The sequence below is a fragment of the Nipponia nippon genome, unplaced genomic scaffold (genome assembly GCF_047370975.1).
Source record: "Nipponia nippon isolate SJK-2023a ecotype South Korea unplaced genomic scaffold, ASM4737097v1 scaffold_7, whole genome shotgun sequence".
Lineage (NCBI taxonomy): Eukaryota > Metazoa > Chordata > Aves > Pelecaniformes > Threskiornithidae > Nipponia > Nipponia nippon.
In genome coordinates this window covers 19293892-19527042 of record NW_028262391.1, presented here as the reverse complement: position 1 = coordinate 19527042, position 233151 = coordinate 19293892, and the positions used below count along the sequence as shown (strand labels likewise).

The 233151-nt window shown below is 38.4% G+C and overlaps 3 protein-coding genes and 2 long non-coding RNA genes across 29 annotated transcripts; 3 read left to right on the top strand and 2 right to left on the bottom strand.

Annotated features, from left to right (window-relative positions):
• Positions 1–5471: 5471 nt before the first annotated feature.
• Positions 5472–24397, bottom strand: LOC148050849 (uncharacterized). Its single transcript, XR_015700520.1, has 3 exons — positions 24270–24397; positions 14416–14525; positions 5472–5955 (listed from the first exon to the last, which is right to left on the bottom strand). It is a non-coding gene; the product is annotated as an uncharacterized LOC148050849 (long non-coding RNA).
• Positions 24398–24695: 298 nt separating this feature from the next.
• On the top strand, positions 24696–133673 carry RHBDD1 (rhomboid domain containing 1). 22 transcript variants are annotated; one of them, XR_015700518.1, is made up of 18 exons: positions 24698–24838; positions 32418–32573; positions 33460–33975; positions 36349–36481; positions 45656–45744; positions 47405–47455; positions 52376–52435; positions 104843–104935; positions 106213–106357; positions 108192–108304; positions 108627–108701; positions 119419–119518; positions 121698–121781; positions 126142–126432; positions 126970–127097; positions 127279–127353; positions 131938–132010; positions 133558–133673. XR_015700518.1 is itself a non-coding variant. In XM_087739745.1 (11 exons), exons 4-11 carry the CDS (start codon positions 33543–33545, stop codon positions 75649–75651), a joined length of 1047 nt encoding a protein of 348 aa, XP_087595871.1. In that variant the 5' UTR covers positions 24702–24838; positions 25842–25929; positions 32418–32573; positions 33460–33542; the 3' UTR covers positions 75652–77923. The 22 variants fall into 22 exon arrangements, 19 of the variants coding, with proteins under 19 accessions (XP_087595880.1, XP_087595877.1, XP_087595869.1 ...); XR_015700516.1 differs by having other exon boundaries at positions 24700–24838; positions 52316–52435; XM_087739745.1 differs by lacking the exons at positions 104843–104935; positions 106213–106357; positions 108192–108304; ... (6 more) ...; positions 131938–132010; positions 133558–133673 and adding exons at positions 25842–25929; positions 71508–71569; positions 74241–74280; positions 75533–77923 and having other exon boundaries at positions 24702–24838; positions 52316–52435.
• On the bottom strand, positions 85576–165011 carry COL4A4 (collagen type IV alpha 4 chain). Its single transcript, XM_087739737.1, has 47 exons — positions 164878–165011; positions 157117–157307; positions 155188–155227; positions 153021–153098; positions 142072–142206; positions 141137–141181; positions 139322–139438; positions 136411–136479; positions 136152–136187; positions 135331–135393; positions 134819–134854; positions 134602–134643; positions 133540–133620; positions 132218–132271; positions 130779–130838; positions 130103–130147; positions 128995–129048; positions 124227–124296; positions 122646–122750; positions 121770–121934; positions 121111–121203; positions 120612–120775; positions 119029–119101; positions 117610–117716; positions 116972–117155; positions 116128–116196; positions 114950–115054; positions 114221–114439; positions 113133–113294; positions 112306–112476; positions 108952–109095; positions 108175–108282; positions 107735–107913; positions 106511–106574; positions 104853–104927; positions 104284–104391; positions 103851–103958; positions 100019–100090; positions 99105–99233; positions 97137–97244; positions 96091–96246; positions 95320–95418; positions 94004–94135; positions 91772–91888; positions 90840–91028; positions 88800–89086; positions 85576–88194 (listed from the first exon to the last, which is right to left on the bottom strand). Exons 2-47 carry the CDS (start codon positions 157170–157172, stop codon positions 87931–87933), a joined length of 5037 nt encoding a protein of 1678 aa, XP_087595863.1. The 5' UTR covers positions 157173–157307; positions 164878–165011; the 3' UTR covers positions 85576–87930.
• On the top strand, positions 143050–163064 carry LOC148050848 (uncharacterized). Its single transcript, XR_015700519.1, has 5 exons — positions 143050–143724; positions 147035–147126; positions 153815–153917; positions 156799–156928; positions 162519–163064. It is a non-coding gene; the product is annotated as an uncharacterized LOC148050848 (long non-coding RNA).
• A 127-nt stretch (positions 165012–165138) lies between the features above and the next one.
• On the top strand, positions 165139–232415 carry COL4A3 (collagen type IV alpha 3 chain). 4 transcript variants are annotated; one of them, XM_087739739.1, is made up of 52 exons: positions 165139–165267; positions 177276–177332; positions 180211–180300; positions 182056–182100; positions 182580–182624; positions 182920–182982; positions 183736–183789; positions 184631–184657; positions 185273–185350; positions 186386–186448; positions 186944–186979; positions 187100–187141; positions 188596–188673; positions 190153–190215; positions 190487–190543; positions 192963–193007; positions 194340–194393; positions 194779–194820; positions 195689–195776; positions 196879–196914; positions 197258–197422; positions 198539–198631; positions 199389–199484; positions 199834–199904; positions 201148–201336; positions 202297–202465; positions 203088–203180; positions 205735–205839; positions 206735–206832; positions 208226–208376; positions 208508–208621; positions 209343–209510; positions 210573–210662; positions 211245–211379; positions 212081–212179; positions 215602–215691; positions 216070–216209; positions 217286–217412; positions 217688–217768; positions 218713–218811; positions 219800–219850; positions 220888–221073; positions 221648–221778; positions 222219–222291; positions 223637–223708; positions 223830–223949; positions 225015–225113; positions 225702–225914; positions 226579–226756; positions 227810–227924; positions 229240–229412; positions 229686–232415. In XM_087739739.1, the coding sequence occupies exons 1-52, from the start codon at positions 165184–165186 to the stop codon at positions 229768–229770; spliced, it is 5016 nt and encodes a 1671-aa protein (XP_087595865.1). In that variant the 5' UTR covers positions 165139–165183; the 3' UTR covers positions 229771–232415. The 4 variants fall into 4 exon arrangements, with proteins under 4 accessions (XP_087595865.1, XP_087595866.1, XP_087595868.1 ...); XM_087739740.1 differs by lacking the exon at positions 229686–232415 and having other exon boundaries at positions 229187–229300; XM_087739741.1 differs by lacking the exons at positions 165139–165267; positions 177276–177332; positions 180211–180300; ... (8 more) ...; positions 187100–187141; positions 188596–188673 and adding exons at positions 189671–189737; positions 190017–190056 and having other exon boundaries at positions 229686–232414.
• The last annotated feature ends 736 nt before the right edge of the window (positions 232416–233151 follow it).

The following is a 233151-nucleotide window of genomic DNA, read 5'->3' as shown; positions in this document are numbered from 1 at the left end:
TCCTCATAGGGCTACCTACCATATAACTAAGAACATTGTACAGACACTCCTTGAACCCTGACAGGCTTGGTGTCATGACCAGTTCCCTGGGGAGCCTGTTCCAGTGACCGACCGCCCTCTCGGTGAAGAGCCTTTTCCTAATGTCCAATCTGAACTTCCCCTGACACAGCTTCATTCCATTCATACCATGTCCTGTCCACAGTATGTGGGCAGGCAGTGTATTTAAATGTGCTCCATTCATCTTGGGAACATTCTCTTCAATAATAACCGATTTTGCAGATACAATGACATTTGTTTGTTCTTATCTGGTTTTCAAGCGGATTCAGTAAATATCCCAGAAGTCTTTTCAAACTTTATATGCAGATTCACATCCTTCGTCCAGCAAAAATAACAGGCAATAAGTAATACTTCCAGCATACTTTGAAAACTTTTTTTTTTTAAAGATAATTTGCATCATACCAGACCACATCTTGGAATTGTTTTCTTGCTCTTTGAGTTCCAAAGCTCTGAAACACTGCACTTCTCTGTAAGGTACATAAGCGTGCACACCAGCACACCAAAGAGAAGAACGTACCCTTGCTTTTTCTATTTAAATACCCACCCTGCTTTGACAGTGAGCTACTGAAAATTCAGGCTGTGCAATTAATTGCAAAGGGGTTCACATACTAGAATATCCTGGCAGAAAATCAAGATATTTCATTCCCTGTATAAATACCCGTGGCTATCACACTACATCGCTCGCTCTCTATACAAGAAATTCAGCTTCAATAAACATGAACAAAATGGAGGTTGCTATTTTAGTATCCATGTTGAAACCCTAAATTCCATACAACCAAGTTTCTTCATCGCCATGTTCAGATCACCTCAGAATATATTGGAACTAACCATTCTTTTGGAGACAATTATTTGATGTAGAGAAGGGAAAGGAGTAGAATAGAACAGATAAGGATCAAAATTCTCATTTTTTTATCTGCCTTAGTAAGTGGTTGAAGATGAATTTAGCATAGGTAATCCACTACTGAACCTGGCAGAGCAGATAGGTAAGGGCCATGAGACAATCAAAGCTTGTGTTTTGGTAATGCTGCATTGGTGGAATGACATCTCAGGAAGGCCACTGTGAGCATCTAAAAGTAATTAAAGATGTAGTGCTGCTCTAGATTACAACAAAGACTAGTTTCTCTCGAAGGCCCCTTTACCTGTTCACATATAGACTCTCACTTAGCTGCAAAAAAGAGGGTTTGGCTACATTATATTTCTAGCTCCTTGTGGTTTTTTTTTTTCTAATATTTGAACAAAAATGGAATAAAAGTAGGAGTTAAGACTAAACATGCACCCTTAATGCAGCAAGAAAAAAACCCCACTTTTCATTTATCTTTTCAGGTGACTAGCATAGGCTGTTGGTCTTTTTTTCCTCTGCTGTCACCTGCTTTTATTGCTCTTTTTTTCCAACCCTTCTCTCCTCTGACACATCTCTATGCACTTTGCTCACTTTTCTATGTACCTGACTGTGCTGTTAAAAGGGTGTTACTCTTGTTACCGTTTTCTTCCAGACTTTTAGGATCCAATGAGGATCTCACTCACAAGGATAAAAACCAAAAGAAACATTCCCCAAAGGTGAAGTTACATCACTGTAAGCCTGTAAGAAAAGCAGCATGACTCTTGTTCATCAGCTTTGTCAATTCACTTTGCAGACATGACTGACCAACAAGTTACTTATTCTAACCCCCCTCCCAGCTGCTCCGAAAAGACTTGATCTCATCTCCCACAGCCAACTCTTCAGTTAAAACAGTTGTAAAAAAACCCTAGTTCTGGGCAGAATCTCATGAAAAAATAACAGGCAAGGAAATCAAAACTTTCTGAACATTATTTTCTTCCATTTCTTTCCGAGTTTGAATCAAGTCGTCCAGGAGCAAGAAGAAGGAGTTACTCTGCAAGGGCAGGGGAGCCGGGTGCCAAGGGGCAATGACCTCCCCAATAGCAGCCCACTCCTATTGCACCCAAACAAGGTGAGCAGGGCAAGCCGGTGACAGAAACCAGAATCACAGAAGAGATAAGGTTGGGAGGGACCTCTGGAGATTGTCTCGTCCACCCCCTGCCCCCATTTTAAGCAGGGTAAAGCACAGCAAATCGCTCAAGTCCTTGTCCAGTTGGGTTTTTAATGTCTCCACAGCTGGAGATCCCACAGCCTCTCTGGCAACCCGCTTCGGTGTTTGACCACCCTCACAGCAAGAAAGATTTTTCTTACATTTAAATAGAATTCCCTGTATTTCAGTTTGTGCCTATTGCCTTTTGTCCTGACACTGGGCACCATGGAGAAGAACCCGTTCTGTCCCTCCCATCACATTGACACAATTCTGTTCTGGCTTTCATTCCAAGGTTGATTTGATTGCATATTTTATTTGTTTAAGCTCATTTGTAGTATTTACTTTTCTACATTCAACAGTAAGGATGAAACTTGTGTAACTGCTCCTTCAAAAATAGCATGGTTGACTCTGAACTAGTTAAATCATTACTTAAGTAAACAAGTTGTTTAATTTCTCTGTTAAAGGAATGGTAGGAATATCATGATTACAGTGCAAATGCAAAACAACAGATCTTACATCCCCAGCTTCTACTGTCATCTCTTTGAGGCAAATCAAGAACACATATGGAATGACTAATTAGAATCTTCAAATGTATTACATTACGAACAGTAAGCGTATCTGATTGTTAGCAGCTGTATTCCACTGTATCACAGTAACGAGAACTAGAAAAGTCTAAGTCATCGTTTCCATACCTCACTTATTAGGATTGTTTCTATAATGTATTCTCCAGTTCATGTGTAAAAACAGTTTTACTCGTATCAGCATTTAGACAGAGCACACACATTAATTACATTAAATATTTAAGTTATATTCTAGTGATCAATTAACCAGCTTTCATCTTTAAAAACACACTATTAATTCCTACAGATATTTTTTTTTTGTATTTTCCTACCTCCCTATGTACCTTTGTATGGCTCTGTTCAAAGCAGCCAGAAAAGATAAAGCATCGTTCCTATGCTTTCCATTGGGGAATACGGATATCCCACTGAAGTATCACTAAACTAACAGGAGGCTAAGCAATACTTTTGGATAATTCCCAGACTACACTGATCAGCCTTCAGCTCTGCATCTATTATCTTTAGATTTCCATCTTGTAATATGTTCAGAAAAGGTTTCAATGCTTCACTGACTTTTTTTTTTTTTTTTGGCTTTAATTCTGTCTCCTTCGCCACAGACAAAATTGCCTGGAGCATGAATTTCAAAAGGGAAGTTACAGAATCTTTTATCCAATTTATAATAATCTTGTCTGTGCATGGCTTAAAGCAATGGTCTCAAGCAGTTTTTGACTGAGGAAGTGAGTTTCATAAGTCCATGGGGTTTTGTTTTGTTTTTTACCATTGTGGCAAAGTCCACAGAGGTATGAAAACAAAAGCCAAATAGAAGGTTTTTGCCCATGGTTACTTGGTGATAGCAGCAAGTCTTGGTCTTGCTCAGTCAGCTTTATTTCATCTTTTAGGTGTCACAGTGTTTAACCATGAATTATAGACAAAGCAGAAGGTAATGTGTGTATTATTGCCCGCAGTGGTATTTAGCAATTACAGAAGAAAAGGAGAAAAAGCGTTGATCCCTACAGGATCCCATGGGCGAGAGCCTTCTGAGGCAAGAATCAGCTACCTGTCTGCTTGCTCTGCTGGAGAGGAATGAATGGAGCCAGGCTGTGCTACCCATCTGCTCCTACTACGGGTCATTGAGGTGGGTGAACTGTATTTTGGGGTCCACTGTGTCAGAAGCTGCACGGAAAGCATGCAGCATGAAGTCAGAGATCCCTCCTTCGGCCGTAAGGAAGCTGCCTGTGACCGACTGTCTTTGCTGCTAGCCCTTGCACTGCAGGCTGGTCTCAGGGCTGATTACTTCCAAGCAGGATGCACTGCTGGTGTTTGATCATTACCGATTTCTCAGTTGTGTTCATCAGGAATGGGGGACTGAAAATGGGATAACAGAGCAAAAAAGTAAGTGATGGTTTCTAGAGAAAAAGGAGTATTACTGTGTTTTTCAAAGAGTTTAGCGGTTGAGCTTATCTAAAGACACAACTTATGTCCAGCGATAGCAGACAAAATTTATTTATTTTTATCGACCTGGGAAGGCACAGACTCATTTCACAGGCCCCAGCTGTGATTCAGGGTTCCTTGAGCTCTCACTTGTGTGATAGGATCAAGCTTAATCATGGCCTGCTGATCATAAATGGAACATATTTTCTTGGTCTCTGCTCTTTTGAAGAATTACTGAAGGGTCAAAGAGTTGCAGAAAAACCTCATGACACTATGCAATGCTGGACAGTAAAATGGTAAGTGTAAACGCAAGCAGGAAAAAGCAATTCTGACTTTACATATTCAGTGACAGGCTCTGGGTTAATTACAGCTAGTTTTGAAGAAGCTCTTGGAATTGTAAGAGGTAGCTCTATGAAAACATCAGCTCAATACTCTTATGCAGTCAAAAAGCAAATACAACATTAGGAATTATCATGTAAAGGAGAGAAAAAATAGAGAACACTTATTTTAGATGTATAATCTACTGTGCACCTTGTCCTTGCCCACTGTGGAAAAATTCTACTTTCTAGTCTTGAAAACAATATTAAAAATTTGGAAAAAAGGTAAGAGTAGATGATCAAAGATAGCTTAAACTGAGATAGCAGACTAAGATTTTTCAGGCTGGAAAGAGTGCCTGAGAAGGAATGTGACAGATATCCAGAAATATCATTACTGGCATGGAGAAGGTGAAAAAGGATTGATTGTTGCAATAGAAAAGATAAAGAACATCGACTAAAACTAGAAGGTGCAAAACAAATACAAAGTTACTTCTTCAGACAATGTCAATGAACCTGTGAAGTCATTGCCACAGGATGCCGTCACTTGAAAAATCAGCGGACAAATACTTGGGGAAAGTCTGTCCATGCAACACGAAGACACCCCGGCCAGCTCCAGAGCTGCCTGAGGTACAGATCTGCAGAAGCTGGGAGTGAGTTCTGGCTCGGTGCCACCATTTCTGGGTCTTACTCTTGTATGTGCCTCTGTCATCAAATAGCAGCCTAGATGGACCTTGGTATGATGCGGCACACACATGCTTATGCTTTTAAGATTAAATTCACTTGAGCCTGTAAGAGTTCTTTGATAACTCTTCACACTTCCCATGTTTGAATCCGTAGCCTAGGCTGTCCACAGCCTCCTACAGTATGACAAAGTTCTGTAAGAACTACGGGTATTCGTGAGCCATTGTTTGACTCAAAATCCGCATTAACAAAATTGCAACACCAATTGAAGGAGACTGCAGAACTAGATTTTGGACTCAGTTTAATGAAAATTCATATTCATGGCACACAATGGGGATTAGTAATTAAGTGTATTCCAATTTTAAATTCTTATTATTCTAATGCTTCAGCTTCTTCTTGGTCAGGAAGCACAATTTACTAACCTTCACTTCCTAGCCAGTAAGAACAAAAATAAGTCCACCCGAAAAACATCATGATTTGCAAATAGTTAATTACAGTATTAGATTGCATGTAATGTCTTTTGAGATCGCACTGGCGATACCGCACCATCACTTTTCATTGGACAACTTGTGGAACTTACATTCTGTTAAATCTCTATTATCCCTTTTGTATACACCGCTTATTGTTTTGGGGTTTCTTTGCTATGAGAAATGGCCAGTGGAATCCAACTTTCAAAAGGTTTTGCCAGACTAAAGCAATGTTGAGACGTCAAAGCACAAGCTCAACAGGATGTATCTCCGTAATCCTCTGGACACAACATGGCACAGCATAAGAGAGGCAGCAGCAAGTCCAGATTGAGCAGTCTCCAGAGTCAGAGCATAACAAGTGATGAAGCAGTGCAGATGAGGACACCCCCTTCCATCTTTCAACAGTTACTGCATTGTACTGTTTTAATATACCAAAGAAAAAAAAGACAAAATAGTTTCCTTCATCCAGAGACATTCATATGCACATTTGTAAAATAAAGTTTTCTACATTTAAGAAACACGCACAGTTGTAAACAGTGATATTAATTCCACATTATTTAAACAGGAACATTTAGGAACCTGCCAAATATCCTTTTAAGTTACTGCAGTAAGGAATCCACTGACTTTTTAAAAAGAGCTATTGGACAGGGAATGATTCAAAGTACAAATTAAATGACTTGCTTAGAATCCCATACCTCTCCTAAACCATACTATCTCAGCAGTTTCTGGGATGAGACCCAGAAAATACCCGTGCGCTAGTGTGTGATGCTAGGAGCACCAATGTAGTAATTTCACTATTTATACACTGTTTTTCATTACACCTTTCATACAAAAAGCCTCTGCATATGGAAATCAATACCCCAGAAAATGTAATTGTGACACCTTCCATAGCAAATGGCCTTTCTAGGATGGCCTGAACTGGACTCATCTTGGAATCACCTTAACTGGACGCAGTTGCTACCAGTCTTCATCTGTTACCTCTTTCTATTTGCAGATTTCTGCTAAACACTTTCAACCATTACCCCCATAAGGACGCCTTACATCAGGGATCAAGAAGTTGTATGATAAAACGCTCAGGCAGAGGTTGCCATCCAAAGTCTGTTTTTCCCTTGATTTCTAGATGCACCTGTAGCTCATTCAAGTGCAGGTCATTCGCTGCAGTTTTTCAGAGAGCCCTCTTTAAACTTTAAATATAAAAATACGGCATAAGCACACTTATGCATGTTAATTACTATGCTTTATATTTTAGTTTGCCCCAGTTGCAAAAAGGTTTTATCTGCATTGTATCAAGCACTAAATATTTACTTTCATATATGCCCACTGATGAGTAAGTATGCCTGCAAGTTCATACATTTTATTGTGAAAAGGAAGGCGCTGGAAGAATTTCAATCCCATTTCCACATTATTCAATTTTCTTCATACTTTCAGGACTCAATTTCATGACTGATCTCAGACAAAAAGCAAATTTAGGAAATCTTGGACAAAATCTGATCAATTGTTTTGAGTTCCGTCTGCATGAAAAAATAACCCAAGTTACATTTTTCTTTTTTTACCACTATTCAAATGTTTCCTTTTCTAGCCTGCTCTGAATAGTCTAGTCAAAATCCATTAATTTCTCTCAACTCCTACTTCTACTCAGTGCACATTTGCTGTATAAAATGAAAGGCACCACATGCATTTAAAATGTTACCACAGTAATTACCACTAAATGATACATGGCAAATTAGAACAGTCAGTTTTTGGGACATCACTGAAGAAACCTGTTTCAGCCTAATGGAAGTTAATACCTGCTACTTCCTTGGAACATTGTTACTATTATTGCTTAAATAAGGTCAAATTTAATAAATAGGTCATGAGCAAGAATATTCTCAAAAACACCTGCTGATCCTGGTTCCTGCAAATATTTTACAGACTCAGCTGAAGGTGCAGAGAGGAATCACTGCAGGTACTCCGCCAGAAGGACCAAGGTCCTGCGTGGACCATGGATGACGTCCACCAGTCCTGTGCAAACACTTCAGATGTGCTGAGCACCTGAAATGGCACCAGTCACTCAGGACTGGGCACCTGCCCCTAAGCATTTAAATATCTTGGTCACCCCAAAGAGGTGATTAGAAATGCTGGCTTCTCAGATTAGAAATACTGACCTGATTCAAGAGCATAGAATAGCTAATTGGGTGTGAAGTAATGGGGCTTGGGGTTTCGAAGTTCAGGAATGCCAAACAATATGGTTTATGTTTCTAGAAACACACGCATCAGTGGGACTCCAATCAGCAGAAACTGCTCTATTCAATGGAGGATTCAGTAATGGTAATAGAAACTTTTTTTTTTAAATACAAATTAACAAGAAAATCAAATGTGAAGAAATGTTAAGTTTATCTGCATTCTTAAAACATTATTTCTCTATTTACATTTTATTATGTCAAATGTTTTAGAATTGAGCAAGGAAATCAGACACTGGTCCCAGAAAGCCACCAGTTTTGCCCTGTAGGCTAAAATTTCTGTGTTTTGTTTTGTTTTGTTTTTTTTTTTCCTCCAATTATTGGGGAATTGTACATAGATTAAATTACTGAAATACTCAGAGTTGGTTTATTATGTGTCTAAGATCTACCAGCTTCAAAAAAGGAGTGCGATAAAATAATAGGTTTTGGTTTTCACCTTCAATCTTCTATCTGAGGTGGTTTGAATTAGAGATGACTTTAGACTATCATAAAAATGGTACAATTTTTGTCTTTTATGAGCAAAGCAGGAAACTTGAATGTATGCAACTAAAAGCTGTTTACCAAACCAGTATGTACGTTTATCCCTAAATAAACCTGTCAAACAGTGCTGTTACATAATTCGTTTCTACCAAGTACTTTGAAGAATTGCTATTTAACAGATACTGGAACTTCCTTCCAAAAATTGTCTCTTGAGATTTTTGGGAGCTTAATAATAGAGAAATATATCCTTCTTTCTAAATATCAGAAACAAGAAGATAGGAAACAGCCTGTCATCCAAGTACAGTGTTGATCTAGGCAGAAAATAATTATTGAGCTTTCTTTTATATAAAAAAACCCCATTTTTTTGTATATCAGTTGAAACTCTGTTTCATTAGTAAACTGAGGAGATCCAAGTTACATTTAATTCCAGGGCCAAGGTAAACTGTTTCTGTTTACAGTGAAAATATTCCAGCAGAAAGAAAAGTGTAGCATATCTAGAAAGAAAAGGAAATACTAATTTATGCACATATGTTTATCTGGAAAAGCTGTAGTAGTTGCATTAAGGAAAATCTCATTGAGTAGAATGAGACAAAGAAACCACTAACTGTGAGGCAAACATTACAAATCAAACATTCATCTAAGTTTAATTTTTTAAATTCTGATAGCTCTTTTAGAAGACCTGTACCATGTCATGTCCAATCTACAGAGCCTCTGAAGTTACACAGTTAGGATAAAGGGGCTCTGCTGTTTCTGTATGGGAGTTCTTGGGCTCTTCCATTCTCACCTGTTTCTAAGCCAGGATCTGTACTCACCCCAAGACCTGCATCTTAACAAACCCTACAGCTGTATTTATAAAAAAAAAAAATTCTGACTAGCCACTATTATTGTCAGCAGCAGTCACTTTTAGCAAAAATTAAGCCAAGTTATCTAAACTAAATGGCACGTAGTCCCCTTAGCATGTATGCTAAAATTAGAAAAAAATACTTGCTGCCGTAATACTCAGCATGACACAGGTAATACAAACAGAGCAGGATTTCCACCTCTTTCAGACTGCTCCTATAAATTTAAATAAAAAATTGAGCTGACAAATCAATTTTCTTAAAACAAAATAACATTTTTTGTTAACTTTGGACACCAAAAGCCAGATCTTTAAAGAAATCCAGGTGCCTAATTTTCATTAATTTCAAAGAGAACAGAGAAAGTTTGTTGCAATAAAGATTGCCCATGAAAATGCTAATAAGTAATTTGTAATGCTAATGCTAGTAAGTAAAATAAGTAAATTTCTTATTTCTTTTGCTATGCGTTCACATACAGCCACACACACAAGTATTAAATAATAGTACTTAAACATGCAACAAGTTAAATACATGAATACAACATATTACTCTGGAGTTATGGCTATGAGGTGATTTTCTAGTCCTGAAAATTATTTTGCATCTATTTAGCATGCGTGATGCTACAGCAGCTTCAACCACTTAACAGTCTCTGCTGACAAACAGGAGAAGGTCTCCATGCCTATTATCCTCCGCTAGCTTTTCTGAACACTAATACATTAATTCTTGAGGATGTTTTAGTTAATTTACATAAATACATTCTCCTTTCCTATTATGTATTACATGCATTAGATTATTTTTTTACAAAGCATTACTGGGGATTATTAGTAGCCAACAGATTCAGAGAACACACTGTCTTTGCCATACAGTCCAGAAAAACAGACAGTCTACGAGCACCCTGTTTCTATGGTCTCCTTATACAGATTTACATGCTGGTGTTTACACTGAAAGTACAGCGAGTAGCTGTTTTTCACCCAAGACATGAGACCAGCTATGGAGAGGAGGGTCTCAAAGTGGAGAACATCTGCATTTTTTTCTGATATAGACAGGAAAAACATTTACCAATTTATGGATTTAGGCAGACTGAAAAGAGCCAGCAGAGCCCAATTGTAAAATCTGGGAAAATCAGGATGATTATAAAAATGTGGAGGGGGGGACAGGGGGGAGCAAGTGGTAAAATAGGTTGCTTATATTTGTTTGATTTTCAGGGCTTCCGTTCATGTAACTACAATGTAATTAGGAGAGGCGCTGCTCAGCCCAGTGCACAGACTGGCAGGACCATGCTCTTGACTTTGCGTCCTGTATTTGAAGAACGCCAGAGCTAAAGGTCTAAAAATCAAGGGCTGAGTTGCAGAACACAAAGGTGACGTTTCCTCATTCTATATAGTTTTTACATACGAGGCTACTCTTTGCAGGAATCCTATCTTTGTTCTCCTTTTCTTTGAGGGCCCTTAGTTCAAGGACCAGATTTCAAGTAAATATAGAGCAGTTTAACATATTTTCTCACCCAAGATCTCCCCATGTTTGCACCATTTGGATTTATCTAGCTGTTTGGATCACTTCTGTATTTATTGTTTCATGTTACAAGTATAAATCTAGTGCAAATAACATGAAGTAAAATATTTTACTTTATTCAGTATATTTTGCACCGTATCATTTCCTTGTTGTTACTGTCGGCATTCATAGAGGCTGCCTCCAGACACCCCTTCTGTGTCCATTTGCAGTTCCTCTACTTGCTTTCTCAGAGAGAAATCTCTAAGGATCACACAATTTTCCAATTTGAATATTTTTACCAAAAAGAAAACCTGAACATGCTACTAAGGATATTCTGATTTCTGCAGATGACTACAATTGCCTTACTTCTTCCCTCTTTCATAGGATTAAACTATAAACACAAATATAGTTGTTGGACTGATTTGTCTGTTTCTTCTGCCATTTCTAAAAACAACACCCAGGAGATAGGAACAAATTAATTTTGAATTTCATACAGGGACAGGATATCTCTTGGGCTTTTTAAGCCTTTAAAAATTATTTAGCAGTGATGACAGATGCAAGACTGACATCTCAATACAATGAAACCCACAACTTATCTGTGCTATCAGCAAGGCTCCAGTTATTGCATGATTCTATAGCTATGCAGTTTGCTACTGAATTAATTCCTTCCTATAGCATAGTGATTAATAATCTCAGCTTCTGTTGTTTAAAACATGTTTCTGGCCACACAATGACAAAGATCAACTTAAATACATGAACAGAGTATAAATAACACCTTCCCCAGTCTGCAGAACAACCTGAAAAAAAAAATTAATGGAGAGGTCTGCTTCCCCCTAATCACCTGAAAGGGTTGCCGAGTCTGGAACTGAAAGATAAGTTAAAATGTTGCCCTCAGTAATTATTTCTATATGGAGAATTTTGTCAGAAGCATCCAGCTTTTGTTCTTAACCTCCAGTCCAAAGCTGTCCATGTGGTGGGAAAAGTAATAAAAAAATTAATATCCCAGAGGAATTTATTCTCATTATGAAATACTTTCATATTTAACTAACTTCAGATGTCTTCTTCTAACTTTAATTAAGCTACTGTAGAATATCAAGTTTCTTATGTTACATTAGAGTGCTATAGCAAACTTGGTATAAAACATAGGTCCAGCTTGCTAAACAGTATTAGTGTCGTAAACACATGTGCACCAAGGTCCTGCATACATGTGCTACAGCAGAGTACAGCTCCACCAATCGCCCACAGTCTTGTTCTGGTTTTGGTAGGAATTACCCTCACTGCCTTTCTTTTATTGCCAGAGAGAACTCTAAAAACCAGGGGATAAAAAGATATTAGTCATGCCCTCCCTCTCAGCTGAACCTGGTGATTCTGATGCTGGTATCAGTCACTTAATGATAATAAACCCATCAGCTACTTTATAGGTGTCCTCTTTATGAGGATTACAGCTGATGGATTGGATTGCAATGTCTACCTCTGCCCTCCAGCTGAAGATTCATACAGTGCTTCTTGCCCTAACAGAGTAGCAATACAGCATGGATGCCTACCCCATGGTTTGCAAGTGCTGCATTTTATATATTTATATATTTTATATCTATGACTTTGGCACATCAGACCTCAAAGAGAAAGCATGCCTATATGAAATAGGTATATACTTTGAAGTCTTAAGACTTGCAAGTGAAATATCTGTTTAGAAGTGCAAAACCTTCACCAAAGAGTAGAGTAGAGGCTTGTTAGGGGAACTGGAGAACTGCAGTTGGCTTTGTGGAAGCAGCCTTATACAGCCAAGACTTTTTTTTTTATCAGTGACAACAGCCTTCCTTGATAGCTGCATTCCTCAAAAATGAAGTGACCAACCTCCTGGGTGAAACTTATGTGAGCAGAAAACAAAACCACCAAAACCTGTTGGCTTGAAACTCCTCATCCAGATGAAATCTGAAGGACCACAAATTCAGGTTTAAGTGTTAAAATAATTCAACTGTGCTTTCCCACAGGAACAGAGGATAAAATACAAAAGTAAGAGTGAAATAGGAGCTAAGAAATACAGGAAAGGGACTCCTAAATCAGACATGGGAATAGCTTGGCCCATACATATGCTTCCCCTTGCCTTGTGGACAGGAGAGATCAGACCATCGAGTTCTGCGGTTTCAGTATCTGAGAACTAGGATACTATGTAATAGCTGCAATTATAACATTTTATGTGGGTTTCCAGGTCATTATGGACACCATCGAGGTCTTTCACTGTAGGAGCACACAATTCCCACTGATGTCACCTCACTGGGAGGAGGGTCAGATATTATTCAATCTAAGAAACACGCCATCTCTTTCACATGCCTGCCTTACTCGGTATGTGAGTTGGACTATGCACAATGAAGACTGCAAAGGGCATAAGCCCACCGGCCAGCTCCTGGCTAAATCCTTTCACACAGTTGCATGAAAGGGAAGTAATTTCAGTGGAATCAGCAATGAGTTTGATCTACACCAGTGCAATATTCAGTAAATGTCTTCTTTAGTGCACTGTGTGAGAGACAGATCTGTTGCCGTTGACCTTAATACTACTGATTACTATACGGTTTGTTGAGTAAGCACTGTGTAAGGGAGCAAGTCAGAAACATATCTTCTGAATAAAGATAACACTACATCAATATATCATTATTTTAAGCTTATATTAACAACCCAAGAGTATTTGTTAAACTAGTAAAAATTGCACTATGTGAAGCCCTTTTTCACTTCAGTTCTAATGCAAAAATTCTCTGCAGAATGATTTTGCAAGCAAAGACTGCAGGATCATACATAAACAACAAGGAACAGTTAGGGTTTGCATATATAATCTTTGTCATCTCCTAACCTTTACAAAGATGTAGTTTTTTTTCTAAGAGATTTCAATCCTTCAAAAATTTCCGACCATGCTTAATTTCAGTCCCCTATGTCTTTGCTGGGACTACCGTCTCTAAGAATGTTTTCTCTGCAAAGCCAAAGATTTTGCACCAGTACATGAACAGACGACTTTCACCATAACATAGCGCCGAGTTAAATTGTGTGTAGTAATTTTGCAAGAAAAAAAAAGAAAAACATGTCTGCATATTACTATTCCCAGGTTTAATGTGTATAGGCAAAACTAATGATCCAACATGACCTAAATGGGGAGTGCCACTTTCTGTTCATTGAAAATGGAAATGGTGAAGGACCTTGAAAACTAGTGCTTGCAGAGGTCACCTCACTGATCTGTTATCATAGCTTGCATAATTAAGTGGATGCCACAGCCATTAACTTGCATATGGGTTTGTATATGTCAAAGCAGACCAGCTTAATCTAAAGGTGAATTCAATAATGTTATGCTGAATTGCAGTCCAAAAAAGCCTGCAAAAGCCTATGATTAAGGGTCAGCACATCTGGCTTCTGATTTGATGTCAGCTGCTAACCTTTCTTTGACCTTATCCCCTGCAGACTCTCTAACTGCCTATTACTAAGGCTATTTTACAATGTCATCTTGCTGACTCTCACTGTGCAGTGAGAAATACGATGTAGCTTCACCTTTGCTAAGTTAATTTCAAAACCTCTTCAGTGCACCTGGAAAACTAACATTTTATTTTAATTTCCTAAGCCTGCAGTAAATTGTCATCTCACATTGGGAGGACATGAATGGAAATTATAGGAAAGCTTATTTTTCCTTTCAAAATAACCATTCCATCCATTAGCCAGTGTGATCTCTGGAATTCGCACGCTTTTCATAAGAGCATTGGTGACAGACATTTATTCATCCTTACTGTAGCTGTGTGAAACAAACAGCAGAAAATTTTGCTTATGCTATATGAGAAATCATTCACACTGCATGAGATTTCCTACTTTACTGACTTTTATTGTTCTTCTGTTTATTCATTTCCCTCCATTTGGCAGGTTAGTGTCCCATTTCTGTCGTTGATAGGCCAAGGCTTGTTTATGCCTTTGAGTAGGGCAGTCCAAATCTGCCAAAAAATAAGGACAAAGTCTGTTGAGAGGCTGTATCCTTCTGCATAAAAAAAGAAAAATCTCTCTCAACTTGGCTTTATATTTGCATCAGAAAACAATCTGCTCATTAGAAACAGTTCATAACCTTAAATGGTTCTCTAAGCTCCAGACCAACTGATTCTCGTAACAAAAAAATTTACAATTTACAGAAGTGAAAGGTAGATAATTACACTAGTACACCAAGTTATTATATCATTTCCAAGTATACAAAAGGAAGGAAATTAATGGTTTGTGAACACCCATATGCAATAGCACACTCTTCTTATTGAGAATAAATGAACAAGTTGTTCAGCACAATGAATGCCCCAAGGCATCACAAGGATTTACTTCATAGTAGAAAAAGATACATGGAGAATTTGATACCTAAATATTTTAGGAACACTGATCAGTTAGAACACACCTCGGAATTGTTTGCAAAATACTCAACTGGGTTTTTTTGAGAATGATGTGCTACGGGCTGATGTACAGGAAAAAAAGAATCACACCAAACAATATGCTAGCATTCATACTTTTTTTTTTAATCTATTTGCATTTGTAAAAGCCTCAAAAAAGTAGTATCCAATACTTGATTTATTCTATGCATTAAGATACATAGCATAAAAAATATTTCTTTTAGAATTTTACCAATTATCAGCAATTCCCACTTATTTCACCTTTCCTGCCACATTTAGGGAAAATGGGGCTTAACTATGGAAGCTAGCAGCTGTTGTAGCTCCATAACACATATAAATAATACACCAAAAGACTGTGGGGCCTTTTGAGGTTATTATTTTAATGAAGCAGTATCACAGTTCTAGTTTGTTCCACCATTTCCACTGTACGAATCAGCAGTAAATCTAATCAACTACATGCTGCATCACTGAATAACAGACAGAACCTACTGGGATGTAGCTGAAACCAATGTGAATTTAGAGCTATACCATCCATAGCAGGAGCTGCAAGTCCTGAGGAGGGACTGGGCTTGTTGTCTGCATCACGACCATTTCAAAGTATCAAATAAATAAGTATCAAGCAAATAATAAACATAAAGTTCAATAACTCAGTTACCAATATGACTAAACACCGCTTTCATAAACATCTGATCCACACCTGCAAAGACTGATAGTCACTTTTCTCTATTACTCTCAGCCAAAAAGCAAACCTTCGTTATCACTTAAAGTCCACCTGGTTCTCAAAACAGGGCTTACAACACCTGTGCTGCCATTCCACAACAGAGCAAATTTAGTTCCACTTCATAGGCATTTTTGCTAGATTGTAACTGCCACCCAGTCTATCTGCCTCTCAGCAGCAAAGCCTACCCTGTAAATAAGCAAAAGGACTTTTCATAGATGGCAGAGAGAAGGTGAAGACATTTGCTGTATGTCATGCCATCAGACTCCTATGTCCATCTCAGTAACACAAGCCTTCTATAAGCATCAGTAACTGCATATGCACAAATACATGTTTTACTTGCTTCCCATGCAGGCTCTGGTTGGCACATACAGCAGTCTCATTCTGTTTGTGTGGAAGTTTCATATTTTTCCCCATTATGAGTCCCCACAGCCCAGATTGATAGTAGACCCAGCTGTCCTTTATAATTACATTTTAATGACTTGGGATGGTTGTTTGCATTTTGGCAACTTGTTTAATAGTGATGACATTTAAATTGTCACAACTAGGCTTCAAAGTTATCAATTTATTAGATGATCAGGAAACTTCACACCTACAGTGGTGCAGTTTTTTGGCTGCAAACGCAGTAATCCATCAGCACACTGATTTATATAATGAAGGTTATTTCATAGGGATATGCTTTAGTTAATTCAGCCCTGAAAGGGATTAACTTGCACGAATTAAAAAGGTTCTGTTTACTTATTTATTATTACTTTAGATTGACAGATACTCTAAAAACACACAGATTGTGTTTTGTCTTCTGTTGCTTTCTTCATTTCAGTATATTGACTTTTCTGTGCACACATCCATTTATTTCTTCTCATTCTGCAAATGAACCTGGGATTTGCAGAATCACATATGATTTCTTCAGAGAAACACTTTTCTCTGATACACCAACAGAAGTACTCAAATACTGCATAGATTATACTTGGTAGATTTTTTCTTTTTGCTAAGTATTGCAACACCACTCCCACCCCACTGCTGCATCAAAACAGGTATTCAACTTCATATATAAATGCAGAAGTCATGAATAGCAGAAAAATTAACCCTGATCTCCTGTTCTGAATATCAGGTTCAATCATAATACTGTCACAGCTCCCCTGCATGTTCCCTACACACTGCTTGTTTACCCTTCTCCCTCCCTGCTTCCCATTTCCAACCCAATGGTTTCAAGTCTCTCTAAAGTCTCCTACCTAACTCTGTTTGACCTGCTGGCTGGAAAAGAAACACCACACAGTATGGGCAGGTAAAGCTGTGTGAGCTTACGCACAAATCCACAAGTGCACAGCTCCCCAGCTGCTGAAAGGGCATGGCTAAAAATGATCAGCATTGGACAGGCCTGTTAGAGAAACTTGGTATCTTTTGCCATGTCTCCAGTACCTGAGCTCAGCTCTGGGACTTGCATGCATGCCCTTGGCCATTCCCATCACACAGCACAGAGCAGCTCCCCTCACCAAAAACACTGACCATGACTGGCAGCTGCAGGAGGTGGTGGACCTGCAGCCCATGAGCAACCCACACTTCTGGCAATTGATTCAGAAGTTACTGGGGGAGGCCAGCATGTTGGTAAAACTGCCACACATTCTTTTTTCAGGAAATCAACCAAAACCATGCTCATATATGTGGCTGGTGATCAGTATGAACATGGATATGCCAGTCATCACTGAGGAAAGCAGCTCTGGCAGGGGCAAGAGGGGCACTAGTGCTCGCTGCCAAGTCGACAATATCACAAATGCCACTGCTGAAAGGCATCATGCACATGCAAGCTAACATCTTGTGAGCTCCCACCTACCTCAGGGACTTGGCCCAGTATAGGGTCTGCCATATAATCTTTCCTCCAAGAGAAAACTGGCTTTAACACACAAATGGGAAGAAAAAAAAATCTAATGAATGTACTTCTCTTTGCATTTTTGACTGGCTTTTCCTCCTTATCAGTGGTATTACCTTCAAGCAAGCAATCATTAAGTAAACAGATCTCAAAGAAAAGTCATTTCAAGTACAGATTTCTTCCACTAAATTCCCTTGAGCACCCACTCTGTAGCCCTTGGGCAAAATCCAGCATGAATTTATCTCAAGAATAGGCCAATGCTCATTAATCAAGCAAAGGCCTGGCTGAAGTCTTCATGAGCGGCTGCATGGAACGCTGAGTCACCTTGTTGTAACTGATCTAGGTACTCTGCGATGCCAAAAGCCAAAAAGCTGCCAGAGACCATTATTTTACAGATGGTAAGCCAGTAAAGAGAACAAGGAAAGTAATTAAAAAATGTATTTCTCCAGTTCATTGGACACAGATCAAAATTAAAACACAGAATGAATAATCGAAATAAATGTGATAGCAGAATAAATGTGGTAGCACAAATATATATTATTCAGCTGCTGAAAGAAAAAGCTGCAAATAGACTCTCACAAGTTTTTAGGAGGGGAGGAAGAGGTTCCCAGGGCAATCCCCATGGGAATTCTTTGACTCTGGGAAATGGGAGGGTTCATCTCACTAATAGCTGAAAAACTTGCCCTTCTACCTAGAAAGCTGGAAGATCCCCAGAAACCTGAACAAGTCCTAGAAAGTTTGCATAAACACCCATGCAGATGGCCGAGTGCTATCTTTATGCCCTTGTCGGTGCTCATTCCACGCCAATTGCAAGCCCTCTGCCCCAACCTCTGCTTTGTTCCAGTGGTGGCCTTTGAAGCGTAAGATTCCTGCTGTGGAGATAGCTTGTGGGACAGGACAGCCCGCGGCTGTATTACTTGTTCTAGCTGGGAGCTGTACTGCATCCTCTGAGCACATGCAGAGGACCATGTGAATCTTCCCTGCTCCAGCCCCACCCAGCCCCTGGAGACAGCCCCAGCCTGATCCCAAGCCCCTAGCCTTGTGATTTTGTTTCAAGAAAATTAGAAAGCTCTATCAGCAGAGGACTGACAGGCAATCATCTTCAGTAGAGTGGAAAATAAACTAGAGTAATAGGACAGCAACTTGTTGCAGCTGTTTGCACAGTGACTGCACCATGGCAGACCATTCCTCAGCCTCAGCTGCATGTCACGAGAGGCAGCCACAGAAGTACAACATGGAGGCATCTCCCACTGCTATCCCAGGTCTGAAGGAGGGCTTCCATCTATATTTGTTCGTGCCACTAACAAGAGGTACTACATCTGTCTACACACTTCTGTCTTTGTCTGAAGGAGACCATTATGGCTACAGCAGTGCTACCACAAAAACAGGGGTGAAACTTGCTATTTGAAACTAAGCTAAAGACTGATACTTATTTCCTATACGCACACAAGAAAAAGCGTCATCCCCAGCAGACTCACCAGTTATTTCCACTCAACTGCTATGTGCAACTTCCAGTATGCTCTAAAGTTAATAAAGAAAAATGGCCATCAATTTTCACTTAACTTTAAAGTTCACTGCTTCTATTTCAGATCTGAATAAAGCCTTGTGTACCTGAAAGCTTGTCTACATTCCCTATCTATATAAGCTGATTAAATAAAATATATATTATATTTGCCAGGTTAGAGTGAAGTTTCTCCTAAGCTGAACCTGAGTAACACCCAGCTACAAAATACATGCTCCCAGGTTTGGTGATACATACATCATTTTCTACGCTAAAAATGCTTAAATGCTTTATAAAGACAGTTTGATCTGCATTTCATTTACTTTTCTCCTTTCTACAGCAGCTTTGTAATGTCTACTGAATGTTTTATAAACAGAACCAATAACAAAGAAAATTAAAATAATGCTTTGACAGAGCTTGCCAATTTTGAATTGCCACTTTCAGATTCACTGTCTTGAACATCATATTCACCCCTTTCCTACCCTGGAACAACCTATGTGATGGGGCCCCAGCTCCAAGGTACCTGAGCAAGGGGCCGGGAAGGTCCAGGGGTGGCAGCTGGGTCCAGCCAAGAGCCTAGATCACAGGGCAGCCCACGGTGATGGGGCAGGTCAGAGGCAAAGCTGGGAAGTCAGGATCAGAGACAGCACCAGGACAGCCGGACTGAGCCATCAGCCTGCAGGCAAGGCCCAGCTCAGCGGGGCCCACAGCCAGGGAAAGGCTGTGGTAGAGCTGGAGGCCAACATGGCTACAGCCTCACTCAGGAAGAGAGCAAAGGCCTGGGGCCGGCCTTAAATGGGGCTCCTGGGCCAATGGGCAGGGGATGTCAGTGGGCAGGGGGACCCAGGTGAGGCCAGTCAGGGCAAGTAAGGCCTATCAGTGCACTCTGGGCCATGACAGATGCCTTTGTTAGGCTCAGTTTTGTTAAATAAAACTTAAAATGCTAAAGACAGCTTTAGAAAGCCCATTAAGCTAAAACCAACAAAACCCAAAACCAAATAATCAACTCTCATTTCAATATTATGAATATTATGATATACTATGCCTCCTCACTACTTCTGGGATTCAAACGTCCAAGGGAAATACAGCTTCTTTCATTGTATGAAAACAGAAATAAAAAGACGGAATCGTGAAGTAAAATTTTAGGACCAGTCTTCCACTGGTATCAGCCCCTCTTCCAAATGCTTCCCCACCCCTGCCTCTGCCTCTCAACCTCTCTGCAGGGGCCATGAGTCGGGTTGGTGAGCATATACATTGCAGAACCAAGGTTAGCGCAAAAAGACAAAAACGCAAATTCTACTCATATATCCATGAGAAAATACAGACCAAGAAAAGGTGTCCAAAAAGGGGCTTAATGTAATTTCTGGAGAAATTCCTTTACTGTCTTTGACAAATCCTTCTTTACAAGGAGTGCCAGATAAAGCCCTCCAGTACTGCCCCTGGATTAGCCCAACTTTGAGACCTGGAAACCTGGGAGTACTACAGATGGACGTTTCATCTCCCTGGGGGAGCACATCGCTTCCATTGTTCTGGCATCCTGCAGGCCAATGGAGCACAGAAAGATGTCACTAGATTACTAATACATCCTTGCTATAAAGCAGTTAAAATTTCATTAAAAAAATGGATCAAACCCCATGTTTCCATAAAGGAAAACATTATGTGAATGCTTTATAGAAATGGGAAATAATCACAAAATTTTCACAGCTACAGTATTAACAAAAATTCCCTGCCAGCAGCAGAATACACTTTAACTTCATGATTTGTATAAACTGTGAATGATGAGATGTAAATTATGTTGCCACTGAAAAAGACTGTATTCAACAGAATTTTTTCTGCCTATAGTATTATTATGGTTAACAACTTTCAGACCATTTTAGTAATGATTATTTAACATTCCTGTGGTCAAGCAAAATGAAGATAAATGTTTGCATATACATATTTTTAAATCAATTTTAGATGACAGGATGTTACTGTCTTATTGCACAACCAATAACTGTCTGCATTATAGTTTGTTTTCACCAGTGATCTCAAATTATATTCTCTTTGATTTTGATATCTTTTTTAGAAAGCCCTTTAGTTGCGTAGAGAGATTGTCTGGCACCATCTTCTTGGCATCTTTCACACATTCATTTCCTTAACATCGCCTTTTGGTTTACTCTGTTCTCTTCTGGTCACATACAACAGCTTAGGCTTTTGAGGATGAAAATGCTTTGGTTTAACTGAAGTTTCTCAACGCAGTGTGGAAGTATCTGGATAAGCGGGAGGTGACTAGCTGATCAAAGGCCTCTTTGGCTGTAAGTGTTATGAAACCTTTTTGATGTTAGTCCGTTTCTTCCGGCCCACGTTCAGACCAATCCACTCTTTTATTTTCCACCAGATGTTTCTTCTATTCCTTCCGGCAGACGACATGAACAGATCAAGAACCTCCAGGACAGATTCCTTTTTATCTCCATAAGCTGGAGAGAAAGCATCTACATTTTTCACTCCATTTGTCCATACTGTATTATAAAGTTATAGCGTTGGTGATGGTGGCAGCTGAACTGGATAAAGTACACCACCAGCTAAGGAAAAGTTAGTTTGGGTGGGCTACATAGCGAAGACAAAGTTAATGTCAGATCAAAGACTCCAAGTGAGTAAGCCCTGAGTTCATATAAAACATTTGTTATCAGATTATATTTCCGTATGTATCTCTCAGAAGGGCTTGCCTCCACAGTTTCCAAAGCTTTATGCTGTTTTCAGAACCAGAATGGCAGCAGCGGTACAATACCTGTATGTAAACTAATAACATGTTCAAACCGATCCTTTAATCATCTCTATTTTGTTAATTTTCTGACAGACTAATAATATTCCATGTATGAAATTCTGGGTTACTGCTTCTCTCTTCTTCTACTATTTGTAAACACTGTCACGTACTGACAGTCTGGGAAAGTTATAGTTCCTTTACTGTAACTATGCTTTGACATTATTCTTATATTTGTAGGCTATTCCCAACTAGTTCCTTCAAGATTAACATAAACAGTATTTCAAATATGCTGCTATCAGATTCCCAGCATTAATTAAAAAAATATCCTTTAGATATGGATTTAATTTGCATCCATGCATTCCACAGCAGGCTGTACCTTCCCAATTATTTCATGTTGAAAAGCCTCAGTATAAATCTCAGAAAAATGAGTATTCTGAGACCCGCTCTAAGTGCTCCCAAAACCTGTTTAAACCTCGTGCCATTAAGCACAGGACAGATCTCAATGTCACTTTTTCATTATGGGTCAACATATGACTAAGCTGTATGTTTACACTGATAATAGCTGTATTATAAATATTTACATGGATTATATAGTTAGCAGTAAGGCGTAAGCAGTGCTAACCGTACGCGTCACTCCTGTGCTAAGTGTACGCGGGCTACGAAAATGATGTTTTTGTTTATTTCTTCCTTGTTTTCTTTCCAAGTATTGAATTCTCCTTCTAATCAGGCCAGCCATAACTAGGAAACAGAACCTATACTGTTAATAGTCGGTTACATGGAAAGGGATATTGCCTTACATGAACTCAACTAACTTTTTATGTGCCAGCCTTTCAGCCGAACTAAATTGCTATCCTTACTCAAGAACATCTTTCATGTTGAGGAAAGCTGGGTAATCGCACATATGGGATATGTATGAGCAAGGCTAAAGAAATACATTTCATCAACTTTTGAATTTTTCCATAAAAAAAGTTGTAGTTTGTGAACAGTATTTCTCATTTTATTCAATTTTATTGATAAGAGAAATGAACATTCAGACAAAAAGGTAAAAGAAATCCATGAGGTAAATGATGGCATGAGATAAAGAAAGAGAGCACAGGCTATTTTTTTTTCTAACCAGCTATTTATGCAAGCATAAAATAATCCAGAAGATCTGCGGGTTTCTAGCAAAATTTGTGTAGAACAAGAAAAAAAAAATTTTTAATAACTTAATGGGTATCAAATCCCACACTTGGGTAAAAAATACAACAGTGGTGTTTTTTTAATCTATTTACATATGTGGCCCACTAACTATAGCATCTGAACACATCATTCATTTACTTAGCTGCCCATTGTTCCTGTGACTTCTATTATCTCTGCCATATCAATAAGGACCTGAAAAGATGGAATATTAAAAAATGATTGCTCAGGTTGACCCAGGAAGTGAACTAGGAACGAAATTCACATCTTCCAGGTCCCAGAAGAGAACCACAACCTCAGGACTTGTACATCCAATAATAAGATCTGGACCTGTACTCAGGCAATAAATACTGCATCGTTAAGAATTATGGACTGAAAATTTGATTGTATGAAAATAGAGTACACTATTACAGAAAATGGTGCCAAATATAGAAAACCTGGTGTATGTTAGAAAATCTATCAGTCTAGGCATTTATAACTCCCACATTCTGTGATTTCTGTGAATTACTATGATTAGTATTAATTGAGGTAACAGATCTAAATGGGCCAAAACTAAGGAGCTTAAGATAACGTGTCTAAATGGTGGCACACGCTGAATCTGCCCTCCTCTTTTGGCTTCTGTTCGTTCTTGGAAGAGACGACTATGCTGAAGTTGCTTGTTTTGGCAAAGTCTGCTCCTTTAACTTGATCTCCACCCTGTTTCTAGGAATTCAGTCCCTTTCATGCCTGCCAGTCTGCTGAGTTGTGTGCTGTTTTTGGAAGGGCAGAATATGATTTTCTTATAAATTCTATGACATACTTGCATGAATTGCCAAAATGTTCTATGAAACCTAAGTGCCACATAAATGACGGCAAAACAGGGCCATTGACATGTAGCTTTGGCTATGGATTTTGTATGATTCATTTCTAGTCACATACTTGCACCATCAGCTTGTCAACGTTTCTATGATAACCTATTATTTTAGGCATTTATAATTTGCTCAATGTATTCCCTACTGAATAACAAAGCTCCCAGTCTAGATATCTGTATCAAATTCAGGGAACAATACTTAATATCAGTGACTAGTACCCTACACAAGTGAAACTAACGTGTTCATCTAATTGCCTTTAATGCTGGAAAAAATTAAAGCGGTTGAACTATTAAACTTTTTTTTTTTTTTGCATGTGCAGCAAGACATTTTCAAAGGCAACTTAATTATGCATTTTAATGGTAAGTACTACCAGTAACCAGTATTTTCACAGACGTTATTAGAATAAACACAATTCGAAGCCTTCCAACTGGAAAGTTGGGCCCCCTTTACCACCTGGAGCCGGTACTTCACCAGAACGTGCTCGCTGAGGTGCTTTGCTTAGGATCCGGTGCCCTCCTCGCCCGCTCCTAAATACCGCCTCATCCTCGCTGATTTGTATTCGCCTCAACACCCTCCCGCAGTGCAGCTAAAGCGAACAGGAGGCACTCGCCCGCTCCTCAGCTCCTAGGCGGAACCCTTCCGAGCGACGCCACAGCCCGGCCGGAACACGGCGCTGCACGACGGGCAACGAGCCTTGTACCGGCCGGCCTGGGCCTGCCGCCCCGGGGCCGCGCTGCTCCCCGGGCCCCGCTGCTCTGCGTCCGCTCTGAGGCCCACGCCAGCGCCCCCGCACCCCCCAACAACGCTGAGAGGGCAGAGCCGCCCCCACCGCTCCCACCGACCGCGCCCGTGACGGGCCCGGCCCGGCCCCCCCGGCGCATGCGCGGCCGCGGCGAGCGCGGAGGGCGGGTCTGGGAACGGGCCGCCGCCGCCGCCGCCGCCGCCGCCGCCGCTGAGTGGCGGCCGGGTCACGTGGTGCGGCGTGAGGGCCCGGGCGGCTGCTGCTGCGCGCGCCGGAGAACGTGAGTGCCGAGGCGGGGAGGGGGCGCGCGCGCCGCTGCCGGAGCGGTCGGTGCCCTCGCTCGCCGCCGCGCGGGGCCGGGGAGGCGGCAGCCGCAGCCATCCCCGCCGCGCGTGCCCTGCCCTGCCCTGCCCCGCCGCCCCCTCCCGCCGGGCGTGGCCCCCTGCTCCCTCCGGCCGCCCCGGCTGGGCCCGCTGCGGGGCTGGCAGGGCTCGGGCTGGCCGCGGCGGCGACTGGCGGGGCGCGTGAGGGTCCCGGCCCGCGGCGCCCGCTCCTCCCCGGCGGAGGGCGGGAGCCGGCCGTGAGGCGAGGCGAGGCGGGAGCGAGGGGCGCAGCCCGGGGCAGGGTGTCGTGTCCGGCGAGCCGCCGGCCTCCTGGGCGGGAGGCTGTCCGGTACACCGAAGCAAGAGCCCTTCGGAGGCGTCTGCGCTGGGGAAGGCTTCCCCCGAAGCCGTTAGCTCTCCGGAGCGGGCTCTAGTAAGTTGTCCTCCGCCGAGCTTAGCTCGTCCCCCGCCGCTGGAAGCGGAGTGGCGGAGCGAAGTTTATGGAAATGAACTGAGTTTCAGAAATCGCAAAAATACCTAATATTTCACACTTTAACAACTCTTAGCATCCACCACCCCGCCCCCCCCCCCCCCCCCCCCCCGGTTCTGTAGAACTGCGCGCTTGCAAATGCCTTCGAGGCGGCAGAAGGCAGCAGTGCCTGACAGAGCAGAGCGTGTCCCGTGGAAGAGGGTGGGGGTGCCCGTGATAGTGCTGGTTCCCGAGGTCCAGAACCCAGACACGCCTGTCTTATCAGTAAACTGCAGCAAAATCATTTTGAGTGCAGTGACAACCTTAATATGCGCTGCATATTGACTCCGTTAATATTTATTTTATTTATTTACTCCGTTTCCCTTCAGCAGTGTTTTTTACAGATTATGTAAGTAATCAACTAATTAAAAAAAGAAAGTGACCAGAATTATATCCCTTTCTTTCCCTGTTAAAATGATAAAACGATTAAGAAAGAAAAAAACACAAAAACAAAGCCTGCAAATAATTTGCACCTGTACCACAGGAGAAGCAGTGACAAATGTACCTCAACTATATTTGGTAAACTTTCTTATGTTTGTGTAAATACCGAGTTTAAGTAATTCAAGTGTTTATAAAATGTATTTAATAATACCTGAGTTGGTTTAATTTCCTGAGATAGTGCAGTGATGTTCGTCCTGGAGCTGCATTTTGTTAATTCAAAGAGATTTGAGGTCTTGACAAGAGTTAACATAACGCTAATACTAGAAAGTGTGTATTTCTGAATTGTTTGTATATTTAACCAGTGTTATTTAAAATGGATTTCATTAGAAAGTAAGCTTCCTGTCCTTCCTTTCTCCTGCAAACTGCAGACAAATTTTCCCTCGAAGCAACACAAACGAAGGAGTGCTAAGCTTGTAAGAGCCCTTGTGCTTCACACTTTTGAAGTGGAGTCAAGGAAGCATTGGTTGTTTCATTTTAAATAGATTACAAAATTCTTGAGATAAATAAAGGAGGATGCTCTTCTGGTATAATTACCCAGTGTTAGGATTACACAAGTGCAAGTAAAAAAAAAACCCTCAAGCCCTTGACTCTAATTAAAAGTAGTTAAACATCTGTGAAGTTAAAACTCTGTGGCCTGATCTAAAGTCCACTGTTGTTCTGATGTATTTTTATTTCTTTAAACTGTGACATCCCCTTACCTTAACCAGTACAGTGATACAGCTATAAATATTTATGGTTATTTTATTTCTCTAACTTGAATTATGTGTAGATGCATGCTAGCATTTTGAGAGGTAGTTACTAATTACCGTCTATTATGAGATGAGGGTAGTAAGAATATTTAACAAACCTTTCCATGTCCCTTTCCTTCCACAAAACTGGGAAGGGGCTTAATATGTTCATTATGTCCCCTCAAAATATTTTGATAAAGTAACTCTGACTAACTGACCACAGAGGTTCAGCAAGAGCTGATGCTTCAAAGAAAGAAATTATCTGTTGACATGTTCCTTTTTCTTTCTAGCTTGGTCAGATATGCTTTATCTGTTTGACTATATGTGGCATATAAATTCAGAGGTAGAGAAAACTGTCTCTACATTGCTTTTAGATTTTCTAAGCAAAAAAAGCAGTGATAACACATTGCTGTTGTGGTTCCTTTATAGAGCCTGAACAGATTTATTTTTTTTTTTTTCCCAGTGAAGGAAAGCTAAGGAGGTCTGCTAAAATGTAGACTTTCATAAGTGTAAATTATAAAAATCTATAAAGGTTCCTGCTTTTTCTGTCTGTTCTACGCTAAAATGACTTACTGATTTGGCAATTGCAGCAGAATTTCTATTCTATAAAACTGATATAAAAACTACTCCTTTTGACAGCGTATTTATAATCAGCTTCTTGACTGGAATAATCTATAACCATGAAAAGGCTTTTTATTAGGTTGTTCCATTTCAGGAGCTGGTTTATATTGCACTCTGAAAAGACTGGTGTGATCTTTGTCACCAGAGGAGGAAATAGGGAGCATCACTAGTATACATGCTACAAGTAAATACTCTTCACCATAGATGAGGCACGTGAACAAACCACTTCCACGTTGGTTGCCTACCAAAGGTAACGGAGAAACTGAAAGATCAGGAAGGAATGAGTTTAGTGGCAGATTAGTCACGTAATGAATATATTTTCAATAATTTCCTGGATCACAACGTAAAGAAGTTTTCAGTAATTGTTGTTCTGATTTTTCACAAACTGAAGAGGTTTTGAAGACTTTGTTATGTAAAATAACGTTTCTCATGTTGTTATTACAGGAATTCTTTTGGCCTTTTTTAAACTTCTATCATTTATTTTTCTTCTTGCAACTTGGGATCACTGGTTTTGTTCAGGTTCTGGCTGCTTAAGTCACTGCTGTATAATGCCCAACGTGTGAATTGCCTGCAATGTGTTGTATCAGTTTGAGGGTCAACCTGGTGTCTGAAATGCGTAATGTAATTTCAGAATAAGTCTTGCAGTCCATGCTTAGCCAGCTTTGTTGGTGCTCAGGGAAGTTCTGACAGAGCAAACGTACAGCTGATTCTAGCTGTATGTGGTGGTGGAGTAGCTCCTTAGAACCGAAGGACTGTTTGGACAGTCAGACCGACCTCTGTTAGACTTAAAACTGTCAAGTTTCTATCTCCCCGAGAGTGGCCTAAGGAAGCTCGTTGGTTCCACATGCTGTGTCCTTGCGTGGCGTAAGGAAGCGTTGCTCGCTATGACTTCAGGGTCGTTGTAGCCGACTGAATGATTTGAAGACTTTTAATTAGAAGTGGATGCCATGGAGGAAATGAAGGCAGACGAATAAAATATAGTTATCTTAAGCACATTTTAGAGACAATGTTAGTAGTCTCAAATGATGACAGAGAATATAACTCGTCTTTACAATGCTAAGCCTTAAAGAAAAGTCCAGTGGATGCTCATTCTGATGTTTAGATTTGTATATTGATTCTCATTAAATTTAAATATATAAAGTAAATTGATTTCTCTTTTGTGAATGAAAATGAGTCCAAAATTGGCAGGGCTTCCAGTGATATTGCAAGTAATAATTATAATGAAACAATTTGAATAACTGTATTTTAGTTGAAGGATGGATAGGTTGCAGCCTTTAAGTATTTTTCTTTTTAGGTTAAATAGCAGTAGTCAAACTAATGAAGCAATTAAAAGCCTAAATGCGTAGTGTCTCAAATGTTCATATTTAAGATGTGAGGCAGAGTATGAGATTTGACCTAGTCTCTTCTGTTCTTTCCTCTGAAAGCTGTCTCATTTATTTTGGGATAAGGCGTCCAAAAGTTTTCTTGTCAGGTATTAAGATGTCTGTAATTTATTGTGAATAGTAATTGTCACACCCTTCAGAACACAATTTTCAGTTTTAAGTTGAAGTTGTTAGCTAAAAGCTTATTTTGTTAAGGGCTTCTTTTTAGTAGTATTTAAGAGGATTAAGGAAATATAAAACACTTTCAGTTTTCTTGCTGAAGCAGACATAAGAGGCAGAGGAACTTCCTTATTCTCACCGAAAACTTTGAAGTACATTTAAAATAAAATGTGGCATATTAAAAAAAAATAAAAGACTTTGTGACATAGCCTTTTATGCAGTCATTTTATGTTGATATTTAACTTTGTATTGTTTCATTTCAGCAAGGTACTTACTGACTTAAATTATTCTAAAACATTTGTATTACACATATATGACTTCTCATACCAAATTCTGAAACATTGTGTTTTTTCAGTTTAAAGTTCAGTATTCCTTTGTGAATGAACACACGTTATGCCCTTTAAAGGCACATTTGATTAATCCAGAAGTCATTCTTTATAAAGTAATTACTTTTATAATTATGTCAGAACCTTGTCTTTTGTTATGAACTATGTAATTGACTATATATTTCAAAGCTTATTGTAACTGACAGCTGTGGTTGACCTTCTTCTTGCATGTGTGTTAAATATCAACAGGATGATTCATTATGTTTCAAATTTTTGATTTTTTTTCTTGCATTAATTTTTTTTGTTATGCCTTCCTTCCCCCCCGCCCGCTTCCAAAGTTTGAGGGTGATAGTATAAGGGCTTACAGTTGGCTTCTGCCTCCTTTGTAGGACTCTTGCCCTAAAAACACTGTTTCTGTTTCATTCTTTGCTTGGATAAATCTTTGTACCCTGAGACTGTATCTTCATAGACAGGTAGTGTGGGCCTGTTGAGGCTTACCTGCAGTGTGAAATGGTTTATGCTTGGAGTCTGGTATTCACCCTTTACATGTTTCAAGTGTTTCTACATTGGTCTAGCTCTAATCTGGACATGTAGGCCGAGTGCCTAGTTTTTTCTGGAGTGTACTGAGTTCTTTCCTGGAACACATCTCCTGGTTTAGTTTCATCTGAAAAGAGACTAGTTCGTGCACACTCAGGCCACTCCACAATGTGAACCACAGCGAAGCAAGCGGGGGCAATGGAGAAATTAACTTCAAAATGATACTCCTGATCTGAACTGAAAGAGTAGCCCTGGGATTTTTTTCTGTTAGTGGAGAGTTATACCTAAGGTACCTCCATTACAAATAATTTTTGCAAAGCAACAAGAAGAACAAAGCAGTTCTAGAGAGAAGGTTGGTGACAGATCTGAAGGTCAGGATGTGCCATGCAGATAATGGCAAAATCTGTAGATCACAGCTGCATTCACCCTCAGTGCGAACGAGATGTTATATGTCTCCGTCTATTCATAAAAATCTAGGCTTGCGTCACAGTGTGATATTTTTTTTCTTTAAGGAGAAGGACAATGGGCTGGATTTTGCTTCACATAAATATAAACCAAAATTTCAGGGTAGTTCTGTCTATTTTGGGGGGGGCAAGGGTATAGGGACATTCTTTTTCTCTAACTTCAAATTACAGCTATAGGGAAAGACAGTATAACATTTCATTTTAACTGGTATTTACTAAAATATTTACTTTATTACATGATTTTTCAGTAATATGAAGTCATAATATTTTATGGTTGCCAAGTAAGCGAGGGGGCTTGTCACAGTAAAAATAAGAGTTTGAATGCTTTGCACTTGGTTAGTACAAAACAAACAAACAAATTCCAAGAATGTTTAGTTCAGACATTTATCTTGAGTAGGTGACAAAAATGCAGACACGTGGCAGCCTAGATGCAAGACAAATGTCCATTTCAAGTCTGTTCTGGAAATTTGTACATTTTGAAGTGGGTGGCATGTTTTCAAAAAAAGAAAAAGGAATAACTGCTTCATTGTTTCAAGCCTCATTAGACTCTTAATAAACAGAGTAGAGGCTGAGGAAGAATGTTCAAACAGTTGAAAGCTCTATATATTTTAAGTGAGTTGCATTCCAGAGGGCTCTCAGATAACTACTGTTTTCTGTCTTATATCTTTTTCCTTTATTATCAAACACATAATGTGTCTTGGCTGGCATTTTGGATTGCTCCTAATAATGGGAATGATTTATAATACATAGCACTACTGTAATCACTGTAATCCCAGTCATGTTACATGATTATTGTACAGATAAGTGCTGTATGAGGGTTTATTTTCCTAGGTGCATGTATGTTAAAAGTATTTAAATTGGGAATCAATGAGTATCAAAATAGGGGTGAGGGGGACGACAACTTTAAAAAGTAAGACTGTAGTATTTGGCAATTTGAACAACGTGGTATGGAAAGATTTTGGGGTTTCCACATAACTTGGGTTTAAATGATGTTGACTTTTAAATTCTAACAGTTTTTATGTCAACGGTTTTGTGGTGGGAAAAAAAATAACTGTGTCAGTGGTATGAAAAAAGTCAGAGGTTTGGGCAGATGCATATAAGAGCAGTTTGGGAATGTTGGTATACCTGGTATCAGAGCATGTAGTGAGAGATGACAGTGATTAAAGTTTGGATTATCTAAGTACTTTTTTGGTAACAAGTCAAAGGCTGACGATGTTAATTATCATCTGCAACAGTCAAGTTACACTTTAGAGGTCTTAGCTCATTTGAACTTTGTAGGGACTACAGCTGTGGTCTCTGTATTTAAATTGTGAGGATTAGAAATTGTTTTTTAAAGGCACCAGTGTAGTTAGAGTTCTTTGTTCAAGAGGCCTGGTATAAAGCGTGTTTCTGCTGTTTACACTCTGTTTTGGGCAAGACTTAGACGTTATGTAGCATCTCTAAGATTAGACCATGGGGAAAAAATGCAGCGAATTTCCTTTTAATGTAGCAAATACGTTTACTTGCATTCTGTTCTACTACAGTTGTTCTGAGGACGCTACCAGGGTTGTTTTTTCTTCTCTTAAAGTGTTATCATAAGCATGAATGCAATTTAAAGAGAAATCCAGAGATGAGAATAACTTAAACTTAACTATAAGAAGTGGCATTAATTAGTTATGTGGGTGAACTAGCATGGAAGTATATGCTCCTCTCACTTAGGTATAAATGGAGGAGGTCGGCTGGCCCCTAGATGATCATTTTTGATGTTCAGACCCGTGCAGGTTTCATAGTTCTTTTTGCTGTTATAGGATAACATCATTCAGAGGTGATTTCCTTCTTTTTCCATGTGTTCACTTACTTTGTGCGGTGCAAACGATCAAATTATTAATGATGCTCAGAGTACATAAAGAAAAAAGTTTAGTAAAGTGTTTGCAAGCATACCAATGGTTTGTAGAAATGTTCAGCTTAGTAAATCCTAATAGACATAATGTGGAATGCTAAAGTTTGCATCTTGAGCTATTGTCCTTTTCTCCTTATAAAGGTGTCATTTTTTTCTGCTGTCCTCTAGAAGAATTAGATTGTTGCTTGTTTATCTAATAAAAATGTTTACAGGGGAAGCATTCGATGTGGTGAATTGGAAAGGAATTTAAACTATATAAAAAGTCAGTATATTAGCAACTTATTCTAACTATTTTATAATGTAATGGAAAAGGAGGTCAATGAGGTATTGGGATGAGAATTTTGTATATATCTAGATATTTCATGAAGTTTGATTTGAAACCTGATAGCAAAGTTTTGAAGAGTACGTGTATTTTGCTGTCTCTGCATAGTTGATACTTACGTGTGAAATAATGTATTGTGTATCTTCAGTAGTTCATCAAAGAACTGGCATCCTAGAGGTGGGGAAAGTGGCCACGCTATTTTCGTGCCACCTTGGAGACTTTTGAAAACAAGAACAATACTGGCCAAGTTGAGGTAGCCCTTGGAAGCTACTTGAAATCCAGTGTCTCTTCCTGTCTTCTGCAGGTGGGTCTGCTCTCCAGAAACTCCACGTCACCTTGTGCTGTATTCTCCAATGCAGCTTCCTCCCTCCTCTCTTTATAGGCTTGCACAGGTTAGCTCGATGCCCTTTCTCAGTTTCTGTCATAGTAACCCTATTTCTAGCTAGATCTAGAACTTCTATAGCCCTTTTTTATCCTCCATGTTATCTGGCATAAATAGGGCAGAGATGAATATTTCGCTATAACTGTCTGGAAATTTTATGTGCTATTCTGGTATATGCTTTCCTCCTACTTTTTTTTTTTTCCCTCAATCGCATGCTTTTAAATTAAATTTTGAATTCTAATCACTAGGAAAGCAATAACAATTTCAAAGCTTACATTTAGGAGCACTTAGCTGTGTCTGTTGAAATTGTAACTTTTAATTTTCATTCTTAGCTTGTATTGAATGTTTGTAAAAGTTGGAAAAATGGTCATAAAAAAGATTACGTATGTAGCAAAGATGGGAAGCCTGAAAACCAAGACACTAGAGAAGAATATTTAACTGGTTTCTTTCCTGAAATTTTAATAATTGTGAGTGAATCAGGATATTAAAAAAAAAATGTCTAGAACACCCAGGAATTTTATATATGAAGTAAAGTCTAAAAAGAAATGAAAGAGAGGTTGCAGATTCCTTTTTCTCACAATGCTTGTCTGGATTATCTGTATAAATTCCTTTTATTTGTCTTATACCAGTTTAAAAATTGTGATTTCCCCCCCCCCCCCACTTGAATTTTTGTTCTGATTTAAAAAAGAGGTCTCAGCTGATTAGCTTGATGAATTTGCTGTGTTTAAAAAAAAAAAAAAAAGGCAGTGACGAGCTTGAAAACACTCCTGTACATGTATAATAACGCAGTTATCTTTTTTTCTTTCAGAATTTCCAAAACTTGTATGGTTTTGAATTTGAACAAAAGACTAAAAATCAGAATAATCTTCACATTTCTTTGAATAAGAAGTAATGCAACGAAGGCAGGGAAGAGTCAATGCTGGACTGCTTTTGCTGCTTTATCAGATTTCTCAAGTTGGACTCCAGAACATTCCTTCTGTTACCCTTGGGGTACTTGCACTGAATATTTTTCTGTTTCTGAATCCTGTGAGGCCACTGCCTGAAGTGTGTATCAGTGTAAATGAAGGCTTCTACAGAAGGAACTGGCAGCGTTTACTGCTTTCTCCTTTCCACCATGCAGATGACTGGCATTTGTATTATAACATGGTTTCCATGCTGTGGAAGGGGATAATGCTGGAAAAAAAGCTTAAGAGCGTATGGTTTGCATACATAATTGCAGTATTTTCAGTGCTAATTGGAGTTGTTTATATGGTGCTGGAATTCATGCTTGTGAAAATTTTGGATGATCCTTCGTATGAAATGACTTGTGCTGTAGGCTTTTCAGGTAAGGCACATAGATGGTCCAATTTACATACATAAAATTAATATTTATAGGTACTATATAGGAATGTTTGCTGAATGCAGAAAATGGATAGGTGTACATCCATCCATATGCATGTATGTGGTTATGTCAATAAAGTTATCCTATTTTTTAATTTAAAGCATGTACTTTGGGTACATGCTGTACTCCTGCTGTCATTGGGACCTCGCATTAGAAGGCAAGCCCTCCTTTTCAACCTCTGAGAAAGGTGCTTCAACATCTCTGAGGGTTCCCTGGGGTATTTGAATCGGTACTAGCTGGAAGATCCTAGTAGTTGCTCATTTGGAGCTTCACATATTCTCTGGTCACCTACCCTTTGGTAAGGAGACATGCCCAGTTCTAATGTTGGCCTTTATGGTGGCTGTAGGGGCCCTGAGTGCCGGAGGGTGAATATTTCAAGAATTTATGGTGAAATTTCTTTATGGTATATAACTGGGAATATAATGCTACCATATAATTGGGTAGTGTTGAGATTTCACTGTAAGGTTTTTTCACCAGATTAGTCTCACTTAGCCATACAGCAACTTATATGTTCCTTTCCTCAAAGAAATAGAAGGGAAGTTAGATTTAGTGATATAATTATCAAGGTGATGCAGGTTTATGGCTTCCCATGCTTTATGGCAAAAGGGACCAAGTCACTGAACAGCAGTAGTGCTGGCAGGCAGGGCAGGCATTGGTGATGGGCCAGATGGGGTCCCTGTTTCATTCCTTACAAGAGACGTCAGCCATACTACAATATTGGCTGGAACATATATTTTGGATTTTTTAATAAATTAAAAAGAGAGTGGGACTAAGCCTCTAATCTACTAAGCCATTTGTACAGAGGACAAAAAGTCAAGCTTTTTGTCAGTTTAGGGATTACCTAATTGGATTTTAATTTACATGTTCTGCAAGGTAGATGGTTCAGATCTAACATTGCGTATTGCAACCTGTTGTGATGTGACTCCATAGTTGATCTTTCTAAACCTTCAACATTCTCAACTTGACCTTCAGTGTAGATAATTTCTCTTCAGCTGGGGCAAGTGGCATGTATATGGAACAGCTGTTGAAGAAAATGAGAGTATTTTCGTGATAATAATTGTTTCTTTAAGAGCCAATCTGTATGCATATTTACGACTCATTCACTGTACCAGGTTTTAAGAGTTCTACGATGCCTGGATTTTGTTTTAAATTATTTTATTTTATTTTAAATGGATGAAACAGACCTGCCCCTTGTCTCCCCTGGGTGGAACCTGACAATACCCCTGGTCAGGCAGTTCCAACAGACACTTAAACTTTAAAAAAAAAAAAAAAAAAAAAAAAGTAAAAAAAATTGAAGCTGTACAGACACGATTCTGGTAAGCCAAGAATGGATTGGATGGAGATGACTCCTAAACTACGTTGCTGCTATTGAGTATTTCTCACCTTTAGTAAATTCATAGTTTCTGAACAAGTCTAGTTTTACCAGCAGCAAATAGTGTGAGCCTGTGTGTGTTTGCATACACACATTCCTGTTTGTATTTGATCCTAGAATAACAATATTTACATCGCTGGATATATTAAGGAATCTTGCTATCTCTTGTTTTCTATGGTGTTAGAAGGGGAGGGAAGTCTTTTTCATGTTTTTATTTAGTATATCTGTATTGATGTTCAACTCTATCTTTTCCATGTCAAATCTTTTCCTTGTTGGTTTTTCAGATTTTTTTTTTCAAACAACCGTGTGTGCTTTCTCGAGAGGAACTTTTTCAAAAACATTTTGCAAGTTCCAGTAAATTATGTGAATTCATTCTGTCATATCAGCTATTGCTTGCATGATAAAACAGTTGCAGTCAATTAGAATTGAATGATTATTTATTGTGATTAAAGGTGATTTATCTACTTTTTTTTCAGAAACAAGTGATTCTGGAGTATATGTAAGATGATTTTCCATTCATTCAGAATTTGAGCCTACTGTTGAGCTTCACATGCATCTGTTTGTCTTGTTTTCAGTAATGGCTTTTCTCAATGAACATGTTTTTGAGTTCAATAATTTTGTCAATTATTTCAACTAGAACTCCCATTTTAAAATTATGTTTGTATTGTTTTGAATACCTGAATAGCTACAGTGTGTAGGCCTATTAAAAAGCAACTTAGAATTGGCTGTTATACAAATATGTAGATTTTTATCCTTTTTTTTTTAAGTCACTGAAAAGTATCACTGAAAACACAACTTAGAACTGTTGTTCTGGCATGCAACAGTATGCTTCATGGTGCTGTGAAACTGCATGGTCCTTCAATTTTAGTAGTTAAGTTGTTTGCATTTCTTTATTATTTGGGCACAAGTACTCCTCTCTTTATGTGATTTCTTCTTGTTTGCAGGAGTCTTGTTTGCTTTGAAAGTTCTTAACAACCATTACAATCCAGGAAGAGTCAGCAGTGTCCTTGGATTGCAGATATCCAGTAAATATGCTTGTTGGGTGGAGCTGGTAGCTATTCATTTAATCTCACCAGGGTAAGTACATTTAATATTTAAAAGTTAAGAGAAGAGATTTAGGCTCTCTGAAGTAGTTTGAAATGTATTATGAAGTATGTGTAGTGTTAGCTGGTATCCAAATGGAGTGTTGGGGCTACAACTAAGTGCTGAGGCTACAGTCTGCTTTTTTCCTTAACACCCTCTATCTTAGCACACTTCAAAATAAAAAAAACTGAAATCCTGTGCCCAAAAGGTATTACTAAGTATTTGAGGGAAGATAACAAAAGTTGATAGACAAGGAAAAGCGACATGCGTTTTCAGCAAAGTAACCAAACCAATACACTGTAGTGCCAAGGGCTTCGTTAGCAAAACGACATTCCACTGTTTGCTTGCTATCCTAGTCCCTTCTGTCCAGTTGTTGTAGTCACTCCTGTAATTTATGATAAAGCTATCATCCAGTGTTTCGCAAATTTTATGCAGTTTCACTATCCTGCAGTCTTGGTGATCGTCTCCCTCAATTTTCCTGTGTGCTCAGTTCTGCCAGCACTGTTCATCTGCCCCTACCTCTCTGAAAATAGCGCCTTTCTCTTCCTGGGCAGTTGATTTCTGGAGTTCTAGTTGCAAATCAGTAATTTTCTTGTGTAATATTTTATAACTGTCAGTCATCTTGGAGAATATATGTGAAATACAGACACCAAACTTACAAACTCACAAATCACAGTTTATATACAATTTCCCACTTTTCAGAAAGATTTACAAAAAAACAAACAAAAAAAACAAACGAGGAGAGCAATAATGACATACTCCTCGGCAGATACTATAATATAGCAGATAGAACATTTCCTAGACCAGAATGAGAATTCAGGTATTACTTACGTTAAACACCAGTTGTATTGCTTTATGACTTACTGCCTCATTGACTGCAGCAAAGAATCCTAGGTTAAAAGACAGAAGAACTGCAGAGTGCTCTGTTCCGAATGCAATTTTCAGTGTGAGCTGCGAGGTCACTTGCATGGCATTATTACAAGTATAAAAGCAAAGTTTCCAGTGTATTAAAAACATTCTTATGAAAAATATAAACTTGTCGTGTTAGCTCAACATAATTTTTATTTGGTGTTGTGTTTAATACTGCTGTTCGTATTATTATTAAAGAATAATGAAAGAACATTATGTCTGAAGTAAAACCATGAGCATATCATACTGTATCTGGTAGAGGAAAAACATGAGTTTAGTGGTTGGGTGCTGTTGTTTTTCAGTTGCATTACTGCAGAAATGTCTTTGGGGTAGAAAGTGTGTAGAAGGTCTAGAAATAATGTCAAAAACCTTTTTATAATTTTTATGGAACCTTAGATTGCTGCCTGGTCTAAAGAACCTATACATTGTTACATGCAGTCTTGATAGTTAGGACAATTTCACAGCACTTAAATGATAATGGGGGCCATAGAAAACAAATAGTAATCTCCAGAAATTCATGTCCCTGAACACAACATGTTTAATTAGTAACTGCCAGCTACCTTGAAATGAACCATAACAATTGTAGCTCTCAGAGCACTGCTCTTACATGCTCATCTGCATGCTCAGGGCATGTTGTAATATTTGAAATATCTGATTAAATGGTGTCCCTTTGTAGATCAAGTTGCATAATTTAGTCTTGAATAGATAAGAGGTCAGTAATTGGGGCAAAATTCTGTCCAGTCAGAAAGACATGCAATAAATTTGGACCTGCCTTAGTGGAATGATGTATCAGTATCACCTGAGAATCCATAACCAATGAAGGATTCAAAAGTAATATTGAGGCTATTGAAAACTTTGATTTGTGTGCTAGGAGAGGATTTAGGGGTTTACTGGCATCTATTAATTCTTCTCTTTCTCATTAATGTTTTTGTCATGGGGAAATTTTAAGAGACATATAATACGCTTCTAATATTCGCCTTCCGTAAAGTAAGGATATTGAGATGTAGGCTTTTTATAGCAATCCTTGGGATCATTTCTTTGATGGAAGAACAGGCATGTGAAAAGTTATCTTATGTTTCATTTCTATGCCTCTTCTGGAATTGGGCATGTGGTACCTTAATTCATTTATCCTTTTTGCATGGAGGTGTTTTACCTATAATCAGTATTAAAGGAAAAGCTTATCTTTCAGGTTGTTTCTGAGCTAACTCAAATATTTATCAGATTGACAAAGATGACACTTTGGCATTGGAAGCTGGACATTACAGTTTTTTCATACTTCTTTTTCAGCAAGTTAAGAGTAAAAAAGGATGAAAATAATGGGAAAGTGGAAAGCTGGGAATGGAGAAGAGTAGAAGATGTTATTTTTAAAGCATTCAGAAATGTTGAGGTTTGATATTGTGACTGTCCAGAATGGCTCTTTTTGGAGTTTGTCAGAAATAGTGAGACTTGCTACTCTGGAGTTCAGAGACTCTCAGAGTTGTCTAACATTTCTGTAGCTCACTACATCTCTGAAAACCGACTTAGGCAGTTCTCCAGGCCTCCTTTTGAGTGGTGTTTTGGTAGGTTTTATAGTTACTGACTTTCAGGTGTCTGATAAAGTTTTCCAGATCTGTGGATGATGCAGTCCATAAAGTGTATAATTCTTCTTACTTGAGTTTTTTCTATTTTCTAAATTAGTTCTGCCCTTAAGTTTGTTTCAAAGTTTCTCTTCATAACTTTTTCTAAAACTGTATTGGTAAGTGTTGATCTGAGCCAGTTCTGTTGACTTTTTTCTTTTTTTTGGCAACTTAAGATGCTTATTAGAATTCTTAATCTTAAAAAAAGAGAAGATTTTGCAAACTGAGAAGTATCCCACAGAAGAACAAGAGCACAGCAACAGTTCTATGTTTGGCAATAGAGATGCGTATCATTGTCATAAGCATTCATATCTGACAATTGAAAATGTTATACAATTGTAATGTATAATGAATCAACAATGACAGTTGCTTCATTTCACGGGAAATCAAAATCTCAAAGCAGATCATGGTCAAAACAGGTAAACGTAATAGGAATACTGAGATTTTCATTAAAAATGAACAAACAAAACCAAAACCCACAAAAATTAATTTATATATATTTGCAAATATAAGAACCTATTTTGACAAATCTGCTTTTAAATTTTGATTATTTTGCCTTGTACCCTTCACAGTCTCAACCATGGTACAGCATCTGGTGTGAATACAAGTATTTTGCATAACTCTAGTAAACTTAACTTCATGAGATCTTTTGTGTGTATCTATTTTCCTATTTCATCTGCTTATTTTAATTTCTCGCTTGTTTAATGCTTAGGGATATCATTGAGTCATCACTGGTTATCGTTCAGATTTACTGTTGAACTGTTTATTATGCTCTTTGTTGGTGAGAACTGTCCCTCAGGAACAAAAGGGCCAAGAATAACCAATCAACCAAAAAACTCTAGGTTTGACAGGAATGGCATTATGTGATGAGAACCATTTTATAGCCTTTCATTCTGTTGTCAAACTTAGCTTTTACTTTTCTATGCTATTTTCCCAATGTGTTACAAAATTGCTAACAAGTTTCTCCTTTCCTTTTAAAGAAGCGATGGCATATTCCTGTATGGGGCTGTGTAAAACAAGTTGACTTTTACTTAGGCAATCATTTAATTTGGTTTAATTTGCATTCAGGTAGGTTGTTTAACACTGGTAAATTGACTACATGGCCTGCTTTCTAAGCAAGATTAAATTTTGTAGCAAAGAGTTTAAATTGTCACGTGCAGGTGAATGTGCTTGTGTTAATTTGGAAATAAAGTATAAATACATGGATTTGATTCCCATGATCTCAAAAAATTAATTGTTTTTCAAAAATGAAGTTGGTCTAGATTCTTGTAGTACATCACTTTGATATTATTCTTTTGTTTGCTTGTTCAGTGAATGCATACTTCCTTGGAGTAGGAGATGCATGGAAATAAGATCTTTTCACAAAAGACTGCAGCAATGGCTTAAGCTATAGACAGACTTTTGTTGCTAAGTGGCTTTGTCCTGTGGTAGAATTGCATGCGTAAATAATAATGCTTACCAGACTTTGGGGTTTGCTTTTAGCAAGAAGTTATGGAAGTTAAGTGATAGGTGTAGACTTCCTTGCTTTGTTTTCATTTGTTGAGTCAGGTGACTGATACCACAGAATTGAAACAATTCAGGATATATTCACCAACAGTGAGGAATTGATTTGAATTCATTGTAAGGGTACTGGAACAATATTAATGTAAAAATTAATACTGAGGGGCTTGTAAACATTGGGTCAGAATCTCTCATACACGAAAAGCAAATGCAGTCCAAATGCTTTTCCCTTTAGTGATACCAGTTTTCATGGAACTTACACAGCCAAATGAAAAAGTATAATTAATTCTGTTTAGAAAATTTCTCTGAAGTAATGTGCACATCAGCTTGACAGCAAATGTCTTCAGGAAACAGTATTTAGACATATTGTGTAATTATCATTAGTATGAAGTGAATGGTTGAGATAAATTAAGATCTCTGGGGTTATCTACATTTTCAAACAAAAAGTTAAATGAGACATCATTTGAATTTCTTTGTACCAGGGACAACATTAGTTAATATTGATAAAGCTCATTGACATTTAGAGAAAAAACATGCAATTTAAAAAGTCAAGAACCCTGTTTTTATTCCCATTCAAAGTTCAGCTTCTATTATAGAAACTGAAAATTGTACTACGAAAAAAAAATCTGTCAGTTTTTCTTTATTAACCAGCAGGAAAAAACAGCAGGGAGTAGTTTATCATGTTGCAATCAGGAGAACGTTTCTTCATTAGTCTAACTGAAAAATAACAGTCAATTTTTACCTAGTAAAATATACATTCCAGTCAAGACATTGCTATTCTTATGAGTAGTGTAAAAAGCCTATTTTAGAATTGGTTGATAATGGAGGTTGCTTTATTGCTGATAATGTAAGGGTTTTTAATTATATCCAGGATTATTTACTATATATGAAAAGCAGAAAATAGGAGTAACCTCAGGTTGCTGGATTAGACAAGAAAGAAGAGTGGCATTTATAATACAAGTGAAAGGAGCCTTGGTAATATGTGCTTGGACAAGACTTCTTCACGCAACTTATTGTGTGCTTTTTGTAACCTGTTTATTAATTTCTTTTCAGCCAAAATCCATGACCTTTAGTTCTAAATTTTGTATATAATCCTGCCTTGTGAAAATAGTTGTAGTTTTGCCATTAACTTTAATGTCTGCAGATAAAACTCAGACAGCCTTATAGGCAGGAAATCCATTATGCAAATTTTTAAAAAAGGTGATCTACTGAAAATTAAACTTCACTGTAAAATGTAACAAAATGTCAAGAAGAGTGACATTAAAGTATTATTCAGCATTAGTTGTTTAAATATATGTAAGTTCATTGGAAATAGGAGTATCCACTTTGGACTAAGGCATGTGGATAGAAGAACATTAATTTCATGTGTAAAACAGTTATTTAATGTAATTTGATTAAATTAAATAATTCCAGTCTATTTTTTTATAAAATAAGAAGGATAGAGGATCTGAGTGAATCTGATCTCAGAACAAATGCTCTGAGTGATACCTTCAGAAGGACAAACATGTATATGTTTATGTACAAACATATATGTGTGTGTATATGTAATTTATACTTACCAATATTTAGTCTAGTGCACTTTTAAAGATCATCACTATAATAAACTCTGATTGCTCTTTGCAGGGTTGTAGTAGCCCTTTCATTTTCCCTTGCAAAGCAGAGGCAAACATGGAAGAGAACGGGCCCTGAACACAGCAGGATCTGGGAGGCCTCTGCCTCATCTGGATGGAGGCCTTCCAGTTTCTCCAAGCAGTCTGTGCTACTAAAGTGTTTTTCAATCTCTTGCTGTGACTCACGTCCGTTACTCCTTATCCTATGGATAGACAATGTGGCGAGTGTGTTCATTCCTGTTTGTGACAATCTTTTCCATATTTTAAGGTCATCGTATCTGTGAGAGATTTCTTCAATAAACTTTGATTGTGATCCCTTCAGTCTTTTCTCAGAAGTTGTTTTGTCGGCTCTCTGGTTTTTTGTTGCTCTTCTTTTTGTGCAGTATGCAAAAAGTAGGCTGAGTTCTCCAGCTGAGACCACTGCTGGGTAGAGTGGACAGCTACTTAATTTTACTTTCAGATAGTGCTCCTGTTTACATATTTCCAGTAAAATACTTGTTTTTTCTGCAGTGGTGTGACATGTTGATCTGTGCTTTATTGTATAATTCACTGTGTGTCCCAGGTTCCATCCTGAAGCTCTCCTACTAGCCAGTCGCTTCTAGCCTGTTTGTATAGTTGATGATTTCTGTGGTATGTTCAGAACTCCGTATTTGTCTTTATTGAATTGCACCCTATTTTTTCCAAACCACTACTTCATTTTGTCAAGGTTACTTTAAATTGTAATGCCATCTTCAGTGACCATTACAGGTTCTCTTAGCTTATCATTTGTAAATAATATTTGGAATAGACTCTTGCAGAAATCCGCTTGATTCATATCCTGATAATGAATCACTGATAGATATTAAGTCAGGCTTACCAACAACTTAGGGATCTGTTTAGTGTAGTTTTAGAGTTCAAGGGGTTTAGGCCTTCTTTATGACAAATGCTGTGAGACAGTGCTGCATTCTTACAGCATGTGTGACATCTGCTAATTCTCCCTTTCCATGAGGTTTGTTGCCCTGTCAAAGCAAGAATTTTGGTTGATTTGGTATGATTTGTTCTTGACAAATCTGTTTTCTGCTTCTGGTGTTCTTACCTTGGTTGTAGCCACAAATTATGTGTCCTAGTAATTGTTGAATTAACAGTTTTATCTGGGAAAAGAAGATAGTGATTAGTTTGTAGTCCTCTGACTAGAGTCCTCCTTCTCTGTTTCTCTTTTATTTTTTTTTTTTTTTCCTTTTCCCTGCTTAATAATGGGTATAGAAATACAGCCCTTACAGTCCTCTGGAACCTGACCCATCCTCAAAACAGCTGGGAAAAGACACGTTAAGTACTTCAGAATTTTGCTGCATAGTTATATTGCAGTTTCATTTGTTTTGACAGCATAAAAAGTTTTATTAAAAACTACTTTTTTAAAAAAAATTGCACATTATCTGTATTATTTAGTTGTTACATTTGTAAAATATCTACAAACATGTTTTCCATAATATAAATGACACCAAGTATTAGCAAAAAAAGGTATTAAGTTATCATTTGAGTAAATAACAATATAACACGTTCTAAAACGAAGCGGTGTTTCCTTAACTTGTCTGTAACATTAAGCATTTTGGTAATGTAAGGGAAGCTGTATTCTTGTACTCTGCAGAATTGCTTTTCCTTAGTAATTACAAGTAGCAAGGTGCCACTGTTGATCACACTGAAATTAATTTTATGACAGCATATGGTGAAAAATTGATGTGATTTACCAAATGTACTCATTTTCTGCATGTCAGTGATAGTATATATGTGTGACAGTGTATCTGATGTTATTTTTCATTTAGAAAACCCTGTTTAAACATTTTCATTTTAAGTTTCTACTCCTTGAATATAATTGATCATTAAACAGTCAATAGTGTTTAGGAATCTAGTACACTAACCTGTTCAATAGACATGAAGTGGAAATTATCCCCCTAACGACTTTAAAGTTGAAGGTTTTTGATTATTCATATTGTGTAAATATACAGAGTCACTGTATTGCAAGCAAAGACCTTGATTTTGTGTTTTGTGGAACAGTGTTGTGCTCAGATAAATCAAGATGAGCATAAAATTTGCTTAAAACACTGCCAGGAATATAGGTGAATCAATCTTATGTTGGTGATTTCTAGAGTAAGGCACCTTCAAGTATTTAATGTTTTCTGTGCACAGGCCTGTTCCAAGTCAGGCATGTATTTTTCACAAATTTGAAAAATCTGTTCCAGAAAAGTCTGTTTGGAAAATTAGTTCCTTATAGATACTTTATTTTGCTAACTACCACTTACCTATGCATTTTCACATCAGCATTTGTGTTACTCTTAAAAAAATTATTGGTTACTTACAGGAGAGAACCACAGCTCTACATAGCAGAATACAAGTTTGTGGTTAAGTAGGTGGCAAAAGAGTAAATTTAGATTTGATCTTTATCTCCCTCTAGTGACACATGCATTTTCTTGTATGCTTTTACCAGTGATGCCTGGGAGTTGTATTGTCATGAGTGCATATGCTGCCATCTGTGTAACCCTTCTGGATTTCTGTTTTTTACATTAAACAGAGGTTTCATTTCTGCTTTATAAAGGCAGAAAAGCTCATATTACTTGAATCTTTGGACAACCAGAATAAATCCAGTGGACTGAGTTATGATTGCATATCGTAATGTTTAGTGTATTGGCTTCTCTAACTTCATAGCAGAGGTGAACAACTTACAAATAATGTTTAAACCTAGTTAAACTCAAAATATTTTACTCTAAATGTCTAAACCTGGTTAGACACAAAAGAGTTTAACTCTTAATTTGAATGCTGAAAATTGGTTTATGAATTTAGAGTACCCCATAGTCATGGCAATACTTGGAGCAAATCTTATTTACTGTAAACATATGCTTCAATGTTGATTTCTCAAAAGGCTCTAGAGCCTTTTCATTCTATATGCAAATGAGCAATGATCTTTTTTAAAGAAATCGTTGGTAAATATAGAAAAGAATTTGGATCTCAGCATTTCACTCGTTGTTCTTTTAATTTTGAAGGTACCGTGTTACAAAGATTCCAACAGATCTGCATTCATGCTTATCTCAGACTAATTGTAGGATTCTCTTGATAGTGCAGTAGAAAGTACTATATTTATGCTTTCACTTGAAACTAAACGGTTTTGGTAGATCCTACCTAGACATCGCAGCATAATTCTGTGGATTTACTTTTTTATAGATTAAAATGAGTTTCCTACTTCACTAAGTCTTTACTTTAAATGCTTTTAGGGAAATGGTATTCTGTCCTTTAACCGAGCGATTAAAATGATCTCTCCAATTAGTTTCCAGCTTCTTCAGGATATTTGTAAGATACTTTTCTGTAACTGTATAGACCTGTCATTTTTTTGGTAGTTATGAAGAAAGAAAACTTGGCACTATGTCCTTGCAAGCAAGTAATTTCTCTATGCTTGGTGTCACCTGGGGACTTTCTCAGTTACGACAAATTCTGAACTCCCTTTTCTGGATCCCTACAAAACAAGTCTTCCTTTCCATCACTCACAAGACTTTCCTTTTTTGTAGAACTTCTTTTGCTGGGCATCTGGCAGGGATTCTTGTTGGATTGATGTACACGATGGGACCTCTGAAAAAGATCATGAAAGCCTGTGCAGGTATATAATTCTGTTCAATTTGTAAAATCTGCATAAGAGACATTTTTAAAATTCAGTAAGTCTTCACATATAGAAATTCAAACTATTCCATTGTTTTTAGGCAATTAAAGATACACTGATTATTAAAGTGAATGCAGAAGAAAAACCCAACTTTTTTTTTAAATATGGATCATAAGAACCAGTAATTGTCTTTCAGATATTTTTAATTGGATTAATACCTTTTACCCTTCTTTTTAAATGTTTATTTAGAATAAAATGTTTCACATAAAGTCACATTTTCGTTTACATCTTAAATGAAGCATGGTGAAGCCATAAAAATATGACAGAATACAATATGTTCCCATGCTGATTTCTGCTACTTGTGTCCATTCTAGTGGAAGTCCCTACAGTTTGAAAAAGTTTGTGGGATGTTTGAGAAATTGTTACCAGAATTCTCAAGCTTTCCAACAACGTATTACTACAGTTTTTCATATTGGAGTAACACTTATTTTTAAAAAAGATTATATTTATAGACATCTTTAGTCTAACGATTGTTTTAAATACGGCCCTGCAAACTTTTATATAAGCACTCCCATAAATTTCAGTGTTTTAATTAGAAGTCTAAGCCCTGTCACAACAGCTGTGCTGGGGTTGGTTGGCAGAATGCTTGGGTTTTATGTCTGATTACTTAATGTATTGAGTACTTTATTAATGACCGTGCCGTCAAGTTGAGCATGGATATGGTGTTTATATAGTGGGAAATTATTTGTTCAGATGTGTATGCTTTTCACAGGAGGTTTTATCGCAGTTTGGTGATACAGTCCATAAGTCATATGTGTTTAGCAGTTTTAAGTGGAAAAAGAGACCGAAGTGTCAGATTTCCTGCCCCGCTGGAGTGAACAGACATAAAGTGTCACATTAGTTAAATGTTAATAATGCATGTTTCTGTGGCATGGGGGGCTACCTGATGACTATTAGGACAGTCAAGCATCGGATCACGTTGCCTAGGGAGGTTCTGCAGTCTCCATCCCTGAACGTTTCCAAGACTTTTAACAAGACAAAGTCCTGACTGAGTAACCTGGTCTGATCTGGTAGCTAACACTGCTCTGAGTGGGAGTTGAGCTAGCAACCTTCTGAGGGCCCTTCCAAACTGAATTATTCTAGGATTCTGTGATAAAACCCATGGTACTGTTAGTGAAACATGCTATGGAGATCCTGCTGCTGTGAAGGTTGCTGTGTGACTAAGACCTGGAGGAAGGAGTGTTCCAGTACACAGGTCCTTTTTTTTCTGTGTAGCAGAGCAGAAACAGTGGAGTGTTATTCCAGTCCTCAGTTTTCTGTGCTTTAACCCGTTTTTACCAAGGTACAATCTCAGTGCAGAAATTATTCATTATATGTTTTGGAGAACATTTGTTAGGTTGGTTTGCATTTTTCCAGGCTACATGGGTATGTTGCTTAAACACAGCATACTGCTATAAAATCTGGAACAACATACAAGCTTACTAATACTGTATTCTCTCATGGTGCCAAAAAAATTCATAGGTACCAGTTGTTTCATAGTTGTATCTTATGAAACAGATTCTGAAAGAAAGAGTACTTTTAAATTCGATTTTTGTATTTTATAAAGACAGCCAATGTGATTATTTTATTCTAATGGTACATGCATTATTCTTATATTTAGGTGGCATTTCTTCATTCACTGACCCTACCAGGCCAAGGGACTACTATTCAGGTAAGTACTCTCACCCACTTACCTAAAAACTTATTCCAGCTTTAAAAATATGGACATCATTTTTGCTAATGATAGAAAATGCACAGAGGAGCTAGTTAAATGGAAACATATATAATATACAAACTATTATGCACATACATATACTCGCTAAACTTATATTACTTCTCTGGCCATGTCTTACCTTTCTTTTTTAGGGAACCACATGGATATATTTTGTACAAGAGGCTTTAAACCTCAAATTAAGGTCATGACTTCATAAAATGCTACCCTGGGGAAATACCGTCCCTTTTGCAGAAGGTGCAGCAGAGGCGAAATTGCGTCTACTGAAAGCAGCCCTTTGAACCTTGCTAAATCTATCCTGGTCTGGCAAATTATCTATGCTATTCTAGGATGTTTTTTCCCCCTGCGACAAGGAACTTCCTTTGAACACTTTTTGTAAATCAAGTAATTTACATGCAAAAAGCCCACTCCTCACCAGAATAAATCTAGGCTTTCTTCACAGTGTATAGATGGATAGTTGGAATACTAGCATACTTTGAATGTAGCACGTTTGATTCACTTCTCGTGCAGAACATTGAGTCATTATATGTGGAGTGTGTAGAGATAATAGGTGGAGGCCTTGTCTGGGAGGGACAGAAGAGGAGCCAGCTGTAAGAAGGGCTGTGTGTTGGATCGAAACTAAGGGATATATAGCCTAGTGTATCTTATCTCCTACAGTGATTTATACCGTTTCCTAGGCATCTGCTGTAAGAACAGGATAAATATATAGTGATAACTCCTTCAGATATCTGCCAGTGTGCAGTGGCTTGTGGCTTAAAGATGTTCTCAGCAGAAAGTTTTATGGGGGAATTTTGTCTTTAATAGCCCGTGATGGATTCTTCTTCCATGAATTTGTCAAAAGCTCTTTGAATCAGCCTGAACTCTCTTAACACCTACAACATGACAGAAGAAGAATTTCACAGTTTACTTCCCGGTGTGGAATCTGTCATTTTTGTTTGTTTTGAACCTGCTAGCTGCTAATTTCATTTGATGCACATTAATTCTTCTCTGGGAAGGGAAACCAAACCTTCATTCTTTATGTACTTCCTTCGTATTCTTTATGGTTTTATAGACTTCAGTCGTATACTCACCATAGTCATCTTTTCTCTTTGGTTGAAAAGTTGTAGTCTGTATGGTAGCTTATATGAAAATTATTTCATACGTTTGATCGTTCTTACTGTTCTCTGATGTTTAGTCATGCAGGGTTTTTTATTTTTTATAGTCTTTTATAAGTGAGATGTGCTTACTGTGAGCCAAGGTTAGTGCTGCTTTTATTCTCTGTGATGGATTTTGTTTTCCATGATCTACCTCCGATTTCATTATTACAGTAAATAATTCCCACAAGCGAAATTATGGGCCCTTGAATGTTTTTGAAGCATTTGTTTTGTATTTCCTAACCAAAAGATTTTAACCTACTTTCCTTACCAACAGCAACAAGGATTGTTGTAACTTAAAAGCATATTTACACAGGATTTCCATTATTCCAGTTCTCAAGTCAAAAAACACTTGATCTACAGGCCGGTAAAGAAGGAAAACAAAAGTAATATTGTGAACTGAAATAAGATATCGGATACAGAGACTATGTAGTGAGCATGAGCTACCTGTTTCCGTGACTGGCAGTCTCAGCCCAGTTAAAGATGTTCACCTAGCTGCAGCTACTGTTCACTCCACCAGGGCCCGGGTGTGCTGCTTGCATTGCTCTGTGTTCCACGATCATAGAGACTAAATCTTCCTTCAGTGTTCCAGTATATCAGGGTGGGTGGAAACTCTAAAGATTTATATCAGAAAAGGTACTTTAACGGCTAATGAAGATAAGAATTTGTACTTGACATTTGAACTCCATAATCTATTGCAGCCACTGTACAAACACCAGCTGCTTGGAGCTCAGGTGAGTGTAAAAGAGCTCCCTCGTGGAACAGGAGCAGATTATGAATAGCCCTTTACTTTTTCTTTTCCAGCTCTTCCTAAGCAGGAAAAAGGAAAGAGATTTCATGTAGTACATATATATAGCCTGATGGGGGACTACATAGCACCCAAGACATATTTTAGGAGGCTGACAACAAAGGAGTCTGGGTTTTTTTGGCATGTCTTGGGCAGTCCCCGACGTAGCCATGCTGTTGCTTTGAGTTGTTGTGGACAAAAGGGAGATAAAGGAGAGGGTTAACCTGAATTTATCCTGTCTTTCAAGCTTGGCTTCAGATGTAACTACATTTGTGGTGTGGGGTTTTGGTTTGGTTGTTTTTTGTTTTTTTGGGGTTTTTTTTTTAACTAAATTAATTTCTCTAAAATGACTTACAACTGCAATTTAAAAAATATGTATATTTGTTATGTTCATTCCCTGTGTATATACTTTTTAATTATCTTTCATCCAATTTGCAGAAGTCTTTATGGAAGATTTAACCTTTTGCTTGGTGTGTGATATATGTAATAAATTTGGCCATCTGTGGATTAAGAAAACTCTCTCTAGTGTCATAGGCTAATGATGCATATACAGTACATCCTTACCTTGATCAATTTTTCATTTTCTGGTATTGCTGATTTATTACTATCTGCCTTTAAATACCAGTTTAAATAGAAGAATAGATGAAGTTATGGTCAGAACAGATTTTATGAAACAGCTTTAGAAGAAAAAAAATGATTTTAAATGTAATTTTAAGACATTTAGTATTTAGTAACTGAATTAGGTTTTCTATAAATGCAGGTCATGAATAAAATATTAGGACATTTATTTTGATTAATAGGAACACCTTGAACACGTCAATGTTACCAAACTGTTTCTTGTTGTAAAATAAAATATTACGGCTTTCTGAGCACTTACAACTTGATGACAGTGTAAAACATCAAATATACAAAAATTTACAGCAATAGAACAAACTTAAAATACGACATCCTTTTTCTTTTATCAGATAATTTAATGCTTTCAGTACCAGAATTTTTATAGTCTTCATGCATGCAGTTTTGAAGCCTCCAGAAAATAAATTTATAGCTGAGAAAATGTTCATTCAGATTAACATAATGCAGAGGGGAATGAGGGGAATACATGAAGATTGCATCCAAAGTGTATATATATAACAGTTAAATGGTATCCTGCAGTCAGTTTCATTTTTCTCCAGAATTGTGTCTCTTAAGTGTAGACAGTATGACTTAAAGGCTTTTAAAGTTTGTTAAACACATCACTGTAATTTATACAGATTAAAAAATAAAAATAATCTTTTCTAACCAGAGGAGTTGCCGATCATTGGAGAAATGGCAGAATTTCAGGTTACTGGAGGATAATACAAAGTGTTCACTGCAGATGTATGAAAATTCTCCCGATGTCAGTTTTATTCCAAAAAGGAAAAATTTGCAAATGGACAGAATTACATTTTTTCCCTCTATCTGTGTGTATAATGTACATACGTATACATACATGCATGTGCACATACACATGTAGATAAAATATATGTAGGTATATTTGCATAATACACACAGAGGAATCTATATATACTCCCATATAGAATAGTGTGCAATCACTCTGGTAAATTTTTCCTGCTTTTCCTGTGTAATTTTAAGATAGGGTATTCCTATTTTTATCTTAAGGTTCTAGAGCTTGGGATTTTTTTTCTTTAACACAATCATTTTTTAAAAGAAATGATTTATATGTCCTCACTTCATAGTCTGTGCTCGTTACTAATCACAGAAACTCCACAAGAAGGTTACCTATGGAATCCATATAACTAATGAGATAACACAAGACTATCATTGATGCTAATAATCTGAAGATAAAGGGCAATGGCATGCTGTATTTGTTTCATACAAAAATATTTCTAATTATTTGATTTTGAAAAACTTGTATACGTTTCCTATCAGTTGGAAGAAACTCGGTACATTTCTGTACTTTGGTTCTTCAAAATCCCCTGCCCAGCTGTCTGCAAGAGAAATTAAAATATCATCCAAATCTTTGTATTTTGAAGATGCAATAAATGCAATAGATAAATGGGACTTTTCTCCTTAGTTTCTCTGAGTTTAGATTTTCTGCGCTCAGGCAAGATCAGATTGTGTTAAAAGGAAGAGAGTCTCGCTCTTCTCTAGCCAAGTAATTTTTTTTCTTTTAAATCCCATGTGTTTGGGTGGATGATTGTTTGTGCTTGGTTTTGACAAACTTTGCAAATGGTCAGAAATTCTTGGTTGTCAGTATTGCAGGCAACATACAGTGATTGTGACAGTAGATGAGATCTACGGTGTGGTGGTTTTTTTCCAGGGCAGATGTAGCTGTGCAATAGCACAATATTAGCTGTATATATTACTGCAAAAATTTGCAGGAATCTTTTCCCATGTGTTTTCTAGGTCCAAACATTACTTGAATTTATGATGACATTGGCATGTATTGTTTATGGACACTGGGGGGGAAGTCAGAGATAGGTGGGAAAAAGCCTGAAACCTACCTGTTTTGTTGTTGCTGTTCTCGTGACATTAATAAGGTGCCCAAGTATTGATGACTAAATGTTAAAAGGAGCTGTGAAAAGCGTCTTTCAATTTCTATGTGAAACTTCTTAATAATGGCAATTTTATGACACTTATTTGTAAGAGTTCTAAAAAACTGAGCTGTTTGATACATCTTTTTTCTGTTGTTTTTCTCTCTCCTGTTACTGTAGTCTGCCTTTGTAAATTAGAAATTGATTTACGGCATGTAGTGTGTAAGTAATTGAATCCTAATAATTTTTTTTTTCCCCAAAGTAAAATAATTTGTGGAAGAAAGATAGCATAAAGTTAATATCCGATTTCACACTCTCCTACTGAGTAGCAGCAGTTTATTTTCTTTATTTTGTATTCATTTTACAGAGCATTATGGCTATCCAGGTTATCAATACAGAACGCCAAGGAGCTATTATGTTTATACAGGTGGGCTTACTGAAGAAGAACAGCTTGAAAGGGCAGTGCTAAACAGTCTTCATGAAAGAGGTAGGAATTTTATTGCATTTTATATTTTAAGTTATGATTCATACTGAGAAAGGAGCGAGGGGGGAGAAAAGATATACTGCTCATTATTTATTTTCAGTATTTTGGACATATCTTCCGAAACAAGTGAAAGTTTCCTGGTAGAATTTTCAGCGAATGTAGTGTGAGGATGCGGTATCATTTTCTTAGTGTAATTCCATTTATACATAATTGCTCACTATTTGGTTACCTTGCTACTACAATAGTAAAAGGAGTGCTTTTATAACAAAAAACCCTTAAGTAAACTAAGTTGCCGTGCCAAAAAAATCTTACAATGCTCTAAAAAGTCGTATGAAGTGGTATAACAGAAGAATTGATGTCGCCAATATTTAAACTAGCTCTGTGTGTATATTTTTGCTTTTTATACAAATTTAATTGACAAGCAATGTACTGATTTCTTACTCTTCACACTGTCCTTTCCTACGTTAAAGGAAACTTATATTCTAGCTAGCTGAAAATCCTAAAAAAAAGGTAGGTAGAAATGTTTAGGAAAAAAATGGTGTTAGTTTTTAACGAAATTTATTAGTTAAATTGGTATAAAGTACATCTGTTAGGACATATTTTATCTTTTTATAATGCACGTGAAATAAAGAGGGAAAGAATACTTTGTAGACTCTATTTCTCAGCTTCTGAAAACTCCAAGACTTGAGGGAAAATCTGTTTAATAGGACTGACAGCACGTTATCAGAGCATCACGTGTAAAATTTACATCACACAGTTATGCAAAATTTTTGTATTGAAGTGATAAAATAAAGGGCAGAAATGAACATAGTATATGTTGTCTGGTGTTGAGATAGTTTTTCATATCAAATGTTGCTTCCTCTTTAATCTGTTGCGTGTCAATATGGATTCTTTTGGGAATTCAGCCAAAGGCTTTAGGTGCTCCTTAACTTAAAAAATATGAAAGATTTCTTTTAAATTTGGTGAAGCTGTAACATTTAGTCTTAACAAAAATAATAACCTGACTGAATATCTTATCAATGTCATTTTCCTTTTTCATAATCTCGGTGTTTCATTTTCCTGGGTGCAAGGAAGCATTCATTAGGAAAAAGATACAGAAGCCTCTACTTGCAACTGCAGCCCTTAAAATGCGGAGCACCATTCATAAATCTCTGCTCAGAAAATTAATTTACACCACTGTGTTATGGCTGTCAGAGAAATACCAGGCAAAATATGAAAATGAATATCTTGACAAATCATCATCACTTTTACTTTCACACCTTCTGTGATCCTATTTTTTATTACAAAGAACATGTCGTGTTATCTGGAAGATGGTTTTAAAAAGGCAGCAGATGAGGCAAGACTGTGATAGGAAAAGGCTTTTCCAGTTTGAAAAATTCATTAACATGTTTTTTAAAGTAAATACAGCTTTTTGTTTTATTAAGTTTGCATCTATTCTGAGAGTAACCTGGGAGGCAGAAATGCACACTTTTAGGGAAATTAGGGGGTTTTTAAGTAATTTTTTTCCTAGTTATCTTCATTTTTGTGTTCACCTTTGTTCTTTAAGCATAGTTCTGTTTAACTGTCCTTCAACATTGTGAAGCTAGAAACTTAAAAAAAAAAAAATCTACAGCAAGATTATTACTGTAATGTATTTGTTCTAGAAATTATTGCAGTCTGAGCAGTCCCATTTCAATCAAACTGTACTGAAAACCTTAGAAGATAGTGAGAATCTTAACAAATCAATAAAATAGCATTTAGTACATCTGGAATTAGTTACTGTTCATGCTGTCTTAGGAATTTTTAGAAATTAACAAAGTCATATCAATATGTTGTCCTATATAAGTACTAGATTTTGGGAAGGAATGAGTCTACAATGAGCTTTACTGTAAGGGATACTTTTTATTTTACTGTTGTTTTTACATGACGTTTTACATCATTTTTAACATTGAGTTTGAGAAAAAAATCCTTCAAAGCTTTTAATATTAAGCATTTTGAAATGTTATCTGCAAGAATGAGCCATGTTTGTGGTTTTTTTGAAACTATGAAGGAAACAATACAAATAACTGACAAAATTATGATAATATAAATAACTAGACAGTATACACTTTAAAGGCTTTCATTTATCAGTGTGGAACACCTCCAGCTTTCGTTTGTAGCCTTAAATTATCTACATCACTATAGGTAAGTAAGTATTTTTCGTCCACTTGTTGTTTTTGGACAAAGATAAGTTTTCAGCTATAAGAGGGAATATATTCTGATTTGGAGAATGCCATTTGATGAAACATGAGATAGAATTTAAATAGCATCTCTAACTAAGTATATCTCACTGGTAGATAACTGTGGCATACCAAGTCACATTTTTAACTTCAATTTGAGACAGCAGCATTTCTTAAGACTATGGTAGTGTCTGTTTTCAGTGCTAGTTATAATTTTTAAGCCTTACAGATAAGTGAAGTGGGAAAATGTATCATTGTATATTGTTTCCAATATAGTTTGATGTGATCAAATATATATAGATGTTGTTTTCAGTGGTTTCACAGGACTGCTTTAATTTTGTGCCTTTCTCTTACCTGCTGGAGCACTTCAGTTTGGAAAAGCAAGAGTTTAGAGCTGAACTCTTAAAATATTTCCTTCAACAAGCTGCCTAAAGGTTAAGCTTGCCTATAGGCAGATGCCTTATTTCACAAAGAAAGTAATGTAGAACATGTAATTGATCATACCTGTTTTAGTGATGCAAAGGATGAGATTACATTTACTGTGCTAATGAGCAATTAGGATATTTTTCCCTGTCAGTTAGTTGGAAAATAATTAGCTTGAATGAGCATTGTCTTTTAAACACGATACGTTTTTCCCTAAAGCGTGATATTCACAGTTGCTTGCAATTACATGGATGATGAAACAGGTACTTAACAAGACTAAAAATTACATAAAATAATTTGAAATAGATAGCTAAATGGATGTAAAAACAGGTACCACAATCAAAGTTTAGGGCTCTCTTTCCTTATCATTATTTTTTTTTTTACCCCCAACTATAACATTTAAACCATCACAGTTGCTCTGTAGCTTGGACAAAAAAGTATTGCAATAATTTTGATTGATTTTTCCCCACCCCCCACCCTCTTCTTAGTTGGATAAATGCATTTATTAGGGCTTCTAGGCCACAAAATATACCATTATGGATTTGGAATGCTGATGCATTCTTATAAATTACTGTGCTAGTATCCTACTAAGCTATTAAAAGAATCAGTGGCATAGTACAGAATTTTCTGGTTTGAGTTGTCCACAACTGAAAACTAATTTGTATTAAGACATACATTGAATGAAGTTACTCTTCTATAATCCCATACGTGGGTTACCTAAGCCCACCATAAAGGTACTGCATTTCTGCTTATTCCACATTCAGGCATTCCTAAACTGTGATTCTATTTTTATGCTATATCCTGAAAATTTCTTAAATAATAATAATGATTAATATCTAATGCAACAAAAGAAATAGCTAGGCTTGTTTATGGGATTTATGTGGGCATCAGTTTTAAGACTTATCAAACTGTCATAATGATTTAGGGCCATTTACCAGAATGAACTGTTACTTATATTCTTTCCATTCCCAGTTTTGGATATGTTGTTGTCTCAAACAAGAATCGGTTTAAACAGCATTAATTTTTTTCTCCAAAGTTTGTTTGTTTTTTTAATTTTCATTCTTATTCTCATAATTCCGTATTGGTTACAAATTGCAATAATTCTTCCTTAAGTCAGGAAAATAATTTTGGATTTAAAAAAACATAGCCTTTGATATTTAAACGATATGGTCTTACTATGAGGTTAAAATACATGGCTGACATTTTTGTTTAATACTAGTATTAGCAGCCGTCCTTAATGCAACCCAGTATAGTGTGTCTCTTATCTATTGTTTACTTGCTATTCTTCTCAGAAGAAATATCTTGATTAGTGTGGGATGTGGATTTGGATTTTTGTTGTGGTGGGTGTTGGGATTTTTTGTGAGTTGAACTTCTAAGTGTCTGTCTTTCAGTCTCAATAATGTTAAGAATCCCTTGCAAGCTCATGTCTCTGCACAAAGGAATTTTCCTCTTTTTCTTAAGTCTAAATTCTTTAAACATGTAGGTGATAGTCCTTATAGTTTGTGATTAGAGAGCAATACCCAGAAGTATACATACATAGATATTACTCTTATATTTTATAGTGAAACTGTCTATATATGCATTTCTTTAGTTCTAACTTAAAACAAAACAAAAAAACCACCCATCCACTCAAAGTTTTTAGATGGCCAAGTATGGTCATCAAGCCATAGGTACATTTGTAGTGTAGTTAGGAAATATCTAGGCATCTGGCTTACCTGTTCTTTGAATTTTTAAAGGTTCCCATTTCTGTTTTCTTCTACTGAGACTGGACTTTTTATTAGTAGTGTATGAAATTTGCCAAATCCATGGATCATTGTAATAAGAATAAAACTGATGTGATAAGACTATAGAGAAGTGCTGTATAATTCAATTTTTTTTCTCATCAGTGTTATCTTTCCCATCTGCAATTGTAGGAATGCCAGTCATCGCATTTGACTCTGATGGTTTTCTGTAGAAATGTCTTAAAATAGATCATATGCTCAAATGTGCAGTGCATGATATCAGATTAAAATACATTTCATAAAGTCATATGCTAGGACTTGCATCTGATTCTTAAAGTCCAAGTTTTTATTTCTTTTTTTTTTTTTTTTTTTTAATTCAGGCTATGTATGGTCTCAGGTACCCAACAACACTTTTTGGAAAAAAATTCTCCTCGAGAGGAGCTCTTGTTCTAAATATCTTTCTAACTGCAACCATGCTCTATGAACCTGATCACCAGCACTTTCTTCAGGCAAATTTCCAGGAAATTAAATCAGTACATTCTTATCATTTCCACACAGAGAGTTTTGGTGTAACTAGCAGACTGCTTGCAACAAGAAGCATAGCCAGAATTCTATTATAAGTGTTTAATGAATGTATAGCAATATTCTTCCGTCCGTCTCTTCATAAAAATAGTGGTTGATGTAGAATAAAACAGGTTTACTGAAGATTAGAACAAAAAAAAGTCCTTATTCTCTTGATAATGGTGGTAGAAGTTCACCAGATAGGTAAGACAAAGCCCCACTAAGCCTTTCACCGTGGGCTTATCTTTTAAAATAGAACCACGACCAATTAGCACCTATGAAATAGCGTGGTGTAAAGAATAGTTCTGTAAAGCAGTGAAATCATTCTATTGGAAAACCTCCATTTCCACAGGCAAACAGGTTAGGTTCGGACAGCTGAAGCAGTTACTGCCCTTTATTTAAACTGGTGTTCATTTAACTTTGCCAAAACAATATTGGACTGGATGAAAAATACCGGACTGAAAATTGAGAGCTCAGAAGCGTCTTTGTTCATAGTTCAACTGTTTCTGCCTCAGTAGCAGTGCAGCAGGGGAAGTTAGATGGGATGGACAACTAGAATTGGCAGCTCCTTCAAATCCAGGTCTTGTATGTCAAACTGTATTTTTTTTTCCTAGATTAGAGATCTTAAATCAAAAATGTGGTCTAGTTAATTCCTTCTGAAATGCTACAGTACGTGTATAGTAGTTGTACATACTTGACCTTCAAAGATACTGCTATGCATCTTTAAATAGTGCATAAATAGTTTGGAAGTACTGGGTTTAGACTTGTCTCCTTTAGTCTCTGTGCTTAAAAAAAAAGAATGCACTCATGTCTTACATTTTGAATATTTTGATGGATGTTTTGTTTTTGGTTTTTTTATTTTATTTTTTAAAGCAATGCTAGCTTGGTTCAGATACTAAAGCGCAGGTAATAAACCGTTTAGGACCAATTGTGCTTGGTTTGAGAAGAGATATGGGGATACTTGATACAGTTTTGTTCCATATTGATAGTATGTTTAAGATCTGAAATTGTGTAAAGACTTCCACAGAATTAGCATAACTGGGGAAATCAGTTTCTCCTTTATTTCCACTGTCTCTTCCTCTTGTCTTCAGTGCTACGCATTTTTCTTCATTTCTCCTGTCTTTAGGATTATTATTATTATTTTACGTTAATCCATACAGACAATTTGGCATTCTTCTAGAAGAGGCATGTTTTCCTTTCAGGAGTAGTGTGTGGAGAGCATTCCTTCAGATGTCTGGAGAAAAATGTACTAAGAGAATGCTTTTGATGAATGTTGTGCAAACTGCTAGTACGGTCTTTAGTGCTTTGGGTTTTTGCCTTTTCTACTTCCCTTTCTGCCCATTATTCAGGAGTTCTGTGTGCATCCTTTTCCTCTTGCCTTTGAAACACTTCTACATACAGAAGAAAACTAGTTTGACAGTTTATTAGTAAACTGGAAGAGCTGTGTTCTCTTAAAATATCATTAAGAGAAACTGGGTTTTGATCCAAAGTACATTTATATAAAAAGTTGGTTATGCAAATGAATGAGACTGTGTTACCCATTTCTCTTATCTGCCTTTCCTGAAAAAATTCTGTCCATTGCTGCATACAAGGTTTTGGGCTTGCTTGGATGCAGCATTTCTGAGTTATATGTTATAGGGATAAAAAGACAGACACTATTAATTTAAAAGTAGGGCTTCATTCCACGTGAGTGATAATGTGTCTGCACTTATCATTAAAGTGAAAAAATATGAAAATAGAAAACATTGAAGCATTGTGACACTAGTACACTGAGAATAGTTTAGAACATAATTTCAGGTTCAGTTTGACACCCTAATACCTCATGCCTTTCAAGGCTATCTTGCTCTGTGTTTTGTCCTGGTATTGTTTGCTTCTCTCTAATTTGCCCTGGATTATAGCAATGTGCTGAGATTACTATATTCAGTATTTAATACTCTGGAGGTGATGGCTCTCTTTTGCAATGCAGCACATCTTTATTTCCTTCCATCAAATGCATGGTACTATGTTGGGTGTTTTTGGAAACACTGCCTGAAGGGTTATCTTCCTTTGGTCTTCAGGCCACAAGCTGACTGTGACGTAGTTGTTCTTAGGTTCTGATTATTGCTACAAAAGATTTTGATAACCATTTCAATAATAATTAAGCTTGTTTGCATTAAAAAAGTATATAGTGCTGACAAAAAGTATTTATTCAATTTTCGTGCTAAAATGTATACAGAATGCTGATTTTTTTTTTTTCCTGTGACTTCCTAAATATGCAAACATTTTTGAAGGTACTGCCAATGCAGCTTTCTTTTGGATGGTTTCCTTTTTGCAAAAGTTTCAACTGCCAAAGAAAATTAAACTAGGAAGAAAACACTTATTAAAGAAATTGTTAAATCTTTGACTGTAGCTAGGGATGTTTTTCTTACATTCACTCTACATCTATTACAAAAGCACGGTTCGCATATGGAGGTAGAGGCTGTTCTTGGTGTTTTGATCCAAGACTCAGTGATACAGAGTCTTTTCACTGATTCAGTGGTCTCTGGATTTCCACACACACACACACTCCCCCCAGTAACTTCAACTTTTTCTTAAAGGAACAAATGTTGTTCCTTTCACAGTGGGTTTGGCAGGGTCACCTTGCTGGAGAACAGACAGTTCTGCTTGACAGCTGTGGGCATAATTAGAAGAAGCTGTGTGTGGGCTGCATAAAAAGCACTCCCTTCAACTTTGGAGAAAGTGGTAGTTGCTGTGGAGTGGCTCCAGTCTGCATTGGTGTCTCCGTCCATCTATCTGGGTTTCTTAGTCTTGGCACTGTGAAATGGATATTGTTCGGAGTTTCTTTGTTGTTGTGTGTCTTTGTTAGGCAAGCAGAAATGCAGTAACAGAAAAACAAAGTGTTTTTTTTTCCCAATGTGATTTTTATATATACTAAAATTCTTATGAATGTTAACAAACTTAGTCTGGGGATGCTTTTAGTGGTAAACTAAGGTCAGTGAATATTCCTAATCTTGGATTTACCCGTGATTTACTATTTTACCTCTTGTTGTTTTATCATTGGATTAATTCTATAGACTGGGTATAGTTTACATTTTGTTCATTGGGACTATCTTAAAAATGATGTTCTGAACCTTTTTCTGATGTCTGACTGAATAAATTAGTCATTTGTAGTAGTTTCAAGAAAACTATGTATCTCCATATCATCTCTTGTTGGCCAACATCATGGCTACATCCTTGTGGTCCTAAGGCCAACTGTTCTGGTTTGCTTCTATACTTTTTTTTTTCTATCTGGAGTCTCTAACTTGCATTTAAAAATAAATTTCTGGTTATTTTGGGCATTACATAGATTCCCTGCTGTTGTCGGTCTGCAGCAGTAGTTTTTAGGATTATTCTCAAAAGGAATGTACGAGACAATTTTGTCTTTCATATCCAATCTAATATGACTGAGCAGTCTTGTAGACATAGGTGAGCAAGCTCAGCTTGCCCTGAAAGCTGGTTGGACATGAGCCAGCTCTGATCAAAAAGTCTTAGTTTCTTTAGCTCAAGAAGTTTTGCTAATGCAGTTAGTTACATTTAGCAAGCTTAAGGATGGACAGATATGGTCCTTTCTGCAAAGGGTTCATTAGGCATCATAGCCTCAGTTAGGTATTTCAGATATGGTTCACAGTTTGAGCATTGCAAGGTGGTAGTGAATGTCTGCACCTCTTAAGTCTTTTGGTGACTTGGCAGAGGATATGTTGTACCATTTATATCCTGTAGTACATGAAAAGATGTGGCTAGCTCCTAGGTTTGATGAACCTGAAATAATTTAAATCTAGCTTTGAGTGTTTTGTTTTTTTTTTTTGAGGGGGAAAAATGGTGATTCAGATAGCATAACTTGGTACTTTTTGTCTCTATTCATTCAAGTAATTACATAGCTTAAACATCCATTTAGTCAGTTTTTCAACACATTGCTATGACTGATGATACTATAAAGAATGAATAATGCATTTATTTAGTACTTTTTAAATCAACTTCATGTGAAGCAACATTTGGATGAAAATTAGAATTTAGTTGAAAGAAATAAATATCCAGTTAGGTTTCTGGATACCTTTAACAACAATTTTAATTGGAAAAACAAAGCCCATTTGTTTTATTTGATAAAGGAATTACTGTTTGTAATTAAATAATTTGCCAAAATTATTTCTGATCTTGATGGTACTCAGAATTTTGGAGCTACTAAGACTCATTAGGTAGCACTTTTTACTTTTTCAGTTATTTGAGGATGAATATAAAGATTTCCTTTTCATTTTCCACTTTATTTCTCTGGATGAACAAGTTAATAACTGAATAAACTGAAATGTAAAATCTCTTAGCATGAGCTCAACAGGAAATTTTTGATATGTTAAAGAAGAAGCTGTTGTCAGATTCTGATCTTAGGATCTGAGCAAGTGGTCTCCATAGCTCTCTGGCTTACCCGTGACAGTAAGCACTTATTGTTTAATTCTTATTATTTTAGTTCAAGTTTTTTTTTTAATAGATGAGAAATACAGATCTTAACAAGTATTAATAATTTCAAATAGGCTTTGTAAAGGAAAGTATATTTAAGTTCTGGATTTAAAAATTGTCATTTCTTAATGGCCTTTCTAACACCAAACCTCAAGGAAATAATACCAGTTTAGTTGTCTTGAGAAATTTTATCAAGAAAAAACAAGGGGAATAGTCAAAGTAAAATACAAATTAATACATAACATTGAAAGAGGAAGAGGGGTCCAAGTGGAAAACTGGCATAACTTCACAATGCAGTATACACTTCAGAGGGATAAAAATTGGGAGGAAATGGATTTATACAAATTTAATGTCCTTGTTCATAATAAGTTCTGTTTATTTTGTTGGAATGATGCTCAGAGTACCATGCCATCTCAGGTAATGGCAGAATGGGTGAGGTCTTACAAAGAGATCTGGATAGACTAGAGAGCTGGGCAATCAGCAACCGTATGAAATTGAACAAGAGCAAGTTCGCCTGGGACGGGGTAATCCTGGTTTCACATACAAATTGGGGGACAAGAGGCTGGAGAGCAGCCCTGCAGAAAGACATCTGGGGGTTTGGGTTGATGGCAAGTTGAATATGAGTCAACAGTGTGCCCTGGCAGCCAAAAGGGCCAACTGTGTCCTGGGGTGCATCAAGCACAGCATAGCTAGCCAGTTGAGGGTGGTGACTGTCCCACTCTGCACTGCACTGGTGTGGCCCCACCTCGACTACTGTGTGCAGTTTTGGGCGCCTCAATGTAAGGTCATCAAACTATTAGAGTGTGTCCAGAGGAGGGTGACCAAGATGGTGAAAGGCCTTGAGGGCAAAATTTAAGAGGAGCAGCTGAGGTCACTTGGTTTGTTCAGCTTGGAGAAGAGAAGGATGAGGCCAGTCTACATCTTCCTCAAGGGAGGCAGTGGAGGGGGAGGTGCTGATCTCCTCTCTCTGGTGACCAGCGATAGGACCTGAGGAAATGGAATGAAGCTGTGTCAGGGGAAGTTCAGATTGGACATTAGGAAAAGGTTCTTCATTGAGAGAGTGGTCAGTCACTGGAACAGGCTCCCCAGGGAACTGGTCACGATGCCAAGCCTGTCAGAGTTCAAGGAGTGTCTGGACGATGCTCTTAGTCTATGGTTTAGCTTTAGTTAGCCCTATGAGGAGCAGGGAGATGGACTCTCTGACCCTTATGGGTCCCTTCCAACTCGAGATGTTCTATGATTCTGTGAGGTTACAATAGACCAGAAAGGGGTAAATATGGTGTTCGTCTGGGATGACGGAAGGAGCGAAGGTTTTATATAAGCCAGGCAGTTTAAATTTCCAGAAAAAACACACTATAAAAGCCTGGAAAAGTTACAGGCAGGTAAGTAACAAGGCTGTATGGGTTTGCTACGACAACTAGTCATAGCAAACAACTAGTCTGAGTAAAGAGGTATAAGTTGTGTATATAAATAAGAAACCATATGAGTTGGGCTGTGTGTGAAACCAGTGTGGCCTTTGCTACTTTGTTTTGTGCAGTATTCTAAAAACAAGCAATGGAAATATGGCATTGATTAAACTATTAGATGGGTGTAAAACTAACTAGAAAAGCATGTGTTGAAGTATGGATTATATGCAATGCTCTGCCCTGTGTGCTGTCGTACTTTTGTTTGTAATTTGGATGATGTAATGCAATATAAGTACCTCCTGATACCAGCTCAGAAAGGCTGCAGAACCACTGGAACACAGGATGAAAATTAAGAGTTATCTTGGTGAATTGGAAGGCTGTCTCAAAAAAGATGGAAGAAATTCTGTTTGAAGTTCTGCATGCCAGTGACATAACATGGATGACCAGTGTCATCTTATATAACATTTGCCTCACTGTGAATCTGTGAATAGGCATCTTATCTGCACGTGCTTTTGTGCTGTTCAGTACCAATAAGACCTTATATGTAGCACTGCATCAAGTTTTTAGCACTTCTTTTGATAAAGGATGGGAAGCGTCTGGAGAGTCAGAGGGGGAAAGCAGTAAGAATTAAGTGGGGATCTAGAAAAAACAACTGAAAAGAACATATAGTATGAGATAGGAGGCAGAGGGCAGTTGGTCTATAGAAGATGTCTGATAATACACATCTCTAAATACATTAAAAGTAGCTGCAAAGAGGAAGGGAATGTAAATTTACTACAATTTATAAAACAAGAAATAAAGGTGTTATTTCATCAGTGGAAATTTAAGTTAGATATTAATAATGGTAAGTAATGGAATAAATTGGCAAAGAATTTTGTGGATCCTTCATCCTGCAAGGGTTTTAAGGTTAAACAGAGGTTTCTCATGAATGTGACGAAGGTAACTGTGCCATAGAGCATGAAGATGGACTAGATAATCATTTGACGTTCTTTTTAGCTCTGGTTGCTATGGTTCTAGCAATAAATTATGCTTCATTTTACGATCAAATCACTTTAAACTACGATTTATATATAGATTTAGCTAAAGAACTTGAAAGACCTCACAACTTGGAAAAGAATTTTTAAAGGGTTTGATGACCAAGGAAGAAGAATACCATAGAACAGTGTAAGGGTATCTTCCTAGCAGCTAACTGCATTAAGCTGCAGAACAATCTCTGAGGGAATGAGGAAGATTCCAGCTAAATTGTTTAAAACCAGATTAGTTGAACTAGTTTTTAAAACCAGTTTATTCAAGCTATAAAAAGAGGAATTAGGGGGTGGGTTTCAGAAAAAAAGAGTAAGTCTCCTAGTGTGACTCTGTTATGTTATCTTTATGCTCATTTTTTACCAAATAGTCATGTGCATTAGCAACATCAAACGAGGGACTTTTTATTAAAGTATTTAATGTTAATCAATGAAATGTAAGTATTCTTTTTTTAACTATTGATCAGGGGAGCTTAGTGTTCGGGTTTTTTTTTTTTTTCTGGTCTTGTTTTTTAGGGTCCAGAAAGGACCAGAATTTCCCTGTGAGCTTTACAATTCAGAAGCATTGAACCAAGTACTATAACATCATACAAAAATATTTGCCAAGACTAGGCGTATTTTACACTGGTAAGGGCATAACTTGAGTAACTTCATAATTGTAAGCAACTGTGTAGGGATGATGAAATTTAATTTGCATTTATTCCTTCTTTCTGCCAGGAGAAACTTTCAGCCTTTTCAGTTCTATTTTGTGTAACTCCTTATCCTGTTTTGTTCTTGCTTTACTCCTTGTCTTAGATCTCATTTTTAGTGCTTTACCTCACTGTATTTTTGACAGTGTTCTTTACTTGATCTGTGCAACTTAGTGTAAAAACAGTCCAGAAGAATAAAATACAGGTCATGTGAATAGCAAAATAAGTCACTTAAGTAATTTTATAAAGTAACAAATATCTAAATATCATTTGGAGGATGGAATTGGAAAATATGTCTAAACACTAGTCAATACGCACTAACAAACCAACGAAGGGAAGAAACTGTGTAGAAAAGAGTATGGAATAACATGAGGTCTCCAATTCTAGTTTTTTTCAGTGAAGGATGTACTGCAGGTGCTTGAAAGAGATGAACATAAATTAAAGAAATAAGGAAAATGATACCTTGCTATTTGCAGCTGAACAAAAGACTTCTACTAGATTATGGTAAATATACAGCCTACCTGAAATTCGTCTTGTAACTGAAGTTACTCTTGGCTTTCTTCTTACTACTCTGAAGAGGAATAGAAGTCTGTCTGTCTTAGCCTAAAGACAGGTTAAGTAGCATGTCTATATAGGTCAAGGGTTTTTTGAGTTGGTTAGCAAATCCCTTTCAATACTTGGGAATGAAGGATATATTTGATTTTATGTATTGACCGTTTTAAGTTTAATAATGAGTTTAGCCTTGTTTAAGAGAATTAACATCTGGAAAATTATTAGATGGTTGGAAAATGAAGTGTTTATTTTGTCATCTCTCCTGTAGTATTTTCAGTATCCAGCTAGACGGTAGCTGGAGGTAGCTATAAAACTAACCCCCTTCATTCTTTTCTGAAGTGCATCAAGTCCAGCAGTGGTCTATATCCTCTTACTTCTGCATTGTAGTGTTGATTATTTGTTGCAAACGTATGATTTGAGTGTGCTTTCAGCTTATTCTGCGGCAGTGACTGATGGTCTCTACTCTAAAAATGTTACCGATGTGCTTTTAACAACTTTTGTTACTTTAACAAGAGTTTGTTATTTTAGTGATATGGATACAGCAAAGATGAGACTTTGAGGCATGATTAAAATAAATTTTAAAATCCTTATGTATGAAGGGATTAAGATACCCCTATTAAGTCTTAGCCATCTCTTCTCCTAACCAAAACAAATTATCAGACCTTTTGGAGGGAATGGCTTTGTGTGTTTCTCAATTTTATCATCTCTTCTTTTAAAAATGAGAGAGACTGTGTTCAAGATTGATCTCACTGGTCTTCTAACAATCCAGTTGTATCTGGATTCATTGTATATTACTTGCCTCCTAACTTCATTAGCCACAACTAATTTGCTGCTAATTTAATTTTTCATTTGTCAGCCATTCCAAAGGACAGCACAGAAACAGTAGTTAGACTTCCGTTTCTCTTCTTCACCAGTTTGTTGTGTTCAAGTCTGTAGATGAGGAATGTTGGCACCAGCACCGGGAAGAATAGTTTGCTTCATAGCATGACAAAATTATTTCATACGTTGACAGAAACTTAAAGGGCAGTGTTAGAAACAATAGCGTAGGCTATTAAATGTGGTCTGCTTGGAGCTGAGTAGGAAAAAAATTGGACAGTGATAAGTGTTAAAAGCCAAATCTGTCAGACTGTATAGCATGTCTGCATTTTGCAGAGGGAAGGAGATGAGAGAATAAAAGCAGATTTGCCATTTTATAGGGTTTTTTTAATTGTGGTTCCTGCCTGGCTTCTAGTGCAACATAAAACAGTGAAAAGGCTGCTGTGAGTGTTTTGTTTGCCTCAACTCTTTCTGGAAGCCTCCTAGTCCTTCTAAAGTAGGAGAGGAGGAAAAGTGATGTTGCATATGCACTGCCTTTCCTTAGGATTCTCTGTGCAACTCAAGATATCAGAAGGTAGTTGGTTAAACTAACCTTAAGATTTGTCTACTAATTGGCTGGAAGATACAGAAGAACTATAGCAACACTGAACTCTTAACTCTAGCTTCTCCCTGCCCTCCTGTTTACTTTTTCCAATTCCATATGCATCAAAAATATCTAGTTGATTATGCATAAAAATTATATGTTTGGATGTTTAGAAACTGAGAGAACTCCCATTTTCTCAAATAGAACGCTTTAAGCATTGGTATTGTGTATTAAAAAGCAAGGTAAGTCAGGCGTATACCACAGATACGGCAGTGTAGTGCATTGTATGTAATCTACAGCATGCCCAAGAGCAGTTTGTGAACTTGAATTATATCCTGGCATTATAACATAGTTAGCAGGGCTATGCTGTTTACAGAAGAAATACATTATATGACACTGGTATAAATGAAAGCCAAGCAAGTGTTCTAAGTTGTTATGAGATTTGATCAAATATTTTCAAACCACTATTGCTTGGTAGCATCAATAAATAAACTGTGTCTTTCGCACTTATTTTAACAGTCTTGATCTGTTTCTTGAAGGATGTCAGTCTGGGACCTCCAAAGGACATCAACAGCACTTCTCTTGAGGAGGTCTGTACTAGAGGGTTCCCTGTGTGGTCATCTTCCCATACATTTTTTTTTTTTTCATATTTCTACTCTCTCCATTTCAGGAGGAGAAAAGTAACCTTCTTTTTGAGAGCCACGGGAAGGTTACCGAAGGGTAGAGAGACAGATGCTCTGTACTGTCTGTATTTCCTAGAAGAAAGGTTTGAAGGGGCTGAACAAACGTCCTGGCTTTGGTGACTATGTAAGCTATCTTTAGACTCAAAACATTTCCTAGAAAAAGGATTGGAAGAGCTTGCCAGATCTGTGAGCTCTTAGGCCAATGAATACAGGATTTCTCTTACTCCTTTGACAGTGACGTAGGTACAGATGTTAGCAATCCGTTCTGTAATCAAATGACATGATAATACAGAAGATGCAGTGAAGAAATTAAGCTGTATAAAATGGTGATGTCTACATGAGATGATCCTAATAGTCCTGCATTTGTGAAGACCTAAGCTAACAGTCTTTGAGTGAGCAATTTGTTGGCTGCAGAAAACATTGTTTCAAGAAAGAGGAAATCCTGTGAGTTTGCTAGGGCTCTGCTAAGTGTAGCCTTCCTGTCTTTCCCACCTTTCAAAGGCTGGGAAAATCAAAGCCAGGATTCTCTTTGTGTATGCTTGGACACAAGATGATTGTATCTGAGGCACCTGTTCAGGGCTCTCCTCTTGGCACAGACCAGTCTTTTCATCCAGATCAGGGCTCTCTACATTTTGGTTAGCTCTATGTTGCTCACTGTGTTGAAGAGAGACTGTCGCTTGTCTGTGGTTACCTTCTACAAAAGTAAGAGTTTTTTGGAAATGAGAAGTGTTTGTTCTTCGTATGGGTATGTAAATGTTTGTATCGTTTGTTTTTTGTATCGTTTGTTTTTTTGTATGGATAGCACTTTCACTGGTGCCAGGGCAGATAGTGATAGTGAAAACAGTAAGCTATTCAAGCGAAATATTCTAGATTCTTCCTTACCACAACTAAAGCTAGCCTGAAAAAGAAATACAGACACGCTGATTTGAAATACCATTGCTACTTATTTGCTACACTCACCTTTTATCTAGCAACATCAGTATTTATCAAGGACCTAATTGCTTATTTCTACCGGTCAGACTGTCACAGTTCGGTAACTTGATAAATTCTTCCTGAAGCTTACAGAAACTCTCTTGCAAATCCTATTATCTGACCTAAAACTAAGGCCATTACTTCAGAGAGGGGGAAAAATCAAGTGAGTGTGTTTGATGTAACACTTCTGTGGCTTGTACAGAAGCCCGTGTGGAGATTTTGTCTGTTTGGCTCACCCTGTAAGATGACTGGTTGATTTTTCTTCCTTATGCTGAATTTCATTCAGAGGAGCAAAAAATGCACACTTGACACACGTTCTACAAGTATTATTATTACACTGACAGGATGGCATGTTTCAAATTGTCCTTACATCTGATCCTCATGTTTAGAGGGCAGTGTATAGGTGAAGACTAAATGGATGGCTCATTTGCACTGCCAGCTGGCTCCAAAGTTTTGCTTTGCTGTCGAACAAGGCTTGCTGTGCCACAGCCACATCAATCTCTCTGGTGTTTCTGTGAAATCTGTATGCTGCTTTGTGGAGTGGTCCGCCTGCGTTTGCAGTGAGTTTGGCTGAAGGTTCACGTGTCATACTCAGAAGAGCAGTTCTGAATTATCTACTAGACTGATGTAGCTAGAACTTACAATTCCAATGATGTTGAGTATGTCCTTTCACCTGTGTGCTTTCTTTGGGAAACAGGAGCTGTCTTTGGGTTTGGGGTTGGTTTTTGTTTGGCTTTTGGTTTTTTGTTTTTGGTTGGTTTTTTTTTTTGCTATTTCCACCAAAATATTCTAAGTGATGAATTGTTGTCATTAACGATGTTCATTTGTTCACCTCTTCTGTGTGTGTGCTCTTCTAGATCATGCATCTGGTAACTGTATTACTGTATTTTAGTATTTGAAGTGCTGAGAATGAGTGAAAAAGATCTGGGGAAGGGGGCACTGTTACAGTGAAAAGCCTCAAAGAGTGTGCTGTGCATGTCCGAGGGTGACAGCGTTGTATTGCAGATGCGTAAAATGAGGAGAGCACTAGGCAAATTTTACTTGATAACAAGACAGGCAAAATTTAGAGGGTTCTTGTATACAAGATAGCTGTGTTAGCTGTTCAGCTTCAGGGCTAAGTTGTTGGTTATGCAGTTGGTCTTGTCAGGACAGACATTCTGCTGCGAAGCACTGTACACAATAGCAAGTTAAGTTCTGAATTTAGGACTGGTTTAGTAAAGAAAAAAGTATATATGTATTGCAGCGGATTTCACTTTGCTTTCCTTTTGATGAAACCTGATGTGGCAGAGAAACTACTAGACGCTGGCAAATAATCCCGGGGTTTCAAACCAGCCAGACAATAAACAACTCTATAATATTCAGTGCAGCAGCTTCTCTAGAGCCCATCTGTTTCAAAATAACCCTAATTCTGCTTACAAGGCGGAATGCTTCGCTGGCTGAAGCGCGTCCTCGTTTGCGAGGCAGCCTGCGTGGCTCCGGTGCCATCTGCTGGGTGCGGGAGCCCCGGCCCCGCGCCTCCCCGCTGAATGCAGTGCAGGGCTCTAAGATCTCGTTATTGGAGCATCTTCTTGCTTGCTAATGGAGTCCTACGTGCACGGTTAAAAGTGTGAATTTAATATTGCAAGCTAATACGTGCCCTTTCTCCTTTCGTTTCTTGAAGGAGAAAAACGGTGGCCCGGTTGCAGCTGTCATCTTGGGCATCCTGTACTAAAACCTATGGATCTGCGTGGGTTATAAGTTCTATTATTTGATTATAAAATTGCTCCTCAAGCATCTCTCTCCAAATTGCTTAAAGCAATTCAGCATGTAATACTTTCTAGCTTCTTTGCTTGTCACTACAAGATGAAATTATCTTTCATAGATAATTATGCAGACATACAGATAAGGAAACTTTGTCAAAAATGGACCATGAAAATTCCGGTTTTGATTTTTTTTTTTTTTTTTTTTCAAAATTATGCTTCAAATGGGAAACTCTTCAGAAAAGATGAGGCTTAAGCCTAGATAGAAGAGATGTCAGCAAAGAGGCATGAGTTGATCCTGTTTCTGGCATTTGTTTCTGTGGCTAGAATTAGTTTCTGGTGGATAGGACACTTCTGGAGATTGACCATGTTGGTGATTTGGTATAACATGGAGCTGTGAATGTCCACAGTAGAAACTTCTGCTGTTTGTCCAGCAGTGATAGCTGCCTGTGCTTTAACATCCATAGCATATGGAAGAATAAAAAAACAGACAGCTTAAATTTTGTGTTGTGATTATGCGTTATTTTTTTCAAATATATCATGCAATTGGTATAGCAACAGAAGCCAAAATTTTTTAATATTCAATTTTTCATCAATTTTGCCTTTCAACAAATGTGATTTAATTGAATAATGAACAAGAATAATAATCTATTGCTCTCCTGATTGTCTTATAAACGTACTCAGTGTGATAATACTTAATTTGAAATAATCTTTTACTTGCAAATGACCTGTTACAAGTGAGGTGAACTATTCAGCATCAGTTCAGTGATGAAATGGAGGTTCAGGGTTTACTTCATAAATGTCTCAAATATGAATCCAAAAGGCACACTGAAGCATTTATTAAGTTTCCTTCTGCTATCATAAAGTCTCTAAGGAAGTTTTGGGCATTATCAGCTGTTGTAAGTTAGTAGTGCCCAGAATCGCATGAGAACAGAATTGAAATATATGTGTATTACAGAGTTAAGTCTTTCATCTGAAAGACTTGTATTCAGTAAGACAGTCTTAACTCCTTGCGTTTATTGTTGGTTGAGTTTGTTATGTGCTGTCTTTGTTTGTGTAGAATTTTAGAATTTTGTTCTAAAACAGAAATATCATTCAGTAAGATCTTTATAGGCAGTGAGTAGCTGCTGTATCAGAATTTCAGGAATTTCAGAATGGAGATAGTTGTTTGTTTGCAATCTGTTAACTATAAAAATTAAAGCAGGTAATAGAACTTAAAATATAAACAAGAAGTTTTTCTTAGGAATCAGAAGAACCAATATTGGGTGCAGGATTTTCAGTGCAAAGCCTCCAATATCCAATGAGGTATGGCTAATAGTCTCATATAAAGATACATTTTTTCTTTTTTCTTTCTGCTTTATCAGATTGGGCAGTTGCATTTTTAAAATGACTGTGTTGAACATGTCAGTAATTTGTTTCCAAAACTTGGAACTTGACTAAAACCAAGAGAGTATGATAAACTCCCTAGTTTCTTGAGGGGTTCCCCTGGTTAATTTTATCTGTTGACTTGAGAAGACTTCTGCTCAGTAGTTCTTATTTTTCTGTATTGTTTAAATCCAAGAAAAAGGGTGCAAATTTGAGTAACAATCTGCAAATCTGTGTTGGGTTTTTTATCAAGTAAAAATGGTCTCATGGGTCGGCACAAGTTGTTTCACAGTCGTCTTTCCAAAATTGTTGCTATGGTTACTATACAAGCAGTTCCTCATGTAAATCTTGATGTCGACCAGGCGCTGAAGGAAGACGGAGAAGCCAGGATGGGCAGGCGCGCTCAGTGTCAGCCCTGGCCGTCCAAGCTGATGAGCTGTGTGCGACTCTGCTGCTCTGAGTGCAAAACGCGCTCAGTTTTCTTACCCGAGAGATGCTTGCTCATTCATAGTGGGGAAAAAATATGTTAAAAAGGGAGGACAATCAGTGTTGTTTCCGTTATTTCAGCCTGTGTGTCTGTGATTAATCAAATTTCTGATTTTGACATGCTGAGTAACCTTTGAACCAGTGCTTAATGCATTATACATTATGCCTGTGGGGGACTGTAGGTTCAGAGTAATGTGCTGTAATGCCTAACTACAGCAAGTATTTTAGGCATGATAAGCATATTTACTTAACATGTGGATGAAAATGTTTAAGGTTATTAAAGCTTCATTTGTATTACACTAATGCAGGTTTAGTTAAACCAGTTGCAATTACAGTGCGGTTCTTGTTTTGGTCCGAAGTCCTATAATTGTAAACTTTAGTAACAAAGAAAAAAAAAAAACCACCCTCAGAGTGACAGGAAAGGTGTGGAGTGTCTCAGTCTTCCGTATTCACAGAACACAGTTCCAGTTCACCATAAAATTAATTTAAAAATATGCTATGTAAGGGGTTAGTGTTTTGTTCTAACTTTTTTTGTACTGCGTTTGTCTATCATGTGGTGTTATTGCAGTTTTTTAAATACTTTCAGTACAATCTTAAAATCCATTGGTCTTGAAGTTTTTTGCTGATGTGTTGAAAAGATTGTGTTCATTTCTTGCACGGAAGTCCGGGTGTTGTTTCAGGAGAAACAGTGGCCTAATTACCATTTCTGAACACTGTGGCTTATAAATATTTTGGTTAGATAAAGGTGTTATTTCATTAATACTTTTATTGTAATTTAAAAAAATGAGTCAGGGAACCATTTTGGGTAACAGGATAATTTAAATATATATATATACACACATATATAAGTACATGTATTTAACCTTCACATTCAGACACCTTCACTCCTGACCATATTGTTTGATGTAAAATAATCTCTTTTCTTGAACATAAAGCTTTTCAAAATGCATTGTCAGTCTTTTATTTTTGGGTCAACATATAAAGAACATTTTGCATCTTTTTTTATAACATTTCTTTGTATTTCTAGTGATTGTTAAAGCACATTTATATTTGAAGCACTGAGTGTATTTTACGGGGACTCTGCCAGTACTTGTCTTAACTTTGTAAGTGGCATCTGATTTCTTAAATAAAAACTAACTAAGGATGCTATAGAGAAAAATAAATGTTTTAATGAGAAACCTTGATATTTGACAAGGCCACTACAGAAAAGATTTTTTTAAAAAATGCAAATGTATCCTTAATTATGATGATTTAAAACAAAACATATTGAACTGCAGCATTACAGTGCAGTTTTGACTGCCTGTGGTGCTGCCATTTGTATGATCAGGATCTTGATTATATTGCTCTTCATATATCAAAATTCATATCTTTCAGCTATTGTTAATATTTATATTTAAAGTATACCCATCAAAAGTCAAAATATAAAGAAAATACTAGGCATTATATTATTATATAAACAACATTGTGAAAAGCCCTTAACTTGCTGATTTTCTTTTCCATTTATTCACCCCAGGTATTACATACCATTAAAAAAAACTAAGAATCACAGTGATTTTTCTCATAAATTTTTTTGCCGTGACAACATAAGCATCGCTGAGAATGTTATAATGAATTCAGTGTTGTTTAACGATTTCTTTACTCGTAGATGATGAATAAGAAAAATACATATAGGTATATTCAGTCGTATTCCAGTATGTCTCTACAATTCATAATTCATGGGGTTACAAAATATTGTAAGCCAGTGTTTTTTCTCAGCTTGTGGTCAATACGACACAGTAAAACAACTATGTGTTTTTTCTTTTCAAACAAACCTTCTTGTATAAGTAACAAAGTAAGATGAGGGAAAATAAATACAGTAAATGAACATTCGGTTCAGGTTAATATTTTTTTGTTAATGAAAACCAGTCTGCCCATGCTGCTGATGATACTAACTAATTTTTTTTTAGACAAGGAGATTGCTCTTGCATTTAAAAAAAGTAAAATTGAGAAGCATTGCAGTTAATGTTTCCTGTGCCAAGCTCTATGACTTCAATACATGTGAGCCTTCTGTAATATTTTGAACAATATTTGTCAAATAATGATGTAGCATTTTCAGAGGCAGGGTAACAGCTGAAATATTTTTCAGATTTGTCTCCAGCAAGTTGAGACACAGGGACAAGCTGAAGGTAAAATACTAAAGTATACATTAAATTCATTTCCTGTGTGTTAATAGGAATTTGAAAAATCCTTTTAAATGGTGCATCTCATTTTATAAACATCTATGTTAATGTTGGTGCATATCAGAGTTTGAGCAGCTACAGTTATCTCTGGAAGCATTTTCCAAGAGTTTGACTTCTTGGCAAACACAAAAGGAAAATTATGAACATGTTCTAGTATTTTCACAAAATCGTATGTTTATTGGTGAGTACTCTGCAAACTAAAATGCTTTTGTAATTGGAGCAGAAACTAACAGAGCCTCTTTATAAGTTGGGCTTTCTGACTTCATGTCATGTAAACAGGCTGTGTGTGTTTGCTACAAACAATTCCTGGTACAGGAGACAGCTGTATTTGAAATTGATCTTGAACGTGAACGTAACAGTACAATACTTTGGGTTTTCCATATGCACTTTTGCTAATGTACAGGAGATCCTGAGGTGACAGTTTAAAAAAATACTGAATGTTACAGAGGCAGTTGCTTTATCTTTAAAGCTAATTTGCTTATCCTTAACACTGTACCTATGCTCAGAAGGCAGTCTCTCCTTTTTGTTTCCCAGAGCCCTTCAGTTGAGTGGTGCGTAACCACAACCTTTTAATCATTTCTTTGCTCGGTGACTTCATGTGAATTCTGAAGAGCTGCTGGAATAGCCTGTTCTCGTCTTCTCTTGGGGTGCCAGGCCGGAGAACCTTCCGTCTTGGTGTGCTCTTTCTGCTCAGATTGTTTACAGTTCTCTCTAGCAGAGCTGCCACCTGTAGTTCATTTCTGAAATTGCTTGCGGCCAGCTAGGGATGCGAGTGGTATGTGCATCTGGTATGGGTCAGCACGTGCTGGACTGCAAGACTAAAAGGAAAACCCAGAGCTTATTTTGCCACAAGCGTAACTAGTGAGGACGTTTAAATAGTTTAACAATCTGGAGTTTACTGTAGAAAGTAGGGATCATGAAAAATGTGAACTCCCAGGTTAATACCTGTTAGGTGTTTGGGTGTTCTTTTGGTTGTGGTTTGTTGCATTATGTTTTCGTTTGGTTGGTTGGTTGGTTTTTTTTAATTTCAGTGTCTTTGAGCAGTTGCTGGAAGTTGTGATTGCCCTGAAACCATCAGAATTGGAAACACTGAACTCGCTGTTTCCTTTGTGTTGTGATGCTTTGGATTATAGGATATATGTGCATTTTTCTCATATTACAGAACAAAATAACAGTTGTTTCTCATTGTGTCTTGTAGATGTTGGTGGAGCAACGTATAATAATGAGCGGCGACCCTATGGTTTTTGGTTTCCACCTGAGCAGCATTCAGAAGAGGACATAAGAAGGCAAAGGCTTCGTAGGTTTGAGAGACGATGAAGTTGGCAGGTGTTGATGGAAATTGTAAAGTGCTATTCAGAGTTACCAAAATATTGGCACATTTGTTTGTAATATTTTCCCAATTTTTTTACCACTAGTTGTAAGACTGCGGAGGATTTTGTGAGTTCGGGCTCAAAATTGGAACTTGCGTAAAAAGCGTGAGATAGGAATCAAAACGCGATCTTTGGCAGTCTCTGTCTTAGTGCACCTTAAATATGGAAGAAGACTGATGGTTTTACCAAACTGTCTTTTTTTCTGAAGTTCTTCAAGAATTCCTTGGCTTTTTGACTGCTGGTATTGTCAGACTTCAGGTTTTCTTCATTCATCACAGATGAAAAAAACATTACTTTTTTTTATACAATTGTAGAACTATGCCATTTTTCCTTACAAACTTGTCTCTGTTTATCTGTGATGACCAGCTGTTTTGGGAATTGAAAAGATTGCTTTGATGACAACAGCTAGATCATATGAGTCTAGGCTTAAGCTTTTCAGCAGTCTTGCAAACTGTGTGAAAAATAGTTGCAGCTATCCTTACCCTAAGGAGTTATTTAATACAACCTTTAGTGTTGCAGTCTTCCTTGAAACGTGCCATTTTATCTAGAGCTTGTATGTGATCAAACTGAGTTGTAACTCCTTATTATTTCCTAAAGCCTTTCTTAATATTTATGTTTTAAATAAAATGCTTCCCTTTAGAGTTGAAACAATTTGTTAGGAGTTTTATGGAAAGGGAGGTGGATATGCCATACCAAGAATATATTTATTTAGTAACTTCTACTTTTTCAAAGCATGTATTTCCCTTTTTAAGAAGGCTTGGAAATTGTGTCATGTATATGCTCTTCATGCAGCTTCAGAATTTCTGCTGTTTCTCTATATGTGTCTCATTTGACGTCCAGTAGCAGCAGTAAGAGTTTGCAGACTTGTGGCGATCTTGCCTAAATACAGGCTAGCTTGAATTCTTCATTTTCTAGAAAGAATTCCTCTGCCCAGCTCTGGAGCAGTTGATAGGAGACCAGAGAGCTCAGCTGTCGCTTTGGACAGACCCTCCACTCGCTGCGTGTCGTGCAGTGGCTGTCCTGCTTGTGGCACACCTGCCTAGGCAGTGATGTTAACTAACGAACCCGAAGGTTTTTTGTTCTTGTATCATTCAAAAATTACTCATTGCCCGGGCTTTTTTTCCTCACAATAGCAGAAATTCTTCTGAAATTGGGGACACTCCTCTGTAACTATTTTCAGTCCTGAAGAGGTGTGATTGCACGTGAATAATTCGATTATCGGCCTTTGGCACAGAACTGTTGGAATCTCTTCAGCACTAATTAAGTAGAGCATTAGGATGAGCAGTTCAGTGGCTTCGTTTCAGGTACATGTGATCACCAGTCTGTGCTTTATGAAGTCTACTTCTCTGTGGAGTTATAGTTTGAATGTAAAAACATAGTGCTCTAGTTTTCATACAGAAAAAAATCCTGCAACTAATTTTTTTACTATGCTCTTTAAATAAAGAGTACACCTTCTGGTTGTAACTAAGCTTTTGTTTGCTGAAAAATGCACAAGCTGTTCCTTCTCTCCTGTGCCATTCTCACTTTCACCGTCCTTCTTATACCTCTTGTTGATTTTTATGCCAAGAAGCAGCACACCGTTGTTACGCCAGGTGTGTGGCTCAAGGTTTTGAGAGCCGAAAGACACGACTGCCATGGGACTGTGGATGTACGCATTCAGGTAGTGTTGGAACACTGGTAATGCAATGCCAAGTGTTTGCTGGCAGATTCGAAGACACTTGGTACGTGAGGAATGCTAGTTTTTGTTGTGTTCTCGGTCTTGGTTGCTTTTCTGTATATGCGGTAGCCATAGAATAAAATAGCAGGTACTTTTAGCTAAATTTCTATGCTCACTAAAAATAGGTATCAAAAAACAGCATACAGTTTGCCTGTTTTTCTCAGTGGGTAATAATTATATGTAAATGAGGAGGAAGTAGCCCTGGTTGCTCAGGCTAATCTTTAACGCTCTGGTCAAAAGTTTCAGTGTAACTTACTGTGTCTGTTAAGCTCTGTTATTTTAATTATTTAAAACCACTGGATTAGCCACTAGTCAGCTGCAAAAAAATACTTCAGTAAAATCAAAAACATGATTACAGTTCTGAAAGCGCTTATTTTTGTAAAGTGAGGTTAGAAATACTTGCCATTAAATATTTGCAAAAATTGTCAGTACTGATAATTGTTTGGCTGTTTTGACTTTTTTTTGTATGCAAAATTGAAATAAATATTTTTTTACATTTAAACCTGTCTTTTTTCATTATAGTAATTAATAAGGCATTTATTTTAAATTACAGAGCTTCCACTGTATTGTTAGAAATGAAGGCTTGTGCTACTGAGGGGGCAGATTGATTATGTCGAGACTAGTTTTGTTTCTTTTGAATTTAGTGGAAGTTTTGGGATTGGATTATTGGAAAGTTCTGGTACTTAAAGTATTTGGGAAAGTTTATTAACAGAATGATTCCTTAGTAGGATTTTTACCATTAAAAAACCCCCATCAGTTTAGGTTTCAGGGCGCTGATGATGGTAGATGTAAGTTGCAAATGAATCCCTAACATACGCTCTGTCGCACTTTCTCTCTTCAGGGACAAAAATTAAGGGCAACCTACACAGATGAGTATTCCACGTTGTGTATTTTCTGACACTGCTTAGTGCCTGACTAACTACATAAAGTTAGGATTCTTTCAGAAAAAGCAATCTTGTATAAAATATTTTAGCATTTGAAGTTCCGTTCCTTTGTGGCAGGAGCTGTGATTTCTCGTGAATTTTTCGTACTTCCTCTAAACTCTCTGATCAGGTGCTGTGTAAGAAGTTCCACCCCCTTAATTAATCCTCATCAGCAGACTTGTTAACAGGCGCATTCTTCATATGCAATGGTTGAATGACCTAACGTATTACTGCTAATAAATAGGGGGTTCTTGCAGTTCAGAATGAAGATGTGGTGAAAGAACAGTGTGTTTAACTTCTAAAATTCTTTTCCCTCTTCTGTCCTGTCTTTAAGCCCAGGCAAATTATATATTCTTGTGTACGTGTGCTTTTTTCCTGGCAGTACCACTTCTCCTAAGGGGGGAAAAATGCCCCTTAAAGTAGAGAAAACAGTACTCACGGGTGTGCCACACCAGAGCAGGACAGATTCTGCTAGGTGAGCGTAGGTGGAAATAGTGTTCTCCGTACCGGCTGTAAAGGAGATCCGAGTCTGTCCTGCCCCCCTTAAATGGACATCGTGGTGCTCGGGGAGGTGTTCGGGGGAGAGCACGTCTGTTCTGCTCCACCAGCCTCCTCTCCGAGAAGTCGTTCTGCCTGAAGCTTTCTTTTCCGCGGCTACCTTGCAAACAAGGTTTGCTTGCTTGTTTGGTGAATATCAAAACCGGAATTTTCATGGTCCATTTTTGACAAAGTTTGACTAATGCCAGGTTGTTTATTTTCACGTATCCCCTAAGAATCACTCCAAGAACTCCATTGGCATAAAGGATGTAGTAGGAGACAGCGAAGGGACTGGCCGCTTTAGAAAAGTTTTGCCTTTGGGTTTTTTGGTTTGGGTTTATTTGAAAGTGAAAGGGAGAATTTAACTCCTATCATTAGATATAATTTGTGCATACCACGTATATGCAGATAAGGAAAAAAAGGCCTAAAGATTGGTTCATTAAATTAGTGATATATATAAAAGTCCATGGAATGATGATGTGTCTGGGGAGAGAAGGAAATTCTTTATGGAAGCAGACCTTGCTAGGAGACTATTTTGATTGAGCTGGAGAAAGTCACAGTTTGGATAGCTCTTAGGCTAAAAAAGGCAAAAAGAGGAAAGAGGGCATACCTGAGAGAGGTAGAGTCTTTATATCAACTGTCTTTATGGCTGATGTCTTAGGTTTTTTATACGTAAGGAGCTTAAATTGCAGATAGAGCAAAGCAGCTGTGAGCATTGTTAGTCCGAGATAGTTATTCTGACCAAATAAAGACAAAATGATTTGCCTTTTCTCCTATGTAGTAATTACATGACTGGAAATGCCTGCAGGACAAAAGGAACTTTCTTTTGTTATCCATTGCTCTCTAATTATGATACCCACCTATGCTCAGTGTATATACTGTTAAATATAAGAATAAAGAATTGTTGAACCTTTAAACCTCCTGCTGGTGTCTAGACCATGGAACTTCATAGGTGTACAACGTCTGAAGATTTCACAGCAAATCTGAGCGAAACTTGAATGAACGGCTTGAAAAACAGTTCAGGCACAGCTGCCGTTTCTGTTGTCGTGATGGGATGGGATGGGTGTTGCAGTTCATTTTCACTTCTGATGCTGTGGCTGGTGAATTGTAACAATTTTTGTTTAGCGCGGAATGACTAAGTGTGAATCACACTTCAGCCAAACAGCTGGCTAACAGATACTCGCGTTCGTGTGCTGTGGCTTCTTGAAGCAGTCTGCAGACGCGAAGGATAGAATTCTTTTATGGTTTTATTGTAAGCTACTGTTTCCTACGTATAGAAAAAAAAAATTGGTAATTTCTTATTTGTTACCAGATTTCAGAGGGCAAGGAAATACTAACAATTTTCAGCTTTCAGTTGTAGAACCGTTTCTAAAGGAATATCATGCTTTCTAATGGGTCTAAATCTTGTAATAAATACCGATATGCATTTACTCTTTCAGGAGCTGGGAAAATTGGAGAAGGACAGTTTGCCGTACAAAGTTAATACGGTTTGGGTATCTTTGTTTGTATGACATGCTCAGAATGGTAAAGCAACGGGTTAGTAAAAGAGAGGATCGAGTATACATACGATAGCAGTCTTCTGCTGCACCAGAACGGTGATAAGTTCATCTCTTTTGTCCATTGACAAGAAGCAATTGGCCTCATTTGCAGCAAAATGAATGTAAGCAAAGGATTTCTAAACATGTAGAGTGTGAACTTTTCTAATAGGCTAGGGATGTTCCGGAATTTCCTCCTTTAGTCTTTTTGGAGCAGGCTAAACAAGTATCTCTAACGGGCTGTCGAGCAGGTAAAGAGTAAATGTTCTTGCCTTAGCGGAGACGGTTGGATTAGGGTCGGTCCTTCACCAAATGATTCCTTACAGGGATCATTTAAGAGCTGTCCGTGGGTGGGCCACTCTGCAAATCCATGTTTTCCTTACCCATGTAACAAGTTAAGGAACGGCTTCTAAATCTGTACAGCATTAATGAGTATGGAATGACCTGTTGGATGACTTTTTAAAATCGTATTTCAAACTAAGTATATATGTACGCAGTTCTACATCCGAGAAGGCTATTGTGTATTCTTTTGCCCACTTAACAGGTGGATCATGTTCTTCTTGAAGAGCTGAAGTCAGCCGTGATGTTAATAATGTAACTCAACTGATTTTGGTAAGGTTTCTCATTTACATCAGCACAAAATGTAATTCAGCAACTTTTGCGAAAATCTTTAAACTATCTGGTGTGCACGGGTCAAACCTCCCGCTTCCATTTTGCCCAGCATTTTGAAAAAAAAATAGAGCCCAGGTCAGAGTGGCCTTGATTCTGGAAAGCTTTGCTGTTCAAAACAGCACTTAAGGACGTGCTTATGGAAACACATACATTATCCCGTACGGGGGCAGGGATAGTACAGGTATGTGTATATTGCTGCGTGTCGGAGGATTCCAGGTCATCGTTTTGCTGCTGGTTAGAGCTGAGGCTTCTGATCGTATTAAAAATAAATTATTCATTCCTTTTTCACTGCCACATGTATCTACAGACCTGAAATCCAGAATGAGCAGTTAGCTTATAAAAATGTATTTTTGTTAACGTATTTAAGTGCAATGAGTAGGGCAGAGGGTAAATGATCAAGGATGCATTTAATTTGGCAGGCGCTGTAGTGATAAAACACTTCTTTAGGCAGGATGCTTCTCAGTTTCTGCACGGCATCATCAGGAGGCATACATTATATATGCAGAGATACAACCTATCTATGTATGACCAGAAGTTCTATAACGTTGGTACCATTCATTGCATCTATTTCACTTTTTACATGCATCTTAAATGTTTAAGCACGGTAAAATTAAAACATTTGGAAATAATAATTTGCTTTAGCATTTTGAAAATACAGTGTGCAAAATCTCACAAGCTACAGGTGCAGCTGCCTCAGAGTAGCCATGTCTAACACAGATTTCTTCCGTTCCCATCAGAATTGTTTTCTGCCTCTGAGAAAGTTTAATCTCCACTAATGAAAACACCTCTGTCTTCATCATGCTGAATTGTGCGAGGAGGAGCATCTACCTACAACAGGAGTGGCATTTGTAATCAGGGCACGGAAGACTATAAATTCTGAAAAAAACCTTGCTTTTCTGTGTACTGAAACGTTGTTTTAGCAAGCTGAACACGATGTTGGTTTGGGGCTCGAGTGCTTCGTGCCAAATATTTCTATAAACCCCTCGGGGGTCATACGCCGTGGTTGTTCGTTACTGTGGTACCTTACTACATATCTTTGTTGAGAAATCGGTTAGAATTTTTGTCTCACTGTTTCGCATTTCTGCTTCACTGAACCTGTGGAAAACATTAAAATATGTGGAGTTTCAAACACCATGCAGCTCAAGGCTGTCATCTTTTGAGAAGCAGTCGAGCGCTGTGGTCAAGCACAAGGTGAGATTTGCTACGAGGTGGTGACAGATGCTGAAGGTTGTCTGCGTTATATTGAGGACCCATGCTTATTTAATGCATTCATTCTAGAATGATAAATGTGGAGTTGTTTTTTTCTTTACACTTATAAAATATCACCTCTGATTGAACTTCCAGTACCTTCTGGAACATCTGGGTGAAGTGACTAGAAAAGGGGAAAGCTGTTAAGTATGAATATGGAGCAGTATCTGTTTGAATGCTGATCATGGTTTTTCTTCCACCTGGCTCGCTTTCCAGCTGGTTAAGGTGGGCGCAGAATTTCAATGGCTGTTTTTGTTGTCTGGTTGGTTTAAAATGCTGATTTCTGAAATAGGATCCAGTCACGCAACAGATCCCCAGTTTGATGAAGCAATTGCTTCACCTGCTGGAAAGTTTTTACCAGAGTTCTTGTCAGAAATTTTTTTATCATTTCGGAGTGAAGGCAGATCAGCTCTGTCCTTGCCTGACTGCTCCACTTCACAGCTGGCTTTGGAGCAGTCCTTTTTCCTGCAAACAACTGTTCCCCATTAGACATCTTCCCCAGGGTCTTGAATGGTTTTTTTCTTTCTTGCCCAGACAGTTGTAATACATGTAAAGCATTAAAACAGAGGTCCTCGTATTTGCAGCCTTTTTCTATATATGGCATGGTTGAATTCAATTAAGTTATTGAAGGATTGCTTGTAAGACCTGAAAAGGCCAGGCTTCAGTCTGGGATGCCAGTGTCAAGTGATGTTATTTACAGCGGTCCACGTGGAACAACAGAAAGTTCGTTCCCTGCTGGATACGGTTTATTTCCTGAATTTGGATCATGGTAGTCCGTAGGGAACTGATGAGGGCTGATGCTGTGGTCTCGCCTGCTGTGCTAGGGAGCTTGCACGCTCATTGGGGACTGGCAGTCTTCAGCTGTGTACCGGGAGCAGAAGGCCCCATGCAGATCAAGTTTAGTTTTTCCTCCATGGGGTGCTTTAAAACTTTAGGTGGATCTTTTTCAAACAAGTAAACAACAACTTGGGTTGATGGATAAAAGGTTTGTTTAATTTGCCTTAAACACAGGCAAAAAATGTGCGGACTGTAAGAATTCTATGGCTTTTGACTCTTTTGATACTGTTTTTGTTTGTTCCTCTGGTGCTTATGAACCAGCCAAAGTAGGAGAGAGTTGTTTGGCTAGGAGTTTACCCTGGAAGAATTCCTGGAACAGTTTTGCTTAAACGTGTTGCACATAATAATGCGGTTCTGGGAATGAGTCTTTAAGCCGTTTTCTGATCTGAGGAATCCAAGGTTAGGAGGAGGCGGAGGTGCTCCAAGGCAGAACAGGCACGCCCCTGAAGGGACGGCAGCCCTTGGAGGACCCGTGCCAGGGCAGGTACTCAAAAGGACTGCAGCCCATGGAGGAGCAATGCCAGAGCACAGGAAAAGAGCAAGAAGGAAGGCGCAGCACAGAGAAACTGCTTTGTACCTGGAACCCACCCCTGGTCCCCGAAGCTCCACACCACCTCTTGCCTCACCGAAGGGACCGAGGGTAACCTGCGGCAATAACAAGGGGGCGGAGAGGAGTCTGGGGTGACGCTGAGCCTGGGCCAGTGGGAGGACCGGTGTTTGAAGGTTTGTCAACTTGTTTCCCAAAACCTGAATCAGTAATTAAATATTTATGCTAATTGGCAATAAATTAAGTTAAATTCCCTGAGTTGAGTCTGTTCAGCCCACAGCAGTACTTGGTAAGTGCTTTTCCTGTCTGTATTGTGACCCACAAGTTTTCTTGCTCTTTTTCCTCCTGTTTTCTCTCCTGTCCTGCCTGGGGCGGGGGACGCAGCTGGGCAGGTGCTTGGCTGCCAGCCAGGGCCAGCTCACCACGGGAGTTCAGCAGCTCCCCGCACGTGATGTTGCCGATGTGACGGCGCACGACAAGCAGGGGACTTGGAGCGGCAGGTCTGGCCTGCGGCAGGTGCCCCTCTTGCGTAGTAACTTGCAAGTTTGGGTCTGCTCACAGGCCCCAGCTAAACACCTTCTCTGTTTGGAGTTTAAGCATCTTTTCTGTTACCTCATTCTGATACCTGTTTTTAGCATGTGAATTGTGGACTTCAAATCTGGAAATTCTACTGTACACAAATGAATTTAAAGTACACTTTAAAAATATCATTTTTACAATACAGCACCATTGTGATAAAATGAGTGATACCCGTTTCCAGTTTTGCTTTAGTCTCTCCCTTTTGACATGCTGTGTATACAGCAAAAGATGAAATTCAGTTCCAAAGACATTTTCAGTATTAGGCCTGTGCATCTCTTTCCCTGTCTTATGAAAAACAGCAAACGAAGCAAAACTGGCCACATTTCTTGACAGCAGGTCAGGGCTCAGGCTGTGCAGTATTTGTCTTCCACGAGTCATCTTCCAAAAATCCTGATGCGGAGGGATGTGACGGAGAGAGGAGAATCTGACAGCTGCCCTGAGGGTTTGCCAGGAGCTCGCACCAGGCACCTTCCCTGCTTCCTAGCCACACGGATGCCGCGGCTTGCTAGGGTGATGGGCGAGCAAGTCTCCTCATTGTAAATCACGGGTTCTGCATTTAATTCCTGGGCAGCTCACCCCAAATGGCTCTAATGCCAATGACCTCCGAGCGTAGCCAGTATAATTTTCTGTGTTGCTATTAATATCCCGCCTGCTGTTCAGGATAAAATTCACTTCTGTGCTGGGCCTACACAAGATCCAAAGCTCTTGAATGCAATAGTAAGGGTAATTTGGACTATAAGGACTAGCACAAGGCCACTGCCTTTAGGAGTGTTTTTACTCATGAACAGTTCCAGCTATTCCTTTTCACGCATAATTTCATAATTAGGTCCCCTATGAATAATTAACCAATTATTTTTCTGCTTATAGTCACTGGACAAATGAATGCAGAATTAAAGCATATGCTGCTTTATACTTTGGTCTGTCTTATTTGCTTTGTAATATTAAGCAATTTATCTGCAATTTCATTTTGAATTGGTACAATATTCCTGACAAATGCCTTACAGAGTCAGCTAAGCATAAAGCAGGAATTTACACACCTATTAAATATTTAACCTATCAATGGTAGCTTAAAAATACATCTTCTATATAACCTGTTCTTGAAGAACATAGTAAAATGTAACTGGCACAAGTGCAAAAACTCTGCATCAAAATAACAGAAAAACATGACTGGTTTACATGATGCTTTTAAATCAAACAAAAGAGCAAGATGGTAAAATGCCAGGAAATGGCTTTTTAAGGTTTCTCTGTGTGATCGTTCAAGTTAGGTGAACACAGATCCAGTTCCAAAATTCCATTTTATTCCATCTTACTTGTCTTCAACTTGTCTTATTATGACAAAGCTTGCGATAACATAGTGTAGAAGGTTTTCTTTATTGTTTACCTAAGTGCAGTTAGTACCAAAAGCCCCACTGTAAATATTTCCAGCAAAGCTTCTCCGGGGAGTTTCTAACCTGAAAAGAGGCTGAGCTGCCGGTGAGTACTGTCAGGAAAGGCTCATAAATGAGACCTGAATGTGGAATTACCTAAATCCACTGAGGAAATGGGGCCATCCCCTGAGGAAGTGGGGTATTTGTCTGCTACTGTGAACATCAGCTGAAGCTGCCAGCCCGTTGTGGTTTTAGCTGTGGCCTTTTTGGAAATACAGTTTGCACACCTTAAAGAACAGGTGGCTAAGGCATGGTGCTCCTCTCGACAGGCCGCTTTCTTCTCGCAGGAGTAAGCTCCGAAGCTGCTGAGCACCTTGCGGATTCGAGACGTTGGTTTTTACTTCAAACCAGAAAGCCAGTCTCGCCTGCGTGTGGGATGCTGCCTGAAGCAAGAGGGGATTAAATTCTTTCATACAGTTCAACGGTAGGGATTAGCCCCTCCTCAAAAGACTGCGTGGCGTGCCAGACCTGCAGCGTGCAGCTGGGATTGCTGAAGAGTGAACCGAGAGGTGTGCCCTGTCCCGGTGGCCTGCAAGGACCAAAGGGGAAACGTTCCCCCAGACAGGTGGGGAGCGGGACGCGTCCCAGCAGGGCTCCCGCCCCTTCCCCAGGGGAAAGAGCAGCAGAGCTAGTTGGCCGTAAGCACAGCAGATCAGAGAGGTCTGGCTGGTTTTGTCAGAAGGAAGTTGCACAGTCTGATGTATTTACACTTGAGTGGATTTACCCTCTGACTATTTTATTTTCCTCTGGCCGAGACTGGAATGTCTGTCTTTCCTGCTCTTTGAGTTTGTGTATCCAACTTTTAAATTGGCTGATCAGCCTGTTGTGGTGGTTTCAGGGGGAGTTTTCTTTGAATTAGGACTCTTGGACGTGGATCTCGGTTTCCCTGAAAATCCGTTTGCTGGGGGCACCTCTCTTAGTGAACACAAATTGAAAGGAAAAGTGCTGGAAAAAACATTTTATTCCATTCTAGTAAAACGTAGCTTATTTAAGTGGTAAAAGGAGCATTTGTGGCCCTTCCGCGCATGATGAACTCTCCATTTGTAATCTGTGTTTTCAGTAGTTTCACCACGATTCAAATATGTGTTTAATAGTTCTGGTTTTATAGCTGAATGAATGGAGGTATAAATGTGTGTTAACTTTTTCAAAAGGTGATTAGTGCTTTGGCTTATAAACATTTTGACAATCAATGCTTTAAAAAATAAAAAGCATCTCTAGAGCTATGATTCCATAAGGACCTTAAAGGTGGTGGTTCTTTTTTTGGTGGTGTATTTACAAAAAAAGAAGCAAAAAATGAACAAAATTTATTAGCTTCCAGTCTAGACAATTGTCCTAACACTTCTTATATTCATCACTCAGATAAGTTCACCCATTTTATCGCCATGCTACTGTTTCTTTTCAATTAATATTAGAAACTGCTTTGTTTCTTCAGCTACTTGGATTGGAGCTTAATAATTAACTGCTCTTAGAAATTAATTGCGAATATAAATATAGCTTTTTAAGGATTCGTCATCTCAGCTAATTTTATTTTCTTACATAATCTGCTGTTAAATGGATCTGCAACTTTTTGTTGCTTATAAAAGCCCAGTTAATGGTTCTTTTGCAGTTTGATTCAGTACTGCAATGGTAAAAGACTTTGATCCTCATTGTTTTTATTATGAGGGGTTTTTTTAACAATTACATTTTCCCCTTCCCTTGGAAACAGCATGTGCAAGTTTCTGTAGCTTGGGAAATTCAGCTATAGGGCTTTAAGACATTGGTATGTTTGCACATCTGTATCTGTAAAGATAAATATTTATAATATGCCATATAAACGCACATACTCTTCCTGTTGTAAATGCCATTTCTGGTAGGAAATCCATTGTCTTTCACAACCAGTATGGTTTCCTTGGTATTCCCGCCTTGATTCAACCCTCCTAGCTCACCTTGGTACCTGTATATTATGACAGTGGACTCCAATGTGACAGAGTTTCATTTTTTTGAATTAAGTTGTTTACACTAGATTTTACTACCTGTAGATGTGTGTACATGGGTGGATGAGGCTCAACAGATCTTTCGTCTTTCAGTCTTATAATCCATTCAAACAAAAAGAACAGTGCTGCATGCTTTCAAATATATTCAAATATTAAATACTGTTTAAACCTTTAGCACGTTGTTCATCCTTACGCAAGCCTCACTGTAGCTGTTCGTTCTTGTTTCGCTTGTTAGCCATGCTTCATGCATACCTGGCATCTACTGATTTTTTTCCTCTGCTCTCGTCCTTCTTTAAGAGTTCCTGACAGGGGGGCTGACGCAAACTGCAATTCGGGCATCACGGTTGTTAGCCAGAAACTGTATTCATTAGCAAAAAATTGACACGTTCCCCGCTGGCCCTGGCATTCGATGAATGGTGCTGATCTGAAGTCTTCTAGGCAACTTCCAGGTGACATAAGGGACTGTCCACCACCCTGATCACCAGATCCAGTGTGCTGGAAAGAACAATGAAAGAACTTGATAACTGTGCATGAAAAAATTATGTTGATCTGTCTTTTTTTGACTTTATTTGCTTTTAACTGTGCTATTTTTGGTGATCTTAAGTCAGAGTAAGCTTCCTTTGCTGGGGAAAATCTTAATTTGCTCTGTAATGAGTTAATCTCAAATGTCTAGAGCCAGCTGACTTATTTTTCTGGTATTTATCAAACTGAAGAGTACTCCAGGTTGATTATAGACAATGCTGTTATCTAAACTTCTCCAAGTGTAACTAGAGGATGGCATTAAAAAGACCTGGGCCTCTAATTCTGAAAAGTGTGTCTTTGTACACGAAAATCCCATAGTTTATTAAAGACAAGCAAGCAAAATCTTTGTAATTTTAAGAGATGTGTAGCTTAAGGCTATGACTTTAGTGTATACAGCTACAGCCGAGTTCTGCAATTTGGAACTCGCCCTCGTCTTGTTTCTTTTTGTGAATCTTCCTTTTTAATGTTTGCTAGACATTGGATAGTTTACTTTTCAGAGCTAAAAATCTTTGAACCTCTGGAATGCAAGAGCTGTATGAAAGAAACTTCTATAAATGATCACGTGCCCAGACTCTTACCATCAAAAAAGAATATCCTATCCAAAGACTCCTCCAGTTCACTGGGCAGGGAGGAATTGACTGATCTTGGCTGTGAACTGCTACCGCTTGGGCCGGGGCCTCGCATACAGCACATCTGCTTATGTATGGCTGTATTTCTTCTTCAGAGAGTGGCATCATTGGTAAAGGAGCAGCACTTGACAACCAGTAAGACTTATCATTTCGACTGGCATAGTAACAAACTTGGTTGATATTACAGTAAGCAAAGGGCATGGTATTAAACACAGGAAGACAAGATCCTGCCAGACCTGAAAATAATAACAAATGATGAAAATTACTCCACTTCTTGCTAGGTAAGCTGAAAATAGTATTCTGGCCAATGTTGCCGCAAAACTATATATCTTAACAGGAGTTACATTATTCACAGATCTTAAACCTCCCGGGCTCTTTACCAAAATCGCTAGTTATATTGAAAATTGAGAGATTTTTTTTTTACCAATAAGTATCTTCCTCTGACCAATAATATCTAATTGGGTCACAATCCAGTCTTTAAAGATGATATGGTTTGTCACCATGGGAAACAGTTATGATAACAAATTTCTTAGCTGTGCCAACGCTGAAAAATAAATTAGACACGAGGTGGTGGCTGGTTTAAAAGAAGATCAGCTATTTACAAACTCATTAGGAGCAGTGAGAAACCAAATGCCAATGCGGATAAATAGAAAATTTTTGTAAAGTACGACAAGCCGTTGCTACCAGTGCATTGAGCTGAAATCTCAGCAGCTGTTCTCATCAGGCAGACATCAGTGGGAATCAAGAAGTGCCTAGTGCATACTTCAGCGGTGAAGTTCTTCTTCCAGAACTGAATTTAGAACAGTTTCATGATGACCTATTTAGTTAACAATAATAATCACTGCATGTATGTTCCGCCTTGAACTTTGTGTGTGATGTATTATGTCTTTAATGCCCCAAAACCCTAATACCGCCTCTAAAGACATACGACATTTCTGTACAGAAGCCAGTTTTGTTTATCACTGATAATATTCCATTCCAGTACTAATAAAGCATCTGGAGTAGCCTGAGTAGGGAAAATGCCTGCAAAAAGAACACACTGGTCACAGGAAACAAGGACTTTATTTTCTTTGAATCTTATTTTCACTGCTGTTATAAGGCATTCTGTTACCAACTGGCTCTCCTGGGGAATGCCAAGCACACAATAGTGAAAACATTTCAAAACAGCACTGCTGTACTAAAAATATCTCTTTTTATTGCTCTTTTAAACACTTCTTTTTTTGTCCAGCTTATTAGGTCCTTGATCTTTCCTCCTAGGAGACTTCTATGCCTCTTGTATAACAAGTCAACAAGAATTTAGGAAACTACTTCTGTGCAAATGGCTGCCAATCAGTTTCTCAGGCTGCAAGTCAGGCAGTTTATTTAGACAGCTAATTTTAGTCAGAATTGTAGAAAAATGACCCAAGACACCAAAAGGAGCTGTCTTTGGGAGAAATTTGGCTCTGTCTTTTCCAAAAAAATGCTAGCTTCTGACTCTTAAAAGCACACAATTCTGGTGGACACAAGATGCATCGTTTTATTTGTAAAGCTTATGTACACTATCCAACTGTAACCACTGAACTTAACCAGCTCTTTTTCCCAAGCTGTCTCAACAGTAAAAAGGAGCAGATCCTCCATGGAGTTATTTGAGAGTGGCCAAATGAGATTCCTGATCTAGGAAAATCTCTCCAGTGAGTTCAAAGACAGCCTAAAATGACTAGTCAGGATGAGTGAAATAAACCACTCACCTCTCCGACTGCTATTAAAAATTACTTAGAGGTAGAAATACTTTTTTCATTCAACTGCGCAGCAGCAGAAAGCCGTTTTAAATAGGTCACATAATAGGGCAGCGTAACCAAATTCATTATAATTGGTGTAAATTAGTTTTGAGTCTGTAGAAAATAAATAATTGATGATTCTCTAGTGTGCTCCATTTAACTTGCCTTTCATTGTACAGATCACACCATATCAGACCTTAACTGGAGAGCAATGATGTACTACAACACATACCAAGATCTTGATTATGAGCTTTCTCTTGTCCTTCCAGGTAGAGCAGACTATAGCCAGTCCATAATTTTGGCATCCCTTGTGGACAGAGTGGTTCTCTGTCCGACTGACTGTGAAGGACGAGCAAGAATCCACTTGCAGATCTAACATGGGGGCCTGGTGGTCCTGGGATACCGGTCTGGCCAGGTGGACCTTATACGTAGGAGAAAAGGTAAAATAAATTTACTTGTATGAACACATAGCTAGTGTGAACTTCTATTTTTTACTATATTTAAGTGTTTGGCGAGGGGTTCCTGACTGAATATAATACAACTTCACAGGTTGTCACGGGCAATAAAGACAGCAGTGGACTCATGTTATCCTTCTTATGGGAGAGAAATGAACTAGATTGCCACTGAATGCTTGACAGTTGGCTTTTCTGTTGTGCCTCGGTCCTGTGCTGTATGGATTAAGAAATGAACTGAGGTGGGCAATGATTTCTCAGACTTACTCACTGGGATGGCTTGTCTGGACTGAATTTCAATCTCTGCAGTAACAGTCGATGCCCTTTCCTCACATATGTATTAAACCATTAATTTATTAAACAGCAGTCACAGTTAAAATACAATTTTAATTACTCACAGACAGTTGCACCATTAGCCCTGACTCAGAAATGCATACCTATTGATATATGGTGTTTAAGCATGTGTGGTTAATTGCCTTTCTGGTTAATAATGGATGCTGCGATAAATTTTTTTCCGATAGGTCTTTTTATGTGTTATGAAATGATTCACAAATGTCACTATCAGTGCTTGAACTGAGAGGGGGAAAGAAGTGGTGTGGTATCTCAGGCTAGAGGTGGATGTATCCATGTGTGAATTGGGGGAGTAGAGAGAAAAGTTAGGCTGTGCATCATCTCACACGTCTCTCACCCAAAAGTCATGTTCCGTTCTTACCTTGTGGCCCGGCATATCCTTGCTCTCCTCTATTCCCCTGGTCACCTGGCGGTCCAGGTGCCCCAGGTAAACCATCTTGACCTGGCAGGCCACGTGACCCTTCTTCACCTTTTCTTCCTAGATAAATACAAAGTATGCACTTTCCCTTCATATGGCTGCATTTAAAAGTTATACATTTTCCAAACATACACAGCATGCAAAGGGCCAGTCAGCAGAACTGACAGAGAGGTGCAGAACTGCTCTCTGCTGGGAATTCTCTTCACAACTTATTCACCTTGTGACCACGGCAGTAGCTCAGAAGCACGACTTTAGTCTGCTGATAAGGTTTTATGTCCTCTCTACAGAACTTGTGTGATTTACAGTTGAAATCAAAGCACTAACAACCATTATCATGACAAGCCTCTTGCAGAATTGCCATCAGTATCTGTACCGTGTAATGAGTTATAACTCATCCTGTGGCAGGCCTTCAGCTTTTAGAACCCAATTCGGCAAAGCCTTTAAACATGTACTGAACTTCCTGTGAAGTAATGCATATATTGGAGTGCTTACAGAACAGGGAGGGACTGCAGGATTGGACTACATCCAGTGGGGAAGGGTAAAGACATTTTTAGACTCCTGATGGCCTCGCCTTTTTATATTTTTCATATATACATGCATTTTTATACATTAGCAGATAACAAGGTGTGGCCTTGTTACAGTGTGACCGTAAAAGATGGGTCTCATATGCAGGGCACAGATAGTGATGGTCCTGTTCACTGGCTGCTTTAAACACAATCTGAATTGAATGAAGTTACACTTGTCAGGTATTACTGCACTCAGCAGTGTTCTTCCTCTTTTGGTAAAAGATGAGCACTGGTAGTGGTACTCAGATGAGTATGTTTCTCTAGCACCATGGTTGTTTCTCATTAGTGGTGTGTGTTTCATTCCTTGCAAATTTTGCTATTTAACCTGCAGACTGAGTAACTCAAGGCTGTCTCGCAACATTCAAAATTTCCCTATGTTACTTTTTATTAGATTCATTGAGAAAATTTAAACTAGTCAAAACAATTTAACAGCTTTCCAGTGTTGGTTGCATAGTTATTTTGCTAAAGCTCAAGTACGCTGAAGTTTTAGTAATATGCATTCTTTTGCCAGTAAAACCCCCAGTTTGCCTTCCAAGCTGGGAGAAAATTGGAATCCTGCTATCTTAATGAAAGGAAAAGCATTAGTAAGCGTTTCTTTCATAAAACCAGTGAGAGTATGTATCATTGTATCATCTGGTTTTACAGAAACTGTTTTAATGACGTATATAATGGAAACACAGCAATTCAACCTCAGAAACACCTTTTAGTTGGTAAATTAATTAAGATATGTAAAACTAGATAGTTCGCTGAAAATTGCCTTGTGTTCACTTTCATGAAGGGAATGACTACTGCAGGGAATCTCCTAGGAGAAATGCATGCATCTTCTCTCTGCAGACATTGGATGTCCAGTGCAGTCATTGCAGCAAACTTTGATTTCCCAAGTACGAAATATCTAAAATCACGTGAGGGATTCCACTACCTAAACTGAAGACACCACATTTAGACACAACCTAAACTGAAGACACTACATAGACACGCTATGCTATATTTCTATGAAGATGGCCACTCTGTAAGAATCATCAGTGTCAGCATCACCCTTGTTTTCTTTTTATCTATCAGAAGAATGTTTCAGTCTTTCACCACCTCTTTTATAAGATCTCTTTGGTCGGTTTTCTTTTGTGGTAACTTTTTCGTGTTCTAACAGATAAAAAGTGCCATTGTAGCTAGCTCTCTGACTTCAGTGTCCTTTTAGGACTTTGGTTAGCAGAACTTTGTGATTCATTATTGCCAAATTTTAAAGCATGTATATTTTTAGCATCCTCCAAATATAACCTGTCCAAATGATAGGAGTGGTTTGAGGCATTGCTTTTTCATTTGTTGGTAAAAAGGAAAAACACCATTTGAAGAACTCTTTTCTCAACAGTGCCTGATGCTTTTGCCCTTCCTGGCCTAGGAAAAGGGGATGCAGTGCAGGCAGGCTCAAGCAGCCTGGTTCAGCTATATTGATCCATCATCCTCAGCATTAACCAGCCCACTACTGTTTCTGGAGACTGTTTAAGGGGAAGAGACACAGTAGAACATAGAGGAGTAACACTGACACTCTGAGCCTTTTCAATTGGTTGTCTAAATGGCTAAAACAGATACCCAAGCTTTCAAAACACAAGCTTACCTTGGGGTCCAGGGTGGCCTGTGGGCCCTGGTAATCCTACAGAGCCATCGTCTCCTCTTTGCCCTGCTTCCCCAGGAGGCCCTGGGATTGCAGGGCATGAATCATCTATTTTTCCTGGTTCACCAGGGTCACCTGGAATGTGTAACAGGAAAGTAAATTAGACAGAAGATTGGCTAATAGCTCCCATGGGAAAAATCAACATAACTGTTAGCTGGTTTTGCTATTCAAGTGTATACTTTAAGTATTTTAAAATCTTGAATTATTGAGTCTTACTGCTTTTCATTTTACTCTTGGTCTTTTAGCACAGCATTTAACAGCATGGCAAGCATGTGTTAGCAAGTATATGCTAGCTGATATGTTTCAAATATTTGGTGTACAGTTTCTGTCTTAATATGCCCCAAACTGATTTAAGTTAAAGCCTAAAGTCTACCGAGCTTCAGTGCAAACACCTTAGCACATGTGAAGACGTACAGTACTTTGCCTATTCTGTAGCTGCAAAACCATCAATAAGCAGGCCAAAGAAGCTAACCCACAATATCCATTTAAAAGAATTATAATAATAAAAAATAAAGAATGGCCACATTTTATGTATTGAAAGTTACTGGGAGCTATTGGCTATTTGCATTTTGGAACAAAATCAGAATCGGATCAATTTAGTCAGATTAAGAGTTCAGTGTTTGTAGTAATCCAGTGTTAGGATTCAAGCTTTTGCTAAGTTTTTGGTTAGAAAGCATCTTGTGTGACAACAAAAACCAAAATGATAATTTGAAACAAGTGTGTTTTACAGGTCTGACGTCATAGCATGAGACTTCTCAATGTAGCATTATCATGATATCTGTCTGCTTGGAAGTGCTAGCTATTTATGTGAAAAATCTATTAGAACTATGTTGTTGTAGCGGTATCTACTGTTCCTACCAGCCAAGCCAAGAATACCTTCTAGTAAGAGTGCAATGTATCTATGCAGAAGGAAGCCCACATGAAAAGAACACTAATCAATAGTCATGAACCTACCTATGAAACCTGAAGGATTTCAGGAAGGAAAGCAGATTGCGGCCATTGTGGTGCAGGTAGAAACAAGTTTCAGGCATGTAAATTAGAGTAAAGAATGGAATGAGAACTGAAATCACTTACATGAGGTGACATTAGAAACAAATACATAGTTCAGAAATTTTTACGCGTCAAATGAGAAATCAAGTTGGGTTTTTTTCTGAGATTGTTTAAGTTGTCTGTATGCAAGTAAACGTTAGTAAGATTATATATGAACAGAAAGATTACAGTTAAAATTGAGTGACAATGAGCAACAGGTTCGTAAGTACCTGTGGGACCTCTGGGACCAGGTTTTCCCGGAAAACCTTGGTCTCCCGGTTGTCCTATAGCACCAGGTGGACCTTGTGGTCCATGGATTCCCATAGGACCTGGAAAGCAAGCAGTTGTGCAGTTACATGTGGTTGCATTCCAAGAAGGTGAACACATAAATAAGATGAAGTCTGGCTGCTTGAGTAACAAAAAATGCTTGGGACAGCTCAACTCTGCTGTCTCCCAGAAAGAAATGCACATTTTCCTCTTCTCTCCCTGGTCTTGAACTGACTTAAAATTTATGACTTTTCTTTTTGTAGAGATTGGAAGGGATTGGTATAGACACACACAATGTGTGGAAGAAGCAGAGTATCTAGATTCCTGTTTTCAAACTAAAAAATCTGTTGAAAGCCCAAAGCTATTGATACGGCGCAGATGTGAGACTCTGTGTTAGTTCAAACACATCTGCATCTTCTGTAGTTTCTCATGACCCCTGCAGAGAGGTCAAGGTTTGCTTTATCTGGCAGACTCAAAAGTTTTACTGCCTCATTCTCAGGTTGGTAGGGGAGTCATCCAACAAGTTGTTGGAAGCAGTATATGTGAATCTGGCTCTACTCTGACCTTCTACCCCAGCCCTATGTAATCTGTAGGTAACAAGGCAGAGCTACAAAATGTCCAGCCTACCTCTCCTGCCTGGCTCAGCCTCCAATGGCAATCCCCTGTGCCCAAGGCTCACTTGCAGAGGGCTGGGCACAAGTGCACACGCGAGTTAAAAACATCTCAGATCATACCCTTTGGGCCTCTTCTTCCTTGGTTCCCTGGAAGACCTCTGGCTCCTTGTTGCCCTCGCTGCCCAGGATTACCTGGTGCCCCTCGAATACCGGTATCACCTGGATCTCCTCGTACAAAGATAGTCTCTCCAGGAGGACCAGGATTCCCAGGCTGACCTATGGTAAAAGAACTTCATTCTTAATATATGCACGAAGTATAAACATCCAAAAATAGCCATGTTCCATTGTGTTTTTTGCTTTTGGGTTTTTTCCCTGGGACCTAGGACAGCCCTTGCATATTTTTGGAAATATCAGCATTAGCCTTTGTCCAAGGCATTGTAAGGAAGGCAATAATAGGAATAGCTCCCAAAACTATGTAGATTTTGTGCAAGCAAAAGGTGGCAAGTTAATGTTACGTGCACTGAGACACTCCTTCTCTATATTTATTATAGTGTGGCTTACCCTTCCAATCTCCATCTCGTTTCCCAACAGGAAGGAAGTCTTCGTACTGGGTAAGGAAGGGTTCAGATAATACTTCATGTAAGGGATCATAACAACTTGAAAGAGCTCCATTTGAGGACCAGAATCTATAGGAATTGATTGGATCCCTTGGCAACCCCTGCTTGTAACAGAAGTGAGGTCTATATAAATGCTTACAAAAGAGTTGCCAGCTTTAGCTTTCCCAGGACTGGATTTAGATTGGAAAGCTTTCTGTGGGTTTACTAACAATGACAGGCTTCCAGACAATGTGTTTTATCCTTCTTGCCAGGAAGACAGGTCAGTAATCTTATTTCTATTTGCTTCTGTGGAAATCGAGATACGTTGTAGCAGCAGGACTTGTACAGAATTACTATACAGGCCAGAAAACTGAATCTGGAGATCTGTATTTTATCTTTGCTCTTGTGATCTATCCAGTGTTCACTTCTCTGTGTATTCGCTGAGGTATTCGTTGGTTTCTTTGTTTCCTGTGCACTTTTATACATTGTTCCACAGATGGAAAGCCAGTGACTCATAGTAGCCTCAGGGGCTTTTTACATGATCAAATTTGGTATTTTTGGTTTTAATACCTCTGATGCCATCTAAACCAGGTGGTCCTTGATCACCTGGAGGACCAGGAGAAGCACTATCAGGAGATCTTCCCATAGGTCCAGTGGGTCCAACAGGTCCTCTTCTACCTAAGGGATCACATTAAAAAAAAAAAAAAAAAAGGAAAGAAAAAAAAAACCTGAGGCTTTTTTTAGATTATAGAAATAAGTTACTAACGAAAAGAATGCTGACATGTGAAGTCATGGAGGTAATGTATGCTCTCACTTGTATATTGAACATACCAGTGATTAGGCTAATGAAGACATCTTGTAGAAGTAAAAATATTTGTTATCTTTTTAAATTTTTTAATTCTTGCCATAAAATCTACTTAAACTAAAGAGTGCATCATCACACATTGGCATATTGCCACAAATAGCCGCCTTCTCCTGAATTCTAACAATGGGAGAAATGGTAAAAATGCAAGACGAGTGGGGACTATGAAATCATTCTGCCTGGGACAGGATAAGTATTCACAGATTGTTCCTAGCAAAAGTGAGTTCAGCCATTTCCTAAAAACCTCAATGAACAAGATGAGCTTGCTAGTCTTAAATGTATTTTTTTCCTAATAAAAAAAAATCTTAATCTGGATTTTTGCTAAATAAGATGTTAGTGCCCTTACATGTGACAGGCAGGAAGGGTTAGGGGTTACCATCCTCTGCATTAACACTTTTGAATAGTCGCAGCTTGTTAGCACACGTGTTGCACTTTGTTGCCTTCTCTTTTTCACAAAAAAAACAAATCTAGTTTCTTCAGTCTTGTTTTCGACCCCATCCTTCCATTTACTCTCTAGGGAGTTCTCCCTAATTTGTCAAAGCTGGACACAGTATACCATGGGAGGCCTTGCCCATCCTATGTCAAGCAGCATTAATACATCTTAGAATTAAACTTTTTCTCTTTTTTCCTCAACAGCACCATTCTGTTGACATTCACTAACTAGTAACTGAATTGAGAAAAATGACTGCGTCTTCATTGTAGAATAATTCACGCCACCAGAATTCACCTCCACTATTTTTCTTCTCTGTGTTATGTGACATTGTGGCAAGGTTTGGTAAAGCTAATGTCACTTCTGATCACAGAATTGCTGAGGCCTGAATGAGCCTCTGGAGACTTCCTAGTCCAACCCTCTCCTCAAAGCAGGGTCAGCTACAGCGGGTTGCCTAAGACTCTGTCCAGCTAGGTTTTGAGTATCTCCAAGGACAGACACTTCATAACTTCTCTGGGCAACCTGTTCATGTATTCAATTATCCTCACAGCAAAACCAAAACTTTTCCTTATATTTAAGTAGAATTTCCTGTATGTCAGTTTGTGCCCATTGCCTCTTGCCCTGTCACTCGATACCACTATGAAGAATCTTGTCTCCGTGTCCTTCCCATCAGGTGCTTATACACATTGATAAAATCCCCCCTGAGCCTTCTCTCCTGGAGGCTAAACAATTCCTGCTCCCTCAGCCTCTCCTCATTGACAGATGCTCCAATCTCTTAACCTTCTTAGTGGCCTTTCCTCAAACATTTGCTTTTTCCTATTTCTATGCAATTCCTGTATCACCGAGGCTCTTAAATATTATCATAGCAATCTTGTGATACAGTTCCATCTTGCATTTACATCAGAATAGTTGACAGATTTACTATATTTCTGTGACTACCAGATCTCCTGCACTCTTTTTCTTCAGGAATTTCTTCCCAAGAGGCAGCTCCACCTAGCAGTTCCCTGAGTCTGTCCAAGTCCATCATTTTCTGTTCTCATTCTTTCCTCTCCTGTAACATAATAAACAAGAAATACTGGGGTCTCTGTATCTACTCAGGAAACATCGTCATGTTATTGCAACAGAAATGTTTTTAAGGAGGGAATCTTCTGGGTATGTATTAATGTTCATATTAACCAGGGGAAGAGCCTGTATGAACTTCATTTCAACTCTGCAGGGCACCACTAAGGAGAAAACCCTTTCTTACCTGGGAATCCTGGGAATCCCCTTTCTCCAGGGGGGCCTGGAATAGAAATACCAGGCCATCCAGGTTCACCTCTGTCTCCTTCTGGTCCAAGTTCTCCCAAGTATCCTGGGGGCCCTGTTTCACTTTGACCTTTATAGGAAAACAATTATGTACATAAAGCTTACAGTGAGTACAAATACAGATGTGCAGAATAGAAATACCAGCTGCAGATGTTCCTCCTTGCAAGGGTTGCCTAGTGCTATTTTTCTGGTTCTCTCTTGGAAGCTGGATAGAGTTTTGTTGAATCTGGCCCTAATTCATCTCTTTCAAAGAAAGTCATCTCTTTGCTTTTTTTCTTCAGGGGTTATTGTATATGGTGTCTTTATTGTCTGTAACTTGAAATGTAAACTGATTGCACGGTCCTAAATTTAATTTTCTATCAGCATAAATTTGTAATCTCTAGATAGATGGTGAGCACTGTTTTTTAATACTGCTTCAAAAGCACCTTTTGAAAGTTGCAAATAGATCAGCGTGAGTGAAATCCAGGTTCCTCTTAAGTTTGTGGCACAATCCTATGGACTTTAATGGGGCTGGGATTTCATAAGTCTCCTTTTAATTTGTTAGTTTTATCTTTTACATATAAAAAACCTGAAGACTTGGCTCTACTTTGAATCATCTGCGCTGAACATTTTCATTTTATAAACAGCCTTGAAAGGTTCCAACAAAACTATTTGAGTAATGGAGGTTTTAAAGTTTTCCCCACAAATAACTGCAGGTGAGTCATTAGGCATACTTCAGATTCTGTTTGAAAGTTTAGTCTGAGCCTTAATGATATCTTCTGGGCAAGGCAAATACCAAAATAACGTGCATCATTCCTTGCACATTCAGTCATTTAAGAGAAGACTTTGTTCCACGTAGCTATTTCCCTCCTTTACCTGCAGCTCCTGCAGAACCTTTTTGACCTTTTAGTCCATCCAAGCCATCCAGTCCGGGCAGTCCAGGAAGACCTGAGAGGTATTACAGGCATGACTGGGTGCCACAATAATCCTTTAAAGTCACAATTAAAAATTATGCTGTTTTTTTTCTGACAACACATTCTGGCTCAGGATAGGGTACTTGCTGAATTTGATTCTTATTGGCAACTGAAGACATGATCACATTGCACCTGAGTGCAGTCTTTTGGGAAAGGAAAACATAAGAAATCTGAAAATAGCAATCATAATGCAGTTTCACATCAAAGCAATCAGAAAACATACCTTTTAATCCTTTAGGTATTTCTATACTGCAGCTAGCAGCAGGAAGCTCAGTATGGGCTAATTTACTCTATAGAGAACCTCGTGTCTGTGGCTAGACTACTACTGCTACATGTGATCAACTAGTCCAAAGTTAGCTGCGTTATCACTACATGACCACGTGACTGGGATGCAGACACCACCTAAAATAACTGTAAAGCTGGAACTTCTTCACAGCTTCTGTTGCAAATGTAAGGGCAATTTAACCTAGCTGCACTAGAAAGAAATAAATGTTCACCTGGCTTCTTTTCCCTGGTCCTGCAGATTTCACACAGAAAACTGTGCTTTTTTGCATCACACTACTACAAAAATTCTTTAAACTGGACAGCACAAAGTCTTTGAAGACAACAACAAATCTGTAATTGAGACTTATGCTGACATGTGATAGTATAAAGCAGCTTTATAACTAGTGATGTTCACTAGATGACCAGATCACAGGGGAAGTGTTCATGGTAGTCAGATATATATATAACGTTTGCTTTATAATCTGTGCTTTTTTGAAAATTGCTAAGACACAATAAGTAAAAACATAGATGGCATTTTTTTATCAATTTTTTAAAAATTTGAACTAATCTGAGATTGTGTTTGTTGTTTGCAGTGGAGTGTAAAAATATCTCCATGTCATTAGCACTTCATAGTTTCCTACGTTGTATAGATGAAGCATCAAATGTGAAGACATACACTTATTAAATGCAGACGGCAGCCTATCACCTCACGATAGGAACAAATCTGGCAAAACTGATGGGTCATTTGGTGACAGGTTTCAAAGAGGTTTCAGACAGATGAATAGACTTAGGATGCTTCCTGTTCTCTGTTTCAGTTCCTGTGCTTGATCCCAGCATATCCTGCAGCCCACAAATCTGCTGTATATCCAGAGCATGAATCATGGGAGAATTTATTGCTCTACTTAAGCACATATAAATGGATATATTTTTTTAAAGTTTCTAAGCTGGTCAAATTTGGCAGGGACAAATTGCTGTAGGGACAGCAACACAAATGCCCTTCGTCTACTGCTTCACCTGCCAAATTTAAAGGTCCCTAGTTCAAAGATGGCTCATCTGAGAAAGGAAAAATAAAAGGGCACTAGAGTTCTCTAACAGACACACCAAAAATAATCCCATAGCTTTGTTCTCAGAAACTGTTGAATTATTTTAGTTAAAATTTAACAAAGGAATGAAAAGAAAGGAAAAAAAAAATCCAGCCTGTAGCAAACACTGGTCTGGAAAAATTTTAAATCCAGAAGATTGTTTGAAAACCTGCAAGACTGATAATGTACTCTCTATGTAATCCCCTCTATAGTACAGGATACTAGTAATACAACCTGTAATATCTGCTATGCACTTAATTAACTGCTCTTTAACTTTTCATGACATTCTAAGTTTCAGTCCTGCTTTCTGTAGCCTGCTTGTGCTCTCAGCATGTTCCCATTTTCAAATTTATGTAAGAGTTGCATGCCAATTTGGGGAATTTAACAGTGGTATTATTTTAAAATTACTATGAACTCCTAACTATTTTTGACACCCAGGTCACCACTTAGAACTTTTTTGATCTTTAGCTCATTCAGTCAAGATTGATGGCTTGGTTTACTGGCTTTCCAGGGAATTTCTGACACATTTGCCAACAATCCATTATAATATCACCACTTGTAATTCTAGATTTTTGGATTGCTATAGTCCCATATTTCTAGGTACAGCTGAATTGGCTGACCTATGTATGAACCACTGTTTCTGTATTTTACAGCCCAATTCAGCTTCTACTCACACAAGTAATTCTGCTGATGTTCTTAATATTACTTGCTTCATCACCGATTACTCACACAAGTACGGCTTGCCAGACTAAGCCCTTAACTAGTAAAACTATCTCTGTAAAAAAGAAAATGTGATTATGCTTTGGTAGATGCTGTTTAACTGATTTTTTTTTTTTTTTTAATCTAAAAGTTCTTCAGGCACAAGACGTTTAATGTAAATGAGAAGCAATTAGACTAACAAGGCCGTGTACTTAGCTATAAACAGCCAATTAACTATTTCATTTCTAATGCTAGCAACAATATTTGTTGAAAATAGTGTTAAGATCTATATTCTCCACTTCAATTGGAATACAAATTCCATTCAGTATTCATTAGTGGGTATAATTTCAAAGGTGTTAACCTTCTTTTCAACTATGCTGGCAATATATAGAATCCTAAGGCTTAGCCGGCAACTTGGTCTCTAATTAATTGCCATTTGGAGCTGAACTTTCCCTCTGCAGTATGTGTGTTAATTCCTTACACTTCCTGTGAAGGACGTGGGATAACTTCTGCAAAATATAGAAAAGAAGTGTCTTACCATTTATGACAAGAAGGAAAGAGTCCATCTGCTACTAAGAAGTTTTCAGCAGAAGAATGCCTTTTTTTCTTTTTTTGACCCCTCTCAATTTAGACATCCCTGTCACTGCAAATCTCTGCCTTTGTTACAGGAAATATTGTTTGCAACAATGAAATGTTCTCTTGCAGATTATGCACGAGCAAGGACTCTGTCATGACAGTTTAAATCAGCACAACTTATTTACTGCAAGCAATCATAAATGGTTTCAATTTTTCATTTAAATTTTCAGTAGTTTACAAGAAACCATCTAAATTTTTCCTTAGGCTGAATTTGAAAAAGTGAATTTATTGTCCTCTCTAACCATTTATCATAGCCCCAAGTGTTACTTTACTGTGATTTCTGTATATGGGTCGCTAATATTATTCTTCCTGTCCAGGAACTGGTTATGAAGCACGCTATAACAGAGAGAGGATACGAAGTATATAGTTGATTACCTTTCTTTATGAAGTATTAATGTAACTTACAATTTCAATATATCATTCTGAGTATAGTAAAAGTTAATAATGTTCTCCAATAAAAACAACTGCATAGATGAACTGCTGTTCAATCTAAACATAACAATCATTGAGAGAAGTGTAAATTAGGATTTGGAGGAAACATTTCCATCTTAAATCCACCAAAAATCAGGTTTTGGAGACAACAAAACCACAACAAAACCAACAACAAAAACCAACCCAAGTTATCTTATCACAATTTGTTAAAACAAATTTGTAAGACAAAACTGGCCGTAGCAGTCTGCTGGTTTTGTAGAGTAACAGTGGCACTCCATGGTGAAAAGAGAGAACACAGCATAATTGAAGCGTAAGTGAAATATCTGAATTGCTGCAAACTCCTTTTTCTTTCATTAACTTCTGCTATCAGTTACATCAGCTGAGCCAGAATCTGTTTCTACCTTCTTCGTTACTCATTCTAGATTGTAGCCCAATTTTCTGAGGGAGCATTTATGCTACTTTTCAAAGGTGATGGGAACTCGTTTAATTCTTCTAGTACTTTAACAGAATACAGAATCAAAATCATGCTCACAGTTAGGCCTTTTCCATTTTCACTACTAAAACGGTATTTATGTCTGGTGCTGTTCCATCACCAGTAGAACTGCGCTGTATGCTGTTTACCTTTTCTGCCTTGGGATCCAGCTAATCCTTGCAATCCTGGAGGTCCCAAAATTCCACGTTTCCCTTTTTCTCCAGGTTCTCCTGGCAATCCCTGAGGACCTGTAGCTCCTGAAAGTGGAAAAAAAATAATCTGTGAATATGCAGATCTATTAAACTGTTGGGGTTTTTTGTCATGCTATGCAGCACACTGCGTTAATCAGAGGTACCTGAAAGTGTATGGGAATGTATGAAGAACTGACAGATCTTGCTCTCTGAGACTCTGAGCAGACTATTGCTGCTGTCTATAGGTACTGAAATACCTTTCAGTACATGCCTTGATACAACCTCTGATTTCTCTAGTCTCCTCCGCAAAGGTGCCTCCTCAGTTGTGTTCTCCTGTTTCATATCTCTTTTGATCTGTTACATGGCACTATTTTTTAAACTTTGGCATTACCTGGAAATCCGGGTATTCCTGGGTATCCAGGGTCGCCCTTGGATCCTGGTCTTCCTGGTTGCCCTTGGATACCTGGTGAACCCTTCTCTCCTGGGAATCCACAGAGTCCTTAAAGAAAAAAAAATTCCAGCATTTATTTGTTTAAAGTTTCCCATTCTTCATCTCATGCTAAGTTTAAAAATATAGAAGTTCCGTAAGGGGTTTCTTGACTAGAAAAATAATTCTATTCAAATACTTCAGATCCTTGCATCTATTTATTAGCAATGAATTACACTGATCTCTCTGGTGATATCTGAAAGAGCAGAAATGTCTAGCAAGATATAGCCAAGCCAGGTTTTATTCTGGTAAGTATTGGTATGTTCATCGGTGCTGTACTAGACAACAGTAGATTCTACCTCCTATGTTCATGCTAGCCATATTGCACATTGTGATGCCTCTCCAGTCCCTGGGTTTATAACTATAGAAAATACCGCTCAATATGCACAGGAAGCAGAGCTCCCTCTCTGCTAACAAAACTTAGAGAAAATAAGTTCTTAAGTTGAATTTTTTCTTCAATCAGACAGAGGTACCTGGTAATCCTGGATCTCCAGGAGGCCCTTTTCGACCATGTGCACCAAGCAGAGGAGTTGGGTCACCTCTCCTGCCTGTGGAGGTACAATGACTTTCATTTCATACAAGTATCCTTTTCATCCACAAAACCAAAGCTGGGCAATTTTGTAAGGTCAGATGATTTACTTATAAATATTAACAGCTATAAAAGGGACTGAGAGAACACAGAATGAAAAATGCTTTGGCACGTGCAAATTATCTGCCAGCTCAGCTTGTCTTGAAGTACTAACTCAGTCTGTGTTTAGTATGACTCCTGGCAGTATTCATGTAAATTTCCCATAATGAAAAAAACCCCAAAATTATGGGAACTTTCCCAATACTGAAAATGAAAGATATTGCATAAATTTCCTATAACCCTTTATTAAATAAAGAGAACTCCTTACATAGGTTTGTGAGAATGTGCAAAATCAATAGTACAGCATGAGTCTATTTACTCAGTAAAGACCTTTTATGGACTAGCTGGGGACTTCAAACCAGCACACCTTCTTCTTTCTGTCTGTGCTGAAATTCCTGTTTATTGCAGATTCAATAATTCCAACCAATTTTGACTTACATTGTCTGTACAAATGTCTGACCTCTCCTACCTATTCATGCTGTCTCCAGTTTCATTGTCTGATTTTGCTGTGAAGAGTTAAGAGGAAATATCAAGTTCAAGTGTTGCTAGAAATCCCTTGCCATAGCAATCCCCACCTTTACTGGCTATTTCCTGCTTTAGTTTTAAGGATAACTTTTCCAGTAAATTTGTTTTCAATACATGCCATAAAACTTCTCTTTATGTTGAGTATTGTTCTTTACTGTTTTTTTTTTTTTTTTTGGTGGGAATATATTCCCTGGCTGAGAAGGTCTTGAATTTTTGAAGAAATGGAACTGAGAGAAGAATTTCTCCCGTTCCCTTAATGCTTTTTTCCAGGCAATGATTTGTTACTTATTAGTAATGAAATCCTGCTCCAAGGAAATTTGGAATATGATGGATGACACCATTTTGTACTTCTTTGAAATATTTTTTAAAATCTAAGTATTATAGATAATTTTTTCAGAGTAATTTCTACCTATGCAAAAAACAACATGCAAAACTTCATCTTTTCAACTGAATAATTTTGCATGCATGGGTATGAACTCTGCCTGATTTGTTATGCTACACTTTCAGAAGTTCCAAAAATTCAAAAATCATAGCCTAGAAAGCACTGGAAAATAAAGTGATATAAAAGAAATTATAAATCGCGTTGGAATATTTCAAAAATTCTGCATATCTGCATAGTACCATAGCATAATACCATAAATGACTGCATTTTCTTTTATTTGATTTGACAAATTTTACAGATCCGTAAGAGTGGATTTTTACATGTGTTTGATGGACTTTTAAAACTATGAAATTTGACAAAAATTTATCTTCTAAATTAGTAAGATCTACTTTAAAAGGAACAAACTGTTAGAGAATATACTGAAATGCAAATTTTGCCTTCAGGTAAGTCAGACTTGTTTCTAATGACATTTGTGTTTTAATTATTTTCACTTATGTCCTGTTTTCCCTTTTCTAATGAGTACTCCCCATCTATGAGAGCATATACATCCTAATAATATTGCTCTTTTCAAAAGCACGTCTATGTAAACTCATTACCTTTAGATCCTTTTGGGCCAGTCAGTCCTGGATTTCCAGGGATTCCTGGTAAGCCAACGTCACCCTGATTTTTTTAAGAACAAAATAAAAATGTTTGACATGATATGTGTAGCAGGAATGATCTATAAGAGCATTTGGTTCTCTTACACTGGTAAATGGACCAGCAATCAATATGAGCAGCAAAACTGTATCTTAAGCTCAACAGAAAAGCATGCTGTCTTTGTTACACGTCTAACAGTGACCACTAACACTTCCAAGAAACTGTAGATTAGACTTGCTAATCATTTTGAATTTGTGCTTTTATAGTTTATGCTAACTCTTGGCTTGAACAGCTTAAATTCCCCACAGATGGCTTGAGTGATTTAAAAGGTACCATAAAAATGTACCAAATATTGTTGTATGTTACCCAAAATTTACTATAAACATTAACCAGAAACATGCTGTGATGTAACAGTAAAAATGTAAGGATTTCTCTATTTTTTCCTTTTGAATAATGACCTATAATCAGCAAAACACAGATTATCTCTTCAAAGAAATATAATAGAAGACAAGCCAAGCAAAGCTATACCCCTTCCTTTACCAAAAAACAACTGTACTTTATGCTTCATGTAATCTCACTGCCTGTCTACCTAGCATACAAGCCAGCGAAGAATTTTATCTTATATCCATATGTGATATATGTGTGGTTTTGTATATTTGTTCTTGAGCAATATTGCTTGCCTGGGTTCTGTTTGGTGCAAGTTGTTGGTATGAGCACAGAAGACTTGATTTGTCTTGTCTACTGGCTTGGCTGCTCCACATAGCAAGATATGAAGAAGCAGTTATATATTAATGTCATACTTGTGCTGCTGCTATGTTATGATCTCTGCAGTAAGCGATACGTCAATCTGTTCTCAGGAATAATGTTAGACTTGATTGTGCATCCATTTTTTGCCCCTCTAATTAGTGCAGTGTAGCCTGGACTTCCACCAAGTGGCAATATAATAAAATCACAACATGCAGCTAGGAGAGAGGGGAGTGGCCCTTTGTTGACTCTGACTACAGTTCCTGCTAAAATGTAATCAAAGCATTGAAGTGTTGCATTAAGGAATTTACCTTTCCTATTCTACTGACAGTCTCTTCTCAGGGAAACATCTAATGTACAATAGAAGTACCCTTCATCATACTTCTTGGAGGCAGGAGATAACTGCAAAGTCCCGGACATTTCACTACCATTTTGTTTACCTGGTCACCTGGTTGTCCTTGAAAACCCGTAATTCCTTTAAAGCCCTTTGGTCCTGGAAAACCCCGTGATCCTGGAAAGCCCATCAGTCCAGTGTCACCATGGTCACCTGGCAGTCCTGGGACACCATTTTTCCCTGGAAATCCTGGGGTGCCTCTGAAACCAGTATTGCCTTTTTCACCTGAAGTTAATTGCAGAATGAGATAATAACCACTATAGTCAAGCCATTATTTGACACTTATTTTGAATATGGCTATGCTTTCACACTTCTTATATTGCCTTAGTAATTGTCTAAAGAAACTAGCCTGCTAGTTTAAGAATCTATAAACACAATAAGGTTGCTGGATGTTACTGCAGCTATGAGTCCAAACCTGTGAAAAACACCAGTGATTTATATCAGATGAATGTTGTGTGTATGCAGGGCTTTATTTTATGAACTTACCTCTTTCACCTCTAAAGCCGTTCTCACCAGGAAACCCTGGTTCCCCCTTTTGTCCTTTCTCAAGACGGATGTTAACGCAGCCACTGTCTCCTGGAGGCCCTCTTTCACCTTTGAACCAAACATATGGAATGTAAGTAAATCCTCATGAGTGACATGTCCTGAAAATTCATTTTAGTGAAGACTTCCCTAACGGAGAAAGCCTTCAAATACTAATGCAGTTCTCAGTTGCTTCAGCAGGCTCACTGTTAACAGAATTTACTATCCTTCTCTTGCTTTTTAGTTAATTCAGTAGTAACCCAGGTGGTGCTAAATCAGAATTATTCCCTGCTTGTCTGGAATATGAAAGATGGCAATTGTATTGTCCACTCCATAGTGTACTGTCTGTGATTGCACCTTGGAGATGCTTATTCTCTTTCCTATATTAATATTTATTTCCTCTATGCTTTACATAGATTGAAGAATACAGACAATATGACAGAAAACTTGAAAAATATAAAGTTTCAGATGTGTACAGGACAAAATTCAAGGTTTGTTTGAATAGGTGATCTTACTCTGATTTAGTAGTAAATGCATCTATTGATCTGAGTGGAACTAATTTTTCTTTAGTGATTTTTCATTGTGCATTTGTAAGTGAGATAACTGGATTTAGCATCTCTGAAAACAGAAGTGAATATACCCTTATAACAAGAAGAAAAAGTAAATATATTCCTAACACTGTAGTAACAAAACTAAACATAGCAGTAACATAACTACAGAGTGAAGTGGATTTTTACAAACCTTTTCTTCCCATATCCCCACATTCTCCACGAGGCCCAGGTGGACCCATTTTTCCTTCTTCACCTTTTACACCAGAGATTCCCATTGGGCCTTGTGTTCCTGGGAGTCCTGGGAATCCTTGGGGTCCTTGAATCCCTTTGCTTCCTGGTAATATTAAATGCTTTATTTACATATTCAGTCTGCTATGCTGTTGTCATGTTCTAAGGAAGAGTATAAAGCGAAAGGCAGGATGTTTAGAAGGACTCGTTAAGAAATCAGCAAAGCTAGAGAACCAATAGTTGGAGCATGGCTTCATGCCAAGACCAAACTTGTCTTGAAATCCAGATTGCCTTGAAGCAAACATCATCTCCCTCCCTGCTGCCACACCCTGGAGATTTAGGCTACACTTACTATTAAAGCAGTTATCCCCAACACATCTTAAAGTGTGTTAAAGTATAGCCTAAGACACCACCAGATTTTGCATGTGGCTACTGGAAATCACGACTCCTACTGTCCAGATGACAGACAGAGGAAAACAGGATTTTGGTATAGTTACTCAGAACTTTTGCCTATTAGCCAGTGATGGCTTGGGACAAAAGTCACCTTTTTTATACGTATTAGACATAATGTGAAGCTATTTCTCCACTTACTCATGGAATCATAGAATAGAATCATAGAATCGTTTAGGTTGGAAAAGACCTTTAAGATCATCGAGTCCAACCATTAACCTAGCACTGCCAAGTCCACCACTAAACCATGTCCTCGAGCACCATGTCTACACATCTTTTAAATACCTCCAGGGATGGAGACTCAACCACTTCCCTGGGCAGCCTGGTCCAGTGCCTGACAACCCTTTCAGTGAAGAAGTTTTTTCTAATGTCTAACCTAAACCTCCCCTGGCGCAGCTTGAGGCCATTTCCTCTCATCCTATCGCTTGTTACTTAGGAGAAGAGACTGACCCCCACCTCACTACAACCTCCTTTCAGGTAGTTGTAGAGAGCACTAAGGTCTCCCCTCAGCCTCCTCTTCTCCAGACTAAACAACCCCAGCTCCCTCAGCCGCTCCTCATAAGACTTGTGCTCTAGACCCTTCACCAGCTTCATTGCCCTCCTCTGGACATGCTCCAGCACCTCGATGTCCTTCTTGTAGTGAGGGTTCCAAAACTGAACACAGTATTCGAGGTGCGACCTCACCAGTGCTGAGTATAGGCAGACAATCACTTCCCTAGTCCTGCTGGCCACACTATTCCTGATACAAGCCAGGATGCCATTGGCCTTCTTGGCCACCTGGGCACACTGCTGGCTCATGTTCAGGCGGCTGTCGACCAACACCCCCAGGTCCTTTTCCACCAGGCAGCTCTCCAGCTACTCCTCCCCCAGCCTGTAGCATTGCATGGGGTTGTTGTGACCCAAGTGCAGGACCCGGCACTGAGCCTTGTTGAACCTCATACAGTTGGCCCCAGCCCATTGATCCAGCCTGTCCAGATCCCTCTGTAGAGCCTTCCTACCCTCCAGCAGATCAACACTCCTGCCCAGCTTGGTGTCATCTGCAAACTTGCTGATCGATTGCACTCGATCCCCTCATCCAGATCATTCATAAAGATATTAAACTGGCCTGGCCCCAAAACCCCCGGGGAACACCACTTGTGATCAGCCACCAGCTGGATTTAACTCCATTCACCACAACTCTTTGGGCCCAGCCATCCAGCTAGTTTTCTACCCAGTGAAGAGTACACCCGTCCAAGCCATGAGCAGCCAGCTTCTCCAGGAGAATGCTGTGGGCTTTACTAAAGTCCAGGTAGACAACATCCATAGCCTTTCCCTCATCCATTAAGCAGGTCACCTTGTCATAGAAGGAGATCAGGTTACTCAAGCAGCCTTTCATAAACACATGCTGACTGGGCCTGATCCCCTGGTTGTCCTGTATGTGCCACGTGATGGCACTCAGGATGATCTCCTCCATAACCTTCCCCGGCACCGAGGTCAGGCTGACAGGGCTGTAGTTCCCTGGATCCTCCTTCTGACCCTTCTTGTAGATAGGAGTCACACTTGCTAACTTCCAGTCAACCGGGACCTCCCTGGTTAGCCAGGACTGTTGATAGATGATGGAAAGTGGCTTGGTGAGCACTTCCGCCAGCTCCCTCAGTACCCTTGGGTGGATCCCATCTGGCCCCATAGACTTGTGCATGTCAAAGTGGTGTAGCAGCTCACTAACCATTTCCCCTTGGATTATGGTGGCTTCATTCTGTTCCCCATCCCTGTCTTCCAGCTCAGGGGGCTGGGTGCCCGGAGAACAACTGGTCTGACTATTAAAGACTGAGGCAAAGAAGGCATTAAGTACCTCAGCCTTTTCCTCGCCCTTTGTCACTATGTGTCCCCCTACATCCAGTAAAGGATGGAGATTCTCCTTAGCTCTCCTTTTCTTGCTAACGTATTTGTAGAAATATTTTTTTATTGTCTTCTACGGCAGTAGCCAGATTAAGTTCCAGTTGGGCTTTGGCCCTTCTAATCTTCTCCCTGCATAACTTCATGACATCCTTGTAGTCCTCCTGAGTTGCCTGCCCCTTCTTCCAAAGGTCATAAACTCTCCTTTTTTTTCCCCCCCGAGTTCCAGCCAAAGCTCTCTGGTCATCCAGTCTGATCTTCCCTGCTGGCTTGTCTTTCGGCACATGGGGATGGCCTGCTCCTGCGCCTTTAAGATTTCCTTCTTGCAGAATGTCCAGCCTTCCTGGACTCCTTTGCCCTTCAGGACTGCCTCCCAAGGGACTCTGTCAAGCAGGCCCGTAAACAGGACAAAGTCTGCCCTCTGGAAGTCCCAGGTAGCAGTCCTGCTGACCCCCCTCCTTACTTCTCCAAGAACAGAATGCTCATCAGCATACAATCACAGACTGCATCAGTAAAGGAGATAGTCTGGATGCGATAAAAAGTATATTGTTCTTATTACAGCATATTATAACAACAACCTATTACAAATAGTCAGGAAATAATAGTCGAGGCCAGGTTGGATGGGGCTTTGAGCAACCTGGTCTAGTGGGAGGTGTCCCTCCCCATGGCAGGGGGGTTGGAACTAGATGATCTTTAAGGTCCCTCCCAATCCAAACCATTCTATGATTCTATGATAATACATGGAAGTATGTCAGTGTTGTAGAACTACTAAAGCACCAGGATGCACCAAGATGTATCAAACTATTTCCATCCCTTTCTTTTTATTATAAGAGAAAGAACAAAGGATGCTATTGTTATTGCCTCTACCCTGCTACAGGGTCTTATTCTCAAAGCTGGAAAGGGAGGAGGGTACTTCCTAGCTTTAACAGCAGTAGAAATAGCTCCCTCTACAAGAGAAGTTATGATGTGGTTTGCAGGATGTTTGACATACCTGTTTGTCCTGGGAAACCAGGTGGTCCTTTATTGCCTGGAAGTCCTGGAAGTCCTCGTGAGCCTGGAGGACCTGGGGAACCTTGTGAGCCAGGGGAACCTTTGAGACCTTTGATTCCAGGTAGCCCAGCTAGGCCCCTGTCTCCCCTCTGACCTTTAAAGCCTGGTAAGCCTGAGAAAAAGAGTTTTAATCTATGTATGTAAATGCTGGAAAAGGGTTCAGCAATTGTATCTAAAAAGTAGAAAGTGACAGATTTTGGTATAAATTTGAGTATCATCAAACATGGCAAAATAATTTGGAAACTTTGCTACCATGCTGGAGTCCTGGCTCTGCGTAGATTTTTCACCTGGAATGTTTGTTTTCTTGTATTTCTTTAGTGAGAGACATATCAGTAGAAGCGCCTTGTGAAAAATCCCTACTAATTTGTAAATACTTTTGAGATATATGTCTCCTAGTTCTCCCTAAATACCACTTCAATTTGAGAATAAGGAAGATAAAAGTATCACAGTAATGACAGGAGCTCAGTTAAGTTACCCAGGACAACAGAATAAGGAATAACTCTTCCATTTATTACTTGACAGTGAGCACACTAATATGGCCAGTTAAGGAACAGTATGGAAAGGGAAGGAAAGCTAGGAAACATCCGAGATGCACACTGTACGTTCCTTGCGTTTAAGGAAATGTGCAAAACGTAATGTACACCCCCACTAATGAGCAGCCCCCATGGAAATATTTGTCATGCCAGTCACAAAAATCATGTGATTAAATCTGCTAGAAAAGATGCGCAAAGCTTAGAGCTGTGAGGCAACCTGATGGATGTTGTGTACCTTGAGGTCCTGGCAGGCCTATGACACCTCTGAGTCCTGGTGGCCCTGGTAAGCCTGTGTCACATGGTGGACCAGGGAAGCCTGGACAACCTGGTGCTCCTATATCACCTTCTGGGCCTCTAAAACCTTTGGCACCTGGAAGTCCTGGGGTACCAGGCTGTCCTGGAAACAAAAAACCATTGTAAGATGTTTTACTTCCATTACTCACCATCCCTCAGAATTCCTAAGTGTAATTTTAAAATTTGCATGTTCAGTTATTGTAATATCTTACTTATCCTTTAGTTTTTGCATAGCTTGTGAAAACCAATGCTTTTCTGCAATTTAGAACTGGCCATTGTGGAAAGCTTCTTTTTTTAAGGAACAGATACGAATTCAACTCTCGCCTATAGGCAAAGACTACTTTATGGCACAAAAAGCTAGTTTCTGATGTGTAGGAGCAGAATGGAAGGAGCTCACTGGCCTGCACCAGCTACACAGCACTGGGGTCAGTTCTATAGGTGCTCCCTGCACAGAAGGGGGTGTGTGTCTGCTTAGGGCCGGGCAAAAGGAAGACCTATAAAAGGAAACAGCAATATCTGCTATGAAGTGGGAAGGAAGTGGTGCTGTGGAGACATCTCCACAACCAGCAAAACTCCCCTGCAGAAATGAAGTGTAGTGCCCAAGATATTGAGGATTATATTGTATAACTCTAGGCAAAGAAATTCACCCTTCTCTCCCTGAGTGTCCTCCACCTTTTGCCAGTCTTTTCAGATTTGAGTAAGCAATCTGAGGCAGGGACTATCTGTGTGGCAGAGCAGGAGGCCCTAAGCACAGATGGCCAGTAGGCAGCAAGCAACAGTAGTAAGAATAGGAAGCTGCACTGTTACTCCATGGACTGGGTAAAGACATCTTCCCCTTCCTGCAGTGCAGATCTCCTCAGTGGCTGATCAACCTTAACTGTAAAAATGTAAACATAAAAATAGGGTGTACCGTTCAAAGTGACCATTATGGATCCAGGTAAGAGTTAAGTTTTGTCTGAATCAGGACTGACTTTGCTGAGATTTTCTCCTTTGAACACATGGAAATGCTTCATAAAAACTGGCTCATACCTTGAAGGCCAGGAATGCCTGGATCACCCCTTGCTCCTTGTGCACCAGGGGGTCCTGGCAGTCCCCTGTTGCCTGGGATTCCTGGAGGACCATATGTGGTATCACCTGGAACACCTTTCTGACCATCTATGCCAGGTGGACCTGGAGGGCCATTTTTACCATCAACCGTAGATCCTCTTTCACCTTCATCACCAGGATCACCAGCTTTGCCTCGAAAGCCTGTTGATATGATTTTTAAATTCAAATAGGGCATAATTCAGAAGTTTGGGGTTTTTTTTCTAAAACCACGGAATATTAAAGTGCAAATTTAACCAGAATTAAATTATCATTTTGCAAAGAAAAATAACATCATACATTAAATTTCAGGTTTCTCATTTACAGCTAAGGACTGAAGGAGGTAATTATTCCTGTGGGAAGTGACAGTGGTTTTCATTGGGCCAGCATCTATCTTGTGTAGTGTCACTCTTGTCCAGTTCAATCCCTTAGCTAAAATGATACTAATTGTTCTCAGTTTTCTGAGAATATTTCCTCTCTGCACACTGAACTTTAAGTTATTGCAGCACCTGCAATGCTGGAGGAAAGAAAGGGAAACCGGTAAAGATTCCTCTTCCATTAGCTTTCATTGAAACATGCTTCCTATTCTATTCTACCGCAGTAGCTACCTTACCCTGCATGTATGCATTACAGCTTGACCAGCAGGTCTCCTGGATTAAGAAAAGCACAATTCACCTTCTGGCCCAGGGATTCCTGCTCCTGGCCTGCCTCGATGGCCTTTTTGCCCATCAAAGCCATTTGGTCCAGGACGACCAGGGAGTCCTTTTAAACCCTTTGGTCCTGGAAACAGAAAGAAAATATGTAAAAAACTGACAGAACTCTAAAATGTGTGATCTAAGGAAACAGTATTGCATCTTTATCCCATGCAAATTCACGTACTTTGAAGACAAGTGGATTTCATCTCTTTCAATTTCGGGCAAGAGCCACCACCCAAGTCACAACCAAATGCATGGTTGCTGTATTTCTAAATGGACTTGTTCCCTAATCCATAAACAGCAGACTGCAAATCACCAGAGTAAATTAGAAAAAAAAAATCTCCTATAACATTTTAATGTTACAGGACATCAACAATGTTAACCTAGTGAATGATAGGTGTCAACTCAAATTCTTATGTTTTCCTGTTCTATATGCTGCTTCTGGAATGGTGCAGATGAGCTTAATACGCTAATCCCTGTTCTTTTGTGTCTGTATAAATTTTAGCTACCACCCACAATACTAATGTCAGGCAGCTGTGTAATACCATATTAAGCAGCTTGAAAATCCAGTATCTCCATTTGTTCTGATCAGGATTTTCTGGGGTATTTCAAATGTTTTGGAGGTGATCACAAGCAATATTTTGCCAGTTCCTGGATGAGTTCTTTGAATTTAAATTAAGTTGAACAAGTTGAAGTAATGGTAATAAGTATTCAGATTCTAGGGCTCAATTGCAACTTGCCATGAGCAATATAGTTTTAGAAATTACAGACTTGCAGCATATCTTTGCCTTGCACACCTTTTTTTTTTCCGGTATCCAGATGTACATATTCTAGGTCTTATCCGACTCCAGTCATCTGCGTATTTTACAGACACTCTCATGGATTTTAATTGAGGCAGGACAGAGTTTCAAGCTACCTTCACTTAGTCATTTCTATGGAGGCAGCCTGCACACCATTTGATCATGCAAACTGCAACTGTCTGGCCCTTGATTCTATTAGATGAGTGTATTCCTGTGTATATGCAGTTTTACATTTTGAGACATGTATCTGTTGAAAACCTACAATAGTGTATCTTTTTAGGATAGCTTCTTTTTTTTAATTAGAAACTTAAAACTCCATTTCAAATAAAACAAAAAATTCTTCCATCTGTAAACATACCTTGAACACCTTTAAAACCTGGGGGACCTGGATTTCCAGGGTATGGTAATGTAATGCAGACAGTCTCACCTGAAGCAAGAGGGAAAAAGAAACTGGCCTATTCGATTTTAGAATAAATGGAGTTTGAACATTTACTGTAATATTTCTGTGGAACTAACCAACTAGATGTGCAAAGGTAAAGAGAAGGTACTGTTTATGCACATTGTTATTTCCATATTACTTAAGGTTTGATGGAGAATCTTAAAATACATTTTTCCTGACAATTACTTTGTATAGCATATTGGTAATGATTCGAATTGTTGTAATACAGTTGTATTCTGTAAAGACAAATATTTTTTTTTTTACTTGTCACAGAAATTTGTCTTTACAATAATCTCTGTTGCAAGAAAGAAATAATATTTTAATTTCAACTCTATGTCCATTTCTGGTTCATACATATTGCTATCAGTGTAGATTTTTTTTTATTTTGGTACGGGTTTTTTATAACCAAAAAACAGACCAAGCCTTACGTATGAATTTTCCTGCTCCTTCAGCAAAAAAGCATTGCCTTGCAAATCCTTACACTCAGGAATACTCTTCACTCCAGAAAATAATTCCTCTGATAGTGTGCAAGTGGCACTTTGCAGGTGTAAGGCCCCTAGTGATTCATATTCTCACTAGTGTCTCCTGCTAAATGCTGACAATATCGTACCTTTCAGTGGCCATATTTCACACGACCACTGAGCTTGCCAAAACTGATTTTCACTGTAAATGAATAACACTGTATATAATACATATGAAACTGCACTGTTCCCCAGAACATGTATTTTGTTATTTGGTTCTTAATGTAAGCATTCAAAATTACCTTTCTGTCCCTTTGGACCAGGTGGCCCAACATTACCAGTATCACCAAAGTCTCCAGGGCTACCTCTGACTCCTGGAGGGCCGGGAAACCCCAAACCAGGCAATCCCATCTGTCCTTTTACCCCAGGAAGTCCTGGGACCCCGGGGAATCCTTTATCACCTGGCAGTGGTACTCCAGAATCGCCCTAAAAGAAAGAAATTGTTGATAAGAAATAACAAGACCTATTTCTTTGTTCTCTTTGATTATCAAAAGCCATGTTAGAGAATTATCTGGAGAAACCACTCTTCCACAATTAAGTGACTACATGGGTGATATTAGTAGTTTTAAATATTCAAAGGCAATAGGAACAAAGGGTAGAGTTTTGTGGGGTTTTTTTCTTCCTGATCCCATAATATTGGCACACAGTATATGCAGAAATTATATTCAGGAATACCAAAATAAACAGTAATACTTCCAAGGAAATGATTTTTCAACAGATAAAAACTACAATTTTTTGATGTAGGCTAACATAAAATGATAAAAGTGATTAATCTGCTATGAATTCAGAATAAAATGGCACTTTTCATTAAGTGGCTAGCCCTTTCATAAGACAATATGTTAACTGAAATGGAAAAAAATTCTGAGAAAGTCAAGCATACCTCAGCTCCTTTTTCCCCAGGCAATCCTAATTCCCCATCTCTGCCATCATTACCTCTTTGGCCTGGAAATCCTGGAACCCCAGTAGGACCTCTTTCACCTTTTATTCCTTAAAACAATTTGAAAAAAAAAAAAAGAAGTATAATATTTGCAGTAAGTTTTGGAGTTGTTTTTTATTTCTGCTCAGGTAAATGCTGGGTAACCATTCATTGTATCTGTATGATAATTTCCAGTTCTTGAATTCATGTTTCCTTAATGAGGTTTTTTAGGCTTAGGAAGACAGTATGTAGTTGGACACCTCATGGAACAACTTGGTCTCTCTGTAAAAGACGTGTTTACAGGCACCACAACAAAGCCATATGGCTTTTGTTCATGCTATATACAGAGTGAAAATATTTTGCTATTGAAATCAGTCAGTTTTATTCTTGACTTCAGTGAAATCAGGATATAGCAATGCCATATCATGCAGAATATTTGCATCAATATTCCCAAAAGGTTTTTAATTTTTCTTTTTTCTTTTTTTACCCCTAGATTTCTCTTGCACTGATATTTATGAAAATGTAATTTTTGCATAAAGGACAATAAAACTATTCTAACCCAAAGATTCATTTTGCTGTGTTAAGAAATCCTTTGCAAATAAACAGCAAATATTTTGCCCTGCTCCAACATCTGTAAACAAATGCAGGCATCCAAAGCTAAGCTAACTTTTCACAAACAATAAGATGGACAATCTTTTCTCTGAATAATTAGCTTAGCATTTCTAACTAAGCTTTGCCATCGGATTGCTGTAATTTGTTGTTCTCTGTTTCTTTTGCCAATCATAACCATAACCATGGAGAGGTTTTGATCTATTTAATGACAAGAATTTCAGTTGTGCAACTGGTGTCTATTGTTTCTCTTCAATGCCTGGTCAAGAGTAATTTTTAGAAATAGGAGCAGGAATCTGAATAGCCATTGAAACTTTAAGTTTTTCCCAAAAAGGATGTTGGTGGTTTAAGTTGAGATAACAGCTGGGATACTGGCATATAACACTTTCAGGAGGTGGCTTCTGTACAATAATATTTCTTCATGCTTTCACAATAGTTGTATTCTGCTTAGTCTTTGCTATACAAACCTCTGTAAGACCCTGATTATCAATCACAATATGAAAAGTCATGTTAGCATTAATAACAAGCTGTTAAAACTGTTTATGGCTCAACTATAGAGTAAAAAACACAAAACACTGTGGTGATCTTGTGTTTGGCAAGAAGAATATGAACAAGATGGTACCAAGAAAGCAGTTTGGATATACATGACCTCTAGGCTTCAGTAACTTACTAAACTAATCACTTTATTAAAGAGTAGATGAATATGGTTTTCTCACACTATTGCCTAGGCATTGTATACGAAACAAAAAGGCTAATGATAAAATGTGTGTTTACCTTTTATTCTAACCCTTCCTGGATCACCCTTTTCTCCTTTTTCACCATGTTGTCCAGCAGAACCGGGTGTACCCTTACCATTGACAAAAAAAAAAATAATTGTCAGTTATCTCCAGAAAGGAATCAATGTGGGCATTGAGGGGAAAATTAGATATCTATCTCTTGTTCTTGCATTGTTTCCCAAAACCAGACCAATTAAAGCAACGTGCCAAAAAGAAACGCTTATCTCTTTTGACGTCTATAAAGAGGTGTGTGAATGGCATCTGGCCTTTTCAGCCTGACTCTGCCAAATGCACAGATATACAACTATAAGAATTTGTAATGCTAGAAGAATTGGGTCCATGGCTGTATACAGCTGTGCAAATGATTCACAAACTCTTCCCACTGCAGACTTCAATCCACAATCCACCAAGGATACACAGGAAGGGAATCTCTGGAGTGTGGTGACTGCTGGATGAGGCTGTCCTCCCAGAAGTGAACATGGCAGTAGGTAAGTGATGCTTTTTTGCTGAGTGAAAGCCCACAAAGCTGCCAATAAAAACATTTCATCTATGTCTAGTTAGGTACCTGGTAATGTCAGAAGAATCTATGACTTGACAGGTTTAGAGGGGAAAAGTACTTTTCTGTATTTTTATGCCGATTTATGCTCTCAGTTCTCCAAGCAGAGTGCAGTTTGCATATCATCATTGGTGAGGGTCTGATCTCGCAACAGTACATGTGGGTAAATATATCTTACCATGTGAAATTTACACAGAAGTAAAAGACCACTAAGGTTGAAAAACTGGGGTATTATTGAGCCAGTTTCCTCTGTTATTCAAAATCTTTCACTAAGAAACAGGTGGAGAAAATACAATTTATAAAGTGATTGTAAAGCATGACAATTGTAAAACAGGCAGGAGAGTTCTGAAAAACGTGGTGTATCTGAAACTAGCAGTGACTATTTGTTAAAACGTCTAGATCTTCAAGTTGGCAGTGACCAGTTATTAGTGTTTGAAAAGCAAAATAAGACATTTGGGAAGAAAAGAGAGCAGAAAAATGGAAAAAGTACATATATGTAGGAAATCCATTAGACCAAAGCACTTCTATATTGAAGAACTTCAGACCCTGCCCCCCAGGTGGATGTTGACATAAAATCCATCTTGACCTGCTGACATCATGCAATTCTTTGCCTTGGTAAGGTTTTGCTGGAAATGCTTTCCTTTGAAAAAACTGAAAAATCATCTCCAGTGGAGCAATTTGTGCATCTACAATGTTTTCAAGAGAAACAATGGGTATTCAAAACTGAAAGTAAAAACAAGTCAAAACAAAACAAGATGAACATTCCCCAGCTTTCCTAAGCCTCCTTACCACCCCACAAAAACAGTGTGGGATTCTGTCCCTCAGTGTAAAACTCTGCCCACTGCTGCAAGGGAAATCAGATGGAAGCTAATAAAATGCATCCTCCAACAAGACTGTAATAAGCAAAAGTAGATAAAACTCTGACAGTTTTCCAGGGCAGTTCCTCCACTACTCTGCTTAAATGCCTCCTGCGTAAGTGGTAACTTGATGTTATTTATTTACTGAAGCTCAAGAAAACTACTTACAGGGAGCCCTGGTAATCCCACTGCACCAGATAAGCCTGGGTCACCCTTTTCTCCATGTCTTCCAGGGTATCCCATTTGTCCTTTCTTCCCTTGAGTACCTGGAGGTCCTTGCATACCACGGGGACCAGGAGGACCAGCACTACATGAGCAGAGGCCTTGATTTCCTACGTGAATGTGTCAAAATTACATTGAAACAGTTGCAAAATTAATGCACAAAAAATAACACTGCCCTTTTTATTCTATATGAGTAGTGCACAGACCATTTTATTTCATTATGGCCTTCAAAGAAGTGAAGCATATCAGTCTCTTTTTACAGTGCTAAATAACTGCTATACTGACATGACTCTACTGACTTAGAAGCCCCAGTGCCAACATGCTATTTAAGGTCCATAAAAGTGTTGAGTTATCCTCCAAATTACCATAAACTTCTTGCAAATTTAGGTCTGACATATCTGGCAAAGGTCTCATATTCAAATTGTTGCTATCCAGGCATACTTACCCTTTTCTCCTTTTTCACCTTTTCTTCCGGGAAGGCCTGTCTGACCTTTTGCTCCAGGTTCTCCAGGCATCCCTCTGTCAGTACAGATTACACCTTTGAAAAAAAAAAAAATTGTACAGCTAGTATAAATCAGGTTGACTCTTTCCACAGCTTAAGTCATGTGCTCTCCTCTTCCTTATCTTGTTATCCTCATGTGAAAACCTAGAGATCTTATGAAATGCTTTACAAGTTGTTGCTTATAGATCATACCACAAGAGTCAGTCTGGCTAGAGTTGGTGTTGACACGTTGTTTTTTCATTGCCACTGCTTCTTTCTTTTTCCACTGTAGAACTTTTACAACTCTTGTTTCTTTACTAAAGGATGCTGATTTGGGTTTCCTCCCCAGGTTGCTGTGTTTTTAACTTCAGGTGATACATTTTTAGGGACGTTTTTCATGTATGTTACTTTGTGGGTCTAAATCGCCCAGAAAACTATGAAAATATTGACATCTCACTGATCGACAACTAATAGGGAAAATGTTTTCTATATCACGTGTAAAGTTTGATATACCTGTCAAAATGTACTTTTCACCTCTATGTTTTTTGTAGGACCAACAAAAGCAATGAATCTATTAATATGCAGAATGATCTTCTCGCCATATAAATTGCTGTTGAACCTACTGGGTAGTCCAGGTAAGCCTTGTCTTCCTGGCTGTCCTGGTAGGCCTGGTGGTCCAGGAAATCCAGGTCTTCCTGGGATTGATTCACCTGTTCCAGGGAAACCAGGGTCACCTTGAAAACCTTGAGGTCCTGGTGCCCCACTTACTCCTGGCAGGCCAGGCAGACCTATGAAGAAAATAAGGTATATGGGCCATACAGCTTCATAGTAACTATTACTACAAGACATCAAGGAGGAAATTACAGACCATTCAGAACTGTCCTGAAGAAGAGCTTCTATATAACAGAGATTTAAATCTCAATCTTTAGGTTTTCCAGGATTCCCAGGAAAAGAGGCTCCTGCTTTAGACCTTCAAATGCTTCTTTTCCTCCTCCCCATTATCTCTTTTCCAGACATCCCAGTTACTCTAGTTCCTTATACCGAGCAAAGTCCTCCTCATCACCTTCCTTTGTATCTTTTTGAGATGGAGAATAGAATTTTTGAGCACAGCACTCCAGATACAGGCATACCATGGATTTACAGTGGTGTGATTTATGGTGTGATTTTGGGGGTTGTCCTATGCAGGGACAGGAGTTGGACTCGATGATCCTTATGGGTCCCTTCCAACTCAGGACATTTTATGATTCTATGATACAGTGCATGGTAGCATTCTGCTTTGTCTTCTGTTCCTTTTCTAGTAATTCCTAATATTCTGTTTGGATCATTTTGGTTCTTTTTTGGCCAGTGAGTGCTGAGCTAATATTTTTATTGAACTTTCTGTAGAGCTCAAATCCTTACTGTTGGTGACTTGCATCAAGCAAGAACAAAGAACAGTTTTCTTTCAGCTGCTTTCTCTCCTACTGGTATACAGTTCACATTTTATCCCCTACTTCTCTTACTTGTTCCATCATCTCCTGGTCTTCCTAGCAGGCCTGCAGGACCAATTGGTCCAACTGACCCCATATCACCAGCAGGACCCGGAAATCCAGGATCTCCTTGTGGACCTACACAGAATTATAAAAACATGTGAATTGAACACCTTATGCAATTGACAGCTTAAATCTAAATTAAACTGCAACCAAAATTATAATTTGGGAACTACACAAAAGTAAAATTCAGCAACTTTTGTCTTTATGAAACATTCTAAAATGTGTAACAATTTAATTTAATTTTAAGGTGGGAGGATTTGGTTACTTTTCTACGGATTCCTACCCATTTTGTGGGCACAGTTTTAACTCTTCATCACTCTGTAGTAGTATCTTTGCACTACATATTTCAGAATGCCGAGAGAAGAGTTTGCCCAAAATAAATACATGTAGCATTTAAATTAAATGTGCATCTCATGTTATGCACATTTGACAGTGCACACAGGGAGGTCATTTCAGGATCATCCTAGTTGAAATTATCCAATTTTTTAAAAATATATTTTCAAAATTGCTATAATGAATCAATTCAAAACCTGCAATTACATAGTGATAAAGAAAACCTGAATCAGATATGAAGGGCTTCATTAAATTGGAAAAACAAAATATTGGTAATAGTTGTGTTCTCAAACAATTCTGCTAAAGGCCTCTTTTTCTGAAGAATGTATCCACTCACACACCATGCACATGATTAACTTTAAATGTCACTTCAGCATTAAGCATGGGGTTAAGCCTTTCACTGCATGGGCTGGAAACACACAAAAGCCGATGGAAAACAAATTTAATTGATTTTTGGATGCAGCCCCTATCTAATGGGGAGGTTCTGCTGAACTGGGGTTGTGTTGTAACTCACTTCTGTGTTCACGATCAGCATTTCCTGCGTTAGAAATACAATTTATGATAAGTCCTCTGTTCCCCAAGTGTGAGATGCCAAAGCAAATCCCTTCCAGGCAGCAGTCCTGGCTGTTCCCCACTGCCTCCTGCTATGAAATAAGGACTTCCACACACCTTTTCACCAATTAGATGATAAAGATGGGGATAAAGGGAGCTGGGACATAAAAACCCAGCCTGAGGTTTAGGTACGAAGGTAATAAGATGGACAGGTATGCTGTTGGGAGGACTATTTCCAGGATTTCACCCCTGCTATGCAATAGGAAGTTTAATTGTAGTCTAAAATTGTTGTGGCAATTCTGAAAATAGGAATTCTAAATTACAATGGGAAGGCCGGTTTTCTTATTTGCCATCCATTAACCAGCATGGGCTTATTTTTCATAGCTTTTTCTTAAATATGCTTAGGTCAAGTAACTAGGGATAGTCCTGCAGATCCAGTTTGACTGTACGCATAAAGATTCTTCAAGCAAACATTTAATCTGAAACTTGTATGTTTCATGTAGTTCCAGTAAGATCAGACACAAACAAACACAGAATGCGGCCACCAGGAAGATAATGTTTTAGGATCCTGTCCCCTGAATCCCTAGTGATCACTTTTGAACACCTTAGAAAAATAGGTCCTACACAATTTATACAGCAGAAAGATTAGTTAAAACTAGCTATAACCTTTTATAGGAAGCAGCGGAGTTCCAACAGCTCCAGGAGGACCTGGAGGCCCTTTTTCTCCTGAATCCCCCTGTAAGAGTCCAACAACAAATTTTACTGATGGATACAAATATGCAGTGTGCTAGCATGTAACTGAAAATTTCAACAATGATGGGGTATGTAAAGATGTGACACATACCACCTGGGAAACTTGATTTTGACGCTTTATAGCATTTAAAACCAGGCAAAAAGATTTAAAATGATAATTATCTTTCAGGATGCCAGTGACTAAACAGCAATATACCTATTGCACATATCTATTTGACTCTTCAGAACTTGTGAGTGCTGTATGTGATTTCATTCATTTATTGTAAAGATGACTCAATTACAGTAAATCAGCACCCATTTAATTGAGACATTTTGATTTAGCAACCAAGCTGTAATTATTTGCCTTAAAATTCTATACCAGAATTTGGAAATAACTTCCATGATGACAGATAAGCATTAAGAAAAGAGGTTTCACAGTCTGACAGATATTATTGATGGTAAGAGATACTCAAAGCTCTTATAAGAAGTTTAAAACATCTGCATCAGGGAAACATAAAAGTGCCTACTAATCGCAAGGAAAATCACTTCTGCTTGGAGGATTTCTAAATTAGCTTGGATTTTGATATTTAGAATTGCAAGTGAAGTAGACTTTAGGGAAGTCTTTTATGTGGCAAATTGTATTAGACTTCTTGCTTTGTAGATTAGGAATCAACCCTGCTCTCTGCAGCAAATGAGAACTGAGAAAACAAGAATGTGAATGTGGGAACTGAGTAGTGAGGTTGCATTCCTGGGACTGGAGTTCAGGGCCTTTTAGGACACAGATAAGGAAAACTGGGACTGCAAAACTGGACACTCATTCTTACACAAGTAAAAACAAGGAGTCTATGCCTCTTTCTGGGCTTTTTTTTTTTTTTTTTAATTGATATCTCTACGATATTTAAACAGTTCTGGAGCTGTCACTGACTGCTGTCCTCGTGACCTTTAGCCTTTTGGCTGGCCTTTTTCCTTTGACTGTATCTTGCAGAATGAAATAACATCCTTGTGTCGTCTTTGGCTATTTTAAATAGGAATGTAATTTTGTCCTCCCTAATGACATAGAAGAGACTTCTGTGTGGCAGGAAATTAAAAATAAACCTAGTATTTTTCCTCCTCTGATAAACTTACAAAGTATTTTGAGATTCGAAATTAATTTAATGATGATAAAAGTATCAAAGATTTGTACAGTAGATGGATATGGCCCAAGTCTTACATGACTTTCATGCTGATTTTGAAATGACACAACAAGAAAGAACTGAAGAGTCAATGAGCCAAGGTCAAAAACTCAGTTCTTGGTATCTCCTTAAGTGACAAATTCCAGTGGTGGTCTCTGAAAATCTCTGTCTTTAGGCTGTTAGGTCTTATGACCCTCTCTGGATGGCAGCTTCATACTTGCTGTGTTTTCACCGTTGGTACACTCCTACATAGTGGCATATATATGTCTGGATTATTTTGTTGACTGATACTGTTTTCTCTTCCCATAAACATTTCAGGAGACTCGACTTGCCAACAGTTTATTGAAAAAAAATAAAAAAGCCCAAACCAGAAGCATATCTAACAGAAGCATATCTCTATTCTGTGACCTGGAGTCTTCTTAAAATGAAATTTATCTGTTTTACTGATATCCCTATTAAGCATTAAACACTGTATTTGTTCTGTAAGTTTCTATAGCTTTATATAATGTCAATGGCCAAGAACATTTTGTACTGCCTGTAAAGGCTATTCATTATTTTAATGAGACTCATTCCATTAGTAGCAGAGACAAATGGTCTCAGAGTGATTTCAACAGGACTCATCCTCCCTTGTATTTTGTCTGAAGAAGGCATTCTGTGTTTTTTCATATTTATCACAGAATGGCTGAGGTTAGAAGGGACCTCTGGAGGTCATCTTGTCCAACCCCCCTGCTCAAGCAGGACCACCTAGAGCTGGTTGCCCAGGACCATGTCTAGACAGCTTTAGAATACCTACAAGGATGAAGACCAGTGCTGAGCAGAGTGCAAGGATCACCTCCCTCAGCCTGCTGGCAATACTTTTCCTAATGCAGCCCAGGATACCATTAGCTGCCTTTGCAGCAAGGGCATGTTGCTGGCTCATGTTCAAGATCCACACAATGTTGCCAATGTCCAGACTTAGGGATCAAAAGGTATGCCAACAATTCCTTGAAGTCCATTCTTTGCTTTAAGCAACAGTTAACATTTTTTAAAGATGAAATCTACTTTGAATGCAACTTTTTTTTTTCCCTGAGTCTTTCTTTCTCTTAAATCTGAATGCATCCTAGATTCTCTTTGAATGTGTTTATTTCAGAAAATCTGTGTGAGGACAGGCTATTCTCAGGAGGGTTTTTAATCATATGCTTGTTCCTCCAGTTTATGCGATTTTTAGCAGATGATAAGCAACACCTGGAGAGGCCAGATGAACAGTTGACACAGTCTAGATAGATCTGCACTTTTCAGGAATAATCAGATTTATCCAATTGTTCCCCAAGCAAAATGACTGAATTTTGCATAGCTGTATGAGTTACCCTAATTTTTATTAAGTTGTGTCTATACTTAATTCATTTTCTTTTGCTCCATGTGTTAGCAATTGTAGTTTCATCTTTCCAAATCATTACTGCAGGCATTCAAACTTTTCCCTAGCATAATCTACCAACAATTAATTATGTTTTGCTTACTGTTTGTAGTGTTAATTGATGGCTTCTCAGGCTGTGGGCTAATCAATGGAGACTGAAGAATTCACTGTTCTGTCTATACAATGTCTTGTCTCAAGTTTGTTAATGATGACCCCAACTAAAACTATATGCACATCAGGGTGAGTACTTTTTAACAACAAAACACTTAAGGTTTGATTCTACTTTTGGGGAGTAATGGACTGTAAAAGACATGCAGTGTTTCTGTCTAATTAGTATCTGAATGATCCCACATTATTGTGAAGCTGATAATGGGCAAATGGGAGAAAAATGAACATCCATTGGCCACTTTTTTTCCCCCAGGTATGACTACATAAATGAAATATTGGCTGAAGAAGCTGATCTAGCACTCTCCTGGAAGTCCTAGCTTTGAAACAAGTAAGCCTGTGACTAAAATAGATGTTTTTATTGTACTTTTACTTATTTACTCCGTGTGTTTGTCACTTCTTATTTGCAAACCTGCTTCTTGAAAACCTGTTTGTTGCTTTTTATTTGTCTGCTTTCAACTCTGTCTTTAGCTTTTGACTGTATCTTTAGCAGTATACTACTTATGGCAAATTTGGACCAGCCACAGTTTACTTCCTTTTGTCATCACAGATTATGTGGAGTGTGTTCCAATCTTAACCTTCAATTTATAACAGAGGTGATTCTTGCTCAAATCTCTTGAGTGTCATTCCTCTGACTTTGCAGGTGGAACTAATCATGCTTTAAGAAAAGTTACTGATTTATATGCAACTTTCCAAAAAGATTATTTCAGAGGGAAATAAACATTTCTTGACTTTTGTATTTCAGAATATTTAGAGCCAAGTTCATCAGTGTCACAATTTCTGCAATATTGTTTGCATCCTCTGTACTGCGGTAATAACTTCAATGATGAGCTTTTTCAACCTTGCTGTCTCTACTGATGATCCTGTCACCCACCTTCTTTGTTGCAGAATTTCACTTCTCTTGCTCATATGCTGCTGACCACTTGGACCCTATCCCAGTGACTCCCTAGACCTTCCCCCTGGCTAGATTCACTGCTGCTTTGCTCCTTCTGGAGTAGCATCCAGAACTGGTTTTTCATTCTGAATGTGCTTTAATATTGTAGATTCCATATAAAATATAATAGTTCTTTTCATTCAAATTTTTGTTGTTAGTGAGAATTACAGTATGATCCAGTAGTCAGAATTACAATATGATCATCAGTTCTGCAGCATGCAGAAGAGAATTCCATAAATTTATATCCTGAAATGCCACTAGACTGGCACCTGGGTCTTCTGAAATTGGATTAAGCATCTCTTTGATGCTTTTCAGATAAATATTCTCCTCTTTTACTGCTTAGTTTCCTGGATGTGACGCCTCGACTTCTAATCCCTAATGGAAAGCAGCATGTATTGTAAAATAAAAAATGGCTAGCATCATCTAAGTGAGCAAAAGTAGGAAACGTTTAAACAAAGCCGGTGTGAAGGAGTCTAATTTCCATTCTGGTACGTATCTTGGAAAAGCTACTTATGTGAACAGGTTGAATACATGCAAAGAGATTTTGGTAAGTCATGCAAACAAGCCCATCTGAATAAAATTTTGCCACCTCATTTGGTGCCAATTATCATACTAGTTCATAGACCAAAGTTTACAGGATCATACTGTTATCTAAATAGCAGGTTCCTTTACCTAGCATACCTCTCTGGGGAACGCAGCTCAACCATGAATAACTTGCAGAGTACTACCGTTCATGGATTAGATAACCATACTGGTATAGTTAAAGGTAACTATTGGCAATCAGAACTAACAGATTCCTATGGTATGCAAAATGGAATTCCCACGCTCATATACACCAAGAAGGAATGTTTACTTACATTGTTATTTACTATGGTGTTGTGTAACGGTGACTATCATGAAAACAGTAAATCTTAAAAGTAATTATGACTGTATAAAAGGAAATGGTCTGATAAGCAGGTACATTTGGGAGGAATCATTAGCATTTATATAGGGGAGTGTGTGTGCGTGTGCATCTGTGTTTGTTGGGGCTTTTTTTACCTGTATGCCTGGATAGCCAGGTTGTCCAGGAAAACCAGCAAATCCTGTTTCCCCCTGGAAAGGATCACATAAATATAATTTGACTAATACGGTAAGACATTAATATAATTAATTGAACAAAAAGCAGTAAGGCAGTCATACAATACTGTCATATTATAATAGGATCCGCAGTTTGTTTCAGAAAATTCACTGGTACAAGAGATGGTATATTTCATAGAATCTCTTCTATTAAAAAAAACCCACAACATGTATCACCAGGTTATTTAGAGTGGTCAGCAGATTCAGTGTAGCTGGGGCACAGAACTAGCTGGAATACATATCAGCAGACTAACAGGCTGTCTGCTTAATACAGCTGAAATTGGTTTGCTGCATGCTGAATGACCCTCTTCAACTATTTTGCATGGAAAGCAGCTGTATATCAGCTCCTCCTCTCCTTTTATGATCTACTAATGTACTCATCCATCCAGTATTTAAACTCTTTAGGTAGGCAGTGGTAAAAAACAAAGTAAAAAGTAATTTTGCAGATAGAACAGTTACCTGGAACATAACTCTAGATGCAAATATCTGTACATTAATGTGATTTATGAATAGCACGATCATTACTTTAACTGCATTTGAAAATGAGCTGGGGAGAGAAGATAGGAAAAAGGGCAAGATGTAGATCTATATACCTACATCTGTTGTTCTTTACTCCAGTAAGATGCTGTAAGTTCATAACTAACACTTAGTAGACTTAACAGCAAAACTGGAATTTCTTGAGCCAGAAAGATGAACAAAACATGCATATAACACGGAATTACAAACAATGTCACCATGGCAAACAAAGTTAACATGCTGTGTAACTTTTCTATCGTGCTACATACATGTCCCACTGGCTTTTCCTCCTGCTTGCAACTTCAGATCCCATTAGCCAATTTCAGCCAAATTTCAGAGTGGCAGAAATTCAAAGACAAAGAGTTCATAGAACTTCTGTGGCAACAAGTAGCAGGACAGAAAGGAAGGAATGCAACGTGAGCTATCAAGTATGTGGGAATTCCAAATCTGCACAAATCCACAGAAAACCAAATCTCACTGTTCAGGGAGCTGCTTATACTTTATGTCTTCTTACCTTCATTCCAGGAAACCCTGCAGGTCCATAAGAACCAGGATTACCCTGATAAAGCAAGTAGAATGTGAGCTAAAACAGTAAAAGCTTATTCAAAATTACACCTATTCAGAATTGCTGAGCAGTTAATGTTCCTTAGATAATTATTACTTGCGATATTTCCCAAAAACCTTGCAAAGTTTTTGCAAATATTTTATATGATAGATGGGCATGAATTTGAACTACAGACCAAAGTAACCCAGACAGGTTTTCACTTAATTTTTTTTATCATATTGCACCCAGCACAGTAGTGGACATGTTGCTCCATGTGAGCACTGTTATGCAAATCAAACACAAGCTGCTGTAAAAAATTGCCATCGGCACATATGGAATACATTAAAATTACTGTGTTAGTGCTGTGCTACTCCAGAGCAGCTTTGTGCAGCTCTAAATATTTAGAGGATAACCTACAGATTTACTATCTTTCGAAGGACAGAAAGTCTGTATGAGCTTATGTTTAAGTCTCAAGACAGGGTGAGTCCCAGGGCAGGACTCCTAAATATTCTATACAGAAAGTATGACCGGTTAGTTTAAAAAAATCCTTAAAATCTTCCTTGGAAATGCAAACTTAAACTGCCAAATATATTATGAACCTAATTATAGTGAATCTGTGAAGTAATTTATTCTGCAACTTCCTTACCTGCAATCCAGGGGATCCAGGAATGCCTTTTTCACCCTTTTCTCCTCTCCCAAGTACACCCTGGAGCATTCAAAATACTTTGTTTAAACAAGATGCTCAGTGAAGTTTGCCATAAATTTTATTTTTGTGCATGTTTATTAAGTTATGTATATATTAGGTTAATGGATCTGTTTAACTTGCTAGGCTCAACCACTGGGGCTTACTTCATGCAGCACCACTAGCAGTGCCTATGTAGCTTCAGTTATTCAAGCAACCTGCTATGGTCTCTTCTCCAAGCTTAATGTGTGTTCAGCAGTTTAATATTTTTTTTTTTTTATTTAAAGCTCTGGGCATCTTTTGGGCTGCATCAGTCAATTTCTCAGTTCCTGCTTATAACTAACAAGTTATATAACTACTGCAGCAAGCATATAAAGCCCATCTTTTTCAAAGTAAATCTGATATAAAAAGATTGGGTTTGTCTCCTTGTCCAGTGCTAAGTAACACTGGACCTTTTATGATGGAAAATGAATTTCTGAAAAAGTGCTAGACTTAGAATTCAGAAATGTGATGTTCAGGCTTCTTGTTTCTTCTCTTCTGCCGACAAAGCTAAATAAGTTTTTGACATAAAGTAGACTCATCTTTTTGTCTCCAATTATCTTCTGTTTTTCTGAGATCTGGTAGTTTCCTGCCTGTGGATTTTCCTCCTCCAAATCTATCAGCAATAATGATAAAAATAATAAAAATCCTGTGGATTTTCCTCCTCCAAATCTATCAGCAATAATGATAAAAATAATAAAAATCCTGTGGATTTTCCTCCTCCAAATCTATCAGCAATAATGATAAAAATAATAAAAATGAATGCCTGAATAAAAATCACTCCAGAATCATTTTTGTGGCTGCTTCTGCTCAGCAGCCAGGAACTCCTTACTGGCATACCAATGTTTAAATGAATCACGCTGACAGAAAGAAAAGAAAATGTAGAATAGATAACAAAATGCAACTCTTTCTCCGAACAGGTGGCACTACCTTCTCTACTCCTGAGGACATCCCTAATGTGAAGTTACAGTCTTTCCCTAACATACATAGCGAAACCTACATCATGCCCCATTAAGAACACATACAGATCTTATCTATTTCTCTTCTTGAGAAAAAATAATCTGTGCTTCTATTTTCTTCACAGTTCCAGTCTGTTACGTGTCAATAGCCCAACCGGAAACAACGCTGACCTTTCGCTACCAGGCAACATTCAACAGGTACATATAAAACAGACTCAGAAAGGTTTTCCAAAGGGTTTTGAAATATTTTTGCTTTCACACTGATTTAGGTGGTCATTTCATTTCACAGCACAAATGCTGTTATTTCTTCCATCACTTTGCGCTTTAAAAGAGTAACTTCATAACCACAGAAGGACTCTGCCAGCACCATTAAAAAAAAAACAAAAAAAAAATCCCATTACTTACTTTGGGTCCACGTGGCCCTCTGTATCCTGTTACCCCAGGTAGTCCTTTTTGGCCCTACGTATACAAGGAAAGGTTTTGTGTATATTAATATGCAGGACATGCCTATGTGCTGTTTAACTTTTTTCAAGTCCTGTTCTGAATTACAACTGTTAAACAGTATTTTCTTAAGCACCAGGCCTGTTCCTCTAGGTGTACTAGGCAGAAGAAAAACAAGAAAAACAATTATGTACCGATTTTTATTTCTGTTAACACTGTCAAACCAGCATAATGACTGTGGAATGAGAGAGAGATATCTTTTCACTTGCAGGGACCTGCTAATCAGGGCTTTGTTCCTACAAACATGCACGACAGCAGTGCTTTTTTGTTTGCTGCTCTCTTTAGTTTGATGCAAGTTTTCACATGCATATATCTACACTTTTGTGCATAGCCCAAATCTGAATGGGATGCGTGGCTGGCTACATGGTCACGATCATGTCGCGTGTTGCACAGCAGCATATGTCACACTTCATAGTAACATGGGGAGCTTATGTAAGTTTTTTTGGTCCTTTCTCTCTTCCTCATACATGTGTACATAACAACCATTTGCATAATCAAAGCCTAAGATTCAATATGTGAAATCTATTGGTTCCCTGAGTTGCAGGGGCTGGCAATGCCAAATTCACCTTTTCATTTGTGTATTCGAGCAAATCAGACTTGAGGACATAAAGACTCCAATATAGGGCTCCATAATGCAATTTTTATAACTCCTGTTCTTCTTAAACAAACATTCTAATGTTTTAAGGTACACGACTGTGGCTACAGTAGGTGTGATATTGAAGTAGTACAGTAAGTAACAGGAACTTGCATTAAAAATAGACAACAAAATCACACTTAATTTTCATATTAAAAGAGCACCCTGGAAGGGTTAGGGTTGATAGTTCAAAACATTACACTGGAGAAATCTCAAAGAGAAAATTGCCAGAGATCTCAAAACTAAAACAGTTAGTGAAGAGCCACAAAAGAGATTCAATAGCAGAGGAACCAACTTTACCTGAGGTGCCTGAAATATGATTTGCTAATGAAAAAAAGTGAAGAAAAGCAAAGCAAGGGCAGTATCTCCTTTCTGCATCAAGACAGTCTTCCCTCAAGGACATGAGCTAAAGTACACATGGGCTTTCCTCTCCTGAAAATGTGTAGGAAGCGTGCTGAACAACAGGATTTCTGCTGATGCTGATGGTCTATTACAGAAAGAAAAATTTGTCCTACGCCATCCTTGCAAAAATTACATCAGAGGATTGTACTTGCCAAGTTGAGCACAGTTAAATATGAAGATAAATGAACACCTTTTCTCCTTTGAACAGCTGAGCTCCAGGAGGTCCAACTAACAGTGGTGACCCAGGTGGCCCAGGAAGTCCAACGTCCCCCTGTGGAAGCCAAAAGAACAGTAGAGAGACATTCTGTTCCATGCAGCATTTCAGTGAGACTGAGCATGTTTTCCTGTTGTACTACAGCACTACCTATTTCTGTAGTCATTGAACATGTACTTGTACTAATACCTGTAGATAAATAAAGGTTTGTACTGGGATCTGTAAGCCTCTCTACCGTCTTCCCAGATGAGCAAGGTTGACGGTCTTAACCCCCTCCTATTCTTCTCAGTCATTAAAAATAATGTTATGGCTAAGGAAATAAATGCAATCTCTATACCCATGGCTCCTGCTCCAAGTCTGCTGTGGAGATAGTTACAGAATTGTCAAATCTCTTGTGTGTACATACAGTCTCCCGTGTCGCAGACCGAAGCCTTTGAGCACAAGGCTTTGTAAATGTAAAGATGAAATTATTGATTTGCTATGGAAAGTTGTGCAAGTTAGAAACGTGCACGAATTCTAAGTGACTGGACAAATTCATAGAAGAAAAATCAAATATTCCACATTGGTTCTATAAGTCCTGAGTATGCTAATAGGTGGAGACTGGGAGAGGAACTATTATTATGTGCTTGTCCTTTTACACCCTTTCCTTGGCATCTGTTGCTGGACATAGCATGAGATGAGATTCAGTGACTGATCTGGTACTGCCACTGTTACTGGAGGGTACTGTTGTTGATTATTTAGGCAGTGTCTGTATAGAAGGTAATTGCTATGTAAATGCTAACTAACATACTGATTGTTGCTTTTCAAAACCTCCAGAATACGCTTGATTCCTGTACGCAGCTCACTGAAGGAATCACTTCTCCACAGAATTAATTGATTCAATAAGTTGTATTACTTCTCCTTCCATTCTAACATGATTAGTGGGAGCACACAGCCACAAATGAATGGGTTCCAGGGAACCCTCTATTATACTTCTAATTCTACAGCAATAATATATTTAATAATATTTGTTTTCTTTAATAATATTTGTTTTCTTACCGGCTCCCCCTTTTGTCCGTCCACTCCAATACCTGGATTTCCCTAATTGACAAAAAATGTACACAATTTGAAGATAATCAGAAAATGCTGACATTAGAATTTCATCAGGTAACTCCTTTGAGAAACTTGGTAACAAATAACCATGACGGACATTTCAAATATTTGTATAAATTACTCTAGTATTTCACTAACAACTTCAGGAAATGTCATTGCCTACCTGTTCACCTGGCAAACCAGGGTAACCTGGAATACCCTTTAAGAGAGAATGAAGATAAGTTAATACGTCTGATTTAGAGACAGCTTTGCTTTGAAAATTACCTCCTCTTGCCAGTAGCACCTAGAGGCAGAATTTCCTCTTGGAATGTACCTATCCCAAAGTGCAATTTACTTGACCTGGTCACTGCTTTCAGGAGGGCTGAACTCTGGCTGCCCACTTTCCTGTATCCTATAAGGTGGCCTTGCAGAAAAGGAATAAAGATAGAGCACTAGCAGCATTACTCCATGACCACAGAGTGCCAGGATGAAATGTGTTCACGCAGGCACGGGAAGGAACATATGCTCCAATTCCGGAACTTCCAAACCCGTAAGGTAAGGCAAAAAGCTCTCTTTTTCTCAGCTGCCTCAATTATTTCTAGGTTTTGATTCACATTAAGGCAAGTTCTAAAATTGGTAGACCAGAATTTATGTATATCCTGAAAATGCAAGGCTGTATAACTGTGGTGATCTTACAGGCAAGCCTGGTTGGCCTGGGTATCCAGATGGGCCCGTTGTACCTCTTGACCCTCTAGGTCCCTGGAAAAGATGGCAAAAGGTCTGTTTGTGAAAATACCAAGAGCTTACCCTTTTCTCCACAAAACTAGTCCCTCCAAAACGCCTGCATCACTTTGACTCGGTCTACTGGCCACTGCATTCCACCTGCAGCCTGAAGCTTATACCATACCTGAAACCTGTCACTAAAGCAGCTCAGCACCAGTTTCTGGATAAGGCTGTACAGACAATGCACAGTTATATGTTATTAATGGACTGAAAGAATACTTTGTCAGTAATCGTGCTACAGCGTGGGGACTTGATACAGTTCATCAGTGAATACCTTTTTGAAAGGTGTAAGAAGAGGAACCCAAAGCCATTAAGAGTGTGAGTTGGCAACAAAGTTAAACTCTCTCTTCTTCTCACATGTTTTTATGGCCAAAATATGGTAGTGTGCTACATGTTCTTGGGAGATCCACCAGATACTGTTGAAGAAGGTGTCACATCTCTACACATCTTGAATTTCACGGAGAAAATTCTGCAAACTGTGAGTACCAGGGCGAGAACTCCTCAATGCACAGCTAACACAGATGGGTATGGTCTGTTTCTGCTCCTTTTCAGCCAGCATGCACTGGTCATGGGGGCAGACTACAGGGACTTGATGTTTGTTAGACTTTATTCTGGAATTTTGCTATTTAAGGCAGGCAGGGAGAAACCCCCCTATTTCCTTACTGTCCTAAGAAGGAAAATTTGAAAAATCTTCAAGACAGAAAGCATGTATAGAGCCCACTGACTGTACTTACGGGCATGCCAGGGGGTCCAGGATCACCTCTGTCTCCCTGAAATGACAATCATTTAGCAAATGAATCATTACAAGCTTTGTTGTGGGTATTTTCTAACTTTATAGCTATTAAGATCACAAGTTATCTGTTCCAGTTGTATACTTGCTTTTAATCTTTTTTTGCACCAAGCTTTATTAAACCGTGAGGAGCTGTGAGAACAATTACATTTGCGATATATGTTCTCCTGTAAGCTATAATTTTTTCACAATCGGATACTTACTGGAGGTCCTTTTCCAAAATGTGAAACATACACCGAATTTCCTTTTTCTCCTTTTTGCCCTGGATTTCCCTTCAAAGAAAAAAAAGTCTTTTAAAACATGATCCACTTACCAGTATCCTACATTTCTATGGAGACTGAATGATAATTTCTCAGGCTGTGCTTTTCTGGTGCCCATAGCTCACTAGGTAATCCACTAGAACCACCATCACTGCATGAGCATTTTGCAGTTCTTTTATCTAACAAGACCCCTAAAAGCAAAACTGCCTTCTGTACAGATGAGCAAAACAGCTCCTCACAGCTTCTGGACTCCTGCTCTGTTAGATGCTCCTTAGCTCTTGGGTACTTCAATATTCTACAATCTTCACAAATCTTGCCTTTAGTATCAAGTATATCGATATGCCTACTTTTTCTTTCCATGAGTCAGTGGCTTTAAGTATTAGCACTCTGCCTTCTTCAAAAGTTCATGGTGTGATTTAGAAGAATCTAGTGTGATTCTGCATACAGTTAAAAAACTGAAAGTATCAAAAAATTTGATGCCTAAAGGCCCTGTTTTTTAAAAACTAAGTTCCCATGGCGCTTACGGTGGAGTCCTTTATAAAACTTTGCCAATCTTAGCACCCTCAAAACCTCAATTTGACTTAGCAGGAACAGATGATTGCTTTTGCAAAATTCAATTGTAACGCCCAATTGACTGTTAAGAGCATGATATGTACATATCTGAAGAACAGATATATTAAGACATTATTTCTGAAGTTTTCTCATTTGAAATCCAAACGTCCTGGAAATAATTTAACTAAGTTAACCATTTAACTATTGATTTCAATAAAATAGGATACTGGTTTTCATAGAATTTAGCCACTTTAAAACTGTATTGGTTTCCTGATATTATACACTGGCTGCTCAAATCCTGAAGTCAGAATGAAACAGGGTAAGTACTTATCCCTGGAATGGTACAATAAAAAGAAGAGTTACAGCTGTCTGCAGCTGGATATAGCTACAGTAGACTGGATGCAGATCACAGGTCAAACAACAGCTGCTAGGGAACACATTAAACACATCAAAAGTCATTTCTGTCTTTGGTTATTTTACATGTGATCTCTTGTGTAATAAAGCATCTTTATTAGATTCAGTTTGTTACCTTCTACATGACTTAGGTAACGGCTTACAAATAGAAACTATTTTCCAATTTATTGGTGAGGCAAATGTACAGGTTCTATAAGGCAACAGAAGCAAAGCTAATGAATATATACATAGTGTTAGATAAAATTATACAGGACGCTATAAATGAGAATAACACAAAATTGTTAGCTGTAATATATAGTCAAGTTGGTACTTGGTGCAGCAAATTGATTTAAAAATAGGCAATCTACATAGAGAGGTTGAAATAGCATTCTTGTACGCAAGCAAATATGGTTACTATGTCTTGTTTTTCTGGGTAGCTAAATTAATTTGCACTGGAATTTTAGTGTGCATATCCAAGGCTACATGCCTATTGTGTCTCCCATTCTTTGTAGATTGCAAATACTTTTCTAGGCCTGCCAAAGAGCATGCTCCTGGAATTGGAAGGATTTATGCTGTAATTTGTCCCATGTCTCATTTTTCCTTTATGTCATTTCGCTAATTATAAAAGGCAAAACTCTTATTTAGAAAGCCATAATGAGTAAGAAAATACGGGTAAAATTAGAGTTTGAGCAGAAGTCATTTTACCACTCGGAGGGTTAATGGGTTACTTTGAGAGGTATAACAACTGAGGTTACTAACAGGTTTTTTTACCAGGTTGTGTATTTCATAGCATTTATTACAGGTCCAAGACTGAAACTGTATGTTTTCGCTAATTGCTATATTTGTGATAACATCTTTTCACTCTGGCACCCACTGCACATTTTTTGACTCCTTGTGGCTGAATCAGCACCTTATTTAGCTCCTACTAAACACACTTGACTTTTCATGTAAATTGCAGTTCGTTTTATTGTTTTATTTAGAAAATTTCACGGAAGCTCTTAGACCAACTAATCAGCTATTAATCATTCAGAACTAAAACTTGTTTCCATGAAAAGTCAAAGACTGGGGACTAGATCTGTTCAGCAAAATTTCTTTGGAGCTACAGTAGTTTATATCCCTTACTGACATGAATCTGTGTTTTATCTTCATTAGAAGAGCACTGTTAACATAACTACTTAAACAATTTTAAAATGCTTTCCAGTTTAACAGCAAAAGTAAACAATACTAAAGTGCTAATTTTAAACATTTTAACTGAAATGATCTGTGTATACAGATAAACACCTAGGCAAGATTAAGTGTGCACAGAGCAGTCATGAATAGGTATGTGTAAAAAGTGGCACACGAAACTCTAAGAGCATGATTTTAAAAGAGAACTACTAATACACTTGTGTGATTAACCACTAAAAATCTTCAAGTGTTACAGGACTTAGACTTGTTGAAGCTTCCACTTACTGCTAATTCATCTCAGGTATGTCCCTACTATTAAGGCTTTTAAGAAATTTCAAGTATTGATAAATGGTATGATGGTTTCAAGCTACTCTGTCTCAGCTGTACTTCCATGCTTTGTATGCAAAAGTATGGTGTACGCATCATGGTATTAGTTTTGGTGTGGCTACGTAGTAGGGAAACAAAGCAGAATTTAACTCTCAAGGTAGACATATATACTTCAAGGATATAGGAACTCATTTCACATTCAAGGTTAAACTTAATCTGTTAAGGCACCAAGTGGTGAGGTAAGTAAGTGTAATTTGTTAAGGCACATTAACCTTAGTAAGAATGCCTGGAAATTCATTGTGCAGTGGAAAGCTAGTGCCATAGTCTAAAACTCCTTTCATTTTAAGAGCTGTTAGCTTGGAGGGGAAATGTACGTATACAGTATTCATAGACAGCAGGAATGCCTTTCACGTACATAAGGACCTCTCGGTCCAATATAACCATTTTCGCCTGGAAATCCTGGATCACCTCTTGAGCCATTGCAGCCATCTAAACCACGTTTGCCCCTGGGTCCTTCAATTCCTGGTAATCCCTAAAAGACAGTTTAATATTTATTAGAGATACACCATGATAAATAGGGAATTACTTTTTAAATTAACAGAACAGTTCAGAAACAAGTATCTCAGATCTGAAACAGGACATCTCACAGTGGTCCCAGCTTCATAATCTGCATTAGAAATGTTTTCTATTGTGATCAATAGAATATTTTTGTGTATAATAAATAAGTATTTTATATCTTTTTCTTTGACGCATAGCAAATATAACAGGGACAGCACTGGTTAAGAGGGCCAGACTGAGCTCTCACTTCAGTCAAAAAATAACGTGCTATCTTCTCAGAGAAAGCAGACTCTAGCCCTTTAACTATAACCTTTCTTGTGGCTGTAAAGAAAAGCTGAAGAAATACACAAAAGTCACCTCAAGCAGCCTCATATTTTTTAATTGATAGGATAAAACAAGGGAAAACAGGACACAGCTTGACTCAAGCACACAGTAATTGACTATACATTCAAGAATTGAGAAGTGATGTTCTAACCTAGCAAGAACTAACCAATGTCCAGATAGGGGCTAGTTCTACAGCACATTAGACACTAGGCCATAGAAACAGTGAGATTTGCCTTGGAATGATCTTTCCATTGGAGGAAAAATTCTTTTCACAGAATTAAACATTTTTGTAAGGAACAAATAGTAATTTTGACCCCAATATTTTTTTTTTTGGGGGGGGGGGGGGGGGGGAGGTGTTCTGAAAAATCATCAGGAAAGTATCCTGGCCATTTGCCTGAAATGTTTTTGTCAATTTTACCTTCTTCCTATCTTTAAGGTTCTTCATCCCAATTTGTGGACACTGTTTTTTAATTAACATTTTTCATAAAATGAATATACATTTCTTGGGAGCACTTCTGTTTTGTGCTAAATTTTGGCCTTGTGACCTCTACATTATACAGACATTCTGGCAACAGTCCCATTGTCAAGTGTGGACAGCTGACAAGCAGATGCTAAGACACCCACTCAGTTTCTGGTTCTGTTTTCACTTTCAAAATGCAACATTTGAACTTTGTTTGATCCATATGAGACTAATAACAGCATAGGAATTCAGTTCTAATAAACAGCATTTTTCAAAGTACTGTATCTAAGAGATATTATCGCTCTTTTATCACATCCATTTCCACACTGAAGAAGACATTCATAAAAATATATAATCATATGCTTATAAAGATATATTTAGGACCCACTTTCCTTCTTCAGTCCCTATTCAGGTTAAAATTACTGGACTCAGTGGTTGCTTTTTTTCCTGCAAAAGGACTACAAGCAAAAATCAGAACATTTGAACAGAAAACAGTACATCATTTGAGATACTTTCAGAGATATTAAGAATGCAGCAAGCAGACTACAGCCTGCTATAGAGCCTGGGAAAGTAAACTCATTGTTTTTAATCCTACCACTGACACATGCCGCATGGACATGGGCTAGTCTGTACCTTCATTGCCCGCCTCCTACATGAAAATCATGTACTTACCTCATTGGGATTTTGTGGATTTTGTTATCAATAGTAAACACAGTTGAAGTCAACCTGATTATATTACATTTTTGCAAAACATGTATTTCTGTAGGTGACATGATATCAATAGGTATAAAGCACATGAATTTATTGAGTGTATTGTTCTGTTAGAGGACTTGCTATGACTTTATAGAAACTGTAATTTTTATAAAGCAATATTAATTCAATACGTACAGGAACACCATCTAAACCAGGAAATCCTGGGACTCCAGTTGGGCCCTAAAAACAGGTGACATGAAAAAACAAAATTGCTGAGGTCATTAACTCTTAAAAAGAATGAAAAACAAGAATATGTGATACTATATAGCAAGAAACAGTCTTGTTTGAAATATGAATCAAAAGCCGTAATTGTCAGAAAGAAATATCTGAAAAAAATTATATAGGCTTAGCAGGAGACTAGTGCCAATAGCTATGCACGTAACAGATGGTACAGTACAGGACAAATGTCTAACTCTCATATTCATTCATTCTCCAAAGATTATAAAATAACAGAGAAGGGGAAGTTACCTATAACTTATAATTCTGTATGTAATTTTGCAACCCTGCTCCTGTTTTGATAATAGCAGCAGCACGATTTCTATTTACAGTGCTTACATTTCAGGTGTGCTAGATACTGACACTAGTGATTTCAGTCATCCATGGAGATCAGTGGAATTAGACAATTAAAACTAATATGAAGTACCAAGAGCCAAGCACAGGGATTGTACAGCTATGAAAGATATGGACCTGAACTGCAATTTATACTCCCTAAGTGGTAATGAAATTCTGTTTCATGTACAGCACTTTTAAAAGCACCATACTCCTCCCTCCAGTTCCACATTCCTCCCACGGCTCTATTTGACGTTAAGGAGGATGATATGGTATATAACAATCAGAGACTGGGTCTGCTTCATTTCATGTCTTCTGACAATTATAATTTTGCAATCCACAGCAAAAACCCCCTGAAACATTTTTTCAAGAAAGCTTTAATTAGTTTCAGTGAAAATTTTGTGTGAGCAAGAGTATAGCTTGGCAAATGCTTTTTGATTATTCAGGTTCTGTTTCACTTGCCAGTATTTAACATTACATACTGTATACACCTAAAAAGAGCTGTCTGTGGTGTTTCCTACCTTATCACCTTTTTCTCCAGCTGGCCCAGGCTGCCCATTCTCACCTCTCTGTCCTTTTTCCCCTGGCAGACCAGCTGGTCCTGTAGATCCCAAGGACCCAATCGGACCTTGAGCTCCCAGTCCACCAGGCTGACCCTGAAAAGAGTCCAAAGAAGTGAATGACTACTACTGTAAACCTCGCAGCAGGCAGCATTTTGGAGATGACTGTACGGATAAAACAAGGCTTACAATGTTTATATACTCATGATTCAAAACAGCTTGCTGTACAGCCTGCAGATCTGTTCCCTGGATTAGGTGCTATAGGAACACTACCTTCAAATGTAACAGCTTGCTCAAGGTGATAATTTCTCTTCACCTTCATCAGGTCTCCAGCACCACCTCTCTGAGATGCCTGGAATAAATTGCAAGTCCTCCTGGCTCTACCAATGTAAGTATCACCTTCTGCAAGCATAAGACTCCACTGAGCATCATATTTTTGCCACCAGAGAAGCAATGGCTCATTTTAGACAAAGGGACTCTGTACACATTTAGAACAAATCGAGAGAGTTCCCTCTTTCTTTTAAGTCACACTATATGCTAATTATCTTAAGTTTTTCTAGCTCACATATCTTCCATCATCACTCTCAGATCTTAATGCCTGATTTGAAAGTTGTGAAGTTTCCTGCAGAAAAAAATGATAGTTATTAGCCAACATATTTACAGAAAGTATCAATTTTAATAGATTATGTTAAAACAGTTTGGGAGGTTGCAGGATGTCATTTATCTATAAACAGTTCTACATTGAGTATCTGTACCTACAGTACCATACAGACCATCTCCGTGGATTTCTACTAACTTTTCCAAGGTAATACATATTCTCCTGAAGTAAAAATATTTCCCATGTCAACTGGATTTTTCAGTCTACAGCACTGGTGTGGAGTTGTTTTGGATTTGTTGCAGTTTTTGTTCTGTGCTGCTAAACAACTATTAAATCATAGATTCAAAGTGCTGAATAAAGCAAGCTTTCTAATCAGACTTCACATGTGAGCTGTCTACACTTTCACCCTACAAAATCTACATATTTACAGGTCTTTATTTCTCTTACTCATCTTTTTCATTCTGTATCATTATCTTTGTTTAGCTATAACTTGTTTTGTTTCCCTACTGAAGAGTGTTTTGCTTTCTTTTCAGAATTCATCAATCAATTATACCACATTATTAAAAAAGAGCAAAATGGAGCTCCATTCATTCCCAAGAAAAGCATATGGCTCTAAGACCACTTGAGGGCAGTAAAGGATATTTCAGTACAACCTCCATTCACAGAAATGATGGACCATACATTTATTTCTATGAATGGATTGAAGGAAAACAAAATGACAGAAATCAAAGATAATTGTAACGAAATATGTTAGCTTCAGCAGTCAAATTATGTTGAAGCAACAGAATTGAATTGCTTGCTTCTCAGTGTAAACATTTCAACAGACTGAATTTGTCTGAACAAAATGTTATCTTGTGAATTGCAAGCATGGACCTAAACCTCTTTTTATTTATTCTCTATTTGTCTTTTAAAATATGTCAATAAAATCAGTGTGATTTGACAGTTGGACATGAAGTGAAGAAACGTATGGTATGCATCATCCAATCAAATCAGCAAAGAAACAGAGTAATGAGAAGGTAACTTACTACATGCTTGGAACAGGAACATACTATAGGCTTACGCTGTACTGGAAGGAGGACTGGATCACCACTGGCCCTGAAGCTATGAGCAGGAATTTAGTCCAGAGGCTAGGAAAAGAAGTCCTACACTAACAAATAGGGACTACCTGAAAAAGTATCCTCATACAACTCATGTTCCATTTGTCTTTACTGGCTCCTCTCACTTAAACTTTGATCCTGCTTCCAGTGAAGTTACTGGCAAAAATTCCAGGGCAGAATCAGCATGTTGACTTCAGCAACAGTTACAATTTTCATGATACCATATTTAGAGCAGTGTAAAATATTATGCAAATTAAGGGCTACTAGTATTAAAATCTGCAGATTCTGCATCCTTGTTAACAATGAATGGACAGTCAGGATTCTGCGTGTTTAATTTGAGTATTTGCTTGCATGAACAATTGCAGCCTGTCTATTGGCAGTGCCTTGCACATCCTGTTTTAAAACGAATTTATTCATTGAAGTACTCTCAAAGCAGCTATTATAGCCTTTAAATACTTGATAAAAAAAAGACTGGACAACCATTTTAATTAAAGCATAATTTTGACTATAAGAAAAGTGAAATGAATGAGACTCATAGTAAAATACAACTTTTGAACCATTCACTTTACTGGAAGCGGTATGTTTTTTTAGTACACTGAACTAGCTATTACCATGCAAAATGCAACATTCATCAGCAGGAAAAAACCCACATACGATATTTCTCACTAATGCTTTAATGCCTTTGTCTTAACAATGCATTTTGTTGACAAGTTTCTGCAGCAATGTTAGTATTTTTAATTCATAGTACATATGCTCTGTATTCAAAAATAGAAAATTTTCAAATCATATTATATCCTTTGGACAGTTGAAGAAACATGATTTTGATAGTATTCAGAAAAAAGCTGAGACACTGTATGAATTCTATGGTAATTACCCATCATAATTAAAGAATAAACACTTCCAGGACATGCAGTCCTTTAGGCTGATAAAATGTCTTCGTTAGTTGCTACCCTGTGAATTTAATTGACTCCACAGTTTATGTCTTCAGCAGGAGGTAGTGAAGTCATAAAACAGTCACTGACTCCAGAATTCACAATAGGTTTGACAGCTCATACAACTTCAGCATGCCATGTGAAGCTGGTGGATTGTCTCTCTCTCTTTCAGCTCAAAGACTGATAATGACTGGGAGCTTTGTTAAGACCAAACTGATACCATGTCATAACATCTATTATCACATCTATTATTTGTGCCCATCCAATGTGACTACCACAGCATTACAGTCTCAGGACAGCTGTACAAATAAAGAGGATGAAGGTAGTCATGCTCATGTGGAAATGACAAATTAGCTCAGTTAAAATGAACAGAATATTATGCCTGCTCTGCCATCTGATGCCAATAAATTCCTTTAGGATTTCAATGCCTTGTTAATTGTCTAGGTCAGGAAGTACCCATGCCAAGACTACGGTCTGTTATTTTAGCATATCCTGGGCTTGACCTGCAGTAAGAAACTGACTTTTGACAAAACAAGACTATATTTTTTTTAGTTAAGTATACTTCCTAAGACTAAGACGGCTAATACTTCAGAATCATGCAGCAAAGCATTTAATACTGCTTGGAAAAGGCAATGGCCAAGGTTACTTGGAATTACTTTTTTTGTTTGCCTGAGACACTGAAGAGCACCTGATTTTTAGAGTGCCCTGAGCACTTAAGTATCTGAAAGCACAATGTTTTAAAGGAGTCTTAATTGGAAATCAAAAAAAATGGTTCATGCTATTAGAGTGGATTCTGTCTTGCTTCTCGTTATTGATAAAGTCAAAAGAAGTCCAGTTATTGCCTTCAATTAGGATAGTACCCTATGTTACAGGCTATGTGGATGTACCAGTGATACGTGAAATGCATTTACCTTCTGTTCACATGAACCAAAATGAAAATGCCCAGCAACTCCACAGAATCAGATTGTAGGCAAATGATACAGTGCCCTTTTTCATTCTGCACTAGCGTCTGGCTTGTAACCAGTCTTTCTCATTTTACCAGGAGCAGGACAGAGAACGAGAGCAAAGTAGAGCAGTTTGAGGGCAATGGAGGAGTGCACACAAAGGCATTTGCAGACAGATGTTTTCTTTTGTAATTTGCTTAGTGAGGTGGAAGCATCTGCTGCTACTCTAAGCTCCGCCCATGTCCTCTCCCCTTTTGGAAGAGCAGGTCTATTTCACAGCAAAGCCACAGCTTCCAGGGCTTGTAGGGGTGTCCATTCTGGGAAGTTTCCACTCCTCCACTGTAACTGTGTAGGACTGGGACCAAAACCATTTTCACTGTAAGTCAAGGCTCCAAAATAAACCTTCTAAATATTAACTTTGTCAAGATGAGACAGATCTGAGAAAGCACGCAACTTGGCATTAAATTCACGCTCTTGTCCTTAATACAGCAAATATTTTTGTGACTGTGGGTTACACAGTGAGTAAGGGTCAGACCAGTATATGGCATGTACTTTATTCTCAGTGTTCAGAAACAGCAGATCGCATAATGACTTTTCAGTATTAGATAACTTCTTTATGGTCAGATTTTGAGCCAATTAAATGCAATAGTAACCCTTAGAGCTTGACTTTTCTCAGCATCTGGATGATGCTGCAAACTACTGGAAAATTCTGTGCTCTTTTATCATATTTTTCAATGACTCAATATGCTACAGGAACATAGTACCTGATGATGCAGCTTAGTATTCACAGTGATACTTCACTGAAGCACAACAAATCGCAGTGAAGCATTGAAAACATTTTTCACCGTGTACTTTGTTTTGTGTTTTAACCCTATGGAACTATAAAAAGAAAAAGTATCCAATAAGCCAGTGGGTGTCACTATTGTGTTAAACAAACACTGAACAAGAGATAATTTGGCACTGAAACTCCAAGAAACACTGTTAATGGTTGAAAGCAGAGAGATGCAAATAGAGCATTTTAGACCACAAATAATTAACATCAGATTAGCTAATAAAATAATATTAACTTTTGCTCTGATTAATTTTATTGAAACAAGTCACTGATTGGCAATTTTTGGTTGATTCAAATCTATGAAAAAGAATGATTTTGTAGAGTTTTGTCTTGCCTGATGTGGAAAAGCTTGCCAATCTGCAGTAACTGAGAAAACCACTATTTTTAGTATGGTGGGACAGGGGGACCAAAAATATTAAGGAAAGAAAGGTGCTCAAGAACAAAAGGAGGCATAATTTAACAAGATCAAAACTTCTGAAAAATCTGGAAACATGTCTAATATGAAAAATGCTAATTTACAGATGCTGTAGCTGGACACTGTATATGAAGAACAGCCTCAAAGAGACCTTACAGTGAGGAGAACGGAGTGATCCTGTTCCTATTCCACATTCTGGTAAGCAGGCTCCATTCCCTACCAGTTCAAATCCTAAATTCTGGAGCCAGAGAACTGCCTACTGCTCTGCCCAGATATAAAAAAAATGTGTGGTCTGCTTCAGATATATATTTAGGGGTCTCATTTCTCTAGGTCTGGTTTTCTACGGTTCTCAGGGAATGTAAGTGAAATGCAACAGAAATAGCACAGAAAATGTAAAACTGGTCTCAGAAATGTGCTATTTTAAAACTGTATTGTAGCTAATATACTGGGAAAAATGATCAACAAGTATGAGGCACATAGTGGGAGAGATCTGGGTTTCCTCAGATGCTCGTGTGCATACATCTCTGATAGTAGATTCAACTAAGCACATGTATTTGAGATTAAAAGTAGATGGATTTTACATATTCATTTCCTGAGTGTGCAGCTTGAAAATTCAAATAAAAGTGCTGGATATTCCATGTGAATGACAGACAAAAAGTGTGATTTAATAAATGCCTCTTACTCCTCAAACCAGATAGAATTTGCACAGTTTCCCAGTTAGTGAATCTTAAATATGTTTACACTGTGCTGTAAATCAGATTCAGTTAACCTATAGGATCTACTAGGGATATGTGACAACCCATGAGATCTGTTAGGGAGATGTTACAAGAGAAGTGATGCCAGAAGACAGACTATATGGTTAAATTTCACCATTCTTACTCCGCTGCCCTGAAGTGTACATCAGCTGACTTTCTAACTTACCTGTGACAACTAACTGACTTAGCATCTCTTGAGAATGCTTACTCCTTACACCTCATATGCCAGAAAATGTAAGACCTTCCTCTTAGATTTCTGTTTGCTAGGTTCTCTCCTACACTAATATGAAAATAGGCCACTTGCTTCATCTGCAAAAGAACGAACATCGGTCTTGCTGAGTTATATTTATTATTCACTTTGCTCCAGGCATTTCACATGATCTCATAGAAGCTAGATCAGGTTGGGTCATGAATAGATGCTTGCTTTCTAAATCTACTTAACTCTATAAACAAAGCGAAAGGAATTGAATGGGATCAAACTCCGGGGTCGGCACAGGACAGGTTTACAATCGGTCAGTGCTAACTGCAAACATTTTTTTAACTATCTAAATTCTGTTAGAGCAGCCAGCATTTTTGGAGGCCTCTGATACAACACTGCAGGAGTTATCAAGGAAACTACTTCCCAAGTTAGAAGAAGAGGAGAAAATGGAGGAAAGGTTTTACTGTCTGTTGGACATATCAGGAGAAAATTAAAATCATAGACTTTATGGGAGACCAAAGAGGAAGAGGGGGGAAAAATCTAAAACAATGAAGTTGCTGTTTGCCTCTAATTAAAAACATTGACTGCTACTGCCTACTGGAAGACCAAACATCTTGACTGGGAAAGAAGGGGCAGGAGAAAGCCTCAGTTGTTCCAGGCTGGCATTAAAAATCGCGTAGAATGCTTACCGGCATATATACTTTCATTACTGACTTTCTCCCCTCGTTTATCTGTTCTATAGTTCTTAAATGAATATGTATAGTAGCACACAGTATGCGCAAGGAGATTTAACAGCACATTTTAAAGGTGTCCTATGGAAGAAAGAGTCCTTTTGGCTTGTGACATGAGATCAAGAGATAAACAGTATAATGTAAAACTAATTCCAACAAGGCTGTAATCCCAATTAAACAGAAGTCGAACTTTCATTGCGATGTGGATAACTGTAATGATATCAGAATGGGATATACTACTAGCAATAGTGACTACAATGTTTTTCAGACAGTGATTTCTTGCTAATGAATAGTAGTACAAATCTCTTTATAGCACAGAGTTATCTAAGGTTGAGAGAAATAAAAAACGACAGGTACACAAGCTCTTCTAAAACCCAATATAGCAACCAATGCATAAGTATACTGGTTTTATATAAATGTTAAATAAAAGTTCAGCTATTTGTTTCTACTTTTCTTCCAACTTGCCCAATTTCAATACATTCAAGTACCTCCACGGCAGTTTCCTTTTCTTACTCCCATGGTCATCTTTTCTCTAGCTAAAACCTCAATTATCTTGTCCACTTACAATGAAGAAGGCTTTCTATGTTGACATTTAGAAGATTTTCAAATGGGCAACTAGAAGGCAAAGTCTTAATTCCCATTGCATTCACAGTCAGCTGCACAGTTTTCTAACACTGTCCTGGTAACCACAGCTTTAAGTAATCATACTTAAAGTGCATTCAAAAAAACAGATAGAAAGAAAGGTCATTATGCCAAGGACAGTAGGGCAAGATTTGAGGTCCTACTTTCCTATGGAAACTTGAGAGTATACTATGCTCCTGACAGCCATTCCACTTAACTCATAAACCTAAATATATTTAGGAGTTTAATTTTAGGTGTCTATTCTCTTATTACCCTAGTTTTTTACTATTTTAGTGGAGAGACGTTAAGGATAAGGGCTACAGTTATGTCATACACAGCTTACAATGTTTTTAGTTTTACAAAATGTGAACACACTTCATTTGTCACTGGTAATTACAAATAAACAAAGCTGATTTATATCAGCTCTAAGACTTTTGTTCTACCTTAATTTTAGTAGAAATCTTTGTTATGGATTCACTGTAATTCTGCTCCAAACATAGAACTTTACTAGCTAAATTTCCAGTGGGCAATGCTTCCACTGAAAGTCTGAAAAGGAAGGTAACATTCTAAAACCTGTGAAATGGCAATGTCATCAAATACCTGTCATAGTGTTTTATATGTAAACAAAAATCCCTCAAATGAAATTAGCAACAATATTTTCCTCAGAGTCTGCTGACAAAATGAAACCCTTATCAGATGGGCACACCTTAACTTTGAAATTATACAGCTGCTGGTTTATCAGCAGATAGATATTCTGACTTCTCTAAAAATCTCCTTTTCATTAGTGTGTGGAGAAGGATGCAAGGAAGTAACCATTAGCAATGTGTGAAACAAACTGCTTAGGTTCTTATTCAGATGTTAAACTATCACTTGTAAGTTGGACCTATGACATCTATCTAGCACAAAGTCTACATTATGATACAATGAACATCTTTCCTATGGATAATAATTCCTATGCATTCCACCAGGTGTATTACAAATAATGCACTTTGCTAAATAGCTTCTCCCCCAGTGCACTTTTTAGGGGAGATAAAAGTTAACAGAAACTTTCAATTGAAATTGGAACTCTATTTGGAAGTATTCAGCCAACAACAAAAATTCAGAATAACATAGGAATGGTCATGTTCCAGCTAGTCTAATGAAGGATTTGGTTGCAGTCCTTGGAAGAGTTTGAATAACATGTTTAATTAATTCATAATAGGTCTGACCTTGTGTGTTTCTAACATAGATGATACCTTACCAGTACAATAATGAGATAATTTGCCCTTGCTGCCCTGTAAGTCATGTTCAATGGAAGATCATGAAGGGAATACCCTGCATCTGACTCCCTGTGGTAAAAAGAGATCAAAAACTAAACAAAAAATAAAAAAATAGGTGGACTGGTCTACATATATGAATGTAACTCAATACATATACTGATGTAGCTCACTCAGATGCTGCCTTTCTCATTCAGCCACTGCAAAAGCCCAATACTGCAGTTGGTTTAACAGAGCTGAATAAAGACTTGTTAACTTTGAGGGCTGCTATAGGGTTGGCTTTTCAGCTGGTCTGGATCAGATTATTGTTCAATTGCCTTTTGACAGCAAGTACATGAATTTTCTAGAATCTTTTTGTACTTTCAGCAAATGTTTGCTGAAGGGGCTAGCTCATCCTTAATTTTGACAGCTAGCCTGTGCTAAATAGTGAAAAGTGAAAAATATGGTGCTAGGCAACCAAACTTATACTGTTGTCCTTATCACAATTTCTTTATAGAGGATTATTTAATAAACTGTACACTTCTGAAATTTTAGGCTTGCATATGCCAGAGGCTTTCAATGATCATTTATTTCTTGTACTTTAAAGACAGGATTGAGGAAGACGCAAAAATCTGAGGAACCAGCCTGGGAGCAGGATTCAAACAGAAAAGTAGATAAAGCAGATGTTTTCCATTCTAGAAGCTAACAATAAGATAAACAAATCTTTTATTTTGTAATGGGTAGTCTCCACAAAAGCTAGGAAAGCAAAGTTAGTGTGTCAGAGTGTAAAGGCAGAACACAGCAAAGTTTAGAAATCAACAGGATTGTAGGATGAAAAAAAGATTAAGTAATTCTATAGAAAATAATTCATCATCATACATTAGTATAGAAAATATTTGCAACAATATATCTGAAGTAGTGTTTAGTTAAGCCATATTTCATGTAGGGTCTGATAAGTACTTCTGTTTCTTGCACATTGATTAATAGAAATGATTGCATGAAATATAGATTCATATTACATTGGAGAGACTTTATCCATCAGTGTGCATACATATTTCAGAGCTGTTTCAGAAATTGGTACAATTCTCAGACTTACATTTGCATAATGACATTGAATTTATTTTGAAATGTTTATTACACTTCTATTTGGCACTTCGGTTCAGATCCTTGTAAGTATTTAGAAAGCTAACTGCAAATGCAGGAATCATAGTTCAGTTTACGTGTGATGGGGAGGACAGCTTAGGAAAGAGCCGTAACGACTGCAGTAAGTATTTATTATTGACTGATTACGGGCATGTAATTCAGAACTTCCAGGCTACCGAGAGAGAACCAGAATTAGGCAAATTTTCTCTAGTTTCAAAGTCAGTTGTTTTTAAATGGCACTTCAGATCAGGTTTTTGGTATCCAAAACAATCTATTCAGTAGCACTGAGAGACACGGCAATGCTGCTAGTCAAAATACTTTTCCTGGGATGCTCTTTTGTTAACAGAGTGTTACAGAGATAGACGCATCCTAGGCCCCTATTATGAAAATCCTACAGCATGGGGAACTTTCGTATAGACATAATCCTGGAGGATTAGGATAGGATCCAAGGACACCAGGGCAGTGATCATGACACAGCAAAGCATGTAGCTAACTGCAGAAGCACAGGAAGGAAAAGGTGTGTCTTGCTTTTGTGGTGACTCAGGTTGTACACAAATGGGGCATGCAGTTCTTCTAAAAACTGATCCGCCATGTTCAAGCTTTCTAACCCTAAACTTTAACATTAGTACTTTGAAAGAAAACAGTTTCCATCACTGACAATTTTTCAGTGGTTCACTAATCAGGGCATGTATCTAAATAAGTACTTTCCTCATATAACATTTAAATTGTTTGCTATCACTGTATAGTTATGTATTTTGAGAAACACAGTCAAGATAACAAAATAGTCATCACAGGACCATATTTCAATTAACAAATAGCAACATGCACAGTTACTAATTTTAGTCTATAATATGAAAATGCCTTGGCTTCATTCAATGTTTTACAATTATTTATAAGGCAAAGACAATTCAGATTTATTTTTTATACTTCGTGCATTAAGCTAGTAAGATAAAAAGTCTGCAAGCTTTTCCAGAATCACCTAACCCAAATAAAAAACACGTAAGTTCTTATAAAACTAGTAAATGGCATAGACATTCTCTTTGAACCAGCCTCTTAGTAGAAAATGAGCATAGATTTCTAAACTTAATATATCAAGAATGACCTTTGTCTAACTACTAGGTTGATCTCAAAGAATCCTTAACACAAAAAAGGCACCACGATTATTACAAACCTAATCTACAAGCAAACCTGTTTACAATCTTAACTTCCTTCGATGACAGCTGTACTTCATACCAGTAAGAGAATTATGCTAGTTTGCCATATTCAGACTTGTTCATGTCTGAATATTGATTTATTGAATATTGATTTATTGATTTATGTCAACCATATTGATTTTAAAGAACAGCAATGTGCACAAAATGAACAGTATTTACAACAGTAATTATCATTAGCTCTAATCATCACTTACTCTTGATCCTTTTTCTGGGAAGCACCGACAAACTGAACAATCCTGTCCCCCACATGGGTCAATATATGCATATCCTCCCTAAAAATTAAAAGTTTATAGGTTTATTAATATGCAACAGACAACAATCAATTCATCAAATATTGTCAACTGGACATATTGTCCGATTAGATGATTTTTAAGGCAAAAGATTTGGCTACCCTTACATACCCACAGGGAAATTTCCTGCTGATGAAGAAACTTGGCATAGCACCAAACATCAGAATATTGCATAGGTCTTCAGCTTGACACATATGAACCTTTTCCAATGCTTGCTTAATAGAATATACACATCAATACTACATTTAAAATCCTCCTAACCTTTTTGGACCTCTCATCAGCATAAACATGCAGGCAAAGTAGAAGCAATAAGAAAAAGCTTATTACTGTTGCTGTAGAAGGTGAAAGACACTACCTGCGAGTTATGTAAAGTAATGCTAAATATTACAGATAAATACAACTAAGGAAATAGGCTGCATCTAAAAATATTTTAACAGAGTCAGAATTTAATTTGTAATAATGTGAAATTTGTAACCCATCACATTAGGTTAAGAGATTGTTTAACTATGATTAAATGACAAAAGACAAAACAGGCTGAAGAGCAACAAGTCCACAAGTCCACTCAGCAATGAAGTCTAGTATTTAATTCTTGTCTATTAGATGAAAAAAGAAGTATGTGCATGGTGTAATTATGCATTGCCTACCATTAATTTACTTATTTCTTGTATTAAAACTTTCCATCATTTTCCTCTTAATAGCTAAGAAGTGACTATGTTTCATCAAATTGCAATGACAAAAAAAAAGCCAGTTCGAGGAGAAACTAAAACACAACAAAATGTAAATTCAGTAATTTATTGTGTGGTAAGTGAACATAATTTTATTATTCTTTTCTATTTCCCAAAGTGTAGTATTAAACATATACTAATTATATACACCTTATGCATTTATAAACTCACTTAGATGGTTGGAATGTCCACTAGGTGACATTAATTTTTCAGCAAAATTATGTAAGTGATCAAAGCGGTTTTGAAGAGGATGACAAGGACTTAAAAGAATTAGGAATAATTTAAGTAAATACGTAAACAGTGATAACATGAGAATATTTGCTCAGTGTGGATTTCATTTTTCTCAAGGTCAACATTGTTTTGTTACTGGTTTTAATAACCAACAGAACACAATAGGTTCATACTTCAATTTTTCAAGGAGAAAACACCGACAAATATTAGATAAGGAGGAAAAATTCTGTTCTTTCTATCTACAATATTTTTAGAATATCTGGTACTCCCAAACCTCAGAACAAGAGAGTATGATGTTCTCTCTCACAGACTGCTTCTCTTTCACACACTGGATTTCCCACGAAATTACTAATCTACTCCACACTACTCTCTCACTTAGTTATTAAAAACTTGCCTCTACTGGAATGTCAATGGAATGCAACTTTCTAATAACACGTAAGCTGTTACCCTTTGTTCTAATTGCACACGTTAATTTTGAAAAAATAATTCAATTTTCAACAGTTCAACTGAAAAGGAATTACTTTGGGGGAAAAAAAAAACAAAAAAGAGTTTTTAAATATTTGAAAGAAACAAAGAGGATGGACTTGAAAGAAGTTTCAGTGAGGGCACTGGAAACATAAGGTTACTATGGGGGACAGTACAGAGAGGAAAATAAAGTAGATATTGAGGCTATATTATATGTGAAATTTTGGCTTCAGTGAGACGGAAATGTACAGGGAGGCCAGTTTAAGATCTAGGCTAACATACAGAGAAGGGCTTGAAAGCTAGAATGAGTATGATATACGCTATAATGTAGAGCCATTGAAGGGACTTCATGAGGAAGAAGACAGGCTCCGTGCATGAGAGAGGTTTTTTACATGCAGCTTTCCAAAAACATCTAAAGAGGCCAAAGTTAGAATCCAGAAGAATCCAAAGGAGAAAATTATAAAATAGTTAAGCTGAGCAACAGGTACAGAAAGGAAAGTGAAAACCGCAGAAACACTAAAAGAAGCATCTCACAGAACTGTATTTTTTTCCCACAGAACTATAGGTCATTTTGGTGTATATAGTGTTACTTGTTTGAACTTTACCATCCTATCTACCACCTGTCTAAAGTAAATATCAATGTCACTTACCCCATCAATTTCTTGTGCTGCAAAAACAATCAGCAGCCACCTGATTTAAAAGAAGGAGAAAGCTAAATTAAAACTACACTTCCAACATCCAACCTTCACAAAAATGTAGCCTCTAAAAAGTCAGAAGTGTGTACACATGATTGAGTCCTGTTTGGGGTGATTATTTAGTAAAAGAGTACATTTATAAGGGGTATGCACCATCAAGAAATGGTCAGCACATGCTATATATATTTGTCTTTTTGGATTTGTGAGACTGAGTACAAACATATAGGCATGAATAAGACTATGTAAAAGTCCTTGTAACTTCCCCCTTGTAACCTATTTCCAATCCCACAATTAGGAATGGCCAGAGAGAAATCATTCCATACAGATTTCTGCACCTCCATGGATACCATGGGGTGAAGACTGAGCAGAGATGGAGGTGATCTACATCTGCCCCAAAATGAGTTAGCTGGTGCTGTTTTCTTTTGCCCAGAAAGCGAACGAGAGAAGGCAGGCTGCAAAGCAGCACTCAAAATAGCCACATGACTCCAGAGCAGCTGCTGGGGAAGCCCAGCTCCATGCCAACCATTGCTAGTGATGGATTATAAAGCTGAAATTATGTCTTCTATGATTTCCATGTGCAAAAAAAAGAGGATAAAGTAGAACAAAAAGGTAGCCCAAAATTTCTGCAGCAATACATGAAATAAGCATTATTATTAATTATTATTAATACTAACATTATTATTAATGAGAACTAAGGTGCTCACTCATTATACAAAATGATAGATTAGATACAGCCATAACATATAGGCTACTGTGTATTATTTTCCAGGCTATAGTGAAGCCTGTATCAAAATTACTCCAACCCTGCAAATATTTAAGCATTTAGTAAATTTCCCCAAGTCCAATTAAGATCAACCTCTATTTTTTCTTCGTTATTCACATGGTCAACTCTTTGGATACTGAGAACTGTGCCAGCAAATCCATGATTACTCTCCCTGATTATTAATTATTCATAGATTCAACTGCAAATTATATAATTTGTATATGCACTGATATATACTGATAAATTCAATACTGACAAATTTAACATATTTTAGCTGTTTATGTACATTTACTCTATATACTTTCTGAAACTATGTTGCCTGCTACTTTTTTCAAATACACAGATTTTACAGAAACAAAATATTTATGAAAATAACTAGTGGTAACTGAAGACAGAACCTCATACTGTCTTTTGCTAAATGAGAAACAGAGGATTGATTAAACAATGTGAGATTGCCAGATGATCAGCTACAGCAGTAAATGGTGGAGAAGTTCTGTGCATCCCAGTAGTTCATCCTTTAATGCATCAAGCAAGTTTGTGTAGAAATTATTTAACTTCACAGGAACACTTCAGCCAGGTAGCAGACAATAGCATTGGTTTGTGCTCTGATTGTTACTAATTTAAGGCCATTTTTGCTTCCAGCCTTCTGAACTTGCAGACAGCCTCTGTAAATATTTTCTCCCATATCAACATTGGCCAGGTGTGAGTTATTTTTCATTTAAGGAAATGCCAAGTTGTCATGAAACCCTTGCACAACTGAAATGGAAATTTGATGATGCTGTTCTTGATGCATGGCCTTGCAGTCTCCCCTTTTTCCAGGCATATACAGCAGGCATGTGTTTGCCAGATTGTTCCCTCTTATTTCAAAATCCCTGCCTCCTGAAGCCAGACAGATGTTGCCTATGTACTCAAATCAGCACAAGACTGTTTGAGGTAAGTCGTTCACAAATAACGTAGAAAAAAGGCAAAAGCAGCTACCTTGGAGAGATGGCTGGGATAGAAGGCTGCTACATTGGGGAACACCTGTATTTAACTGGTGATTTCTTATTACTGTTAAATTTACAGCTAAGAATATATCTCAGTGGCGCTAATTAAAAAATTTAGCGATCTGTAAAACTCACCAGGCAGATGTGATAAACCACTTAATCCGTTCAAACGAATCCTTTGTTAATGCCATTCACACTGATTGAGGATCTGTATATGCAGCACTTTTTTTCTTTCTTTTTTTTTAAACAGCAGGTCTTCTCTTTCCTTCTGTTTGTGGATGGTCTATAAACACTGTTCCATACTGTTGTTGTTTTCCCCTCTGAACCTGTTTGTATTAAAATATACATCTGATGTACAAACATAAATAATTACTGGATAACCAAAATATGTCTTAACCATTTACATATGTCACACTGCACAGCTTTATCTTGGCACTACATTATATTATTCCTATTCAGGCCGCATTTTATTTTACCAGCAATCCAATGATTTTAAGGGGACTATATATGGAATTACAGATCAACATAAGAAGGGTGCAAGATTTCAGCCTAGAAAAGAGATAGTCTTCACTTAGTGTTTGAAATAATGAGCGAAGAGCATCTTACATCATTATTTCTTAAAAAGCTATCATACCCACCATTTTAGCTAAAGGCATTTAAAAAAAAAAAGTGTGACACCTGTCTACTGTAAAGACCTAATGAACTTAAAAAAAAAATCAAGAAAATATTGGCTATACTTTCAAGCCAGTGTCTTCTGCAAACTGGGCTGAACCAGCGTTTGTGTGTACATCTGAGCAAAGGAGGACTACTCTGAATGCAGAATAAGCCATATACATTTTCGGCTCAGGAGTTCTACCCATATGCATGGGTAGATGACAATCATTGGAAATGTTACCTAGGTTTTTTTAGGTTTATTTTTAGACCATTTTTTTCCACAGCTTTTGCCAGGACTTAGGAAGCTGGAAGCCCTAAGCGCAGGACTGACTGGAGGCCTCTACAGTCCCAGACAGTCAGATTTTGCACGCATAAATTAACTACACAGTGCATCTGTGACCTCTGACTCAGGTCCAACAGCATATATGCAGTTTTATGTGCAAATGGGCTGCACCAACTTTTCTGTAAGCTCAAGCTTCACAAATCCAGAGAAATGGCCAGCTCCTGTGCAAACTTTTAGATCCTCCAAATAAGAAAAAAACTGTAATCCTGTGGAGCAAGGCGCATCTGGCCTTGATTCACAGTGGTTATTTCAAACTGAGGGCTTAAGAGGCTGGGCTTTTCCTAGGATAGCACAGATCATCCAAGTGATAGAGGAGCCAACAAGGAGACGTGCTATGCTGGACCTTGTTCTCACCAACAAGGAGGTGCTGGTGGGGAATGTGAAGCTCAAGGGCAGCCTTGGCTGCAGTGACCATGAAATGGTGGAGTTCAAGATCCTTAGGGGATCGAGGAGGGCGCACAGCAAGCTCACTGCCCTGGACTTCAGGAGAGCAGATTTTGGCCTCTTCAGGGATCTGCTCAGTAGAATACCATGGGATAGAGCCCTGGGGTGAAGAGGGGCCCAAGAAAACTGGTTAATAGTCAAGAATCACCTCCTCCAAGCTCAGGAGCGATGCATCCCAACAACGAGGAAGTCAGGCAAAAACTCCAGGAGGCCCACATGGATGAACAGGGAGCTTCTGGACAAACTCAAACACAAAAAGGAAGCCTGCAGAGGGCAGAAGCAAGGACAGGTAGCCTGGGAGGAATACAGAGAAATTGTCCTGGCAGCCAGGGATCAGGTTAGGAAAGCTAAAGCCCTGATAGAATTAAATCTGGCCAGGGATGTCAAGGGCAACAAGAAAAGCTTCTGTAAGTATGTCAGTGATAAAAGGAAAACTAGGGAAAATGTGGGTCCTCTCCAGAAGGGAACAGGAGACCTGGTTACCCGGGATATGGAGAAGGCTGAGGTACTCAATGACTTTTTTGCCTCAGTCCTCACCAGCAAGTGCTCTAGCTACACCTCCCAAGTTGCAGAATGTAAAGGCAGGGACTGAGAGAATGAAGAACCACCTGCTATAGGAGATGATCAGGTTCGAGACCATCTAAGGAGCCTGAAGGTATGCAAGTCCATGGGACCTGATGAGATGCATCCGCAGGTCCTGAGGGAACTGACGGATAAAGTTGCTAAGCCACTATCCATCATATTTGAGAAGCTGTGGCAGTCTGGTGAAGTTCCCGCTGACTGGAAAAGGTGAAACATAAGCCCCATTTTTAAAAAGGGGAAAAAGGAGGACCTGGGGAACTACAGGCCAGTCAGCCTCATCTCTGTGCCCGGCAAGATGATGGAGCAGATACTCCTGGAAACTATACTAAGGCACATGGAAAATAAGGAGGTGATTGGTGACAGCCAGCATGGCTTCACTAAGGGCAAATCATGCCTGACAAATTTGGTGGCCTTCTATGACGGGGTTACAGCGTTGGTGGATAAGGGAAGAGGAACAGATGTCATCTACCTGGACTTGTGCAAAGCATTTGACACACTCTCTCAAGACATCCTTGTCTCTAAATTGGATAGACATGGATTCAATGGAGGGACCACTTGGTGGATAAGGAATTGGCTGGATAGTCGCACTCAAAGAGTTGCGGTCAACGTTGGCTCGATGTCCAAGTGGAGATCAGTGACGACTGGTGCTCCTCAGGGGCCGGTATTGGGACAGGTACTGTTTAACATCTTTGTCAGCAACACGGATGGTGGGATTGAGTGCACCCTCAGCAAGTTTGCTGACGACACCAAGCTGTGTGGTGTGGTCAACACACTGGAGGGAAAGGGTGCCATCCAGAGGGACCTTGACAGGCTGGAGAGGTAGGCCCAGGCAAAACTCATGAAGTTCAACAAGGCCAAGTGCAAGGTCCTGCACATGGGTCAGGGCAATCCTAAGCATAAATACAGAATGGGTAGAGAATGGATAGAGAGCAGCTCTGAGGAGAAGGACTTGCAGGTTTGGCTGATGGGAAACTCAACATGACCCAGCAGTGTGCACTTGCAGCCCAGAAAGCCAACTGTATCCTGGGCTGCATCAAAAGAAGCGTGGCCAGCAGATGGAGGGAGGCGATTCTCCCCTTCTACTCCACTCTTGTGAGGCCCCACCTGGAGTACTGCTTTCAGCTCTGGGGCCCCCAACATAAGAAGGACATGGACCTGCTGGAGTGAGTCCAGAGGAGGGCCACGAAGATGATCAGTGGGCTGAGAGAGTTAGGGTTGTTCAGCCTGGAGAAGGCCCCAGGGAGACCTTATAGCAGCCTTCCAGTACCTGCAGGAGGCCTACAAGAAAGCTGGTGAGGGACTTTTGACAAGGGCATGTAGTGATAGGACAAGGGGTAATGGCTTTAAACGGAAAGAGGGTAGATTTAAGGAGGTAGATATAAGGAAGAAATTCTCCACTAAGAGGGTGGTGAGGCACTGGAACAGGTTGCCCAGAGATGTTGTGGATGGACCATCCCTGGAAGTGTTCAAGGCCAGGCTGGATGGGGCTTTTAGCAACCTGGTCTAGTGGAAGGTGTCTCTGCCCATGGCAGGGGAGTTGGAACTAGATGATCTTTAAGGTCCCTTCGAACCCAAACCATTCTATGATTCTATGATTATATGATTATCATGGGCTTTTATTTTTCAGTGCTGTAGTCTTCCAAATGTGGGGAGGTTAATTTTGAGGAGACTGAACACTGACTAGAGTGAACTGACAGAAGTTTGCTTCCTTTGGAGAAGTCTCCTCAATAAGCAAAGACAATCACTGAGAAGGGAGCAAGGACGTGAACCTGCAGCAAACTGGCTGCTCTCTGATAGTTCAACAAGCAGCTATCTTTTCTTTGTAAAACAAATGAGCATACCGTTCCTGGAACATTACTCTATTGCTTTCTATTACTTAGATAGTGTAACACCTTTCTAACCAGAACTAATCTATAAATAATATTGACTCTTATGTGTACGCACAGTATATCCATATCCCACAGTATGAAGAAGAGACTTCATAAGCTACCATGCACTGACTAATGCATAAATAGCCTAAGGGCAGCCAATCCATGCTGCAAGACCACACCCTACATGTATTGTACAGTACTTCATTCATCTGCCAAATTCTTAGTCTCTCTCTATGCCCTAGTTCCCCATCTGTAAAAAAAAAAAAGGAAAAAGAAAAAAAAACAAGAAAAAAATAACAACACTGCTAATAATAACATAATATTCCTACCTCACTAATTTTTTACATTAATAATATAAATAATATAAGCAAGATTGTAAGGCAATAAAATACTGCAGGGACAGATTGCCTCAAACGGAAAACCCAAGGCAGTCATAAAGTGTTAGACTTTGCAGAAATTTGTTCTTGTTGGCCACTATCCATCTCATTATTTAATTATCCAAACAGCTTCTGAAAATGAAACAGAAATTCAAATTTGGTACATTTGCTTTGTATTAGCAGGGAACCTTTCATTTTCAAATTAAAATCCAGTTTGATCCAACCCATTGACACACTTTGAAGTCATACTTAATGCATGAGTGGAAGACTTAAACGACTCCATTTGCTATTTCATCATGGCTATCGAAAACCCATCGTTTTCTGAACAAGCTTCCTATAGTTTGAAAAGTTCAGCAGCCAGTGCAATAATATAAGGACTACAAAGTGTTATTTAGATTGATACATCAAATTGATCTCATGTTTTATATTTTGTAGTAATCACAACAGTTACCTCAATAGAATACTTACCTAATTCGAAAGAAGATAAAATATCCCCAGGATAACACAGTCAATACCACCAAAGGAATATATTTGTTTTATACAAGCATCACCAAACCTCAGCTCATAAAATTTTCAAAAGCCAGAGGGGGAAAGGCTGGCACTATAGCCTAACCTAGATGTTTAGTTTCTAGACAAGGACCAAGAAGGAAGACAATTTCATTCTTAGGGACTCCGATAAAATAAGACCACAGGACATGAGCCATAGTTTGAGGTAGACACACAGCTACAGTTACTGAGGTATAAAAAATCAGAGCAGCCCTAACTATATTCTCGTTACCTCCTAATAAACCAACATCATGTGTAACAAGATCACCGAAGTTGCAAAGTCAAGGATTCAGAAGTTAGGAAATAAAAATTAGGGTTGTGTGCTCAATTTTATTGTGTTTCTTTTATGCATATGATTAGGATAGTAATTTTAAGTACAAGAACATATATGCTGTTTTCCATAGGACTTCTGCCTCATTCATGATGGATATATTCCATACTCTTTTCATCCTTTTCCTTAAGCCCTATTTTTTCTTTTACAGTGTCCTATGAAACATTGCACTTTATGTTAAATTCACACAACTATAATGTTTTCCACAAAAATATTCCTTATCTGTAAAAAGAGAAAATACTGTTATACTTGGTTTACCATAGACAATTGAGGAAACAAAATCAAAGCTAAAATCATTAAATATCAATTACTGTGGAAAAAGACAAACTTTAATTTTTTGCAGCTTTCAATTGTTTTCTAGTATTAAGGTTGACCTCTCTGTTACTCAGGCACTGGTGTTTTTTTGGTGAAGTACCCTTACAGCCAGCTGCAGGTACACATTTTGACACAACTGATGTTAAGCCTGCCTGGCCAGCTGTTTTGCCAGACAAGACCGTCTCTCTGAGTTTGTAGCTCTCTGAAGATATTATGGACTACAACAGTACCAGCAACACAGTCTGCATCAAGGTTTCATAGACTTTCTTCGGATGGATCCCATCAATTATGGTAGCAACGAGCAGCAGAGAACATCAGTGGTTGATCTTACCTTTGCTCCAGCTCAATGCTACTCTGATGTCACTTATCTGTCCTAGAAACTCACATAAAGGCACAATCTCATAATGCAACATTACTTGCTGTTTCTTAACTATAACACACACAACTACCATCCAGTTGGGCCATACCACTTAGCAGCCAGCTGCTCAAGGTCAGTGGTGGTACTGGGATAAGACTGGGCTCGAAGAAGAATTTTTTTTTAAATGTTGTCTTTCTGTTGCATCTCCCTTGTTAGCACTTTCCCATCTCTGCTTTGAGCTTGCTGACTTCTTTCTTTGAAATTTCCACACAGAGTTTACATCATTTGAAAACTGACTCAATCTTTTTATTATAGCAGTATTTCATTCACTAGGTATTCTGCATATATTAATTAATTTCTCCTAACAGCGGTTTGCCTGCTTTCTTCTGTTTCTTCCAATATTTCTTTGGCATAGTATTCAAGAGCTCTCCTTTTAAGCACTAGCTTCTTTACTCAGTGACAGTTAGACTGTTCATCCTGCGTCTGAATTTGCATCACTTCTGGGGACCGACCACTCTCTTTCACTGTGGTCTCGCTTGCTCTGACCTTGTTGTCTCGGAGAACCTTGCACCTTTTGTTTTCACTTTTGTGTAAATGAGTCTCTGCTACCTTCTGTCTACCACCAGTTCTTCTAATGTTAAACAACTGTAGACCCCATTTTTGTCCTTATTACAGTATTCCTGTGTAAAAAATGTAGCACTGCTACAGTCGACAGGTTTAGGAATCTGACAAAAAAAATGCATCAGTTTACTGGTTTTAGCCCTAACATACTATTTCCTCTACATGGTTACCATCAATCTGGCTTGAAAACGGGATTTTTTTTCACCTTTCTCTCTGTATGTGCCAGCTTGCTCTCACTGATGCTTGAAATTTTAGAGCCAAGGTGATAACATCTGTGACGATGTATAAGATCTTTGACACCGAACATATTGCTCTGCTCTTCCAGAGATGTGTTCTTGCTGCTAGTACCAAGCTTTTGGGAAAAGCAGCCTCTACTAACTAGCTTTCACAGCAGATTTCATAGGGGGTTGACAGGAGTCTCTGCTCTCATGCCTGTAAAAAGCAGCTATTTTACACAACTCTGTGGTTAGCTTTAAGCTCATGACAGGCTTTAGATTTGTATCTTGTGAGTAATCCTAAATAGATTTATATACATATATTGTATTGTATAGTTAGGCTTTTTTCTGGCTCACTTGTAGTGCTTAATCAAACCAGTAATGCAGGATTTCCTATACAGCATTCATGAACACTACGGATAAGGTAAGATCATTGTGGCCGTCCTGGCCAACATACTTTCTAAGCTTGCACCATGTCAGAACAGCACTTTATTTGGCGAGATGTTACGCTGGACGTGGCAGTACTTTTGTCAATAGCATAAATGTGGTGAGCTTTACATATTGCCAACACTTTACAAATCACGCTTCCATTCAGAAAACCTTCATATCATGCTAAGCTATGTGGAAAGTCCGCGGAGAAACATTTCTCACTGATTTATGCTCATGCAGTGGGCAGCACTTTGCCCCTTCTGTAATCAGCCGCTTGCTCTTCGCAGTCTCATTAAGAAAACACTTGAGGGAGAGAAAAGCGCTGCTGAAAGGAAAACACTCCCGTCAGGGCCCGGGAGCGCCCCGGCCAGCGGCGGGATGGCGCTGAGGGCCCGGGCTGCCGCCGGCCTTCCCCGCTCCCGCCTCACGCACCAGCGCTGCCGCCTCCCGCCTCGCTCCCGCCCCGGTTTAACCGGCCCCTTCTCACCGCCGGGGCGTTACAGGCGACCCCAGGCCGTGCCCGTGCTCGGGCGATGCCCGGGGCTGGCCCGGGCGGGTCCCCGTCCCCGCTCCCGCCGCGCAGCCCCGAGGCCGTTCGGGCGGCGCCCACCACCTGCGCCCTCACGGCGGCGTGGGAGAAGCGGGCGGGGGACGGGGACAGCCCGGTAACCTGGGACACCTCCAGCTCTCCCAGGACGGGGTTGGACCCTCAGCGAGCTGCTCAGCCCTGGCAAGCGCTGAGGCCAGACGGGACGGCCCGTGACGAGCGCCAGGTACCGCCGCCCGGGGCTGCCCTTCCGCGGCGCTCACCTCAGGTCCCAGGCGGGAAAGCCCCCGGCTCCTCGCTCAATCCATGCCCGCTGAGGACGGACGGACGGACGGCAGCTGCCGGCGGTGCCCGAGGCAGGAGACGCGGGGGGGAGAGGAGAGGGGACGAGAGGGGTGGCCCGGCCGGCCCCGCCCCGGCCCCTGTCCCCACCCCGGGCCGCGGGAGCGCCGAGGCGGGTGCGAAGCAGCAGCCCCCGGGCCAAAAGCTGCGGGCGGGCGGGGGTCAGAGTCCGAGCGCCCGGGGCCGAGCTCTGCGGGACTCTGCGCAGGCAGCGCCGAGCGGCGGGGATGGCCGGCAGGGGCTGCCCCAGCCGCCTGCCGCCGCTGCTACTGCTCGCCCTGCTCTGGCCGGGCCGCGCCGCGGCGGCTGAGGTGAGTGAGCGCGGGGCGCAGGGGCTGGGGCGGCGCGGGGTCCCGCGGCGGCTGCAGCGTCACCTGGGGCAGAGCGGGGCTTGGCCCCTCGGCCCCCTCTGCCAGCGCACTGCGTTTCGGCGTTGGCAAGTTGTGAGGAGGAAAAGGTGACTTTATTGTATTTAAAACGATACGCCTCATCCGCGTCAGGTCCGTCGCACCCGGGCACGGTGAGGTGAGGTACGTCTCGCCCAGCTGTGAGGTACCGTTACCCCTGCGCCGCTCCCGGGCGGGGATGAGCAAAGGCGGGGAGGGCCCCGCACAGGGCACTTGGTCACCGCTTGCCTCAGGTGCGAAGGAGCAGCAGAGCGTGTCGGCGGCCCAGCCGGGCGGGTCGCAGGGTGGCTTCCCGCGCTGCCAGCTGAGGGGCTCCCCTGAGGGGATGGGGGGGCCTCGGCCCCGCCAGGCGCCTGGAGGGCGGCCGCGGAGGCCTGTCCCACGGGCGGCGCGGCGCTCCGGAGACAGCGGATGCGGCCGGCAAGGACTGAGCGGTGTTGGGGACGGATGCGCTCTGAGGTACCCGCTCGCAAAGCAGCACTTAGCGTCTGGACCACCTGTGCCCCCTCCGTTACAAACTCACTTTACAGTCTGTGTTTCAGGTTTAATGATGAGTGTGCATCACCGTTTGGTTGATAAATTCTCCTAGATCATATTGTAGTCTTTGCCGTTGCTTTCTGCTGTCTGGTTATAACATTGAGATTGTACATTCCTAACTGGGAGAAGAGCAGTCAGCTGTGAGGGAAATGGGTCAGTGTAGCTCTCAACATTTCTGGCAGTTACCAAACAGAAAACTGCCAGTTTCAGTAGATTTCTGATAGACATCAAACACAGGAAACTGCCAGTTCCAGTAAATTTCAAGTTCTGTTTCTCCCATAATAGTCAACAGTGTTAATTTCTCCTTGCATGTGTGAATAAAGCTCTAACAGTACGTCTAAATCCTTTACTGCCTATCAAAACATTTTGCAGTTCACCTTTTTAAGGAAAAAATCTGATCTTCTACTTTGTTGTTGCTAAAATACAGCCACATTCTGCTGTAATTATCTAAAGCACACTAATTAGTAATAATGTTTCTTTTAAAATATTGCAGCTCTTTGCACTCACCCATTCTGGGTAAAGTGTCTGGAAACAGCAAAAGCACCTCATCAAACATGTTTGCTTTCATGGCACTCTAACTAACCTGCAGTCAAGTTTAGTCGTTTAACAAAGATCTAATTGTTTTATTTGTAATGGAATTAAAATACCTCTTAGTTCTTATATAGAACAGAGGTACCAGATCTATTTGCAAAGTACACATTTTATGCAGAGTTGTTTCAGGCTCTGCCTAGATCTGATCCTTACTCTAAAGCAAGATGTGGAAGACGAATAAACTCAAGACCTGCCTCTCTCTTCTACCCAGTTTGCTGTTCTGTATTCCATTCTTCTCTTCATCTGCTGGTACCTCCCATCCACTGCCCTTCTTGCTCCTAAGAGGTGGACATCATCGTATATGCTTGTTGCTCCTAAGGGGTGGACATAATCATGTATGCTTCTGGATGGCTGTTAACAAGCGCAGGCTGTGTACCGGGAACTCCTCCCTGCCCTCCCCCCCCGACACACACACTCACACTTTTTCTAAGCCTCTATTCTGACTGTGTTGATCTTGTCATCCTGTTTCGTGTTTTTATCTACAAAGGAAGGGAAAAGGAGGTGTATCGACAAGTAAGACCCCACATGTGGCCTAGTAAAGCATTTCAACACTTTTTAGCAACCTCAGTAGGATCCTAGAGTATTTGCCAGCCTTGAAGACTCACGTACCTTAGTTCATCAGCAGCCTTTCTGCTTAAGGTAGATCATGAAGCTCTGAGATACCAGTTTTCTAGTGCATTGTCATTACTAGATCCTCGTTTACACTTAGGTGTAAGGATTTGGGATGGTAAGAAGTGTCTTCTACAGAAATCTTGCTGTTGAAGCAAAGTTTGAACACAATGTATTGATCCAGTGGTGCTCTGAAAATTCAGTGGATCTCAAATGTTGTCTGAGATCAGTTTAAACTAGATTTGCAACAGATAACTGAGATGAGTTTAAGATTAAAACGTCATCATTTCTATTCTTGTATGAAAATGCTGATATTTTCAAAAGAGAAAGTAACAAAATTTTCTAGATGATAGAGGAAATAACTTAAAAAAGCTATTTTATCTAAACTTCTAATTAAATATTAGTGGCTAACATTAATTGACATGAAATGATTGATGAATAATCATTGCATCTTGACTGGAGTGTCCATTGCAAAGAAATAGGTATTGTTTGTGTTTTAAAATCATGCTACACTTTCATATGAAAATAAATTGATATTTGACCAGCAAGCAATATTTTTGCCATATGCATAAATTGAAGAATGTTTCAACATAGAAAAGTTGTAGGCGTATGTCTCTTAATAACTCCATAAGTAGTTTATTCCTGAAGACAAGAAAGAAAATTAGTAATTTGTGCCTGCTGCTGTTTATACAGCTGATTTTGGTCCTCACAGCCCTTCACAGAGTCCAGACTTCCCTGCCCTTAGGAGGCTGAACTTTCTGGCACCTGCTAGGGAGTATTATTATCTGCATTCTTGGCTACTGGCATGCTCTAATCACATCTTCTGAAAACTCAGCAGAAGTGGCATCTTCCCATGTCAAAGGCTTTTCAGCTTGCGTGATGTATTCCTTCAGCCCAAATACTGATGTTGTAATTCTTTGGGTTTTTCCACTGTTCATTTAAATACTTTAGAAGAATAATAAAAATGATCAATATGTTTTTTCAGGGAACAAGATCTTTCTCATTCCTCGTTTCTATTTTTGTCCTCTCAGAAAAAAAAATTATTTGCTTTCTCATTGTTTCATTTTGTTTAACAGCACCTGGAGCAGATACTGTCTGGATGCACAAATACAATCCAATTAATTCTCCTGGGCGCGTCCTGTCTTTTGATACCATCCATGTACTTCTTGCATGTCTTGAAATTAAACACTAATCTGAAAATGTTCCCTGCAATTTGCTGTTTCAAATGACACTAATAAGAAAAGTACCTAGGTCAAGTTCATTAGTACTGAATCGATACTGCTTCTTAGTGGCATTGGTCATTTTTATGATGGCGTCATGTTAGCATGTGTTCAGAACAGGATGAAAAAGGGTTTCTACTTGAGCAAGGTTAATTGATTGCAAGTTAGCTGCACCTCACGTTACTACCATTTTTTGCATTGTAATACAATTGCAATATTGTGTTAGCTCACAGGATAAAGTTAAGGTTATTCTGTATTTGCCTCAGTCATTACTCTTCGTATTTTTTCATTATGTGCTGCTGACAAAGGAGAGGAGCTAACAAACTTGGTGACTATAAGATTTGAGAAGATCTTTTTTGCATCCCCTTTCTCACACTTATTGTCTGTGACTAGATGCAAGTGTTCATATTCCCCAATTAATTTCATTTTTTACAAATGTTAGAATTCGTATGCAAATAGTTATAAATTAGTCTTTTCTTCATGCAATTTTTTTTCCTAGTTATATGCAAACTATATTGCTGTCACAAATAGATCTTAATACATGGCTCTGGAAGGAAAAAATGCAGTGTTCTAGCTCAGCCATGAGCATCTCCAAGGCTGGTAAGAATGGGATGCAGGCTGAATTGCTTTGTTTAACTAGGAATCAAAATGTTGGAGGGACAAAGTGTCACAGTGAGAATTTTCCTTCTCTGCTGGCCTTTGGAAGCGCCCAGGTTCTTTGTCACACAAGGCAGCTGCGAAGGGAAGATGTGCACCTGAATATACAAAAGAGTTCACTGAGTGTGTTAGAAAAACAAGTCCTTTGTGAAGTGCTCTCTTTGATTTGGTTAATATGATCCCAGCTCTGAAGTCAATGGGGGTGTTACTTTGATAATTGGGCCCAATTTATACTAGACTGTTCTGATCCTGATTGCCTCTATAATTAGTTGTAATTCAGCCATCATCTCCATAGAGAATCAGGCCAATGTCAGAGCACTGCAGAGCAATGCTTTTCCTACTGAGCCAAGAGAGTTGGCATGAATCAGCAGGGTTGCCCTAATGTTTGTGCATCAGAACTTATGGAGTTCTACTGTCTTATAACACATGGAGGTTTGCTCTGATGGCCATGAAATGTTAAGTGTGCTTATGTGTTTGCTGCATCATACAGCTGAAAGAAGGTGACCTTCCTTAGGTGATTTTAGTAAACACCTCTGAAAACTGAACTGTTAACACTTGATGTATAGCCTTTTTCTAACAAATCTACAAGGTAAATAAACATTTAAGCAAAACTCTATAGTTCAAGTTATTTTGCTGATTGAATAATATTATTAACATGCTCAAAGGGGGTTCTTTCTTCATTGCTTTGCGTTTCATATAGATATAACAGCATTTTATTTTGAGATCTGTGTTAGCAATCTCTTCTGCAATACCTAGAGCTGATTTATCGTAACATGTCTTTGAAACAAAATACTTTGCTATTAAGTGCAACTAGCATGGGATGTCCGGTCATCTGTTTTACTGTCAGATTCTCACCCTACTGCTTAACAAAGTAATACTAGAAGGCTCAGTATGTTGGCATGGATTACAGGAGCCTGGGAGGAAGGTGAAATACAAAAAGGCTTTTTTCTTCTTAACTGTTTACAGCCTCAGTCTCTTGTGCATGCACTGAAAAAGCTCCATTTTGCCACACCTAGTATATTTTTAGTTCTGTTTTCTTTGTTTGTCTTTTTTTTTAACTTAACAGTTTTGTGATAGGGTACAAGTCTCACAGGTTTACAGGTTTTCCATTTGGCCTGGTTCAATGAAGGCTTTTTAACTAGGACTTTATGCTGCATTTTTCCACAGATCATTTTGGAGGAAGCTGCAAGAAAAAGTAACCTTTTTTTTTCTTTTTTTAATCTGCGAAATCACAAAGCCTTTCAAAAAAGGAGAAACCAAAGCATGTGCAATAAGCTTTCTCTGAACAAGCTACTGTTGCTTTCATTGCTATTTGCACCACTTAACAGAAGGTGCACACCAGGAATTTTATGAATATACAAATATACAGGCCTGAGGAGACAACAATTGTAGTGAATACCATTCCCACACTCAACAGTTGGGAAAAAATACAAATTGTGTGATGCAATGCTAACCATATTATGGTAGGTAAGCAAAAATTCACTGGTTAAATGGTGTGTATTCTTTGTTATTAGATTGCTCTTTTAAGATGACCCTCTGTTAGGAAGAAAGAGCACGGATGAATAAGCTGATTAAACACCCTTAAGAGTTTGCTACACAAAACAAAATTCTGTGGCCCGAATTGCCTAATCTTTTTTCCTTGTGGAAAGAAAGAATATTTATTTCTTTTGTCCCTGTGTCCTGTTCAAGGTCAGGAGAAGAAACCCACAGAAATGGGGTTTATGGGTCCACCTTTGGAGATTTTACCCGTCTGAATATCGTGAACAGTTTGGTCCAGTTTCTGATATTCCTCATCACAGTGACTTCCACCCTAGTGAGATTATTTGTAGAGTAAGATATAGATCATTATAAATATAAGTATCAAATTTTTCTGTGTTTTAGCAGAAGAAAGCAAACCATCATTCTCTCTGCTTTAAGAAGGAGTAATTCTGTATCTTCTCTTTATAGACCAAAAGCAATTAAAAAAACCCAAAAATCAGATTCAATTGAGAGCCTCAACTTACAGTTTTCCAAAACTGCACACAACATGCCAGCTCTACGTACATTGATACTGAGTAATTTTAGGCAGCCCCTACAACACAGGCCTTAGTGGTCATCACTGCAGAGCTCACAAACAATTTGAGTTTGTGAAAACTCAAGGTGTTGTTTTTTTTCTAAATTACAACATTTTACCTGGTTTATCCTAACACGATGATAACATGCAGGCACGGTGAAGAAGCCCTACCGTTCTTGTACTCCCTAATTATTTACTGTCAGTGAGTTGGAGAGAAAGGAGAAGCTCCATATAATTAATTGTACTGTATCTGCTTGGACAAGAATATGGTTGGCTCCATGGAAGTTGTATGTGGAACTGTGAACAAGATGGCAGAATGGTGTGCTTTTGTAAGAACAGTATGAACAGCTATGTTATGGTTGTTTCTTGGAACTTCCATACAGACAGGCTCGTTCACAGCAAAAAAAGATATGCTATACAATAAGTATATTACAAAAAAAGAATTGCAAGGTGTTTTACGGTTTTTGTTTTCTTTTCTTTTTTGGTGCTTGGTGTGGTCGTCCGTCCCCCCCCCCAAGGACATAATTTATTCCATTTAAACATAGGTGAGAGATACCAAAAGTTCAATGAAAATTTTGTTTCCATCTGTTTTATACTGTTTTACTGAAGGTTTATGTTACTCTTTTTTTATTATGATAAATATGAATAGTTATAATGAAGACATTTGGCTAACATCACAAAATTATTATTATACGAAGTTCTTGCCGAGCAAGTTTTTGCTTTAAAAACTAAAAGAAGGTTTTCAAAAAGGTTTCAATCTCTGAAGTGAAAAAGGGTTTTCATATACATGTTCCCTTGACATAATAGAAAGTTGTTTAAGTGTTCATCTACAGCAGCTTCTTCCATTTCCCCATACCAGTAATTTACCATAGCTGGTTTGCAAATACTAGTATAAATATATCTTTGTATTACATAAAAACAAATCCCCTCCAAAAGAACTCCTGACAGTCTAAGGATAGAAAGTAAGGAAATTCTTATCAAGTTCAGATAGACACATGTTGTGTGTTCGCATTGTGTGATCACAAAATGTGTATCTCTAAGTTACGCACAAAATCCTGCTTCTGTGAAGTGTCATGAAGGTTTTTTCCTATGATCACAAATGCTTAGGACTTCTCTTCTGCACCTCACACTGAAAGCAGCACATAACCAGTAATACAAGGCCTATGTCACCAAAGAGGCATATTGATTCACTAGTTACTCCCTAAGCAGGGTTCCCATTACAAGTATTCAATGGAGCTTATTCAACAACTGCACTGTCTGTAGCATAACAGTTGTCTTCCACTGTGTCCTTTGAGATCGGTCTCCCTACGTTAGATGTTATTGACCAAGTTGTTTGTTAGTTAAAGTTGCAGGTGTATTTCTTTATAATGGAAAGTCAAAATGAAATAATTTTTGTCAGGTGCTGGGTATTCAACTGGTAGGCAAAATGCAGTGAATTCTGGTAGCATACATGGCTGTTAACAGGAGTCTTCTAAGGTAGGAATGTCTGGCTGCCTTCCAGTTCACAAGTGACTACACAATGTTTCAGGGTTTGGGAACTGACATATTTTCCTTCATCTCATCATCTCCTATTTCTGTTCTATGTTGTCTATACTTATTGAAGGCTTAATAATTTGGTTTTGTTGTACTGGTCCAGCAATCACTAAAAAACCACAAAGTTCTTCATGGTCTTTGATAATTTTAATGAATTAATGTTTGATGCTTAGAATGCATGAAAAACTTTTAGTATACAGATTGTAATTGTGAGACTGGTATTTCGTTTTGATAGCAATGTTTTGGAGCGAGGGGACTTTATTCTCCAGTACCTTGTACGCTACATGGTGATTTACAGTTGTGTAACATGAGGAATATGCTGCCAGGATCACGTATCTACTAACCACGTCTAGATAGAATTACTGACTGTGCTAGTCTAGCTAAGTATCCTAACACAGGTGCATCAGAGTCAGAAAAAAAGATTTTTTTCATATATAGCCTTTTCCACAGTGGGAACTTTTTTCTATACAGCTCTGCTCTCAGATCCTCTGCTTGAGCAGGTTAGGATAAAGTTTCAAAAACATAACTGTGTCCAAACTAGAAGCTTTAGCTAGCACCATAGTGTCCTTCAGGAAGTGTAGCGTTTCACATCTCTGTGCAGCATACCTACCCCAACACAAGTCTGTAGTGTAGATAAATGTTAAAGCAAAACTTTCCACTTGCTGTAATCATAATGCTTTACACTCACTTTTATTATATGTAATAGAAAACAGGTAGTAGAGAACATTAGAGAACATTAGAGAAATGGGTGCTTTGTAGTTTTAAGCACTATATTAACATCAACTATTTGAGCAATATTATTCTGTGTGCTCAGTTGTGGTTTATAGACGCAGCTGGAATGTGTAAAGTGATTGCTCTGCACTGAGACAGAAAATTCATAGTCAAGACTCTTAAAGGAGCTGGCTCACTGAGACGTAATTTTTAATAAGTGTTGGAATTTAAGAGAAATTACAGAAAACTGGAAATTAGCTGATCATTTACTTCCACTTAGAAAGGACCACTGTGATGACCTGCATATTTGTAGGCCGCTTAGGATACCATTAATGAGCAGAAAGATGGAAAAGAAAAAAAAAAAAGCAGCATGACAGAAAAATAGATCTTGTCCAATAAGTTTTGCTCCACGTTTTGATGGAGTTCTAATTTAGTGATCCTTGAAGTTAGAAGATAAAGACCTAATGGCAGGATAGGTGAGATGCTGATAAAAATCAAGCTTAAATGAAAAATCAGGCTTGCATTTTTAAAAATGAGGCTGATCAGCCATTAGAACCACCAATGAAGGAACATGACAGCTTCACCACCCACTTGAGAGACACCTGGGCTATTTTTACTGTCCAGAGTAATTAATGGATATCATTTGCATTGCTTTTAATTCATCTTAAAATTCCTCGTGTTGCACAGTCATCTTTCATTTACATTAACCAGGATTTACGTCTGGAATCAGTGGAGTTCACCCATGAAATTACAGACCAATCAGGCCAAAAGTGTAAACGTAAGCCCCATGACAGCCAGATTACTATGTTCCTACAGAATACATTTAATTTCATCTCAGCTTTCATCTGAATGCCTTTATTACTCATCCTGTGTGGTCTTGATGTAGTTTTCATCTGAAACATACTTAAAGAATACTATGCCTGTTGCCTACAGCAGCACACTTTGCTGCCTCTCTGTCCTGGGTGCAGTATTTTTACGACAAATACGTATTTTGAAATCATAACTGACCTACTCTGATCTTTTCTGGAGCTGGAAAAGCAAACAAATACTCTGACTGTTATGTCATCATACATGTCATTCCAAAAGGAGATTGATGGAGAAATATTGGCTCATCACCCTCACTGGCTCATTTTGTCTGTTCCCCATCTTCCTGCCTTTAAATCATTCCCGGTATGACTGTATTTCCCCACAAATGTGAGTGACAGGACTCAAAGCCTGTGCTGTTGATAGAAATGCCTATCATAGTTTGCTTTTTTCCTTACATTAACACTTTGTGACATCCTTTGACATATTCAGGTTTGATAACATCCCTAAATACGTTCTCTGACATCCTTCATAGAACTAGCTCTATTGGCAAAGTGCTGTGAGTGATGTGAGATTCTCTCTGATAACTCCAAATTAAGTTGCCACGACTGCAATGGTAGGAGTAGCAGTGCCATGCTGAATCTGCATTAAGCTTTGTATAGGTGACAATGTAGTCTGTAGTATGTTATTTCTTCATTCTTAGTCATTTCTTTGAAGGATTCAATGAAGGGGAGGACTGGAACACTTTTTAAACAGATGCTTAAGTTAGTCTCTGAATTGGGGGCAAGAAGAAGTCAGAGCCCCATAGAATCCAATCCCATAGTGTAGGAAGGGCAATTTGGTGTTATAGGTAAGGTTGCACCCACTGAACAAAACATTAACCACTGCAGAAAATGTGCTTCAGTGTGTACAACTGCAATTATTTAAAGAAAATAGAATACTACTACTATCACTTAAAACACTTTTGAAGGGAACTCCTCTATAGATTACTCCAAGAAAGTGTTGGGTTTTATTTAAATTTTGGTTCATTGGTGAATTAATTTGGTTCATTATTCATGTAATGATCTGAATTTTTAGATCAAAAATCTAGTGCCATCTACCATATCTAAATATTTGAAATAAGTGTAGGTTATTATTAAAAAATCACAAAACTGAAAAACATGCAGTAGACCTGTGGCTTTGGTAGTGCATTTACTTATGTAGATGTTATTGTGAGGATTTTGAATAAACCATTAATAACTAATATTCCATTTCCTTATCTTATAACCTGGCAAGATACTATTGTTTCATTATGGTCCTTTGATAAAGGAGCTGCAGGCATCTTGCAAAGATGTGGAAACATCCAGTAGTGTGAGCAATGATTGTTTGGTTCAAAGCTCCTTTACAGAAGGCAGAATCTAATCTTATGTAAAAATCATATGCCAAAACATTTAGTATTATCCAGCTAACTGACTGTGTAATGTAAAATCATCTTTGGTCTTTTCAGTTTAGTTTAAAGTGATATGCTTACACAAAAAGACCTAAATTGATCTGAAAGCTTACTAATGGCAAATTAAACACATTCTAAGCATTCTGACTTCTTGAAGAGCAAAGGCTTTTTCTTTACATAGTTTAATAACCTTGTTTAGTTATGTAGCATCCTAAGTTTCTACATGTTCATGCATTTAACTTCACATTGAATTATCTGTGATTGTAAGTTAAAAGAAAAAGTTTCTTCTGTGTATACCAAGTCTTCTGCAGATTATACCTATTATAGAAGAGTCATTTCATTTGGTGATTTATCTACATGTCCTGAAAACTGTGCTTTGCATACAAATACTGTAAAGAATCTGCTTCTAGCTTTACTTTCACAGGTAGAAATAAGGTGCAAGTCCATGAAGGTCTATAGAATTATAACGGTAAATAACTGGTACTAGGAAGATTAGAAGGTAGCTGTGGCTGTTTCTCAGGAAGGCTCTCTATGGTCAGCCAGGGTGTGCTCCCAGGTACACTGAAGAAATTCAGAGAATTTGGAATACTGTAAGCAGTGATGGCTTCAATAACCTCAGTGATATTTTAGTATGTGTAACATTTATGTTAACAAAGGATTTTTTTTTTCTCCTCCACTCAGCTGAAATAAGGTATGTCTACATGAGTGTAGAAAAGTCCTTTGCAGAGTTATCCCAGCCAGACTGGGCTAGCTCAGGTACTGAGTACATGATAGCTGTAGCAGGAACAGGGCACAGAAGAGTTAAGTGTTGTCATATTCACCCAGGATCTCAGGTATGCATTGCAGCTCTGCTGAGCTCCCTGCTACTAGGACTACCTAGTACATGAGCTAGCTAATTTAGTCATGCTGTCTATCCAGTTACATACTGAATATCCTTGTTTGGGTGGGTTGTTTGTTTGTTTGTTTCACTTAAGTGTGAACAATAAAAACCTGAATATCTCTTCATACTTGATTAATCCTTGAATTGTCCCAAATTGTAGTTGCTCCCAGATAGCCATGCCATACTCCGGCAGTAGAGGTCACAGACTCAACACTCAGCCCCCCAGGGAGGGCTTTGAACTCCAGGCTCACCTGAAGACACGGACATGATGGTAGCAGCTACAACCCAAGACTCGCTGCAGGAGTGGGGACATCCCTGTGTGAGGGCACTCATTGTCACACAGCTTGGCTCAGGAAACCTCCAGAATTAAGAAACAACAAAGCTGAGGGTCCTTTGTAATTGTATTGGGTACCATGAGCCAGGGTCAGGAGGTGAACACAGCTATAAAAAGTCAGAAATCTATTGGATAATAGATTAAAATAAAAATAATATAATTGTAATCTAAAACAATATCAGTATATGTGTTTGTTTCTATAGTTAGATTTTTTTTTTAAAGGATCATCAATGTTTAGTGCTGTGAGCCCAAACTCTTGAATTTTACACTTCATACTGATATTATAACCCTATGGTGTTAAGCACGGCTTCTTGGCCTTTACCCCAACTGTAAAATTAAACTAGTGCCCTTATCTGTCTCAAAAGACAGTACAGAGGAATAATGAGCTCTTTTCCGCTGTTGAGAATTCCCACTCTTCATGAACTTTTTTTTTTAAGTTTTATTATATGTGAAATAATTGCCTTACTAAAACCACTAAGATCTCATTGGCCCCTTACCAAACACCACAATGAGAAAAATAATTTTATTGTAAAGTTTGTCTTTTTGTTTTTCAGAGCTGTGTATGCAAAGGTAAAAGTCCCTGCTTTTGTGATAGCATGAAAGGTAATAAGGTAAGAATAATTTTGTAAGATTAGCTTATACCTGGAAATTGTTAATACATTAGTTGAGTTGATATAATGAGTGAATTTGTTGTGTAATGGTATTCTGTCAACAGAGTCTACAGCGAATTGTAAAACAAATACATTACCTTAAAAAATCTGTTAAAATAACTCTGGAACACTGTTTAACTAAGACAACTTTTAAATTTTTTTAAAAATGCATTAGTTTGTTTACAGCATTGCATGATGTTTGAACACCAACAGAAGAAGCACTAGGTCCCTTTTACAAACTCCTAACAAATGCCCACAGATACCATTACCCTGGCAGCAGCTCTCCTGTTACAAATTTCATAATGACATCAAGAGTGTCGTGTTCAGTGCTCCCCTCTTGCCATCTTTGGACCTTGCCCATCTCCCCCCCCTTTTCCAGTTCCTGAAGGAAAGCTACTTGCACTGGCATCAAACAGTTAAATCTCCTGCAGACTGACACCAGGGATGAGTTTCTGGGTCCTAAGCACAAACACCTTGCCAGCAGTGAGTGAACAGCATCAAATCCATCAAAAGTAACCGAGCTGCAGCTCTGCCTGTTGCCAATAGTGGCTTGGCAGAGGCTTGGAGTGGCTTTTAGACAAACCTGAATTACACAAATGCCAAAAATTCTTTCAAAATCCTGCTTGTAGTTGGAAAAACAACTGATTCACAAATGAAAGGGGCATTATTAAAGAAGTCATGGCTGTAATTCAGGCTAACTGTGGACACAGTGATTGCTATACTAAACCTTATCAATAGATTCCAGATGCCTCTATAGGCTTAGGGTTGTGATTAGTCCCACTGATCGATGCATCTGGCTGGTAAAGAATTACTCACAACTCTCCTCCTGTACTTTTATTACCAAGAAAAAATGTCATATTGCACCACAGTAAACACTGCTAGTCTTGCCTTTAGGAAGCTTCACTTCAGCGCTGGAGAAAAGTTCTCTCAAAGTAAATATGTTTATTATTAAAACATATTTTCATAAGTGGGAAAGGAGAATACTCATGTCTTTAGTAAAATCTTCATGATTGTAGTTTGTCTAACCTGACTTTGTCCTAACCAGTAAAATTGAGACCAATTGAAAAATTAGAAAAAAATAAGCTGCCCACTAAAAGAGAAATATTAGTAAGAATGAACACTCACAACTTGTCTTCATAAGTTCCATGTTAAAGAAGCTGAGCAATTAGTAGGTAAGAGTTAATCATTGTTTACACTGATAAAGTTGTTCAGGCAGCTTTGGAAAGTCAGGATGATTACATTAATCAGTATGTTTTGGTAACTGTTGAATGTTAAGAAATTCTCCAACCCGAGAATCCTCTGATCTTGTTGATCTGTCAAGAAGAAAGTGTGGATAAAGTTGCACGTAGTGTATGGAGCGGAGTGAAGCTGTCAGGAGAGCGCAGTGCTGCTCCGTGTCGAGAGCACCGCATCGCTTGCTGCAGTGAGGGGGTAGCAAGCTCAGTAGAGGAAGATCAAGGACTTCCTTCGTTTTTCTGTGAGTTAGTACCACACCCCCTCCAGTGGCACGTCTTGGTATAGCATTATCGGGCTTTGCCTTTCTTGGGACGCTGGTGGATGAAATAAGTTATTTGTTATAAAAAGCTATGCTGGTTTATGATACAGATCTCACAGAAACTTCATCATGCAAGTCTTATTTTGGTTTGTGTTAAAATATTCTAGTATTGTATTCTATCTTTTTTTTTTTTGTTGTTTATTCAGAACCTATTTAAAATCTGGTGAGTTTGTGGGATTTTGAGGGGTAAGAATGGGTGGAGGGACAAGCCAAGGTATTTTGGCTTCCTCGAGACTTCTTTTGGATCCTATCTTGTACATTGAATAATAAGATACCGGAACTTCTGCACAGCAGAATTTCAGATGCTTTTTTGTATAACGCTCCCCTGATAAAGCAATAGGAGAATTGACTCTGAGAGAATCGATGACCCCATCCTCTCTCTCCCATGTCATGCTCTGATGTAAAAGGTCTTGAAGAGGCAGCTCTTCACTGATGTAAAACTGAGCATGCTAAATTGCTGTTATCTGAAGAGCTGAAACACCTTTTCTGTGAGTCTCTAGGCTTGAAGCACTTTATTTTAACCAAGATAAGACTTGCATCTTCATTATATCTAAATAAAAAACTGAAAATGCCCCTTCCACTGTAACTTAGTCTCCTGTATTTTATTTGTGTAGCTTTTATCTTCTGTGTTTCCTTTACATGGTTTGGTTATTTGAACTTGACCTTAAAAAACACATGAAAAAGTAATTGGGTGTCTGTGAGACTCAGAACAATTTTAAAGAGTTGTTGCTTAAAGCAAACTTCTTTTATTCTGTCTGAATGGTTTTGCTGCATTTGACTCCCACTGTTTCTTTCCATGACTTGCACGAAGAGAGGTATTGGGGATTTGGAACTGACCTGGCTGTACAGTAGCAGCCATTAAGTTTGCCAACTACAAATTAGGGCTGCTGCGATGGATTTGGGTTTGCGTTGCTTGTAGGGACTAAACACGATATAGAACTATTAACAAGGAATATGTATCAGCTGCTTTCTTACACTTTTCATGCTGCCTGTAGTCTTCAACTCTTCAACTTCTGTACTCTGCAAAATCTTAAGTACTGTTGTCTTCTGATACCTCCAACCATACTTATGAACATGTTACTTCAGTGGTACCATGTGGCCTAGACAGCGCATGGGCGGGACCACAAAACCAGGTCAGTATGGGCAAGGGCAATATATCTGTCACAGTAGCAGACAGATATGCGGAAGTTAAGAGGTACTGAAAGTAATGAATGCCTTAGAAATAAGTTATCAAACGGAGAATTCATGGATATTTTAAGAACTTCATTCTCTTAATGTCTACAGGGTGAAAAAGGCTTTCCTGGTGCTCCAGGTCCACCTGGTCATAGAGGCTTTCCTGGTCCAGAAGGGCCTCCAGGGCCACAGGGACCAAAGGTAGGTGGTATGTATGTGAGAGACAGACAGACACAGAGAAACTGCTGTGCTTGACTGTGAAAGTGAGCTATGACTGGGTAGAGAATTCTGTTTGAAAAAAACAAAACCAAACCAAAACAAAACCTGTTTCAGAGTCTCCTGTTTGGTGAGGGATGTTGTGTGGTCACCAGCTGCAATGGTCATTTTTGACTATTCGAAGTGGCTGATATGAACGTGGGCTTTTGTTGTCAGTTGTCCATTGGCCAGTGCTAAAGCACCTGGACTGAACTGCCAGAGGCAATGAACATGGGTCTAAAGAGATTTTAGCAGCATAACCTCAGTTTCATCTTAACAGTATACTCTGACATCTATTGCTGGAAAGAGAGGAAACAAGCTACTACTGAGACAAATATGAAAAATAGATTTAAGAAAATTTGAAGGGAAGGATGGTTTTTAAGATAAATCTTGCTCTGTTTAAGAAATACCTAGTTGCCTGCAGTATGGAGAGAGTGACTTCAGTGACTTGGGCTTTATTTCTTTTCTGTATGCCTAAACTGAGGCCTAATACGTATTTTCAGTGACTCCTGCATGAGCAGAAAAACACAAATAAATTACTCAGTAAAAACCATTTTATTTATATTTGTCTTGAGGAACAGCACTCCTGCTGTCATCGATAAATTGACTCTGAAGAATAAGTTATTAGTGTCTAAATATGGTGTGAACTCAGACACAATATAAATCGGGAAGGTACTGCCACAATCACATTATGTCTAGGACCTGCACTAATATGGCTCCAGCACTTATCCATACCTTTAAACAAATGGTTTTTTATAGTTTTAATTTGTTTCAGTATTGTTGCATTATTGTGTCCTATCTTGTTTTTACAATATTTTGTGGAACTGATAATCATGGTGGATCTCATACATGTTGATGAGCCATTTATCTGAACTCATTGAAAAGTGTTTAGTAGAGCATTTCCCTTTTAATGAATGATAATAATTTCTGCAAGAATGGCAAAAAGTAAGGATAATTTATCTAGCAAAAACGTCTCTGTTAGCCTAAATGCCATCTATTGTGGTGTATTCCAGGTAGCTTTTCCTATTCAACACCTGTACGTTATCTTAAACGAAATGTCACCCAGGATTTTAGGAGCTATGCAGTTCTGTACATTCCCCAGTTCCTTTCTGGGAAAGATAAAAGTTTCTTATTATCAGTAAAGCTCTAAGTGTCTTGAAACAATTCTGGCAGGTCCTGTCTAGACTGTGCTGTGGCATGCTTTGCTGTTTTCTTTCAGCCTTGCTCTCCCATCCTGCTTAGCCCCCTTTCAGCCTGCTCCTGGCTTTCGTTTCCATGCACAGCAGTGCAGGTGGGAGTGGCTAGTACATGCATATACCTGATCATTACATGGGCATCACCCATATCTGGGAGCCTTCCAGCTATTTCCTCACAGGGAAGCACTTCCAGGTCTCACAGTTTGAACAGATCCATAGCAACTGCTTTCTAAACATACCCTGACTGTTATTTTTTTGACCTATGATGAGATATATCCCCTGTAAACACTGAAAAGGAGGGCAAGATGCTACGATTTATGCAAGTTGTGTTGAATGCTTATTTGCTTTAGTGTCTGTAATAGGCAAATCATTTATTTGTTTATTTATATAGTTTCATGTGCAAATGTTTGTATTGGTGAAATAATGCAAATATTCATGTCCTGTTGACATATATGTGTTTTTTCTCAATTACATTGAAATAAGTTGTTTTCCATTTGTGATCTAGGGTTCTCCAGGGCTTACAGGCTTAGTTGGACCCAAAGGTATACGAGTAAGTATATTTTAAACAAACTTGTATGTATTAAATGTCATGCTAAATGCTAGCTTTGTTCAATAATTTGTGAAAAATAGAAACAAAACATATATGATATTAAGGTATTTTTAAAATTTATGACAGGGAGTATGCACATGCATTATCTATTTTTTTAAAACTTTTGCCTTTGTTGCTACACCTTATGTACAAGGTTCATGCTGTATGTATTTAGTATTGGGGTGTGCTGTGAAAAAGTCAGACTAGAATTCCATGAAGAGTTGTTTTGGGTTTTTTTCTCTGGGCAAAACCAGTCTATGTTAACAGTGCGTAAGCTACCGTTATACTTGGTTCACAGTCAGAACGATTAAGGAAATAATGATCTTTTTATAGAATCATACTTGCATTCATTCTTCTTCTGAATGCAATCAAAAGAATAACTGCATCATGAGCTTTTGCTTAATATTTGTAATATTATTCGTCTGTTTTTATATCATTAGGGAGTCCCAGGAATACCTGGATTTTCAGGTCCCCCAGGGCTTCCAGTAAGTAAAAATGAAACTGATTTAACCATTTCTCTCTTACTATAGTCTTCAGTACGCAATTATCCTCAGCCCAATGTGCTCACTCTAGTCTCAACATCAGCATTGTCTCTGTCATTTAGCCTAGAGATAAAAATCTTAGCATCAGCAATTCTTACTCATTGTAATGATTTAAGAACACATGGTAATCTGTCAAGTCTTGTGAAACACTGCTCCAACATAAACTCTTTCAGTGTTGCTGTAGGGTAATATGAATGTGCAAAAACAAAGCTTGTGTCAATTTTGCACTTCTTTTTAGGGTGAACCGGGAACTGTTGGTCCTCCTGGGCGCCCGGGTGTTCCAGGATGCAACGGCACAAAGGTACAAATCAAGATGAATGTTATGGAGAGTGTGTTTGGCTATGCTTAGGAATGGCCAAAAAGCATTCTGAATTTTTTCCCCGATATACAACAACTTTGATTTGGTTTGGTTTGTGACTTTATCAACTAGGAAAAATTTGAATCATGAGGCCAGAGAAAGGAAAAGTGCTGCCTTTTTGTGTAAGAAAGATAATTAAATAATTATGTTAATGGCCTTTGCTAAACAGTTAATAATGTTTGATATTTTGACAGATAAAACTTTTTTCATTAAATCCAGAAGACCTAGTCAGTTTTGTCCAACCTGTCCTTCTGTTGAAATGGGTTATAGAAGAGATACATAGTTAATTAATTTTATTTCACCAGTATCTAGCTTGCAGTTGACAATGCGTAAGTTCTGAAAGCAATTAAAAGAAAAGGCTTAATGTTAAGTTACAGGTTTACTAGTTTTTCTTTGCTCTATGAGAAAATGCTTCCAGCATTCTGAAAGAGGGAGTCAGAAGAATGCCTACTACAGAAAATCATACATTTCTAGTGAAACAGCGAACTGATCTGACGTAGCTAATAAAGCCTGGTGTCTGGAATAGAAGTCAAGACCCATGCAGTCAGGCTGTGCCCCTTCTAGCACGTGTGGTGGTAATGCAACCTACAATTTTGGTATGGTAACATAAAAAACTTCTTTTGTAATCACATTTGCTAAAGTCAGACCAAATAATCAACAATAATATGCATTAACAGTCACTCTTACTACTTTCAGGGCGATCAAGGTTTTCCAGGTCCTCCAGGTAGAAGAGGTGCTCCAGGCATTCCAGTAGGTGTCTGTGAAATTCATGACTGTGTGCATTTCTACCACATAAAGCCATTCACTGAAGGAGTGTAAAGCCTTATGTTAGCTGGTATTGACAACAGTTGAAACATATAGGTATCCCCATTTTATTAATATGAAAACTATGGTAAAGAAACCAAAGTTAAAAGTAATGCTTTATCTGCTGCATGTTAGGCCTCAACTTCTTAGTTAATGAGTGCATGCAAATTCATTGACTGGTGTTAGCTCTTTAGTGTCTCAAGGGATACTCATGAATATTTACCACTCACATCTCTAAAGGTGTCCAGTATATATTTAGTAGATTGCAGTTTCAGTTTATGCCAAAATATCTTTGAGAATATGGCCTAATTAAGTCAAATAGAACCAGGAATTAAACCCAGAACTTCTCATTATGACCACATTGCTTTAACCCTAGGATTTGTTTTTTCTCTTTAGAAATGTGTTTTTAAAATAAACTTTTAAACAACAAATGGGAAAGGAATTGCTGTCTGTCAAGTTCCAGTGGCTTCAAATCTAATAACTTCTAAACATGATTTTACTTTACCAGCTCTCCGGGTTTTGTTTATTTATTTATTAAGGTCAGGCTTCAAAAATGTTCTGCCTTCACTTGTAGTGTTGTAACTGTGAGACTGGACTTTTTTTTAACAATATGACCTTTCTTCTTAAATTGAAGTCTGGCACAATGAACATGTACCAGGCTATACACTGTGTCCATGAAAAGAAATCACTTCAAGAGCACTGAGCTTATAGAATATTTAGAATGTGTCCTTTCACCATTGCCTCTTGTACTTTTCTGTTTTAATAATATGGTTGTTCTTCTCCCTAGGGTATTACTGGCATCAAAGGAGAGAAGGTCAGTTATTTACACCATATTACATGAAATACTTACTGGTGATCAACAGTTTGTGTGTATGTTTGGTGCTGGAAAAGGGTTCTTAACATCTCCATTCATGGGAAACAGAACGTCTACTTTCCAGAAGAAGCAATCACAAACTTTGGTGCTTCGCCTGTACTAGTTGCATTCATCCCAGGTTACAAAACAGTATATAATTTTTTTTCCCCCTTTAACTACTGTTACTGTGTATAATGAATTTAACTCTTTCAAGCACACAAAGAGCTAAGTCCCTCCCCCAAACATCTTATAAATTCATATGGAAATCTGCAGATGCACTAGAGGGTATTCTAAAGGGATAAAAAGTACCAAAAAAAAGTTGAAGGTCAGGACTGTGGGTGAGTAATGTAGGTATGTCTGAAATGAAGACTGCTCCAAACAGAACTGGAATGCTTGAAAAACGTATATTCTGTTTAATAAAATCTTTTTTAAAGGTAGAACTATCCATAGTGGACAGTTGCCATCATTATGCAATTCTGATGTTGCTTATTTCCTTACAAACTGTATTAGAAGATTTATTCCACTACAAAGTTCTACAGCATAACTTTTTATCTTCCTTTTTATCTAATTGTCCAGGGGTGCCCTGCAGATGGATATAACCAAGGGTTTGGTGCAAAAGGTGATCCTGGATTACCAGGAATGCCTGGACTTCAGGTGATTCAGAATTAATTCAGACTGTTAGAGATATATATATATATATATTTTACATAAAATATATATGTAAAAAATATGTGTATGTACATATATTAAAATTGTTTTTATAATATATATGATTTTATTGCATTATATATTTTATATAGATATAGTATTCTTTACAATTATCTCACTAATTTCTAAACCAGAAAATAATTCTGTGTTTTTAAAAAATTATCAACTTTATGTAATCTGATTAATACAATACAATTCAAAGTCTTTCTTCTGACTTTACAAAAGAGTACACCAAGACAATAGTCATTAATTTTGCCATCAGAACCAACAGTGTCCATTACATGTTAGTAAAGTGAGATAGAGAAGTCAGGTTGCAGACAAACAACAATACTTTAGAAACGGAGAAAAACTGGTTATGGATTTAGGAGTTTACCCCTACATATAGAATAGAATAGAATAGTTCAGTTGGAAGGGACCTACAATGACCATCTAGTCCAACTGCAAAAATTCCGCATGAAGTAAGATTGAACAGATTAGACGAGCTGTACTAACAAAGGACAGTATGATCCATATTTAAAAAATTGAGATTAATAAGAGAAGGCAGAGCAGACATTTCTTTTGACTGTTACAATAAATGGAGAACATTAAATTAAAAGGAAAATCAATTTTTTTAAATTTTCCATTTATTTGAAAATGAAGCTTTAAAGTATAGAATTTATTGCATAGAATATTCAAAAGATTAAAGACTTATTAGGGCTAGCAATAGGACTATATGGATTATGAGAACATCCACAGTTGAACAGGACATATATCCTCACTCCAGTAGTTTAGTTTTAGAGCAGATATGTTTTCTCATGTTTCAAAACATATGCCAACCAATGAAGCAGTGAGGAGGAATTATACTTCTGTGTTATCCTGAGACATGAAAAGGAAATCCAGAGACAGTGTTACTCCTCTGTTATTTAGTTCATTGACCTTAGTGTTGTGGTTTGCTCATAATCTTGCCAGGAGATTTATTCCTATTTCTTTTTTAATATGCAGGGTGCCCAGGGTGCTCAAGGATATCCTGGGGAACTTGGACCACAAGGCCCTCCAGGAGCTTCAGTGAGTATGAACTTATGTCTCGCTTGTTACTTTAACCTTTGATTTTCCCAGAAACCTATGGAATTACACAAATACAAGTACCTGACTCTCCCAGACTTGTTTGAGGTCTAGAGACATATGTATGTGAAATACATATCCTTCTGCACACATCTGATGTTTTTTTCAGTTTCTTTTGATTATTTTTATACATGATAATTTCCATGTAGGAAGCAAGCATCCTTGTCCATGTAGGCATAAATTTTAATTTTCAGATAATTACCCATAAATTCACTTTAAACACTAACGTGTATAACTGTAAGAGAGATGTATATGTTTGCAACTAAACTGTATAGACATTCTGTCATCCACTCACAACAAATTGAAGTTGTAAAGGTGGAAGAAAGAATAAAAACAGTGATACAACTCACGTGAAAATTGGGTACTTCAAAACAGATATACTGGTGCTGAAGATTGTAATTTTTTAGATTAACCAATTTTTTTTTTCTGTTTTTGTAGGGCATGCCAGGGAAAGCAGGACCTCCTGGACCTAAGGTAGTCTCAGATTGGTAATAAAAATGAAAAATTCCTATTATGTGTAACATCAATTAACTCATTTTGTAGGTGTTTTTAAAATTAAAAAAATAACATTTGGGGACTTTGGTTTTTTTACAGGGTCTTATGGGACTGAAAGTAATAGGAACCAAAGGAAGAAAGGTAATTGTATAAAATGCTTAAAACATTTTTTGAGTTTTGTTTCTGTTTTCTGCTTTTTCTGATATACCATGGTGAAATGTTTGGGGAAGTAAGTACACTGAAATAAAAATTTTCAGTATGAATGTGGAAGTCTTTTATTGGAAAATGGAAACACAGCAATTAATACCTAAGGACAAACTGTTTTCACATGAGAGCCAATGATATAAACTTCCTGATAGAAGGGTAGAAACCTAAGAGGAGCCAGTAGTTAACATTTACTAACACATAGCATTAAATTCATTTATGTATCATTTGCACAGTGTTCCTAAATGCTTATCGAAGCATGTAAACATTGGTAAATATATAGCATCTGTAGACTCGCAGCTTCTTATGGCCAACATCTTTTCAGTGTCAGCCTTTATGATGCTAGAAAACCTCCCAGATTTTGAATAAAAATCAGATGACTTGTCGTCTATATTCTTACTTTGTATCCCATATAATTGACGTTAAGCTAGAAATGACTACGAATACATATATTGTCTCTCAGGACCTCAGCCTGCAGTTGGAGGACCAGTGTAGTCAGTCTGAACGTCCTTACAGGAGATCCTTTCAAGAACTTGAGGCATCTCACAGTTATTCTAACTGACCCGCGCAGATTCAACTGTGAATTGAAACAACACTATCGGATAGCAGGATTGGTTTTAACTTTGTAATTACTACCGGGAATGTGCTAGAAGTTTCCTGGGAAAATTTCTGTAAATAGAATTGATTATTCATTAGCATTAGCCCAGTTGACCATGGAGCATCTTGCTTCATTATGAAAGAGTGATGCATTCTTTGCTGTTAGGCTGCGAGTGCATGCAAAGGCATTCCACTGGCTTAAAATCACTGAAAATTATGGATGTTGTTTTGTTGAGCTCCACAGGAAGATCACATTTAGGACTTTCCCTGTTGTAAAAGATACTTAATGAAAAAGTGTGCTGTGATATTAATGTTTTCAGTTAAGAATACATGAAAGCTAATTTTATCTGTCACCACTATGTTACAGTCATCTCCCTGTAATACACAGACTGCAGTTTTGAGGATGTCATCAAAGACAGTTCATGTATTTTATTGATTGACTTAAATTGGGAGAAAAATTATAATCAAGTTGATATTTTTATTTGGAGTTAAAATGCTCTTACAACTTTTAAGCAAATAGTATTAAAAATTTAAGCTAGTTCTAAATACTTTAACAGAAATCAGCATATGCATTTTTATTTCTCAGCTAGGAGAAGGTTGTCATAGTAGTCTTAAGTCTTCCATATGCCTTTTTATTGAAAGATAAATAGCAAGCAAAGAGAAATGTTAACTGTGTTAATGGCTAAGTGTAACAACAGAAGAATTTTCACAATGTCGAAAGTACAGCAATGGTAATTTGAAACAATAAAAACACACTGCTTGTAATTGCTCTGTTTTTCTTTTTTTCTTTCAAGGGTGACACTGGATTAACTGGACCCCCTGGACCACCAGGAACTGTTATTGTGACGTTAAGTGGACCAGACAACATGACGGTAGTAAAATTGTTAAACATCGCATTCAGATAAGCCATCTTACTAGGTTTTACTTTGAGAGGACATTTTCATCTTCATTGTTTCAGTAACATTTACTTTTACCCATCTTAACATTTTTCAGACTTGTTTAGTTAGATACTAAGCTCTTCTTAGAGCGTGTCAATACAGCAAGCTCAGCTGAGGGCTGTGTATTCACATGCACATCTGCACAATGCAAGTGGAATGCTAAATGCTTATTAGTGACACACCTGCTGTGGATCTCTGACCACATGAAATGTAAATCACTTTTAGCTTCACCAAATCAACATGGATTTTCTGAATGGCTATCAAAACCACAGCTGTGTTGACCTCTGGGCCTTTGTCACTGAAAATATCAGGACACTCAGCTACCAGAGCTTCACAAAAGCTTACAGCGTGTTCATGTACATTTCATAATTCATTTTCTCATTGTTTTTACTGGAACATGAGTAATCACGGAAAGTGTTGGGAAAACAACAAGTATAGGAGAAAGGAAATACTCTGATTCTGCTTTCATTTTAAATATTGCTTTGTGAATTAAAATTCTTGCATTTTGTTCTTATATAGAACTTAAACAGCAGCAGTCGATAAATAGTTTTAAGTCTTCACATATTAACAGAACAAGTCTTCAACCTGTTCTTGACTTGGTTTTCCTTACTGAATTTGCATCTAATCTATGGAGTTATCTAAACTCCCTCTCCATTATGTGCTAAAACAAAAAGTGAATTTTGCATCAAGACTGTATTGAGGAGGGAAGAGAAAGATTGCACAAGCAAGGGTCAACTTTTAGGCACGGCAGTTCTTCCCTGTTTAAATCAAATATGGACCACCTGGAGCACTTCCCAGTCACAGCTGTAGCAGTTTATCATGGGGGAATGGCAATTTTTCAGAGACATTGGGCATTAAGGTTTAAAAACCCCTCAAAACTCATTACATAAATAGTTTGAGGCATGAGTCTAACCGGATAATAATTAGGCAGTCCATAAACTTTGGCTTTACAATGACCTTAGGCTGTGGCCCAATACATAATAGGACTACACAGTAAGGTAATTGAATCTTGAACCCAGAGGCAAGGATCACATGGGTAGCCACTGCGTTTATATATTGGATGTAACTGTAGCACCAGTGAAGCAACTAAGGTTTATTTGGTTTTTGCTTGCACTTTTTTCCCATTTCTGGGGATATTTACTCTAGTCCCCTTGCATGCAATCACAGATAGGTCTTTTTGAACTCGCTATGTTCAGAAATATGTGCAGAGCCAGTTTCTTTTTCTAACATCATAGACTCAGGCAGGAGCGCTGACATGAAGTTTCTGTTTCTTTTAGTCATTTAAGTGGAACCATCTCTGCTTGAAGAAGCTTGCTGGTAACATAAGGATTTCCTATTTGTAAAATTTGAGTGTTATGGTAAGCACATAAAAATCCTGGAGAATATATTAATTTTTTATTTTCTGTGTAATAGGACTTGAAAGGAGAGAAAGGAGAAAAAGGATCAAGAGGACTTCCAGGGCCAATGGGGTTTACAGTAAGTGACCAGAAGTAAATACCCTAAATCCAGAAGTTCAGGCAGCATCACCTGGTGAATGCTACTCTTCAGAGTCCAATATTTAAACTACTTATTCCATCCTTTAATGACTAGAATAGAACTAATGACTAGAATAGAATACCTATTAATAGCATTCTAACTGTACTTTATTTTTATGCTTTTTTTTAAAGATAGCAAAATTATAGAAGACATTTAATTTAGAAAATGTTAGTCTCAAAATATGTGTACCTTGAGGGTGGTTTTGTTACAGGGGCCAGTTGGTGATTCTCAGAGTGAAAAGGGTGACCGAGGAGAACCCGGAGCACAGGTACGTGCAAACAATTGAATACACATATGTTAGTCTTTCCTGAAAAGCCATTTGCACTAGTATTGCTCTCCAGTTTTTGTTTCAGTGCTACTCAGAGCAAATTTTCTTAGATTCAAAAAGTCTTTCATCCAGTAAACCAGACAAGAGCTGAAAGTCAGATGACTCTTCTTGTAGGCTCACATGCTATGAGTACATGAAATAAAGGTCAGTTGATGGTGGATGCGCTTCTATTTGTTTTGCTGTAAAGGTTCTACTGTTGAAACTTAGTTAAAAAAAAAAAGTGCTCTTCTGAACACATACTGGCTTTATAGTGCCTGTGTATATGTAGAAGAGAATTAAAAACATTGGGTTTACTTAAGGCAACAGACAAATTAGTATGATCAACCAGCAAATATATGGAGACATGTAGAAAGTTGTCCTAAGAGAGTTATTCTGTTAAAAGGATAATATGTTACATAATTTTATGGCTGCATGAGAAAAAAAAATGTTTATTTTAAAAAGCATAGACATTAAAATATAATTTACTTGAGTATATCCACATTTTGAAGAGAGTTAAATAGAAAGGTACAACTTTGCATTCAAATGGCTCTCAAACTTTCAGATAAAAACTAATCAATGAAAGATGCAGGTTCTTCTTAACTAAACTGTATGAATTTATAACAGTTTACAAATATGTAATTAGGGGAGAACCCTAAAATATCCAAATACATCAAAATGTTCTGTCATTTTCTGAACAAAACATTTTGATTCCAAGTACATTTTGGAAGCAATATTAAGAAAGATAACTTTCAAATGAAATATTTAATTCAGTCGAAACATATGTATTTTGAAACTTTTCCCATACTACTTGTGGTTGCAATAAATTTTCTTCCACAAGGAAAGGTAGGAAGACAAGACCAGTGCTACCTGTAGAATGCTTTTTCTTCAGCTGTATGGTGTCATAACGATGATGATGCTATAGAGCAACTTGATTGTTATTTTTATTATTCCTATATGTTATGAAAATCTTAATTTCTCTTTGAGTTACTGGTGTAAAGTACTAAAAGTTCTTGCTATCCAGTGTGTGTTATTCTTCCTCCATCTTCTGTGTTTCTTCCATATTATATCGTCTGTTTGCAAAAGCTCTGTCCTGTCATGCAGTATTTTTTTAGAATTCTTCTTAATTCACCTCTCCTTTCCTTCTTTGTGGAGGAAGTAGTAGAGCACCCTTGCTTTTCTGCCTATTGACCTTGAAGAATGCTAAGGAAATATAAATAATGTTAAGACATTGACTGACTGGCTATTCTAAAATGAAAACAAAATCTTTCCTCTTGCTATTGAAATTACATCAGTGAGCACAAAATATCAAATGGCTCTGGATTTTATGTTCTAGAAAAAATGATTGTTTTGTGCAAGTGAGTTTTGAGCCTGTGGTGACATCATTCCAGCTCCCCTTCTTCTCTTCCGGAGTGTCACCTTTGGTTAAGTTCTGCCATTTTTTGCTGTTTTTTCATCATGATTCATGTTCTGGTCATCTTTTTCAAAATTATTTTACGTTTCATTGATCTATTCTGTGCAAAACAAATTTCTAAAATGTACTTTCTCCCCTGTTCTGAGCCCATAATCTTCCACGCCCCGTTTATCTTATCACTACCTTCCTTCTGTGGATTTTAATGAACGAGGTTTTCCTCATATCTGCCTTCAAGGTGGCAAGTAAGGTATCCAGAATTATGGTTTCATCTCCTTCTGTTTATCTCCCCATTTTTGCCCCTTCTTTCCCTTCCCTTTGTCGTCTTTTTTTGTTGTTATGAATTACTTCACATGTATTGTTGCCACACTAGATGCCAGGACCCCAGCAGAAAGCTGCCTAATGTGCTGTGCACCATAGAAAACAGCAGATACCTCTGGCATGCTGCCTCCTTCTGTTTTCACTTTTGCATCTACTGTCCTACTTCCAATACCTTTGAAATGCACTCCCTATTCTTTTTCATTAAATAATTTCTCTTCAAGTCATCTCTTAACCTCATGTTCTGCAAGGGAAAAGCTTCCCTTCATTATCTTTCCATGCTCACCTTTAGAAGGGCTGTTAGCTGCTGTATTGTTTTGTCATTTGTCTTGCTTCTGCAAGGACGAGATTTTGCACCAAGCTTTCTGCACTTGCTTGCCACTTTGTGCTGGTGAAGTGTCTGCCTCAACTAATCCTCCACAGGAGGAGGAACATCCAGGGAATATCTTACTCCGTTTTGTAGAGTTTTATGAACACTAGTTTTAATTAGAAATAACGATCATTTTAAAAATAACCTTAATGGCTTTCCAAAATGTATAAAGACCTAATATACAGTTATATGCACAGCATTTAGTTGTTATGCTCTTTGAATGTAATGACCCCTCCTTTGATCTTCTTAATTTATTTTCTGTTATTTATGTTTTTCCTTTGTAGGGTAAACCTGGAAAAGAAGGTGCCCCAGGTCCACCTGGCTTACCGGTAATGAAGGAAGCGTTCTAAATGTTTTCTAAGTAATAGTCATCTGTTTATCACGGTTGTATCTTCCTGTCACAGCTTTTTCCCATTGCAGAGGCTCAGTTCATAGGTGTTGTCACTTCTGTGTAAAATAAAAAGACCTGTTGCTTGCTGCTGACTATCTAATGAGTTTGAGACATGGTCCAAGTTATGCAAAATTAATTCTACTGAGCTTAATTCTGGTTAGTCACACTGAAATTTTTGCGAAAGACTTATACCTTATACCTTCACTTCAGCATAAATCAAGAACCAAAATGAATAATTCTTAATCACTAGAATCAAAGATATTCTTTTACAAATATTGTCAAGGTCACAGCTGCCTTGGCCTGAAACAAGATGCCTGATAGATATTAAAACCATCATCTTGTCATCATATAATTCTTAAAATATGCCATTTCATAACCAAAATGATCTTGTTTGTGTACTAATTTAAAAGCTAAAGTTGTTAAAATGTATTTGGAATACTGTATTCAACTGGTTAAATATCAGTTCTTTTATATTTACTTCACTTCCACTTTAACGACATCATTAGGGTCATAGTGACCTTACAAATATCTTACCAAAATTCTTACTGTCAGAACAGCCCGTTTCACATATATCTTACCAAAACATCATCTTCATCATGCCAAAACAACCTTTGCAGACAGTCTAAACACATTCCAGTCTGACAAAGAATGTGGAATGACAGACTGCAAAGCTCTACTGCCTCAGCTACCAGAAAGAAAACTTTCTGTCATGACAAAGAAATGTCATTGCTCTGTTCCCATTTCGACTTTACTAACTAGCAGTGCATTCAACTGCATAAGCCTCTGAGAAGTCCCTTTTCCTTGCATGTATATGCTTGCAGAAAGCTTTAGCAGAAGTCTGCACTATTTTCCCTCCTGGTCTTGCTGACACCTCTTGAGATCAGCACCATCACACAAACTGACTAGGTTCTGGGAGAGGGAGTTGCTGAATGTGAGAGTCTCACATTGTGTTCAGTTTCTCCCCTTTCAGAAATAGTAGTTTGCAGAGGGAGAACAAACCAGAGCCTCCGACACTTGTGCTATCCAGAGCAGCTCCACCTTGGGATTGGTAGTATGCCGATATAAAGGCCGGTTTGGATGAGGGACCTGTGATATTTCCCACAGACATGGAACTGTGCCCCAAACTGAGTCTTTCCCTGGGATTTCTTCCCCTGAGCAAGTCACATTCACCTTGTCATTGCCATGAAAGATTAAAGCTTTCCATTTTAGATCTTACTGATAACAGTGCTAAAAGATTAATCCTCATAAAATTGTGTACTGTCACCTGCAGGGACAAAAGGGTGAACAGGGCAAACCAGGACTGGCTGGCAGGCAAGGAGCTAAGGTATTGTCTAATGGTTTTGTTGTTGCTTATGAGGATGAGGTATGTTTTGGGGTTATTATACCAATTTATTTATCACTGTGTATACAATATATTTTACTTTACCTAAAAGATGACAAGTAATAATATCATGGAATAGGGGATGGATCAGCTGAAATAGGTCTTTTGTTTGAACTGGTGTCCATCTATGCCGGCTGATGTGTTCCTGTAGTTTTCGGTGTATGTGGCTGAATAGTTGTGTAAGGAGCAGAGATGGGGGTGGTGAAGGACTGGTCAGGAGCAGAAGTTCTTTAACGTTATGAGCAATATACTGAAGTAACAGTGGGTACCAAATGTCATGTCATATATTGTTTTTAATAAACAAACCCATCTCTGTCCTCTGACAAAGGGGATGAAAGGAAACACTGGTCCACCTGGAGCTTGTGGTCGAGTAAGTGTAAATTATCTTCATCATATCATTTTTCTAAACCATTAGAATAAGAATAAGCCAAACTGAATGAGGCAATAACAGATGTCCTGTGATGCTCTAATTGAGGCATGGCTTTCTCAAAGTACTGATGTTGCTGGGAGTCTCACAGAGGTGGTATCTTCCTTCATGTAGAGCTGGATGCGCTATTAGGGCCTGGTTAGACCTCACTCAGTTCCAGCAATTTTGGCAGGAGATTGGACTGTACAGAACAGTTACAAAAATTCAAAGAAGTTAATTTTTAAACCAATCTCTAATCAGTTCCAGTTACAGTGTTGTCATTTGTAGAAACTTTGAGACATCATAATATTAAACTTTAATAAATTATTAAATCACATGTGCATTAAAAAGTCATTACTATAAAAATTACATAGTTGATTTTTGTCTGTTTTCATGTAGGATTATTTAAAAGAGTCGTCTAGATATAGCTGATGCTGCTTTTAGCCAATAGAATAGACTAAGTGATTCCTAGAAGTTTCTTTCAAGAATATTTTCTTTTTCGTAATATTAGTGATTGACAAATATACCAATTTATACCTTGTCTGTCTAATTGCATCTGCAGGCAGAGGAGTTCTCTGGGAGTTGAGGAATTGGGCTGAAATCCCAGTCCCATCTATTTGTACATGTCTCTTGGCATTATCTGTGTATAACAATTACGATTTTGTTTCTTGCTGCTTGTAATTACCACGTGATTAGAAAGGTCTCACGCTGTCGCAACATTGAAATTATAAATGAGATCATAACATTGTTCTAACCAAATATTCAATATGACACCCTGTGCTTTTCTCTTCCTTCTTACTATTCTTTCTTTTCTTACCATCTTTCTCTTAAGACAGAGTATTATGATTATGTGGTTGGTGAAAAAGGAGATGAAGGACCCCCTGGACCTCCAGGACCAAAAGGTCAACGTGGCATGCCTGGTGAGTGCGACATCAAAACTAGAATCTTTTAGCAAGAGCTATCCACTCAAAGGGCTTGTTGCAGGCTATGTTTCTGAGCACCCAGCAACCTGCTTCTGCCTTTACAAGAGTATTTCCAAATTATTCCCATGAAATTGCAGAATTGAAATGTATCCTGAGACTTTGTTTTGTGGCCGTATTTCCTCTTAAAAATAATGAAGCTGGCACACTTCTTTGCACAGGTAATTGAATTGAGCACCTAAGCTCACTGACATCCTGTCTCATGGCCTTAGTGGACTATTGCATCAGCACATTATTTGTATATGCCATAGACAAATCATCAGGGCTGTAATTCTTTTGTTAAAGGTCATGCACCTTTTTCTCTCTCTCTCTTTTTTTTTTTGTAGATTTCATAGTTTGTCTTATGCCATTTTTATTGCCTAACATTCCAAAATAATAAAAATCTGCAAGTTTTAATTTTGTTTATTTTGGCCATGCTGTAAAATGAAAATGTACTGATTTATTATTTGGGCTGTCTCACAATATAACAAGGACTTGTGGGCTGAAGTCCGAGGCAGCATCTAGTAGGCTATATTTCATGCTCATCCAGCAAGTCCTTGCCTTCTGTGTTTTGATGTTCTAGTTTTATGAATATTTATGTATCTAAGTGATTGTGTTGCATTCAGTGAATGCTCTTTGTTGTTACAAATCTACTTACATACTTCCAAGGGATGGCAACAGGAAAGTTGAGCCTTGCAAAGGTATTAATGCATTGTTAAGAGGTGGTATATTTACTAGAGCAAATAATAGTGGCAAAAAAGAAGGAAGTTTGCAGGCCTGTAAGTTGTTCTCAAGTAATGTAGTGCGTCTCCACCTAAGATAAATGCAGTGGATCCTATTCCTACCTGTTGTAAACATCCATATGTTGCCAGATTTCAGTGAGAATTGTCAGTATGCAACAGTTGCATAAGTAGTAGATGCCTACTCAGGCAAAACCAAATTCTTAAAAGATAAAATAAGCTTAAAATGCAGAAGCCCAAAGTTTACAGTCAGTATTAATGAGTAGTGACTTTGCAGAGTATACACTGGTTTAACTCAAGTTCTAAATACATTGCTTTTGCAGGGCCACAGGGTCCTCCCGGAGATGCTGGTAGACCAGGTATGTGTAATGGTCCAGTACCAACAATAAAATACATTGTTCTTGCCCATTATACTGAATTAGCTTTGTGGAATATTCACTTCAGATGACTTTAAACATACCTCTGAGTGGTAAAAAATTGTCACCCAAACGCTTTGGTGGGCCAAGTATTTAAAGAGAGGTTACAGATCATTTTTAAATGTCTTTACATTGTCATTGTGATTATTTAATATATTACAAGATAAAAAAAGATTTGTGGGATGAACTCAGTATGTTTGTCTCTCACTCATCCTATTGAGTACTTACTTTGCTTTGAAATTCTATTTCTTTAACTTAATTTTTGTATTTTTTCCTCTTTGGTTAGGTGTGTCAAGACCTGGTCTGAGAGGTCCCCCAGGATTTCCTGGGCCAAAAGGAACAAAAGGAGAGAAAGGACAAAGTGGCTTGTGTATTGTAGGCCCTCCAGGACTACCTGGTATTACTGGCAGGCCTGGTTCTGTTGGATTACCAGGTCCTCCAGGAGAACCAGGTGATGTTTCAGTACCGTATGTATAATGACCAAGAACAAATCCAGAGTCATCTCAATATCTAATGTATAAAATTATATAAATACGGTACTTGTAGAGTATATTTTGAGTAATATGGTTGAATAGAATTTCTCTTTGGAAATTTTGTTTTAGGATATTCATGAAAAAAAGGTCTGTGCTCCGTTGCTAATGAGATTCTGTGGAGAAGATACAATGACTTCCCAGTATAAAGATTTCTCACCTTTTTGTATAACTGTGACTGTAAAAATCTGCTACATAAACCCAGGAAAGACTAATGAGAGAAAATCTGTTCTTAAAATTAATTCTTCCAAAAGTTGTAGTAAATCTGTAAAACTAAATTCAGAAGGAGTTAATCTGAAAGCTAGAGAAACCACTTGCATGCCTCCAGAGGTCTTAGTGGGCCTTAGAGCAGGTTTGAAGTTCTGGCAGCATGAAAATAAAGCAGTAACATAAAACTTCTAGAAAATGTATTAACTAGGAATACCTCTTTAACTAGGAGTACCAACAGCATCATGTTTCTTTTATACGTGGTGTGACCAACACAAGTTTTTCTGAACCAATACCAATGTAGTGCTTCCCTTTTCTCTCTCTTTGAAAAATACATGTGTCCCCCAAATATATTACCTTAGGAAAAGCTCAATGCATGTTCTCTTTTTCCAAAGTAATAGTAAATACACCAGAATAGCTCTGTCAAAGGTACATGAGCAGCATTAATAATTTAGGATGAAAAGAAAAGTTTCAGTTCCATTCCTGGTTAAAGAAAGAATTATGTTTCTGTTGATTCAAATAAAATGGAAGTACTTTCCCCAGAAGGGACTGTGCTTTTTATACGCTAGATAGATGGATCCAACAGTGTGCTGAGATTTACTTTGGCATTACCATATTTATCCTCAAGTACTTCCAGGTACAGGTCGTTTGGGTTTGTCCAGGTAGTTCTCTCTTTTACATGAATCATAGAATATCTCAAGTTGGAAGGGACCCATAAGGATCAGAATGCTGCCTCCAGCTCATCCCTGCAACTTTTTTCTCTCTTAGCAAATAGAGAATTGTCTGAATGATCTGCTGATGTAATGATGCCATACTCATTTCATTAACAGGTGGAGTAACGTTTAGAACAGGCCTACCAGGACTTCCTGGAGAGCCAGGGTGTACAGGACCTCCAGGACCTCCAGGAGATACTGGCATGAAAGGTCAGTTTCAGAAAACTATCACTCAGAAGGAGATGGTACAATCCAGTAATCTTCATGGATCCTCATGAAAATTTTAATTTAATTTACCTCTTAAGCCATTTGATGAGTTCAGAAATTTAAGTTCATTAGGGATAGGAAGATATCTTCCTCCCCTTACAGTAAACAGCAGCTGAAAGAGCAGTGCATGTGCTAGTGCTGCATACCAGTTGTACAGCACTGCAGCCAGGGTGCAGATCTTCACTGGGATAAACAAGTATTACACGTTGTTAGGGTTTTTGTATTCTCCCATTGTTATGTTCAACACGAAGAGTTGTTCTCTGAGAGAAGGTTCCTTCTGCAAATATCACCACAGCAGCTGCTGAATCTCTGGGCCACTTGCCAGTCATTAAAGTCACCCAGGTTGTTATGGAGCCATGTTAGTTTGAAGCCTATGTCCCTTTCTTCTTTTGAGAGAATTTGGCTTATTAGGAAAGTGACTATATCCAAATGGTTTACTAAAACTAGACTTGAAAAAATCAAGATATTTAAACTGAATGTTCCTGCATTTTCAATTAAATGTAATCAGTTCTGATTCACTGTCTGACCACAAGTAATTTTGTACTGTGTTGGAAGTGATCTTCCAACAAAATTAAGGCCATGTTCCTACTGCTCTCCGGCCAAAAAGTCTTAGCCATCCTCTATAACAAACTATGTAATACACTAGTTAAGCTTGGGAGTGACTTGCTGTGAAACAACTAATGAATTATTTTCATTCTAGGTGATGAAGCTTGCGTGTGTACTGATTGCAGCTATATTCCGGGAATACCTGGTCTTCCTGGTTCTCCTGGGCCACATGGCCAAGATGGCATGCCTGGTAAATTATCTTGTTGTTTCTAACAGCATAGTAGGAAATGCCGATGATTTTGCTTTTAGCATGAGAATCGGGTATGGGCATGTCTGCAGCATGCAGTCCTTGAACTAGCCCTGAGGTTGTGATGGGTGTGAGACCCTGATGCAGCTCCATCCACTGATAGCACAAGCCCTCAGAGGTGAAGTCAGAATGCTAATAGGCTTAGGTGCAGCCTGAAGCCAGGTCAGTCTATGATGATGCAGTCAGTGTAACAAGCAGAAGCATTCAATGCTGTGTGTGATTACCAGAGCTTGTCAAAAATCCAAGTCCTTGTTTTCATTTTTCCTTACAAAATATGCTGTTTCTTTTGCAGGTAGAGAAGGAACAACAGGTCCAAAAGGTTCTCCAGGTTCTCCAGGAGCACGGGGGTTTCCAGGAGCTCAAGTAAGACTTGGGTTTTTCAGATTATTTTTCAGATCCCACAAGAATTATTTCAGAGAAACCGAATGGCTGGTGTTACGTGCAGTATCACACTGGGTAATCTCAACAGTTTTCTTTTTCTGTAGTAATGCATGTGTCTGCATAGGAGGCCTAGGTAGAGACTGTAATGTGGACAGAGCTTACCTAGCTTTATATGAGCCTGTTTTGCTCAGTGCAGCAAGAAGTTCAGCCCAGGCAGTGAGGCAAGTAAATACCTGTATGATTAACCTGTGCTGTATTTCATGATGGCTAGACTGCTTCTTCTGCCTGGTATGGGTAGTTTACAGTTTAACTTCTATTCATCTACATAATTTTATAATCATGGCAGTGGCTGTAAAGCATATAGAGTTTTGTGTGCTGTGATCATCATCAGACTTCTTTCTCTTGTTTCCAGCATACTCAGGACTTGCTAAAGCCCCAGCTGTGCAGAGAAACTTGATTCTCATAATACCCTCTTCAGGGGTGCAAAGGATATTCTCTCTTGGGAAACATTATGGATAGGGAAGGCTGACACCTGCTGCTGCAGACATACCACTTGGCTGTTCTAACTTGTGCCTGTAGTAGTAATTATTTGTGGGAAATTATAGTCGGCACTGTTCAATAAAAAAAGTCAGGCACAAGTATTCATTGTGGTGGTTGCCATACAGATGCAGAATGAAAGAGTCTGCTAACAGGTTTTTCCAGAAGGCTCCCAAGAGTTCATAAGCCCAAGATTACTAGAGCCCAGTGTACTTTCAGTTTGTACTGGTTTTGGCTGGGATAGAGTACCCACTTTGCACCCTGAGGGGGAAAGAAGGGAAAGAAGTTAACTACGAACAGAGCCAACTGTGGCTGTTACAGTGTCCCTGGGGAGATATTCCCACGTGGAGGAGAAATCTTTAATTAGATTTTAAGGTACTTTCTTGTCCTTCTTTTTGTGCCACCAGAGCACAACCAGGTAGCTAAGAGTCTGATCCATTAAATGATCCTGCATTATTCCGGCTTATAGTAGTATAAATGAAATGATAATCAGGGCCAGAAGGAGTAAAGGCAGAGAAAAAGAAAAAAACAAAAACAAGAAAAACCCCTGTTCATTGAAGTGTGCCATTACAGTGAATAAAGATGAGAATAAAGAGAACCACCCTCAAGTATTTAATTTAAAAAAAGAAAACTTGAAAACAGTTGACATATGTCTAGCACTGAAATTCTTCTGATTACTTTGTTCCAGGGACCTCCAGGTTTTAGAGGAGATCAAGGACATAAAGGATCAAAAGGTGAGCCAGGATATGTGTATCCAGAAGGGCCAAAAGGTGAGCGAGGAGACCCAGGGGCCAGGGGAGACAAAGGAAGAAAAGGTTCAAGTGGATTTCCGGGAAGACCTGGCTCTAAAGGGTACAAGGGTTCTAAAGGTGAAGAGGTGGGTATGCACTGTTTGCAATTAATATAGAATTCATGAAAACCTAAGTTTATATTTTTATCCTGTACAACAGTCTGTTTTATCTGTTCGGATACTTTTACTGAATATCCCCTATCTGATTTAGGGGTACTATGCTCAACTATAGCAACCAATATGCATAACCAATATCTATGAAAGAATGAGAGTAAATATTCTTATGTAATACCAGAGAGATGAGGCTAGTGTAGATACATGTTGCTGAAAAACCTCGGCAGTCTATTGTGGTGTTAGTTTGGATATTTATATTGGAGCATTATTTTGGATTCCTGTAATGAATAAGATTTAAAAAAAAAGACAGTTTTCCTGACTACTTGTAATGCTTAAAAGGAAATAATAATTCAAATAATTCCTGTTCAGCCTTTAGGAGTTAATCTTCAGTCAGGGCTGAGTGAAACCACAAAAGCTGGGAGGACTGACCATAAAACTGGAATTGTTAGGGCAGAGCTCTTTGTTCAGCAGAAACAAAAAGTAACAATTATTGTTGTGTTGTGTTGGCTGAGAAACTGTGAAAGTGATTCAGATATAACTCTCTAAACCTGACTTGACAGTATTCAAGGAGAATCAGAGCTGAGGGTTTGTTTGGGGGTTTTTTTGTTTGTTTTTGTTTTTGTTTTACCAAACCTGTTTTAAAAATCAAAGAAGTGTACAGTGTAATGCCACAGTGATTGAAAAATCAAGCTGTTCTATTTATTTCTACTATTTCACTCTTAATAGCCCTCTGTTTGTAACCATTGATATTAAAATTTATACTCCTTTAATCACAAGTAAATCAGAGGAAAAATTCCTCTTAAATTAGCAGAGCTACTCTGTTGCTAAAGTAATGCAAGATTACAGTCAGACAGAGAATCGGGCATTTTGTTATGAAAGCTGGTGTGGAAAGCAAGTAATGCTTGGTATACACACATGTGTAATCATTAATAGGGATTGGTTGGTTCAAAAGGAGATAAAGGACTACCTGGATTGCCCGGCAGTCTTGGTCTTCCTGGAGAGATGGGGCTTCCTGGACTGCCAGGATATGGACCACAAGGAATAAGAGGTTTCAAAGGCTCTAAAGGAAGACCTGGTCCACCTGGATTACCTGGAGAAGCTGGTTTGTAACTTCCTATTTTACCATGTTTTACCTGTGTTAAAGAGCACTTGATTGAAATTGCAGAGATAAGTTGAAGTCAAAGACATAATTTATGAAACATAGGAAGTTTTTCCTGGGATGAGATTTCCACTTGGCTCCAGTGGAGATAATAGCAAAAGTCTTAGGGTCATAAGATAATTGAGGTTGGAAGGGACCCTATGACGTCTTTAGTGCAACTCCGGCTCAGAGCAGGGTCAGCTATGAGATTAGTTGGACAGCACGTATAGTCAAGGTTTCTTAAAGAGAATACCCATTAAATCTTTATGAAGTGGAGTTGCAGATTAAGCATTTCTCAATTGCATCGTTTTCCTGCTGACTTTGTCCTTCCTTTTCTGGGTCTCCAGTAGACTGCAGGAGGTCTGAGAGGAAGGCTGCAGGTGGGCTTGGTGTCCACAAAATTCTTTTGCTTTATGAAGCCAGGATCTGAAGGCTTTTCAAATTCTGTTGGAGTTTCAGAAATACGGAAACTGTAGAAGACTGCATTTTGAACCAAGTAGATTGATCGCTAATATTTTTAAATGCTTAAGATTACATATTGCCAAACTATAAGCCTTTGTGATCTTTGATTATGTATTTGCTGAAGGTCTGAAAGGAGAGACCAGCAGGATAACCCCATTACCTGCGTTGCCAGGACCTCAAGGACCAGATGGTTTACCTGGACCCCCAGGAGTGCCTGGTGAGTATGTCTGCACTAAATACGGTAAAAATCAGAGATAATCTGATTGGGATTTCTCTCCCAGCTCTGGACAGATAAAACTGTTGGGTTACTTTGAAATAATTATAGAAAGGATTTCTGTGGTACAGAAACTATGGAATAAGCTGTAACATTCCCTTTCAAGAAAACTAGGGAAAGTGGATGTGAATAGGAAGGGCATGCAGGGCCATCTCCATGGTGTGCAGTACAGCAGAGATTCCAAGCAGTCCTATGCTATGACTTGGTTCCTCCAAGAACCAGAAACATCTGGTGCGTACGCCTCAGCTTATATATCCAGAAAGGCGCCTCTGGCATGACTTTGACAAAAGCCTATCCCAAGTTATGCTGGGAATGCTGCAACTTTCAAAACAGAAGGAGGAAGATTAGGTTAAAGCATTCTTAATCTTCCTAAAGCCCTCGGCCCTTCTCATGCTTTGCAGGGGCATAGTCAAGAAGTAACTGTATTACTAAGTTTTCTCATTCCTTTTTGACATGACTGTTACTAACCATTGTTCTAAGAACCTGAGTTTCCTTTTTTGGGTGGGTTTTGGGCTTGAGTTCTAGGTGAGATTTTTTGGTTGCTGGCGTTTTAAATTTTGCGGAATTTTTGAATGTGCTGAAGGACAGTAAGTGACATTCAGGCTAATCATAAGGCATCTTTATCGTAGAATCAATCATAGAATACCAGGTTGGAAGGGACCTCAAGGATCATCTGGTCCAACCTTTCTAGCACAATCTAGACGAGATAGCCCAGCACCATGTCCAGCTGAGTCTTAAATGTGTTCAGCATAGCAGAGTCAACCACTTCCCTGGGGAGATTATTCCAATGATTGACTGTTCTCATTGTGAAAAATTTTCCTCTCGTGTTAGGCCCAATATCGATCCCTGGGGGACCCCACTTGTGATGGGTTGCCAGTTTGAAAAAGAGCCATTTACCACCACCCTTTGGGTGCGGCCTGTCAGCCAATTCCTCACCCACTGCACAGACCACTTGTCCAGGCCATAACGCATCACTTCCTCCAAGAGGAGGCTGTGGGGAACCATATCGAAGGCCTTGGAGAAGTCCAAGTAGACAACGTGGACTGCTTGCCCCATGTCAACCAAGCAGGTCACTTTATCATAGAAGGCCACCAGATTTGTCTGGCATGATCTGCCTTTTATGAAGTTGTGTTGGCTTTTCCCAATCACATGCTTCATTTGACTCATGATGGCCCCCAGGAGGATCCATTCCATGACTTTCCTGGGGATTGAAGTAAGACTGATGGGCCTATAATTACCCAGATCCTCCCTTGAGCCCTTCTTGTAGATAGGGGTAACATTTGCCTTCCTCCAGTCCTCTGGGACATCCCCTGATCTCCACAACTTCTCGAAGATTATAGAGAGTGGCCCCGCAACGACATCAGCCAGCTCTCTCAACACCCTCGGGTGGATGGTGTCAGGGCCCATCAATTTGTAGGGGTCAAGCTCCTGTAATAATTCACGTACTAACTCCTTCGTCACTGATGGTGGGTCTATGTTCGGATCCTCCTGGATTTTTGTTTCGAACGCCTGGGATCCAACAGTGTTGGTAAAAGGCAGAGGTGAAGTAGGTGTTGAGAACCTCTGCCTTTTCAGCATTGTTGGTGACTGATTCACCTCTACTGTTTAACAGTGGGCCTATGTTTTCCTTCTGTTTCGACTTGCAATTTACATACTGGAAGAACCCTTTCTTGTTATTTTTGACGTCTCTGGCCAGTTCTAATTCAAGTTGAGCTTTTGCCTTTCTAACTGCATCTCTGCACACTCTGGCAATGGCCTTGTAGCTCTCAGTGGACAGTCTTCCACTTCTCTGTCTCTGGTACGCATCTCTTTTGGTTTTAAGCAGACCTAGGAGCTCGTGGTTGAGCCAAGGGGGCCTCTTGCTCTGCTTACTTCCTTTTCTTTTATAGGGGATAAACTGGTTTTGTGCTTCCAAGAGAGCATTCCTGAAGAACTCCCAGCACTCGCTGGCTCCTTTATCCTCCATGGAAACTTCCCATGGAATCCCTCCCAATTGAGCTCTGAGGAGCTGAAGTTTGCTCTTCTAAAATCTAGAACCCTTGTCTTGGTGCTAACCTTCAGCATGCTCATCTTTACTTTGGTTTTGTAGAACAATAGTCCTTAAAGCTGCCCTGAATAGCATAGGAAAAATTCTTGGCAGCTTTATGGTAGCTTCTGTTCTTATAGTTGCTTCTGTTCCAAGCCTCACCCCTATAATGTGTGTTTGTATATTGTCAACAAGTGGAAGGTTTGTATCTGCATGTAGTTGTTCCTAGAAGTCTGGAATTTGGGCAGATTGCATGAAAACTTAAGTCACAGACTCATGCCTGCTTTGATACTGTGAACACAATTAGCGTTTTAACTGTGAAAACCTGCTGTGGAGGAGAAACAGTGTCTAAGTTCTAATATAATCTACAGTCGTGTCCTAATTAATAATGATAAACTATAAAACACCTAATCTTACAAGTTGATGTTCTGTGGTACGATACATCACAGTTTACCTGTTTTCTTTGTACAGGTAGGGTTGGAGCAAGAGGTGAGCCAGGTGATTCAGGACATCCAGGGCCAACAGGTGACACAGGCTTTCCAGGGCTGGGATTTCCTGGAAACCCAGGTCCAAAAGGTAAAATACTCTTTTTGATCTTAAAAAAAACAAAAAAACAAAAAAACAAAAAAAAAACAAAAAAACCCAACTATTTTTTTTTTTAGTCCACATTAAAAACAATCAACAAGCTGAAAAAAAGATGAACATTAGTCAGACAGGCAAATGGGCAAGTGTTTTTAGCACTCTTGTAATTTATTGCCTTCAGGCTTATAAATTGCAAGTTTGAAACTTTTTGAAGTATTTCAGAGAATCAGGTATCAAAGCTGGCAGTAGGAAAATATTTTAAAAGACATTGATGCTTCCTGGAATACTGCCCAAACAGGTGCAGCTCATCGGAGTGCCATGCTTACTTCTGATGGATTCTCTTTACCTGGATATGTGTTACAGAAGCAGAGCTTTATAAGTGTCAGTACTTTATTTTTAATCAATTTTGGTTATGTACAATGCAATACCTGCTCTAATGTGCAAGTAATAGAAAACATTTTGAATACTGTGAATTTGGCCATTCCTCATGCAAAGTCGTGCCCCTCTTTGGACACTAGAAATATTAAGAACTATTCACATAATCCTGGCGGAGGTGGGGGGAGAAAGCTCTGATACTAAAACTACTACCGAGCTGCTTGTTAAAGAAAACAGTAGGGAACTGACATCAGAATAGCTTCACTTTAAAAAAAGAGAGCATGTTAAATAACTGATTTGAAGCAAGTAGCCAAGCAGTGTTACAGTCAACGTTGAGAGAATATGTAAGGAACAAGATGCGGTGTGTCACATCAGATCTGAAATCAGGATGCTGTCTTCAGCCCCTGTAAGCTACTTTAGTGTCAGAGGCTCATAACTGCATCCATACAAATACCCATTTGTAAAATAAGGTGATAACCATAGCATCTGTACTGCCATTTAATTCCTTTTGCAGGAGATAAAGGACTTGCAGGAGGCAGAGGGTCACCAGGTTGTGAAGGAAAGACCGGAGATCCAGGCCGAGCTGGAAACCTAGGACAACCAGGAGAAAAGGTTTGGTTGGAAATACAGCACAGACTTTTCCATAGGTCTCATTCATAAATGTGACACTGAGCAAATAAATTAAGAAGTGTAAGGAATATAAGAGTTCCTATATTTCTTGACCAGTGATGCACAAACTACTAAATTAAATTGTTTATATATAAAGGGACTCAAGCCAAAAATTTAAATTCAGATACAGGATTTCAGAACTCCAAGTGTTTGGGATGTTTTGGTACTTCAGTTTTCGGAGCACAAGGAGGATACTGCATTGCTTACAGCAAAAAATTAAGGCCACAGCTTCTGAAAAGATGGCTATTCAGAAATTGTAATTAAGCACATACTTGATGGAGGTCAGTGACAAGTAACTATGCATTTAATTTAAGCAAGTGCTCTATTGAATTGAAGTGTAGAGGAAGTAGGTTGGAGGTAATACTGCAGCCACTCTTGCTGATTAACAGAAGCTAATCTAGTGAAGGCATGCATAAATGTAGGATTCTTGACTGTTCTGTAATCAGGATTCAAATTTGAACAAAATAATAACACCTAAAGTTTTGAAAAGGTGGCATTTCTTTTTTTGTGTGCTTATATGTCATTCTTTTGTGGGTTTTTTTGACATGACAAAGAGTGGAGTTTGGGGTTGTGGCTTTTTTTATATTTCTGTGTTGCCACAGTACAGCTGGATGTGGAGTGGCCTTTGTGGTCCAAGTGTATCATCAGTGACTGGTATAAGCTCAGCTCTACTGATCTGCTTTATGAACATACTGATTTGCTGGTACTCAAAGCTAGTACTCAAAACAACCAGTAGTTCAGTCATCCAAAAAGAAAACCAATTCAAACTTTCCTTTCAGGCAATAAACTTGGGACATTTGTGGTAAAACAGTCTTCATGGAAAACAAAGTTCAGAAGAATGATTAAAAAAAAACCCAACAATAACTGACACTGAGTATTCCGAGACACATCTGGGTGCTGACCTTGATTATTTAAATAAATATTTTGATAAAAATATTACTATCATATAAAATAAAGGAAAAGCTGTATTTGCACAAACTTCAACCAAATTTTCAGATATAGGCCCAAAGCCTTTCACAGCTATAGCAAGCATCACAATGCAGTAAAGGCCAAGTGTCTTGCATTGCTCAGTAGCAATTCCTTGGAGTTAGGAGACAGAGTTCAAAAGCTGTCTAGAGGAATTACTCCTCCAGTATGGAACCTGTGGCTGGTCAATAAGGAACATCCAGGGGTCTGCTGAATTGGAGCCATTAAAAATTATAATGTGAAAGATCCCCAGGGGATGGAGAAAATTACCCTAATAAAAAGTTAATTGATCACACAGTGGAGAAAGTATTTGGGCAGATTTGCAAAACATAGTACATGTGGATTGTTTACATTTCTGTCTGTGTTGCAGGGTGACCCAGGCATGGTTATTCCTGGAGAGCCAGGTAGACTGGGTTCACCAGGAGGTCGTGGCATTCCTGGCTCAAAAGGTGATACTGGATTTCCAGGACTTCCAGGCCTACCAGGGCCTGCCGGACATGATGGTGATGATGGCCTAAGAGGTACTGTTGTCAAACAAACTCAAGGAGCACAGCAAGCTATTTTAAGGAAAGGGAAGCCAAGTCAAACAATGCTCACTCAAAGCCTGAAACTTCTACTTAAATCATTTTTAATCCAGTCTCCTTTCTTTTAGGAGATCGTGGCTCACCTGGAGTTCCTGGAGATCCAGGTTTTCCGGGGAAACCTGCTGAATGTCTTATTGGCCTGCCAGGTTTGCCAGGTGGCCAGGGAGCTACAGGCCCACCAGGTAGGACCTTCTGAATCAAATGTGCCATTTGACTGGGTGGGTCTGGGTTTTGTTTCTGCCTTCCAATGGCCTGAGGGAGCTGAAGTTGGTTTTGGATATTGGTTATAGGATAGTATGTGAGAAAATGTGAGTCCATTTACAAGATACACTTTCTGCAGATGGGAGGAAACACATGCACCGATTAAGATGGATTAAGATTCAGATTCCATTGTACAGTACAAAGACTAATCACAAACTGGCCCAAATTCTGCAGAAAAAGGGATATTTCAGTGATATCTCCTATATGGGGCTGAACTTAGATTCCTTGGTGCAATGCAATTAATAAAGAAACAGAACAGAGGAAGAGCTCAGCTAGGTGAAAAACCAGTTTAGGGACTCAAAAGTACCTACATATACTGTGTATGACTTCCGTTCTAAGAGAAACACACCCAGCACAGTCTTCCTATATATGACCTCGAAAGGAATTTTGTCTGTTTTTTTCTTCTTTTTCTGAGACATGACAGAATTGCCTACTCCTGCCTTTTTTTTTCTTTAAAAAAAAAAAACACCACCACAACTCTTTTAAGATTTCCTGAGCGTGTATGTTGTCTTATACATCTAATGTTTAGCCCCCAACCAGGCAGAGTTCAAGAAGAGTTTCATGCTCCTGACAGCAAGATAGAGATAAAGGTTTATTTTCCAGACAGATGTACCATACTGTACTGTCATGCACTTTTCTTAGGAGGAAGAGGTTTGCAAGGTTCAAAAGGAAAACTAGGTCGTCCTGGCTTGAGTATCCCGGGAATCTATGGAAAGCCTGGGGAACCTGGATTAATAGGTCTTCAGGGAAATACAGGATTACCTGGTCCCAAGGGACAGTCTGGAAGGCCAGGAATCTCTTGTGTACCAGGTAAGGATTCCCCAAATACTTGTTTTGACATAGAAATTAAGTCAATCTCTGCAAAAAGGTGTCAGTCATGCTTTTCCAAAGTGAAGATGCTGAAATACTTTTCCATCAACAGGTTTCGTATATCATTGAGATCTATATGGAAAATAAATGATGAGCATATCTTGAAGCTGTCATGATATAGTACTGAACTTTCCATAACAGTCTTCTGAGAACAGCAGGCTACCTTACATTGGCCTTTGTACAGTAATGTCCTTGCAGTAGGACATGAGCTAGTTAACATTCAAAGCAACTCCTCAGCATAATGGAAGTGTAAAGTGTTTAGTAGCTTTTACTCAGCATCCATTTTCAAACAGATAGCTTATTAATGCTATCTTCTTTTTCTTGAAAAGCAAGTTCAGATCTTGAATCTGACAGAGTTGAGTCAGGTCAAATTCTGTCATGGTAACCAGAGCTAATTTTAAGTAAGGTCAGTAATCCCTGTAGGGTTTTTTTCAGAAATGTGTTCAAATTGGATTTGTAGAATAAAAAAAATTAGGTATATAATGCTTCTTATCTCTAACAAAGATTTTTCATTATTATCAAATCCTGCATTATTCTGTGGGAAGGAGGTCGTACATACCTTTTTATATATACAACCTGTAAAACTAATGATAAACATGTAGTGCTTGACTCAGTTGTGCAAACCTAGGTTTCTGGTGTCATTTGAGGGGAGTTGTCATGTCCCAGCTGGCCTTCAACTAGAGCTAGAACATCCCATGACAGGTCTCCCATCCCTATGTGGGTATCTCAGATGCATTATCCTCACTGTCAGTTATTTCATTCATTGATAGAAGCTGTTGCAGCTACTAATCTAGGTAGTTTGGGGGTTACTGTGGGTGTAAGTGCTATTCATGTAGTTCAAGACTGGAAAACCAGCTTAGACAGTATGTTGTAGAAATGGGGGGAAAAAAATCAAATAAGTAATTAAACACTTAAATGACAGGCATATGTGTAGTTTTCTGAAGTAATGTTCTGTTTCACTGATAAAATACTAACTATGTTCATATTGCTTCAATTCCACAGGCTCAAGGGGAGAGCCAGGTATAATGGGCCTGTTAGGAATTCCTGGACCCCCTGGCATGATTGGAAGACCAGGCAACCCAGGTGTCAGAGGCAAGTGGCCATAGTATCTGCCTTCATTATTACTTAGAATATAGAAACTTCCATGCTGAACTAGGCTTGTTGTCCATCTTGATGTGTGTTACCACTCCTGAGTACACGTCATACCGGAATTTCTTTGAGTCTTGGTACATCTTTGACTTCTGTATACATGCAGTTTACAGACTGAATGACATTGTTAGTTTTTGGGGGGTTTTTTAGCAGTTTTGAATTGCTACCTTTTTTATTTCATTGGTATTTGTAAAAGTGACTGATGATTTACTAAATAAAGAGCAGAGAGCTTTTTTGGTCTCTTTTTTCTACCCTGTTCATATTCCAAATATCATTATTGTATCTATTCAACAGATGTAAGATTATACATATATTCAGTATAAGAAATAATTACCATCTCTTGCCATATACTGTGCTCATAGATGTTTTATTGATGATTGGAGTAATTAAACAGCTAGTTTAGGTTGTTGATTTGAAATGTATATTTACATACATAGTTGCCCTCGAAGACAGGAGTTTCATTGCTTCCTTTATGCTATTGTCTAGTCAGGTTTCTTCAGAAAATTTCATTATATTTTCTTGCAGGTTCTTCTGGCTTCCCAGGACTAGAGGGAAGAAAAGGGTTTCTTGGAGCAAAAGGCGAACCAGGTGATAAAGGTTTTCCTGGACCATCTGAGACCTTGGTCAGTATTGGGACTAAAGGAGAACTAGGCTTAAAAGGTACACATTCATTGTTCTGTCATTCAAAACTGGTTAGAGTTGTCATCTATGTTGCAGTTCCAGTGGATTCTAAAACATGGAAGAAACTGACTACTGAGACTATTCACATGGCTTTCAAATAATTATTGCTGAACACTGTAACTGCCTTTTTAATTATGAGATAGTTGGGTATTACATTAAATATTTATTTCTATTTTAACAAGTCCATATTCCTTAAAAAAAAAACTTATTGTAATGTCAAACCAGTATTAATATGTTAGTAGTACTAGGAGGCTTATATAAATATATGCTATACATTCATGGTTTTACACATTTAGTAGCCCATGAGCACAGAAATGGGTGTGCTTACCAACTAGATGCTGGATTGCAAAGAAATTGAGTCTCCTCAGAAATACTTGACTGTCAGAAGAATTCCTTTGTTTGCAATATTAATACAGACTCTCTGTGTATGAGTTGAATGTGCTTAACTAATGCTGTCTGGCTTTTTGTGTAGACATTTTCCTATAGAAGCTTTCAGAAACTTCCTTTTGTCTCCATATGAGAAAAACAGAAGGCATTAACTGTGAGCTTGTGTCTTGCTTGTGTACGTTCACAGAGTGAAAATCTTATCCTCCACTTCCGCTTCATTAGTTTTAAGAGTTATAAAACTTAGGATACAAGATGTTGTTTTGTAATACTTTTTTAATGAAACTTTGTGTTAGGAGTTCAAGGAAGAATGGGTCTAAGAGGAGAAAAAGGAGATGCCGGTGTGCGAGGTCCCCCAGGTCTTGACGGGCCTGAAGGAGTACCTGGTCTACCAGGTATGGAATATGTATATTGAAAATTACTGTATCTCGTGGAAGGTAGAGATAATATTACCTCAGTGCTAGCACATAAACACGGCTCCAGCAGCAGCACTACATTCTCTGTATGAACTCTGAAGCTTTTCTGAGAATTCTGAAACGAAGCAATTTCAAAAGCTGCTCTTTGAAAATCATAGCAGCTACCACCAAATGATTATTTGTTTCCTTCCAAATACAGACCCATTATGCAGGGAGAAAATTAGAAGGGCCAAAGCCCAACTGGAACTTAATCTGGCTACTGCTGTAAAAGACAACAAAAAATGTCTCTACAAATACGTTAGCAAGAAAAGGAGAGCTAAGGAGAATCTCCATCCTTTATTGGATGCAGGGGGACACATAGTGACAAAGGGCGAGGAAAAGGCTGAGGTACTTAATGCCTTCTTTGCCTCAGTCCTTAATAGTCAGACCAGTTGTTCTCCGGGCACCCAGCCCCTGAGCTGGAAGACAGGGACGGGGAGCAGAATGAAGCCCCCATAATCCAAGGGGAAATGGTTAGTGACCTGCTATACCACTTAGACGTGCACAAGTCTATGGGGCCAGATGGGATCCACCCAAGGGTACTGAGGGAGCTGGTGGAAGTGCTCACCAAGCCACTTTCCATCATCTATCAACAGTCCTGGCTAACCGGAGAGGTCCCGGTCGACTAGAGGTTAGCAAATGTGACGCCTATCTACAAGAAGGGTCAGAAGGAGGATCTAGGGAGCTACAGCCCTGTCAGCCTGACCTCAGTGCCGGGGAAGGTTATGGAGGAGATCATCCTGAGTGCCATCACGTGGCATATACAGGACAACCAGGGGATCAGGCCCAGTCAGCACGGGTTTATGAAAGGCAGGTCCTGCTTGACTAACCTGATCTCCTTCTATGACAAGGTGACCTGCTTAGTGGATGAGGAAAAGGCTATGGATGTTGTCTACCTGGACTTTAGTAAAGCCTTTGACACTGTTTCCCACAGCATTCTCCTGGAGAAGCTGGCTGCTCATGGCTTGGACGGGTGTACTCTTCACTGGGTAGAAAACTGGCTGGATGGCTGGGCCCAAAGAGTTGTGGTGAATGGAGTTAAATCCAGCTGGTGGCTGATCACAAGTGGTGTTCCCCGGGGGTTTTGGGGCCAGGCCAGTTTAATATCTTTATGAATGATCTGGATGAGGGGATCGAGTGCAATCGATCAGTAAGTTTGCAGATGACACCAAGCTGGGCAGGAGTGTTGATCTGCTGGAGGGTAGGAAGGCTCTACAGAGTGATCTGGACAGGCTGGATCAATGGGCTGAGGCCAATTGCATGAGGTTCCACAAGGCTCAGTGCCAGGTCCTGCACTTGGGTCACAACAACGCCCTGCAACGCTACAGGTTTGGGGAAGAGTGGCTGGAGAGCTGCCTGGTGGAAAAGGACCTGGGGGTGTTGGTTGACAGCCGCCTGAACATGAGCCAGCAGTGTGCCCAGGTGGCCAAGAAGGCCAATGGCATCCTGGCTTGTATCAGGAATAGTGTGGCCAGCAGGACCAGGGAGGTGATAGTGCCCCTGTACTCGGCACTGCTGAGGTCGCACCTTGAGTACTGTGTTCAGTTTTGGGCCCCTCACTACAAGAAGGACATCGAGGTGCTGGAGCGTGTCCAAAGAAGGGCAATGAAGTTGGTGAAGGGTCTAGAGCACAAGTCTTAGGAGGAGCGGCTGAGGGAGCTGGGGTTGTTTAGTCTGGAGAAGAGGAGGCTGAGGGGAGGCCTTATTGCTCTCTACAGCTACCTGAAAGGAGGTTGTAGCGAGGTGGGGGTTGGTCTCTTCTGCTAAGTAACAAGTAATGGGAGAAGAGGAAATGGCCTCAAGTTGCACCAGGGGAGGTTTAGCTTGGATATTGGGAAACATGTTTTCACTGAAAGGGTAGTCAGGCACCGAACCAGGCTGCCCAGGGAAGTGGTTGAGTCCCCATTCCTGGAGGTATTTAAAGGATGGGTAGATGTGGTGCTCGAGGACATGGTTTAGTGGTGGACTTGGCAGTGCTAGATCATCAAGTCCAACCATTAACCTTAAAGGTCTTTTCTAACCTAAACAATTCTATGATTGTTTGTGGTAATAAATAGAAAATACTACTAGATCCTGAATAATAACTTTAAAATCTAAAAGCCAATGAGGCCAATGAATAAAAATTGGTACTTATAAAAGTGAAGTTTGAATTCCCAGTATTATTAACAAAAAAGTAAGAATTTTAAAATATGTACATTACAGTTGTGCACAAAAATATTACAGAAGCTTTTTTTATTTCAGATTGATTCTGTTTCCCTTTTCAAAGCCTACATATTTGGCTTATATTTTGAAAGTTACCATAACTTCAGTGAAAAACAGACTTAAAAAGAACCTGCATAAATTATAAACCTACCTAAGCCATTTCACAAAGTTTGGCTCTGCCATTACCGTAACCTCATATATAATAATACATGTTGAACCTTGAATGAGACAATGCATCTTTTTTTTTCAGGTTAATGCTAATAAAACATCTTTATTTCTCTGTATTCTTTATTTTTGATTCTTTGAAAGAACTTCTTTGTAGAAAACCATATGACACTATAATTAGATACATAAAAATGGTGACAATTAGAAATAATTTTAAACTTGTAATCAAATGGCTCTTCTCACAATGGCAATTATCTGTGCTATATGTCATTACAGCATCACTGCTATGTTCTGTCATTAAGATCCTTTATAATCATTGCAGTGTAGCCATCACAGGAAAAACTGCAGATGTTCCACTACTCCCTGGCTTTTTATGGAAGAAAATAAGACTTCACCTGCCTAAATCTTCAGGCATTGCTAGTGCCTTGGAATTTAGACATCTGGACATTCTAGATGCAACTAGATCTTGTAGTCGTTAAACTGGATGCTAATTTAGCTAAAATAAGCTGAAGATAAGTGAGTGGGAGAAAAAGTGCCTAAGCCATATAAGAAAAAGCTCTTGAATATACTAGTTATGAGAAGTGCATCATGAGTAAGTAATAATGTGGTTGTCACATGCCCAGAAACCAGACTGAACTCAGGGACAATGAAAGGAGAGTCCAGTGCGTAAATACAAATTCATGATCTTGATCAAATTTTGCAAAAGTATATTTCAGTTGCTGCCCCTAAGTGCTGTGGTCACAAACCTTTATTTTAATGTTGATACATAAGATGCTTGTTATTTCCTTGACTTTCTGACAACAATGTTGATAATTTTATCTGTGTCTGGGGCAAGAGGAAGAATTATACTTTGGCTGCATGTTGATTTATAAAATAATAAGATGCCATGACAAGGTGGGTGGTAGGGGATTCTGTATTCATGACAGCTCTGCCAGCCAGCCAGCCAATGTCTAAAGCAAACATGTGAAGCTGACACTTATTTCTTCATCTTGCAGGTGTCAAAGGATTTATGGGTCTTCCAGGGATTCCTGGAGGACAAGGATTCCCAGGTGCACCGGGAAACAAAGGGGACATGGGAATTCCAGGTTATTTTCTATCAAGTCATATTACAAATTCATAGAGCTGTATCGAAGCGTTTGCACAGATCTGAGCAGTTACTGTAAATGCAGTACACAATACTTAAACTGGGATTTATTCTTTGCAGTACCTATAGAATTCTCACCACCCCAGCATTTGCTTCACTTGCAGAATGCAATTCTCCCTCTCTCTAAATGAAATATAACTTCTTTAATTTATATATTGTTACATGTAAGAACCTCTTTTTAATGTGTTTAGAAGTAAAACCACTGGCTGTGTAAATTACTTTAATGAAGAATGAATATCTGAATATACAAGCAAAACACAAGGTGTGGTATGCAGTTATGAACCTTTTAAGAATGGTATCAGTATCTGTATTTTTCCAGGTCCAAAAGGACAGAAAGGATCTCCAGGCTTTCCAGGACCATCAGGTGACCCTGGTCCACCAGGCTATGGTGGCTTTCCAGGTGACAAAGGAGACCGTGGGTACCCATCTCCTGGGCCTCCAGGAGAACCTGGTCCAAAGGTATAAAGGCAATGGAAGCATTGTCATATTAGGCAATATGCAGAGCCTTTAACTATAAAAACAGAACAATGTGTAAGCACGAGCTGCAGAGCTTGCAGAAGTAGCTAATTTGTTAGTGATAAGAAATATGGAAATCCTATTGTGTCATTATTCAGGAGAAATTTTTGAGTTCATTATATTTCATTTTTCTCTTGCTGGAAGAATTTCTTATTTGTAAAGATGGAATATCTTGGAAATAACTTTATTTCTGTAAAAGTTGCTAATCCACTAGGAACAAGGACTTGCACTTAAAAAGTCAGCAGTAGGAATACTTGTATGTTGAAAAGTATGGAAAAACATAATTTTAGCAAATGCGAAAGTTTTGTAATCTAAAATTGTACTGTTGGGTTTTGACAGTCTAGTAATATCATTACATAAGATGAACAGTGTTTTTTCTTAGCAATATATATTACTGAACATAATATATACTGCTATGAAAAAACAGTACCTAAGTTAGGTCAATTGTATACAGTTTTACTCCACATATTCTAGTTGTTGAGCAACTGGGAGTCTTTTTACATATGAGATTATCTGAAATACATGGTTGAGGCTGTAAACTGTACTATAACTCCTGCAATCTGTCTTAAGTTATCTGTTTATTTTCTGTATTAGCTGGGTAGCCACAATGAGATTGCTGTCATGAAAGTCAGTGGGAATTCAAGCAAAAATATGTATTTCAGTATTTTGTGTAGCTGTATATCATGTAAGGAACATATATTTGGATCAAAAGAGGAGCTGTTAGAATAAAATTGAAGGGAAGCCTATGTGCCGGTGAAAACATCTGAAGACTGAAGTTGGTTTGTACAGATTAAAGAAAGATCTTTTTTTTCTTAGCTATGTCTAAAGGATCAGTGGTATTATGAGAAGGCTTCATATTAGTCTACTTTGATTTTTTTTGTCTGAAAATCATAATGAACCATTATTACTTACTTAAACTTTAAAATTACGTATCATTTTTCTGTTGTTCAAATATGGAATGTAACGTATTTAATGTAATGTGTTTCTTTACCTGTTTGTGTGCAACTGCTATTTCTCAGGGAGATCCAGGCCCCCCAGGAGTTTTGGGCAGCAAAGGAGAAAAAGGATCCCGAGGTCATCCAGGACATAAAGGAGTACCAGGACCACATGGGATCAGAGGGGAGACTGGAGGTGCAGGAATCCCAGGTATGTTTTGTTTTGGAGGGGTGGTGAGATGTTGACATGCTTCTAGAAGATAATTTCTCAATAAACTACACAGGGTGCTTGTGGGGTGGCATATTTATATTCATCTGCTGTAAACCTAAACAGCTCCTTTGTAGTCAGTGCAGCCAGGCTAGCTTACATCAGGTAGAGGTCTTTCACAGCTGTTGAACGCAGAAATGATAGTGAAGTTCTCAGACTGAGTCTGCATCTAGTGATAATGCCTTTTTTTCCTCTCCCACACTCTTCTTTTCTTATAGGGAACATTGGACCTCCTGGAGATATTGGTGCTAAAGGACAGCAGGGCCATCCAGGACAACAGGGCATTACAGGCCCTCCTGGTATGATATATAGCATCTGTCCCAAATCACTGCCCCCTGGTTTGTTATTTTCTTTGTAATGAGGCAGTTGATGTTGTTCTGAGCTTTTCAGAATTTAACTGATGCAGTTGCAGTCTCTGTTTATGTTAGTTCAAGGCTTTGTTTACCTTCTCTGGTTCCAGCTAAGGTCTTTAACAGCCTGTTTTCAATGTTATCAGCTCAGCTGAGGCAAGAGGTTTTAATTTTGTTTCACTATTGTAAAGCATCTCAAGATGTGATAGCCATACAATTGTAAGAAAGGCTTGTTCTCCCTCCTAAAAGAGAACAATAGATGAGGAGGAGAAGAAAATGAAGTAGAGTGGAAAGAGGGGACAGAGTTGCAGTTGTTTGTTAAAGCAACAGAAGAGATCAAACCATTCAAAATATACATAAGGGGGAGTGTGTAAATATGCAGTACAGACTTTATTAAAGTGAGTGCCAGTAATTATCTTCAAAAAGAGCATTGAGTGCTCTTGTATTCAGAGATCCTCATCAAAATGATGATGTTGTGGTTTTGTAGACTTTAGTAAACTTGCACTGACGTATCAGCAGAGTTAGCAAAGATCAGAACCTACTCTCTGTTTAGAGAAACCTTGAATTTGTAATAAAGCCAGGGAGAGAAACCATGCTGCCTGTATGGATTCCCACCAGCGTGAGTTAAATCAAAGACAGGGTCCTAAAATGTCTTTGAAAGACAGAAAGTTATTGCCTGTGAAAATTGGGGAGGTGTTAAATCCATTGAAGTCCAGTGAGCTCAATAAAAATTATATGCTGCTCTTTACAAATGTTTATATACCAACACAGTTACATCTATCTTTGAAGTAGCTGAACTAATTAAATTTTAGTAAAGGGGACTCATATCTTCTCCCTTTGAAATGCAAAACAGTAGAAGTGAAAATGATGTTGTGGTCCATTATAACTCGCAGGTGCTGTTGGAGACCCGGGAAAAAATGGACCTGCTGGTGAAAGAGGTAATCAAGGTCAGGATGGTATGCCTGGTCCCCCAGGAGTAAAGGGAGAACCAGGTAACACCAGTGAAATATTTTCATTCTCTTTTACAATTGTGTTTTTCCCTAGTTAAATGGACAAGGATTATTTGGGAAGGATTAATAAGGAGCTTTTGTGGAGCCAAAGATAAGTTTATAAGTAGACGGATTTTCAGACTTACATAATTCACAGGTGTTTCTATGTAATTGTTGTACATGCTGTTAACAACTCAAATGCATATGTTACTGCTCTATTATACATGTGATTTGTAATAACTTCCCCTAAAAATGTTAATGTCTGCAAGAGCCAAAGTATTGCTGTTAACAGTTCTTACGTGTTTAATCTCAAAGAGATGAAAAGAACCAAAATCCTTTTAAAGGAGTCTCCTCTCTTATGAGGAAATAAGATAAAAGGAATCGCAGTGTTTACTTACATGAATAGTGAAGTTTTCCATGACCTGACCGTTGGGTTGTAAATCTTCCATTTAAATGTCACTCCTGATGTCATCAAGGTCCACAGATAGATTTCGTCCTCTACTGAATTCTGACAGAGAGCATTTTCATATTTTACAGTGAAAATGTTTCTTTGCATGTTAAGTATAAAGAGGATACTAAGAAGGCATTCATAGTATTTACTAAGTTTTTTCATATTAAGTTTGAAGTAATCACTGTTAATATATTTTCTTTTTTAAGTTTTCACACTTCTTTATTTTTCTTAGTAACTAACTTAAATACAGAATTTTCTTCTGGTTTTTTTTCTCTGAAAAAAGACAAAGCGTATTATTGTAGAATGTACCTCAAATATGATTGACCAATAAGAGTTCCTACTATAAAGAAAAACTTAAAAAATTAATTTGTATTTCTGGGTAGAAGAAATGGAAATAACCAATAAATTATATTTTACATATAACTAAAATTTATGTTTTGATTCAGTGAATTGTGAAGAAATTCTGAAATATTAGACAGCTATGATGTTTTCTAACAATTATTCAGGACTTTGAGTATAACATGACCTAATATTTTATAGGAGCACCAGGGAGAGGAATCCCTGGCCTTCGAGGTATTCCTGGTCATAGAGGTGAGTTGTCTTTTCAGAAAGCAAAAGCTTAATTTTTAAATACCAAAACCATCATCGTCATCTTTAAGTTGTCTCCTGCTTTTGGATGCTTGAAATGGCACTAAAAGTGTCAGAGGAGATCAAGAGTGATTCTGTGCTTTTGATCAATGATTTGGTGCTATATATTAAATGTCAATGTTTACTTGCTTGTAAAGTTAAGACTATTGTAAAAAGGAAATGAAGAAGCTAACTTTTATGGTTTTGTGAAGGTGATATACACATTCTAGAGCTTTTGAAATTTTATTTTGATGCATAATTTGATTAACAGAGTATGTTCTAATGAAAACAGATGATGCTGCTGAATACTAAGCATACTGTAAGAAAGCTACAGTGATTGCATTTTAATTTCGTTCATCTCCCCTTTTATATTGATGAACAGCTGACTGAGGGGGCTCTTCCTTTTTTTAGGTTTTGCATTGTATTTCTGATACTGGTAGAAATCTATTGACTTGCCTTACTTTAAAAAAGAAATTCTCTCTTCATCCTCTCCATCTGTAGATCATGCACTCTAAGAGCAACCTTAGAACAATACCCTTTTGGAGCAGACTCTTATTTATTGTACTCATATTGATGCTTTTAGCTGGAATTTAGTTTAAAAAGATTTGCCAGTTCTGCTGTTCAAAGAAGCATTTCTTCTACTCATGCTTCAGTAAACATTCCCTGCTCTGGTCTTTCTATCCTCCTCTCAAGTTTATTCCTTTGTATGAGCAATCTCTGAAGTGGAGGTTTTTGTTTGTTTTTTTTTTTTTACTAAAAAAAGAGAGAGAGAGAGATAAAAAAGAAGAAAAGAGTGGTGTGTACACTACCTTGCAGTGAGTCCTGTCTTCTCACAACTATTTTGCTTTACAGTAGCAAGGTGGCTTTGGGGACTTCTCCATACTAAAAAAAAAGAAGGCTGAATTCTACCTCTGTGGTATTGTAAATGCACATATTCTGTGTAGTCACATCATCTTACCATCTTGACAGCTCTCCCCATATGTAATACTTACACTTTGCAGGAATCAAAGGGGACATGGGACTGCCTGGCTTTCCTGGGCCACCAGGTATGAAAGGTCATCAGGGTGATCAAGGACCCATTGGACCTCCTGGCTTGGTGGGGTTACCTGGATTTCAAGGTGCAACAGGCATGGCAATTCCTGGCCAAAAAGGGAACAGAGGTATTGCTGGTGCAGACGGAAGACCAGGTGTGTTGTTATAAATCCTTATTTATCTGACATGATGTACTGATAATTGAAAGCAGAATTCAGCCTGTCCAGAACTCAAGGTTGAAAGGGGTCTTCCCCCAAGACAGCTTCATAATTAAACAGGTAGTTCCTTTACCAGTTAATGCAATGTTGCCACTGCAAATACTGTGATGGTCTATGCAGTATGATGTAAATTAAAATAACATTAAGCTTTGCAGTCCACTCGATTGCGTTATTTTGCTTTCTTCCCATACAGTCGGTAGGGCAGCTGAGATCCAACTTTAAAGAAGTGAGATAGCATGAGTGTGATTACAGGCGTAACTACAACTGGAGGATATTAAAAAACTGTAGTGCCATAGAGTACTGCAAGAACTCAGTTCTGATCTCAGATTAAATTAGCAGGCTAGGAAGAATGAGTTGATTTTTTTTAAAAATGGGTATATTTCCTTGGGAATCACTGAGGTGGTAAACACAAGTACCCTTATAGAGTCGTTGAATGTTGTACTGCATTGTATGTAATGTATGTAAAATGTTGTTGGCGGTAGTCTGTACTTACTCTGATGTTTCTGTACAGGTGCTCCTGGTTTTCCAGGGCCTCCTGGTCTTCCCACTTCCAGCATTAAAGGAAGCAAAGGTGTTAGAGGGGCAGATGGCATACCAGGGCCAACAGGCCCAGCCGGCGACATTGGTCCTCCTGGTCCAAAAGTCAGTGAAAGGAATATTGCTTGTTTCTTACTCCATTGTTAATTTTGCTCTTACCATGAAAATAACACCCAGGACAATTTAAAAAGAAAAAACAAAACCAAAAAACAACAACAACAAAAAACCTCACATCCTCCCAAAAAAAACTTGTAGTAGAGGAAAGATATTAAAATGGATATGAAAACGAGTTTTCATGGACTTAAGTGGACCAAAAAGAAATTATTGAGAATTTCTGGCATGTCGTTTCCTTGGCTGTTCTGTATTACAGAATAATGTTAACAATGACGTGACTATTTCTAACATGCTCACAAATGGAGCAGGTAATTCTAGTTGTAGCATGTTCTGTGAACATAATGCTTTGAATATTCTGAACAAAAACAAAATGTACTTCATAGCGTGCAGATGCTGCTTCCTGTTTATTATTGGTATTATCTGATTTGCAGGGAATAGAAGGTCGATCAGGTTATCCTGGTGCCAGAGGGGACCCTGGATTTCCTGGATTCCCAGGTGTAAAAGGTATTAATGTATTTATTACATACATGTCTGTGTGCCAAATACAATCATTTACATGTTGCGTTGTAATAGAATGTGTGTAATAGTACTAGGTATGATCCTAGAGACATGAGGTTTTTCCATCAAGAGCAGGGTGTAGGTCAGCTATAAATGAAAGCGTTACACTGAGAGAGCATTTTGTTTGAGTTAGATGCTATGGGTATGTTAAAGTGAGGAAGGGCTGAAACCTCAATGGCCTCCATTCCGGGCAAATTCAAAACAAGTTTGTCCTTAGTGACTAATAATGTGTAAGGACTTTGGGACTGAGTCTGCTAATTAGAAATACCACACCACTGCTAGAAGATGTGAATTTTTAGCAACCTTTAGCTACAGAACTCAAGAACATTTAATCATAATTACAACACAGAGCACTGGGTCCTCTGTTTACCATAAGAATAGTCCCAATTATAATCTAATTTACCAGTTTATCAGCAGACGAACTGTTAAATGTATTGGCTTCATTAATTTCATATTCCTGAGGGTTAGCTGGATCAGTAGCTGGCTAAAAATCCTTTTAATTTAAACACTTTTTTAGTGATTTAAATCTGATATAGGTCTGCATTACTCCAATATTCTCATTTTTCAATTGCATGATTGACAGTGACACAAAATTGTCATTACCTGTTTAACCTACTGGTTTGTGTTCCATGCTAATTATTGTGTATTTTAAATCTGTTCTAATTTGACAAGTCACTGTACAGACAGTAATTACACTTTCTTAAGCAAAAAGCTCTCATTTTGTGGCATAGTCAGTCAAATCTCCTGACTTGATGATAAAAATACTTTTTTTTGTTGTTTTTTTTTTTATTATTTCCAGCAGAGCTGTGGAAAGTAATACGCACAGTATTTTGCACAGTGAAAAGAATTGCTTATTAAATTTCAAATACTTGAAAAACTATACAACCCTCTTAACAGCCATCCACATAACTGACAGTAGTGTTTTACAGGGAGTTGAACTGCACAGCATCACTGAAGGCAGCACTTGACCTGCAAACTCAGTGACAAAAACACATTAAGATAAAAAGGACATCTAAAGTTGATTTTTTAAGCTAGGTTTATGGGACCAGCCATTATATGAAGATAGGCATGGAAATATCTTCTTATAAACTGACTGCACTTGGCCTATAAATTATACAGTAACAGCAGAGATGTAGAAGTCCACATTCACATTTCAAATGAGTCTGCAGGCTGTGTTACTCTTTGGGAAGGTTGCATGGATTATGCAGGACTCTTAAATAAGCCTCTGAAACTTTGACAGTTGTTTTGACATTTTAAACCAGACAGACCTATCTCCAATCTTCTTTTTTAGGAGAAAAGGGTAATCAAGGACCCCCTGGACCACAAGGTGCAGAAGGGCCAAGGGGACCAAAGGGCCAGCATGGTAACCAACCCTTCTCATTCCAATACCAGCTGACTTAGGTTGATTTGTTTGTTTTGTTTTGTAGTTTGTTTGCTTTCTTTTAATATAAAGCAATAGCTCTTCATTATATTTTTGCTGCTAGGTCCACCTGGAGTGCCTGGGAGAATATTCTCCATCCCAGGAAGCAAGGGTCCTCCTGGACTGCCAGGAATCCCAGGAACACCAGGTGATCAAGGAATTCAAGGGATTCCTGGACTACAAGGTGGTTTATATTTTTATCTCTGTACATGTTTGTGTGTGCTGCTTAGTAGAACATTTTGGTTTAGTAGGAAAACATGCTTCTGCATAGAAAATTGACATGTCTTTAAAAATACCTCTCCGTATTTTAAAAACAGCTCTTTGTACCTTGTTAACAACCTTGTATTTATAACCTGTCCCATTCCATCTGCCCTCCACCCTCGAAGTCAGTGAGCGAGCAAGTTTCTCCTTCAACATAAGCCTAAGAAAAATAATGGAATAAAAAGTAAACCTGGATCAAAACATTCACCATTTTCATACAACCAGAAACAGGCTCAGGATGTTTGTCATTTTGCGGCGGGAAAACACCACATGTAATAGAAGTACTCTAGAAGTGCTACAAAGTGATTGTGTCTGTCATAGCCTGGGGGTGGGAAGGGAAAGGAGAGGCTGGCTACTTCTCCATTGGCACTAGAAGTGAAGCCTGCCACGACTGTGAGGAATGAGGAAGCAAGGAGCAGTTAGGATGAGGTGAATGTGCAGTGGGTACTTGGCCACCCTTCTCAATACTACAGCTTTCCACCCCAGGAAGGGAGCTCCTCAGGGGGGCAGGCTTGCCAGAAGGCATGCCCCACTCAGGAATGACAGTTGCCTCCAGCATAACAAAGCAGGCACTAAAGAATTGTTCTTTTACACTTTCCTTAAAATTGTTTTACAAGGGAGCTGCATTATTTGCAGGATTACAAACTGTGACCAAGATGATTATGGCCTGTTACTATATTTTTGAAATATTTCTATAGTATGACACATGCTAAAAGAAAAAGCTATTTGCTTTGGTTTCTGTAAACATTTTCTTATGAGAATAATATTTTCCTGCAATACATTCAATATTTCCTTGTAATCTTCCTGAGAGGAAATATGGTGACAGTAACACTACAGACAGTCTTAAAACTTAGTAAATTCATGCTGATGTTTTTATTCTAATGCAGCTACGTTTACGTGGGGATTTTAACTTAATTCATTAACAGTTACTAAAATCTAGAATAACTACTGCTATATGATTCTGGTTTTTTTCTTGATTAAAATTTAGGACCTGAAGGAGTAAAAGGTTTACCAGGAAGTTTTGGTCGTCCAGGTCGACCAGGACTGCCTGGTCCAAAAGGAGACAGGGGATTTCCGGGACAAAGAGGTACAGGGAAGCAGACATCTCTGTTTGACTGCTACTACTGAATTTACAGATGAACTGTATTCCTGATTTCTGTAAATCCTTCCTTTTGCATGTATCGAGATTTTGTAACATTTACAGTAGTTTTAGGGACACAAGCATATGTAAGCACATTCTTAGCTTTTAACAGACGCATGTTCACAACTGAAATAATAATTTACAAAAATATGCCTTGACTGTGCTCCTCTGTTATTAATCACATTTATTTATCCACTTGAGATCCCTAGGTGTCAGTGTGCCTTTTTATGACATCAAAATAGAACTAAATATTTTTATTTAGTCACCATAAAATGTTTTTACTTTACAACTTTTTTAGTAAAAATGGCCATGGTCCTTTAAAATACCTCACTATTCCATGAAACTATGCAATGTAAAGCTCCCTGAGCTTGGTCTGAAGGAGTTAATACATCTAGCAACAAATACTACCAATGTTCAAGTTGTATCTTCTTATTGATAATTTTTTTGTTAGTTTTCAAGTGGTTCCACTAATGTAAATGAAGTAAAAATTCAAACAAAATTATATTTGCAGTCATGTTTCTTTCCCCTCGACAGGACCACCTGGACTGATTGGCTTTCCAGGTCTACAGGGGTTACCTGGACCACCAGGTACTATTATTGCTGGTCCAACAAGAAGAGGTTTTATCTTTACTCGGCATAGTCAATCGACGAAGATTCCTTCATGCCCACATGGGACATCACAGATCTATGTCGGCTATTCGCTGCTTTTTGTACAAGGAAATGAACGAGCACATGGACAAGATCTTGGTACTGTCTTGGTAAAAATTTCCAGATCGTTTTGTTTAGAGTCCAGCAATGCTAAGTTGTCATGAAACCAAACTCACAGTTAAGTGTCCGAGATGAACACTGGTTTCAACCATCAGTCTCCAGAGTTGTCTGCTGCTCTGAGTCAATTCGGGAATCGTGGCTTGAAAGACACCTTTCTTTCCTGCACTTCTATATTCATTTTTGCTATTCCTAGACGTTTTTGAGGAGGAATTCAGTTACCTATGGATAGATGTGTAGTACAGATATTCACAGTATCTGCACGGGGCTGACAGTAACAACACAGGATCTGAGGGAGAATCTTGCTTTTTTGGAGACCAAATGGGATGCTTTAGGGTGTCAAAAATGGCACCAGAAACTTTTGTTTAAGCAGCTGAATCCCTGCCACTGTGTCAAGGACCAATACCATTCAAGAAGATATTTTAACAGATTTTGTTCTTAGCCTTTATTTTTTACATACATATTTTTATGTATACCATAAGCATTTTGCTTTTGGATAATTCCAAAATAAGTACAGACACTTCTCTCTTTATAGTTACCAACTGTTTTAATTCTCACTATAGTAGACTGGATGCCATCATGTGTCTCTTCTGTTCGCTGCACTAAATTTAAGCTCCTGTCACAAACCTCCTCTTTTGTCTTTTAGGAACAGCTGGTAGCTGCTTGCAGAGATTTACCACCATGCCATTCTTATTCTGTAACACCAATGATGTTTGTAGTTTTGCTTCTCGCAATGACTATTCATACTGGCTGTCAACTGCAGCAGTAATGCCAGTAGACATGGCACCAATTTCTGGCAGGGCACTAGAGCCCCATATAAGCAGGTAAGAGTATAAGAATTTTAGCTTTTCTGGCCTGGAACCACAAAGACATCATAAATTGTTTTGAATGGCAAAGCTTAGGCAAAGACCTGCCCATCTCAGCCAGTACAAGCACTGTTCTTAACCACCTTACTTTTGATTACTCACCTGAATATGTCAGATATTGAGTGATACTCTAAGAAAAGATTAAAGCTAGGGTCCCACCACAGGGCTTAATCTGCATAGCTGGCACGTGAAGATGGCACACAATCCTACTGATTACAGTGATATTTTTTAAAAAAACTTATTGTTGTGTATATCAGAGGCAGACTAAAAATAAAGACAGCTTCATTATTTGGAATACAATATAAATCAAGTTCTGCTTTCAATTATGTGTGATACATTTACTGTAGTTGTACTACAGTGTACATCTACTGTAGTGGTGAAGAACATGTAAGCTGGGGCTGAAGGTTCTCTGCTATGAAACACCCTTGTGCAAATGTGGCTCTTTCTAGTTCCTGTAGAATGGCTGAGATTGGTGAAGAGCATCTTAAAAAAGCTCTAAAAGCATGAAAGAAAGTGGTAAAATCAAAGATGGGAAGGCAAGCTTTGCACTTCGTCTTCCAGCCTGCCCTACCCAGTTGTTGCAATCCAGTAGCTCAGCTTTGTAGTTTCTTCATTTAGGAAATAAAGATTACTTTTTCTAATCTTAGCAAATAAAGGTACAGAACTTTGATCTAGACCATAACAATGTAAAGTAGTGAGCACATGAAGAAGGTAAAATTTACCTTGTTACTTCAGTAAAGGCAAAATTAGGAAGCTCAAATGTTCTGGGACTAATTCCCATCTTATACCAATTTTTGTCTGGTGTTACTAGTAGAGGTTGCAAAGCAATTGCAAAGTAGGGTATTTGGGTTACCTTCAATTTACTTATCTCCTCATTAAACAGAGAAAACCTGTGTGAGTTGTAACATGTATAGTAAGCCCTGCCATTAGCTAGCCATTATCCTAGAAGATAGAATTTTTGTATATTTTCCCTCATATCTGCACTGAATGCACATGTATTTCTTCATACAGGTGTGTTGTCTGTGAAGGAGCTGCGATGGTAATAGCAGTTCACAGCCAAACAACTGTAGTTCCTGCATGTCCAGAAGGCTGGATGTCTCTCTGGAAGGGTTTTTCTTTTGTTATGGTAAGGATATAAAGACTTGAATTATTAATTCTATGTCCCCTCACTTTCATTGGCATTTTCATCTGCTCATACCTCATTTGTTAATTAAGAATTGTTAAATACTTTTTTTTCCCTTTGCCAAGAAGTAGACAATAATTCCATGAACTTACTCAATGCCAGAAGCATAGGAACAACTATTCTGATCTGTCCTTAAAAATAGGTGGCAGGAAGAAATGGGGAAAGATGAAAGGAGAACCATAGGATTTTAGTCTGACAAAAATAACTGCATGCTCTCATTTTCACATGTCATGCTAAGATCTAGGAAACAGGTTTGGGGAGTGGAGTGATTAAACCAGTCCTGAACACAAATACACAGAAATAACTGACCCACTTCCATGTCAGGCAGTTCTTTTATAAATCAGATCTTGGGGCTGGACTCCACAGAAAGCTAAAATCAGAACAAATGCAGCACACTGTGTACGAATGATTGCCTTAGCAATTTTGATGCCGTAACGAGATATGAGTGAAGAAAGTTCATAATGTGCCTGCAAAGTGAGAATTGATTATGGGAATAAGGGTGTATTTATATTAAGGGACATAGCATTTCATCTTTGTTATCCATGCCTGTGGGATGTCATAGGGATGCCAGCAAATGAGGGTAAAAGACGGAATTAAGACTCCCTCTTTTTTTGCATGATGTAAAGTCCTTTTAGGTCTAATGTGAAATTTGTTGTCACTCCTGGGATTTGCCCCAGGTAGTGGTAGTAATAATAATCTTGGAAAAGAATGAGAGCATTTTTGCAGCATCTGGTTAAAATCATTTGCTTGTTTCCAACATCAGCAAATTTAAATGGTATCTTCTAGCCAATTCTCTACTGTCACAAATTATTTTAGAGCTATTTTTACAATCATTTACCAATATCAGAGAAGGAAAATGCCTTCTTTGCTTTCTGTATTTGGAGAAGCAATCGATACAAAAAAAAAAATATGAACACACACAAAATAGGGGATTTGGCTTATTTGTAATTCAGTTACTGTAGTCCTCAACTGGACAGAAGCCAGCTACTTTCTAGTCTTTGTACTGGTTACAGTTTCATGCCTTTTCATGGAGCAGAAAAAGGCCTTTGCAGGGACTTAAGAAATGCCATACTGTGCTTGAATTAAGGCTTCTGTGCTTTGTTAGAAGTTTGATAAAACTAATCTGTGTTCATTTTGTTTTGTCCAAGATATACCACAGAACATATGGTATGTTTTAGAAGGAGATTTTCTTTTTTTGCCTGCAGTTTACTAAAAGCTGATGGACAAGTTCTCATAAAAAATGTATTGGTGGTTACAGTATACAAGTGCCGGCTCAGAAGCTTCTGGCCAAGCATTGGCATCTCCTGGATCTTGTTTGGAAGAATTTCGAGCCATCCCATTCATAGAGTGCCATGGCAGGGGAACGTGTAACTACTACACAAATTCCTACAGCTTCTGGTTGGCATCATTAAATCCAAGAAGAATGTTCAGGTAAACTGTACTTCCCTGCATCCATACACATCACATCCATGCTGCAAGTACCTGAGGAGACAATAACCGCCTGCATAACATGTAGGGGCTCCCCTAGTAATTTCCCTCAGTGTAGACATCCCCCTTTGTTAGGTTTAGGGTCATTCTGTAGCACAGAGATGCCTTAAGTAAGCCAAGGATTTCAATGTTGTTGTCAATAATTCCATGTCCAAAGTTTCATCATCTCCCCTGTTTTTTAAATAAAAAAGTAAACGTTTGTTTTCTTTGATTTAGGAAACCTCTGCCACAGACTTTGAAAGCAGGCGAACTGGAAAATATCATCAGCCGTTGTCAGGTCTGCATGAAGAGACCAGTCTAAACAGTGACCACTCGTGATGGAACGTGAAACACTGCTTTTATTACAAAGAATTGCCTAACTCTGAAGAGCTATAATTTATTAAAGTCCAGCTGCATCTGGAAAGAAAATTATAAATTGCCAGTGCAGCACTGTGGTGAGGTAGGGCAACAGTTTGACTTTTGTCTTTGGCAAATGACACAGCACTTTGTTGGAGAAAGCTTGTAATGGCAGTCTGCAGGGGCTTCTGCTGAACTGTGTCATTTCTAAGCTGCATCTTCATGATAAAACTATGGCATCGCCAGATCTTTAATGAAAGATGTTAATGCTGCCTTGTGTCATGTGCTTTTCAAACTGCAAGACAAACTAAATGCTCTCATACCAGCTTACATATGTTCAGTGTTCAAAGTGGATATAATTTAAGATGAAAATCTGGCACTTATGAGAGAAAGGGTTAATAGGAAATATTTTCAGTGCACTTTTAAATATATAATGATTCATTTGGGGTTGTTTTGCTTTGGTTTTCTCGGCTAATAAACAAGTATCTCCCCATTTACCTCACCCTTCCTCTGGCTGGCAAAGAGGAATACAGTCTTTTTTTTTTTTTATCACTGCAATAATAATGGTTCTTGACTAGCCAGAAAGGGAGCTCCACCATGCATGGGGCAGGCAGTACAGTGGTGACATGCACTAGCTGTGTTCTCCAGAGTGACTACAGCTAAGGGCTGACTAATTGAAAGTCTTGGAAAGTTCTCATTAGGTTCCACAGCTTTTGAGGGAGATTATGAGATCTTTCAAATTCTTGAAGCGTTGACAGTATTGGGCCTCTATTATGATCACACGCTTTTGTCTCTACTGAGGAACAACAATTTAGCATATCATAATTTGGGATTTTGATGGAATTAACAATTACTCTATGGCTCAAGGGCTCCCATGGCGTTATTGGGTTATCACACACCCATCAGGATGTGATCGATTTTATTTTTAAAAGATAACAAAAAATATAATGTTCACATTTTATAATATTCCATATTTACATGTTTATCACCAAATATATTCTGTATTTAAATATTTATGACACATTTCTGCAAATGAAACTATTCCATCCAGTTAAATGCATGCATCCAAAATTTTAAAAAAAGACTGATATTTAAATTGTACCATCTGAGCACTGACTTATACAAGAGAATCCAACTGTAAATGAACATAAATACTTGAAAAGCACTTTCATTTACTCATATAACTTATATAAAATTGTAGCTCTGAGGGTTTTTTTTTTGTATTTATAACATTGCACTTGCAAGGCTATTTAAAGTTGTAATGTTAACATTTAAAATGTTAATATTTTTTTAATACTTGCACAATCTATCAGAATTCCAGTATTTAGTGTTATAGAAGAAGCCTAATTCATCTGAATAGTTCTGTAAATCCATCATTTTAAATGTAGGGTCTAGCAATTCATTGAAATAACCAAGATTTCTCATTTAGATCTTTTTTTAAGCCAGTGAAATTTTATATTGTTTCTGTTAAAATACTTGCATTGTGTTTGTCTGACTGTTTGAATTTTCAGTGTTAACCTAACTAAGAAAAAGTTTCATCTGTGTTTCATGCCAGTATCTTCTGATGGAGCTAATGTGAAGATACCATTTACATGAACTGAATGAGTATTTTAAAAATTAGTGTTTGCTTGAACAGTCATAGTACTTCTGTTCGCAAGGTATAATTGTGAATTTGCAGGGGTTTATGAAGAATCTCTACGCAGATGCACTACTGATAAGAAGGTATTAATGTCAAGTTAATATTTAGTCTTCCGTTTGAACCAGGTTTGGGGATGGGGGATGTTTTCCTTAAAACAATCACATACTAGATTTTTCCATGAACTCTGAAGTTTGCTTTAAATATTCAAAGATAAAATCCACACCTGTTGCTTGTTAGGTTGTTGTTTTTTTCCAGTTTTTTTTCCATTAAGGCTCATTACAGTCACCCAAAGGCATTGTATACTGTATACAATTGATGACTCTCGAGACCCTCACGTAAAATTGCTAGTAAAATGCAGAATGTAAGTACCCGAGGTTGAAATCTGCTGGAAATGGCCAGTAGAGGATAATGTGTAAGGAGAAGGGAATGGATTTTGTGGTTTTAAAGTCCAAAGGTAAGTTACAAAGAGTTATGTCTGATAGTATAGCACATGACTGGAAGTTATGCCTTGTTCCCAGTTTTGGATTCCACTGCTCGCTTATTGTGTGGCCTTCAACAAGATACTTAAAGATTTTCATAAATAGCTTCAGATTTTGAGTGCTCAAACTCAGTCTGTCTTTCAAAAGCATGAAACACAAGTGCAGGGATACATATGTTCGTCAAGCCTAGCATAATACAAGCTGGACACTGAAAATCAAAGAAAAACTTGGAAAAAAGTTGATCTTAACTTCACTCTGCAGATGCAGATCATTTTACTTCCCTGCTGCTAGTGATTGTTGTGAGGATTAGTTAACTCATGTCTGTAAAGGCTTTGAGAGCCTTAACTGGAAAGCGCTGAAGAGGTGCAAGGTGTTAACATATTGTACTGAAAGAACGGAAGCATGAGAAATCAGAAATAATGAGCAAGTGGGGGGCGGGGGGAGGAAAGCAGACCTTCTAAATACAGCCAAATAAAAATATTTTGACTAAATAAAAGACCATTTCACTTGGTTTTTTGTTCTTCCCAGTGCTAATGATCTTTTCTGCTACCTATGCATAATATTATTTACCAAAAAAAAAAAAGTGCATCCAAGTTCCATCCCGGGCCTTGCCTGAGCTCTGCTGTAGGTGGGCTTGTGCCCAGCCCTCTCCCCTGCTGCTTCCAACTTCTTCACTTGCGTTTGAGCTGGGATCTGACTTGTCACCTTGCATTTGCCTGATGGTTGCTGGACGGTCAACAGAACCTTGTACTGTCGCCAGCCCAGCTCCGTGTTGCTGTGCCCAGTATGGTTGGGCAGTTGGTGCCCTTGTTAGAGATGACGGGCCTGCCTAGGCTGGGGTTCTCTTCCTCCGTGGAAGGAAGCCGCTCTTGCAGCTCACTGACAAACACTCACAGCTTGCCTAGGGAACCACTGTAACTCCAGGTTCAAGAAAGGAAAGGACTGGCCACCAAGGAAGCCAAAACCTGTAAAAACTAGAAAAGAGTAGGACTTGCAGCGTACAAGTAGTACCCAGAGGTATTCTGTAAGCGCGCACAGACAGACAAACAAGCAGATTATGTGCAGCAGAAAGAACAGGACACACCTAAAATTCTTATCAAGATTTCGGTGTGAAAATAAGGAAGACATATCTGAAAGTCAAACGGATAGAGCAACATTCTTAAGGATGGCCTTTTAAATCACTGAACGAGAAAATCAAGGATATCTGCAGAGAGATCTGAAAACTGTC

Bases quoted from the DNA above. Each gene is read 5' to 3' on its own strand.
- RHBDD1 (XM_087739751.1), top strand. From the start codon at position 33,543: ATGCAACGAAGGCAGGGAAGAGTCAATGCTGGACTGCTTTTGCTGCTT. The intron at 33,976-36,348 runs GTAAGGCACATA...TCTTGTTTGCAG, and splicing joins TTGTGCTGTAGGCTTTTCAG to GAGTCTTGTTTGCTTTGAAA. The intron at 71,570-74,240 runs GTATGGCTAATA...AATATTTTTCAG, and splicing joins AGCCTCCAATATCCAATGAG to ATTTGTCTCCAGCAAGTTGA.
- COL4A4 (XM_087739737.1), bottom strand. From the start codon at position 157,172: ATGGCATTAACAAAGGATTCGTTTGAACGGATTAAGTGGTTTATCACA. The intron at 120,776-121,110 runs GTAAGTATGCCT...ACATTCACGTAG, and splicing joins AGGTGAAAAAGGAGAAAAGG to GAAATCAAGGCCTCTGCTCA. The intron at 95,419-96,090 runs GTATGATCTGAG...CTTGCTTTCCAG, and splicing joins AGGAAGAAGAGGCCCAAAGG to GTCCTATGGGAATCCATGGA.
- COL4A3 (XM_087739739.1), top strand. From the start codon at position 165,184: ATGGCCGGCAGGGGCTGCCCCAGCCGCCTGCCGCCGCTGCTACTGCTC. The intron at 205,840-206,734 runs GTAAAATACTCT...TTCCTTTTGCAG, and splicing joins TGGAAACCCAGGTCCAAAAG to GAGATAAAGGACTTGCAGGA. The intron at 227,925-229,239 runs GTAAGGATATAA...TGGTGGTTACAG, and splicing joins AGGGTTTTTCTTTTGTTATG to TATACAAGTGCCGGCTCAGA.